At 47.2% G+C, this 260,642-nt stretch overlaps 9 protein-coding genes across 18 annotated transcripts; 5 read left to right on the forward strand and 4 right to left on the reverse strand.

The window, feature by feature from the left end:
- The first annotated feature begins 10,537 nt into the window (after positions 1–10,537).
- Positions 10,538–26,319, forward strand: eif2b3 (eukaryotic translation initiation factor 2B, subunit 3 gamma). 2 transcript variants are annotated; one of them, XM_048989534.1, is made up of 12 exons: positions 10,538–10,691; positions 11,109–11,296; positions 12,093–12,244; positions 12,742–12,901; positions 13,107–13,218; positions 16,467–16,556; positions 17,709–17,842; positions 18,724–18,914; positions 19,483–19,545; positions 19,862–20,010; positions 21,234–21,337; positions 26,053–26,319. In XM_048989534.1, exons 2-12 carry the CDS (start codon positions 11,149–11,151, stop codon positions 26,103–26,105), a joined length of 1,356 nt encoding a protein of 451 aa, XP_048845491.1. In that variant the 5' UTR covers positions 10,538–10,691; positions 11,109–11,148; the 3' UTR covers positions 26,106–26,319. The 2 variants fall into 2 exon arrangements, with proteins under 2 accessions (XP_048845491.1, XP_048845492.1); XM_048989535.1 differs by having other exon boundaries at positions 10,596–10,691; positions 11,066–11,296.
- Positions 26,320–34,043: 7,724 nt separating this feature from the next.
- Positions 34,044–65,266, forward strand: ptch2 (patched 2). Its single transcript, XM_048989967.1, is given in 22 exon segments — positions 34,044–34,638; positions 37,492–37,684; positions 45,001–45,190; positions 45,975–46,044; positions 46,258–46,349; positions 49,757–49,952; positions 51,312–51,390; positions 51,393–51,432; positions 53,311–53,458; positions 54,064–54,195; positions 54,298–54,453; positions 54,538–54,630; positions 56,229–56,354; positions 57,336–57,454; positions 57,603–58,336; positions 59,310–59,452; positions 59,671–59,851; positions 59,985–60,265; positions 60,908–61,045; positions 62,106–62,248; positions 64,005–64,347; positions 64,460–65,266. Coding segments are annotated over 22 exon segments (4,254 nt in total). The 5' UTR covers positions 34,044–34,491; the 3' UTR covers positions 64,970–65,266.
- Positions 65,267–77,324: 12,058 nt separating this feature from the next.
- kif2c (kinesin family member 2C) lies at positions 77,325–89,095 on the reverse strand. Of its 4 annotated transcripts, none has more exons than XM_048989916.1 (22): positions 88,889–89,095; positions 88,663–88,757; positions 88,444–88,536; positions 85,288–85,333; positions 85,155–85,187; positions 84,754–84,873; positions 84,508–84,639; positions 84,317–84,417; positions 84,144–84,239; positions 84,006–84,060; positions 83,754–83,916; positions 83,566–83,656; positions 83,404–83,467; positions 82,235–82,326; positions 81,982–82,124; positions 80,962–81,166; positions 78,930–79,040; positions 78,781–78,848; positions 78,339–78,414; positions 77,911–77,994; positions 77,730–77,823; positions 77,325–77,584 (listed from the first exon to the last, which is right to left on the reverse strand). In XM_048989916.1, exons 1-22 carry the CDS (start codon positions 88,950–88,952, stop codon positions 77,508–77,510), a joined length of 2,103 nt encoding a protein of 700 aa, XP_048845873.1. In that variant the 5' UTR covers positions 88,953–89,095; the 3' UTR covers positions 77,325–77,507. The 4 variants fall into 4 exon arrangements, with proteins under 4 accessions (XP_048845873.1, XP_048845872.1, XP_048845875.1 ...); XM_048989915.1 differs by having other exon boundaries at positions 85,288–85,336; positions 88,889–89,094; XM_048989918.1 differs by lacking the exon at positions 85,155–85,187.
- Positions 89,096–100,274: 11,179 nt separating this feature from the next.
- kiss1ra (KISS1 receptor a) lies at positions 100,275–106,571 on the reverse strand. 2 transcript variants are annotated; one of them, XM_048988397.1, is made up of 5 exons: positions 106,216–106,571; positions 105,487–105,611; positions 102,739–102,874; positions 101,934–102,172; positions 100,275–101,647 (listed from the first exon to the last, which is right to left on the reverse strand). In XM_048988397.1, the coding sequence occupies exons 1-5, from the start codon at positions 106,451–106,453 to the stop codon at positions 101,252–101,254; spliced, it is 1,134 nt and encodes a 377-aa protein (XP_048844354.1). In that variant the 5' UTR covers positions 106,454–106,571; the 3' UTR covers positions 100,275–101,251. The 2 variants fall into 2 exon arrangements, with proteins under 2 accessions (XP_048844354.1, XP_048844355.1); XM_048988398.1 differs by having other exon boundaries at positions 101,349–101,565.
- Positions 106,572–120,750: 14,179 nt separating this feature from the next.
- On the forward strand, positions 120,751–126,173 carry atp6v0b (ATPase H+ transporting V0 subunit b). The gene is made up of 8 exons (XM_048988404.1): positions 120,751–120,919; positions 122,276–122,324; positions 122,515–122,598; positions 122,856–122,933; positions 123,074–123,143; positions 123,323–123,374; positions 123,913–124,103; positions 124,341–126,173. Exons 1-8 carry the CDS (start codon positions 120,853–120,855, stop codon positions 124,365–124,367), a joined length of 618 nt encoding a protein of 205 aa, XP_048844361.1. The 5' UTR covers positions 120,751–120,852; the 3' UTR covers positions 124,368–126,173.
- A 980-nt stretch (positions 126,174–127,153) lies between these two features.
- b4galt2 (UDP-Gal:betaGlcNAc beta 1,4- galactosyltransferase, polypeptide 2) lies at positions 127,154–174,406 on the forward strand. Of its 3 annotated transcripts, XR_007384292.1 has the most exons (8): positions 127,154–127,529; positions 138,074–138,450; positions 151,979–152,214; positions 160,291–160,478; positions 162,487–162,609; positions 166,868–166,972; positions 169,383–170,451; positions 170,514–174,406. XR_007384292.1 is itself a non-coding variant. In XM_048988402.1 (7 exons), exons 2-7 carry the CDS (start codon positions 138,135–138,137, stop codon positions 169,531–169,533), a joined length of 1,119 nt encoding a protein of 372 aa, XP_048844359.1. In that variant the 5' UTR covers positions 127,154–127,529; positions 138,074–138,134; the 3' UTR covers positions 169,534–174,406. The 3 variants fall into 3 exon arrangements, 2 of the variants coding, with proteins under 2 accessions (XP_048844359.1, XP_048844360.1); XM_048988402.1 differs by having other exon boundaries at positions 169,383–174,406; XM_048988403.1 differs by lacking the exon at positions 127,154–127,529 and adding an exon at positions 135,995–137,506 and having other exon boundaries at positions 169,383–174,406.
- A 1,957-nt stretch (positions 174,407–176,363) lies between these two features.
- ccdc24 (coiled-coil domain containing 24) lies at positions 176,364–186,640 on the forward strand. 3 transcript variants are annotated; one of them, XM_048988399.1, is made up of 8 exons: positions 176,364–176,988; positions 182,225–182,391; positions 183,666–183,791; positions 183,897–183,971; positions 184,395–184,449; positions 184,926–184,983; positions 185,821–185,881; positions 186,052–186,640. In XM_048988399.1, exons 1-8 carry the CDS (start codon positions 176,797–176,799, stop codon positions 186,443–186,445), a joined length of 1,128 nt encoding a protein of 375 aa, XP_048844356.1. In that variant the 5' UTR covers positions 176,364–176,796; the 3' UTR covers positions 186,446–186,640. The 3 variants fall into 3 exon arrangements, with proteins under 3 accessions (XP_048844356.1, XP_048844358.1, XP_048844357.1); XM_048988401.1 differs by lacking the exon at positions 176,364–176,988 and adding an exon at positions 177,932–178,859 and having other exon boundaries at positions 182,203–182,391; XM_048988400.1 differs by lacking the exon at positions 176,364–176,988 and adding an exon at positions 179,881–181,201.
- Positions 186,641–186,928: 288 nt separating this feature from the next.
- On the reverse strand, positions 186,929–200,830 carry slc6a9 (solute carrier family 6 member 9). The gene is made up of 13 exons (XM_048988395.1): positions 200,615–200,830; positions 195,324–195,480; positions 194,645–194,776; positions 194,231–194,519; positions 193,576–193,708; positions 193,271–193,405; positions 193,030–193,133; positions 192,460–192,697; positions 192,221–192,355; positions 191,015–191,114; positions 190,808–190,908; positions 190,465–190,635; positions 186,929–190,346 (listed from the first exon to the last, which is right to left on the reverse strand). The coding sequence occupies exons 1-13, from the start codon at positions 200,654–200,656 to the stop codon at positions 190,140–190,142; spliced, it is 1,944 nt and encodes a 647-aa protein (XP_048844352.1). The 5' UTR covers positions 200,657–200,830; the 3' UTR covers positions 186,929–190,139.
- A 16,143-nt stretch (positions 200,831–216,973) lies between these two features.
- Positions 216,974–219,266, reverse strand: klf17 (Kruppel-like factor 17). Its single transcript, XM_048988396.1, has 3 exons — positions 219,058–219,266; positions 217,853–218,774; positions 216,974–217,746 (listed from the first exon to the last, which is right to left on the reverse strand). Exons 1-3 carry the CDS (start codon positions 219,142–219,144, stop codon positions 217,571–217,573), a joined length of 1,185 nt encoding a protein of 394 aa, XP_048844353.1. The 5' UTR covers positions 219,145–219,266; the 3' UTR covers positions 216,974–217,570.
- Positions 219,267–260,642: the final 41,376 nt, after the last annotated feature.

A 260,642-nucleotide genomic window follows, 5' to 3' on the forward strand; every position in this document is an offset into this window, starting at 1 on the left:
ACAGACACATGGCCTGTGAGAAGGGGGGGGGCTCACAGAGATATGGACTGTGAGAATGGGGGGGGGAGCACAGACACATGGCTTGTGAGAATGGGGGGGGGCTCACAGACACATGGACTGTGAGAATGGGGGGGGGGGAGCACAGACACATGGCCTGTGAGAAGGGGGGGGGCTCACAGAGATATGGACTGTGAGAATGGGGGGGGGAGCACAGACACATGGCTTGTGAGAATGGGGGGGGGCTCACAGACACATGGACTGTGAGAATGGGGGGGGGCTCACAGACACATGGCCTGTGAGAATGGGGGGGGCTCACAGACACATGGCCTGTGAGAATGGGGGGGGGCTCACAGAGATATGGACTGTGAGAATGGGGGGGGGAGCACAGACACATGGCCTGTGAGAATGGTGGGGGGCTCACAGAGATATGGACTGTGAGAATGTGGGGGGGGCCTCATAGAGATATGGACTGTGAGAATGGTGGGGGGCTCACAGAGATATGGACTGTGAGAATGGGGGGGTCACAGACACATGGCTTGTGAGAATGGGGGGGGCTCACAGACACATGGCCTGTGAGAATGGGGGGGGGGGGCTCACAGACACATGGCCTGTGAGAATGGGGGGGGGGGCTCACAGACACATGGCCTGTGAGAATGGGGGGGGGGGGCTCACAGAGATATGGACTGTGAGAATGGGGGGGTCACAGACACATGGCCTGTGAGAATGGGGGGGGGGGGTCACAGACACATGGCCTGTGAGAATGGGGGGGGGCTCACAGAGACAGTAATTTAAGGTGGATGCTTGTGATGCTGCTTCATTCATTTAATTTTGAGATGGAAGCATATTGTTTGATCTGTTAAACGGCAGTTTAGCTACTTGCTGGGGTCGGTACCTTTTGACTCGTCTGTCTCTCAGGCTGTTCATTTTGCCAAGCCGAGCTGGCTGTCATCTGGAACCTCGGCGCTGGAACGATGTCCGGTTCAGAGTTCAGCCATGACTGGAAGCAGGAGGCAGCCCCTCTTTGCCTTAGCCTAATGAGAGCAGAATGTGTGATGGGACGGGGGCTGTTCACAGCGCGCTCCCACCCATGTTTGTTCTGCCAGCAGGCTGACTCCCTCCTGCAGTACACAGACCTCACACAGAGCCTGGCCAAACCCGCAGGGCTTCCGAGGGCGGGAAACTGAGGGAGTGGACGAGCGAGCGGGTGAGGGAGTGACAGAGTGGGCGAGCGAGTGGGTGAGGGAGCGGCAGAGTGGGCGAGTGAGCAGGTGAGGGAGTGACAGAGTGGGCGAGCGAGTGAGTGAGGGAGCGGCAGAGTGGGCGAGTGAGCGGGTGATGGAGAGGCAGAGTGGGCGAGCGAGCGGGTGAGGGAGAGGCAGAGTGGGCGAGCGAGCGGATGAGGGAGAGGCAGAGTGGGCGAGCGAGCGGGTGAGGGAGAGGCAGAGTGGGCGAGCGAGCGGGTGAGGGAGAGCCAGAGTGGGCGAGCGGGTGAGGGAGTGACAGAGTGGGCGAGCGAGTGAGTGAGGGAGCGGCAGAGTGGGCGAGTGAGCGGGTGATGGAGAGGCAGAGTGGGCGAGCGAGCGGGTGAGGGAGAGGCAGAGTGGGCGAGCGAGCGGATGAGGGAGAGGCAGAGTGGGCGAGCGAGCGGATGAGGGAGAGCCAGAGTGGGCGAGCGGGTGAGGGAGAGGCAGAGTGGGCGAGGGAGCGGGTGAGGGAGAGGCAGAGTGGGCGAGCGAGCGGGTGAGGGAGAGGCAGAGTGGGCAAGCGATCGGGTGAGGGAGAGGCAGAGTGGGCGAGCGAGCGGATGAGGGAGAGGCAGAGTGGGCGAGCGAGCGGATGAGGGAATGCCGAGCGAGGCTGGCAGGCACTCCACGAAAAGGATGTAGAGCATGTGTGGAGCTGCATTCCCTGGCAAAATAGCCTAGTGGCTGATGGAGAGAAGGGGGGCAATATAAGATAAGCAGTGCAAGAGAATATTATTTCACCCAACAGTTGCATTATCTTACGTAATAAAAACCAGTATAAGCATGCATACATACTGCATATAAATACAGTCAGTCCTGATACAATGTGTGATATCACACCATGACTGATAGATTCAAAGTGGAATCTCATTTGTATTTGAACGATTTTCAGTCAAAGAGAAAAGCACTACACAAACTACAGCGCGATATAGTCTTAGCGAGAAACACCACTGTACTTGCACACAAACAGCTATCCAAGTGAAAAATAGTGATGTCTGATTTGTGTTCTTTTGATCCAGTTATTTTCTGTGTCAAACCTGTTTTCAAATCTAAAACAATCGTACTTTCTGCACATGCATGCATTGCACAGTCTTAGATTCTAAAAATCTAAAAATATTTCACAAATTATCATATAAAACACAGCAACATTTTTTAATTCACTTACATTTGCTTGTCTTACACTGTCTGTAGCCATTCTGCCTTCATTGCCCCCCCGCCAACCGTAATCCATTGTATTTGTGCCATATGCATGTCCCACGACATGGTGGCTGTGGCTCACTACTCCTGACTAATGACGGCCAAAACAGGCTTCATGAACCATTTACCGTATTATCTCACCCCACTAGATGGTGCTCTCAGTTCAGAAAAAGGCTCAAAGCATGCCTCAACATTAGCCAAGAGCACCATCTAGTGGCGTCAGAAAATACAGCATCATTTTGGCCATCGCTACTCCCAACTCTCGGCAACTGACAAGTTAGCGAGTTTGGCGCGTTTGGTTATAGTGGCTAATGACAGGAACGGATTACGGACCGGGCCAGCGGGGCCGCTGCCCAGGGGCCCTTGGGGTGCAGGGGGCCCGTGGGGGCCCTAGCCCAAAACAATTTGCAACGCTTATCAACAATGTATTTTCGTTTGTCTATTTTAGAGGGCCTATATTCTTTGATCCTCTGCCTACAAGGGCCCCTGACCCTATAGGGAGGGCGTTTGGCTGCCAAGGGCCCTTGAATTGTGGTGGTTGTGGTGGTGGTGCTGGTGGTGCTGGTGGTGGTGGGGGGGGGGGGGGGCCTCGCGAACGTTTTGCCCAGGGGCCACACAACCCATAATCCGTCTCTGGCTAATGGGGAAGTCTTGTGAGACTCATAAGACCCATAGGAAATGTTTATGATATGATTTATTAATGTATTATTATTTACAATGCAGATAATTACATTATTGGTCACTGGTACACTGTTTTTATTATTATATTAATTTTGTTTGGCCTAAGTTACTAAGTGTTGGAGTCGCATTCTCCTAACCCTATTTTGGAGATGTGTATTTTAGAAGCCGATTTTTAGGGGGAATTCAGGAATGCATTAGTCACGCTGTAGCAGGACAATATACACACACACACACACACACTCACACACACAATGCTCATTCAGAAAATGACCCTTCCTGAATCTAATACTGTCATCCTTCAAAACATATTCTTACTGTGAGGACCCAAACACCTTTACGTTTTGGTGAGGGAGGTACGTTGTTCACCCTCCAGCCAAGTAGCTCCTCTGGACCACTACACTCGCACTTAGTACAAAATTAAAGGCAAAAGCTGACAGCTGATCAGATTCCCTGACCCAGCAAGGAGCACGGGGAAGCACACACATACACTACAGCGCATCCCACACCCCCCAGAGCACCTGACTGCATGTCTTTGGTGTGTAGGGGGAGAGCAGAACAGCCAGAGGAAACATATACAGGACAGGGAGTGCATGATAACTGCACACACACTGCCACAGGCAGGAAAGACAGCACACCCCAGAGGCGAGACTCTACAGTGCCAGCAACTGTGCCACTGTGATTTCTGCATTCACACTGCCACAGGCAGGAAAGACAGCACAGCCCAGAGGCGAGACTCTACAGTGCCAGCAACTGTGCCACTGTGATTTCTGCATTCACACTGCCACAGGCAGGAAAGACAGCACAGCCCAGAGGCGAGACTCTACAGTGCCAGCAACTGTGCCACTGTGATTTCTGCATTCACACTGCCACAGGCAGGAAAGACAGCACAGCCCAGAGGCGAGACTCTACAGTGCCAGCAACTGTGCCACTGTAATTTCTGCATTCACACTGCCACAGGCAGGAAAGACAGCACAGCCCAGAGGCGAGACTCTACAGTGCCAGCAACTGTGCCACTGTGATTTCTGCATTCACACTGCCACAGGCAGGAAAGACAGCACAGCCCAGAGGCGAGACTCTACAGTGCCAGCAACTGTGCCACTGTGATTTCTGCATTCACACTGCCACAGGCAGGAAAGACAGCACAGCCCAGAGGCGAGACTCTACAGTGCCAGCAACTGTGCCACTGTGATTTCTGCATTCACACTGCCACGGGAAGTGGCTGGATTTTTTTTCCATGTTGTGGCAGAATTCCTCCCAGACAGGAGCACCTCTGCTGGGGACTGAGGTTGTCTCTTCAGAGGAGAGGTGGTCAGGAGACCTCCTGGGTTCTGGGAGAGACACCCACCGAGATCTGAGGATGAAATCGTGGAAGGAGCCTATGTCTGCATGCCTGTGGCTGGTCTTCCATTTTGTTAAGACTGTGCCAAGAAGCCAGGTGGGACCACCTACAGCTATGTGTCCGGCTTCGTGGGCGAGACCAGCCAGCCAGCTGCCCAGACAGGTAGAGGAGAAGAGAACCCTGATTGACGAACGTCCCACAGGATGTTCCACGGAGTTTGAGAGAGGTGAGACTTCTGGTCACTGGATTGTGAGCAAAGCTGCACCTACTGATGACTGCAGCATTCTTAGAGCTTAAGCAGCATGTAGAGAACAAATCAGGCAGAAATCCAAACACAAGCAGGGAACCTATGCTGCAAATGGAGTGACTTGCTAAAACAACTTGGCTATTGTCTAACCACACTGGAGCTGCCATCGTCCTCCTTCCCCGAATCCCAGCTGAGAAGATTAGTGTTTCTGAATTCAGAATGGAGCCTGGGGGTCTTCCCCCTCAGCACTCTTTACTGTCTCCGGTTAGTCTGAGCCCTGCTTGGTCAGAGCCTGGCCAGCGCTGCACATGCAGAGTTCCAGTGCCCACCTGCCATGGCAGCCAGATCCTTCTGATGAAGCCAGGTCAGCTGTTGGTCCTCCCACAGGCTGTTGGAAAGCCCTTTTGGTGTGGGATCTGGTGCAAAGCCTGCCCTTCAGGGGAGGATGGATGGATGGATGTATGGATGCATGCATGCATGCATGGAAGGATGAACGGAGTCTTGCACAGTAAGTACAGACCCATCCCAGCTTGGTTTCATTAGCCACATCCTGAAAGCGATCACCTGGTCTCCATACACAGACAGAAACACACAATGAGATGATTTTCTGCAGACAGTCATGCTCCTCCATCTCACACGATCTCCCAAAGATGAACTCTTGTGAGCTACAAAGACCCTATTGTTTAGATTTTCACACGAACATGATGAAACATGTTCAACCAGTAAATTGACAAGTTGGCTTGTGTTCGGATTTAAATGATAGTTTACCTGCAGCCTCAACTCAGAGTAATATACTCATACTTCATTGTTTGTGAGGTCCTGCTTCAAGAAGTAATAAGAAAAAAAAGTGAAAAAATAGCAATCGCATTATAATTTTGTATGACACACATGACTAAATAGCATTAGGTCAAGCTTCTTCATGGGGCAATTTACATATATGTTCAGAGAAACAGAAATTAGGGCACAAAGGTTTTTCCAAAGCAGTCAATGGAGTAATGTAAGGTAAAGGTTTGTAAGTAAAGGTCTGACCTACTGGGCAGCATGATATACGTCATGGGTTAAATCTTTTTTTTTTACTTGTTACACACAGGTCCTGATGCAAAAGAGATTCCTTCCAGTTTATTTTCTAATGCTCTGGTGTTAAAAAACACAACTTGTGGGTGGAGTCATTATACTGACAGAGGAAAATGAGAACATGTAAATGGATCCAAACAAACACACACAAATATGTATGTAATTACCGCCTTACCGGTCAGTGTGTAATGTGTGACGAGAGCGAATAAGCAGCAGGATATAGCTTATTGATGTCAGCAATTTGACAAATGTGTGTATGAGCCCCCAGGAACCACGTTTATGTCAATATAAACTGCTATGTAATTTGGCTAGTCAACAGTTTTATAGGGATAGATTTTTCCATTCATGGAAGGATAAAATGCTCCTGGCCTCCTGAATGCTTTTCATGAAACTCACTGACGGAGTGCAACATAACAAAGGGCGATAAAGACATGTACACCACATGCAGCACGGATCCTCGTCCATACTAATATGTAAATGTTATAGCAGGTCAAAGATGCATGTTTGTCTCTGAGAGGAAACTGGGTCATATTTGTAACCTTATATCAGAGACACTGCTCTGCCCAGTCATTGAGTGACATGTGTCACGGTCTGGTTTTGTTGTTTGCTGACATGCATGGCAGCACAATAACTGCATTTAACTACTCAGTGGACTGGCTGGCAGATGACTGTAAACAGAGGTGTTTTTCTTTCCGTGGCAGACAGCAGCGTCCGGGCAGCTGGGCCCCACCGCTCTGTCTCTGGAAGTGCAGCAAACACAAACCACACGAGTAATGGGGGGGGGGGGGAGGGTAAGCCCACTCGCTGGGTGGTCTGGCCGCTGAATGTTTATGATCTAAGCCAACCTAATCCAACTGGCTTGTTTAAGGGAATTGAGAATGATTTACAAGAGCTGTGGCAGCCAGCAATAGGAAATCGGAGGAAATGGAGGCAGGTCTTGGAGTGTGGAGCAAGCCGACAGAAAAGACTGAGAACCTCCACTACGTTCAGTATAATACCTTCTGTCCTCGGTGCCGCTAATGCCTCACTCATGGGGCTTTGTGTTTTTGAATCCAGAGCTCAGTGGCTCTGTAACGGAATATAACATGATACACCTGAATTTAAACAGATCTGATTGCTATTTAGCTGACAGACCCACAGAGGACCCACAGACATCCACATTCTACTGTTTTATCGCTTTAATATTATGCTGAAGCACTTCCTGGACTTAAGTAATTTCAGAAGGAGAAGAGAAAAGGAAAGTACAATGATATCATGCTCTCACAAGGAATCATCATGACAGAATGGTGTGAACGCGGTCGACCATCATGACAGAATGGTGTGAACGCGGTTGGCTATCATAATAGTCTGCTATGAACATGGTTATCCATACTGTCATGCCGGATGTAAACGTGGTCAGCCAACCTGTAGAGGGGACATTTGGATACATTGTTTGATGAGCATTATATGTTTGATGCGATTTCTATGTTTGATGCGATTTCTATGCATGCTCTCTCCCCCTTTTGCTGAATGGAATCCCTCATTAGCTATATTAGCCAGCATCGTGTGTGCTGCTCTGCATAATTGGACTGTCTCCAGGTGCAGAACCCCAGCAGCCCTCAGAGGTATCCATGATTACTGTTGCTGTTTGCGACTCATTAGCTGAGTACAGGCCCTTGCCACATTCCACTGAGCCTCTGCCAGCTGACCCTCCAGCACAACCCAAAACACCAGTGCTGGATGTCCCAGTACCCTGCCAGCTGGGCAACTCCAAATACTAAAGCTTTAAATGTTCATAAAGTGAATTAGTCTACGTACAACAAAATAACAAACCGCAATAATATCAAAGATAGCATATCCCTTGCTTCACCAGTGCTATGATTTCCGATATATTCCATGCATTTCCTACATGTGCTGAATATTTCATTGGATCAGAATATTAAATTACAATGTTTATACTCCTATAAAAATGCAAATGAAGTTGTCTGTTCATTTATAACACACTGAACCCAGATCCACCAGGATACGTGTGTTTGATAGCTTCTAGTGAAAGAGTGGCCTTCTAAACATCGCTTGTTTTCATTTCCTTGCTGTCTAGGTGGTCAGAGTTTTGATGGAAGCTGTCTGGGTAAATACGTTTTTCCTGTAAGTATGTGGACAGCCGTTGTCAAAAATGTTTCAAAAGTGAGCCTGCAAAAGCATCAGTTGCCCACGTCTTTACAGTTTCCTTTGTATTTTCTCCTCCATTTCTGTACGGCAGACTGTTCCAGGCTGCCCTGTTTTTCCAAAGCTTCCTCTCCAGCCGGCTACCAGCGAAGCTCATCTCCTTTCCAGAGAAAACAAAGCCGAGCCACATTCCCAGAGTTCAATTTGCTGTTACACGGTACGCCTGCGAATTGGGATTTGAGCTGTGGGTGGCTGGTTATGTGCACGGATCAGGGCCTGGAAATTACTGATGTGAATCCTGAGGACCTCCTTTCACAGCTATAGAAACAAATGGCAGAGTCTGAAAGGGGTTTCTTCATAGAACCAGCACCTTTCTAATTGGTGTCTGGTCAAAACATATTGATTTAATCTTTTAAAGTCATAAAATGATTGGACATGATATGTATAATGTGGAATGCCACAAGAATGCTTTTATTAATTGTATTCACTGGATGGGGAACACATACAGATTTTTTTCATCATCAGCCCCCCCCCCCCCCCCCCGCAAATTTTATTGGTGGCAGTCCGATAGCCAGTTGGTGGAACGTATCATGGGGAAGTTGGCGAAATTTATTGTGGGCAAATCACTCCCCTTTTGGATGGCAAAATTGTTGTGAGGGAATTTAATTGTGTCACTTAGCCGTAGACCTAGTGGTGGTACATGAAAGAGGAGAGAGATCTGGTGAACCAAACAAAGTCCTCCAGGGTGCTGTGTAAATGACCTGACCCTGCACTCGGACCCCAAGCTTTGCTCTCAACTGTGTGTGTGTGTCTGTGTGTGTGTGTGTGTGTGTGTATTAGGGCTGTCAGTCGATTCATGTTCCTAAGCACTATTAATCACATTAAAAACTTATTTTGCCATTAAAGGATTTATCCTTTTTTCCCTGTTTTCTGAATTAATCAGCCATTATGAACCAACAACATTAAACAAATATTCTCACACAGGCCTTTTCCAAATCAAGCTTCTGGTCAGAAATATACAGACATGGTTACAATAATCCAAGGTTTCCAACCTTGGTAAACTGGCTAGCGTGAGATTTTCAATTTGAGACAAGTCTGCACACACACCAGTAACACAAATGGGAGTATATGGGTTATTCTTACAGACTCATTACTGTAACATGAATTTTCTCTGATTCCTAAATTAGCATACCGACAACTCTGAATCTAATCTGATCTAATGATGGTCATTCAAATTTATATACTGTATCCTTCGTTCTATGAACAAACTTATCATGGTACTTCAAATCAGTGGCGGTGTCTATGTTCAGTGTACTGAGACTGTCATAGTCACTCTGTTAGAATGAAGTGATCAATGGGAGATGCTTGGTGTCTTAGAACTACCAGGTCAGTCATTGGCTAGTTGTCATCATGACCGTTTTGTTGATACAGTGTACTGATAGGCTGATTTCCTGAAGACAGTTGTTGAAGTTAAGATACTGGCCCAATCCCAATGTCTCCCCTAAGCCCTTTAAGCCCTAAACCCTCACAGACTTCGGGAAGTGGGCTTGCGATTAAATGGTTGCTTATTGAAATCCCCGACCAGCAAGGCACCACTGAGGTACCCTGAGCAAGGCAGCGCCCCCAAGCACTGCTCCCCAGTGCTGAGTTAGCTGCCCCCTGCTATGTCACACTGTTACATATGGGTTAAATGCAGAGGACACATTCTGTTGTTGTCCACTGTGTGCTGTGGTGTGTCAACAATGACAAATATTCACTTCAGTTAACTGATGTCACCTGGTAAGTGATTGAGTGTGAGAGGCTGCAAGGGCTAGAAATGGTATAAATAGGAATGGGACAGCATGTTACCTTTACAATGCCACAACATGTTCCTTACTATTGTGGATTTGGGACTTTTTGTCCGATTGGCAGATTTCTTCACGGCCAAGGCACTTAAGGGATGAACTGCATATTTTGAACATATTCCAGGTTCTTGCCTTAGAGTGGATGAGAAGTAACTGTCAAATAATCAGTTTACTAGTTTTTGTCATCATCATTAAGTAATAACTAAACGCAATGATTGTTTTTTTTTTTTTACCATTTATGCTTCTGGGCTTCCCCTGGAAACCTTGTATGCATAAAGGGCTCAAAATGACTGTGAGAAAGTCCTCATTTACTTGAGTATTTGACAGTGGGACAGCCCTAAACCCTTAAGGACTTAGAAGGAATGTACCTCAAAGCCAGTGAGTGTGGACACCGGGATTGAGCTAATAACTCTCTACTGTCTCAGAATGCAAGCTACCATGTAGCACACAAGGCACGTGTCGAAAGAGATTAATTCTTTATGTTATTGTATCAATATGTTCGTTCAGAGAACAAGACATTTGTCACAACAAGAACAAGAATAAAAACATATTAATTGGCTTTCACATTTCCAGTTGATCCATCCCATAACTGTAGAAATTACAGAGGTCCTGTGGGAGGAGTGAGGATTACTTTCTGTTTCGTTAAATAAATATGTGTGCTTGTTTAGCATGAAATCACTTGTGAAAGTAATTATAATATATAATAATATAACCCATACAATTATTCATTAGTGTTTGTGTGAATACGTTCATGGCCGTTCAATAGAGGATCGCTCCAGACCCGATTCTCGATCCGGAGCCCGGAACCAAAAAAACACCGTGCTCTACTTCCCACCGGAGCGAATTAAACAGCGCACTTACGTCATCCTTCGCTCTTCTGTCAACTTCGGTTAATGCCGTTCACATCCTGCTGACTGCTTGTAAGTATTGTTGATATATATCAGTACATTTTAATATATTTTTATTATCATTATACTTTAACACTTAAGTGATTTAAAATTGTCCGCTAAACTCGTTCGTGTCTCAGTTTAGCTCAACCTGTTATCGGCCTGTACTGCTTTCTACAGACCGCGTTTATGTGAAGGATCATGGCATTAAAAAACAAACGTCTGCCTCCTTAATGCGCACTCACCGGTGTAGACATGTATTAACACATGCTAGCCGGCCTCCTTAGTTTATTATCTTGCTGTAAACACTGTAAGATCATTTTTACAAAATGATGTTCCGGTGTGTTTGACTAGCCTAGTGTTATAGTTTTAACATGAGCGTTTTAGCTGTACGTAATCGTCCCCAGCACATCTATAAGGGCGCCGTTGAGTGCGGGGCTTTTTCCCCAGCCGCTTCGCTGGTGCGCGTCCCAGACTTCCCACGTCACAGATGGAGCTGCAGGCGGTGTTAATGGCGGCTGGAGGGGGCTCTCGGATGATGGAGCTCACGTACAGCACCCCCAAACCTCTGCTGCCCGTTGGAAACAAGCCCCTCATCTGGTACCCCCTCAGTCTGCTGGAGAAGGTCGGCTTTGAAGGTGAGTCCCTTGGCAGGCAGCAGGGACAATGATGCTTGTAGACTTTCACCACCAATGGAATTGATTACTGTGAATAACACTGATATCACTGTAATGTATTCAGTGTCACTATAATTGCCCTAGGGCTGATAGCTTCTTCGATATGGTACAAATACTGTTCCGTTTTGATTTTTCCCATATCCCTAGATGATAATGCCTTCATATCACTGCTCAAAAATTTAAGAGCAGTTTCACGATCTGAAGTCCAACACCTTCCACGGCTTCCCTCAGTTACCATATATAACCATTAGTGACTATATGTGAAACACTTTGTGTAGCACAGAGTGATTTGCAGCTCCTTAATCCCATAAAGAACTGGAGGCTTTTTAAAGAATGATCCAGTAGTGTATGGCAGCATCCCAAGAAGGCCTGAAACGCTTCTCAAGACAAAGGGTAGCCCTTCTCCCTACTAGGCCCTCGATTATTCATATGTTATTAGGTATATTCTGTCCACCTTGTAAATATTTTTGTATAAATTTGCAATAATGGGACTGCTTGTTTAGTGTTATTACATTCTGGCTCATTCTGCAGAATATAAAAGCTGAAATGATTATATCAGTTTTGCCATTTAATCTCAAATATACTTTTTAGTGAAAGCCATACTTAAAATCTTCCTCCTTTGTTGATCATGCCTGACCTCTCTCTCTCTTCCATGCTACTGGGGTGTCATTGTGTTGAGCACTTCAGGCCAGCTTGAATTCCATTAGCTTCCAGTCTTTACACACAGCCCCCTTCCGCTGCTGCTTTTCTCCCAAAGAGGTCATTGTCATCACCACCAAGGAGGTCCAGAAGGAGCTGCAGAAGCTGCTGTCTGCAGACATCAGGCTAAAGCTGGACATTGTGCCTGTCCAGGAGGATGCCGATATGGGGACAGCAGATGCCCTGAGGTACATCCAGCAGAAGATCAAGGTGAGACTTGGAGGTGCAGCACACTGGCTCTGCTCACAGGGTGCCTGTGAAGCGGCTGTTCTGAAAGATGACTGGCTGGGAAGCACGTTTGAAGCTGTGTAACTCGGCGTCTTCACTTTTATTGGTTATTTTATTATTATGGTGATTAATCAGTCTCCCATGACGTGACGATAATCATAACATTTATTCTGTAGACCAGCTCTGTTATGAAGCCCTGACATATGCAAGTTTATGTACTATAAAAATTGGTTAAATATAGTCAGGCTGATAAGTTGCAGAGTGCAGTGATTTTACCAAACTCCAGACAAATGTTCAGTGACAGTAGTTATGGGTAACCACTGATTTTGAGAATTCTTAATTTTCTAAAGGACAGAGCAAACATTCCATTTGCCCATCCATCCATCCATCTTCCAAGTGCTCATTTAGTAAATGGCTACAGGCAAGCCAGTAGGATGTATGCGATGTCTGAACCCCTTGCTGTCCGTCCATTTTGGCAGACGGATGTCCTTGTGGTGAGCTGTGACCTAATCAGCGACACCGCCCTGCACCAGGTTGTGGACCTTTTTCGGGCTCATGACGCCACTCTCGCCATGCTAATGAGCAAAGCCCACGAGTTCACAGAGACCGTTCCTGGTCAGAAGGGGAAGAAAAAAACTGGTACGCATCCTCTGGCGGCACATTTCTGGAGCTCTGGGAACCTGTCTTTGACATTGCCTGTAATTTCCTTTCTTTATGTGGTGCTGATGGCTGTGTGAACCCAGGCTTCTTATATATATATATATAATATGAGTCTGTGCTGCTGGGTTTCTGATGCTGGCTTTGGCATGCTGCTGATACACATCTTCACTGCGCTTGGCCTCAGGAGAGCAGCGGGATTTTGTGGGTGTGGACACCTCGGGGAAGAGGCTTCTCTTTATGGCCAATGAAGCTGACCTGGATGAAGATCTTGTCATTAGAAAATCTATTGTCCGCCGGTGAGTATGTAGTCCAAAAGGCCCCTCCCCTATCGTCATGACTTATGTCTTATGTTGTACCTTAAATTAATGCTAACCTAAGCATGAGAATTACCAAGAATCTGTTGGAGATTGTTGAGCACTAAATAAAGTTCCTGGGGTAAATCTGAGTCCCTTCTGCTTTAGTGGGGAAGCAATAAAAATGGCCAGTAGGATGTTGGGTTACATCTCTAGGTGTGTGGAGTTTAAGTCATGGGAGATGATGCTATGATTATATAATTCCTTGGTAAGACCCCACCTACAATATTGTGTGCAGGTTTGTCACCATACCTTAAGGACATTGCTGCCTTGGAAAGGGTGCAATGTAGTGCTACGGGAATGATTCCTGGTCTTAGAGGAATGTCTTATGAGGAGAGGTTAGCGTGTAGTATGGAATAGTCTTCCTGCTAGTGTAGCGCAAGCTAAAACCCTGATCAGAGCTAGATAAGATTTTCTCTCTGACCTATTACTTAAATTCTCCCCAAATCAGCTTGATGGGCCGAATGACCTCCTCTCATTTGTAAATTTCTTATGTTCTTATGCAGTGCATAGACAAGGTAGATAGTGAATAGAGAATCTTCACTTACATTTTAATTGTCTGGTTTCTCCACCTTGCAGTGTGCAGCTGTCCTGCAGCTATGCGCTGCTGTGCTCTGGTTACTCCTCCCTCCTGTGTGCAGCTGTCCTGCAGCTGCTATGCTACCGATGCTATGGTTACTCCTCCTCACTGTGTGCAGCTGTCCTACAGCTTCCATGTGGCTGACACTCTGTTTACTCTGTGCTGTGTGCCGCTGTTCTGCAGCTCCAGTGCAGCTCCAGTGCAGCTGACGCGCTGGTTACTCTGTGCTGTGTGCAGCTGTTCTGCAGCTCCTATGCTGCTGACACTCTGTTTACTCTGTGCTGTGTGCAGCTGTTCTGCAGCTCCAGTGCAGCTAACACGCTGGTTACTCTGTGCTGTGTGCAGCTGTTCTGCAGCTCCTGTGCTGCTGACACTCTGGTTACTCCCCCTTCCTCTGTGCAGCTCCCTTACATGCAGATGCTGTTGATGGTCTTCATGTTGGGCCAGAGATGGCAGCAAACTCCGTTATAGGCATATGCTGCATTTCCAGCTGTTATACTTTTGTATGAGCTGGCTGCGAGGCAGAGCAGCAGCTTTAGGAAAACGTTCCTGTAGTTTCTGCTTTGTTGGATTATGTTCTGATGTCATGCCAAAGACACCCTGTCAAGCACGAACCTTCCTGGGTATTCCTGTAGCAATGAGCTCATGGGTGGTAAAGGCTGGATAGAGATGCCCCCCCTCACTTTCTCTTCATTGGTTGCCCCCCCTTGCAATAGGGGTGCTTTGGCTCACAGCATCTGTTGTAGTGGCTCTGAGTTTAAGGTGTAGCCCGGAAGGGTGTGAACCAGTCCTGGGACATTATTGTGTCAGACACTGGCTGTAAACTGACTGGGGGGTCCCCCAGTGCCACAGTCTCAAGTATCCCACAGCAGTGAGTCGGCTACAGTTGCCATGGCAATTTCCCCAGGGAGGGGTGGCCTTAAAGCTTGGTGGCTGACAGGGACAGCACCATGCCAGGTCATGGATTTTTATGATTCTCCAGATGTTCTCACAAAGCACTTTGAAAGGATCCTTTGAATTATTTAAAAGCTCAGTGAGTTTGAAGCTATTTGTAAGCACTTTCGGGCCATTCAGTAGTGAAGAGTGCTCTGTAGTGATGAATTTAAATTCACATTTTATTACTGTAATGTGGTTTGATCTGTAATGTGTATTTATGTGCAAGTGCTTTTCTATGATTTCTGTATGACAGGGCTGTTGCTCTGAGTAGTGGAGTTTTCTGCCCTAGGTCTAGATTAAATCCTAATGGTGACCGTGCATTTGCTGTTGCTGCACCCCCATCTATGGAATGTCTTAACAATTAGGTATTAGGTCTGCATCTTTGATTTCACTTTTTGAGTCTAGATTGACTTATTTATTGGCTTTTAATAGTCCTTAACCATGATTCGTGCTGTTTTGGTGAAGCTTTATTGGGCAGTCAGGATGCTTATTGGTATTTTATGTGATGTATATTTTATGATAGAGCTGGGTGGTATCACCAAACATTTATATCACGGTATTTTTCAAAGTTATATCGGTTTCATGGTATACGACGATATATTTTTTAAAGTATGACTGGGCGTTTACCACATTTCACAGGACACATTTTTGTTTTACGTTTTTGCATTGTTCTTACATTAACTATATTATTTTATCATTAGCCATTGCGCCTATCCGCTACCTTAATGATACCATACGGCTAACGTGTTTGTCGGCTAACTGCTTATAGACAAACGGCTAATGCTAAGGTGTGCGCCAGCCAAGTTAACATTTTTGATAAGTGTTTAATAGTTCAGTATTGCTGGAACGTGAGCTTTACTGACCTCCTGAAATTTCTCAGGATGTCGGTCTTTAAGATGCTTCGCCATGTTTTACGTGCTACTTGACTTCGTCTCCACAACTTCGTAGCACTGTCTGCATTAGAGGCTTGTCGACACCCTTAGCTTTTTCTTGGTCGTCTGCAAAATACTTCCAAATGGCACTTTTGCATTTTTCTTCTTTTTTTACTAAAGCAGCTTGCGAAGTGCCTTCAACTGCAGCATATGCCATTTTCGGGCAACTCCGTATGTGTGTGTTAACCAGCGCGAATTCAGAGGCTATTGAGAGGAGGGGAGGGGCTGCGTGAGTGTGTGCGTGCATGTTGCGCTGCAGTGGTGCTGCGTGAAGTGTGGCGAATGAGGCGAAAACCGCACTGCTGGTATCAATAATGGTGAAAATGAGCATCTAATCAGATACTGATTTTTAATATCGATTAGTATCTGAGAATTTTTTTTTTGACAACCCCAGTGTCTCATTATTTTCAACTCCAGCATCAGCTATATCGTCCGTTTCTGACCTTTCGTGACACTTTTAACGGTGCAGCAGTGAAAGAGGTCCCCCCTCCCATTTTCCAGCTGCGCCACTTTCCGAACGCTGTGTAGGCTATTTAAACCGGTATTGCAGTATAAGGAAAATTTATTATGGTATGGTATTTTATGGGATTATTTGTTACTTATCTGCTAACTGGAGTCTTATTAATGATGTTAAACCATTCCATTATTTTAATTGTGCTATAGCAATAAACCTGACTCTGTCCTGACTCGGCTCTGACTCCGCCCAGATTCTGCCTTGACTCTGCCTTTATTCTTTCACACAGGCACCCACGAATGCACATCAGAACTGGTCTTGTGGATGCCCACCTTTACTGCCTGAAGAGATCAGTGATGGACTTCTTAGCAGAAAACAAGTAAGAGTGATCTGGGCAATTTCACTGTCTGGTATAAACACTTCTGCAAACTGTGCTCTTATGCAGGAAGTTTGCTAGTGAAGATGTTACTGAACAAAAATAAAAAATCCCGTAGGCCTTCGGCCGGGACGCTATGCTGGTGAGCTATGCTGGTGATATTTAGCTGTTTAAAAATGCAGGACCCCCCCCCCCCCCCCAGGTGGGATTAGCACGGGAGGCTGGGTGTATTCAGTCCCTTCTCTTTAAAACACAGCAGACCTGTTTGTTCCTGACACTTCCTAGCACTTTGACATGTTAATTCCTGGTCCCACTGATATAAATATCATTTCAGCTAATCTGCCCCTAGACGTGGGTAACCCCCAAAATACATGGGTATCCCCCAGAAGAAATAGGTAACCATGGGTGACCACCAAAAGACATGCGTAACCCCCAAGACACATGGGTAACCATGGGTAACCCCAAAAAGGTATGGGTAACCCCCAAAACACATGGGTAACCATGGGTAACCCCAAAAAGAGACGTTTCTTCCTCCTGCTCCATTCTTTCTTCAAAGTGGGTTGACTTTTTTTTTTAACCTTTTCCTCCCCTTCACATCCGTCTGTTCCCTCTCTCCCTCTCCGTCCCTCTCAAAGCAGTTTTCATTGGAGCGCCCAAGAAGAAAAATGAACAGAGTAACTGTTGTTTCTTTCTCTGTATTGAGATGGAAATTCTAATCTCCCTTAAAAAGAAGGGGGAGAGAGAGAGACAGAGAGAGAGAGAGAGAGAGAGAGAGAGAGAGAGAGAGAGACAGGCGGGTTGCATTAGAAAGAGTGAAAGGGAAATTGCCTGCGGGTGTACATGAAAGTTTGAAAACATGATTTGCCCTGATCCTTTCTAAAGTGTTAGGGAGACGAGGGCCGCTGTGTCCCCTGGGCTGAGTGGGGGGCCCCCTCTCTCCCCATTTAATCCACATGGCCTGAATGGTGCCACTCTGTAAAATGCTACATGGATATTAGCCGCTATCTCATTCATGGGCTGTTCATTAATCACTGATGTGCTGATTGTCAGTAACAGCTTTGCACAGTAAAATCTCATTTTTATCAGTGTTTCTCGTTTTTCTAACAGTAATGTCCTGTTTATTGTGGCCTTTTTAAACGCACTTTGTTCTTCCAGGTCCATCTCCTCTATTCGGGGTGAGCTAGTACCGTGTTTGGTACGTAAACAGTTCTCCAGGTCCACCGGTTTGCAGAAGACCAGGGAACAGTCAGATCGGAACCTGAGCAAAAAGGACCGAAGTGCAAACTCGGGTCAGTCTTTTAGTACCACGGTAACCACAGATTAAAAAAAAGTGCAGAATTGCATGTAGCCTGACTGTTTTCAGGATTATTTACTAATTTCCTCTGGAGAGTAATTTTAGAATTTATGAATTGCCAAAATGTAATTAATGGCTATTTATTATTTATTCTAAGCAGATGCAGTTATATATTTACCTGAAATCGGAAACAGGTTGTTAAAATGAGTCTTCCATTTTTAATCTATTAACCCATCAGTCATCTGTTTTGTAGGTAACTGGTATCGATTGATGGTCTGCTCCAAGGGTGTTTGCCTATTAAAAATGAAGCACAAGTTCATAAACACACTCTCGCACAATGATTATCACAATCATAGACCCTGTGGGTGTGACTCAAAACTAATTTCTTAACAAGTTTGCTTGCAGTGCTGAGAGATTATTACATCCGTGGTGTACAAATGGAGAAAACCCAGCACCATGTGAGATGGAGTTTTAAGCAACAATCACAAGGGTGACCATACCCAAGAGCTCATGGCAAACCACTCACCTGTGCTTGTGTCATGCAGTGGCTAATATCCCATGTGAGCAAAGGAGTTTTTAAGGGAAATGCTGAACAGGAGCAACCTTTGTGGCCATGTAGCAAGCAGCAGACCACTAGGGCTCCAATGCTCTCTGAATGATCTACAAGCCACTGCAAGATATTTCTTCTCTAGAATAACCTGCGAGTCACTTCTTCACAGAATGGCTAATGCCAAAAAGGTGTTTTGAATGAATCACTTTAAGTACCTAACCCTTTTAGTCAAGGAACAACGTAATACAACAAACTGCTGGAAATCAGCTGCTGCAAGGCTGACTGGGATCCTGCCTCTTTGTCTCCTCGGACTCTCTTGCTGTTAGAGAATCACTTTTCCTCCGGGGACAGTGACCTCCACCAGCTGGCCCTGGCAAGATCCTGCTGGAATGACCACCGTGGGGACATGAGCGCCGCGTACCACGGGGCCCACCTGCGCTGCTATGTGCATATCATGGAACAGGGCGTGTGTTACCGTGTCAACACCCTGGCGGCCTACATCGAAGCCAACCGCTCGGTGAGAAAGCACGATGAGAAGGGCGGGGTTAGGGTGTGGCCACGGTGAGGGGCCGTGTGAGCGTCAGGAGGGCGGGGTTAGGGTGTGGCCATGGTGAGGGGCCGTGTGAGCGTCAGGAGGAGGGCGGGGTTAGGGTGTGGCCACGGTGAGGGGCCGTGTGAGCGTCAGGAGGAGGGCGGGGTTAGGGTGTGGCCACGGTGAGGGGCCGTGTGAGCGTCAGGAGGGCGGCGGGGTTAGGGTGTGGCCACGGTGAGGGACTGAGCGTCAGGAGGAGGGCGGGGTTAGGGTGTGCCCACGGTGAGGGGCCGTGTGAGCGTCAGGAGGGCGGGGTTAGGGTGTGCCCACGGTGAGGGGCCGCGTGAGCATCAGGAGGAGGGCGGGGTTAGGTTGGGGTGCTTGAGCTGTTACATAGATGAGACAGATGTGAAATAAATGGTTTATAATTGTTTGTAAAATTTAAAGAGGGAAATTTCTGCCTAATCAAATGAACGATTCTTTATTCACTTTGGTTATTTTCTGTTCTGCTTCTAGTTTTTTTCTGTTTCTTTATCTTCTCTTATGTTCCCAGGCATCTAAGCTGTTGGAGGAACCTGCCGTGCATCCATCCGCCGTGGTCTCGGAGCAGGGCCAGGTCAGGAGCACCAGCTTCTGCATGTCTTAGTGACTCAGATGGTGGGGTCACGTGACACAGACTCCTAGTGTTGAGACTTGGTGTTGATTTATCTATGATTATATTGATCTGAGGTTATTTGTGATTTGTATTACCATGTGAAATACCTTTTCCACTGGTAAAAGATGTCTCATTTAGGTTTCGTTGTGTGAGTACTCTTTTAATATTATGTGTAAGTATGCTGAGTATGTTGTGCAAGTGTACTATGTGAATACTGTGAGTATGCTATGTGAGTACTGTGAGTATGCTGTGTGAGTACTTGTTTCTTGTTTGTCAGGTTGGAGCCGACAGTATTGTTGGGGCTTTCTGTCAGATTGGGGACAAAACATCGATCAAACGGTCAACTATCGGGGCATCCTCAACCATAAAAGAGAAGGTCAAAGTCACCAACTCCATCATCATGAGCGGTGTTACCATTGAGGATGGGTGAGTCTGGGCCCCCTGCTGTCCCTCGTGCTTTTGGGGAGACCTCAGTTTACAAATATAAGGTTCGGAAGCCAGATGACAGCACGATGAACCTCTTAACCACCTCAAAATAAAACACCCGATTATGTTGTTTTATTCTTTTAGGTTTTGTTACTTTGTGGGGCTGTATGTTTTTAAAATAAAGGAACTAATTTGGTTGTACTATTCCTTAACTTATAAAAAAAGTCTTAAAAGCCAGCATAAAAAAGAATCATGATAAAATTGTGGATTGTAATCCTTCCTTAAAAAATCATGAGATGTTTTTGCAATATCGTCCATCCCTACGTACTTGTACAGTATCCACTGTATGTTCTGTCGTAATTCCGGAGAACGCCTCTTTCTGTTTCACTGCATAAGGCACGTGATTGTTGGTTCTCTTCTCATGATAGCTGAACGAACTGAATGGGAACAGATATAATGAGGGAAGAATCTCCACAAGTTAATTAATCACAGGTGGCATCGTTCTCTCGGTTGGACAAAATAGTAAAGTCTGTGGGTGGGAAACACTGCATTCATCGCACTGCTTTACACTGCAGTCACCATCTCACACTGTATATGCCTTATCACCTTGCGCATGCATCACACACACATTCAGACAGTCTGATGTGCACAGGTATTTGTGATGTCACACACTTTCAGTCTGATATGCATGTGTATTTGCAATGGCATCATTAACACACCGCACCTCCCTCTCACACACACATTCTGACAGTCTGACTTGCATGCGTGTATGTGATGATGGTGTCACACAGTGAAAATGGCGTCACACATTAATCATACCATCACACACTGATCATGTTGACATATTCATTCATGCGTGTTCGTGACAACAGCATTACACACAGCGCTCTGTCACACTGCACATGTATCACACAGATTCGATCAATTTGATGTACATGCATGCTTGTAATGACAGTGTTACACACTGATCACACACCATCACACACTGATCACACCGATTATGCCGACATACACAATGACAGTGTCACACACTGCACATACTGTCATGCAGTGTTCATATTATCACACATTGTACTCTGTCACACGAAAGTTCAGACATGCTAACATACAAGCGTGTTTGTTATGTGTCTCACACCGCACATGACATCACGCACTGCCATCACACACTGCACTCTGACACACATTCAGTCTGACATGCATGCATGTCTCCATATTTGTAACAGGTGTAATATTCAAGGCAGCGTGATCTGCAGCCAAGCTGTGATTGGCCGAGGTGCAGACATCAAGTATTGCCTGGTGGGGAGTGGCCAGCGAATTGAAGCAGAGGGTGAGTTCTTGGGAGACGCCCATAGAGCCCCGTCTGGAATGTTGCATCATTTAATGAGCGTGTCTGGCTGTGTGTGGTCTGGGGGGTCACAGTGACATGACAGGGTGCTGCCCCCCACGCTGGCAGTGCATGATAGCGCAGCATCTGTGGTAGCTTTGTGAGGCCCAGACGGTCTGTGCCCTTCCATTTTCACTCCAGTGTTCTAGCTAGCTTTGTGGCACCTGAGAAACACCCATTTAACCAGAAATGAAGTTTACAGATCATGCTTGTCTTTGGAAATATTATGGGATTGTTTTTTTGTAGTTTGGTTTGGGTTCATTGAACCTGTCCAGCAAAACCGCACAAATTGGAATTTAAAAAAAATAAAAAATTCTGATAGATATTGCAATGTTTATATAGCAAAAAGGGTGTTTTACCCAAACTAAACAGCAGCCAAATAGGTAAGAAGCATGATAAGTTCTATCTAGTCTCAGACCTGGTGGTGTCGCTACAAAAATGACTTCGTATTTCTATGGAATCCAAAATGTCTTTTGGTGAACATTTCTTGTTCACTTTTCTCCCCCTATTCAGAAAGGCTCCACACTGTCTCGGCGTCCAACAGCATCCCTGATTTTATACTAGATCACCTTGATAAGAAACTGTCATTGAAAGTCATTGAAATTGCAAAGCTTGTTTTATATGATGGGGTAAAATGTTTTATCAAAACTCATTGATTATCTCTGTTTGATGAATCTTACCATGGGGGACCCCCCCCCCCCCCCCCCTCCCTCCCTCCCCCCCTCCCCCCCTCCCTCCCTCCCTCCCCCCCTCCCTCCATTCTTGGTAAATTTTGCCAAATTTTATTGCTAAGATTTCAAAACGCCGGAATAACATTGTCATAAATACTGTCAGAATACTGTACACCATGCAATAATGTCCCCACAGTATGATGGTCCGGTCAGGTACTGCCCAAACCTATTCTCAACCCAGCTGACTGTCACGGTCCTTTTTATGTGACTGTTACATGTCTATAACGTACAACATCACACATCAAGCAGGCTTGAGGTCCAGGTGATGTTCTGAAAATGATCAAATGATGCTACTAAAATCTCTGATGGAAATAACTGTTCAGTAATGACGTTTCACCACACCTCTGGCTATATATAATACAGCTTACAGCTGGTTGGGGTTAGGGTACCTGACAGTGACTGGCCTGTAGTACAGTCAGGGTTAGGGTACCCAGTGGTCACCGGTCTGCAGTGCAGTCAGGTTTAAGGTACCAGGCAGTGACTGGCCTGCAGTACAGTCAGGGTTAGGGGACCCAGTGGTGACCGGCCTGCGGTACAGTGAGGGTTAAGGTACCAGGCAGTGACCGGCGTGCAGTCCAGTCAGGTTTAGGGTACCCAGTGGTGACAGGCCTGCAGTACAGTCAAGGTTAGGGCACCCGGCAGTGACCTCCCTGCGGTACAGTCAGGGTTAGGGCACCTGGCGTAGGGCCCTATGAAATCAAATTTTTTTCCAAATTAGGTTTTTTTGTGTTGTTTTTTTGTTATTATTTAATCTGATCTGTTTCATATTTAACATTTTTATAAGCTAGTCAAGCGAAGTCTTTAAGTAGACAAATGCCTCATAGTTTTTAGAGTCTGCCGTGTTGCGCTCTGTCTATTCCCTCTGTTCATTTTTGTCTCCTTAAAGGCTTTTCAGTTTTCTTTCCGGTCTGTGTGTGTAGGTGACTTTCTTTCTCGTTGTCCTTTTAAGGATCGTGCAATAAGGAGCCTGCTAAAGATCAAACTTTGTGATTGTCCAACCCCTGATCTCTGCCACTCCAGCGCCGAAATACTTTATGTATTTACCCACAACATGTTTATAATTTATTATTAAATCTGGCCAGCAGATTGATATTTCATTTTCTGCAGAGTAAAAAGAACATTGTAACATTTTCCCGCTAATAAGCCCTGCCTGTTTCACCACCAGCACTAGCGATATTAGAAAAAGCACGACTATCGGTAGTTTCCTGATGCAGAAATATGGAGATTCAAGCAAAAACATATTTATTAATGCATTACGTGTAACCAAGAAAATGTAACAAATAATTTAATCTGCTCAATTTTTGCTCTCCTATTCTATCCCTTTTCCCCACAATTCTGTGTAACTTGGCACCGGTGCTTGTAGTCAATCAGCGAAATATCCACAAATTCCATGCGATTCCGCCTTTATAAGTAAATACCGCTTTCATGCAGCAGTCAGAGCTAAGTCTCATCTTTTTGTTTATTTTGAATATGTTGTTCTGGTCTTTGGCGCCTTAAGGTTATATGAACGCCCTTGGATCAGTGTGTGCAGCTGCACTGCATGCAGGGTCACTGCGTCCCTCGTCCGGATTGTGGCAGCAGTCTGGTCTTTGGCACCTTAAGGTTATATGAACACCCTTGGATCAGTGTGTTCGGCTGCACTGCATGCAGGGTCACACTGGTAACCACATGGGTTCCTTGTCTTTATCATGGTAGCAGGGCTCTGATCTCTTGGCTGGCGCTTGTGAGTTTTTGGCCTCATGTTACCAAGTTTATTTCATTAGATTTCATGAATAGATTTCATATTAAAGTCTTGAAACACTTGGTGGTGATGTACCATCACACTTGATCGAATCTGTGTGATGGTACACAGGGCTCGCAAAATCGCTAGCCCGACGTCCCGGGGCTACTGTGTCTTCCAGTCGGGCTACCAAAATCTATCTCAGCCCTGCCCGTCGGGCTATCATATGAATTCTTTCGCAAACGTAGCTGGGTAATTATGTCATTTTCGGGCATCGATGAGCCACTGTCAATATGTGAAATATTGAAATCGCGTTTGAATTCGCGTTTGTTTTTTACTTTCACTTTGCGATCGTGAAACTGTGTATAGAGAGCGGCAGTACAGATTGGTCAGTGACGGATTAATTGCGCACCAATTCCACTGACATCGTTTTATCATACATTAGCTTACTATTAAAACGTGACAAGTGAAATCTCCCGCAGCAAGCTTAAACATGTGATAGAGGTTGATTGCGCAGAGAAAAATAATAAAAATAAATGGATTTACGCAGGTATTTTCGTTCTGCCGAACCAAATAAGACAGGTCAGGGTGAAGAAGGGACAGCCAAAGAAAAGCCTACGACAGAGCAGAAAAGTTATGGCAAATCAGACTATGAGGCAGAAAGAAAGCGCAGCTTTTTGGTTTCATTGACAAAAGAATTTCTGTGGCTGGAATATGACAAGCTAAATAACATAATGTTCTGCCGGGTGTGTCGTGAATTTCCCTCGATTTCTGACTCGGCAAGCGCCTTTGTTACTGGGACCAGTAATTTTAGGAAAGACCCCATCAGAACCCATGAGAAATCTCTGCATCACAAGAAATGCATTGGTGCTCAGTCTGCAGCATCTTTCCCAGAACAAACACAAATTGCAAAAAACATACTAAAAATAAACCAAGCACAACAAGAAGTCCTGAAAAAGCTGTTTAGAACAGCGTACTATGTTGCAAAGAGTGAACTACCATTGGAAAAATTTAGCAGCCTTTGCAAACTTCAAAAAGCAAATGGCCAAGATCTTGGTTCCACTTACATCAATGACCATGCTTGCAGAGAGTTTATTGGAGCAATAGCACAAACTTCAAGAAACCAGATCGAAAAGGAAATTCAAGAATGCAGGTTCTTATCCATTCGTGCAGATGGCAGTACAGAGACTGGTATAATAGAACAGGAGTTGGTTCATGTCAGGTATGTGAGAGATAATGGTGACATATCCACATACCTGATCAAATGTCAGCCAGTCAAGAGTGCAAATGCTGCAGGTATTTTAGAGGCTATTGATGGAGCAGTGAACACCATGGGTATAAGAGAAGACATATGGAAAAATAAAGTAGCGTGTGCAAATTTTGATGGTGCTGCAGTGATGATGGGTGAGAAAACAGGAGTAACTGGGAGACTGAAACAGAGGATACCCCACATCATAACAATCTACTTTGTGGTACACTGAATGACTGCGTGCAACTCTCCATTAATGGGGAAACAGTTCAATCTTTTTGCCCTGAGAAGTCAATTAGTTTCTGGATGTTTTCTGGAAAAGGTTCAAGACACCTGGATCATAAAACCCCGACAAGAACAAAGAGCAGTGAAATGGAGGCCGATGCACAGGAAGAGAAAGCTGATGAAGGAGATGCTATGCCCTCAATGTCGAGTGGCATTTTCTCACCCGTGACTTCAGTGGAAATTTCAGATTCAGAATCTGACAGACTGATTCATGTTCTACACAGTTCTTACAAGTTCATAGAAATTTCTGTTTAATTAGAACCAAATATTTGAGTAATTGTAATTTGTGTTTTAATAATTTTTTGATTGATGTTTTGTTTCCTTTACAATATTATACATTAAAAATAATCTATTATTTATTTGGGCTACTTAAATTTATTTTGGGCTACCAAAAACTAAAGAGTGCCTGCCCGAAGGACTACCAAGGATTTTGAAATTTTGCGAGCCCTGGTACATTTGAAGTGTGTTTGCATGTATTTTAAATGCCTCATTTTAATCTTTGAGGAGACCATCACATAGATTTCTATAACAGTCAGTTGTGACTCTCAGTCATGATATTCATGAGAATGGAGGAGGTTTCTCTGATGTTAGTCTCTGACAATGGCTCATCAATGCAGATGTTTGCACACACAAAGCCCCAACTCAATGTCCTAACTCATCATTCTCCCCTCAGCTGAAAGAACCAATGAGGTCATTGTTGGAACTGACCAGCTTATGGAGATCTAGAGACACACAGAGGAGTAACACTGAAGGTGATCCAGAGGCACGGCCAGACAGCAGGCGAGTCCTGTGGGAGCCCTGTGGACATGGAGAGCCAGCTGACCTACCTGTAAGGGAGCCAAGCTGGACGCACCAGTTCCACGCCGCCGCCGTCCCCGGAGACCCTTCTTCTTTGCCTTTTTTATATTGTGTCTGAATAAAGATTTATTTATGTCAACAACTTTCTGGTTCTGCTTGTTTTTTGCTTATGCAGCCGGACTGGCTGATAGATGTTCGTCCATGTGCCCAGTTCCTTAGCCTCCCTGCCATCTTATACCCCTCCATCTGCAGGCCCTTTGCAGTGAGAATTGGGCCATAAAGGGGTTAATTTTATTTGTTCTCCGGACCACCCAGTGAGATCTCAAACAGTAACCCCCCCCCAGACACACACACACACTTCCACTGAAATCTCCAAAGAAGGAGTTGCTCAAGATTTCTCCCCTGCCCCCCACCCCTTAAGATTTATGACATTCTTTCTCCCACTCTCTTAAATGACAGGTGTGAGGTCCTGCTCTTACTGATGTGTCCATCTTCAGAAGCTCTCCTGCGTACACACTGTGAATATAGGTTTATTCTTCTATTTACAGTGTCTGTTTCCCACACGTTTGTGTTAAAATAGATTAACACGACTGACGTTTCTTATTTCTCCTTTTTATTACTCGACATCTTGAAATAATTTGCCCACCATTCATTTTTTCTGTCCTCTTTTATTCCAGAATATGTAATGAGGTTTGTCTTTGATTTGCTTAACATTGGGAGTTGCTGGTGCTGTCCCAGCAGTGTAAGGACAGTTTAAACGGGAATCTTCCTTATTCTCATAACATCAACGTGAGACTGTCTGCAAGGCAGACATGCAGCACATGTTTGTCTAACGAGGCTTCTGGTGTAATACTGCTTTTTGTCCCTTGACGCCGTTCTCTGGAATCTGATGAATGAAAACCTGAGTTCAGTGGTTGAAAATCACACCGATCACTGGAAACATCTCCATAAACTGCTGCTGGCAGCTATAGTTCAGTTTAACGAGTCCCTCGTGCATGGTCTTTTTTGAAATAGTGAAAATGTATTGAAGATCTTCAGATCACCAGTGATCTGGTTTCCCATTTGAACTCTGCAGTTCCTGATAATAATAATAATAAATTGTATTTGTATTGCACTTTATATTCTAGCAATCTCAAAGTGCTACAAAGTAGAAGAGTAGTGTAATAAAAATACTATAAAATATAATATGAATAATATAAAATACAAAGACTAGACTATAAAGAGTAAAAAGTAAAAATACTCAACTAAATGTCTTTCTAAAAAGATAGGTTTTTAGATTTTTTTAAAAAACATCAGTCGACTGTGGGGCTCTCAGGTAGTCAGGGAGGGCATTCCACAGCCTTGGTGCCACAGATGAAAAGGCCCTATCACCCATGCTACGGAGCTTGGTTCTGGGGACTTGGAGGATGTTAGTGTGTACAGAGCGGAGGGTGCGTGAGGAGGTATGGGGGGGAGGAGTTCTTGTAAGTAAAGGGGGGCATGTCCATAGATGCACTGATGGGTGAGAAGGGAGACCTTGTACTCTATCCTGAGCGGGACAGGGAGCCAATGAAGGGTTTTCAGGATGGGGGTGATGTGATCATGCTTTCGCACTCTCATCAGGATCCTGGCAGCGCTGTTCTGGATGTACTGAAGTCTCTGAATACTCTTGCCAGGAATCCCAATGAGGAGTGCATTACAGTAATCCAACCTGCAGGAGACAAAAGCATGGACGAGCTTCTCTGCATCTGCCAGGGAAAGTGTTGGGCGGAGTTTAGCGATGTTCTTGAGGTGGTAAAATGATGACTTACAGAGGTGTTTGATGTGGGTGTCAAAGGGATGATGTGGGATGTTGGCTGAGCTTCAAGCTCTGAGCAGCAGTTGGGTTTGTTAAGTAGCCTTACTGTTCAATTATGATATTCTTCCATGGTGCAGTTGCACCTGGATGCTTAGTTTATGTGTTTAGTCTGTTATATCTATTTATACAGTGGGATCTTAAGAAAACCACTTCAGTGCATCTCTTAGGGGTATAACATTTTGCTCCTCCTGGAAAATGACCCATTGATTGAACCCACATCTTTAAGCTCAACTTTAAGCACTGCTGCCTGTTGAGTCTCTGTCTTGGTCACTTTGCCAGCCGCCTAGTATTCAACATGTTGTCCTCCGCCAAATGTGACAGATGTGCATGGTTTCCAGAGAGTGAGGTCACTGGTCACGTGACAGATCGAATGTCAGCCCCCACCACTATCAGACTGCAGTGTGGGGCAGTCTTCGGGATCTCATGGTGGCATGCAGTGTGGGGCAGTCTTCGGGATCTCATGGTGGCATGCAGTGTGGGGCAGTCTTTGTGGATCTCATTGTGGCATGCAGTGTGGGGCAGTCTTTGTGGGTCTCATTGTGGCATGCAGTGTGGGGCTGTCTTCGGGATTCCATGGTGGCATGCAGTGTGGGGCTGTCTTCGGGATCTCATGGTGGCATGCGGTGTGGGGCAGTCTTTGTGGATCTCATTGTGGCATGCAGTGTGGGGCTGTCTTCGGGATCTCATGGTGGCATGCAGTGTGAGGCAGTCTTTGTGGGTCTCATTGTGGCATGCAGTGTGGGGCTGTCTTCGGGATTCCATGGTGGCATGCAGTGTGGGGCTGTCTTCGGGATCTCATGGTGGCATGCGGTGTGGGGCAGTCTTTGTGGATCTCATTGTGGCATGCAGTGTGGGGCTGTCTTCGGGATCTCATGGTGGCATGCAGTGTGGGGCAGTCTTTGTGGATCACGTGGCATGCAGTGTGGGGCTGTCTTCGGGATCTCATGGTGGCATGCAGTGTTGGCCAGTCTTTGTGGATCTCATTGTGGCATGCAGTGTGGGGCTGTCTTCGGGATCTCATGGTGGCATGCAGTGTGGGGCTATCTTCGGGATCTCATGGTGGCATGCAGTGTGGGCCAGTCTTTGTGGATCTCATTGTGGCATGCAGTGTGGGCCAGTCTTTGTGGATCTCATTGTGGCATGCAGTGTGGGGCTATCTTCGGGATCTCATGGTGGCATGCAGTGTGGGGCAGTCTTTGTGGATCTCGTGGCATGCAGTATGGGGCTGTCTTCGGGATCTCATGGTGGCATGCAGTGTGGGGCTGTCTGTGGATCTCATGGTGGCATGCAATGTGGGGCTGTCTTCGGGATCTCATGGTGGCATGGATCTATTTATCTCACCATTTCTTCCTTCTGTAAGATTGCGTGGATTTATGCACAAAATCAAATGAGCAATCCTTCTCATTTTTGTAGGCGGTTCTTGGGTATCTTGTATATTATTATTTGTATATTTTTGTTTTTTTAATTTACTTTCATCGTCCGACACTCTGGCAAATTTGTAGTTAATGGTGAAACTGGGAATTGCCCACAGATGCTGAAAGCAGCTTAAGAGCAGAAGGTGTGTCTGCTTGCGATATCTGCAGGCCTTAAGGGAGCAGGCCAGCTGATCAAGGGGCGAGGGGGAAGGAGCTCTCCACACCGGGAGAGGGGCACTGCGGCCCCTTTGCTCCTGGGGGGTGGGGGCCTGGCTGGGCCACCCACATAGTGAAGAAGCTGCCACCAGCTGCTGACCCCTGCACATTAACAGAACACTTCCTCAATTTGTCTTCTGTGTTCTTGCAGCGCAAACTGATTTCCTCTCATTCTCTTTGCCTTTAAGGTGCTCTGCCCCCAACCCTCCCCAATACACACACACTCAGTGAGGACCCCCCCGATTCAAACAGACGTGCCTCACAGCCTTTACCCCACAGTTTTTAATGTATCCTTTCAGAAAGGGAGTTTTCTTAGTGAAGTCCCCCCAAGGCTGTGTGGAGCGGAGGGCCAGACTCCGGGGTAATCGCTTCCAGAAGACAAGAAGCACACACACTCACAGCTACGGCTTTCTTCTGCTTTGAATGGAATATGTTGACAACTTTGAGATGTTCACCACTGAAGCGGCAGAACCAGGACATGAATGCATGCAGTCTGCATTTGCAGCTTTACTGAATTACGAAATGCATGCAGAATGCATCTGAGAATTTCCTGCCTGAGATTCTGTGTAATGTGCCTTAACATTTCCGCACTGTACATTTAAGAACTAGAAACTATTCTTAGAATAACTGACTTGATAGAAGCGTCGTTGTTTTGTCATGCTTTGTTTCTTTCTTTGCTGCTGTCTTTCCCTTAAGTACTTCAGCAGTGCAGCGAATCCTAATGTACCTACAAAATCCATCACGATCTAACACAGGGTCTCCACGGGCTGGAACCCTGCACAGGCCCGGCAGGGGGCCAGTCACCACTCCATCACAGCACCCGAATACTCACAAGTGCCATGGGGATCTCTGCTCCGTTTTCCCCCTCTTCTTTCAGCATTATACACCTACTCAGGTAGGCTTATGCTGGGGGCTCCAGGTATCACAAAGTTGCGCCGAAAACAAGATTTTTGGTGAACCAAAGAAAATGGCCCTTCAGCTTTACTGAAATCACTTGACCATCATGCAGGCAATGAGGGATTTTGCTGCATGTAAGGAATCCCTTGTCCTTTGTTGATGCCCATCCTCTGTTGACATGCTCAGCCTGTAAAGGAAATGTTTCCCTTTTTCTTCACACTTTATTTTTTCTATACTGTTATTTGGCAGATACATAAGTTGTAATCCTTCCAGAACTAATGCAGCAGAGTAGATGCATGCATAAATATGTATGTGCAGTTGTATACTGCCTTGAAGACAGGTCTGATTTTTGTCCTGCCACCTGCTATCCAGCTCTTACAATACCTTTGTTAAAGGGGAACAAACAGGGACGCCTTCATTCATTACTCTGACAAAAGGCAGCAGAAATGCATTATCATAATGAATCTTATCTCTGCCTGTGGGTGGCAGGCTCCTTTCTTTGCGTGCTGTCCAAACCTCACAATGCTTACATGTACACATACTATTGTGTTACAAAGCACATTGGAGACTAAGAATATTTTAAGCTTTGTAAACACCGCTGTTCTCCAATGGGATACCCTTCTTGTGTCTTTTAATATCTAAGCACAGACCTGAAGCTTTTGGTTTCCTACTACTTTTGCTACTTTTGCTCCTCTGTTTTACTGTGTGTTACTGTACACAGTTTCAAGGTTTTGCACAGACAATATCGATCGGATTGTTATGAGGATTGTGGGAATGGGCCTTGTTTTTCCTGCTGGACTTTAATATGGGTTGTGTTTATTTCATTAAGAGCAGTACTTTGCTTGTCAAAGTGGATTCGTGCTCCTTGGTTTGTCCTCATTTGACGTCCCATATTCATGATGCTGGAACATTTTGTGACCTAACAACTTTACTGTTCAGGTATGTGGTCTGGAGAACGTGAATCAGTATGTAGTTTGCCACATCGACAACGATAAGGTGACATTTTCACGATGCATATTTCACAGAACCCACTGAGCTTGTTTGAAAGGCCTGAGCTCTCACCCTCAGTCATCCCTCCGACGCCTCAGTAAATAACCTGTGGGGCTGTGTAGCCCGCTGTGTGGAGCCCCCCCCCCCCCCCCTCTGGTGGGGGCCCTCTGCATGGCGCATGGTCATCACCCTGTTGCATTTACCCAAAGGCCAAGACCTCCCTCAGTTTGTTAGGGTTAAGGGGCCCCTTCACCACATGGGCCGGTTCCTCACATTCCACATTAGCTCCAATTTCCAGCTGCCTTTTTACTCCTAGAATTAAGTAAATTGCGATTTCTGTAGGAGGGTGCCCTGTAGGGATTAGTGAGACTCAGGTGTAGGAACAATTATGCTTCCTGGCTCTTTTTAAGTGACAGCCGTGACATAAATCCTTGCCAGACATCATTTCCATCATGAAATACTGATAAGTACTACATGCCAGTTATTTGCAGAATTAAGTACATTAGAAATGGCTGGATTGTGAAGATAGTGTCTATATACATTACGGATACATGTCAGCGAGGCAGACAGTGTCTGTATGCATTATGGATACATGTCAGTGAGCCAGACAGTGCCTGTATACATTATGGATACATGTCAGTGAGCCAGACAGTGCCTGTATACATTATGGATACATGTCAGCGAGGCAGACAGTGTCTGTATACATTATGGATACATGTCAGTGAGCCAGACAGTGCCTGTATACATTATGGATACATGTCAGCGAGGCAGACAGTGTCTGTATGCATTACGGATACATGTCAGCAAGGCAGACAGTGTCTGTATGCATTATGGATACATGTCAGTGAGCCAGACAGTGCCTGTTTACATTATGGATACATGTCAGCGAGGCAGACAGTGTCTGTATGCATTACGGATACATGTCAGCAAGACAGACAGTGTCTGTATGCATTATGGATACATGTCAGTGAGCCAGACAGTGCCTGTATACATTATAGATACATGTCAGTGAGGAAGACAGTGCCTATACATCACGGATACATGTCAGCGAGGCAGACAGCGTCTGTATGCATTATGGATACATGTCAGCGAGGCAGACAGCGTCTGTATACATTACGGATACATGTCAGTGAGGAAGACAGTGCCTATACATCAGGGATACATGTCAGCGAGGCAGACAGCGTCTGTATGCATTACAGATACATGTCAGTGAGGAAGACAGTGCCTATACATCAGGGATACATGTCAGCGAGGCAGACAGCGTCTGTATACATTACGGATACATGTCAGCGAGGAAGACAGTGCCTATACATCAGGGATACATGTCAGCGAGGCAGACAGCGTCTGTATGCATTACAGATACATGTCAGTGAGGAAGACAGTGCCTATACATCACGGATACATGTCAGCGAGGCAGACAGCGTCTGTATGCATTACGGATACATGTCAGTGAGGAAGACAGTGCCTATACATCACGGATACATGTCAGCGAGGCAGACAGCGTCTGTATGCATTACGGATACATGTCAGTGAGGAAGACAGCACCCCCACAGTCCAGCAGTAACCCATGTTTTAGAAGAGACCTCAGTTCACTTAAGATTTGTAATGTCAGAGTAATTGTAATGAAATCCCATTTGCTTTCCTCTTGAACCAAACACCAAAATTCGCTCTAGGAATATTAGCTGAAGGAGCTTATGAGAAGCAGTGCTCAGTAAAGCATACAATTTAACAGTCCGAAGCTGGAAGCGCAGATGGCATCTTCTTTGGGAAATATGATATCCGTGGTACTTATTCATATAAAAATCATTACAGCCACTGTCTCCCTCCTGTTCGAGTTCATTTCCAGTTGTTTGTGCTCTGCTGGCTCTCACCGTGAGCTGCCCCGCTGTAGCTCTAGCAGCCTATTGTCCGCTTGACAGGCTAAATTGTGATGGAGTAGTTTATCAGAGAACGTGGCTGCTGAGCTGCTTCTCCTGCTCCTGTCACAGTAGGCGCTGCACCACACAATCCCAATGCAGGCTCAGGTCTGCCTGTCTCAAAGGCCAGGTTAGTCTCCCTGACAACTACACCTCGCTAATTGTAAGTGCAAATAATCCCATCAAAGGGGAACAGTGTATGGAAACCTGCCTAATCCTCTGCTAATGACAACAGTGAAAACCCCATCCGCAAAATATTTTGAGAATTTCCACACGTTTAATGGCAGACTCTCCTGTGCGTTAAAGGACGGGATGCTGCCTCTCACGGGGAGCGTTAATAAAAACGGTACTTTTAACGCCGTCATGAACTTTTCTCCGCTCCCCACGACCACATTCTCGGCTTCGCTTTAAAGCGCGTCGCGGCGGTTTCCGCCGAGCCAGGCAGCTGGGAGGTGCGGCTGCTCGCGGAGGTTGCGCACACTGGAGCACGCGGAAAGGGCTGCCCTCCACGGCGCCCCCACCCCCGATGCTCCGAGCGCCTGCCTGGGTGGTCCCTCTCCCTCTCTCCCCCTCCCCTCTCCCTTTCTCTCTCTCCCACCCTTCTCTCTCTCTCCCTCTCCCACCCTCTCTCTCCTGGGTGGTCTCCCCCTCTCCTTCTCCCTCTCCCCCTCTCTCCCCCCTCCACTCCTGTTGCTTAGCAGCTAATAATAGGCCATGTTTGCACAGTAATTTGCCTCTTCCTCGGCCAATGGGAGCCGCGGCGCTTTTCCATCAAACCAGCGGCTCGGGGGCTCCCCTCTCAGACGCTAGTACAGCCGGATCAGCGCCGGACTCAGAGCTGCTTCGGCCCTTTAAACTCTCCGCGTTAGAAAATCATAGTGGCGAATGAAGACACGAGGATCTGCGAGGATTTGGGCACAGGATGCGGGGATGGAGCTTCGGCACTTCGGCTCCGGGAGACACTAGCATCTCTGCTCCTCCGTGGATTATCGCTGTTTTTGCCCAGTTCGCAGCCCCTGCTCTTCTTCTTCTCCGTTTGGACCATGGCCGCGGATCTCGGTGTCCCAGGAGCTGGCGTTTTTGGAGATTTACCCCCAAGTTACAGGCGCTCCCCGCCTGCCGCAGACTCGGATTTTCTCCGGAGACCCAGTTACTGCCACGCCGCTTTCGCTTTAAAGCAGATCTCTAAGGTGAATACCTTTAGTATTTAATATTACTGTATCATCACATAACCCATGGAAATATTTTATTAACATTCATTTCGTAAATAATAGAATGGTACATAGTTTCAGCTACTGAGAAATATTTTATTAACCTTCATTTCTGAAATTGCATATCATCACATGGGACTAGTCAGTGGGAAGTGTTTTATTTTCAGATAAATGCAACTGAATGTCTGAATGATTAATTTAACTGCCTGTTACGGAAATGATTGATTTAATAACCTGTTACGGAGATGGTCTGTCTTGTGTGGCACAGAATCACTGTCAGCAGCAGCAGCATACTGCGTGTTAAAGGCAATTTTATATGTTCCTTTCCACGTTTAGAAAGTTTTTCTTTGCCGGTAGTTGAGCGTAAGCTGGAGCATCTTTTCCTGCACGCTTTTCCATTCATTTATACTGACTTGTGACTGGGTTTATAAGCCACATTTCTGCTCCCCCCTAATTGAGTTTTTATGTGACAAACGCGGAGACGCGGATGCTGCGTGAAAGCAGAGTCGCGTTGTTTTACCAGGAATGTTCATTTACAGCTTCATGCAGGACCAACGCCAACTGATAGCTGCAGTTTGCATACTTTCTAGGTTTTTGCCATAAAAATTAAATATGACATAACCTGCAAGCTGCTGAATAGCTTTAGCTTTATGATTTGTTTAGTGTTTACAAATTATGGTAAAAGCCTGGAAAAGAAGTGATCGAACACTTAAGAAGCACTTATTTACAGTTTGGAGAGTTCTTTGTTGTGAGGGGAGGGTTATACATCAAACATACATCCACAGATTTCAACAAAAGAAGCTCTCTGAAAAACATTTGACCCAAATTACATCCAGTCAGAGGCTGTAGTCATTCTGAAGAGTCCTTCTGCCATGACCATCTGTACCGTTTCATTTAATGACCTTTGCGAAATGTGCAGGTTTTCATCACGATGACGTTGGTCATACTTTATAGTGTGTTCCAGTCACCTGATTAGAGTTTACTTGTTTTATTTTTTTTCTAAATGGGTATATTTCTTGGTTCATGCGAACATGAGAAATGACCAAAAAGTGAATATATTGACAATAGTCTCAATGCTTATGGGCACAGAATAGCATATATTTGTAAAAACCTTAATCAGCGTTTAGAGATGCCATGACCTTGCTGAAGACCATTTTCCGAAGGTCCCGTCTCAGGAACTTTAATGTCTGTTGTCATGACAAAATAGCATGAGAGTATAAGACCTACAAAGTATAAAATTTTATTCCTAATGCCTAAATCAACCAATATGTTCAACTGTAATATTATGTTACTTTACTGAAACATGTTTGAAATAAATGTTTGTGCGTTTACTGTTCAAGGTAATTTTACAGATGTTGAGCTTGCTTATTAAATGGAAGACCTTCATAAATAGGGGCCTGACTTATCACTGTGCATTCTTTTCCCAAAGACATTCAATTTGGAGAGTAATGCCTAAGCCAGTCAGAGTGTAGTATCCATCTTAATTTTGGGATAATGCCATTTGAATGAAAACACCATCCACTGCTTTTTAGAAGCTGGTGAACATTCAGAAGCTGCTCCAGCTGCTGATGCCTCTGCTGGCCTGCGCTGTGGAACTGCTCCATTAAGAATGTGCCTCACACAGTTTCTGTCAGACAGGTATCCGACAGGGGCTATCCGACAGGGGCTATCCGACAGGAGCTAGTGGATAAGAGCTATCAGACAGGGGCTACGAGACATGGGCTACGAGACAGGGGCTATCCGACAGGGGCTATCGGACAGGAGCTAGTGGATAAGAGCTATCAGACAGGGGCTACGAGACAGGGGCTATCGGACTGGAGCTGTTGGACAAGAGCTATTGGACAGGAGCTAGTGGATAAGAGCTATCAGACAGGGACTATCCGACAGGGGTTATCAAACAGGCACTATCCAACATGTGCCATCTCACAGGAGCTATCTCATAGTGGCTGTTGGACAAGAGCTATCAGGCAGGAGCTATCAGACAGGAGCTATCAGGCAGGAGCTATCAGACAGGAGCTATCACACAGGAGCTATCACACAGGAGCTATCGGGCAGGAGCTATCAAACAGGAGCTCTCAGACAGGAGCTATCAGATAGGAGCTCTCTGACAGGAGCTCTCTGACAGGAGCTCTCTGACAGGAGCTATCGGGCAGGAGCTATCGGGCAGGAGCTATCAGACAGGAGCTATCAGACAGGAGCTATTGGGCAGGAGCTATCAGACAGGAGCTATTGGACAGGAGCTATCAGACAGGAGCTATCGGGCAGGAGCTATCGGGCAGGAGCTATCAGACAGGAGCTATCAGACAGGAGCTCTCTGACAGGAGCTATCAGACAGGAGCTATCAGACAGGAGCTATCAGACAGGAGCTTTCAGACAGGAGCTATCGGGCAGGAGCTATCAGACAGGAGCTATCAGACAGGAGCTATCAGACAGGAGATCTCTGACAGGAGCTCTCTGACAGGAGCTCTCTGACAGGAGCTATCGGGCAGGAGCTATCAGACAGGAGCTATCGGGCAGGAGCTATCAGACAGGAGCTATCAGACAGGAGCTCTCTGACAGGAGCTATCAGACAGGAGCTATCAGACAGGAGCTCTCTGACAGGAGCTATCAGACAGGAGCTCTCTGACAGGAGCTATCAGACAGGAGCTCTCTGACAGCTTCTCCAAATGGCCATGTCTTTCGGGGGAAAGTATCGCTTATGGAAGCTGGATTTTTAAATGAAATGAAAAGCTTCCATCATGCCCTAACCTCCTCCGCAATGAGTGTAGAGTAGCGCATGACCGTGTGACATTAGAGTGTGACGTGTCTGTGTGTCTGCTCCTATCACCACAGGGGAAGGCGCAAGGCCAAAGGGCACCGCTCTGGATCCGGGCCCGATTCCAGGCGCTGCTTTTTTCTCTGGGCTGTCACATCCAGCGGCACTGTGGGAAGGTGCTCTTCATTGGACTGCTGGTTCTCGGCGCTCTGTCCGTGGGCTTGCGGGTCGCGGCCATTGAGACGGACATCGAGCGGCTCTGGGTGGAGGGTGAGTCTGACTGTCTGTCTGTTTCTGTTTTTTTTTGGGGGGGGGGACCTGCTGCTGTCAGTCTGAAAGGCTATAATCCTGTCAGTCACAATAGTGCTGAGTTCTACCTGTGCCGTTCTGTGCACTGTCTGTATGGCCACCAGTGCAGCCTGTGCCGTCCTCAGCACTGCCTCTATGGCCATCACTGCTGCCTGTCTGGCCATCACTGCTGCCTGTACTGCCCCGCATCTTTGCCGCGTTCCTGCCCTGCACACACATGCCCTTGCTTGTTCCCTTTGCTGCTCTGTGTTGTTTGTCATGCTTTTTGTTTGACGTCCCTGCTACATGCCTCTCTTATCTGTGCACGTCCTGGAGCTGGCTTTTATTTGGTTTTCACACTGCCGAATTCCTCGTAAGCCCCCCAGGCTCTCGCTGTACTCCTGATCCTAGGAGCAGATGGGCTGTGTGAATCGTTAGCCATCTTGAGGCTTTGACCCTCCCCTGCGCTCTCTGTGTGGTCCCTGGCTGTTCTCGCATTCCATTCAGCTATAAAGGCCCCTCTTCCTTGCCGGCAGAAGGCTGTGAAGCTGCTGTAATGTACCCACCTGTTTCACACACTGCCAGAGTCAGAGCCTCCATAACATAAACAGGGGCCTTTTGTGTTGCCACCCTGAGCTTATCTTCTGATCACGCCCAGTTATCTCCTTTATTTACTGTGTTTCGTTGATGTGTTTGGCATGGCACTGCTGCCAGAGTCGTCATATGCCAGTGGACTGCACACGTTACACGATTCACAAGGGTCTCGTGCTCAGAACACCTCTTGCCGTTCAGGTTCCGTTCTTTCTGGCAGGAGTGGCCTGTGCTGTGCGTTTGCGGTTCTATGCTGTGCATGTGTTGCGCTGTGCTATGCTGCACTGTGCTCTTCCTTTAGGGGTGCAAAGAGGAATCTGAGTGATGTGGTCTCTCGCAGTTGGCCCTTCTCCTCATCGCGAGGGGGTGTGGGGTTACAGTTAGAGGTCGGGTTTGGGTCCTCAGGTTTATTGGAGCTGTGAGACTGAAGTGTCCCTATCAGCCTTCTCAGTTTTATTGCTTCCTCTGAGCATCTGAGACAGTGTGAAAGCACAGCAGTAGCTGCTTCTTTGCCATGCTGTGGCAACCATGCTGCAGACTCTCCACACCTCTGTCCACCTGAGGGGGGGGGTTAAAAGTACCCCCCCCCCAGCTTATGATGCTTTTTCGACTGGCATTCAGGAACCTAGCTGTACTGAGAAGAGACACTAGTTACAGCACGGTTCCAGCTCAGTTTTCTACTGCAGAAGGGATGGCTTGGAAAAGGCACTGCCGGGTTTGGAGAGCAACGGTGACTTAAAACCAAAGAGATGGTTATTTACTGGTCGAACAGCGGGCTCAGCTGCGGATGCTGTTGCGTGACATGCTGCTGAATGACTTAGTAGAGCACCAGCAGGCACCAAGACGAAATGAACTGGGATATCTCAGCCAGCTTCAGACTGCAGTGAAAGTGATGAGTTATCATCGCTGATATACCACGACACACAGTGTGCAACAAAATGTGCATTTAACCCATATGTGACATAACATGAGCCAGCTAATTCAGCGCCTGGGCAGCAGTGCTGGGGAGTGGTGGTACTTTGCTGGTCAAGGATTCAAACCAGCAATCTTTTGCTTAAGTGCACTTCCCTAACCATTAGGTCACCATTGCCCACAAGATCACATTGATCCCTAAGATATTCTGTACATCTCTCAGAAGAATTGGCAGAGAACTTCCAATTCAATATTACAATGACATTTGTTTACCCATTCCCACTCGGCTCCATCGCACACTGCGCAGCCCGGGCCTTCGGCTCCATCGCACATGCAGTGCAGCCCGGGCCCTTGGCTCCATCGCAAACATGCGGCGTGGCCCCGGCCCTCGGCTCCATCGCACACTGCGCAGCCCGGGCCCTCGGCTCCATCGCACACTACGCAGCCCCGGCCCTCGGCTCCATCGCAAACATGCGGCGCGGCCCCAGCCCTCGGCTCCATTGCACATGCAGTGCAGCCCCGGTCCTTGGCTCCATCGTGAACACGCAGCGTGGTGCTCGGCTCCATCGCAAACGCGCGGCCCCGGCCCTCGGCTCCATCGCACATGCAGTGCAGCCCCGGTCCTTGGCTCCATCGTGAACATGCAGCGTGGTGCTCGGCTCCATCGCGAACGCGCGGCCCCGGCCCTCAGCTCCATCGCACACTGCGTGGCCCCGGCCCTCGGCTCCATCGCGACCACGCAGTGCAGCCCCGGCCACAGCCCAAACTGATACATCCAAGGCAGCCTGAACAAGCCCTGCCTTTGCAGTGAGACCCAGTAGATTCTCTTGCATGTGGAGCAGTTATCCAAACAAAAACGTGAGGTTAATGCAATAATTCATTAAAAAATACACAGTTGGCTCGGCTGGGCCAGGCTGCAGGAGAAAGGGAGCTCTGTGAGCGATTGCGGGGGGCAGACTGGGCTCTGGGCCCCCGCTACATAAATAAACTCTCTGCTGTGACTTCAGACCCCACAGCAGCCCGGAGCTTGTCTTAGTGCGTCCCACCACCAGCGTGAAAGTAGTATAGGAGCTGTGTGCATTCTCCCATTCTGAGTGCACTTATTCGAGCTTTGAAGTCATTCATATTTTCCTGTGTATTAACCCCTGCGATGCCTGAAGTGCAAACGGAGGCGCATCCTCCTCATTCGTCAGAAAGTGGCCAGATGTTTGAGGAAAACCTGACACCAGTGCCTGTCTCCTGCTTGCTGAGACCCGGGGTGCGTATCCCACCTTCCAGAAGGCTCTTGATTCTGCTCTTTTTGACAGTTTTTTATTTGCTGGAAGGATGGACAGTCCTTCTGTGGTATACATCGAATAAAGTAACACCAGTCACCTTTTGCTAAGATTTTTCCCCCTTTTTTATCTCTGCACCATTTGCCCCTCCGTAATAAAGAAGGAAGAAAAACATTTTCTTGGTACTCTGGGGGAGAAAACAGTCCTTGGGCTCAATAAATTCATTTCTGGTCTGAATGAAACCAGCAATGTGGAAAAATTTTGCCTTTCAGGACAGGATGAATGTATGTTTCAACCACACATTAAGCTGCATTAGCAGGCAGTCGAGTGCCTAATGTGACCATTTTTCACAGCGGCCAACAGTGGGGATGATTAGCATAATTAGCACAGGCCCTCCATACATATGGAAATGGGGTGCGCTTAAATGCCAACACCAGTGCAAATTTATGTCAGTGCTGACAGAGCTTCCAGGTCTGAATAGATCCTCACTGAATCTTATTTTCATTTTGTTTTGTACCTTGCAAACATCTCAGGACTTCATCTGTAATTTAATGAAACCTTCTCAGGTTTAGGTGTAGGGAATCCCTCCCAGTGCATGCACACGCACATGCACACGCACATGCACACGCACACACACATGCACACGCACATGCACACACACATGCACACACAGTAACTGACCCTTTTCTTTCTCTTTATCCTCTGTCTGCCCTGGTTCGCCCCGCCGAATCCTCCTGCTCGCACACATTCCACACCCGCATACCTCAGTACTTTCTTTCCTCTATCTTTTATGAAGTTTCATTCATGAGGATTGACTGGGGTTTTTGTTGTGAATGTTTTTCTATTTTTTCCTGTTTGTTGGGAAACATGGTAGAGACATTCAGGGCAGAATAACAAAGGGTCGCATTCAGCCTCTCGAGTCGCGCTCCTCTCTCCGGCCGAGGTGCCGCTCCCATCTGCTGCTGGACTTTCTTAGACAGGGAGGAGCTGCTGTTACTTGGGGGAGCAAATCAGAGGAGAGCTAAACTTTTATTTCTAAACGACGGGCCAAATGTTTTCCTCTTGTTTTCTTAATGTGTTGTGAACAAGGCCCCAGACCCTTAATGAATGACAAAGAACACAGGGTCTTGATGGGGGGCATTCTGCGTGACTCGCGTGGCCCAGCCGGCCTACTCTACACCCCAGAGCGCTCTTTGGCTCGGAGGGGGGCATTTTGTGTGATTTGTGTGGTCCGGCAGGCCTACTCTGCACCCCAGAGCACTCTTAGGCTCGGAGGGGGGCATTCTGTGTGATTTGTGTGGTCCGGGAGGCCTACTCTGCACCTCAGAGCGCTCTTTGGCTCAGAGGGGGGCATTCTGTGTGACTGGCGTGGCCCGGCAGGCCTACTCTGCACCCCAGAGTGCTCTTTGGCTCAGAGGGGGGCATTCTGTGTGATTTGTGTGGTCCGGCAGGCCTACTCTGCACCCCAGAGCGCTCTTTGGCTCAGAGGGGGGCATTCTGTGTGATTTGTGTGGTCCGGCAGGCCTACTCTGCACCCCAGAGCACTCTTAGGCTCGGAGGGGGGCATTATGTGTGATTTGTGTGGTCCGGGAGGCCTACTCTGCACCCCAGAGCGCTCTTTGGCTCAGAGGGGGGCATTCTGTGTTACTGGCGTGGCCCGGCAGGCCTACTCTGCACCCCAGAGTGCTCTTTGGCTCAGAGGGGGGCATTCTGTGTGATTTGTGTGGTCCGGCAGGGCTACTCTGCACCCCAGAGCACTCATAGGCTCGGAGGGGGGCATTCTGTGTGACTTGCGTGGCCCGGCAGGCCTACTCTGCACCCCAGAGCACTCATAGGCTCGGAGGGGGGCATTCTGTGTGACTTGCGTGGCCCGGCAGGCCTACTCTGCACCCCAGAGCGCTCTTTGGCTCAGAGGGGGGCATTCTGTGTGATTTGTGTGGCCCAGCCGGCCTACTCTGCACCCCAGAGCGATCTTTGGCTCGGAGGGGGGCATTCTGTGTGATTTGTGTGGCCCAGCCGGCCTACTCTGCACCCCAGAGCGATCTTTGGCTCGGAGGGGGGCATTCTGTGTGATTTGTGTGGTCCAGCAGGCCTACTCTGCACCTCAGAGCACTCTTTGGCTTGGAGGGGGGCATTCTGTGTGACTCGCGTGGCCCGGCCTTTTTTCTGCATTCAGACAGAACTAAAAAATATTGTTGATAATTTTTATGGGGAAATACAGCTCCAGGTTTTAAGACGGCATGTTCATTTATCTTCAAGATCAAGATATGATAAGCATGGTTTCTTGGGAATCTGCATTTCAGGGGTCTGTCTCTTTAAATGCAGAGAGGGCGTGGTCAGCAAGGTTGCTGGCATCCTAGCACCCATCTGGTGAGTGGCTGAGCAGAGCCTGAGTGGTGGGGCCCAGCTAGGGCCCAGCTGGGTGGTCCAGGTGGGCGGAACGAGACACAAATAGCTGTAATTTACTTGAGGAGCCCTGTAATTATAGGCCCAGTTCCTGCAGATGCCCAACAGCATTAAATATGAATGTAATGCTTAAAAATGAGAACAACTGAATGATATATATGTTTATCCTTCAGAAATCATAAATATAAACGCATAACATGTCCGCTGTGTGTGGCTTTGCTGGATTTCCAACAACGGGGATCACATGGCCTGAATTCCTCTGTCTTTTTTACTGTTTTATTGAGATACACACACCGACTGCCCTCTATGCTTATGTGACACTGGACTCTCACATTCAGCACTATGATGTGTGTCCATGCGAACCCCCCCCCCCCCCCCCCCCCCCGCTATGCTCGCACTGCCGCCCCTGCTTCTCTCTGGCTTTTGAAGCTGTCCGCGGCCTCCCTGCCTGCCGCTCATGGTCCCCCAGAAGCAGGAACACCCTCCGCGCAGATGGCATGTGCTGGGAGTCCGTGGCATTTGGCAAAACCCAGTCATCTGTACACTATCCATGTGCATATTGGGTTGCTGTGAGCTTCCAGAAATGTCTCCGCTGACGGGGAGCCGTGGGTGAAGCTTGGCACCTACCCTGAGTCTTTGGTTGGGGAAGGTTTTCCAGACATTGAGTGTAGCGGTAGAAAGGTGATGCTTACATTAGACTGACTAGCTTTTGTGTGAAATGTCTGTGCGTATGTGTGTCTGAGACTGTGTGTGTGAGAGCCTGTGTGTGTGTGTGTCTGAAACTGTGTGTCTGTGTGTGTATCTGAAACTCTGTGTGTGTGAGAGAGAGAGAGACTGTATGTGTGTGACTGTGAGTGTGTCTGTATGTGTGTGTATGTCTGTGTGTGTGGATTAGGTTTATATTACATTGTGGAGACCATTTTTTCAGGTCTCCACAAAGATCTGTGAATGCAGTCAAAAAAGTAAAAATTCCAAGTCTCGTATTTTGTTTGGTTACTTATGGTTAAGGTCAGGGCTGGGTAGGGGTTAAGGTTTTCATGTTGTGATTAGAGTTTTCCCCATAGAAAACAATGGAGAGTCCCTACAAAGATATAACTTCAAACTTGTGTGTGTGTGTGTGTGTGTGTGTGTGTGTGTGTGTGAAGCAGTATGAGGCCTGCTGTCCCCAGTTTTGGCAGGCCTGCTTGTGGCTGCCTCGCTTGCAGGGCAGACTCGCCACAGCCAGCTGTGCTTGGGTGTAGATCCTGTAATGATCCAGCTGTGAATTGTGCCGACTTGCTCACTAGCTGGCTTGCTCTGCTGTGGGTCTGCGTTTTGCTGGACTGTAGCCAGGGCTGTGGTCTGTACAACAGAGCTACAGAGGAAGCTGAAGAAGCAGGGCAAGCCAGGCGTGGCCGTGAAATGCACGTTACCTTTAGATGGTGTGTGAGAACCTTAAAAACTGTATACTGATATTATAGAAAAAGCCATTCTTTGCTTTTCGGGGTCCAGTCCAAAGCAAAAACTTGGATCATACACAGCCTGAATGTGGTGGCCCAGGACAGGTGTGGTCATAGGGAGACATGGTCTATCTAGAAGGTGTGGTCCTGGGGGGGCATAGCCTGTCATGTTGTGATTAGAGCTTTCCCCATAGAAAAGAATGGAGTCTCACCACAAAGATATCACTTCAACCTCACTCTTTGTAGAGTAAGCTGTCCGTGAAGGGCTGCCACCTGCAGTGGCACCCAGGGAGCTGGGGGGTTAAGGGCCGCGCTCAGGGACCCGCAGACATGCTGAGGCTGGGTTTGAACCAGTGACCTGCTGGTGACAGATGATGCTCTTGTGGTCTCACTACTTTCAGAATGAAGGTTCCTTCTCAATTTGCTGCTTCTCTTAAAAAGAAAATATAATAACAGGTGTTGCAAAAAAATGAGAGTCTGGAATAAGCTTTACATGTGGGCGGGGCTCTGGCTAGGGTTGGAGCCCCCATTAGCCATGTTGTTCTGAGGGAAGGCAGATGATTGGCCGAAGTGTTGGGGCAGTTCTCTAGGTGTAACTGAGTGCAGTGCTTGGTGCTTTCATCATCCACCATGAACAGCAATAACAGCTGGAGTCTCTGTGTCCTCCTCCATCAAGCTGGCAGCAGAGTCAGCCGTGAGCTACGCTACACCAAGGAGAAGCAAGGCGAGGAGGCAGTCTTCACCTCACAAATACTCATCCAGACCTCGCAAGACGCGGGCACCGACATCCTTACCCAGGATGCTTTGCTGCAGCACCTGCAGGCTGCTCTAGCTGCCAGTAAAGTTCAGGTGTCGCTCTATGGAAAGTAAGTAGCCTATCCATCCATCCATCCATCCATACATCCATCCATCCATACATCCATCCATACATCCATCCATCCATCTTCCGTAGCAGCTCATCCCATGAGCATATTATAGTAGCCCCTTCACATTCACTCTTTTGGTTATTCATAATGTGGCCATGAACAATTAAACAGGAATATTTTTTGATTTTCTGAAAGATCACAGGAACTCCCAGACGATGCAAAAGCCAAAATCAAATACTGAAAATTATTTGGGACGCATAAAATTGTGGTATATAAATATTAGTGATGCATAAAATTTGTTAGTGTAAACGCAAACTGTATCTTTAATATTAAAGTCTTGGCTTGGGTATGCCGTTCATCTTTGTCTCGGCCACCAGCCTCACTTGTTTGTTAGTTGTCTTTGTGACCATGGGATCTCATATTTTCTTTTGATTGCCGGTAATTTTATATTTTTAAAAATGAGTTCAAAATGTGGTGCCTCCCAGTGCATCCAGTATAATTTTGTACAAGCAGGTGGATAATACAGATGGTTTGTGTACTATATAAAAAGGTCTAGATAAGAAGTGAGAAAGTAACTTGAATGCATAGTTCTCTTTGTTTAGAAATTGGACCAGCAGACCTTTATGAGTTAAGGTTGAGGGGGGGGCGAGGATTTTTCGCAAATTGTCACATTCGCTGGCATCTGCCACCCCTACCCCTCGTGAGTGTGGTAATTACTGTAAGTTATTTTAATTGCATTTTAATTTCACTCGGTGAGTTCCCACATATATGCTTCTACTTTCAGGTCATGGGATCTGAATAAAATTTGCTACAAGTCAGGGGTCCCCATCATCGAGAACGTGATGATCGAGAGGGTGAGGCTCCGTGCTGCTCGCTCTGCCGCTCCTCCACCACATGCGCTGCTACACCAGTTAAACACCAGTGTTTCTTTGTGAAAGGCAGCACACCAGTGGCCTCTGGGGAGGATGGGGGGAGGCAGCGGGGTACCAGCAGGGATTGTAGTCTTTCTGTAAACTGCAACTTCTCTCCAGGTAGCTTCATTCGTAGATCTTCTCATTTCTTTCCAGATGATTGACAAGCTGTTCCCATGCATGATTGTGACTCCACTGGACTGCTTCTGGGAGGGGGGCAAACTGCAAGGAGGCTCTGCCTACTTACCGTAAGTCAGACTTCACGGGGCTCCGCCCACCTCCTTACTGTAGGCTTCTCAACTGGGCTACAAAGTGCTGTGATGTATCACATGAGACCATTTCATACAATCAAGCAGAAAACCAGGTCTTTGTGAGAGACTGAATGTTGTTCTGATGTCATTTCATCCTTCTCACATTCAGACGTAAAGGCATCCTCTGTCTTCTTTACCCTGCTGTTCTCAGGGTAATGTTCTCCTGCATGAACTTCCATTCTTGGCTGACAGAAAAACCTCCCAATAACCTCATGCATTCAGCCCCTGTATCCTCATGGATTCAAGCCGCATATCCTCACAGATTTGGCCCCTGTATCCTCACAGATTTGGCCCCTGCATCCTCACAGATTTGGCCCCGGAATCCTCATGGATTCAACCACCTTATCATCACAAATTTAGCCCCTGTATCCTCATAGATTTAACCCCTGCATCCTCATGGATGGAACCCCCATATCCTGACAAATTTGGCACCTGTATCCTCATAGATTTGACCACTGCATCCTCACAGATTTGGCCCCAGAATCCTCATGGATGGAACCCCCATATCCTCACAAATTTGGCCCCTGTATCCTCATAGATTTGACCCCTGCATCCTCACTGATTTGGCTCCGAAATCCTCATGGATGGAACCCCCATATCCTCACAGATTTGGCCCCTGTATCCTCACAGATTTGGCTCCTGTATCCTCAAAGATTTGGCCCCTGCATCCTCACAGATTCGGCCCGGAATCCTCATGGTTGGAACCCCCTTATCACAAATTTGGCCCCTGTATCCTCACAGATTTGGCCCCTGCATCCTCACAGATTCGGCCCGGAATCCTCATGGTTGGAACCCCCTTATCACAAATTTGGCCCCTGTATCCTCACAGATTTGGCCCCTGCATCCTCACAGATTCGGCCCGGAATCCTCATGGTTGGAACCCCCTTATCACAAATTTGGCCCCCTCTCTTCACAGATTCAGTTCCCGTATCCCTGTGGATTCGACCCCTATATTCTCATGGAATGAACCTCCCCCCCATCCTCATGGATTTGGCTGCTGTAGCCTCACCAGCAGTAATCAATAACACAAGTTCTTCCGTGCTTTTTCTCAGTGGTCTTTGACTCGCCAGTAGTACGAGGCCTCCCTTCATTACGGCTGACCCTAGACCTGTCACGAGGCCAGAAAGGGAGCTTCACAGCCTTAATACAACCAACCCATCCAGCCCCCCCCCCCCCCCCACCATGGCCTCTAGCCTGAGTCACAGGACCGCCCTGGGTGCCTGTGAGAGGGAGAGAGAGTCAGGCTATAGCTGCTGGTGGGTGTGTACGGGGGGGTTTGATGGAGACAATGGCAAGCATTCTTTCAATTTACAAGTGAGTGTCCGTCAGTGCAAGGCCTGGGGGAGGCGGCTGGGGGAGGCGGCTGGGGGAGGCGGCTTTGTCAGCAGTGAGGAACACCAGCGTATTCTCATGCTAATCAGCCTGCAAATGAAATGGCCATTATGGAGCTGTGTGGAGGGCAGGGGAGTGAGTGCAGTTTGCCTGTATTAAGGATCACCAAACATGCCCACGGCTCAGACTGCTGTTTGTTTTTCTAAGGCTAAATATTGGCCGCAATACATACTATTACATAAATGTTCTTCTGTGCTTCCCACATGGAGACAAGCGGGCCTTTCAGGCCGAAGCCTCTTTGGCTAAACGCTGCTATAACTGATTTGAACAGCCTTCTGAAACATGCTTGCATCGCTTCTGTTTATCCATCGTGGTCAGACAAGTTGGAGCTTCACATGGGTTGATGCCCCCCCCCCCCCCCCAAGCAGGGGGTGTGTGGGAGGCCTTCCACTCCCCCATCAAAGGATTCTTCCAGAGTTCACCCAAATTTCAGAGAGGCTTCTTCTTTAAAACGTCTGTGTTTGTTGTTTATTTACCGAGGCCCTTTTGTCGCTCTGCAGAGAGCTGGGGGTGGCAGTCCAGCAGAATGTCCCTGTAACTTCCGCTTCAGTTCAGCCGAGTTTGTGTTTTTACATGCAAAAAAGAGGGAGAGAGAGAGAGAGAGAGGGAGAAAATTCAGAGAACAAAGAACAGCAATCTATGGAAAAACAAAAGGGCGGAGGGCAGCTCACTGAAGCAGAGAGAGCAGATAAAGGAGGCACTTTCTGCAGCAGGAGCAAAGGCACTTGGCTTGTGGGAACGGCAGCCGGGCACTTTATCCCAGCGATCGCTGGGTCCCTCTGCTCCCTCCAGGCAGCCGGGCACTTTATCCCAGCGATCGATGGGTCCCTCTGCTCCCTCCAGGCAGCCGGGCACTTTATCCCAGCGATCGCTGGGTCCCTCTGCTCCCTCCAGGCAGCCGGGCACTTTATCCCAGCGAGCGCTGGGTCCCTCTGCTCCCTCCAGGCAGCCGGGCACTTTATCCCAGCGATCGCTGGGTCCCTCTGCTCCCTCCAGGCAGCCGGGCACTTTATCCCAGCGATCGCTGGGTCCTCTGCTCCCTCCAGGCAGCCGGGCACTTTATCCCAGCGATCGCTGGGTCCCTCTGCTCCCTCCAGGCAGCCGGGCACTTTATCCCAGCGATCGCTGGGTCCCTCTGCTCCCTCCAGGCAGCCGGGCACTTTATCCCAGCGGTCGCTGGGTCCCTCTGCTCCCTCCAAGCAGCCGGGCACTTTATCCCAGCGATCGCTGGGTCCCTCTGCTCCCTCCAGGCAGCCGGGCACTTTATCCCAGCGATTGCTGGGTCCCTCTGCTCCCTCCAAGCAGCTGGGAATTTAGTCCAGCCACCTGTGCAGGCAGGTTAAAGCTTTATCCTTATAACAAGGTGAGATCTTCACATTTGCATAACACACACATATTTGATCGTATTCACATCTGGAGGTGAGATGGACTGCATATGTACTGTTGGGACATGATACTTCATCCCATTAATATCTCCATACTCCTGCCATGGGCCTTGGGCCCTGAGGGCAAAATGAGCTTGAACATGCTGCTTTTTTGGGGGAGGGCTCCTGCTATAAGGCGGGTTTGCTGATGGAGTCAGCGACTGTTCGGGTCACTGTTATATACGCAAGTGAGCATGAGCTTCTGAGTGGGGGGCCTTTGTAGCCAACAAGCCTCTCCCCCAGAATGCCTGCAGCCCTATCAAGATGTCTGTGAGGCAGCAGTAATTGTTATGACTGAACACAGCGAGTGCGCAGGCGAAGAAGAGCGGCCAGCTGACAGCAGCCGCCTGCATGGCAGCCGCGTGTAACAGGATAATAAACGCCACTTTACATTGCATTCGCACTTGCAGCCTCCAGCTCGGAGATTAAGAGCAGCTCCTGTGCTTATAGGCCATAAGACGCGGTTCAAGGTGTAAGTTACTGCTGTCATTGGCACTGAGAGCAGCTCCGTCTGCTGTACCTCTGCAGGGGGATGCCTGACATCCAGTGGATGAACCTTGACCCACTGAAGCTGATGGAAGAGCTGAGCCAGTTCACCTCGCTGGAGGGTTTCAGGGAGATGCTGGAGAAGGCCCAGGTAGGCCATGCCTACATGAACCGGCCTTGCCTGGACCCAGAGGACCCCGACTGTCCTCAGAGTGCCCCTAACAAGGAGCTGCGTCAGGTAGCTGAACACTCCCTCACTACCATTTCTTCAGCATCCTGAATGACGTGTTCAGTGTGTGCATGTCTCACTCTTCCACATGGCTGTGGCCTCCTGTTCAGTGTGTGCATGTCACTCTTTCACATGGCTGTGGCCTCCTGTTCAGTGTGTGCATGTCTCACTCTTCCACATGGCTGTGGCCTCCTGTTCAGTGTGTGCATGTCACTCTTTCACATGGCTGTGACTTCCTGTTCAGTGTGTGCATGTCTCACTCTTCCACATGGCTGTGACTTCCTGTTCAGTGTGTGCATGTCTCACTCTTCCACATGGCTGTGGCCTCCTGTTCAGTGTGTGCATGTCTCACTCTTCCACATGGCTGTGGCCTCCTGTTCAGTGTGTGCATGTCACTCTTTCACATGGCTGTGACTTCCTGTTAGTGTGTGCATGTCTCACTCTTCCACATGGCTGTGACTTCCTGTTCAGTGTGTGCATGTCTCACTCTTCCACATGGCTGTGGCCTCCTGTTCAGTGTGTGCATGTCTCACTCTTCCACATGGCTGTGGCCTCCTGTTCAGTGTGTGCATGTCTCACTCTTCCACATGGCTGTAACCTCCTGTTCAGTGTGTGCATGTCTCACTCTTCCACATGGCTGTGGCCTCCTGTTCAGTGTGTGCATGTCTCACTCTTCCACATGGCTGTGGCCTCCTGTTCAGTGTGTGCATGTCTCACTCTTCCACATGGCTGTGACTTCCTGTTCAGTGTGTGCATGTCTCACTCTTCCACATGGCTGTGACTTCCTGTTCAGTGTGTGCATGTCTCACTCTTCCACATGGCTGTGGCCTCCTATTCAGTGTGTGCATGTCTCACTCTTCCACATGGCTGTGGCCTCCTGTTCAGTGTGTGCATGTCTCACTCTTCCACATGGCTGTGGCCTCCTGTTCAGTGTGTGCATGTCTCACTCTTCCACATGGCTGTGGCCTCCTGTTCAGTGTGTGCATGTCTCACTCTTCCACATGGCTGTGGCCTCCTGTTCAGTGTGTGCATGTCTCACTCTTCCACATGGCTGTGGCCTCCTGTTCAGTGTGTGTGCATGTCTCACTCTTCCACATGGCTGTGGCCTCCTGTTCAGTGTGTGCATGTCTCACTCTTCCACATGGCTGTGGCCTCCTGTTCAGTGTGTGCATGTCTCACTCTTCCACATGGCTGTGGCCTCCTGTTCAGTGTGTGCATGTCACTCTTTCACATGGCTGTGACTTCCTGTTCAGTGTGTGTATGTCTCACTCTTCCACATGGCTGTGGCCTCCTGTTCAGTGTGTGCATGTCTCACTCTTCCACATGGCTGTGGCCTCCTGTTCAGTGTGTGTGCTCTCTTTTCCTTAGAGTCCTGACATAGCCCAGGTGCTACAGGGTGGCTGCCATGGTTTCTCCAAGAAGTTCATGCACTGGCAGGAAGAGCTCATCCTGGTGGGAGGGCCAAGGATTCCCACAATGCACTTCTGAGGTAAAAGAAATGTCGAAGAGCCTTGGTTGTTTGGTGCCTTTTAGTAACTCCGCCCATCTCAGAGTATAATCAGTTTCTACCTGTGACTCCAATATAAGACGCGCTTATTAAGCATCTCAAAGTATCAGAACTGTAAATGGAGACATGATGTAAAATATGTCTCATCTGAATTGTCTAAAACTATTAGCAGTTACATTCTGCAGTGGAATCACAGCCCCAAGCTTTCTTAAACAATATGGATTCTTGATTTCATGTATAACTGTGGAATAGAGTGAGGGTGAAGCCAGATGCTGGTCCTCGCAAATCTCAGGGGAAGTGATACAACCCTTCATAATGGTGAATGAAAAGCCAAGAACATTACTTGCGATATGATTTATTATAAACGCATTCAAGTTTTTCTCCAAACACTGAAAGGTACCAAGAATCAGTGCCAAGCTCTGAGTGAGTAATTTGATACATTCTGTAACCAGAACACCTGCTTCAGCTCACAGACACGTGTGTTACATGCAGCTCACATGTGTCTTCCTGATATAGCGTGCTCAATAATTCATTCATGCAGATATTCTCTTTGTTTTTATAGATTATGAAAAGCATTTAATTCAATAGAGGCTGGGGGGAGAAGCTGTGTGCTGAGTTTGGGGGGGAGAAGCTGTGTGCTGAGGTTGGGGGGGGGAGGCTGTGTGCTGAGGTTGGGGGGGGGAGGCTGTGTGCTGAGGTTGGGGGGGAGAAGCTGTGTGCTGAGTTTGGGGGGGAGAAGCTGTGTGCTGAGGTTGGGGGGGGAGGCTGTGTGCTGAGGTTGGGGGGGGGGAGGCTGTGTGCTGAGGTGGGGGGGGGAGGCTGTGTGCTGAGGTTGGGGGGGGGAGGCTGTGTGCTGAGGTTGGGGGGGGAGGCTGTGTGCTGAGGTTGGGGGGGGGAGGCTGTGTGCTGAGGTTGGGGGGGGGGAGGCTGTGTGCTGAGGTTGGGGGGGGGAAGCTGTGTGCTGAGGTTGGGGGGGGGAGGCTGTGTGCTGAGGTTGGGGGGGGAGGCTGTGTGCTGAGGTTGGGGGGGGGGAGGCTGTGTGCTGAGGTTGGGGGGGAGGCTGTGTGCTGAGGTTGGGGGGGGGAAGCTGTGTGCTGAGGTTGGGGGGGGGGAGGCTGTGTGCTGAGGTTGGGGGGGGGAGGCTGTGTGCTGAGGTTGGGGGGGGGAGGCTGTGTGCTGAGGTTGGGGGGGGGAGGCTGTGTGCTGAGGTTGGGGGGGGGAGGCTGTGTGCTGAGGTTGGGGGGGGAGGCTGTGTGCTGAGGTTGGGGGGGGAGGCTGTGTGCTGAGGTTGGGGGGGGAGGCTGTGTGCTGAGGTTGGGGGGGGGAAGCTGTGTGCTGAGGTTGGGGGGGGGAGGCTGTGTGCTGAGGTTGGGGGGGGGAGGCTGTGTGCTGAGGTTGGGGGGGGAGGCTGTGTGCTGAGGTTGGGGGGGGGAGGCTGTGTGCTGAGGTTGGGGGGGGAGGCTGTGTGCTGAGGTTGGGGGGGGAGGCTGTGTGCTGAGGTTGGGGGGGGAGGCTGTGTGCTGAGGTTGGGGGGGGGAGGCTGTGTGCTGAGGTTGGGGGGGGGGAGGCTGTGTGCTGAGGTTGGGGGGGGGAGGCTGTGTGCTGAGGTTGGGGGGGGAGGCTGTGTGCTGAGGTTGGGGGGGGGGAGGCTGTGTGCTGAGGTTGGGGGGGGGGAGGCTGTGTGCTGAGGTTGGGGGGGGGAGGCTGTGTGCTGAGGTTGGGGGGGGGGAGGCTGTGTGCTGAGGTTGGGGGGGGGAGGCTGTGTGCTGAGGTTGGGGGGGGGGAGGCTGTGTGCTGAGGTTGGGGGGGGGAGGCTGTGTGCTGAGGCTGTACCAATGTTTTTGCTGCTATCTTCTGCAGTGCTGAAGCCCTTCAGACCATGTACCTGCTGATGAGTCCCAGGCAGCTCTACGAGCACTTTAAAGATGACTATGAGATCCATGACATCAACTGGAATGAGGAGAAAGCCACTGCCATTTTGGAGTCCTGGCAGAGGAAGTTTGTGGAGGTAAGTGTACCATGGCCGATGGTGACGCCATGGCCCTCAGGGGGCATCGAGGCAGCTCGGCGACGCAGGGGGGGGGACAATGGCCCGCGGATCGGACTTCTGTCTGAATTCCATCAATCCTCAGCTGCCTTGTAAACAGAGTGTGCTGGGAAGGCCACAGGCAAAGCCTAGTTATAAGAACAAGCTGTTTCTGCGATAGCTGACACCCGACCTGCTGACTGGAGGAGAGAAGCTTAGGCCTCCAGCAAAGGCCCTCTCCAAAGGGGTGGGGGCGGGGCTGTGCAATAACAAAATGTGGGGGGGTTCATTCTCCAAGGGTGTTGGCCATTCAGGGTGCTGACAGAGCGGCTTGGGACACCATGTGACCTCATTTGATCCTCCTACCCTTTGACCTTTACCATCTGTGGTCATTTTTTTTCAGTCGTCAGGCTTCATGCAGCCACCTTTCAGTGTCCATGTGCCAAAAATATACACCTAAGTCAGGAAGAATGTGGCAAGTGGTGCAGAACTTTTCAGCAAAGTTGTCTAAGGTCACACTGCCTAAGGGCTGCATGTATGAGCTGGGAAGTCCTCAGCTTGACGGGATCATTTTGGCTCTTCCTCAGGTAGTCCACCAGAGCATTTCTCCAAATTCCTCACAGAGCATCCATGCCTTCTCCACCACTACCCTCAACGACATCATGAAGTCTTTCTCGGATGTCAGCGTGATAAGAGTGGCGGGCGGGTATCTGCTCATGGTGAGGAACACTGTGGATTAACCAGCTCAGGGTGGTCTCCTGTATATCTCCACACTTGGCCTGGACCAGGCTCTCCTCATGCTCTCTCTGCCCTGTCTGCAGCTGGCATATGCCTGTGTGACCATGCTACGTTGGGACTGTGCCAAGTCCCAGGGCGCGGTAGGTCTGGCAGGCGTCCTGCTGGTGGCGCTCTCTGTGGCTGCTGGCCTGGGCTTGTGCTCTCTGCTGGGCCTCTCCTTCAATGCCGCCACCACTCAGGTAGAGCAGGAACAGCCAGAATCCGGCACGTTTCCCGAGGCTCCTGTGATGCACCCTAATGCTCCTACTGACTTTCCTCTCCAGGTGCTTCCTTTCCTGGCCTTGGGGATCGGGGTAGATGACATGTTCCTGCTGGCTCATTCCTTCACAGAAACCGGCTCCAACATCCCTTTCAAGGTAAGTTATCGTGCTACATGGCTCTGTGCACTAAACCCACCTGGCTGTATAAAATCTGCTTACTTACATTTTTAATTCCAGTGATGGGCACAGCTAACCGAAAATTAGCTTTGATAACTAATCTGCTAATTTCACAGTTTAATTTGATAAACTGCTGAAAATTTAATTTCTAACTTCTATTATATGAATTTAGCTTTGTTTTGGTTTTCGGCTCTAAAGCCCTTAAAAACATACCAAGGGAGATAAATCTTAACGTGTTACATTAATGATATTGACACCTATACTGGATAAATTGGCAGACGACACCAACATGGGTGGTGACGCAAATACTGATCTAGCAGCACAGAGGCTACAAAGGGATCTGGAATTAATTAGTGACTGGGCTGATACCTGGCAGATGAAATTTAACGTAGATAAATGTAAGGTAATCCATGTAGGGAGCAGAAATATAAAGTACAGATATCTTATGGGTTCCACTGAAATAAAGGTAGCTGATTATGAGAAAGACCTCGGTGTGTATGTTGATGCTTCCATGTCCCACTCTCGCCAGTATGGAGAAGCAATTAAAAAGTCCAGTAGGATGTTAGGTTACATCTCTAGGTGTGTGGAGCTTAAGTCAAGGGAGGTGATGCTAAGATTATATAATGCCTTGGTAAGACCCCACCTAAAATATTGTGTGCAGGTTTGGTCACCATACCTTAAGAAGGACATTGCTGCCTTAGAAAGGGTTCAACATAGGGCTACGAGAATGATTCCTGGTCTTAGAGGAGAGTCTTATGAGGAGAGGTTAGCTGAGCTGAATCTGTTTTTGATGGAATCTGTTTAGCCTCGAATATACCTGTTCCTGGTATTTGTCTGAGAGCAGGTGTGGCTCATCAGAAGCCAGGTATGATAGAAAACCTACTGGACGGTAGCTCTCCAGGACTGGAGTTGGAGACCCCTGGCCTAGAGTGATTACCGGGGGATATTTAGGATTTACCCAATTGGTTGGATTTTGTCTCTGGAATAAATCTGCGTTGAAATTTTCTTTCTATGATATTCTTCTTCTGAGTTATATGCATTTGTGTTGAAGAAGCCCCTGTTTCCCACTGGCTCATGCTGACATTTTTCCCTCAGTGAAGCCACTTGGGAACGACAAATATGGCGCCGTTCACCCAGAACTAGGAAGGAGGATCTCAGCTCTTTATTGGTTTATAGCTTTGCCAATCAGAACCTGAAAAATACAACCAGTGGCCCGTATCATGAAGCAGGATTTCTTGCTGAGGTGGATAACTTGTCAGATTTAAGGTAGCCTGAAAATTAAGTCCATATATAGTAAGTTACCTTAAATCTGGCAAGTTACCAGCTAAGCAAGAAATCCAGCTTGGTACCGTCGGCCCCTGTTATTTAGCTCAACACTCTTTATTTCTCACTATACTTTGTTATTATCACATTACTGAGAACTATGCTGCTATAACTAGTCCTGAACCTGAAATCTGAGGCATTGGTGTAAATTCCCAGTTGCCCTTGCTGGAAGCCTGCTACCCTCATGGCTTCTGCCGAAAGACTGTCCTCCCAGTATTCTGAGCATGGCTTCATTTGTGTTTCTCCATCCCCAGGAAAGAACGGGGGACTGCCTAAGGAGGACCGGGACCAGCGTGGCTCTCACCTCCATCAACAACATGATTGCCTTTTTCATGGCCGCCCTGGTTCCCATCCCGGCTCTCCGGGCGTTCTCCCTGCAGGTATGCCAGGAATCGTCTCTGCAGCCTTCAGCTGGTGCTAGTGAGCGAAGAAAATAATCCTGTGATATCTAAATGCTAAGCGCTAAATGAATATCATTAATCCTGTGATAACTAAATACTAAGCGCTAAATGAAGAGCATTAATCCTGTGATATCTAAATGCTAAGCGCTAAATGAAGAGCATTAATCCTGTGATATCTAAATGCTAAGCGCTAAACGAAGAGCATTAATCCTGTGATATCTAAATGCTCAGCGCTAAATGAAGAGCATTAATCCTGTGATATCTAAATGCTAAGCGCTAAACGAAGAGCATTAATCCTGTGATATCTAAATGCTCAGCGCTAAATGAAGAGCATTAATCCTGTGATATCTCAATGCTAATCACTAAATGAAGAGCATTAATCCTGTGATATCTAAATGCTAATCGCTAAATGAAGAGCATTAATCCTGTGATATCTCAATGCTAATCGCTAAATGAAGAGCATTAATCCTGTGATATCTCAATGCTAAGCGCTAAAGGAAGAGCATTAATCCTGTGATATCTAAATGCTAATCGCTAAATTAAGAGCATTAATCCTGTGATATCTCAATGCTGAGCGCCAAATGAAGAGCATTAATCCTGTGATATCTAAATGCTGAGCGCCAAATGAAGAGCATTAATCCTGTGATATCTAAATGCTAATCGCTAAATGAAGAGCATTAATCCTGTGATATCTCAATGCTAAGCGCTAAATGAAGAGCATTAATCCTGTGATATCTAAATGCTAAGCGCTAAATGAAGAGCATTAATCCTGTGATATCTAAATGCTAAGCGCTAAATGAAGGGCATTAATCCTGTGATATCTAAATGCTAAGCGCTAAATGAAGAGCATTAATCCTGTGATATCTCAATGCTAAGCGCTAAATGAAGAGCATGAACACCCCTGTAAGCCCAGGTCAGGCTGGCCCCGCATAACTCCAGTTCTGTGTATGAATCCTGCAGGCAGCCATTGTGGTGGTTTTCAACTTCGCTATGGTGCTGCTCATCTTCCCTGCCATCCTGAGCTTAGATCTTCATCGGAGGCAAGACAAGAGGCTCGACGTGCTCTTCTGTTTCTACAGGTACTGGCAACATGAGGGAAGCACAGGATCACACAGCTCGGCTTTGGCTCAAGGGTCATAGAGCCCCACGTGTGTGTTTTTTGCATGCTCGGATACGTACCTATGCTCCTATAACCCATTTCCATCTTCCCCATTCTTCCCTTGACAGCCCCTGCTCCTCACGGGTGATCCAGATCCAGCCGCATGAGTTCTCAGATGCCAGTGAAGGCCAGCATTTCCCGCCCTCCTCACCGTCATACAATGGCCCCACCATCTCTACCAGCACCCAGATCACCACTACTGTTCAGGCCTTCACCCAGTGCGATGCAGCTGGTCAGCACATCGTCACAATCTTGCCACCCACCTCCCAGATCTCCACCAGCCCTCCCTCTGTTCTGCTGCCTTCACCTCCTCACGATGCCCATGACTCACAGCTCTTCACAGCTTCCAGTTCTACACGGGATCTCTTAGCCCAGATGGACGACGCACAGGAAGCTCGCAAGTGCGTACCGCTGCCATTCTTCCGCTGGAACTTGTCAGACTTTGCCCGTGAGAAGTATGCCCCACTGCTGCTGAAGACTGAGACCAAGGCTGTGGTGGTGGTTCTTTTTGTGGCCTTGCTGGGCTTGAGCCTCTACGGAACCACCATGGTCCACGACGGCCTGTACCTCACCGACATTGTTCCTCGTGACACCAAGGAGTATGACTTCATCTCTGCGCAGTTCCACTACTTCTCCTTCTACAACATCTACCTGGTTACCATGGGTGGCTTCGACTACGCTCACTCCCAGCAGCGCCTGCTGCAGCTGCACAATGCGTTCAGCTCCGTCAAACACGTGGTCAGGAGCGACCGGCAGAAGCTGCCTCGTATGTGGCTGCACTATTTCCAGGATTGGCTGAGAGGTGAGCATCTTTGGGAGATCATGCAGCTGGTATTCACACTCAGCAAGGAGGTGCAGGAATGTTTAATATGTCTAAATTCAGGTGACTTTGTCAGACGATCGCTCGGGGCGGGACAGCGACACAGTGATTAGCACTTGGTTAGTTCTAGGACTTGGGTTTGTATCTGTCCAGGCTCCAGGTGTTTGCAGTCTAAAAACATTGGAGTTACTAAATTACCCGTAGGTGTGCATGTGTGTGAATGGTGTCTGTTTAAGTGGTGTGTGAGAGAATGTGTGTGTGTGTGCCCTGCACTGGGTTTGCGCCCCATCCTGGGTTGTTGCCTGCCTTGCGACTCCCCCCCCCATAACCCTGAATGGGAAAAGCGGGCAAGATGGATGTATGGATGGATGGATGATGAATGGAAGGGGATCACTGGTTATAAGCTCAGCATGGCTGTAAGGCTGGGGGAGCACAGGGCCCTGATGATCTGGCACCCTGTCACCTTCTCATCGTTGGTGAGAAGACTGTCAAATTGCATGAGAGGAAGGGCAGCAATGAAGGCCCGAGGAAAGGCTGGGGTGATTCTGCAAGTGAAGGGGCAACTGGCATAACTTCAAAGTGCCCCCAGCCACCCAAAGTTATTTCATGTTGTAAGTCCTGGGATCCCTATAATTATGGAATGGCAATGGAGACAGATTTTGAGTTGTTGCTAGACTTTGTAATTTAGAGAAGAAAGCGTTTCTGGTTTGTTTTTGCAGCCCACACACAGCTGAATGCAGCACATTCCCGAGCTGGAATGCATGTGTGTATGTGTTGCTGGGGGGGGCTATGTGCAGTTTGATGTCAGAGCTCTGTTTGAAGTTAGAGCTTTCTGGGCACACTGCAGACTGCTGGCTATCAATTCACATCTAATGAATGGCTATGTGACATCTCTCCGCACCGAGGTCCACATGCCTGAATGTGGCAGACTGACGGTACCCTGTCCTCTTCCCAGGACTGCAGGTCGCCTTTGATGCTGACTGGGCTGCTGGCCGCATCACCTCGGACAGTTACCGCAATGGCACAGAGGATGGCGTTCTGGCTTATAAGCTTCTCATCCAGACTGGAGCCAAGAAGGAGCCTTTCAACTACAGCCAGGTGTGCAGTTACCCCCAGACCCTGTTTCACTCCCTCCCTCTCCGTCTCACCCACTCCCTACCTGCCCATCTCACCCACGCCCGCTCCCTACCTGCCCGTGTGACCCACGCCCGTTCCCTCCCTACCCGTCTCACCCACGCCCGTCCCCTCCCCTCTGACCCACGCCCGCTCCCTCCCCGCCCGTCTGACCCACGCCTACTCCCTCCCTTCCTGGCCAGCTGACCAGCCGACGCCTGCTAGATGAGGAGGGCTTGGTGCACCCAGACGTTTTCTACATCTACCTGACTGTGTGGGTGAGCAATGACCCCCTGGGTTATGCTGCCTCCCAGGCCAACTTCTACCCCCATCCCCGGGAATGGATCCACGACAAGTACGACACGACAGGCGAGAATCTGAGGAGTAAGTCAGCCACTTGTGATTTCACATGTGCTGTAATTTCTGTATATGTATGATGTTTAAGCATAGCACATGGGTGGCCCAGTTTAAGTACCTGGATTCTCAGCACCCTGACCTTTGACCTTTCTCCTTGCAGTCCCAGCTGCAGAACCCCTGGAATTTGCGCAGTTTCCCTTTTACCTGAACGGCCTGCGGCAGACGTCAGACTTCATCGAGGCCATTGAGAGCGTGCGCTCCATCTGCGATGAGTTCACACTCCAGGGTATCCCCAGCTACCCCAGTGGGCACCCCTTCCTTTTTTGGGAGCAGTACATTGGCCTACGGCACTGGTTTCTGTTGGCCATCAGTGTGCTGCTGGCCTGCACCTTCCTGGTCTGCGCCATTCTGCTGCTGAACCCCTGGACCGCAGGCATCATCGTGAGTGTACTCTGCATGTACTTATCTACACACACACACACACACACACACACTCAGTAAGCTAGCTGTGGAGGGCCTCTCTCAGGGGGGCTATGTTGGGACGCCCCCCTTCTCTCTTTGTCATTTTAATCCAAGCTGCTACAGTTTCAAAAAGCAACTGCAAAACAGAGGCTGGGCCCAGTCCTGGACCTGCCTTTGCCACCTTTGTCAAACAGAGGCTGGGCCTGGACCTGCCTTTGCCACCTTTGTTAAACAGAGGCTGGGCCCAGGCCTGGACCTGCTTCTGCCACCAGCCTCAGCCCAGCGGAACTGTCCATCAGGGCAGAGCGGGGAGGGCTGGGGGGGTATGCCCGGCTGTTGGGGGAGGGGGGGCAGAACCAGCCCGAATTTGGTTCCAGTGTTCATCCAGATACAGGAGCTCGAGTAGACATGAAACGGACAGGAGGCCACTGGGGCCCTGATGCGGCCCTTCCTCTCTTGGCCATTAGGTGCCAGTAATGAAGCATCTTTTCCACAAATATGACACTGTGTATTTGCTCACACACAGCTGCTAACCCTGCACCTGACATCTACACAGCTTTTAGACAATAGAACGGGCTCATTCCTGCGTACTGGCCCTCCTGAGCTCTCTGTCTCCCTCAGGTCTTCATCCTGGCCATGATGACAGTTGAGCTCTTCGGCATTATGGGTCTAATTGGCATCAAACTGAGTGCCATCCCCGTGGTCATCCTCATCGCCTCTGTGGGCATCGGCGTCGAGTTCACTGTCCATGTGTCACTGGTAAGACCCCTATCCCCGTCTCTATCCCCATCCCTGTTCCCGTCTCTATCCCCATCCCTGTTCCCGTCTCTATCCCCATCCCTGTTCCCGTCTCTATCCCCATCCCTGTTCCCGTCTCTATCCCTGTTCCCGTCTCTATCCCCATCCCTGTTCCCGTCTCTATCCCCATCCCTGTTCCCGTCTCTATCCCCATCCCTGTTCCCGCCTCTATCCCCATCCCTGTTCCCGTCTCTATCCCTGTTCCCGTCTCTATCCCCATCCCTGTTCCCGTCTCTATCCCCATCCCTGTTCCCGCCTCTATCCCCATCCCTGTTCCCGTCTCTATCCCCATCCCTGTTCCCGTCTCTATCCCCATCCCTGTTCCCGCCTCTATCCCCATCCCTGTTCCCGTCTCTATCCCTGTTCCCGTCTCTATCCCCATCCCTGTTCCCGCCTCTATCCCCATCCCTGTTCCCGTCTCTATCCCCATCCCTGTTCCCGTCTCTATCCCCATCCCTGTTCCCGTCTCTATCCCCATCCCTGTTCCCGTCTCTATCCCCATCCCTGTTCCCGTCTCTATCCCTGTTCCCGTCTCTATCCCCATCCCTGTTCCCGTCTCTATCCCCATCCCTGTTCCCGCCTCTATCCCCATCCCTGTTCCCGTCTCTATCCCCGTTCCCGTCTCTATCCCCGTTCCCGTCTCTATCCCCATCCCTGTTCCCGTCTCTATCCCCGTTCCCGTCTCTATCCCCGTTCCCGTCTCTATCCCCATCCCTGTTCCCGTCTCTATCCCCATCCCTGTTCCCGTCTCTATCCCCATCCCTGTTCCCGTCTCTATCCCCATCCCTGTTCCCGTCTCTATCCCCGTTCCCGTCTCTATCCCCGTTCCCGTCTCTATCCCCATCCCTGTTCCCGCCTCTATCCCCATCCCTGTTCCCGTCTCTATCCCCGTTCCCGTCTCTATCCCCGTTCCCGTCTCTATCCCTGTCCCCGTCCCTGCACGTCTTTCATCTGGCAACCATGTTGGAATTTAGATAATTTATTCTCGCTGTCACTGACATGCCACCCCCACCCCCCCCAGGGCTTCCTGACCGCCATTGGCAGTCGTGGCCTACGCTCCGCTGTCGCCCTTGAGCACATGTTCGCCCCCGTCATGGATGGTGCCATCTCCACGCTGCTGGGGGTGCTCATGCTGGCTGGCTCTGAGTTTGACTTCATCATAAGGTGAGCAACTGCGGGGCCTGACCTTCCTGAGCCCGTCTGCATGTCTGCAGCAGCTGGGGGGCCTGACCTTCCTGAGCCCAATTACATGTCTGCAGCAGCTGCAGGGCCTGACCTTCCTGAGCCCATCTGCATGTCTGCAGCAGCTGCGGGGCCTGACCTTCCTGAGCCCATCTGCATGTCTGCAGCAGCTGCAGGGCCTGACCTTCCTGAGCCCGTCTGCATGTCTGCAGCAGCTGCAGGGCCTGACCTTCCTGAGCCCATCTGCATGTCTGCAGCAGCTGCAGGGCCTGACCTTCCTGAGCCCATTTACATGTCCGCAGCAGCTGCGGGGCCGGACCTTCCTGAGCCCATTTACATGTCCGCAGCAGCTGCGGGGCCGGACCTTCCTGAGCCCATCTGCATGTCTGCAGCAGCTGCGGGGCCGGACCTTCCTAAGCCCATCTGCATGTCTGCAGCAGCTGGGGGGCCTGACTTTCCTGAGCCCATCTGCATGTCTGCAGCAGCCGCGGGCCTTTCTGAGCACGTCTCATGTGTACAGTTCCTCATACCAGTCTGGTGTACCAGTGAATGGCAGAGCACCCCCTTGCAGTCACACAGGCAGACACTATCAGAGAGAGAATGAACACTGAAACAATACATTCATTTTACGGCCAAAGACTTAGGGAAAGAGGAGCAGGATAAAGGCAGGGAGGGGGCTGAGCCACGGCGGGGGAGGGGCCCTGCAGGCGGCCCTCCATGGCGCCCTCATGCTGGGAGGTCCTGTTTAGATGGAAGCTGCTGTAAACATCTCCTCGCTGTGGCACGTTGGATAAACAGCTGAACAAGCTCAGTGGTCCATCTCTGCAAGGAGAGTCTGATTCCAAATGGAAAAGATTACAGTTTGTATAAACAACAGAATTGCTGACACCCGGCCCTTTGGAGGCCTCATCCTGTCGGACCCAACACAGAGGCAGCATTTTTACTCTCCCTAAATAAATCTCTCTCCACTTTCCGAATGTTGGCTTAGTAAAATAAACAAGAGACTATTTTCCTTTTTCACGTACGCTGAATAGAAGGCCTCTCTATCTAAATAAAAGCAAATACAAGTTGAAAAACCAGCAGTTTTTTTATCTTTTTCCATTTCTTTATAGCTTAATTTTATCTAAATCTTAGTACAAAAGTGAGCAAGCTGGCCTGATTCTGCACTGTGATGGTTTTGGTACATAAGTGAGCAGAATGGAATCCTCTGTAATGCTCTGCTGTAGGAGATGCTCTCTGCTATTGGAGATGCTCTCTGCTGTAGGAGATGCTCTCTGCTGTAGGAGATGCTCTCTGCTGTAGGAGATGCTCTCTGCTGTAGGAGATGCTCTCTGCTGTAGAGGCTGCACAGTCCCTGGAGACTTTGAGCTTTGCTTTACGAGCCGGGCAGACATGTAGGAAGTGCAGGACTGAGTGCAGCACAGGCGGCCGCCAGAGATCCTCAGAGCAAAGATTCTCTTATTTTTAACTAAGAAATGCTGCAGATTTAACTTATCCCAGTATGACTTGGACTGCTTCTGTACAAGGCAGCCTCAAGCGGAATGGCGGGTCCTGCACTGCAGTGAGCAAAGGCCCAGGCAGTGATCCCAGGTTCCCTGAAGAGCCACAACTGAGGGATTTCTCCAGAGAGGGAGAGTGAGAAGGAGGGAGAGCAGGATGACCTGCACTGCGGGTGTGTGCCGTTAGTATGTCATGAACACCCTGCTCACAGCACCTTTCTTTCCGCTTTTCTCTGCAGGTACTTCTTTGCTGTGCTGGCCATCCTGACCCTGTTGGGTGTTCTCAATGGCCTTGTTCTTCTGCCCGTCCTGCTGTCACTCATGGGACCACCTGCCGAGGTCACCCCATTTCCAGAGTCCTCGTCCCCTACGAGCCGCCCACCTCATGGCCCGCCCCGCGGGGCCTTCTGCGAGTCCTCGGATTCCGAGTACTACTCTGAGTACTACTCGGAGAGCAGCTGCACCTGCGATGAGGAACATAAGCAGTGTGCTCACGGTACCTACATCACGCCAACGGCTCCGGCGCCCCCCTCCCACATCCTGCTGGAGGCCAGCAGGAACCCCAGCTTTCCCAAACTCACGGTACATCTCTCTCTACCTTTCGCTGGCTACTAATAACAGCGCATGGAGGAAAAGGGCCATGGAAGCTGTATTGTCTGTCTGTGACCAATCTCTACCCATTCTTTCTTCATAGGTAGTGAAACCATTTAGCCAAAGGTCAAATTCTACCACCCAGAAGAGTCTAAATGGGCCGGCTCCACCCACCATCATGTCAGTCAGCTCCCAGATCGCCAGACAGGAGAGCAAACAGCAGCACCAGCAGGATACATCCCCCAGGGGGCAGCATTTACTCAACAACAGGGTGCCACTTTCGGGGAGGACTCAGTGCTGTGGGCCACAAGCAGAGCAGTTACCTAACAGGACTATGACGCCTGTCTGCCTTGCTGGATGGCCTCAGGCTCCCAGGAACACTGTAACCATGGTGACAGCCACCGCATCTGTGACGGTGTCTGTGCACCCAAATGTGCTGGGACCCTACAGCAGCTACGTGCCCGAGGCCTTTGAAGACAGTGAGCTGCACTTAGGTGAGGGCATCTCACAGACTTCCAAGATGGCTGCTGAAGCCTCCCAGATGGAAACCTTGGAGCTGCAGGACCTGGAGTGTGAAGTGAGGCACGAGCACAGGATTGCGAAGAAGCACTAGGGGGTCTGGGCCCTTTCTCTGCATCTCTGCAGCCGGAGGACCTGCATGTGACCTGCGTGAGCTACACTGCCCCTGCCTGCAGGCAGTGCCTCACAGCAGGGATGCCTTTGTGACGGCTGCCTGCCAGCTGGACTCCTCTGCTTTGGGCTGGTCAGTGTGAACCGCTCTTTGGGGATCCCAGTGCACCTGCCTGGGACACTGCCATGTTCTGTACAGACTATAAAGCAGGCCATGTGAAAACAGGAGCATTTATTATGGGGAAAAAGTATTAAAGGTTCTCATTCTAAGAATATATAAGTGTACAAATTATATATATATACATATATATATATATATATATATATATATATATATATATATATACATATATATATATATATACATATACATATATACATATACATATATATATATATATATATACACATATATATATATATATATATATTTCAATACTAAATAACAGGGAAGAGCTATTTAAAGGTGTAAAAGCTGCATACCTTGTGTATTCTGTTATATAAAAGTCAGATAATGTGTGAAGTTGAGGCCGTTTCCTCCCTTTTGTAGATGAAAAATGTGTTATTTGTAAAAAAAAGAAAAACTGGCATAATGGTAATAGTTTATTGGAAAAAAAGGTCAGTGTTACTGTTTTCGCTGCTACTGTTTATAAAACGAGAACTGAAAAGTTTTGCCTTGAAAAAATGAGGTACTCCGTACCACCGCAGGAGCAGAGATGTAACCTTCCCACCAGTGCTCATACCACAGAGCAGAAAGGCATCTCTATGTGTGTGAAGATGCTCTTATTCACAGACGCTTCCGTGAGCCCCCTCCTGGGGGCTTTGTGCCAAGCTCTCCAGCCTTGTCGTCTGTGGAGAGCTCGCTGATGCCTTTTGTCACTACTGAACACGCTCTGTGCTCACAGCCAGCTGGCCCTTCCGCTGTGCACTCTGTGTTCAGGGTCGGCCTGCATTTTGTCACTACTGAACACACTCTGTGCTCACAGCCAGCCCTCCCTTCCGCTGTGCACTCTGTGTTCAGGGTCGGCCTGCATTTTGTCACTACTGAACACGCTTTGTGCTCACAGCCAGCCCTCCCTTCTGCTGTGCACTCTGTGTTCAGGGTCGGCCTGCATTTTGTCACTGCCGAACACGCTCTGTGCTCACAGCCAGCCCTCCCTTCCGCTGTGCACTCTGTGTTCAGGGTCGGCCTGCATTTTGTCACTACTGAACACGCTCTGTGCTCACAGCCAGCCCTCCCTTCCGCTGTGCACTCTGTGTTCAGGGTCGGTCTGCATTTTGTCACTGCTGAACACGCTCCGTGCTCACTGCAGCCCTCCCTTCCGCTGTGCACTCTGTGTTCAGGGTCGGCCTGCATTACTTGAAGAAACCGTAAGGTGACATTTTCCACTTTCATTTATTTAAGTTACACATTGAGTGAGGTCACAGTTGGTCACCTGTGACTTGAGGGGTTTCACCCAACTTTATTTTCAAAGGGAATTTTGGAGCTTCTGCTGTTCTAGCTGCTCGTTCTGGGGAAGCAGAAGTAACTTCTGCAGATCTGCAAAGCTATAAGAAGGTAGATGATTGTTAAGAAGACCAGAGCCCATTCAGCCAGTGCTTCCAGCCTGGGCTGACCTTTCACGGCACACCTAGTACAAGCCAGTATTCTCATTCTCTCATTCTCTCATGCCTTAAGGAAAATGCTTCAGCATTGGTCACGACACTGCCAGTGAAGTGCAGGGAAGCCTACATGATTGAAACTGCAGCTCATTCTGTCCATAGCGGGCAAGTGACATGTTACAGGACAGGAATGGTGTGTTTGGGTGGGGGGGGAACTGCATTATGTTGTAGTTTTATTTCAAATGTTTGTCATGCCATATAAGTTATTTATATCAAATTTTTATTTTTGTAGTTTGTACAGTTGTAGCCACCAGACTGAAGTTTTATTTTTAAAGAGTATAAATAAATAAATATATATATATACATATATATAAATATAATATCTAATTATATGTTATTTGTTGTTATTTTTCACGAGGGGTGGGCTGGGATGGTCGTCAGGTTCCCCTCGTTTCAGAGTAAAACCACACAACTGGAGGGGTGTGGTCCAATCACACCCCCCTCGCCGCTCCATCCTTGGCTAAAACACTGTGACAGCTCTGTTCCAGAAAAATCCTTCTGTGACTCACTGTTCTTCATTCATAGGAATTGAACTAACAAAATAAAGTGAATGAAAAACACACAAATATGATTTTATCTCTGTTTTTTATACATGAACCTCAATGCTGCCCCATTCAATGTAATTCTAAATTGATTTTTTAAAAGCTAATTAAACGTTTTAAGCTATAAGAAGCACTGTACAAGTTAGGACAAGAGCAGCGGAGGTGATCTGGAGGATGGGGGCGGAGCCTGGTCTGCGCCCCCCCTCCCCAGAAGGCCTCCTTCTGCCAGCAGAGGGGTCTTAGCGCAAGACTTTTTGGCAGCTGCTCTGTTCAGACACACATGAAGCCTCTACACTTCTTGTGTTGTTATGTTTCATGATCGCTGCGTATGATGAAAGTGAGGCCTCCAGCAATAACCACCCCCCCCCCAACCCCCAGGTGGCGCTTACCACAGCCCGTGATTATCTGATACGGCCTTTGATGTCACAGCTGCCCCCCCAGCAGGATGGAGATGTTACCTGAGCTCTGGGCTTTCACAGCATTCCTCACATCATAGGTGCAGATGGGCTGTGACTCCGATTATCATCACGCCCACACAAAAGGTGATACTGTTATATACTACAAAAGTTAAAATCAATTACAATTCACCAAACCCTTACTATTACTCTGCCTCATATTCATACAAAACAAAAACAGCAATGCTTTTATATGTCATCATAATCACAGCAGATTTTAAGTGCTCAGCATGTTATAGCATATCTGGTGCTCAGATGCACAGTAATTATCACTTTCGATATACAACACTGCACAGAAGCTGGAGATGACAGAGAAAATGTGTATTTAAAGCTATTTATCTGCATATCAAGTGTATATTTGTCAAAATGAACACTAGAAGATATGCAAATATAAGCAAATTAAAACTAAAAGGAATTTCTTCTGAAGGGTGGACTCTGATGCGAATTTATTGGCTTAGCAAGGTTTGCTGAAGCCTCCTTCTGAGTTTTGCATGCTACGGATGGTGACTCACTTTTAAATGGGATATATCGCCAACTTATGCCACAGGCCTAAACTACTGCAAGCAGATTAAAGTGCCGGCTTCTGTTTTAAAAGAAGCGTAAGTTTTGCCCTTTTGCCGAAAATGTATATATGTACCAAACTTTCACTGAAAAACAAGCCCTTTGACTAAATAGCTGAGATGGGTGTCGCCGGTGATTTTCATGTGATACAGATCCTATGCAAATGAAATGATTTCATCCAGACAGCAATTTTCAATGCTGGTCCCTTTACGGAAGTTTGCAGATTAGCTGGGTCTTTCCTACCTCCTACCTATGAAAGAGCAACTCTTAGTGTGAACCATTAGCTTGCAATGTTAACATCACCCCCTTTCAGTGCAGTATTACAGTATTGTGTAATACTGCCTGTGGCAATCAGGGTTTGTCAACCTGGCATTAATCAGTTAACTCTGGGTCTGTGACACATTCCATCGTTCTCCAAAAAGTCACGAATATCCTGGCAGATACCGAGCTGAACACCGCTTCAGTTCCCAACCAGTTCCATGTATTCATTAATATTTTACCACCTGCTAAATTAATTGATTAACCAGATTATTTAAAAAAGTTAGAGGTTTTGATTATCCATACAAGGGGTCTTACCAAAAGACATGGCTGTGATGGACCCTCTCCCTTCCTCTCGCTCTTTAAGACACCTGCCTTCAGCACTTGTGACAGAGGGTTTGCGTTGAAGTGACTTTTCTGCCAGAACAAGCCGCCTCAAACAAACTGAGCAGCAAAACATGCCGCAACATGGCTGGTTTTAGTTGGGGAAACTGCAAAACAAACCATTATCTGCTTAAATTAAAGGCAGTTTAATTTAGAACACAAGGCTCATCAACATGGATGCTTTTTTCAAAAAAAAAAAAATTCTGACAAAAAACATTATAGAGTATAAATGAATGGCACTAAGCATTAAATTGATGAGTAGTCAATACAGTATATAAGTTACACACAACAGCTCGTTGCCATTTTAGATGTGTTTTCGCAGCATTCACCAATGCTGTCAATCAGTCTACTGACTAGTTCTGCAACAGGATCCTGCCATAGCCCACGTGGCTGGTGAGTGGCTCAGTGGGCTAAGTCTCTGTGCTCATAAGCGAGCGGTCGCTGGTTCAAGCCCCGGCCCTAGTGAGAATTAGCTACATTAAACAAACATGCTTTATTTGCAGAAGTACAGGTTGTTGTTTACTAATTTACTACTCCAGTATCCTGCTACAATCTACGTGGCTGGTGAGTGGCTCAGTGGGCTAAGTCTCTGTGCTTGTGAGCTGGAGGTCGCTGGTTCGAGCCCCAGCCCCGGTGGAGTGTCTGTGGGCCATTGTGATTCCAAGCTCCATGCAACGTGATCTGACTTCCGAGAGATGGAGCACATGATGATGACGACAGCGGCGGCGGTGATGGAGCACATGATGATGACGGCGGTGGTGATGGAGCACAAGATGCAGCAAGGGAAGAGACATGCAGCTGTACTGATGTTACTTCCATTCATTACAAAATGGATCTTTTTTGTTACACACTTCACCTTCGTCATTCGCTCCTTCTTATGCTCCCACCATCTTCATCACCAGATGCACCAGATTCATCTTATGCACAATCTACTGGAAGTCAGACCACATGGCATTGAGCTTGGGGTTAAGGTCCTTACTCAAGTGCCCACAGACCTGTAATCACTGCACCAGGGCTGGGACTCAAACCAGCAACCTCCTGCTCACAAGCACACAGACTCCTCACAACTCACTGAGCAACTCACCAACCACATAGATACCAACTACAGCAGGATCCTGGAGCAGAACTGGTCACCAATCAGTCTGGGAAAAATGAGCTACATTTAACAAACAAACATTTTTGCACAAGTACAGGTTTTTTTTACTCATTTTATCCAGATTTTATCAGTTCTGCTCCAGGTTCCTATCATAGCTGATGTGGCTGATGAGTGGCTTAGTGGGCTAAGCCCCAGCCCCGGTGCAATGGTTACATGTCTGTGGGTCCTTCAGCAAGGCTCAAGCTCCATGCCATGTGGTCTGACTTCCAAGGTATGGAAATTATTGTGTTATGTTTACAGAAACATCAGGCTAAAACACTTGACTTAAATACTGTTTTCCTAACTTTGTAAGAATGTAACAAACACACACACATATGTATATGCTGTATTTATTAACAATCAGCCAGCTAATGGTTACTTTTAATCATTAATCCAGATACATTTAGGTGAGAATCTGGGCTTATTGTACGTTGATAGCGCCTGTGTGTGTTCGTGGGCGCTGGAGTTATTGGGACCAGTTTTATTACCGTTAACTAAAACTGAAACGACACTAAATAAAAGAATTATTTTTGAACTGAAATAAAAAAGAAAACTATATTTACAAAAAACATAACGTGTCAGATTTTAATCAATGAATACTAGCGCCATCCCACCGATGTCTTTTTACTTACTTTACGCACAACGCCTCCTCAGCTGCTGGCTGCTGAACTGTCCCTTCACCATCAGTTCAGTGCTTATCGCATCAATGACTTAGCAAAACAGCAGCAAGCGGAGCTCTGCTAACTGAATTTAATAAAGTTATTCCGAATTTGCTACCTTTTGGGCATCGCAATACGCATATCATGAAATATTTTAGGCATATTACTAATCTGCTTATCACACTGTGGGTGGAAATAACGATCGTATTGCACCAAGAAGCAGGCGTCCTTTATCTAAAGCCCTGTAACACCATACAGTTTGTGGTTGTCAAAATAAAATTAACCTATATTAAATGGTCAATTAGATTTTGCGGAGGAAAATGAATCATTTAGACAATCAACCATTTCGTAAAATAGTCGACAGATTAATCCATAGAAAAATAGTTGTTGGTGGCAGCGCTAGTTTGAATATCGGCTAAAACACGGCAGCTGTGAACAAGCAAAGAAGGTAAGAAGGTGAAGTTTTTGTCAATGATTATGACATTTGGTGCAAATGATGATTCTGTTCAAAGGTTGAAGAATTTGCACTAATGCAATAGACTATTTGGGTTATGAAGACCAGAGCCTGGCCTATGAGGCAGCCCTGCAAACACTGGTACAGCAGCACGGTGCCTTTGCCCAGCCCCCGTGCCCCAGCCCCCGTGCCCCAGCCCCCGTGCCCCAGCCCCCGTGCCCAGCCCCTGTGCCCCAGTGTAAACACAGTTCTGGGGTGTAGTCAGAAGATGCTGTCTGTGGTTCATGCATCCTCTGAACAAATTAGAGAGAGGAAGGAAAACAGCAACTTCCTGTGGATGTCAATGGCATCTGCGCAGAGCAGAAGTAATTAGGTGGAGGAAGTGATGTTTGCAGGGTGCATTCATCTCTCATATTGGCAGAGCTCTAAGTGCAGTACTGAGGACCGCAGCAGCACTCTGGGTACACAAGCTGGCCTCACCAATATTTATAACATTTGTAAAAGAATGAAAAGAGCAAGGAAGCAATATGCAATGCACTAATGTGAGGGAGGAGCATGAACTGCCATGGGGGACAGACAAAGCCAAGGATGGACAGCATGTGTGGGTGAGATAACAGCAGACATCAAGGACGACAGGCTGCTCAGTGTAGGTGCAGAAGTGAGGACAAATGAGCTCTTTAAACTCTTTAAAAAGAGGAGGGGAGAAAAAGGCCGACCCACAAGCCCCAGGGGGCATCTCAGCAGGGCGGCCAGTGCATCACGAGCTATTCTGCTGCAAATCTGCTGCTAGAGCTGATCAGCAAATGTGTGGCTGAACACCAAAATACTGACTACTGCTGCACCCTGTGCAATACACAGCCGTGCCCCCAAAGTACTCAACATACTAACAACTCTGGGCTCGGTATCTTCTAAAAGTAACTAAGCTAAGAGTGGCAGGATTTCTATACTCTAAGAAGCATTTTTAAGCAATTACTTCTTTTCTGTTGTTCCATGAAAATAATCAGTCCCGCCAAAGACAATTCAGCTCAAAACTGACTCCTCGGTTCATAAAGTGAGGAAATTTGAATATTATAAAACCTGCCAACTTACCTCACTGACACCAGAGCAAATAAAAATAATCGTGTGATCACTGTGGCTTCTCTACACAGGAGATTCATGGCTATAATCAATAAAGTATTTATCTGGATTAATCTGACTGAAAGAGCAAATTCTTTGTGAATAGTAGTGAGATGCAGCTGCTACAGTCAGTCGATCCAATTGGTGCGCTATGCTCCAAAAGCACAAGAAGGGGAAGTCAGTATTTATAAAATACACTCAAACTAACAAATATGCTCACATTTTAATAGAACATAGAAACAATATAGATTTTCAGACTGGCCCGGTGCAGTGTAAACATGTTTTAGATAAACAGGAACCAGGCTTAATGCCCTTTTAATTGATTCATTCTGTCCTGCCATGTTTACAGAAGGCTCTAAATATGAGCTTGTAATGCAAACCCTGTGTTTAGAAGCGGTTTGTTTAGTTGAAAGAATAACAGTTTGAAAGCAGCCAGTATTCAAGGGTCTTGGTGATTCTCTGGGGCTCCTATTGGGGACACACAACACAGCCAGTTCTAGATTCAACAGGGCAGACCCAAAAGGTGATGCGTGCAGAATTTGTCTGATATGGAAATGCACTGAAGACTTGTAGCAGACTATGACTGGGCCGTGTAGAGTGGCAGACAGCATTAAGCAAATGCCTTCCCAGTTTTCATAAATAAACTCACGGTCCCATAACAGCCTGCTTTGTGTTAAAAGACCATCAGCCATCAATACAGAATAAAAGTAATTGACCTGGCAAAGAGCTCTGTTGTTCAGAATGCATTTCATGCATCTATCCACTGGAGGGAGCAATAGCGGCAAACCGCGAGAGCGCAGGGAATAGAAAGTGGAAGGGGCAAGTATATTGAAACTCATGACACATTGCCTCTCACACACACTCAAGAGCAGCGAGAGAAAACTGAAATACTATCATTTACGCGCAGACATCCCAGAGCAGCAACCTATCTTAAAAAAACAGACAATCTCTGAAAGCCGTACTTATAGCCAAACAATTAACGGTTATGTCACTATATAGATTTGCCACGGAGGCACAGGCGTCAGCTCATTGATCCTTACCGGCATGTTGCAGAGTCTTTCTGTCCTCTCTGTTCTCCAGCTCCTCCACTTCGCTTCAGGGCTGCCAGCTCCGACCAGCCGGCTAGCGTGAGCTTTACATGGATGTCAGAGCTTCATTAACTTAGAAAATATTCTGTTGGTTTTGCAAACTATTTTTTGATGTAGCTCATTTTAGGTTTATAGAGGAATAATATAGATTCCTTGTATGAGCAGAAATCACGAGGGTTGGCAACCCTGTAGTTGTTCGCTATAACAGGATCGGGGAACCTGGAAAAGGTGGGAATAAGGAAACGTATAGAGCGAAGATGGTGGGGAAATTCTGTAAGCAAACTAAAAAACAGAGGTGGTGGAAAAAAGACAATAAACGCGTTCAAAAGTTTGCAAAAATGTGGCAAGGAAAAGCACACATCTTTCAAATGTTTGATACTCAAAGTAGTGATTTGGGTGTGAAATTATACTGCCCCCTTGAGGTGTCGATGTGCAACAGAAATCAATTGAAATGTTGCATGTGTGCAATTATAATAATATTAATATTATAATATTATAATAATTATAATAATAATAATAAATCAACTGTATCACTCCTATGAAATTTAGGAATGTAACTAAGCAGGAAAATTAGAAAACTAATCTAGAAATTGTCAAGAGAGAGGGGGCGAGAGTATATTGATAAGTGTTCGATGACTGAAGTTGAGCTCGTGTTTTGTCGTTATGATTATTATTATTATTATAAAGTTATGCGAACCCGGAGGCTCGGTCACATTGCTGGTAGCAACTTTAATCGGTAGCGGCATCTTTATTAACATTAGCTTAGCTTACGAGTTAGCTAAAAAAAATGTGGCTCGGTGACGAAGATCAGCTAAAGCTCGACCGTTGAGAGGCTGGTTGATCCACCGACAGTGAACATGAAGACCGACCTGCCTGCGCCCTTTACTGGTTTGGGAGCCAGAGTTCCTTCTGCTGGGCGAAGCAACTTGGAGTGGCTGTGAAGCCATTCATCAATATGATGAAATAGTGAGGATTCTCCCTACTCACTGAGCGGGGAAGCCTTTCTGCTATGGGACGGTCTGCCCGGTACGGGTTAAATAGAAACTTAAGGAGGCTTTCGGTAAAAAAAACTGTTTACGGAGCGCTGCAGAGCTTCTCCTGCTGCTCGATCGCATGTCCCCGGTGTGAGCCTGGATGTACATGCTGTCGATATGTGAGTTTCTCATTGTCCACAGTTAATGAAAAGAACGATATAAAGTAATGCATCTTAATTACATACTGCTACACCCCCCCTTAGTTTCACACTAGTCTCATAAATGACCTAGACAGAAGAGAAAAGCAAAAATCCATCAAAAAGTGGAAGTTTTTCCATCCCAAGAGAATGCAGTAAAATAGCAGCCGGATCAGCTGATGTGCTCGCTGTCCGACTCCGGAGACAAAGGCTCAGACTGAACGGGGCTTCAAACAGGGAGCCACACTAGCGACAGAAACCTTCACAGCATGCCTGACAGTCAACAAGCGTCGGCATTCTCGGCAGAATACACACTAAGCAACCAAAAATGTTCATGAGTCACAAAATTAGAGTTCATGTCGAGTCTGAAATCTCTGACTTAGAGTCTGAGCAAAGTCTAAAGTCTCCATTGTGGTTCCAGTTTGTCATCATTATTTATCGAAATTTCTATTTGTTTTTTTTACTGTTAGTAACTGATGCGACTGACAATTTGAATCCCCACTTGAACAATTCAGAAACTGCAAATCTCATACTACCTTAGGCTTATACACATTTTCAAAGTGATCGCTATTTTAAATGCCTTTGAAGCAATACAATTTTTAGAAGATAAGCACGTTTTAAAGGTAGATTTTAAAGGTATCACTCTCAAAAATAACATTATGACGAAGACGTCCCTTGAGCAGAATAAGTAAATTATAGTGTGAACAGATACAAACATAACCCAGAGGATCTAAACTTTACAATATATGTACACACACACGCGCGCACCTGAAATCTCTCAGACCCCGTTAGCCGTTAGTAAATGCATGTTAAAGAAAAAACGCAATTTTCATTTTTACATTTCCTTCTAAATCAAAAACTCCCATTAATGAATAAAATAGATTTCTCTCTCATCTTGGGCGTGTGCAGCTAAATTAATTATGTGAAGACCGCGAAATCCATGATAAAAGGTTAAATGTGTTCAGTAGTGCTGCTCTGTTAATTACGGGAGAGTGGTTAGTGATATTACTGTTCATAAGAACATAAGATATTTACAAACGAGAGAAGGCCGTTCTGCCGTCAAGCTCCTTTGGGGAGAACTTAACCAATAGCTCAGTTGTTAAAATCTTATCTAGCTCTGATTTAAAGGAACCCAGGGTTTTAGCTTGTGCTACACTAACAGGAAGACTATTCCATACTCTAACTACACGCTGTGTAAAGAAGTGCTTCCTCAAATTCGTTTCTCTCCTCCTAAGACATTCCTCTAAGACCAGGAATCATAGTCCTACGTTGCACCTTTTCTAAGGCAGCAATGTCCTTCTTAAGGTATGGTGACCAAACCTGCACACAATATTCTAGGTGGGGTCTTACCAAGGCATGATATAATCTTAGCATCACTTCCCTTGAGTTAAACTCCACACACCTTGAGATGTAACCCAACATTCCATTGGCCTTTTTTATTGCTTCACTCGCATTATGTTATACTTTATTAATAAGCATTAAGTTTGAATGCGTGATGCGAATCCGAATGATAACACCATAAGCCATACTCGGGGCATAATGAAAGGGCGCAGGCACCAAGGCGGAAGAAGACACAGCTTCACTTGGAAGAGCGTGTCAGAAACGCTTTTGGGATATAGCTGCCAAATTACCAGATTGCCATAAATCTATGCCGATCTGTTACTGTACACAACGTAGGCTGTGTATAACCCACGACATGGAAATAGGCGTCGTTTAACCTAAGCGGGGCCATCCAGTGTAAAATAACATTCGCAATATCCTGTGCTTTGTCAGAGCGGGTCTGGAATCGGACCTACCGGCAAAACAGAAAATACATGTTGGTTGATACCATCTCGCCTAACGCTTCTCCAGCCCGTTTATATGCTCTGCGCACAGCTGCACACCGTGATGTTTAATGCCTTTGTGGTTTGGACCAAGTTGTACACTCAATGCTTTGCATGTGTAGAAATTGCAAAATTCCGTAAAAGACTCGTATTGCTCACAAGTTGCTATGAAGGAGTTAGTCTAATCAAAGGTCAATTTAAGAGTCGGAGTCCGAGTCACATACTAGAGTCCCCCTCTGGTTTGCACTCATCCTACTCAGACAAACTGGTCAGGAACCACCCCTGACTCACGGTACTTACCAAGGGCTTAACATTTTCAGCAGACCTTATCTGCAAGACAAGCAATCTTGTAGATGTCACTTTCCTGCTACCAGATCAAACTGGAACAGCTATAAAACAAGCATAAGATCAAGTTTAATAACCTGGCTGTCGAGAGACAAAACACCAGCATTTCATAAACGCAAATCTGCTGCCGCATGTATTAGTAGATAAAATGTCACCAAATATACCAGAGAAACATCAAGTCCATTAGAAGGTCTGGAAACTGCTTAAATAAATGAGAAGTGCAAGCTTAAACATGAATTAAGTGACCGTTTTTGTGTAGTTCATGTAATTACACATACAGTAACAATGTTTCTTCTCTACCCGCCTGGCTGCAGTCAGGCATTAGAAGCAGCGGGAAGCAGGACATTCCCCAGTGTCGGGGGGTGGGTGTGAGGCGCTCACCACCCACCGTGCTGGGCCAAGCGCCTCTCGTAGGAAACAGCCAGAGCACTGGGCCGCACACACCGGAGGGGCCACCCACCAGCTGTTTATTTTTCATCCTTTGGGAAAAGCAGTTCTGTTCAGGCTGTTCATTAGGGTTTGATTGGTCATGGGCCTGCTTCTCGTTGCCTGCTACGTATACACAGCAGTCAGGGAGTGGGGGAAGGCGTCCCACAGGGCAGGGGCATGAGCACATAGACGCGTGTACCACAGTGGGGTGTGGGAGAAGACACAAACACACACAGCTCTGAGACAGACAGCAGAAGCAAGTAAAAAGCCTTTATTTTACATGTTAAATTTTAAAGTTCAAATTCTCTTAAATGTTTAAGGACAGAAAGCTGATCCCATGTACATGTGGGGAAAAACATCATAATGGAGTCAGAGGAGGACACAAGCAGCCAGTGACCCTTTCAGGGAAATGTGGAGGCAGCAGGCTAGCTCCCACGGCCTAGAGGGCACCTGTGTCCTGGCCCAGTCGGGCCAGCCTCTCTCGCTCGAAAGCAGACTGCAGCAGCACCACCAATTCTGTTCAAACGAGGGAGAAATCACTCCGGTTATGGGCAGGCGAACAGGCAACCCAGCATTCCCAGAAGAACTAGCAGAATGAACCAAGGCTGAGAAACAAGATCAGCCTTAACCCCACCTCAGTTTAACCCCAAAACCACATTACCTTGCAACCTTTTTCCATGGTCCACAATCTCTGCCATACCAGCCACTTCGTCATAAGACAGCTCCTCCAATATCTTCATGATTTTAGAACTTCGCTGGGGGGCGTGAATGCAGAAGCTGATCGGACCAGAACCTTGCTATATCGCACACAAAGATGTGGCCAGTTGCACCCTTGACCTTACCTGTAGTTCCTCATACACCTTTTCCTTCACCTGAGAGGCCAAGGATATCGCTTCAAAGATGCCAGCCATATTACTGGAGGAGTCCTGAAGCAGACACAAAATGATCATGATAAAGAGCCACTGCTACAACTTCCAGCTACTCTTAAGGCAACAGCACCCCCTATTGGCAACAGGGCTATGACTGCCTAAAGGACACTCATAGGACACTCAAGGCACACTGCACAGAAGGCCTCCGCACTGGCCCAGTTCACTGGGAGGTCCCAGCTAAGAGATGCCGACTGGCTGTCAGTGCCCACTGCGGAGGGCTAGGAGTTCAGGGGCGGTGGGAGCATCGGGGGAGGGGGGGGGGGGGGGGGGGGGCAGACAGGCTCCATCAAAGCTGCACTGCAGTGGCATGGAGACGCCTCCCACATGCACAGTGGCCCCACCTCAGACAGGATGGAGTCCTCCATGGCCGCCATCGTCTCTCTCTCAGAATCCAAGGTGCCATTGAGCTCCTTCACCCTGTCAGGGTCACAGACAGCATTCAGAGGCGCTGTACAGCTGCTAGTCTTAGCATACATGTCATACAACAGAAAACAATGCATCTGAGGACCTGTTAACACAGACCATGAAACACGCCACGGGCCGAGCTGAAGTGCGAAGGTTACATAGATTGTTAGAAAATCAAGTGAGACACCCTACTGGTACTAATAGCACATGTCTAATGCAGCACAGTTAGGATGGCAAAGACTCGAATAGAATTGAATAGAAACCAAACCGTTTCCCCATGCTGCATGGGATGGCCACCAGGGGGCACCAAACCCCAGGAAGATGGATGCTTACTGTAATGAAGACATTTTGACTCAGCATGCCATACATTAAAGGTACCTGTCTGCATAACGCAGTGTGTTTAGCGTGTAGTCACAGGACACCATCCCGGGGGAAATCATGGCAATCTGAAAGACGCACCACAGTCTGTCAGGACAGCAAGCAGAAAGAACGGCACCGCGCCCCAGGGTGGGATCTTCGGAACTCACCATGCAGGTCTTCGAGTTCTCGCCGATGAAGGAGTCGCGGAGCACCTGTGTGAGCGTGCTCATCCTGAAAGGGATGTGCTTGCTGTTCCGGCCCAGGGAGCGGATGCACTCCTGACAAAAAGGGCAAGGAGGTTGAGGTCACTCCTCAGCCGGTTGGTGACATCACAGACAAGGGGGGTATTTTCCATACGTCGCTTAAATCATCCGAGATCAGATGCCTCAATGCCAGTGAGACTCATCCGGGATAAGTTGGATTTTCAAAGGCAGCTGTGTAGTAGATTAGTCTAGCTGGATCCATTCATCTGAGAAAAATGATTCCTTAGAGGAATGTCATACGAGGAACGGTTACTTGAGCTAAATCTGTTCAGTCTCAAGCAAAGGAGACTGAGGGGGGACATGATCCAGGTATACAAGATTCTAACAGGTTTGGATGCTGTTCAACCAAATAGTTACTTCAGCATTAGTTTAAATACACGAACTCGTGGCCATAGGTGGAAATTAGCGGGAGAACATTTCAAGCTGGATTTAAGGAAACACTTCTTTACACAGCGCGTAGTCAGAGTATGGAATAGCCTTCCTGATAATGTAGTGCAAGCTGAATCCTTGGGTTCCTTTAAATCAGAGCTAGATAAGATTTTAACGACTGAGCTATTAGTTTAGTTCTCCCCGAGCGAGCTTGATGGGCCGAATGGCCTCCTCTCGTTTGTATAGTTCTTATGTTCTTAATTGTGCGAGCGCCGGCGCTGCCTGAAAAGTCCATATAGATCGAATCTAGAAAACATGATCAGTAAGTCTTTGATAGGCTGTAACAAAATGACGAAAGGAAGGGCGCATCTTTCCACACAAGCGGAGCAGGACCTCGTATTAGAAGGATATGAAGAATTTCCAGAACTGATATGCAGAAGGGGTCACATGGCAAAAGCAGCCCAAACCAGAAAAGACGGCTGGCAAAAAGTGGCCGACAAATTAAACACGGAAGTAGTGTTCATTGTACTTACTGAATGCAGCGTTTTATTTCCTATGTGTCAGATTAATTATAATTTAATATGGTAAAATCCAGTTATAACGGACTTCAAGGGACCAGGCAAAACAGTCCGTTATATCCAGAGTGGCTGTCTGCCCAGAACACAACTACAGGACACCATTTACTCATGCCACACCCCAGCAGACACTTTTGGTACAGATTATTATATTGTACATGTAGTAATGCAACTTTACCTGACCAGATACGTGACTACGCATCTACGCTGGATATCACCGGCACGCCACGTGCCTTGTAGGTGGAGCCTGCATGTCCATTATAGCTGAACAAAACTACAGCTAAACATGTTTGTCCGTTATAAGCGAAATTCCGTTATATGCGAGTCCACTATAATGGGATTTTACTGTATGTCATAACGTATATATACACACACTTCGCCTAATTTGACTTTGAATATAAAGTGCTAATAAATATTTGAGGTACAGTATTCTCCCTCGGCTAAAGCGGTGTCTTTCGAAAAGAATTTCCTCCTGGAGCAATTAAGGATCTTGCCGATTGCGCTAAACCCTCTCTGTATGAAATTCTCTTCTTATAATTTGCGCACCGATACCAATTAGTCGTTCATTCATGAATGGCGAATCCATGGCTGATTGGATTTCCACGCACAGACACTGATTACGTGTGCGAGTTAATCCTGGCTTAGACAGAACAAACCTGCTCCAAGCAGGTTTGAGGATTTGGATGTGCTGCTATGACAGCACATCCAGCAAGAGTTGAGAGAAACCAACAGATCTAGGTTCATGCAAAATCGTCAGTAGGTACATCGAGTAATCCAGGTACGAAAAACACCTCCAGGGACCAATATCAGCCTAACGTCAAGCCGAAACAACGTGGAGTGAACATGGAAGATTCAGACCTTGGGGAAATAGCCAATGTCACCTCATCTGGCAACGATTTCGCCCCGGAAATTACAGGTTAGAATCAAGAAGCCACTGCTCATGGGCATACAAGGGGGCAAATTAATGCATTTGCTGTCAGACGGGAGCAAACCTTCAAGGCCAGGAGGCTGCAGTTGATCTCAGCGGTCTCCCCCAGGGTCTGCCGGTCGCTGCTGCTTATATCAGTACCTCGCTCGTTACCTGCGAGATCCACCAGGGAGAACTTCCCATGCAGCCTGTTCCTACAGCGCAGGATGATCTGCAGCACCGCATGGGAGCGCGAGGAGTTGGAGTTGGCAAAGGTCTGCCCAGATGTCCTGCAGCAGAGATAGTGCACTCAGAAGTGGACACTGACTACAGACGTGGGAGTGCCACACCGACCGTGTTAGGAAGCGTGGCATGGATACTACCAGTGTTAATTTTGTAACTAAAATTGTAACAATAATGTAAATTAAAAGATGGTCAACAACAAAAATGATGGCAAAATGTTTGCTGGTTATGCTCTGAGGAGTGAAGAAGAGACCAAATTGCTGGCTCTGTTTCGGCAAAGAACCTAGATCCTAGTAGCTCTCAAAGCATTGGTGGTTGTTCTTAGCAATCTAACCAGTCATTTAAATATACATAATTCTGCAAGTGCATGTACCAGTTTGCCGACAGTACAGACGCTCCTCTACTTATGAATGAGACGCATTGCGAACAGCTGTTCGTAATTTGAAATGTACGCATGTCGTTATTCAATATCATTTTAAGGGTATACGCAAGTACAAAGAACCAAGATGCGGGGAGTTGGCACGCTACGCTGCTGTGCGGCGGGAGTAGCGGCCAGAAGTCGTACTACCAGGAATTGGAGCACAGAAAAAAACAAAATAATAAAATAAAAATCGATGTTGTAGACAGGAAACCGAATGAACATACGGTCCTCCTTGTATGTCTGAAAGTTCGAAGTTGAAAGTTCGTAAGGAAAGCATCTGTACATGGAAATTGGTGACAAAACCCCCAGATCTGAGGCAGCCCTAGTCTGCGTCGAGTTTGAGTGGCACACGCCCTCGCATATGGCCTCCACAGCGTGGTCTGCACATCGGACTCCTGTAAGCAGAACCTGTCGAGGGCAGTAGCTCCACACCCTGCATACCTGCATGCACTGCCCACGTCAATCATCTTGATGACATCATTGGCACATGAAATGGGCATTTCCTGCAGGCCGACCACCTGCACTTGCTGTTGACCATCTTCAAGGACCCTCAGCTTCGCCTTTTTGTTGAGCAAATCAAAAACCTGCAATTTAGCCAAACCAAAGATAGTTAGCCCCGGGTGCAGAACAGCAGCGATTTGAGGCTTTACATGCTCCCTCTACAGCATGCAGAAACATCTCTGGTGTTGCTTACCTTGCCGTTGTAGATCTCAAAGAATGAGACATAGGGGTCGAGAGCCATGCTGGAGTATTTCTTCTGGCTGAGAAGAGCAAACACGTCCTGTGCTGGAGAGCAAAAAAAGCTTTGAGATGAAGAAAGTGGGCCAAAATGTCTTTACTGCCACACAGCCAAGACATCTTGCTGGGGCACCTTGTTAAAGTTAGAGACAGGGATGCACAATATAGGGAGCAAAAAAAAAATGGTATCTGCAATTTATATTCCAATATTTATTAAAGAGATTAAACTATAGCGAAATAGAACTCATCTACCAATTAGCGATGCACCGATCCGATATTCTGCATTCTAACTATGCAATTAATAAATTGTGTTGCACAAACCGATAAAACCGCATAGAGAGCAGACTGAGAAACAAAAGATCAGTGATCATGAAATGGAAACATTTGCCTAAACACAAAAGGGGCTAACAGAAGTCCTTCAATGGCTTCTTGCTATGGCTGCCAGGTGGAACAACAGATCTATTAGCTACCTTTGCAATTTTAGCACGAGGAATTGTGCAATGGGCAAGGAAAGCAGAGAAGGAAAATCCTGTCAGCCAGTGTAATATTGTACCCGTAAAGCACACATTTAACTTAAGCACCTAATATAGTTACAAATGCTATATATAGAACAAAATAAAGTAAGGCCATCCCTTACAGCTAATAACCATAATATGCTAATATGACAGACAGACATTACGGCTTTTGCAGCTCTGTTAACACGCAAAAGAATTTTATTTCTTCTCTCTGTCTGGGGGGTCCAGTTGTCTTATTTGGATAACAGCCGCCCCCCTTTCGAGGGACTTGCCAGGTTTATTTGTCACATCCCTGCTTTTCTGCTGATGTGTCTCTTAGGTTGCAGTCATGGAATAATAGAGGTGAACCGTTTATATTCACCTGGTTCTTTAAACGGCTAAGAATTCTCCAAGGAACAGGCTCATTGTGTGGATATCTTGTATTTACTTGCCTGTAAACACTTATGTGAAGGAATACATGACGTTTGGTTCTCTGTTTCTACGTAGTTCTGTTTATACAGAAAAGGGGGAAAATCCATCCAAATATATATCAACTGTATCCATATCTGTTGCTATTAAAAAAAATAAATAAATAAATATATATATTTGTTTTACAAAAACGGACCCATACCTGCCAGCGCATAGATCCCTTTCGAGCTCTTCTGCTTTTTCCCGGCGAAATCCCCCCCCATCGTCTGCCATTGAGACACATGATAGAGGGAGGGGGTCATTTGCTGAAGCTGCAGGCACAAACATCCCTGATTAGGATAAGCAAACAGCTTCTGAGACTCACGTGCGTCTTCCCACTTCCCGTCTGTCCGTAAGCAAAGCATGTAGCCATCCCCCCTTCGAAAATGGTGCGAACGAGGGGTTTGGCAGTAAACCTGAGGGGAGGGGGAGCAAAAATATCAATACCACACTCTGGTTCAAGGAGATAGGGCAGCCCAAAGTACCCCCTAATGGGACGAAGAAATCACAAACCTGTACACAATATCGTTTGTCGCAGTTTCATCGAAGGAGTAGTCAAAGCGGAAGGCCTGGTTCTCCAGGTATTTTGTGAGGTCCACTTTCTGCTTGGGCTCATGGACCAGCAGCACCCCCCTTCCAGGCACGGACACCACATCAATCTCCTTCCGAGTCACCTCTGAATTCAGCATGGAGATGAGCTTTCAGCAGCAGTGTCATATGGGTACTGGGGGGAAGGGGGGGGGTGGCAATACTGGTGGCTCGTACCTTGCCCGCTGAGTGGACGCTTGCGAACACAGACGCAGATCCTATGAGGCTCAACCTGAAAGGAGACATTTGCAAGAGGCAGCTTGACACGGCACATGCCTCCTCCATATGGTCATGCTGATTGGGTGAGATACTTACAGGTACAGACTCTGAGATGGGCACCACCTCCATGCTCTCTCTGTACTCCTCTATCATCTTATAGAACTGCCAGTTTGGACGATGCATATCGCCGTCCTGTAGAGACATGGTGAGAGACTGGATGCCACTGAGGCAGTGGTCTGCATGTCCGCGCCCCCGCCGCCGACACTCACCTTGCCCCGTTTGGCCTGTGTTTCTATGCCCCTCGCCTGGGTCGCCTCCCGTTTGTTCCGTGTTCTTTCAGCTTCAGCTGATACCACTGACCTGCGTCTGGCTGCGATTGTGAAAGACGACAAGATGCACAAGCAGGTCAAGCGGTGCTGGCATGTGCCAAGCTCTACGTGCCACTGAGGAGCCTGCCCACCTGCAGTCAGCGCAGGGCCACCCCGCGCCTCCTCCCACGACCCCTGCCTCTCTGCATCCTCCTCGGTCACCTGAGAAAGGGCCGGAGCCTGCTTTGCCAGACCCTTCTTCCTCAGCTCTCGGCTTGCTGCACCTGAGCATACCACAGTGGGTACAGTTCAGCAGAAGACAGTTGCTCAGAGCTAAACCCATCAGAACACTAAGCTGATAAGTTATTTTTTCAGAACCACAACAATCCAAGACAGACCTGAGCCATTTGAGGAGGAGGGTTTAGGCACCTCTGGAGATAAGGCACCATGATCCGTGTTACTGGGCTGAGAAACAGCCACAGGCAGCAGGCAGGTTCGCCGTGCAGATTTCCTGCGAACTGCGGAACAGTATAGGGTGAGCAGATACACCTGCGGATCCCATTACCTCCAAATCCAAATAATCTAACACAGCCATTTCAAATAGACAGTGCAACAGTGATTCAGAAAACCAGGCAGGCACATCCTGTGCTGCTAAGAATCCAATCAGTGCATTTTAACCAAGATGGCTGAAGATACCCAAAAGCACCAAAAAGTGATGGTAACCAAAATATGGATCTGGCACTAATCTGCAATGTTCACCAACTAAGGGGTCAGCAAACTGACTGAACATGCATCATACCGGAAGCTGACAATTCTGCTGCACCATTGGAAGCTTTTGGGGGAACAAACATTCCAGGCGTTACTGATCATTGTCACATGCGTTTCCTTCACACGAGTCATTCCAAAGTCCCCAGCAGGATCCCTGAACTTACAGTCTGAGGGAGCAGGGATTCGGGTCTCACGGCGCACACCTTCAGCCTTCTGGGGGGAAAACCGACAGAGATCATCATGCCACTAGCGCCACTCAGAAGCCCAGCAAACTGCTAAGGAGGGTCTGCAGCACGTGGCAGGAACGCTGATCAAGCCAGCTTACAGATCCCAGTACGGTACAGGCAGATAGGTCTCATTTCAGCATCATTCCCTGACGTCAACCTGGCTATAGTCAGAGATCTGTACGATTTAGGTTCCTTCCAGCAAAGGGGGCACTACATTTTTGCTATGAATGCCTTACACATTATTATCCTATTATAAAAAGGTCTCCACATCATATCAGTTAATAAAGGAGATGGAATTATTCTGTGCACTACTTTCACTGTGCAATGACGCGAACTAAGCAGTAATCTGCCATCGCGCTGAACTTTGCTAAAAACAGTGCTGTGCTTTAAAATTTGTCAGAAAGGAAAACTTGTACACCATCATATCACTCTGCTGGCACCATCAACAAGTAGCCAAAATAAAGGTGGATCGTCAAGTGAAATCTATACTACATATTGGAGGAAGGATACAGAAACACTGACAGACAGACAGTCTGGACAAAACATCCACTCATGCCCCTAGAAATTACAGCTTTCATCCGGCTCCTTACTTGTGCTGCACTGATAAACCCATCACCAGTGCAGTAAACCGTACAAATAAGTCTGGACCTCGAAAATGGCTCCTAGCTTCAGGCGAAGGTTGGCAAACATCTCACACAGTCTCTTCGAAGAGACTGCAATCAAAGTCACGCTTGACAGAAGCTACAAGAGGGCACCATGTCTTATCAAGGTTAAGCATCGGCTGTAAGAAGGTCGAAAAGGTTTTTTGACATACATTTCTATTCACATAAGAAGCAGTAAATATAAACGAATGCAGTCCGAAACAAAGCATGGGTAGGCTACTCTGGTACATTGGATGTAAAAGTATTACTGGCTTGCTATTAAAAGTGCACCGACCCATACCTCTTACACGATTCGTCTATCGGCCATATGTGACCGATCCACATCCAACACTTATTAAATTTTCAGCAGTCTGTAAAAAGATAGCTCCTATTTCTTGTTAAATCAATTTGTATAATGAATCGCATAACAGCTTTTCCCCATTTTAGATGTTTTTGCAGAATTCAAACTAAACACTAATGCTGCCACTCAGCTTTTTTTTGCCACTCAGCGGTGTGAGCACAGTGATATCATGGGCATACCCTTCACAGTATTAGGAGCATAACATCAAAACTAACTGCTAACATTCATTGTATCATAATTTAAAAATTAATCAAAGTGATCAGGATTTTGAAATCCCTTGTTCTGCTATCCAGGCTTTGGTAATCCTTTTTACTTTTATGCCGGTTTTTCAAAGCAACACTGGACTGGATCACTGTTATCCAAATACAAAGTTTTCAGGATTACCAAATCCAATTTACTAGCGCTTTAAACGGAACCCAGCACAGCCTACTGGCTATGTAAAAAAAACAAAAAAACAGGTAGACATAAAATATAAATGGCCACGAATACCCAAGATGTGTTTTAATTTAAACAAACAGAAAACACCATAATACACAAGAGTAACCTCCAATGTTCTTTCCAAATGAGGATCATGCGGTCAGGGATGCAATTGTAAGACATTACTTCTGACTAATGAATTGAATAACAGTAATTATTGTTATCTGCATTAAAATACAAATGGTCAGTAGAGCTTTTTACTTGGAGCTGAGATGTTGTTTGAGTACAGATCCCTCACAGGGACTTCCCCCCTTCACTTTAATAAGCTTCATGCCTTATTTCCTACTTTATTTTCACTGCCACTGTCCTAGTTCAACAATTTTACAAAATATAGACGCTGCACTACTGACGACGTATGTTCTGAACGGCCGTTCATAACGTGAAATGTTCGCAAGTCGTTATTCAATATCATTTTAAGGGTATACATAAATACAAAGAACTAAGCTGCTGGGAGTTTGCACGCTACACTGCTGCGCGGGGGGAGTAGCGGCCAGAAGTCGTACTACCCGGAATTGGAGAAATTTTTTTTTTAAATAAAATGTTGCATGCAGGAAACGGGAGCCCGATGAACAATTTGGACTTGCAGTCCTCTTCGTTCGTATGTCCGAAGGTTCGTAAGTAGAGGAGTGTCTGTAAATGTATATATCAGAAATATTGCTTTTGTGATCAATTTTCAAGTTTAATTTTGTTCCAGAAATGCACACTGAATCTACCCATGTGTTGGAATCAGGATTATTCTGATTTTTTGGATCAAATGTATTCCAATTCACACACAAACTTTTGATCAACACAAAGTGAATGTTTGATCCAAATTGGACTAGGTGATCTGATCTGATTTCTTCGCTTTGAACAACCAATTTTCAAGATTCAATCCAATCCATTATCCAAAATCCCACTGGATTACTTTTGAACAACAGGGGCCTGGAGAGCTACTATCTAGTAGGTTTTCCCATCCTACCTGGCTTCTGATGGGCTACACCTGTTCCTGGCATTTACCCAAGGGACAGCAGGACTGGAGCTGTAGAGCCCTGCTGTAGGCATTGCATGACACATTACTAGAAACAATAGATTTAAAGAATCACTTATTGTCACACTCCATTTGACAGAAGTATCATTTTCAAAAAAATATTAATTTATGTGTAGCCATGCTGGGACCTAACACTTAGGGGATCCACAAACTCAGACACCAAAAATTACTGTCCTGTCTTTTTGCGTAACAGATGCAAAATTGCATTTTCAAAACCAACTTTAGCCCCCCTTTTCTCCAAAACTGCAGGTCTCTGCACGGTGAAGTTTCCTTCCCAAAATCTTTATTTGCTTATGACCTTCTATATGAAGAAAAAAGGTAGTGCCAAGTTGCTGGAACAATGCCCATTTTCTAAGGCAGGGGTGGCCAATCTTATCAAGGGGTTTTTGGGGTAATCTGTACGTGAGCTGGTAAAACCCAGGTGTGAGGACCCTTCAACCAATCAATCCTCTAATTAGTAATCTAATTAGGGAGTTGCAACGAAAACCCGCATACACACCGGCCCTTTGCGGATAAGATTGGCCACCCCTGTTCTAAGGCACTTTTTGACTTCAGACGTCCTAATCCGCTCCCCACGTAATACTTACATGTCGTCTGGACGGAGCAGGATCCTCCTGGCTGCAAGACTTCAGGTATTCAAACAGCTCTTTGTTGAGACTCCACAGCTCCCCGAATTCCACCTGGATCAGACATTATCAGGATACTGAGCGGACTGGGCTGTGCTTCAACAGCAAAAAAAGCGCTGAAATGGAAAGAAGGGAATAGAAGTTGATGTTGGCGGAGGAGCGGGTCCGGACCGGACTTACATCTTTGCCTTTGGTAGCGGAGTTCTCAATCCACTCCACGGACACGGCACTCTTCATCTGGTGGACGGCCTTTACGCTGGCGGCATGGACTCGTCCTGAGGGGGGACACGGATTTAGCGACCTGGGTAACCACGTAGGCAGTGTAGCCGATGTGCTAACAGGCTAAGGCCAATGCAGTATGAGGAGGGAAGACAAACTACAGACCAGGAGTAACCAGGTAACTTACCATCACTGCGGCAAATGTTAACGGAGAGGCCGATAGTTATAAGTTCCGCAATGGAAGCATCCATGATTATCAGCTGTGTTATACAAATAAAACCTTTAAACTGCCAAAGCTCAGTGTCCCAGACAAAACAAGAGCCGCTAATGACAGTTTGCGTATTTTAAGCTAACCGCCAAACTTTCAAACGATAGCGGAAGTACGTCAGAGGATACCCGGAAATTGAAGTTGTAGTGAAAGGAACGTTGGGAGATGTAGTCGGACCGGACGTCGTCACATATTGCTGGGGAAAAATGGCTACACTTGTCATGAACTGCCAACGAATGGGAAAAGTTAAATGGTTACAAAATTTCTTGATTAAAATAATCCGTGTGAGCTACATTTAAAACATGAATAGGACGCTAGCACACATTTTAGTTGGAATATCTTTTTTTCTGTTACTTGGAATGTCGTTTAAAGATGTAAGTAATATGAAGTATCCTGATTTTGATCAGTAGTTGTCGGGTCATTGTTAATCTTACCGATAAAATGCCATGGTTTTATTTTGGAATGGTCCTTTATTTGCGTGCGCGCACACACAGACAGACAGACACACACACAGGTTTTCAATTATATCTTTGTGGGGACTCTCCATTTCTATGGGGGAAAACTCCAATCACAACATGACGACCTTAACCCCTACCCAGCCCTGACCTTAACCATAAACAACCAAATTCGAGACTTTTGGCATTTTTACTTTTTTGATTGCATTCACAGATCTTTGTGGGGACCTGAAAAATGGGCCCCACAACATAAAAAAAAAAATCAGGTTTTTATTACATTGTGGGGGACATTTGGTCCCCACAATGTAATATAAACCTAATACTCACAAAAATATATAGCCTATACCTCATAGATATGAGAGTGAATTTTCTCTCAACTTTATGTGTGTATGCATGTCTGTGTGTATTGTTGTATCTTACCGATATTTGAATGTATATATACACAGTCTTGGGGTCTGAGTGCAGGCTCAGCTTATTTATCTAGCACCTTTACATACTGTAAAGACTCAAAATTCCACCTTGTGTTATTATTCAAAGCTTGGAACATTCATCAGTTGATAGTACTACATACTTTCAATGCTTGAGATTCCTCTCTCCAGGCTCAACAAAGCCAGCTGCCTCTAGATGCACATTAACGATGGCCTGTCTTCTGCGGGTCTGATTGCATCCAGTCAAGCTGATTTCTCTAATGAGACAGAACAAGCAGGAATCTGTAAAACAACCACTCAGGTCTGACCTCCATTCAGTGATGAACAATGACCAATGAGTATCCCCCCCCCCAGAGTGCTTTGCTCCAAGGACTCTGTCACTGCTACGTCAGACCGTAGATGACAAAGTGACAGTGGGAGACCTGGGCAGGAAGTTTACAGTATTGTAGTGTTGGGGATATTAATTAAGAGATGCAGTGAAAACAAGAAAATGCCTCAGGGAAAAGTATCTTTTAAGAACTGCCGTCAGTGAAGAGCTGGTAAGAAATACGGGAGTAAGGGGGCTTGTGTTTGGGCCTTTATGGTAAGACAGAGAAGTGCATCCCATATGCATCTGTATGCAAGTAATCATGTGGTCATGAACACATGGCTCTGGACAGGGACGTCGTAAAGTGCTTTGAGAATGTAAAAGCATTGGACGTTTGGCCACCTTCCAAACACTGGAAGCTACGCAGTAGGGGGCTCAGATTATCTGCATAATGCCCCCTTGCTGCCCTGTCTCAGGCCATGGCCTCCGTGATGCAGACCTGGGAGCAGATATGCACGCAAATGATTGGTGTGATTATGCTGTTCACAGCCACGTAAACCCTAGGGTCTTTGTTATCATTCCTAAAAACAGGTTTGAACTGATTTACTAAAGCTGGGCTTTTATGTGGAGTACTTTTGAAGATGTATTTTTGCCACTCCCAAATGAGCCTGCTGTGAGGGTCGTCGAGGGTGCATGATGACATTTGGCAGCAGGGACGGACAATTATACACTTCACCTGAAAAGGAGTGTGTAGTGCTTCGTGAGAAGGACCGGCAGCACGGGGATTAAACAGCATCCAGAGACACACATTGTATCAGCAATTACAGTGTCACAGTGCTGCTGTGAATTGGTAAGATGCTGTCTATTGTCATGGGCATTTCGGCTCTAGTTTTGGAGTGATGGGGTTTTGTTTCCTTTGCAAAAGGGAAGCAGAGTGATACAGAATAGATAATCACAAGCAGCTTCAATGAAAGGTGGTCCAAGCTCTAATTTATACAATGCAAGAGGCTATTTCTAGATGCTCCCACCTCCATTCACATTCCAGTCATTGCATTTCTTGGCTAGGTTCCATTCCTTTACCTTGTTTTTTTCACTAAAATAACAGTAATTTTAACCATTTCTAAACACATTCCTTATATAGAAGCACCACTTGTTAAACAATTATTACCCCAACCACCTGGCAAGTCTTGTAAGGTCAATACTTCTGCACTATAAATGAAGCAGTAGCAGATGCTGGCTTGTTCTTAGCCCTGCTGCAGATGCATGAGGCACAAGGGACCACAGAGTTAGCTGCTGCATCCTACAGTCTGCAAGCATGCAAACTAACCTTGACCCTATTTTCAACTTGACCGTCTGCAGACACATTCATGGGTGTCCTTATCCTGACAAACTGTCATCTCTTCATCATTCGCAAAGCACAAGAAGGTTGGTTCTACTAACAGTTCTGCACATCTTCATAGACACCAAGATCTGAAGGCTGGTTATACTGAATGTTCTGCACATCTTCATAGACAGCGAGGTCTGAAGGCATGTTGTACTGAATGTTGGCCTGCAGAGCCACTACCCTCCCCCCACCCCCCCAAAAAAAAAAGGCTTACACTAGAGGGAGGAGGTAGAATCTGTGCACTTGCTGGGATTTGGAGCCTTTGTGAATTATTAGCGCAATATCTGTTGAGTTGCAAGAGAGGTAATGTCCATGTTATCCTGAGTGACAGGTACGCTCCAAAAATACATTTTCAAAAGGAAATTTGTACTCACCAGGCAATTGTCAAACAAGACCAACAGAAGAATTAAGCTTAAATGAATTACCCTTTAATTACCTTTAGTGTTCTGTATGTGGGGGCAGCATGGTGCTGTAGTGGTCAGCAATGCCACCTCACACTTCTGGAACCACGGTTGGTGGCTCCGGGTGTGGAGTTTGCATATTCTCTCTCTGTCGTGGGGTTTCTGGGTCTCTCATCCCCCACAGTCAATGATGGGGTTAATTGGTGATGCCAAAGTGTCTCTGTGTCTCCATCCATCTTACTGCACAGGCTTGTTGTGATGCACTCAGCTGCTGCCTGATCCACGTCGTGCCATAATCCATCTGTGAAAGAAAAGTCCTTCCAGTTCCACCATTAAACGTATGCACAGTTACACTTATATTACACATACTTTCTACTCGGTTTGCTTGTTTATATTCTATTTATGTTTTTATTTATCTCTTGTATATGTTCTGTTTCATATATCTCTTTGTATGGACACCTGCACCTAGAGGAATTCCTTGTACACTTGGGCATGTTATCTGTTCATGAAATCGATCCAGGTGGCTGTGTCTGTCTGCTCATGGACTGGTGCGATATTTGCTATCACAAGCCCCAGTCTAGGGGATTAGGGAGTAACAGAATGGAAGTGTACTGTGGGGACAGAACAAACACGGTGCACAAAACAGGTAATATAAACAGAGTGTGTATTTACAAGTCTGCTCACCACAATGTATGTTCGAACTTTAAGAGTGACCCTGGCCAGCACAACAAACAAACCAATCTGTCACACTCAGTCCCAAACGGCAAAAGAAAAATGAAAAAAAATGAAACAAAAGACAATCACTCTCACTATCTCCCTATCCAAATATACAAAGAAATCAAACAAAGGAAATGGCACCATGCACCATGAGCACTCAAAATGTCAACAGCAAGGGCCAGGCTTTCTCGTAGTCAGGAACACAGGCAAAATGCTCGGTACACAGGAAAAACAAATACAGATACAAGCTTCGGTGTCGCTGGTCCTCTTCTGCGTATAACCTGGAAGTGACGAGGTCCGTCGAGAGGGACCCAGGGGCGGATCTCCACGTTGGCCGGAGCTAACGAAACAGCAGAACGTAACAGACGCAAATTGCGTAATATGTAATAAATGCAAACCCTTGTGGCATGAACCCAAAACCAAATACCCCCTCCCAGAAATGTGAACTTCAACTGAGTTCACAATGCCACAGTATACCTCAAGCTCAGGAGGGGGCATCGGCCCCTATGTTACTCAAGCCTTTCCTATGGAATATCTGGAGGTTGAAAATAATCAATGACAAATGCATTAAACACTGGTTGGTGTTGCGCATTTGACTGAGGGGGTTATGGCCAGTGGACACAGCAACAGGGAAGGTGCTAACACCCACGTAAACCTCAAAATGTTGCAATGATAGCAACAGCGCAAGGCCTTCCTTTTCAAAGGTACTATAAGCTAGTTGGTGTTTTAAAAACTGGGAAAAATTTGAGCATCCGTGCACTTTGGTATTCACAGGAGGTCGGCATGCGGAGGCCAGTCCCTTAGTTATATCATTGTGTGTCTGTTTGACATTACATGGTAGTTACTTAGATATACCATTGTGTATCTGTTTGACATTACATGGTAGTTACTTAGATATACCATTGTGTATGTTTGACGTTACATGGTAGTTAATTATACCATCTTGCTGTTATGTCACAGAAAATGTTGGTGAGAGTATAAATGAGAAATAAACAGAATAAAATGAATTAGACATGCAATAGGGGCGGCATGGTGGTGCAGTGGTTAGTACTGTTGCTTCACATGTCTGGGACCCGCGTTTGAGACTCTGCTAGGCTTCCATGCCTGTGGAATTGTTCTCCGTTTACCGTTGTGGGGTTTCCTCTGGGTAGCCTGGTTTCCCCCACAGCCCAAAACATGCTGAGGCTAATTGGAGTTGCAGCCCTTAGGTGTGCATATGTGAGTTAATGGTGTGTGTGACTGTGCCCTGTGATGGGTTGGCAACCCATGCTGGGTTGTTCCCTGCCTTGTGCCTATAGGCTCTGGACCCCCACAACCCTGAACAAGATAAGCAGTTTCAGAAAATGGACAGAAAGACACATGATATAGAAATGATAGACATTAAGACATGGATGTTAAGATATATACAAATGAATACAGAAAGAAAAGACACAAAGGACAAGTCGTAGAATACACAGAAAGATCATTTGTATCAAATAAATGGTGTATGTTTTCTGTGACTTTATTTATACACAGATGCACACACAACCATGGAAGAGACCACTCTATATTTTTAAACAAATCTGCATGTTTAAATCCTGATTTAATCGTGGCTTGCTGGCATGTTGAGCTGCAGGTTGCTTCCAGGCTCAAAATTTCTAAGATAGCAGTACACAAGAATAAGGAGAAGTAGGAGACACTGGGAATGACCAAAAACCAGCCAGGTAGTGGGCAGAAGTGACTTTTTAATGCAAGAGATGACTGCTAACTAATGCAACAATTTCTCATGAATCAGAGGATGACATCGTGAGCTTCAAAAAGTGCAGATGTGAAGTGCACTGCTATCAGGTTCCTAGAAGCAGAACTGAAGTCCCATAAAGCAGGAAGAAGCCCTTCATTAAAGAGAAAGATAGAAGAACCAGGCTGCAGTTTGCAAAAAAAATGTGTATTATTCACAGAAGTACACCCATAAATTGAAACTCATAATATTTATGTAGGATTGACACAAACGGGATATAGGTCATTGTTACAAACTCATTACCGTAACATGTAAGATTTTTCTTAAATTTCAGACAGACTGAAATCACACAAGGTCACAGTTTAAACTGTTGATTTTATCTCTGGGATAATTATTTGGTTTTATGTTGTTCGCATTTATTTCTGTAATAAACTAAAGTGTTTCATCATATCAAGGGCAAGTTACTGAGATGAGAAAAAAATACAAAAGTAAAAAATGAGCACAATATTCATTATCATAAAAATATGTATTGTGAGTTGCATACAATAAAGTTGAAAGATTTTTTTTGTACTGATGCAGGCAGGCTTATTGTTAGGGCTGGGGCTCAGACGGCCCCCTCCCAGGCATAAGCGCGGCAGCATCCTGCCTGTGTTCTGACAATAGAATTACTTCTTAGTGCTAGCAGTCCTTTCTGCTCCCTAACCGTAAGCATGTTTTTCTTCTCCAGAGCTGTTATTGTGTGTGTGTGTGTGTGTGTGTGTGTGTGTGTGTGTGTGTGTGTGTGTGTGTGTGTGTGTGTGTGTGTGGGGGGGGGGGGGGTTCTCCAAGGTCTGGTGCATCACCTGGGATCCAGGAACGAGTGCCGTGGTCTGCATCTTCACACTGTGGTAGCCAGGCTCAGCAGACTATTATGATACCTTCCAAGGGTTCACTGCTGTCGCAATCCACTATTCTCAGAAAACCAAAACACAGGGCAGAACCCATTTATTTTTTTTTCAAACAGCAGATGGTGTTTTCAGTGATGAATCAGGCTTCATCATAGTACCCTTCACGTGTTTTTGTCCAAAAGCTTTATCACTGCACTGAGATGAATTCCTCGTTCCATAAGATGCTGGCCCACTGTCTCCCCCTTCAGGAAACCTCAGGAAAAACACTTAAATTACTGAGCAGTGTTTGTATTATTAGACAGGGGTAGTCATTTACACTGGAGCATATATACGAGGTTCCGATCTGAGCGAAGTTCACAAAGAATGCTTGTGTAGACACAAATGCTTGTTTGCACAGATGAGGAAAGGCTGGTGCCATTAGGGGGCTCTGTTACATGCCGGATTAGGTATGCGTAATTATACAGCTCGCCAAACACATTTTCAATTGTAGAATGTGTTTTTTGGATCAGTTGCTGCTATTTCTAGGCAGTTTTTGTTATGAACGTCCTGGAGATACTCAAACATATGAAGGAGGTTCAGATTTACCAAGGCATTCATGTTACTGGCAAGGCTTTTTTTTTTCTCTGGTACTTGTGACTAGTGACATGGTATATTGCAACAGCAATAAAGGGTTTGAATCAAATCAAATCAAATTCCTCACTACCTTCTGCAGGCATGTCTGTGTCCAGCTCTCGTAACTGGGGAATAGGAACATAAGAAATTTATGAATGAGAGTCGGCCATTTGGCCCTTTAAACTCCTTTGAGGAGAACTCAACTAATAGCTCACAGTTAAAATCTTATCTAGCTCCGATTTAAAGGAACCCAGGGATTTAGCTTGTGCTACACTAACAGGAAGACTATTCCAGAAGTGCTTTCTCAAATTCAGTTAAAAGTGTTCTCCCGCTAATTTCCACTTATGGCCACGAGTTCAACTAATATTTAAATAGCCATTTGGCTGAACAGCATCCAGACCTGTTAGAATCTTATACACCTGGATCATGTCCCCCCTTAGTTTTCTTTGCTCGAGGCTAAACAGATTCAGCTCAGCTAACCTCTCCTCATAAGACATTCCTATAAGACCAGGAATCATTCTCGTAGCCCTACGTTGCACCTTTTCCAAGGCAGCAATGTCCTTCTTAAGGTATGGTGACCAAACCTGCACACAATATTCTAGGTGGAGTCTTACCAAGGAATTGTATAATCTTAGCATCACCTCCCTTGACTTTGTAACCTTTTGATATTTCACTACATTTTATACCCTCCAAAGAATGTTTAGCTACTATTAGGAGCAGATTTTGCTTCTTGTTGAAATATGTTTTGTGTCACGTAGGAGGTGTAGTTCACTGCTATGGCTTTCTGCATCCCTGAGACCCAGGGTGGCACCAGGGTAATTAGCACAGGAGGGGGAACATCCAAAGAGGTACCTGCCAACCTCCACCCTGCACGTCTGCCTGGGTGGTTAGCACAGGAGGGGGAACACATAAAGAGGTACAAGACAACCTCCACCCTGCACGTCTGCCTGGGTGGTTAGCACAGGAGGGGGAACACATAAAGAGGTACAGGCCAACCTCCACCCTGCACTTCTGCCTGGGTGGTTAGCACAGGAGGGGGAACACCCAAAGAGGTACAGGCCAACCTCCACCCTGCACTTCTGCCTGGGTGGTTAGCACAGGAGGGGGAACACATAAAGAGGTACAGGCCAACCTCCACCCTGCACGTCTGCCTGGGTGGTTAGCACAGGAGGGGGAACACATAAAGAGGTACAAGACAACCTCCACCCTGCACGTCTGCCTGGGTGGTTAGCACAGGAGGGGGAACACATAAAGAGGTACAGGCCAACCTCCACTCTGCTATTCCGCCTGGCTGGATAGCACAACTGGACCAACCAGTTGAGCATAAAGACATGGTAACAGTGACATTGAGTATTCAGCTGGTTGGTAGAAACTAAATCTTGGTCTGGATTTAAAATGTCCAATATTGATGGCAGCAGAGCACAGCAAGACGGTGACTCCCCAATAATGATGTTTACCCTAGAGGTCAGCAAGCTCAAAGGTCCTGAGGGCACCGCAGAGCCAGTATCCATGAAAGTCCAATAAAAGCGGCTGTTCATCCATGTGCTTTCATGGACTACTGTCCAATTTTGAGGAAGACTACTTCCTACAGTGCCCATGGATTTGTCCAGTCTCACTCGGAATGGTGTGAGTGACAGATTTAAAATTAGCCAAATGGCCAATGAAAATAGAGCTCTCTGCCACGATACTGAGGAATCTTCAATCATGAAAGGAAGGGCAAAAGATGTACAGCAAGTGCATAGAAATGCATTAGAGATAGGCCATTAAGCATGAAGTCATATTCTTAGCTGTTGTCCTTTGGGGCAGAATCATTTCAGAAAGGAGGTGATATGTGCAGTAGTTGTCATGACCCGATCGTCTGCTCCTTCCGTGTGCCACACCCCCTCGTTAAACCCCGTGTGGATTCCCCGTGTTTTCCAGCTGTTTCTTGTTGCTGTCATTAGTCTTATGTATTTAAGTCTGCGTTAGGTATGTTTTCCCCAGTCCAGTCATTGAAGTCAGTGAAATCTTATGTCTGTTTTGCCTCCGTAATAAATCCCTTGTTTCCTGCTTCTTCGCCTCCTTGCTCCTGCTTCCCCGGTGCATGCGGGACAGCAGTCAGTCACACGTACGGAGCGCAGTGCAGCATTTCCATTTTATCATGAAAAAACATGTAAAAGGTAAATCAGCTGGACATTATTTCAGTGTGTTGGAGAGATAAAGAAACAGACCATATTTGTGCTGAACTGTTTGTCCTTCCAATCCGTCTTAGGTTTATTCAAAGCCAAAATAAATATTAAAATTACAAGAATTAACCTATCAACAAAGAGCAGTAAAATCACAATAATATTGAATGCCTTCAGATAATCCATGAATAACCCTGTCTGACTGCATGCCGATGCCTTGATGTACACAATAACAATTGCTTTTTAAACGAATAATACATTTAGACAAATAATAAGCAAATTATAACTTAAATTATCTCAGGTGAGCATTTTCAAGCAGTTGAGAATATTATTTAGCAGTCTTTTTCCCCCATAACATACATTTCTTTAACAACTGGTAGGTATTTCAAAAATGCTTCAGTTGTGAATTTAACACCAACTATGACCAGGACTACGAGAGGGGAGACCAGGACTAATCAGAGAGGATTAAGTCAGACAGGGTTAATTTAAATATCCAAACTGAACGTGCATCATGATATATACATTTTTTTTGTTAAATCTTTTTGTACAAGTGATGCCATCTGTTTTTCATGATTTGAAGAGCTAAGCCTACTTAGAAATGCTACCACAAATACAAATTATTACAACTTTTTGTAACAGATGGTCAGGTTTTAACATGTAACCCAACCAAATACCTGCTATGTGTTTTAATACAAATTTGCATGCATAAATAGTGTGGGCAGGTTAGTTGTAGACTCTTCAATGGGACAGCCCAGTATGTGAGTGAGGTCAACCTTCTAGCCTACTTTTCTGACCTGCTACATAAAGATATCGGTGTATATAAATATCGGCCTTTATGGTGATACATGACCAGAGCTCACTGTAAGTTTATGAACTACTGTTTTAGATGATTTCAGATGTTTATTACACATCTGCAGGTTTTAAGCTGCTTTTAGAGTGGTCTATCTGCATATCGTTTATCCCCGCCTGGTGCCCCACTTGATGCTGCGTGTGTGTGTGTGTGCTTTGTGTCTCTCAGTGGTCTATCTGCATATCGTTTATCCCCACTTGGTACCCCACTTGGTGCCCCGCTTGGTGCTGTGTGTGTGTGTGTGCTTTGTGTCTCTCAGTGGTCTATCTGTATATGGTTTATCCCCACTTGGTACCCTGCTTGGTGCTGCGTGTGTGTGTGCTTTGTGTATCTCAGTGGTCTATCTGTATATCGCTTATCCCTACTTGGTACCCTGCTTGGTGCTGCGTGTGTGTGTGTGTGTGTGCTTTGTGTCTCTCAGTGGTCTATCTGTATATCGCTTATCCCTACTTGGTGCCCCGCTTGGTGCTGCGTGTGTGTGTGTGTGTGTGTGCTTTGTGTCTCTCAGTGATCTATCTGTATATCGCTTATCCCCACTTGGTGCCCCACTTGATGCTGCGTGTGTGTGTGTGTGCTTTGTGTCTCTCAGTGGTCTATCTGCATATCGTTTATCCCCACTTGGTACCCCACTTGGTGCCCCGCTTGGTGCTGCATGTGTGTGTGTGCTTTGTGTCTCTCAGTGGTCTATCTGTATATGGTTTATCCCCACTTGGTACCCTGCTTGGTGCTGCGTGTGTGTGTGCTTTGTGTATCTCAGTGGTCTATCTGTATATCGCTTATCCCCACTTGGTACCCTGCTTGGTGCTGCGTGTGTGTGTGTGGGTGCTTTGTGTCTCTCAGTGGTCTATCTGTATATCGCTTATCCCCACTTGGTACCCTGCTTGGTGCTGCGTGTGTGTGTGTGTGTGTGCTTTGTGTCTCTCAGTGGTCTATCTGTATATCGCTTATCCCTACTTGGTGCCCCGCTTGGTGCTGCGTGTGTGTGTGTGTGTGTGCTTTGTGTCTCTCAGTGGTCTATCTGTATATCGCTTATCCCCACTTGGTGCCCCGCTTGGTGCTGCGTGTGTGTGTGCTTTGTGTCTCTCAGTGGTCTATCTGTATATCGCTTATCCCCACTTGGTGCCCCGCTTGGTGCTGCGTGTGTGTGTGCTTTGTGTCTCTCAGTGGTCTATCTGTATATTGCTTATCCCCACTTGGTGCCCCACTTGGTGCTGCGTGTGTGTGTGTGTGTGCTTTGTGTCTCTCAGTGGTCTATCTGTATATCGCTTATCCCCACTTGGTGCCCCACTTGGTGCTGCGTGTGTGTGTGCTTTGTGTCTCTCAGTGGTCTATCTGTATATCGCTTATCCCCACTTGGTGCCCTGCTTAGTGCTGCGTGTGTGTGTGTGTGTGCTTTGTGTCTCTCAGTGGTCTATCTGTATATCGCTTATCCCCACTTGGTACCCCACTTGGTGCCCCGCTTGGTGCTGCGTGTGTGTGTGTGTGTGTGTGTGCTTTGCGTCTCTCAGTGGTCTATCTGTATATCGCTTATCCCCACTTGGTGCCCTACTTGGTGCCTCGCTTGGTGCTGCGTGTGTGTGTCTGTGTGTGTGTGCTTTGCGTCTCTCAGTGGTCTATCTGTATATCGCTTATCCCCACTTGGTGCCCTGCTTGGTGCTGCGTGTGTGTGTGTGTGTGTGTGTGCTTTGTGTCTCTCAGTGGTCTATCTGTATATCGCTTATCCCCACTTGGTGCCCTACTTGGTGCCCCGCTTGGTGCTGCGTGTGTGTGTGTGTGTGCTTTGTGTCTCTCAGTAGTCTATCTGTATATCACTTATCCCCACTTGGTACCCCACTTGGTGCCCCGCTTGGTGCTGCGTGTGTGTGTGTGTGTGTGTGTGTGTGTGTGTGCTTTGCGTCTCTCAGTGGTCTATCTGTATATCGCTTATCCCCACTTGGTGCCCTACTTGGTGCCTCGCTTGGTGCTGCGTGTGTGTGTGTGTGTGTGTGTGCTTTGCGTCTCTCAGTGGTCTATCTGTATATCGCTTATCCCCACTTGGTGCCCTGCTTGGTGCTGCGTGTGTGTGTGTGTGTGTGTGTGTGTGTGCTTTGTGTCTCTCAGTGGTCTATCTGTATATCGCTTATCCCCACTTGGTGCCCTACTTGGTGCCCCGCTTGGTGCTGCGTGTGTGTGTGTGTGTGTGCTTTGTGTCTCTCAGTGGTCTATCTGTATATCACTTATCCCCACTTGGTACCCCACTTGGTGCCCCGCTTGGTGCTGTGTGTGTGTGTGTGTGCTTTGTGTCTCTCTGTGGTCTAACTGTATATCGTTTATCCCAGCTTGGTGCCCCGTGTATGTGTGCTTTGTGTCTCGCCGCTTCTTATGCCCCCTGCTGCCCAGTGCTCATTTCTGCTCTGTTGCTCATTTCTGTCGTGATAAATTTGATCTCAGCATTGGCAGTCCCTGAACTCACGCTGCTGTCTCTCACTTTGCGTCTGAAGAGGAACGGAAAGGCCTTTTTGAAGGATTTGCGGAAGCCAGCACCCATGAACCCGTATACAATGGGATTGATGGATGAGTTGGCATAAGACATGCAGTTGGCCCAAGTTTTTATTTTGTAGGTGGCATAGTTGGGTTTATAGTTTGGGTAGAAAGACTGGAAGAGGATGAAGAGCTGAATTGGGCCCCAGCAGACTGTGAAAAGTAAGACAATGACTACAACCATCCTGGAGACCTTACTCCTGATAGCAACTGTCCTCTCTGATACCAAGTGGACCTGTAATACAACATTTTTCATTTGAGTTTGGTAAACTCAGCTCTTATGTATGGTAATTAATTAACACATACCCTTTCCTTTTTCTCCTCTTTAGTAAAATATATCCTCACTTTGTGCTCATCCATAATATTGACCCATACTCCATGTGCAATAATTATATATATTACCCCAAGTTCGTTAATATTATATATATCCTTGCCCCATGCTCATAATACATACCACCACCCCATGCTTATTAATAATATTTAGCTGTCATGCTCCTTTGTTAACTGCATTCTGTTCTTACCAGAGAGTTGTTATCAACAGGCTCCACAGCAGGCTGACCAACGCGCTTGAGCATTAAAGCATAGCAGAATGAGATGGTGAATACAGGCAGCAGGTAGACAGCTATGAACTGGTACAGCGTGAAGGCCTTCTCCAGGCTCTTGGAGGGGAACTTCTCTGTGCAGTAGTGCCTGGGGCCGTACCAGTAGCCCTCCTCAACCTTCTGATACATGAATATGGGAGTGGAAACAATGAAGGACCCTACAAAACAGTGAAACACAAGACCCTGACACATTTCACGGAAGTTCCAGTCAGAATGATTTCATTTACTGTGTTTAAAATCCATCCATCCATTCTTTTTCCAAGCCACTTATCCTACTGGGGTCCAGAGCCTATCCTGGAAGCAATGGGCACGAGGCAGGGAACAACCCAGGATGGGGGGCCAGCCCATCGCAGGGCTCACTCACACACCATTCACTCACGCACTCCTATGGGCACTCCTATTTAGCAAGTCCAATTAGCCTCAGCATGTTTTTGGACTGTGGGGGGAAACCGGAGTACCCAGAGGAAACCCCACGACGACATGGGGAGAACATGCAAATTCCACACACATGCGACCCAGGCGGAGACTCGAACCCGGGTCCCAGAGGTGTGAGGCAACAGTGCTAACCACTGCACTACCATGCTGCCCCATGCGTTTAAAATCACGCCTTTGAAAATAATTTCATAGCAATATCTTTTTTTATAAACACTGTTCAATAAAATTGTTTTTTCATTTGTGGAAACAAAAGAATCACCTTGAGGTGTGGGCGGCGCATGTCACTTACCAATCCAGATGCATACGCTCACGCCCATGGCCACACGAGGTGTGCGATGGCGCAGTGATTTGAGTGGGCACACGGTGGCATAACATCTGTCCCCACTCATAGCTGTGAGGGTGATGCAGGTGGCCTGAACAGTGACCTGTACCAGGAGAAGCCACTGCTTAATCACTGCTGTGTTTAAACAGGCACATGCACAACGCAAAGAACGGCATCATTGCATTTACATGGGAGCTCAATGATTCTTTATGATATTCAGCTGTGCTCAATATTAACTGCATAAGTCATGATGAACAAGTGTTTATTTATTCCCATATTTCACAAAATGTTTTCATTTTTTTCCATCTAATAAAGAAATACATGCAAACATCTGAAAAAAGTCAAACAAACATGAGCAGGCAACGAATCAGCTAAACTAAGTGTGTAAATGCTAGATTTAGTTTAGAAATTTATGGCTAAAGTGTTATTTAATGCAAATCTTAAATCTATGATTAAAAATACTTATTAAATTAAATATTTTATGTAGCTGTAAACATAAGTGGAAAATGTAAATATATAGAGATAAATATTTAGGTAAATGTTTAGTCTACATGTGTAACTATTCATATAAAAATAGCTTTAAATTACTTTAAATCATAAATATTGACAATAAGTGAAATAGAAGTCAAAATCAAAAGTTTCGTTTAAATGCCAAGCTCTACATGCCTTGTCCATTTTGGCCAGCAGATGTCACTGGTCATGCTGCTTCCCCCCTCTGTTTTGTAGTTCTAGTCCATGGTGTGTTTCCCTGCTCCCTGGGCTGCTGCATAGCTCAGTGGATTGAACGTGTGGCTCAGGCTGAAAGCCTGTAATTATGGGTTTGCAGCAGGCCAGAGACCTGCAGCCTCACCTGCTTTCCCTAGTATTTATCGGTTAACTTTGCTGGGTTTGCCCTGCTTGTGTCCTGTTTGATTTTGGTTTTGCTTGTTTTTCTTCTTAGTCTTTCAGCCCTCTGTGTTATGTTTCCTAGTTCCTGCTGCTGTGTGGTTAAGTGTTTGGTGCTTGTTATAGTTCCCTATTTCTGTGCTAATTTATTGTAGTTTATTTCACCTGTTGCCCTGCTTCTTTGTTGAATGGAACAACATGTAACCATCCATATTATATTCTTCTCAATCATTGTCACTCATCCATTTTTCTGTTATTCCGATAATGTCATAAGAGTCTGATGAAATTAAAGCCTCTAAATCATGAATTTAGTTTCTAATACTCCTAGCATTTAAGTACAGACCGCAAAGGGTAGGCCTTTTGCAGTGCCCAGTTTTAATAGTAATTGGGGATTTCCGTCTCCCCCCACCTATATTCATAACTAACCTCCCTGCCCCCCCAGTCCCTAGTTTAAACATTCCTCAACTACTCTACACATACACCTCCCCAATACACTGGTTCCCTCTGGTTCAGATACAACCCATCTGGCTTGTACAGGTTCCACCTGTTCCAGAAGGTCCTCCAATGCCCCATAAACCTAAACCCCTCTTTCCTACACCACCCTTTTAGCCACGCGTTTAATCTCCTTATCTCAGCTAACTTAGCCTAGCTTGCATGTGGCAAGGGAAGTATTCCAGAGAATACCACAGTGGATGTTCTGCTTCTAAGCTTATCCACAACTGTTATAAATTTCTCCTGTTGAACAGCACTCCTGTGCCCACGATTCGGAAGGTCCCCTACCTGGGCACCAGGCAGGCAAGACACAGTACGGGACCCTCTTTCACGGGTGCACACATAACTGTCTACACTTCTAAGAATTGAATCCCCTATTACCACAACCTCCCTCTTTCTGGGAGGAGAGGGCTCCTCACTGGTGCCCAAGGACCCTCCTGCCTCCCCAGTCTCTTCTGGCTCTAAAGATGGAAGCACCTGAAAGCGGTTAAACACCGTCACTGTGTAGCCCTTTTCTACGTCTATGACCTACGTTCACCCAGCTCTCTCGACCTACCTGTTCTTCATTCTCCCCCCTCCCCGCTTGTGACGTACACACCGTCTCCCTTAACAGCGTATGATCTCTCTCCTTTAACTCCTTGTTTTGATGGATGAGAGCCAGTTGCTCCTCTAGGTCACGAACCTTGACCATGAGTGAGTCCACTAACTTAAATCGCTCGCAGACGTCCCACTGGACGATTAATTAACAATTACTTACCCAAGAATAACTTCCTACTGAACCACGTTTAACTTAAATTAATTTAAGTAACCCTCTCTAAAGAGGCTACGGCTGGAGCGGGAAAAAAACTGGAAAATGACCCCCCAGCCCCGACTGGCGACCGAGCAAAGCTGAGGAGCAGCTGCCCTTTTTGGAGTAACGTGACCAATATTAGATATCATACCCACCCCGTGCGCGGTGTTTGATGTGAGGCACGGGGACAGAAATGCGGCTCGTGCGACACCCGCAGCTATCGATAACACTCCTGCTGTTTATTAACAAAGACCGACCAAAAAAGAGGTCTATATATATATATATATATATATATATATATATATATATATATATATATATATATATATATATATATACCCACGTAACTGTACTGGCACACAAACACTCAAAAATATTTCCAAATAATTCCAAACAGGCGCACAACACAAGTGCACCCCGTGCCTACACCACTCCCTCACAGTGCAGCAATCCCAGCAGCCTCTGCAAAATAGTACACTGCTATCACCCTTATATGCAGAAAGCAAAATAACAGATTTCAAGTATAATAATGTTGCTTTTAAAATTACCTGCTGAAGGAAAGCAACAAATTTGCACATGAAGCTTCCAAAGATCCAACTGGGCAGCGGGTAGAGGGCAGCGGTGAAGGGCACACAACACACAAGGAAGAGGATGTCTGTGAGGGCCAGGTTAGCTGGAGGAACATAAAGGGTTCACGGTCAGGCAGAGCACGGGCGGAGAAACGCATGTGCGACCTGCAAACACCAGGGGGCAGCAGGTAGAGGGTGGTGGTGAAGGGCTATCAGCTATTCTGTGTGCACCAGCCTGTGAGCCACAGTCCTGTATTAAACCACACTGAGCACTAAAGTCATAGAAATTTTAGATTTTACAATTTAATGCCACAAGAGGGCGCATTGCTATGAATGTTATACCATTTTGATTTTAGATATTAATTCTAAAAGCATATAAGATGTAAATATGTAAATACTGCTTATTTGATTGTGTTACTGGCATGATTTGGCATTGCAATCACAGTAAATTTCTAATTTAACATGCAAGATAAGACATCTTCGTAACTTTTGTGCTGTCATAAGAAATTTAAGTCAAATCAAAGAAACAAATGAGGTTATAATAATACGATAGAATTCACCTCACTACCCAAATAAAATCAACAGTAGCTGTCTGGATAATTAATTAAAGGATTTGTATCAATCTCATAATATCGTTAGATTTAAGCCAAACACATCATACCTGAGGACGCAGGACAGGGCTGTGACCCAGACTAATAGCAGACTCACCGATGTAGAAGTTGGTGGCCGTCCTCATCTGTCGGTGTTTAGAGACCACGTAGATGACCAGTGAATTTCCCAGCAAACCCAGAAGCATGATGAGGGTGAAAAACAAAGGCACTAACCAGGCGTCAGTGAGGAAGGGGTGCGCACCCTCCTCAGGGTGCGCCAGCGAGATGTTCCCCTGTGAGGTGTTGAGGAGCAACTCAGTGGAGTTCCACATGCCGGTGGGAGGTAAGGACGCCATTGGAGTGTGATATTCCCAACTATAATGGTGGCCAGTGGCAGAGTGTGCGTGTGTGTGTGGAGCCCTTCTGTCGCAGTACAAGCAGTGCCCAGAGTCCAAACTGTAACGATTCACCCAACAAGCTTGCTGTCCTCTCCTCAGAGCCCCATTGCCTTCACAGCCGCACAGCACGCACGTGGGCTCGGCGCACACAGAATAGCTGATGTCAGGTCTCCTAGCAACATCCAGCCCAGTTCTGCGTTTCACCCTTTATGCTGGGAAAGGAGCGTATGCAATTATGTGAGTTATTAATGTCTATATGGCATGGAGCAATGCTTTACTTGATAGTAAATGTCTGAATCCAATTGCTGTGTGTTTTCTTTGTGCAGGTAACATGTGACTTTAGCTTTTAATCCTTTAATTACTTCATTTTAAACCACATAATTGCATTACATTTCAGTCATTATATTTGCAATGCCCTGACAAAGATGAGATGAAAAACTGAAATTTAGCAGACTTTGCTAATGAAGTCACGTGTCAATAGAGCTACAGCAGCATCAGGCAAATGTTCACTGGAGAAAAGATAGAGAAGCAGGATGAGTTTTACTGCTGCCTTTGTGCAGCACATTTATTCTGGACACTTGAAACTTGTAATCTTTTAGAGCGACATTTTCTGAAGGAGATGTGTTTCATGGTGACACATTTTCACTGAGAGGTATGGAGGTCATTATCTAATGGATGCTGAAAAGCTGCTACAAGCTCAGGCTGCGACATGACGCACATGTCATCTGTACTTAAACAGATCAAAGGGAGAAAGTCTAGGGTAAAACAATTTTTCATCCATCAAGAATAAGGAAAAAATAGTCTTTTCTGCTGCTTCATGCTGGACGTTCCCAACAGAAAGGGCTCCTTTGAACTGTGTGTCTGACAAATCACTTTGTATGTTCGAGCAGCAAGTGAGTCACTGGCAGGAATGACACTGTCACATGGGTTTTGATTTTTAATATGGAGTCGGGATGGGCGATACTGGAGGGGTGTAAGGGGGTCATCGCAAAATATGCCGACCAGGACAGACCTTATATAATATACTCTGATCAGCCATAACGCCATTATAACCGCCGACAGGTGACATGAATAACTCTGATTATCTCATTACAATTGTACATGTGAAGGATGCAATTACATATCAGGCAGGTGAACAGTCAGTTCTTGAAGCAGGAAAAATGGGCAGTTGTAAGGATCTGAGCGACTATGACAAGGTTCCCAATATGTGACCAGTACCTACCAAACGTGGTCCAGGGAAGGCCGACAACGGGATGGGCACCCAAGGCTCACTGATGCACAGGGAGAGCAAAGGCCAGTCGGCCTGGTCTGATCCCACAGGAGAGCTGCTGTAACACAGATTGCTGAAAAAGTGAATGCTGGCTGTGATAGAAATGTGTCAGAACAGGCAGTGCGTTGCAGCTTGCTGCATATGGGGCTGCATAGCAATAGACCAGTCAAAGTGCCTATGCTGAGTGTCTGAACTGGACCATGGAGCACTGGAAGAAGGTAGGCTGGTCTGACGAGTCATGTTTTCTATTACATCATGTGGACAGCTGGGTACGAGTGCATCGTTTACCTCTGGAAGAATTGGCACCAGGAAGAAGCGCTACAGGAAGAAGGCAAGCTGGGGGAGGCAGTGTGATGCTCTGAGTGATGTTCTGCTGGGAAACCCCCGTCCAAGCATTCATGTGGGTGTCACTTTGACATGTACCCCATACCTAAATATTGTTGCAGACCAAGTACACCCCTTCATGGCAATGGTATTTCCCAATAACAGCGGCCATGTTCAGTAGGATAATGTGCCACACTGCAGAAATCGCTCAGGAAAGGTTTGAGGACATGAAAAAGAGCTCAATGTGCGGACTTGGCCTCCAAATCCCCCAGATCTCAATCCGATCGGGCACCTGTGGGATGTGCTGGACAAACAAGTCCGATCCATGGAAGTCCTACCTCGCAGCTTACAGGAATTACAGGATCTGCTGCTGACTTCTTGGTGCCAGATACCACAAGAGACTCAGAGGTCTTGTGGAGTCCATGGCTCAAAGGGTCAGAGCTGTTTTGGCAGCAAGAGAGGAACCGGCACAATATTAGGCAGGTGGTTTTAATGTTACGGCTGATGGAAAACCGCCATTAATTTGCATGAAGTCACGCAGGGAGCTAAAACTATTGTGCAAATAACTGACAGAAGTGACTAAGATACAGTCACTTCAGGATAAAGTATCAGGTGAGACCATTAATATTGTATTAAAGGTGATCAGTGTCTTTGTCCTTCGCAAGTGTCAAATTGTGGTGTAATCACTAAAATTCACTGAACTCTACAGATGGATCTGAAAAGGTTAGAAGACTGAGAAAATATAATCAAGAGCTATGTAACTCTGTATCTACATAGCTCTGTTCTAGATGAACAGATGTCCCTAGTATTCTAATCATAATCAGAATCTTTATTATCATTGCACAAGTACAATGGAATTGGTTGCAGTCTTTTTCAGTGGAATTTTAGGAGACAAAAATAGAAAAATAACAAAACTGAATTTCTAATACAATATATAATAAATAAATAAAGATAAATATATAGTGGTACCTCAGAACTCAAACTTAATCCGTTCAGAACTCGGGTTCGAATCCTAAGAAGTCCGAGTTCTGATCAAATTATTTTCCACATAAATAATGGAAAACCAATTAATTGGTTCAATTAAACCCTGTGTTTCCCGATCGCTTCAGTCCTGTCCCTGCTTCCCCGGTTCCGGCTCGGCAGATCGTGACAACCCCCAGCCATGCCCCAACACGGCGCCAACACTAGGCTATGCCAAGCAGTCCATTGTTTATTTTTATTATTATAATGTATTCGTTAATTTGTTGGTAAATTGCTAACTTTTGGGTTGTAACATTTGCGTAACTTTTTGGTGAGCAATGGCTACTAAAATGATATAAAGTAAAGTATTACCTGATATTTCCAATAAAAAAGCCTCATCGCCAACAAACGATGCCATCACAGCGCATGCGGGGCTGAGACTGCAGCGTCACCCTTTGTTTCCGCCGGGAGACGTGCCGCGTGACTCATTTCCTCGGGAGTTCTAGGTCATTATTTTTAACTGGTTGGTTCGACCAATTCCAGTTCTAATGGGTTGGAGAACTGAGGTAGCACTGTATATCTGTACAGTGCATTCTCACACCTGTGATGCTTAATACATGTATCTGCAGTTCATATCGCACCTGGAGATGAGGTATTGTATATGTAAAGGCAGACATACAGTGGGGGCTCAGTGTTGCACAGAGTACCAGAGTTGCACAGCAAGAGATTGGATGATCATTCATTTCAGTTTGTTGTTTATAGCAGCGACGGCCCTGGGATATGTACTGTTCAGTCTGGTTGTATGAGTTGTTATTGCTCTGTACCGCCTGCCCGAGGGCAGATTTCAAACAGGTGGTGTGCCAGGTGTGATGTGTCCTCCAGGATGCTGCTGGCTCTTCTGTAGCTGCAGGACCTGTAGAGCTCCTCTAAGGACAGGAAAGCACAGCCGGTGATTTTCTGGGCTGAATTAATGACCCTCTGCAGTGCAGTTTTTTTTGTCCTGCAGTGCAACTGGCAAACCACGCAGGAATGCAGTAAGTCAGCACACGTTCTAAGGATCGCCTGTAGGACACTAGAAACGTCTCGGCTATGTTGTTCTTTTTCAGTATCCTCGGGGTACACAGTTCCACCCAAGATCATGTAATATTGACTGCTGCTGAGGAATGTTGTGCTAGTGGTATCTATGCCATGTTGGAGATTCTTTTTCCCAGGAACCATGAAGTTCTGAAGAACTGAAGTTTCTTTTTTCTGACATAAACCCAGGTATGAAGAAAACCACTAAGAACAAGCCGACCTCAACACCTACTGTTTGGTGCTTGTAAAAGTCATCTACTTTCATAATAAAATCTGTGCAGGATCTAGAACTAATTTATGAAGATCGTTTTGTGGCTTCTGGGACAATTGTTCTTAATAACGACTGTCAGGCTTCATCTTTTCAGGTCAGGTGGTCTGCATGATAAAAATAAAAATATTCTGCTCAGCAGCCTAGGAGACAATTCAGAGTCTTAATTAGTCTGCATTTCCTCAAAGTATTTCCTCAAAAGATAAGAGATGGAAAAGTCTGATTTGCTCCCCAGAACACGTGGGGTAGAAAAATCACAGCAGGCTGAGCAGCTGCCATTTAGTGAAGGACAGAATGAAATTGAGAAGCTGAGGGTCAGAGTAGCACTCTGCCAGGGAATGAGGCGGGGGCCAGGGTCACTCTGAAAACACCTGCTTTAATGCATTCATAACATGCACAGCATGACAGACTCTGGTACTGAATGACCCCCCTCAGGATCACACAGTATGAGAGGCTGTATGTGGGTGTGTGTCCCGCGGTGGATCGGCGTCCCGTCCATGGCATTCCTTGTACGTGGGTGTGTGTGTCCCGCGGTGGATCGGCGTCCCGTCCATGGCGTTCCTTGTACGTGAGTGTGTGTGTCCCGCGGTGGATCGGCGTCCCGTCCATGGTGTTCCTTGTCTTGTGCCAAAGCAACTGGAAAAGGACCAGACTCACCACCAGACTGTGTGGGATTAGTAGTGCAAGTGATGAATAGATTTTAAATGATTAAAATATCTAAATTCCTATGAAAACCTGCAGCGATAAGTAATACACACTTCTACATGCATTCCCTGATGCAACAGTGAGACAGACTTATGGAAAAATGCACGGAGAGGTTAGTGTCTGAGCAGGCAGGACTGTGATGTAGGTTTCTTCTAAGCTCTGCAGAGTGACGGGTTTGATCAGTAATCAAACCGCCTGTGTGTATAGGCAGAACCCCCACGGACCCACTGGCATCGCGTCCGCAGTTCCGTCTGCAGGGCCCTGGCAGAGCAGCCTGCTGCGGTTGGTGGCCATTTGGATTCCGGAGGCATGAAGGTCTCAGCGTTTCTCCAGAAATGAAGGCATCATGTGTGAAGGCAGGACCACCGCTAACCTGATGGGAGCTCTGCTGCCTCACCGCAGTTTGCATGCTGCTTTCTAAACGATACACCAGGAAGTATAATGAAATGCTTCTCTGTTTCTCTTTCAGGTACAGCTTCCCCCCCCCCCCACCTTTAGTTTACTCCCTGCACTTCTTGGGGTATTTATCAGCTCTTAACTGATAATTTAATAAACCCACAACCATGACCAGTTGCCCTCCATAATGTTTGGGACAAAGATACATTTTTGTTTGATTTACACCTCAGTTTAGAATTTTAACTCAAACAATTCAGACATGATTAAAATGCACATTCCACACTTTAATATAAAGTTATCTACATACATGTCAGTTTCAGTTTTATACATAGTCCCCCCCCCCTCATTTCAGGGCACCATAACGTCTGGGACCAAGCAATGGTATGTATATTAATGCAGTCAAGTTTAGTACTTTGTTACATATCCCCTGCATGCAACTACTGCTTGAAGTCTGCGATTCGTAGACATCACCCGGTGCTGAGTATCTTCTCTGGTGATGTTCTGCCAATCATCTACTGCAGCCACCTTCAGCTCCTGCCTGTCTCTGTAAGTTTCCTCTTCAGCATATGGAAGGCATGCTGAATTAGATTTAAATCAGGTGACGTTTAGCTTCGAGAAACTCCCGTTTTGCCTAAGCAGTATGTTTGGGATCATTATCTTCTTGCTGGATGAAGTGCCGTCCAATGCGTTTGGAACCATTTACTAGAACCTGAGCAGATAAGATGTTTCTACACACCTCAGGATGCATTTTGCGGCTGCTGTGCCGGTACCTGTGGCAGCAAAACGTGCCCCAGCCATAACACCTCCACCCCCATGTTTAGCAGATCAGCTGCTATGCGTTGGATCTTGGTACTTTTTGGCAAACTGTAGTCTGGCCATTGTGCTTTTGAGGTTAAATAGTGGTCTGCATCTTGCAGTGTAGCCTCTGTATTTCTGTTTTTTGCAGGTATTAACCTCTGATTACGACAAACCTGCCTCCTGTTTCTGATCTGTTGGACAGGCTTTGGGGGATTTTCCTCTAGCAGTGGAGGTCTTCCTTGGCCTGCCAGTCCCTTTGCGATTACTGAGCTCACCAGTGGTTTCTTTCTTCTTGATATTCCAGGCAGGTGATCTTGTAATCCTAAGGTTTGACTGATGTCTAGAATGATTTTATTCTTGTTTTTCAGCCTCATTATAGCTTCTTAGATTTTCATCAGCACAGCTTTTTCTCCTCATGTTGGTAACTACAGACTCCAAGTCTGCGTATCTAATGCCTGTACTAATGTAATAATGAAAGACCTGAATGATCACAAACTCCAGTGGAGCAAAATGTCCCAAACATTATGGTGCCCTGAAATATACAAATAACTTTAAATTAAAGTCTAGAATGTGCATTTTAATCATGTCAGAATTGTTTGATTTTATATTTTACACTGTGAAGCGAAGGGCTGTGTAATTGTCAGGGTCAGAAGATCCTGAAATTACGTCTAAAAAGGTCAAACGCTTCCTGCCTGACACTTTGCCCAAACCCCGAAATCTGAGACAGAAGAATTAATGGCATCTAAACGAAGCAGGAAAAGGCTGAAGAAAGACAATTTGCCAGTTAAGAGGCTGTCCGATATACAGGGAGTGATCAGCTGCAGATTTGCCGGTTATGTGGCTGTGTGATGTACAGCATGTGATCAGCTGCAGATTTGCTGGTTATGTGGCTGTGTGATATACAGGGAGTGACTAGCTGCAGGTGGAACACCAGTAAACTCAGTACTGAGAGGCAAGCATTGTATTCTAATCAGTGGTGTAATTAGTCCCACTGAGTGCACAGGTGCTGATGCAGAACAAAAGGCTGGAAGGCAGCAGGTAGCCGTGAAATGACTGCAGACCCTGAGCCAGACTGATAAGGCATCATAAGTGTCTCATTAAAAAGGGGAAAAGCTGAAGGTCTCAGCCAGTAACCCGGCCGAGATGGGTGTGGCACTCAGGCTTAGAGAATGCATGGAGATCATCAGTGTTAACGATCACCTGGAGGGAATGTGTCCTGCAGTTTTACACAATGTGATGGGATCCAGGGAGAGCTGTAGTGAAAGTGAAGCATAGTGAAGTGAAGCAATTATGGACTTGCAGCTTCAGATACAAGATGATGAGGGTGATAGGAGCAGGGACAGCCTATGGATACCAACTGACCACTGAATGCGTGACCCACTGCACAGAAGACTTGGACTGGAGTCCATTCAAAAATCACAATACATACACACACACTCCACAATGCATACACACATCAGGATACACACTCACTCCACAATGCATACACACATCAGGATACACACTCACTCCACAATGCATACACACATCAGGATACACACTCACTCCACAATGCTATGGATATGACAGCGCTCTCCAGGTGGGGGTGCCCTCTCCCAGGTATTTTTCACTTGTCCAGGATGTCCTGGGTGGCTATTATAGAGACAAACTTGCTGATTGGTTGACAAGCATCAGCTCCAACTTGGAAGTTATGCAGAAGTGCAGAAAAAACAGTGGAGAAAAAATTTCGGATTCATTTACATTAAAGTACATTAATGACGACCTTTTTTTTACTTACCTACCTGAAAGTGCTCTGGCTTTCTTTATATTCTTATACTGTACTGGTTCACCAATATGGAAATTTTGACTGATACGCATATATTTTTCAGGGTGGGGAGCTGGGGGGGGATATTCCATTAAAGACCCACTGCCCCCAGTACTTTGAGACCACTTATATTTTATGGGGTCATCCCTTATTGTTCAATAAAACACTGTGTTGTATTCTGAAGCAATGGGGCAAGATTTGTCGGACTGCATGACTAATCCCCCATTTCCGCCCAATAACCAACAGATCGTCTTGTTCACCCACCATTGTTTTGGTGTGAATTTATGTGTGAATTGATCTCTGTTATGCGGTGGGAAGGCGACACACAAACATGGCCACGGTTTCCAGTTGGCCCAGCCAGGGGTGTTGGGCTCCATGAAAATATATCATATTGCCAGAACAATCCAATCATGTTCCATTTTTTTAGGGTCCTTGTCACTCAGGGATCCTCGGAATTGTCCCCCCCCACCCCCATGGTCGCCCCTGGAGACCCTGGAACCAAGAACCAGGTTCAGCTTCAATACGAAAATGCCTCGTGTTTATCCATGCGAGTGGTTCTGGGACAGTGAGAAGCTTAGGACAGAGATACAATCACAAAGCTGAATGACCGACATGGAATATCTGGATAAATATCCAGCCCAGTGTATCTGGAGAAGCTTTATCTACAGACGACGTGATGTCTGCTGCTGGCCGATGATGAGAAGTGATCAGACTCTTTCAGGAATTGATACTAGTTACCAGAGGTTAATATGTTTAATTGTGTAGTTTTAGAGATCTGATCACAGCCTCCCTTCTCAATTTAACTCAGTAACATCTTGAAGATTTGACAGTAAATAAAAGGTACCCTGACATCAGGGTCTTCAATAATTAAGGATGAAAATCTATACAATACTCTCTGCTGATTTAAAAATCCATTTCCACTGAAAGACTGAAAAGCATTCAGTAAAGACGATGTCCCAAACGCGGGAGGAATGATGTGAATCACTGCTGCCCTGAAGTGACAGGCAGATGGGAATGAGCATCCTGCTGTTACAGCTGACTAGCTGACAAGTGTCAGACTGCACAGGTTAGGAGCAGCACTGACAGAAAATATGTAGTTCATTACCCTTCACTACAAGAGTTTTTCTAAAGAGACAATTCAATAATCATAAGGATTGCAATTACGAGTGGAACTTATACTCCTTTGAAAAAAAGGAAAATATATATATATTGTACATCGTTTATGTTAAACATGTATCTGCCTGTCCATAGAATAAGTCCTTCTCGGACCATTTTCTAATCACCATTTTGATTCAGCTACTCTCTTTGACTATGGCAAAGAAGGATTTTATGACACATCACCTGATTTGTATACATTCCCTGTGATGTATTAATGCAGTACATCATGTCTAGCACAGATGTCAACAAAGTCTCACATTACTTTTATATAGTGGTTAGTCAGGTTTTGGATGAAATGGAAATCCACGGGCTTAGAAGTGCTCAGGTTGGCAGGGTCTGGAAGCCTGCAGCAATACAAGCGAGCCCTTTATAGCGCACGTTCAGCCGTTTATTGTAACCTTACTGATTGCAATAGAAATAACCCTCGCTACAATTCCTTATTGTTCAAGACACTGAAAAACTGATACCTGCCTTTGTGATACACTGTTTCTCACTTGGGGGCGGTGGACTGGATTATGGAAACCTTTGCTGCGATACAGTGTTTCTCAAATGGGGGCGGTGGACTGGATTATGGAAACCTTTACTGCGATACAGTGTTTCTCACTGGGGTGCAGTGGGCTAGATTTATTAAAACCTTTGCTGTGATAGTATTTCTCATTGGGGGTCAAGTCATTTTCCACAAAAAAATGCAATAGCAGCATATCAGTAAGTTCATAATTCCAAAGACTTTATATTGAATGAATGGACAATAGGGGTGTGTAATTACATGCATTGGCACTGCTGTTGGAGCTGCTGAAAGTGAGGTGAGTCATTTAAGGAAGATGAGTAATCTGGCAGCTGAAGAAACAGGTGACAAAGGTCACCATCGTCTGTCTGCTGCCACTTACACAGATAGGGAGGCATGGATGGGCTATTTTCCTCAAGCGTCATCAAAAACATCGAAGCTGCCGCTACATATGTCAGTGTTTTCATTAGTCAGATTATTTTAATCAGTCTAATCACATTCATGCCCAGCAATGCTATCACGGTTATTTCAGATATTCACCAACATATGTCACAATCCGGCATCACACCATGCAGCAAAGTGTCTTGATGTGTCCTTTATCATGTTAATGAGCAATTTCATTGATACAGAGAGACACACTGAAGGTCCTGACCAAAAAAGCAGGAAACAGACACACGCTGGAGGCCCTGTCCTTAGAAAACAGTGCTTCACTCCATCCATCCATCCATTTTCCAAACCGCTTATCCTACTGGGTCGCGGGGGGTCCGGAGCCGATCCCGGAAGCTATGGGCACGAGGCAGGGAACCAGTGCTTCCCTCATGCTGGTCAAATGTTTCACTACTCCAACAAGAACACGTTTCACCTGACATGCTGGTCTCTCTACTGGGCTTGTTTAACCAGTAGCTCCTTAGTTCTTTGGTGCCCATGATGTGTGCCGTGAATCCATGCACCTCACTTTATTTTAATTCATTCACTTTTTCTACATTGCTTATTTTTCTCCCTGCAGAAAACCATTAGAAAGTAGTAGAACAGACGAAATTTATTTATCATCTCAAATTCAGTCAGGCAATAAATGAACATGCATCCGCATTGGTGATTTGCAATACTTGTGAAATGAATTAGGTGATGTGATAGAATTCACGTCTTGCAAGCAAAGCTGTTTTCCTGCCCAGCTTAATTCATTTTTCACTCTACTGAGATGCATTAACAAACATATACATCATGTATGATGATGACTGTTAAGGGAATCTCTGAGTTCCATTGTTCATAGTTTAGCACACAAACACAAACATCAGAGCCTGAGGGATGCCGTGGGCCATGAGCCAATCAACTGCACCACAAACACAGTGCATCCTGCATTTTAGAAGAACATCTTCCATTGAGATGGAACTTTGGACTTTATAAAGAGTACTGAAGGGACGGCCACACATCTCCCCTGATGCCCCGAGGGCAGCTACAGGCAAAAAGCACCATTTGATAAACAAATGGGGGGACACAATATGGTTACAAATGTTTGCTCTTCATGAGAAGGGATACTATCGATAATAATCAAGTTATATTACACCTAAAGTTCATCAGAATGCAATAGCAAGATGAACTCCAAAGAATGACAACACCGTCGCATGAGCTTTGCGATTTTGTGTGCAATTAATTTTAGGTGCTCAGTGTCAATCAGACTTAGTACTTGAGGATGTGAACTGGATCATATGCAAGGCACAGAGCTGAGATTCAAAGAAGATGTCTGCCTTTCGCCTTCTGCTTTCATCATGTTGCTGCTTAGTTTCTCAGCAGGCAGCTCCACTATTTCTGGAGAATAAGAGCAGTGGCACTCAGGCACAGATTCTTTGGAGCTCTTCTTCATCCGTGGGGTGGAACAGCAAGGTGCCTATGGAAGTATGAGCTTCCCCAAAACTGCTTTCCAACTGAGCAATCATGCTGGCTCCATTAGGCATGAAATTCAGGGAATGGTCTAATTCAAGCAATATTCTTTGATATGTAAAATGTGAAATGTTCTCAAACAAGAAGAGTTTCATCTTAGTATAGTTTCTTAAGAAATGTTCTCAGTGCATAAATAAAGTGACTGACTGAAAACTTATTAAATGACGTGTTTATCAATTTTCAGTGGGAATTTCACCACCAGGGGGACGCACCTGAATACGTCAGTGGTTGCAGTTTGGAAATGTAGCCTCCTTTGTCTGTTACAGTTCATGAATCTGCACAAACTGAAACGCAAATATGATCAACAGCCGTCCTTCATGTCACACTATGATAACTCTGCAATTAGTGTGTCCCTCATTGGAATTCTCACATTTGAATATCTAGTTTTCCCAGCTGAATGCTCTACTCAATCTGCGAAAAGCCTGGAGTCGAAAAGGAAACAGTCACATTATACATACTGATAGTTTCCTGCTTAATTCTTGTTTCATGACAAGTTGCCTACTAGGACTCGGAAATGAGGCAGGGAAACCTCTACGGAGGCAGCCCTGAAAATAGCCTCCTGGAAATCGTTGGCTTATTATGGCAGAGCAGTAACCCTGGGCAGTTTTAATGGAGAAACTCACCTGGCACCAGAGGCCATTTTTGTGTAAAAACCTGACTTGCTGCCTGTGTTCTTTACACCATTTCCTACTCTGCTCCGCTAAATGCACCGAGGCCAGTGCATAGCTTAGCATAATTCACATAATCATTAGCATAAGATTTACTGTGTATGACTGAGACCCAGGGAACGACTGATGTTAACCATCCCTTTCGTTTGTATCTCCATCTATAACCAAACAGGTGCAAAGCAGGGCTCAAATCAGATCCAGTTACCTTTTACTCAGCCTTAAATAAAATGTATCGGAATGTTTGTTGAAAGGACACGTGTGTTGCATTAGATAAAGAAGGTGTTCACCTTGGAGCAAGAGCTGTCTTCCCTTAATAAGATCAGCAGATGTTTGCAAGTACATTTCAGTTACCAAGAACTCTAAATGACACTTTAATTTCAGGGTAAAAAACATGCACACAACAAAAACAGCAATAATAACAAAAACAGCAACAACGATAATAATTTTTTTTGGTCTGTCTCTTTTCTATTGCTTTTTATTTCCTGGCTGTTGCAACAAGTAAATTTCCCCAGGGTGGGATCAATAAAGTCTGTCTGTCTGCCTGCCTGCCTGTCTGTCTGTCTGTCTGTCTGTCTATCAACAAATACAACTGCAACAATAACAATAACAGAAACAACGATAAAAACAATAACTACAATAACAATAACAGAAACAATAACATCAAGAATAACGAAAACAATAATAATATATGACAACAATAATAACAACAGCAATGATAATAACAATAACAGCAAAAACAATAATAATACATATTACTCTAAATATTTATTTTTATTATTATCTCAACTGTGCATTTTCAGCCTTTTCAAACAGATGCATGGGCTACACTTATATTGCTATGTTGTGGAATGAAAGGACAGTGTGTAGCAGGGGCATCAAACTCCAGTCCTGGGGGGCCGGAGTCCTGCACATTTTTAGGTTTCCCCTCATTTAACACACCTGATTCACCTCCTTGTGCTAATTATCACACAGCTCTTGAGCTGAATCATTTGTGGTGGAACAGGGAAAGAACTAAGCTACACTGGACTCTGCCCCCCCACCCCCCCAGGACTGCAGTTTCATACCCCCGTGGCCTGTACTATGAAGCGGGGTTACTGGCTTATCGGGGTAACTTGTCGGATTTAAAGTACCACAGTTTAAATGGACTTCATATTCGTTCACTTACAACTTGCTCAGACCACCTTAAATCCGACAAGTTACCCCGATAAGCCAGTAACCCCACTTCGTAGTACAGGCCACTGGTGAATAGTGTCCCCTAGTGGTAGCTATAAGCCTATGCAATCTCAGACTGACAAATAGGGATACCCTGACTAGTGCCATTACTGTCCATTTGCAGAGCAGCACAACCATAGCTACCCATAGCTCTAGACCAGCAGTTATGTCACCGCAGTTCTGCAGCAGCAGTTTCAAAGTGGAATTTTTCTACATCATACTACAAGACTTTCAGAAAGAACTTCGCCCATTTTCTGAAACTGGGTATCCTGTTCAGGGTTGTGGGGGGTCCAGAGCCTATAGGCACAAGGCAGGGAGAATCTCAGGACGGGGCACCAACCCATCACAGGGCACACTCACACACACCATTCACTCACACATGCACACCTACGGGCTGCAACTCCAATTAGCCTCAGCATGTTTTTGGACTGTGGAGGGAAACCAGGGTATGCAGAGGAAGCCTCTTGATGAGAACATGCAAACTCCACAAAACCCTGGCAGAGACTCGAACCCAGGTCCATGAGGCAACAGTGCTAACCACCACCCCACCCCAAAGTTATATTATATTATAATGTAATTACATTTATATTACTCTTATTGTTACTGAATATATATTTAATACAATATGAAAACATATGCGTGACTACCGGCTGCAGGGTCTGGCTAGGCTTGGGCGATAATACAGTAACACCATAATATCTGGACGGTATGATGATTATTATGAAATATTTCGAATACAACTGTAGTGCTGCCTGAGTGGTTCGCGTTACGGGGGTCGTCAGTCAACTCAGGTGGGCAGGTTCACGGCGGTAAAACATTTTGCTGCCTAATTTCACCGCCCCTGAATATCGGCGCAACAGATTTCCTGCTGATCGCAGGTGTCATCAGGGAGTTGCTGTCTGTACTAAGGAAGAAGTGGGATTTCGGACATTAAAATCAAGTGTTGATCCGGTCAATTTAATGCCAAGTCGAGTAGATTTAACACAATTGTCCTCCCGTACACAATGGGGGGATATGCGGCTTTCCTAACCTTACTTCTGCTGAAAAATCCGCCGAAGAAGTAGTGCGACGATGCGTAGTCACATGATCCGCGGCTGACGGCAGCGCGTCGACGTAGAATCACATGACCAACGGGGGACGGCGCGTTAGAATCACATGATCAGCGGGTGACTGCTCGTTAACGGAGGGATCCTTCCGGCTTCGTCTTTCGGCTACATTTTATTTGAGTATCCGGCTGCTGACTGCTGGCGTACGGGTAGCCGACCGGGCGAAGCATCATGAACGGACAGGCCCTCTTATACGGTGGGGTGACAGTGGCTTTCTGGAGCACCTTGCTCGTCGTGGGTAAGCGGACTGTCGGACTTCATCTGTAAATGGGCCTGTGCGGCCATTCGCCCTCGCTTGGGAATCGACGGCATTCAGGACGGTGGTCATCCGTCAGCGAACCGGCAGAACTAGCTAAAGGTGCAGTGAGACGCATACTAGTTGCATCTAGTGGAGTCGTTGTTCGGTGTCCCAGTCGTGGTGTATGTCCCGGTACGGACCCGAATCCCGGTTGCAGTGTCTGTCCAGGTCCCAGTCCCGGCCCGAAACTCGGTCGCAGTGCTAATACCGGCTCTGGTGTCCTGCAGCAGTGTTGGTTCGGTTTTGCTCTTTGGTCGACCACTAGATATGCTGTCATATTTTTACGCTGTGATATGTGACCATCGGGGTGACCGAATCCCTCAGCATTTGGTACTCATCTCAGACTAATATAGTTTTATCCAGAGGCGAGTTGGACTTGCTAAGGCAGTGAACGCCCCCTTAAGAGCGTGTAGATACGTTATTTTGCCCTTTAAATGAATTCCAAATGTAAATTATAGCATTTGTCCCGTGAGGCATAGGGAAGGGAATTTTGTCAGTGGCACGGCATGTAGTGTTGAGAGACGCACTATATGCTTTAAAGAAAACGGATATAAAGTCTTGTGCTGGTCCTTTCATGGGTCACTTAATCATGGGTGAATTTCGCTTGGCTCATACACCATGTATCTGTTGTAGATTAGATATTGTTACATGTGTGCCAGAGCAGACCTGTGGGCATAGTAGCACTGATGCTGGCACTCAGTGGAGTCGTTCAGAATCTGAAACGAAGTAGGGGAACAAGTACTTCTGCATTACTATGAGTCAAGTGTGATTCCTTAATGGTGGTGTCCACTGTGAACTGTTTTGTCCCTGGGTGTGATTCCTTAATGTTGGTGCCCACTGTGAACTGTTTTGTCCCTGGGTGTGATTCCTTAATGGTGGTGTCCACTGTGAACTGTTTTGTCCCTGGGTGTGATTCCTTAATGTTGGTGCCCACTGTGAACTGTTTTGTCCCTGGGTGTGATTCCTTAATGGTGGTGTCCACTGTGAACTGTTTTGTCCCTGGGTGTGATTCCTTAATGTTGGTGCCCACTGTGAACTGTTTTGTCCCTGGGTGTGATTCCTTAATGGTGGTGCCCACTGTGAACTGTTTTGTTCCTGGGTGTGATTCCTTAATGGTCGTGCCCACTGTAGGCTGTTCCTGACCCTGTGTGGGATTCCTGAATGGTGCAGAGTTAAGGTTATGGTTAGGGATACAGCCATGGCTACCCTGTGACCCATCATATACACATATTTTCTGTGTTGTAAATCAACTTTTTTGGCTCTATGTCATGGTAACTGCCTTCATTTTTTTCCTAGGTATTTGCTATACAATATTTGACCTTGGATTTCGGTTTGATGTTGCCTGGTGAGTTGCTTGCAGACCCCGAGATGGTGGTTTTTTTTTTTTTTTTTTTTTGCTGAGTGCTCGTAATTTGTGATTCTTTCCATAAATACACTTTGCATGTGGTAATGTGGTAAAATGCGGTGTGTGCATGCTCTTTGTGCATCGCTGCTGTATTGAGCTGACCTGACCTCTGCTGTGTACCTGCCCTCAGGTTCCTGACGGAAACCTCCCCGTTCATGTGGGCTAACCTGGGCATTGGCCTGGCCATCTCGCTGTCTGTGGTGGGGGCAGCCTGGTGAGAGGGCTGTGGCCCGGCCCAATGTGGCCTCTCTCTTCTATGTCATTTAATTTTTAACCCCAGTAGAGTCAAAAACAGAAATGCATTTTAAAACTCATGACCATTAAAAATAAAAAGGAGAACTTACCATAGTATGTCCGCTTCGGCCGCGTGATTATGAGTGATCTCTGCTAACCATGCAAGGCCTTGCTTGATTTGAAGTCAAGTGAGTACTGAGTTTTGTAGAACCAAATTTCACACTCTTCCTCCTTAAGGGGAATCTACATCACTGGGTCCAGCATTATCGGCGGAGGTGTCAAGGCGCCGAGGATCAAGACGAAGAATCTGGTCAGGTACGTACTGCTGTGGGGAGTCGCACTTCTCCTTCTGCATGCTGTCAGTGCTGAAGCGCACACTGGGCTGTGTGCTGTCATACTCGTAGGCACTGTGCTGCTGCTCTTGCTGACTGGCTGCATTATCTTCTTCTCACCAGCATCATTTTCTGTGAAGCTGTGGCCATCTATGGGATCATCATGGCCATCGTCATTAGCAACATGGCAGAGGTGGGTACCTTCTGAATTCAGACCCCAGTTCCATCCACTATTGACACTCAGGCCCCTATCTTGACGATGCAAGCAGCGCCACCTGGTGGTGTGAGATGTTTAAAGGGCTCTAAAGAAACCCTGCGCCTTGCTTTCCTTCATGACTGTCTAACTGCGTCATGCACCGTCTTTCCCTCCAGAACTTCAGTGGGACCACCCCAGATACCATAGGATTTAAGAACTACCAAGCTGGTAAGTGTCACTGCGCTGTGTCGGCTCTGGGGCTGGATTCAGTGTGTCCTTCAAAGCCTTCCTCTGAACAGCAGGTTCAGGTTAATGCATCTTATTCCAAGGATCTGCCGGATGATGAAATCTTCTGTCATGAAAGGAGACTTAATTCTGTTCTGTATGAGAGACGGCTGTATACAGCACCAGCAAAGTGCACTGCCCGGCCGGGACTGCAGATGAGTCACTCCTTACATAACAGGCTGCAAAGACCTGCTTTTAAATAACTGTTAATCTCCTGTCTGACACAAGGGGGCATTGAAACACTGCAGTGATGCCTGAAGCTCTGCATGCACACACTATTATTTCAGAGCAGCTTCTCTGCTCCAGAGAGTTTTGCAGTGACCCACGCATATCAATGAATGTTACATTTATATAGCGCTTTACAGCATTAGCGATACGAGGCAGGAAGGTTTCTGACTGAGTGCTCAGCAGTGCCAGCATGCTGAGCAGTGAACTCGGCAGCCCCCCCCCCTTCAGTGTGCAGCCTCCCGCTTTCTTCCAGGGTACTCCATGTTTGGGGCTGGCCTCACTGTGGGCTTCTCCAACCTCTTCTGTGGCATCTGTGTGGGCATCGTGGGCAGCGGTGCAGCCCTGGCCGACGCCCAGAACGCCAGCCTCTTCGTGAAGATTCTCATCGTGGAGATCTTCGGAAGTGCCATCGGGCTGTTCGGCGTCATCGTGGCCATTCTGCAGGTAACCACCTCAGAGCACATCGCTGCTCAGGTCAACAAACGCCTTGGCTTCATCTGCTTTCAAAGACTCAAATATGGAGCTTGAGGGTTTAAAGGTATTTCACTGGTCATTCTTAATTCCTAAGCAATAGCAGTGCTGTTCAAGTAGGTTCCGTAGACCCGTGTATGTATATCTCCGTTTAGTGTTGGTCTGGGAATGGCTGTGGTATTGATGTTGGCGTCTTGTTTTCTCTCTCAGACATCGAAAGTCAAAATGGGTGACTAGACGACCAAGAAGAGGGGAAGCAGCAGGACCTTCCTGAGAAGCAGTTTTGGTTTATTGTATTGTGTACATATGAAGTATTTATTTAATGGCTCTTTCTGGCGTATCCAAGACTTTCACCCATTGTTCTCCATTGTGTTTGTGACCCTCCAGGCCCCAGTAATCAGGATGTCTTAAAGAAGTGTGACATGCAAGCTTGCAGTTTTTTCAGGCACACACCAAGTGGATGTGACACTCGATTCTAGTTCATAAACATACTCAACAGCGATTCAGTTTTAGGGTGCATGGGACCTTGCAGGTGTGAAATGGTATCAGGCTGCTCTGAGCACTGGCGGGAGCTGAACGCCAGTCTGCTGGTGTTAAGGCTCCCCTGAGGTTTGAGAAGATAACTTATACTTGGCAAGATGTGAACTTAGCAGATACATCAGTAAGTGAAAGATTAAACATGAGAGTTTTATGGTGAAGAGTGGTGTCCTGCGTTTGACCCCTGCCTTCCCTCATCTGTCTGTTAATGCACGCAGCGCAATGGTGAACACAAGGGCCGTCCTTGTGCTGTCGTTGAACCTAGTGTGTAGTGTGGTGGTTAGCGGATTAGCCGGCGCTGTGTGTGTAGCATCAGGTAGTGTTGGTGGTGTGATGCCAGGCCTTTGCTCTGTTTGTACCGCAGCCTGCAGAGGGCTCGCTGCCTCACTGCTCCCTTCCATGAATTTTTTTCATTGATGCTGCCCCTCAGCTCTATTCCACATGGCTTTTTTTTTCCTGCTGAGATCCAGCCTGCAGAGGGCCTGCTGCCTGACTGCAGTTTGATCTTCTGTCTCTGTACCCGCTGACTTGGAGGGCACGCAGCTGCTTGGTGGTGACGCTGGAGCCACAGCTCCTTGCTTGTGATGGAAGGCGTGTAAGTGGTTCCTGAGCACGGCCTTCTGCTTTGGCTGCCATCGTCTCTGACCTCTTGAGACCCAGGCTCACTCGAGAAGGGCAGCTGTTCTCCTGCCTAGTGTTTGGTGTGTTTTTCCATGGAATACTTCATACGTGTGCATGTGTATGCATTTTTTTGTTCATATTGCTGAAGTGCGGGTCTTGTTTTATTTTTGAAACCAACATAGCCGGTTCTGCTCCATTTACCAGTTAAGGAGTGTGTGGCATATATAAACAGCCAGTGCCTCACCCAGTGTCATGTTTGATCATCAAACTAGTAGCTGAAAGTGTCCTGATTTTAATTTGCAGTCCCTCTATGCTGGAATTACTGGCACCATAGCCCTTTCTTTCTGGTTAGGTACAGAGTTCCATGGGAGCAGCTGTTTTGAACTCTGTTATATGTTGACCTTGAGATTTGTTGACTCTACTGTCATTTGCTCATGTTATAAGGTGTAAGTCATGTAAAATTACATGCCTACTTGGGTTTCTTTTCTATTCTGAACTGTAGCCTGGGCAACTGCCACATATTGAATTGGCATGAGTGAGTGTCTTCAGGTTAAAGACGTGTGACCCCCGCCCCCCCCCCCCCCCCCCCCCCACCACGCTCTGCTGTATAGTTAGATTCAGGTGAAATTGTTCCTCAATATTTGTAATGACATTTTAATAAACATGTTTGACCAATCATGGTATTCCCTTGCATGTCGTCATACTTTTTCTTTGATGAAAACTCGTTAATGTAATTGTTCCCCTTAACATAGACCTTAGTCTCAATTTTTGTCATGGTGTTTGAAATGTTGATGATGTGAATCTGTTTTGTTTTCCTGGAGATGTGTTGAACTTGATTATTTGTCATTGAAATTCTGTGGAGGAATAAAACATTCAAACACTGAAGTCTGTGTTTGGTCCTTTTAAATGAATCCACTTCAGAAGCTTCTCTTCTTGAGAAATACTTGTTTGAGTATTTCTGTAGGGGCGAGGCAGGGCTGGACCCTCATCGTCTGTCCTTATTATTGAAATATCTTTAACTGGTAGAGTTGCTATCCTGTAAATACAGCTGAAGATTTCTTGGTCATTTGGTACATTGATGTGTATACACACACAGGGAAGCCTGAATGCAGGCTGGATGATTGGGACTCTTACCTGTGGTTCTGTTCATGTAGCGTCTGGTTGTTCATTACAAGATACTTTATCACATACATGGTTATACATGTACAACATGTAGTGAAATGTACACTGAACGACCCTTAAACTGTGCAAATCAAAAATAGAATTAAGAATGTCAACAGTTAAAAAAAAATAATTTATTTAGCCCCTAACACAAACCCCATCTAAAGTCGTATGAACTTGTGCTGAACAGGCCTCCAGTACAGATGAGGAACTTCTTAGTCTGGAGCCGATTCAGTTAGTTACACGAGCCATGTATGATGGCATGTTACTGCAGCCTTGTGCTGCTATTGGACTCTGGATGCTCTCCACACTTCAGGCCTTGAGGAACGAGGAAGCAGTGCTCCCCACAGAGCCACCACACCACCCAAGGAACTGTCAATATCTATCCAAAAAGTTGAATGAAGAAAGTACCTATAATGGAAATATAGAAACACTATAAGTATATAGTACATACGTAATTCCCTACATGCAAAATATTAGAAACACTGATCAATATCAAATATGGGCTCAGAATACAAAGGTGGAATTTAATGCACTTAATGGCCATGATTATGAAGCCATATTATATGTGAAATGTTTAATAAAATGACAAGCCGCAGAGACATGGGTTTTCGCAAAGCGCACCCTTGCGGGAGATCGCGGTATTTACCGTTTGAGCCATCCGGCGCTCCGTAGCGCCGAGATCGCCCCCCCCCGCCTTTATTCTTCAGACCTCTACAGCAGCGTATTTGATTGTCTGTGGTCGTCCATAAGCACCCTGTGACCGCTCTTTGGCCGCTTCGTGACCGCCCTGTGACCGCCCGGCGGACCCACAGCGAACCCAGCCGGGCTCGCGTCGGCGGAGACACGCCGCGAAGCCGCCCAGCCGGGATGGGGGGGTCGCCCGCTTTGTGCCTGAATTGCACCGTTTCCAGCCGTTTGAAATGAGTGCTCCGTCCGCCGGCGGCCCGAAGTGAAGCCCGGCCGTGTTATGCGCCTCCGGGCTGCCGGCCTCCCGTAGCTCCACCGAAGACACCGAGCGCCGCCGGAGGATGCTGCCCTAGGAGGGGCTGCGGCTGCGGGGCTGCGCACCTGTGCAAGGCAAGAGCCCAGTGTGCCTCCTGCGTGTTAACCTTCCTCTTTGTAGTAGCGTTGTCTTCGTCTAAATCCGTGTATTTATTTTCCGTGTTTAATTTGACTCAGCACTGTATCTCCTTTTATTTACCGAATTTATTTTAATCTGTCTCCACATCGAATTTTGTGTATTGTGTTTGTCTCCACATCTCATTTTATTTGCTGTATTTATTTGAACCCGTCTCCACATCACCGCCTATTTACAGTGATTATTTTAACTGAACTCCACATCACCTTTTATTTACCGTGTTCATTTTTCTCGGTCTCGACGTCGCCTTTCATTTACTGTTTATGTTCCCGCCTTCACATTGCATTTTATTTACTGAATGTTTTTTACCTCTCTCCACATCACCTTTTATTTAGTGTGATTATTTTAGCCTGTATCCACATCACATTTTATTTACTTTATTTTAACGTATCTCCACATCACCTTTTATTTACTTGTCTTTATTTTTACCTGCTTCCACATTATATTTTAGTGATTATATTAACCCAATCCCACATAATCTTTTATTTACTGTGATTTTAACCTGTCTATACCGCCACCTTCTATATACTGTATGTTTACCTGCCTCCATATCACTTTATTTTCTGTTTATTTGAACCCATCTCCAAATCGCTTTTTATTTGCTGTGATTATTTTAACCCGTTTCAACAACACCTTTTATTTTCTGTGTTTATTTTTACCTGTGTCAACATTATCTTTATTTACCTGTCTTTATTTTAACCTGTCTCCACATCATTTTGTATTTAGTTGTCTTTGTTTACCTGCCTTCACATCACGTTTTGTTTACTGTTTTTAGTTTTTGACTCATCTCCGCCTCACGTTTTGTTCACTGCGTTCATATTACCCCCATCTGTACACTGCCATGTATTTACTGTCTATTTTTTGTTACCTTTCTGTACACTGTCTGCATTTTTCATTACAGTATATTGTCATGATTACAGATTTATATGTATTTCACAGGTGAGGAGCTGTTGTGATTTTTGTTACGGTTGTGATTGCAGTGTATCCTGAGATGACTTTGGCTTTTACCCAAAGTCACTGTGGTCACTGGACTTTTTTCTGTCCGCGAGACTGTAAAATCATGACAGCCAGGCAATATCACAAGTGAAAACATGAATTACCTTTGTTGTTTTCATGAATTGTTGTACTGGTGAGTCCTACCCACACAGATCCACGTGTTCGCCATCCATTTTACTCTAGCGATGACCTGAAAATACCAGATTATATTTAATAGGACTCTTGGTCCTTCCCATTCTCTCTCCTCATCTTCAAAATGTAACTTCTAGCTCATTTTCCCCTTATTGTGCTCACGGAATGCCTTGTTGGCAGGCGCTAAAGGTAACAGTGCCAGTTTAGTTGAAATGTGTCGTTACGCTGTCAGGTGGATTGGATTGGTGTAGCTGTTGGATTAGCGGACACATCCATACCTAAGGAGGATGCTGCTGCCTTTAGCCCATTATAACCATTTGCCTTTTCTCCTTTTTAGTCAGGTGACTTACCAGTGAAATTGTGTGTGTATTTATTTATTTAATACCAAATTATTGCATGAAATGACGTTTTCAAAAGAGATACAGCATTAAAACAGATAATAAAAATGTACTTTTCTTCCTGATGCTCTAGCCACTGCATAGTCTGTATGTTACAGAGAGCAATGCGGGCAGCGTGTAATCTAATGGCAGAAGACCCACGTAGCATGTCCCTGCCGTGGGTGAAGCTGTGCTGCACAGGCAGGCCTCACGACAGCCACAGAGACCATCTATCAGTCATAAAGCCTGTTCTTGTTTACAGGTGATGCGGTTCACTGGCAGGAATGACTATTTCCAGACTAGTGGTGTTAACACTATTATTTGTATGTAGCTTGGTTTAGCATTCCAGGGTCCTGCTGTGGGGCCATCATTGTAATTAGCAGAAATATTTAAATAACAGGATTTTAGCTTTATAGATGAATGCCCTCTTTTTTCTTAATGGCTGCAGTTATTTTCTGTACTTTTGCATCCTTTAAATGCTGTGTTGGCCATGGGCACAGCACAATGTATATGTGAACTCTGTTACTCAGTGGGACACAAAGTTTGGCCTCTTTGTCCTGTGGCTGCCCCTTATTCTTCAGTGTGACAGTGTTAGGCCTGTATCTGCATCCTGTTACTTAGCATTGGTCCTCCTTGCCCTGTAGCTGCCCCCTGTTACTCAGTGGGATGTGGCTTTCGGCCTCCTCATCGTGTAGCTGCATTCCATTACTCAGTGGGACACAGTGTTGGGACTCCTCACCCTGTAGCTGCCTCCTGTTACTCAGTAGGACACAGTGTTGGGCCTCCTTGCCATGTAGCTGCACCCTGTCACTCAATAGGACACAGTGTTGGGCCTGCTCGCCCTGTAGCTGCACCCTGTCACTCAATAGGACACAGTGTTGGGCCTCCTCGCCCTGCAGCTGCCCCCAGTTACTCAGTGGGACGCGGCATTTGGCCGTCTCACCCTGTAGCTGCACCCCGTTACTGAGTGAGATGTGGTGTTTGACCCGCTCACCTTGTAGCTGCCTCCTGTTACTCAGTAGGACACAGCGTTGGGCCTGCTCGCCCTGTAGCTGCATCCTGTTACTCAGTTTGGCCTCCTTGCCCTATAGCTGCTCGTATTACTCAGTCCAACGTGGTGTTCAGCCTCATCACCCTGTAGCTGCCCCCCATCAGTCAGTGGGACGTGGCGTTCAGCCTCCTCACCCTGTTTCAGCATCCCATTACACAGTGGGACACAGCGTTCACCTTCCTCGCTGTGTAGCTGCCCCCCATTACTCAGTCGGACGTAGCGTTTGGCCTCGTCGCCCTGTAGTTGCACCCCATCACTGAGTGGGATGCATCATTCAGCCTCCTCGTCCTGTAGCTGCATCTGCTTGAGCTTCTCAATGGGATCCTTTTGTCGCTGCGTATCTCTGAAGTGAATTATCCTTTTTATAATCAGAGTTTTGTTTGGGCTTTATCGCTCTTCAGCTGTAGCAGCTGGAGAAGGCATCCTTTCTGCAACGATCCTCTTGCCTCTTTTCTCAGTAGTTTATTATTCAGAAACATTCTTGCAGGGAAATCCAGGGCTGGAATTTGTTGTCATGGGAACAGTTTTGAACCTGTGCAACAAAGGTGGCTCTGTGTGGAAAGCTTTGTTTTTTACACCTCGTTTCCCAGTGCAGAGTGACTGTGGGCCCCTTTCATCCTTTTCCCTCATTCAGGACTTTGAGAAAAGGAGACAGTGTTATGGCTGAAGCCTTAAATGGTACTTCTGCAGCTGACATGGCTTCTTCACTCTTCCTCACCTACAAAATACACACTTGCTATACATATTTGGTCAGTCTTTCAGGCCTGGCTTGGTTACTTTCCGCCTCCTGGACTGGCTCATTTGGCAGGATGTAGTTCAGAACCTGCAGACCCTCTGACTTGCATCAGTCTAATTTCTCAGACTTTGTTTTCCCTTCTTTAGCTTCCCCCGCCACCGCAGGCCTCACTCTTGGTGATGCCTGCCTCCTTCCTGACTTTTCCACTCTCTGATTTCTTGGCCCTAGCCGATTCTCCAAATTCTTGTTGACGTCTTCTTTGGAAAATGCTGATTGCAGATAAGCAGTAGCACTTACTGTAAATGTGATTGGACCTAGTGGTGGAGTCTCTTCTTACTTTGTGTCCTATCACAGCAGACTTCAGTATTAGTTGCTTTTTTGCTTCAACCTTGTTTGTAGTTATGTAAATAATGTGTCTAATTTAAGAAGATGACTAGCCATGTTTTAGAAATACTGTGTTTTTGCACAGGGAGGCAGTATGGGGAAATTTCTGAGATTTGATGTACTGAAGCCGATTATGTTCGGTGCATCTGATTTAAGGCTGATTTATACTTTTGCATCGAATCAGCCCCATAAGTTTGTTGGTCCTACGCCGTACCTTGATGCACATCTCCCCAAAAATGTCACTACGTATTGCAGTCACGCAGACCGCAACAGCTGCGATTAGTGTGCGCTTGGTAGTGTTTTTTTTTTTTATCAGCAAAGAAAGCGTACATCCCAGGTGTACTTATATCACTGACTGAAACTGAAACGCTATTTAAATATAGCATTAAATAACCCACCCGGGCTACAGCAACAGGTCTATAAAGCACTCAGGATGACAGCCTCGGTTACACTTACCTCCATTACTTATTCATACTTACAAGACGTAAAACGTAGTATAGATACAAACTTTAGAAGGGGAAATGCATAAAAAGTGGCTTTGTAGTGTCTCAACATGATTTTAAACCAGTACATAAGTATAAATGCTCGCAACAGTGTAGGTCAGGGCGTAGGCTGCTTGCCTAGGTGACGGCGTAGGCCACTAGTGTAGGTTACGGCGTGGGCCACTTGCGTAGGTGACGGCGTGGGCCACTTGCGTAGGTTACGGCGTACGGCACTTGCGTAGGTGATGGCGTACGGCACTTGCGTAGGTCAGGTTGTAAGCTGGAAGCAGAAGTATACATCAGCCTATAAGGGGAATATCTATATTATATGTAAATCTTTATTTTACTTTGTCAAAATGACAAAGGGAAGGAAGATATACAGCACAGATGGAATTAAGGAAACCAGAATAATGTGTGGGAATGAAGACCAACACGCGTTGAGCAGACAGTTCTGATTTCTGAGATGTTTCTAGGGAAACATCTCAATGGTGTGACCTGCTGTGGAGCCTGAAAATGACACCAAAGCACTAAGTAAAATGCACATTTCCGGAATGTTCAAGGTTCACACACGGCTGAACAGACTCCACATTAGAACATCAGTTGAACCACCTCGTATCTCCTTTAACGCCCAGCTGTTGTCCTCTGTGGTTCCCAGGATTCGTCATGGACTTTGGTGTCGTCCCTCAGTGTCTCCCGTCATTGCAGATAGATAGAGGAAAGGTCAGACCTCCAATCTGCCTGATCTGCTCTCTGTAACATTAGACTTAGAATTAGAATTGTTACTCAGTTGGTTGAGATAGATAGTGCAAACGTGCCTGTAGGTCTTCACCATCTCCATGTTTTCTCATGACTCTCCCATGTATCCCAGACAGTGTCACACACAGCCTCCATGGAGAGGGCTTCACCTTCCATAGCACTTTAGAGCTGTTCTGAGTTTTTCGATGTTAATGCAGATGCAATGATGTTTCTGTCAGCAGCCTGTCAAGTTTTGCACTCATCAGCAGCACTCGTAATAAGGCCCTTGGAGTGTACAAGCTGAGGCCGGGATTGAATCAATAATTCCTATGTGCTGCCAGAGCAAGGGACTGTGGGAGTTTGTCTGTTTGAGTTTCAGCAGTCGCCAATTAGGCGTTATTAAATATAAACGATGCCTCATTGATAATTATGCAGCAGACCCAGCAAACCAGTCTGTGAGTGAGAGCTGAAGGCTGGCTGTAGCCGACGTTTGGTTTGGAGATAAGTGAAAAGGTCACACGCCACGGTCAGCAAAGATCTCCTGCCAAGTAACTGAGTGTTAAGTTTGAAAACATTTATATTAAAGGAATAAAGTAAATTCTGAAGTATCACTGTAGGAAATAAACAGCATTGCAAAAGGCTCTCTGTAAATAGTTCAATAAAAGGAACGGCCTGACTAAAACTAGGCCACTGTGTTTCTTTTCTGAAAACCCCATTTAATGGTTTCTGTGTGTTCAAATGACACATTAACAGCATAAAGTGCAGATCCTCTATGGTCCTCACGCAGGGGTCACGGCCATGAGCTGGCTGCGGGGGGTGGGACTTGAATTCTTTTGCAGACTTTCTGGTGTCTGCTTTACAACAGACAAAGAAGATATTTGGTATATATGTAACCCTGTGATGGACTGGCATCCCATCCAGGATGGTTGCTGCTCTGTGCCCTGTGATGGACTGGCATCCCATCCAGGGTGGCCCCCGTTCTGTACCCTGTGATGGACTGGCATCCCATCCAGGGTGGCCTCCGTTCTGTACCCTGTGATGGACTGGCATCCCGTCCAGGGTGGCCCCCGTTCTGTACCCTGTGATGGACTGGCATCCCATCCAGGGTGGCCCCCGTTCTGTACCCTGTGATGGACTGGCATCCCGTCCAGGATGGTCCCTGCTCTGTGGCCTGTGATGGACTGGCATCCCGTCCAGGGTGGCCCCTGCTCTGTACCCTGTGATGGACTGGCATCCCGTCCAGGGTGGCCCCCGTTCTGTACCCTGTGATGGACTGGCATCCCATCCAGGGTGACCCCTGCTCTGTGGCCTGTGATGGATTGGCATCCCATCCAGGATGGTCCCCGCTCTGTGCCCTGTGATGGATTGGCATCCCATCCAGGGTGGCCCCCGCTCTGTGCCCTTTGATGGACTGGCATCCAGTTCAGGATGGTCCCTGCTCTGTGCCCTGTGATGGACTGGCATTCCGTCCAGGATGGTCCCTGCTCTGTGGCCTGTGATGGACTGGCATCCCATCCAGGGTGACCCCTGCTCCATGCCCTGTGATGGACTGGCATCCCATCCAGGGTGACCCCTGCTCCGTGGCCTGTGATGGACTGGCATCCCATCCAGGGTGACCTCTGCTCTGTGGCCTGTGATGGACTGGCATCCCATCCAGGGTGACCCCTGCTCCGTGGCCTGTGATGGACTGGCATCCCATCCAGGGTGACCCCTGCTCCATGCCCTGTGATGGACTGGCATCCCATCCAGGGTGACCCCTGCTCCGTGGCCTGTGATGGACTGGCATCCCATCCAGGGTGACCCCTGCTCCGTGCCCTGTGATGGACTGGCATCCCGTCCAGGATGGTCCCTGCTCTGTGCCCTGTGATGGACTGGCATCCCATCCAGGGTGTGCCCTGCCTTGTGCCCTATACTGGATAAGCAGTTAGAAATTGGATTCTAATCAATTTAAATAGTTATGAAAATGTCTGTTGTGTGATCCCTGTGCTCCCGTTGCCGTGTTTGATCCATTGTTTTATCCAGGGGACTTTGTTCTCTTGTGAATGTCATCATTTCTTGGATCATTTCTTCTTCTTCCGGAAGTGACTTGGAAGGAAATCAATCCTTTGGCAGTAAGTACAGTTTTTTGCAAGGATACGAGCTGTCAGGAGGCTCTTCTGTCACTTTAGCTTTGAAAAGGTGCTCGCAGAAGTAGCTAGGAAGCCTGCCTTGGTGTAATCATCAACATGATTAGACGGAGAAGCTCCATCCTTTCCCTGTATCTCCGACGTCCTCCAAAGGGCGTGTAACGAACTGTCAGGGGACTGACTCATATCAAAGTACAACATATGTTACTATTTGTTCTTGATGGTGCCTCTAGAGTTTGTGTGGGGGACAGAGAAGCTTCACAAACCCTGCTGTTTGTTACTTAAGCTGGGCAGTTTGGCTCTGGACCCCAGAAAATGTCTGCTGTCAATAACAGACATACAGCACTGGTCATATTACAGAAAAAGATAATGTAAAAATGATTAAAGGACTATTTAGATCTTTAATTATGATTCACTATACTTCAGACGAAAATAATTTAATTCTGAGTTTTAGTAGTAGACATTACACATACAGCACTGCTCTGCTGACCCAGTTAAGTCTTGAAAAGTGCTTTCATTTGACCTATGTTGGGAGTGTTTTGCTGTGCTTGTGCAGGTTTTCATCAAAAAAAGTGTGGTGTCCGTCCTTAGTTTCAGAGCTCTAGATGAAATGTGCTTTCTGGTGTGAGAGGGCAGCCTTAATATTGGGCAGCATTGGTGCCCCTGGATTTTTGGCCTACTTTGTGGGCCTCTGTCTTCACCTCACTTCTTTCCTTGTAACCTTCTGAGTCCTGATAAGTGGCCTGCTCATAAGGAGCTCATAAGACTGACCTGGGTCTCCCAGCAGGCGGAGAGCCTGACCTGGGCCTCCCTGCAGGCGGAGAGCCTGACCTGGGCCTACCTGCAGAAGGAGAGCCTGACCTGGGTCTCCGAGCAGGCGGAGAACCTGACCTGGGCCTCCCTGCAGAGGGAGAGCCTGACCTGGGCCTCCCTGCAGAGGGAGAGCCTGACCTGGGTCTCCCAGCAGGCGGAGAGCCTGACCTGGGCCTCCCTGCAGGCGGAGAACCTGACCTGGGCCTCCCTGCAGAGGGAGAGCCTGATCTGGGTCTCCCAGCAGGCGGAGAACCTGACCTGGGCCTCCCAGCAGACAGAGAACCTGACCTGGACCTCCCAGCAGGCGGAGAACCTGACCTGGGCCTCCCTGCAGAGGGAGAGCCTGACCTGGGCCTGCCAACGGGCGGAGAGCCTGACCTGGGCCTCCCAGCAGGCGGAGAACCTGACCTGGACCTCCCAGCAGGCGGAGAACCTGACCTGGGCCTCCCAGCGGGTGGAGATCCTGATTTGGGCCTCCCTGCAGAGGGAAAGCCTGACCTGGGCCTCCCAGCGGGCAGAGAGCCTGACCTGGGCCTCCCTGTAGAGGGAGAGTCTGACCTGGGCCTCCCAGCAGATGGAGAGCTTGCCCTGGGTCCCCCAGTGGACGGAGAGCCTGTCCTGGTCCTTCCAGCGGATGGAGTGCCTCACCTGGACTTCCCTGTGGTTAAGACCCCTGCAGACAGACAGCCTGGGCAGTTTCAGTGTGCAGCTTTTGTCATCAGCTCCTGGAAGCCGGCACTAATCGCTAGCAGAAGGACAAGCAGGCTCATTGATGTACGTTGGCCCTAAATCTGCCTAAAGTGGCTGCAGAAAGCAAAATGTCCAGGTGATCCTTCACTATGAGGCGTTCCCTGTCACTGGCGAACGGCAGGCCATTTAGGGACACACCTGCACAACCTTCTCATGTTTTAACTGGAACCTTTATTTTTAAATTTTGTTTTATGGGGGTGATGTGTGGAAAGTGTTCCTGAGCACTCTCATCGCCCTTTGATATATCATCCAATATATATCCTGATCCCTCCTCCCACTCTGATCTACTCCAGCTCTCCTGGCCCCTGGTCATCCAGTCCAGGACTCTGGTCCTCCAGTCCTGGTTGCTATGCAGCCATACCATAGTTTTATCCTGTCACATATTCATGACATGGTGTTGTAGACCTAGCACCATCTTTAACCATAGATTTAAACCCAGGCAGGCTTCACAGTAGATGTGTTGGTTGTAGTGAATATGAGAAGAATATGTTTGGTCCACGGAGAATATTGTGATCCCTAGCTGTCATCAGTCTGACGGGAAGTTTGTACACACAAGCCCCTTAAGGATAAAGAGCTCCTTCTACATGGAGATACTTCGCAAAAACAGCACTTTTAAGCAACATTTCAGGTTCCATTTCATTGTAGACTCCAAAAAGTTCATACCTGCTTTCTGTCGTGAAATGCTGCTGCCGCTTATAGTTATCTGTGGTGTAAAACCCGCCCATAATCACTCCTCTGCTTCAGCTCCCGTTTGCCTGCTGTTGCTCCTATTCGCTCATCAGGACTGACTGCTTGTGCTTTTGCCTGACTCTGAAATACCACCATTCCCAGTAATTCCTTTTTTTCCAGCTACATGAGTATTGCCATGGTGACGGGATTTCTCTTTTTATGCTTGTGCAAGGATGTGTATATGGGAATCCTCCAGTGTAGGATCTGTGTGTGTGTGTGTCTGTGTGTGTGTATCTGAGTGTGTCTGTTTGTGTGTGTGTCTGTGTGTGTGTATCTGAGTGTGTCTGTTTGTGTGTGTGTCTGTGTGTGTGTATCTGAGTGTGTCTGTTTGTGTGTGTGTCTGTGTGTGTGTATCTGAGTGTGTCTGTCTGTGTGTTTCTGTTTGTGCATCTATGTGCGCGTATCTGTGTGTGTGTGTGTGTATGTGTGTGTGTGTGTATATGTGTGTGTGTATCTGTGTGTGTGTATATGTGTGTGTGTATCTGTGTATGTGTATCTTTGTGTGTATGTGTGTGTGTATATGTGTGTGTGTGTGTGTGTGTGTGTGCTCCTCCATTGAACATTCGGGACCAGGACTGAGCAGCGACTTTGTGCCACGATATCTGGTAAGCTGTGTGAATCTGCACCAAGCTGCTAATCACGGATGCTAGCACTGTGATAACACTCCTTCCCTCCGGGGGGCTAAGGGCTCGGCTCCTTGCTGCCCTTTGTGTCTCTGGGGCCTGGTGGATAGCTGGGCAGATAGATGTGTCTCTGTTTGTCCTGCAGTTCAGATTGGCTGTTCTTTTTTCTCCTTCGCATGGACAATACTATGGGAATTCTGCAGTATGGCGCATTGCATGGTTAGGGAATCCCTTTTCAGGGAATCCCTTTGCAGAGAATCCCTTTGCAGGGAATACCTTTGCAGGGAATACCTTTGCAGAAACCTTACTGATACTGCGTTGCCTTCTGCTCCTTTTGGAAATTTCTCGTACTTTTAAAGCTAAGGAAATGAGCTCTCTTGTCCCTCCCTACCAAGTGCCCTGTATCCTTGATCCAGCTAGCTGCAGCTTCTTAGTGAACCTGACACTAGCTTTTCCTCACGCCTATGTAGGACTAAGACACGTGCCACCACACACTTCAACTCTGACGTAGCGACTGGACCGTTCAAGTTGTATCTTCCTGTTTTGCAGGTGATCGCGCCACACGAGAGTGATCGATGCCCAGATCCGTGAGGCGGGGACGGCATCGACCATGACCCGGCTGATGTTGGGTCGAACCCTAGAGCGCATTTGCAAGGCCGTCCTGCTGTTATGCCTCGTACATTTCCTCATCATGATGATCCTCTACTTTGACGTCTACAGCCAGCGCTTTGATATCTTCAGTCGCTTCAACAATGGCCGTAACTCGTCCCGCGCTCAGCATTTGTATAACCTCTCTCGGCCCAATGCCACTTTTGCGGGCTACCTATCCACTGCTGATCACCTGCTCGCCAGCGTCCGGCCCGAGGCTAATGCCACACCTACCGCCAAGCCTATGCCACCGTGCCCAGAGATGCCGCCTGGCCTGGGTGAGTTTCTCCAACTCTTTGGATCATTATGGATACTATTCTGTATATCATGTGTGAGCTAACAGAGAGTAGATTATGTAATGGATCCAGATTACAACACCAATCACAGTGTAGACATACATACTGTGGACACCAATCACGGCGTAGATGCACATATTGTGGACACCAATCACAGTGTAGACATACATACTGTGGACACCAATCACGGCGTAGATGCACATACTGTGGACACCAATCACAGTGTAGACATACATACTGTGGACACCAATCACGGCGTAGATGCACATACCATGGACACCAATCACAGTGTAGACACACATACTGTGGACACCAATCCCACATAGACACACATACTGTGGACACCAATCACGGCGTAGATGCACATACCATGGACACCAATCACAGCATAGACACACATACTGTGGACACCAATCACGGCGTAGATGCACATACCATGGACACCAATCACAGTGTAGACACACATACTGTGGACACCAATCCCACATAGACACACATACTGTGGACACCAATCACGGGGTAGATGCACATACCATGGACACCAATCACAGTGTAGACACACATACTGTGGACACCAATCCCACATAGACACACATACTGTGGACACCAATCACGGCGTAGACACACATACTGTGGACACCAATCACAGTGTAGACACACATACTGTGGACACCAATCACGGGGTAGATGCACATACCATGGACACAAATCACAGTGTAGACACACATACTGTGGACACTAATCACAGCATAGAGACACATACCATGGACACCAATCACAGCATAGAGACACATACCATGGACACCAATCACAGCATAGAGACACATACCATGGACACCAATCACAGGGTGGAGCCACATACTGCGGACGCCAGCCACAGCCGGGATACCAATCTCAATGCGGATGAGCAGGGCGGGATACTCAAGTGCTGATGGAGTTGCCGTATTCTGTGGTATCCAGCACAGTTGTCTTTCAGAGCTGCTAAAGTGGCTTATTGGTGCACCTGTGACTGTTCAGTTAGCCTGAGTGATATTAGTCTAAATCTGCTTGATGAGGGAGCTCAATGCCGGGACCAAAGATGGCTGATGATTGCGATGTCACTGAAAAGTGTTTTCTGTCATGATGAGGCCGAGCGGATAATGAAAACCCTGTAATGTCATCTGATATGCCTGTGAGCAGGACCCTCTGGCTTTCATATCCTCCTAATTAGCTTTAAGTAGACCTCGTGGGAGCCAGGCTCATCTCTCCTGACCCCACCTTCTCTGCTGAAGCTGCACTGAGCCTGCAGTTGTCTGGATGTGTGGAGAACTCACATCAGCACTTTTTGGTAGTTTGAACCTGGGAAGGGGTGTTTATGAAGCCCCAGCTTGAAAAGACCCATAGGTCCACTGCGGGCTGCTGTGAGCCGGGCCAGCACCGCCCTGTAAGACTGTAAACCTAATGCAGGACATTAGCATTCTGCTGTGATCTGGAGAATATCTTAGCTCGTGTTCCTGGATAAGTGACAGGTGGTCGAGAGGTTATCAGCAATCGGGCAAATGGCTGCTTAAGTGTTGTTTACGGGCCTTGATTTAAATGGGGGTTGGGAGCAGTTTCTGCTTTGGCTGCCGATCAGCTTGGGAAATTAGGATGGGCAACCTTGGAGATTTAGCTGCTAATACTGACAGAAAATGGAATGTCAGATACAGTACAGTCTGCTTCATGATGAATACGCTTCATGGCCCTATAACTAACGCACCTGGCTTCTGTCCTCAAGCAGTCGATGCTTCACGCTACTTGGCGCATACACATTTTGTGTGAGTAGGAGAGAGTGAGAGCACTGGCTACTGGGCGTGTCGTTGTTAGCATCTGGTGGGAGCTAGTTAGCTACTTTGCAAAAAGAGTTATGGACCTAAGCAGCTTTTTTTTAAAAAAAAAGGGGCTCGGAGGTGCAGGCGAGGGTCGAGGACGTGCAGGAGGAGTTATCTCCTGCTGTGGTAGCAGGTTCATCTGCAGGCTCAGGCTGCTGAAGAACAAGACCATTTATGAAAGCTAGTATTTCCAAGGCAGACCTTTACGTGTAAAACATCAGAGACTGATTCCAAAACACACCTGGCCAGCTCCTAAGGCACATCAGTGCGCGACACTTTGACAACCACTGGTCTAGCTAGCAGGGATGCACCCGGAAAGAAACACATTATTCAGAAACACACAAATAATGTTGTAAACATATTTTTTCCACCCAAAGTTTCGTGCTATTATCCAAAAAAAGTCAACTCAATGACTGACATCTTTGTTTCTTCAGATCGATTCATATCGCTGTGGGTGACTACAAGGTATAAATGTCCATTCTGTTTATTTCACTAACTAGTCACTTCTTTTACTACAAATTATTTCAAAGAGATCACAGTATTCTGTAGTCAATCTAGCAAGCCAGGGACTGGGCTTAGAGCTGACCCACCCTGGCAGTCACTGTCATCCGGAGAATATCCTAACCTGCCTGGAGGGGAGTAGATGTCAGCCCCTAAACCTGAACACCTCTTGTCAGTTTTTAGCTGTATGTGTTAATTCCTGCCATTAAAAAAAAAACAGGCAAAATATTTGAGTAGAAAGAAACGTTTGGTACAATGTCATATTTTAGTCAATATTCGTCCGTTTAAGATGTAACATCCTGTATGTATCAGCTCATGGAGAAAATGATTTAAAGACTATTATTATTAATAAAGCTTCATAATGAGCGCTGGAAACATGCTGCTTCTTCAATGTCAAGGCTGTTTCTGAGGGTTTCACTCTCGTTGCTGAAAATAATAAGTGATGAAGTTGACTGAGAACTCGGATTGCCCTCATTTTGTTTATTTTGATTTCATGTTGTGAAAACCAGCCAGTACTACCAGCAATGTCACACCTGTTCAGTGGAACGAGCAGCGAGGCAGTCAGAGAAAAAACCCAGCGATTGCTTCCTCTCTATGTTCGCTTTGTGTAACCGTATAACTAAAGCGATTGGCTTCTGCTCCTCCTTCCTCAGTATGAACTGTGTGGAGTCTGTAGCCTCTAAGAGAATCACTTCCTCTCTGTGTTCGGAACTGGGTCCGGTTCCCCAGTCGCTGGGCCCAAACCCAGGGGTCCCATGCTTAGCTTTTTTATCTTGCTGTCTTCCTCAGGTTCCCACCTTGACCAATGAGAGCATCACGCTAATCGTGTTCTGCATTATTGATCTCCTTTTGTCTTTCTCCAGTCGTTTTCACTGATGAATGTGCTCAGTCCTTCCATTAAGCTGCCCCTAAGCAAGTGAAGCAAAGTGCAAACCATAGTTTATCACGTAATGGGAAGGTTCAATTCACTTGACTTTACTAAATGACTGAGTCACAGTCATTGTGTTTCACAGGCAAGCATTTCTTTTGACAGAGACCAACAAGCCAATGAAGGTCCGACACTGGGCTCTCATTGTTTGTCCTCTTTCTGAGATTAAAGGCTTAGATTCTGCTAGCTTTTCCCCGCTCTCTACTTACTTTTCTGTCTTAGCTAAAAGTCCTTACAGTTTTCCTGCTCTGCTACAAAGTCCAGGCTCTTCATTTCTCCTTTTGTTATGTAATGAAATCATTAACTAGAAGAATTAAGTATTTTTGAAACCTGTGAGCTATTTGTCAGCTGATAATTGAGTTTTTTTTTTATTTGGGAAAAAGTAAAATGTCTAGTGCAATTAACTTTCATTGCATCTCTTGACTTAATTGGGAAGCCCATTTCATTAGAATCTCATACTGTACGCGGTCTGTGTGTACAGTAAATGCACGACACTCCAGTCTATCATGGGAATCATCGGCCAGGATCAACTGTGTACCCTTTGTTAAACCTCATCATCTGACCCAGTAATCGTCCTCCTTGTACAGGGGAAATTCACTGAGTTGGGAGCATCGTTTCACAGATGAAAAGAAGAGGATCTAAAATGTCTGGCCTCCATTTTTCCTCACGCAGTCAGACAGACATCAAGCATGTTTACTTTGCTCAGGTGGACAATGGTGTGACATCAGCTTCTGCTTGGCTTCTGCTAGCTGAAAACTCAACGTGAAGACATTGTGTAGCAGGCAACCCATGCTTCCATACTCACCCAAAGTTACCCATGTTTTATTCAGGCTCTTCTTTGTGGCAGAGAAGTGCGTGGATTTATCCACATTTTTTCTTCTGGTCATGAGCTGGGCAGTTTTGGGGTGTAATTGTTAGTGCAGCTGGGAAGGTGCAGAGATCATATCCAGGCCCCAAAAAGCCACACCAATGTGAAAAGTCTCAGTCCTCAGTTTGCTGCTTTAATTGCTTATTTCTGGTGAAATGAAAGACCTGCCTCCTTTGATGGAAGGATGTAGGCTGGCTGTCCGTCAGCCCTGACATCTTCCCTGTCCCAGAGCTGCTGCTCCTTTAGCCTGCTGTACTGCGATGGCACGGTTCAGCACCAAGCAGACGCAACACCGCTTCAAAGTCCTGTCCGGTTGACATGCGGCTCCTGGACTGGCTCCATGTTGGCCCGCGTGGGATCTTCTAGCCACAGGACTGCATTCCTGTTGGCTGTCAGATGCTGCTGCTGTTGTTTTTAGTTTTCCCTCCAAGTTTCTTCCAGTCCTTCACATTGGCAGTAACCAGTGAGGTGAAGAAATCAGTTCCATCATCTCTGGTAAACAGATGGGCCTCGCTCTGATTTTTATTTGAATATTTCCAGAAAATCCTGCCTGGAGCCAGTAAATTTTTGTATTATCATTCACTCAGCAGATGCTCATTTCAGAATGCTCACATTCTGCTGGACTCCTGCCCACATTGTACAGAAAGATGTCTGCCCACTCTAGATTAAACCTCTACCATAATAACACACTGGTGTCTGCAGTGGATGTGCAACAACCCTGAGAGCATATAACTGCACCCTCACAACACAACTGTCGAGACCTGAGTCTGTGTCATTGTTCATTGTGTTATATCCGTCTGTAATGTGTGTCGATTCTCTGGCTCTTTGTTTGTTGTGCTGTATCCATCTGTAACTGGATCACTGTTCATTGTGTTGGATCCGTCTGAAACGCATGTCAACTGTTGACTGGGAAGCCGGAGGAAACCCCACGACGACATGGGGAGAACATGCAAACTCCACATACATGTGACCCAGGCGGAGACTCGAACCCGGAGGTGTGAGGCAACAGTGCTAACCACTGCACCACCGTGCCTCCCCAGATTCTGGGTCTTTATTGATATTTTTCCAGAGGGTCATTTGAATCACACTTAGTCTGGCCCATCACCTAAGACCAATCTTTATTTTTAGGAACTTGAAAATGTTTTTTTTTCTGACATAATTGGCATGAATTTCAGCTTTGTTTGTGGTTTTGAAAGCTTCTCTGAACACCGCCACGCTGACCCATCAAATACAGTAGGGAAAACCACAACCAGGTTTCCTGCATCAATACGCCAAAGACACTTCTGATGAAGGTCCATTGCCTCCACCTCAGATGATGCTCACAGCGTATACTCCACCTCAGATGATGCTCACAACGTGTACTCCATCTCAGATGATGCTCACAGCGTGTACTCCACCTCAGATGATGCTCACAGCGTGTACTCCACCTCAGATGATGCTCACAGCGTGTACTCCACCTCAGATGGTCACAGCGTGTACTCCACCTCAGATGATGCTCACAGCGTGTACTCCACCTCAGATGATGCTCACAGCGTGTACTCCACCTCGAAAGATGCTCACAGCGCATAATGCACCTCAGATGATGCTCACAGAGTACAATGCACCTCAGATGATGCTCACAGCGTGTACTCCACCTCAGATGATGCTCACAGCGTGTACTCCACCTCAGATGATGCTCACAGCATGTACTCCACCTCGAAAGATTCTCACAGCGCATAATGCACCTCAGATGATGCTCACAGAGTACAATGCACCTCAGATGATGCTCACAGAGTACAATGCACCTCAGATGATGCTCACAGCGTGTACTCCACCTCAGATGATGCTCACAGCGTGTACTCCACCTCAAATGATGCTCACAGCGTGTACTCCACCTCGAAAGATGCTCACAGCGCATAATGCACCTCAGATGATGCTCACAGAGTAAAATGCACCTCAGATTATGCTCACAGCGTATACTCCACCTCAGATGATGCTCACAGCGTATACTCCACCTCAGATGATGCTCATAGCGTATACTTCACCTCAGATGATGCTAGTTTTTTATATATTTTTTTCCAGTAAAATTTGGTTTAGATAAAAGGATTGATTTTAATGTTTAACATAAGTTCCATTTCTCAGTTCAGTCTAAATCCCGAAGAGCAGCATGCAACTTTCAAGATGTGTCCAGACTTTCAGAAACCTTTAACATCTCCCTGAGCCAGGCATTTGTCCTCACATGCTTCAAGGCCAACACCATCATACCCGTGCCAAAGAAATCTTGTGTCTCCTGCCTCACTGACTACCGCCCTGTAGCTCTAGCACCTGTTACCATGTAGTGCTACGATTAGCTAGCCATCAGGCACACCCTACAATGGATAGTGCATGCAGCCAAGAAGATCATTGGAACCTCTCTGCCCTCTGTTAATGACATCTTTAAAAACAGTCGACCTGTAAGGCCTCCAGCATTGTGGAGGGTGGCTCCCTCCCTTTCTGCAGTCTCTCTGTCTACCTTCAGCCTAGCAGAAGGTACTGGACCATCCAAGCCAGTTCTGCCAGACTCTATAACAGCTTCTTCCCTATGGCCATCCAGACTGAACAATTTGTCATGTGTATCTGTGCATTTTATGTATATATGTAGCATTGCGGTCGTTATTTTATGTCACCATATGCAGTGTACTGGATACGGGTGTGATGATAACTTCATTTGACAACAGCGATCCACTGTCAGATGAATAAATGACTCAGTCCAGCTTTGTGGTTTTACCCTCAGCCTTACCTATATATGGTTATTTCACCTTTCACTTTAGTTTTAGTTTGTTCTTTCAGACAACTGGCCTGCTGGACAGGAGGTCTCACCCTGCTACTGACTAATGTACAGCCCTAATGATGACCACGAGTCAGGACAAAAACCATTTCATGTTCACCTGTGGTTCACCACTCTCTCTGCACCTGAAAGTGCTGGAATACTGTTTCTTAGAGAGCTCTCCTTCTGTGAGAATATGAGCTGTGCAATGGACAGGATGGAGAGGATGGAGAGGGATCTGTAGTTGGAGAGGGAACCGGAACTCTCTCCTTCTTTGAGAACATGAGCTAGAGAGGGAACTGGAGCTGAAGTGGGACCTGGAGCTGGATAGAAAACTGGAGCTGGACAGAGAACTGGAGCTGGACAGAGAACAGGAGCTGGACAGAGAACAGGAGCTGAAGTGGGACCTGGAGCTGGACAGAGAACTGAAGCTGGACAAAGAACAGGAGCTGGACAGAGAACTGGAGCTGAAGTGGGACCTGGAGCTGGACAGAGAACTGGAGCTGGACAAAGAACAGGAGCTGGACAGAGAACAGGAGCTGAAGTGGGACCTGGAGCTGGACAGAGAACTGGAGCTGGACAAAGAACAGGAGCTGGACAGAGAACAGGAGCTGAAGTGGGACCTGGAGCTGGACAGAGAACTGGAGCTGGACAGAGAACTGGAGCTGAAGTGGGACCTGGAGCTGGACAGAGAACTGGAGCTGAAGTGGGACCTGGAGCTGGACAGAGAACAGGAGCTGGACAGAGAACAGGAGCTGAAGTGGGACCTGGAGCTGGACAGAGAACTGAAGCTGGACAAAGAACAGGAGCTGGACAGAGAACTGGAGCTGAAGTGGGACCTGGAGCTGGACAGAGAACTGGAGCTGGACAAAGAACAGGAGCTGGACAGAGAACAGGAGCTGAAGTGGGACCTGGAGCTGGACAGAGAACTGGAGCTGGACAAAGAACTGGAGCTGGACAGAGAACTGGAGCTGAAGTGGGACCTGGAACTGGACAGAGAACTGGAGCTGGACAGAGAACTGGAGCTGGACAGAGAACAGGAGCTGAAGTGGGACCTGGAGCTGGACAGAGAACTGGAGCTGGACAGAGAACTGGAGCTGAAGTGGGACCTGGAGCTGGACAGAGAACTGGAGCTGGACAAAGAACAGGAGCTGGACAGAGAACTGGAGCTGAAGTGGGACCTGGAGCTGGACAGAGAACTGGAGCTGGACAGAGAACTGGAACTGGACAAAGAACTGGAGCTGGACAGAGAACTGGAGCTGAAGTGGGACCTGGAGCTGGACAGAGAACTGGAGCTGGACAGAGAACTGGAGCTAAAGTGGGACCTGGAGCTGGACAGAAAACTGGAGCTCTCTCTCTTGCACCACTTTCAGACACCCAGGATTAATCTTTTTTTTTTTGTCTATGACTTCCTGCTGTGCTTTGCTTTCCCACCTGACAGGTGACGACATTCCACTGAGACATTTTACATCTTTGGCACCACCTACACTTGCCACTGTTGCTGTGTCCCTTAGTGCTTCATTCATCCAGTCCAGTCAATTGCATTTTTCTCCCCAGAGATACAGTAACGCAGCTTAAACTGGTTTCATACCGATGGAATGGCTTCAGGAGTTGTACAAAGCACAACAGCGTGAGACCAGCCCCCATTACAGTACTAGTGAGTGTGCAGGTCTGCCTGGCACAAGCAGGGACACTGCCCAGAATGGCCTCCTGTTTGGAATAGACCGGAATGTTCTGTGCTCCGGAGTACACTCAAATGCCAGGGTCCATTTATAGGCATGTTTTTAGCACAGTAACGCTCAAAATGTGGGGCCTGTATGAGAAAATAGAATGGGAACCCATTCTGCGAAGGTACTGTGATTTTCAAACCCTTTCCAGTGTTAGTAGCTGCTGATGGAAAGGTATATTATAGTACACAGAATGAAGTACCAGCATACTGGGAGGATTGAGGGTCTGGCCCAAGGGCCCAACAGAGATACTGGTTAGTCTACCAAGTATGGGTCTTCAACCAGCAACCAACCACCCAAAGCACATAGGTCTAACTCACAGAACCCTAATTGTGGTTACTCTGAAGTTTTTGTGCTGCAAAGGAAAACAGGATCTCTCTGTGTCCTCTGTTTCCACTGCACGATTACAGTGAATTCTGGGAATGCTCCCCTGTGAGATCGCCAGTATCCACTGCTGAGCGGCCTTCTGTAATTAAATTTAAGGTGTATAGTGAAAGACATCCACGAGTAGCTGAAGACCTCATATATCTTCCTGATTTTGGTGCACAGTAATGAAGGCTGTAAAGGCTATGCATTAAAACATTGTTTTTCTCTGAGCCGCAAATCGAGGTCCTGCATGGCGTCACATGGTGGGAGGGGGGTGACGCGCAGGAAAGGCAGAGCCGCAAATCGAGGTCCTGCATGGCGTCACATGGTGGGAGGAGGTGACGCGCAGGAAAGGCAGAGCCGCAAATCGAGGTCCTGCATGGCGTCACATGGTGGGAGGGGGTGACGCGCAGGAAAGGCAGAGCCGCAAATCGAGGTCCTGCATGGCGTCACATGGTGGGAGGGGGTGACGCGCAGGAAAGGCAGAGCCGCAAATCGAGGTCCTGCATGGCGTCACATGGTGGGAGGGGGTGCCGCGCAGGAAAGGCAGAGCCGCAAATCGAGGTCCTGCATGGCGTCACATGGTGGGAGGGGGTGATGCGCAGGAAAGGCAGAGCCGCAAATCGAGGTCCTGCATGGCGTCACATGGTGGGAGGGGGTGATGCGCAGGAAAGGCAGAGCCGCAAATCGAGGTCCGGCATGGCGTCACATGGTGGGAAAGCTCACTCTTCTATAATATTTTTCGCCCTCCAGGTGGGAAGGTTGGACGTTTTCTGGAATGGCCTCTGTAGGGATGATCAGCCATATCCGATCCCACTGATCCCACTTAATTCACTTCCCAGATTTGATTGGCAGCCTTTTTAGAGTCCTGTGTACAGACTACCTAATAAACAACTGAGTTACTCTGAGTAAAGCACATTGTGTTCATTCCCCCCCCCCCCAGGGAGCACATCTACTACATCCATTAAATCCACCAGCATTTAGATGTTCAAGTAGTTTATTCGGAAATAATAAATCATCCTCTCTATTTTAAAGAGCATTCTTTATTAATATGTCCATGGCTAATAGTCATACTAAGTATGTAATCTTGTCAGGCTGAAAAGCCTGTCAAGGATTGCGGTAAAATGCCTGCGATGCTTTGCAAGGTTTTACATCCTGTTTTTGAGTGTTTGTATAACTCCGTGGTGAAATATTGATCTTTTGCCTTTTACTTTTTTATGACGCAGTCAACATCAGAATTATGTGGGCAATCACTTCGCTGAGCCTATCACTCTCTTCAGGAAGCTGCAAAGTTTGTGCTCAAGGGATTCTTATGGACGTGGGAGGTCAAACTGCAGCCCTCCCTGCTTCCCTTCGGGTTTTTCCAGTACCCAGTTTGGAAGCCCATGTGGAAGCCCATGTAGTGGCCTAGGCAGCCTTCATCAGCAGCACCCCCTATCTGTGTGAAATTGGGGTTAGGGTTAGGGTTAGGGTTAGGGTTAGGCTTGTTAAGTTGGTCCCCCCTGACATAATGGCGCCTAAGGTGGCTGGCTGTGTTGCCTCATGGACTGATGGGCACTGGGCTAATAGAATAGATTTAAGTCTTATGACTGCACAGCCCAGCTGCTGGATCCCGCTTTGCCCAGGTCTGCTATGGTCTTATCAATAAGACAGCGACTCACTTCAAGAGGGACATGAAACCTGGACACACATTGCAGCACAGTGTCAGGTGTTCAGTAACCTTTGGAAATCACTCAGTGTAGGTATTTGGTGGTGCACGGCTAAGAATTATTTATACTTAAATATGAACATAGATATGCATGGTGTGTGTGCAGGAGACATAATCAGGTCAGTGAGAGAGCACAGTGGGCAGACAGATGTAGAAGTAGGAATGGCAGGGGGAGAGTTTGCACCACCATGTGCCGGGGGCTGGGGTGGCGTCGTAGCATCACACTGGGTGACGCAGACGAAGAGTCGAGCTCTTTATACGTCTGCCTCCAGCTTTGGCTCTCCACTGAAACATGCTCGTTCACTGCATTGACTCCCTCGTTTGCTGTGGTTTAAACTGAAAACCTTGTTGTTTCTGTGTTTCTTTGCCTGTCATGTTCATCATGACCAGCCGGTGGCAACTTTGTAAGATTCCTACTGAGTATTTCACCTTCATCTATCCATGTCTGTATCTGGCACACAGCACCAGTGGATTATGGGGCAGTGATAACTGAATATTTATGGACTGATGGATGTACTGGTTCACGATGTGCTGTCCGTGTTCTTCCTCCTCTGCCTACACACAGTCCAGCCCAGAAAGAGCCAAAGCCAGGTCCGTATCACCAACCTTTCATTTGAAGACGTCATGCAGCATCTTGATGATTCCTGCATGTCGCCAATCACAAAGATTCATGGGTTCTAACCATCTCAGAAAAGACATATTAGAGAATCGAGTTCAATGTCCTGTAGAGAAATCAGATTTGGCCTAAACCCATATAGGACTTTTAAAGGATCCAGTAGATTTCAAAAGAGGAGAAGCTGCTGGATTTCATGCATGATTCAGACTGCAGCTGTGGACTTCAGGTTGGCATTCTGTCTGTGATGCTCGTTGAGACCGTCCATGTGATCGGTGGCAGCGGCAGGAATATAGAATGATTGTTCTAGATTACATTCACGGTCACTTAGTGTCATTAATGAACTGTGTGCAGTTCGCCATCTTCAGCATTGCGCATACGGTATGTAGAGGTGATAAGACTGTGCAGGTTTAAAGCCTGAAAACGATCGGGTCAGTAATGTCAGCAGAAGCGGGCTCTGGCATCGCTGCAAATGATGTCTGGCTTCTGCCTTCGCATACTGTAGCTGGTCATGTGACCAGGTCTGCAGGAGACAGAATTCTGTTACTATATAGTCACCCGCGGCAGGAGCCCCCCCCCACCCTCACATGGAGCACTGCAGCTGCAGCCGCTGTCACAGTCGGTGCCTGTGACATCCAGTCCGGTGACCCCTGCCAGCGCCATGGCTGCCCACCGGAATTGCCACGCGCAGGTGACAGTGCTGAGTTGGCAGTAGTGGTCAACAGGGCTATTGTGCTGCTTCGCATGGGGGGGGGGGGGGAATTAAACCTGCCTCAATCGTCTTGACTGCACAGTATACCACACTGAAAGAGACAGTAACACCATGCCGGAACACATCAGTGGAGAACGCAGCATCGTAGCGTAACTGCTTAACGGAGACAATGTTGGTCACAGCTTTGAATCACTTGCCCTTACATCCGGGGTGAGTTTTCAGTCACTCCGCTTCCTCTCAGTGTCACCATTGCTCATGGTGCTGAACCCAGTGTGACACAGGAGGCTGTGGAGGACTTGTATGGTGAGCAGGGGCTGAACTGAGAAGTGCTGTATAAGTGTTAGGTTAAAGGGACAGTGGCCTACAGGGGCTGTATGACCCTAACAGCCTAAACACTGCTCAAGGTTCAGATGCCTGGTCAGTTCTCAGCCTGGTAACCGCTTCTGCATCTGCTATAGATCACAGCACTTGACTCCTCCTCCAGAGATATGGCAGGAAGCCACTTCATAGTAGCCCCTGTCTTCCTAAAGGTCCTCTGTACAGGCAACATCTGCACATGAGTATGTGATAGGCACTGCTGGCTGAGCAAATTTTCAAATTTCAAATTTATTTTTATAGTGCATTTTCATAATGCTACACTGTCTCAAAGTGCTTTACATTTTCCCTGCCCAAAGCCCCCAGTGAGCAAGCCAGAGGTGACAGTGGGAAGGAAAACTCCCTAGAAGGAAGAAACCTTGGGAGGAACCAGACTCAAAGGGGGTCAGACACAGGCCAAAGGCAGGTCTAGGTGATACACAGAGTTCATATGGCTGACAGAGGTTGTATGTTGTATAGACACTTGGGTGTGTACTGGGGTCTTAGCAGAACCCTTGGTGGGTGGGGCCAAGGTTCACTGTGAGTATCCAATGAGCAGAAGGTACTCCAAGCTGTGCTCTTAGGGTGACTGATGATTGAGGGCGAGTGGAGCTACAGGCTGGGCTCACCGTAAAGGCTGTTTGTACTGTGCTTAGTTCTCCTGTTTCATTTCACTATGGTTAAATGGGGTCCAGACCACTCTGATGCAGCACCTTCTGATAAACCTTTCAGGAATGTAAGCTGGTGGTGAATATTGGCAGCTCAGAGACCCTGGGGAAAAGCCTGCTTTTTAAAATGTTAATTGCTGACTTTTGAGTTCTGATGAGTGTGTGTCCTCATGGTCTATGTGATTGGAGATTCTCACTTTGCAAACATCTGATCCAGTCTGAAGCTGATTTATTGTTTACGCCGCCTGTCCTTTATTCTCAGTGGGGTAACGCTGTGTTTGCAGCGCCTGTCCTTTATCCTCATTGGGGTAATGCTGTGTTTACCCTGCCTGTTCTTTATCCTCAGTGGGGTAACGCTGTGTTTGCGTGGCCTGTATTTTCTCCACAGTGGAGTAATACCATGTTTATCCAACCTTCCCTTTCTCCTCAGTGGGTCGTCTGCTCATCGAGTTCAGCTCGCTGATGACAATGGAACGGGTCCAGAAGGAGAACCCTAATGTAACCCAGGGGGGCAGGTACACCCCCCCGGACTGTCGGCCCAAGCAGAAAGTGGCCATCATCATCCCTTTCCGAAATCGGGATCACCACCTGAGGTACTGGCTGCACTATCTGCACCCCATCCTGCGCCGGCAGAAGATTGACTACGGCATTTACATCATCAACCAGGTGAGTGAAGGCCCTGTTACATTATAATCTGCTGTCATTCAGAACCTGACTTTTCTGACACTGAGAGCAGCCCTTTTGGTTTTGACTGAAAACTGGTATCATAACCTACAGTGATGGTGGCTAGTTGTGCACCAACAAAGCTGCCTGTCCACAGACTGAATGTAATGCTTTTTTCACCCATTCTAACTTTGTGGGAAGCTTCAGTGCTACATTTTAAGCTGCTGAATACCCTGACTTGTCAGCCCATATGGCCATCGTGTTGCCCCTCGGGTCAAAGGCTTCATACCTCGATCCCCAGGTTTCGTATCTCTGCAGGCTTCATATATCCATCTGGGGCTATAGGCCTACATCATCAGGCTGTCTATCTCCATCAGGTACAATAGATCTACATCACCAAGCTTCGTATCTCCATCAAGCAGAATAGATCTACATCACCAGACTTCGTATCTCCATCAGGCACTATAGATCTACATCACCAAGCTTTGTATCTCCATCAAGCAGAATGGATCTATATAACCAGACTTCGTATCTCCATCAGGGACAATAGATCTACATCACCAGGCTTCGCATGTCCAACACAGGCTACAGATCTGCATCACCAGGCTTCATATCTCTGTTAGGGGCCATTGTTATCCATTTCAAGTTCACGCTGCAGTCTTTTCTCCTTCTCCTGGAGCCCTTGCTGTGTAATGAATGATCAGATGGATATTTCCCAAGCTCAAACTCATTACTTTTTTCCTCTATTTTAATTTAAAAAGTTACTTTAATTAGCTTACTTTATCTCTAAGCTGTGCTCATTGCATTTCATTGTGTCACTAATGTCTAATTTGAGCTTGGCTCAGAGTGTGGAAGGCAAACAGATCTGTCTGTCTGGTTCCACATGTGGGGGACATCCCACATGATTCTGATCTACAGAAATTTCCTGTTTATATATATATTTAAGTCCCAATTTTTCTAGGCTCCCAGTCACTATTAAACTGACCTCCAGTTTATGCAGTGACACCTGATCCAGGGCCCTTCTGACTTTAGAACTTTATTGATTGTTCAGTTCTCACAGGCCTTCAAAAGATATTTGATATTCAGATCCCTTGTGGGTGAAGTCCATGGAATCAATAGGTTCTCAGAGTAAGGAGATGATGAGCAAGATGGGGAATCATTTACTGATGCACTGGAAAGATTAAATACCTGCACCATGTAAAGAGTAAAATTCATCATAGCTTTATCAGAAAGAATCTGCTCACATAAAAACAGCTTCATACGTGTTAACAGAAATCTTGTAAAATAAAAATTCTTCCTTTTCAGAACTTGAGGAACTACTTTTTACGTTACATTTCCAAATGAATTTTGTGCCCCCAACTGACTGAGAGGAGCGCAGACCTTAACATTCACCAAGAGGTTTGTTGTCCTGGTGACAAGCTTCTGGAACACACTGTTCCCCCATATGATCTCTAGTGGCCAGCATCCAGCAACTCCACTGCCATGGGACTGAGGTTTGGCCTGCGCCAGGATGCTCATTTAATAGGACTGCGTTAGAGATGAGAGAGCTTCCGATATTCTGCTTCTCCTGAACCATTTCCTATACATGCTCATTGTTGCTCTCTTCTAGATGATATTATTGGTAAGGTTCTCCTAGATTATATCATCGGTAATGTTCTCCTAGATGGTGTCATTGGTAAGGTCCTCCCAGATGATGTCATTGGTAGGGTTCCGTCTCTATACCTTTCTGTAGGCGGTAAGGCATCTGTAAGATGGTCAGCTACCTTCTTCACTTCCTCTCTGTCCCACTCTGACTATGTGGCACTGTGATTTAACCACCAAGTAGATTATCACGTGTACCTAAAAAAAACACACAATTGGAAATTAGAGGAATGGAATCTTTTGCTTCAGGTGATTTGTTATTCAGGGTATATTGATCTACTTGTTACTATCACTAGTCTGGTAATCCACTAGTGAGGAAAAGTTACCCAGGGTTTTATTCTGAATTTCTCTCAAAAATATCCTTATTACATAGGAGTTTGATTGATGGACTAAAATATCTCAGAACATGGGTTACCTGTAGTTCTTGTATGACTTATTTGATCTTTTGCCCTCCTTGTCCACAAATCGCCACTCCTGTTGCCCTCTCTCCCCAGAAACCGTCGCTGCTTTGCCCTCGCTGTCCACAAACCACTGCTGTTCTGCCTTCTCTGTCCACAAACCACTGCTGCTTTGGTCTCTGTCCACAAACCACTGCTGCTTTGGTCTCTGTGACCACTAACCACTGCCGCTTTGGTCTCTGTCCACAAACCACTTCTGCTTTGATCTCTGTCCACAAAACATAGCTGCTTTGGTCTCTGTGACCACAAACCACTGCTGCTTTGGTCTCTGTGACCACAAACCACTGCTGCTTTGCTCTCTGTGACCACAAACCACTGCTGCTTTGCTGTCTATCCACAAACCACTGCTGCTTTGGTCTCTGTCCACAAGCCACTGCTGCTTTGGTCTCTGTCCACAAACCACTGCTGCTTTGGTCTCTGTCCACAAACCACTGCTGCTTTGGTCTCTGTGACCACAAACCACTGATGCTTTGCCCTCTGTCCGCAAGCCACCGCTGCTTTGGTCTCTGTCCACAAACCACTGCTGCTTTGGTCTCTGTCCACAAACCACTGCTGCTTTGGTCTCTGTCCACAAGCCACTGCTGCTTTGGTCTCTGTCCACAAACCACAGCTGCTTTGGTCTCTGTCCACAAGCCACTGCTGCTTTGGTCTCTGTCCACAAACCACCGCTGCTTTGGTCTCTGTCCACAAGCCACTGCTGCTTTGGTCTCTGTCCACATACCACTGCTGCTTTGGTCTCTGTCCACAAACCACTGCTGCTTTGGTCTCTGTGACCACAAACCACTGATGCTTTGCCCTCTGTCCGCAAGCCACCGCTGCTTTGGTCTCTGTCCACAAACCACTGCTGCTTTGGTCTCTGTGACCACAAACCACTGCTGCTTTGGTCTCTGTCCACAAAACACCGCTGCTTTGGTCTCTGTGACCACAAAACACCGCTGCTTTGGTCTCTGTGACCACAAACCACCGCTGCTTTGGTCTCTGTGACCACAAACCACCGCTGCTTTGGTCTCTGTGACCACAAACCACCAATCTTTGGCCTGGACACACAAACTTCTTGCTCTGTCAATTTAGCTGGTTGTATGATTGATTGGTTTTTGAAATATGGGAGGATCACATGATCTATCTATAAAAAGGAGCATAAAAAACTCAGTAAAAGCTGAAGAGCCTCACAAACTGCATATCCTTCTGTGTAACTCTCCGGGATTCAGAAATGCAAACTTATTACTACCAGTGACATGAGAACCATCCGGTAAAGTGGGATCTAATTATTTAATTGGTACTTCTCTGTGAGTGGGGCCTCTCTCGCCTGTCAGGCTTGTCATTATTTTGGAGTTTCATTTAGACTCAACTGCCTCAACAGAAACAAATACAACATAATTGAACAGCTGTGAAGCTGTGAAAAATAAGTATTGATCCAGCACATTCGCAGCTTCCCCTATCTGAGAATAACGCAAGGGCTTGGACCTTCCTGAACTGAAACGTTTAAAACACACAAAAAACTTGCACAACTATGCCCAAACAGCCACAAGATGCTAATCAAATGCAAACCGAATTCCAACATTCTTCTTGCACGGATAAACATGCACTCACAGACATGCATTTTTGAGACTTCTCTGAGAAGAAATGATATAAATCTTTTGTAGATTAATTCAGCAACCGCAGCCTTTGGTTAGCTTTTCCCACAGTCGCTGACTGTGACAGAGAACAGGCCTGTAGATGGACTCATGTTCCTCCTGAAATTCCCTTCAGTTCTGCAGCTGCCTTTGGCCTGTTTTTTTAAGCATGCCACACTTCGATTTGCACTCATTCTACGCTTCCCGTGTACAATGGCTCGCAGTATATTGTACATTACTGATCAATCTGAAGGTCAAACAAATGAGGTGTCCCTAAGCTCGCATGGATTTTGAGAATCATCAGCGATTGCTATTCATTTGCATGTTGATGGACTTTTCATACAAAGTAATGAAATAAAATGAGTTAAGACATTTCGAAGAGCATTCTTTGATTTTTTTCTTTGTAATCATCTAGAAATGTGGTCATCTCTTTTTTTTATTCCACAAAAGAATTTGTGATTTGGAGAAAGATGGCTGACTGTTTTATGTAAAATATTATGCCTGCTCCTTCAGTTATAGCTAAACCCCATGTGTTTTAAATTCATGGTTAAAGCCCAGGATCAGTGCTTTTCGGCCAGGAGGCTGCAGCCACTAGAGGGCCTCAGTGGGAACCAATGGGTGCTGCAGAATTTATTTGAAAACTGTACAGAAAATGAAGACAATATTGTTTATGTTGACATACATCTATTGAGTGTTAAAATGAGGGCTTTGTTAAAGATTTTTAATGGAAACCAATATTATTCCTTTATGGTTGTAAACAGGGTGAGAATCCACAACTAAAATTAAACCAATTCAGTCTGCAACATCTCACAGGGAAGCTGATGGACAAAGGTGTGGAATTATTGTGACTTGGTTCATCTCATTTCAAAACATTATTAAAAATACCGTAACTTGCAATATGTGATTTATTTTATTGAAGGCTAATACTTTAAGATGAGGATCTTTTCAGTGATTAAGCACACTGTACATAGTTGTCAGTCTTCTATCTTAGAGCCATTTAGAGACATTCACATTCTGTTTTGAGAGCACTGTCATGAGCTTAGGGAAAAAAGAGTATTGGTGGACATAGTGTACTGAAACATTCAGTCATGTTTAAAAGAAATTACATTGTTTGGCAGTGTAATCGAATTATTAATAATAATTCATATTATTATTAATTATTATTATATAGTGTGGGGCGGCATGGTGGCGCAGTGGTTAGCACTGTTGCCTCACACCTCTGGTACCTGGGTTCGAATCTCCGCCTGGGTCACATGTGTGTGGAGTTTGCATGTTCTCCCCATGTCGTCGTGGGGTTTCCTCCGGGTACTCCGGTTTCCCCCCACAGTCCAAAAACATGCTGAGGCTAATTGGAGTTGCAAAATTGCCCATAGGTGTGTATGTGTGAGTGAATGGTGTGTGAGTGTGCCCTGCGATGGGCTGGCCCCCCATCCTGGGTTGTTCCCAGCCTCGTGCCCATTGCTTCCGGGATAGGCTCCGGACCCCCCGCGACCCAATAGGATAAGCGGTTTGGAAAATGGATGGATGGATGGATTATATAGTGTTCATATTAATAAATATCGGCAATATCTGTCATCACTGCAGAACGCATGCAAGAGAAATAGTGTTTTGATCTGTCTGGCAGGACCCAAACATGTATTCATGGACACAGGGAGTCTTTGGATTAAAAACAGTTGAGACCCACTGGTCTAAATGGTGTTCAGGCTTCGGCTGCAAGTCAAACAGCATAGTCGTCTCTGCTGAGCCGACGTGTCATGCAGGAGTGGAGAAGCAGTCTCAGTGCTCTCTCATGCTCCACCTAGTAGGTCAGTGTTATCACTGGCTGCCAGTTGGGCCACTTCCCGAAACATGCTACAGTTATCGCATCCACATGGAGCTCCACGCCTGCTCATGCTGTGAAAGCGGTGGCTGAAACCTGCAGCTGGCCAGGCATCGCCGGGCTGGACACAGACAGACGGATTCCGCCAGCCCGGGCATTGCTGTGAGCTTCTGGCTTTGTGTGAAACGGCAGCATATGCTTGCCGTGGTGCTTTGCCATGTCGTCCAGCGAGTCAGTTTGGCAGTCTGTGTGACAAACACTGCGTGTATGAGTCGCTCCTACACTGTGACCTGATCTTCATCTAAGTCATACTAAAAATGATCTATTTAGCAAACAACGCACAGTATTCATATTTTTGAATACGCAGATAATTTCGCAGACTTTTTCTCATGGTTGTTAGCTGCTCTGTACCAGGATGTATTATGGAATAAAGAGGAAGTAGACAGGAAAGCAGCAGGAAGTGCACTCTGGCCATGCGTGTGTGTGTGTGCGAGCATGTATACACAGCCCCATTTCCAAAGAAGCTGGGAAGCTGCATAAAATGTACATAAAAACGGAATGAAAATGATGAATGAAACAGTTCAGAGTCTCCTTTGTCATAGTTTTCATTTTGTGATGCGCCAAGAGCTTTCTGTGGGTGACAGGTCTGGACTGCGGGCTGCGCAGTCTGTCGCCCGGACATTTCTACTGCAGATCCATGCTGTTGTAACATGCGCAGAATGCGGTTTGGCTTTGTCTTGCTGAAATATACAAAGCCTTCACTGAAAAAACATTATCTGGATGGCAGAGTATGTTGCTCCAAAGCCTGTATATATCGTTCAGCATTACTGGTGCCATCCCAGATGTACAGGCTACCCAAGCCGTGGGCACTAATGCACCCCCATTCCATCACGGATGCTGGCTTTGGAACTTCAGCTGATAACAAGCTGGATGGTCCCTCTCCTCTTTAGCCTGGAGGACGTGGCGTCCATGTTTTCCAAAGAGAATTTGAAATCTAATCTGATCTGTATGTCAAAATTCTTGTATTTTGTTTAGTTAATAATAAGTTTTATTTATTTATTTCACCTTTCTCACCCATGGTTATGGTTGGGTTGGGGGTGTCACGAATGGGATTAAGGTTTTAGATAGGTATACCAACGTGTGTGTATGGGGGGGATTGAATTTGAACACAACAACGAAACGTGTTCTTTGCATTTAACCCATATGTGACAGTGTGACATAGCAGGGGCAGCTAATTCAGCACTGGGGAGCAGTGCTTGGGGGCTCTGCCTTGCTCAGGGTACCTCAGAGGTGCCTTGCTGGTCGGGGATTCGAACCTGCAATCTTTCAATTACAAGTGCGCGTCTCTAACCATCAAGTCACAACTGCCCACATGAGGGTGAGTGTGTACAAGTGTTTGGGTGTGAGTGAGGGTGAGTGTTTGCGAGTGTTAGTGAGTGTGATATGCATATGTGGTGAATCTACACACGCACGCACTCACGCACACACACGCACTCACACACATGCACGCACTCACGCACACGCACGCACTCACTCACGTATACACATACACACACACGCATTCACGCACACACATGCACTCACGCACACACACGCACTCACTCACGCACACACATATACACGCACTCACTCACGCACACACATATACACGCACACACTCATACACACGCACGCACTCATACACACGCACGCACTCACACACACGCACTCACTCACGCACACACATATACATGCACACACTCATACACACTCATACGCACACATACACACGCACTCACTCACGCAAACACACGCACACTCACACACGCAAATAGAGCAGGACAGGAGATTCCCCAACATTCCTTTACACTTTCAGGTGTTTCCATGCGTGAGTTTGTCTGTGTCTGTGTGCGTACATGTGATTATCCTCAAAGGGGTGATTGGTAGAAATGACCCAGATGTTATGGAAATCTGCGATGGGCTGGCCCCCCCATCCTGGGTTGTTCCCTGCCTCGTGCCCATTGCTTCCGGGATAGGCTCCAGACCCCCCATGACCCAGTAGGATAAGCGGTTTGGAAAATGGATGGATGGGTGTTACGGAAATACAAAGATTTATCTGCATGTGTGAAAAGGGCAGGGCACGACCTTAAAGCTGCTGATGTAGGCCAGCTGGGTGAGGTCACCAGTGCCTCCAGCTGCTCCATGTGTACCATGGGAGTTCCAGGTGGTCGACGTAACTATGGGAGGTCTGTGTCATGTTCTAGCTGGTCACTGTAAATAAAGGCAGTGTGGTCTGTCCCAGCGGGGTAAGGTCACCAGTGCCTCCAGCTGCTCCATGTGTACCATGGGAGTTCCAGGTGGTCGACGTAACTATGGGAGGTCTGTGTCGTGTTCTAGCTGGTCACTGTGAATAAAGGCAGTGTGGTCTGTCCCAGCGGGGTAAGGTCACTAACAACTGTTCCAGCTGCTCCATCTGTCATAGCAGTTCCAGGTGGTCAGTGTAACCATGGGCAGCCTGTCTTGTTCTAGCTGGTCACTGTGAATAACGCCAGTTTGTGGTCTGTCCCAGCTGGGTGAGGACACATTCAATCGGGCTAAGCTGCTGAACATCGGCTATGTGGAGGCGCTGAAGGAGGCGGAGTACGACTGCTTCATCTTCAGCGACGTGGACCTCATTCCCATGGATGACCGTAACTTGTACCACTGCTACGACCAGCCGCGACACTTTGCCATCGCCATGGACAAGTTCGGCTTCCGGTGCGTAAAACTGCCACTGTGCTAGAGGCCTGGCCACTGGCTGAGAGTTTGGCTCCTGCTTAGACAGCTTTGTGGCTTGAAAATGTTTATGTTAGTCTGATTTTATATTCTGTTAGAATGTAGTTCATCTGCTTATGTTGCCGAATGATTACAGATGGATGTAGGTTCAGACTCTGCCTTCTACAGGTTCCTACCTCTATGTCTGTTAGCTCCGTTCAGGCTCCACTGAAAGTGGCCTTCTGATGCTGACACATCCTTGCTTGTGTGGAAGATTGGCACAGCTAGATGTTGGAGATAGGAACCTGCCCTCCCCACTATTCCTGTGTGAACCCCGCGTTCCCAGGTGTTTGTGTCTGTTTGCAGTGTACCAGATAGGAACCTGCCCTCCCCACTATTCCTGTGTGAACCCCGCGTTCCCAGATGTTTGTGTCTGTTTGCAGTGTACCAGATAGGAACCTGCCCTCCCCACTATTCCTGTGTGAACCCCGCGTTCCCAGATGTTTGTGTCTGTTTGCAGTGTACCAGATAGGAACCCATCCAGCCCGCCACTTGTGGGAACCCTGCATCCCCAGACAGCCATGTCTGTTAGATTTCTTCAATGAAACCTCAGGTTCTCGTAGAGTTGAATGATGAGGCAGGTTCCTTAAGCTTAAGCAGTTTATTAAGACAGAATGAATATGTTACAGAAAGATGTTTCACACGGCCGGCTCAGTGTCTGTCTGTGTCTGTCTCTGCCCTCTCTGAGGGAAGCAGGACCTTTATCCATGGTCTCCATACAAACTTCTTGAGCCAAGGGGTCAGGCGGCCTTGGGGAGAGTAAGTTGTATGAGAGGCAAAGAACATGATGAGCGAGTAGCAAGGGCAGAAAGAAATATAAAAATAAGAAATATGAAAGCTACAAATGAGTGAACTAAATGAGCATAACCAGTAACAGGAGTGGCTCATCAGAAGCCAGGTAGGATAGAAAACCTACTGGACAGTAGCTCTCCAGGACCGGAGTTGGAGAACCCTGGTTTTAGGGAGGAGCAGAGAGGAACCCTCCCATTCTACTGCCCCTGTGGGAAGCCCACATCCCTGGACGCTCCAGTCATTTTATGGTGTAGCAGATAGGAACATGCCTTGCCTGCTGCTCCTGTAGGAACCTTGCGTCCACAGATGGCTGTGTCTGAGGTGTGGCAGACAGGAACCCACCTAACCCACTGCCCCTGTGGGGACCCCATGCCCCCAGATGGCTGTGTCTGAGGTGTGGCAGACAGGAACCCACCTAACCCACTGCCCCTGTGGGGACCCCATGCCCCCAGATGGCTGTGCCAGTTTGTGGTTGTTGCGTTTAACAGAGCCAGGGCTTATAGTCAGTTCCTGGTTCTAACCCATGATGGCTCCTTCTGCTGACTTGGCCCTGAGGGGAAGGAAGCAAAAGAGGACGTGAGCGAGGGAGCCGAGGATGAGAGTGAAGGCAGAGAGGGAGTCAGCAGCAACGCACAGGGCCATAGAGAAAAGCAGGGGGGTGTATTTGCTATTATTCGTACTGTATTCACACACACACACACACACACACACACACACACACACACACACCATATATATGTACCATGTACCAAACCAGGTGCTAAGTGGAGAAGCTTTAACCTGTTCTATGTTGGTGGCCCTTCAATAACAGCACTGGGCCATATCATGAACTGTGTATAGTACAGGTTCTAGGCAAAGGATGTCCTCCAAGCTGAGCTGCTCCAGGATCTTGCTGGTCTGGCTACCCTGTAACTTTGGCTCAAGGCCTAAAAGCAAAGTCATTCTCCAAGTGTGAGAACCCTGAACGATTCTGCATTGTGAACTGATATGTAATGTTGAAGAGAGAGCTGTGCTTTAAATATGCTCCATTTTTTTGTTTGTCATCTTATAAATACAAACATTTGCTCTTTATGTCGTCGTGCAGCATGGACCTACAGGAGAGTTTGCTATGGTAGATTCCTTTGGCAGTCCATTCATGTGTGGTTTTGTCCCATTCCAGGCTGCCCTATGCTGGGTACTTTGGTGGGGTCTCTGGACTGAGTAAGAAACAGTTCCTGAAGATCAATGGTTTTCCAAATGAATACTGGGGCTGGGGAGGCGAAGACGATGACATCTACAACAGGTATGACCACGGCTCAGAGAGGCCTGTAAGCTCCGTGCTTCTGTCACCAAGCTGCCGTGCTTTAGAAACCTATAAGTAATATGTCACATGTTTGGTCCTGGGTGATTGCACTGCTTTAGGTTTGGTCAGGTGACCTGGCATCTCTAAATGCACATAGGATATGAGTTTATGTGTGAATGTGTGCTCTGTGACTGACTGTCATCCCTTTCAGGGTGTTTCCTGTCTCACTTCTTGCATTTCTTTGAATTCACTCTAAGCTCAATGCAGCCCTTTATTGTATAATAGGTTATGGGCCATGAGTAGTGTAAGAGTGGCTCCCCAGGATATGGGTGGAGAATTTCCAAATTTAGAGTGGAACAGGATGGAGATCCATTGAATTGTGCTGCTTCTATCTGGCTATACATTAGGGTGCAGTAAGCCAAAGAAGCACGGCTCCCTGGCTGCTGTGGCTATCACTGTCCACACCTGCTCTCTGCACTGTACCACAAACTGAGTGGCAAACAGTCCAAGCAGCACACACCCTGAAGACTGGATGCCGAAGCATCAAGCAAACAGAAAGAGCTGCAGAGTCTTTCTACAACTTGTGATGATAACAGCAGGGTGTTATTGCTGTGTCACGTCATCGATGTCAGTTTGCAGAAACTCTGCAGGGCCCCCCTGTGTGACTCTCGGCACTTTTTTCCCGAAGATTTATGTTGTGTGTGTGGAAATGTTTTAGTTCTGAAGCTGGTGGCTTCTGTGAAGTCTATTTATAGCTTACAGATAATGCTTCAGATATTGAATCCATGGTATTTTGACGAATTAAAGGAAAATCCTGTGTGTGTTTCTCAGCCAAATGTTATTCCCAGAGCAGTGGGCAGGCCATCATCTTTACAGCCTTTGGAACCATACCAGCTCCTCACATAAGCCTAAGTGCCCGTGTTTCTCAGGGGGACGTTACCCTTGGAAAATCTAACCCGAAGAGAATATTTTTTCCCAGGGCAGGAAGTGAGAGTATGTGACTACAGATCTGTCAAGTAAATGGGGTTTTACTACGCATGGGGGTAACTGTGGGTCTGTCTGAGAGCAAGGAAACACCAGCATTCGCACTGTTGCTGGGATACTATGTGTGAGATTCACCCGAGAAGCAGCATCCAGCCGCAGTGCATGGTGACTTTTTTTGTCCTGGACAGTTTTTATGGAGTAGAGCCAAATGGGCATGTTGGCCACAATGGTCAGGCACAGCCCCGCCCCCACAGCGGAATCACACATGGCTGGGCTTCCTCGCTCCCCCAGCCTTTGCCAGTTTGCATGCAGCAGGGAGGACAGTAGTTGTTGTGCGGAGTGCTTTTCTCTGGTGTCTGGAACCCCAACCCAGCGGGCTTGCCTTGCAGATATCCCCTAAAGGAACTACGGATGTATCTGGGGGGCTGCAGTGCAGAGAAGAGGCAGAGATGGCGAGCTGATCCATTTAAAGGGCACATGCGTGTTCTGATTGAGGGTGCTGGAGGCTGACAGGCTGCTCTGTGTCAGTGGCTGACCTTGAAATTATATTGATACATAATACAAAATAAGACAGCATGGGACAGCAATATGAACTCTTGTGGGGTCCAAGGTGGACTTGCTGCCCAGTCCTCCAGGACATGTTAACTATCCATGTTAAGTAAGATACCGACAGGTAGGTAAGTATATACATTGTCATCCAATGTGATCTGCGGAGAGTCGTTGAGAGAACTTGACAGCATTCTGAGATAGGGAGCATAAACTCTACCCCAGGTCCTGAAGCACTGGGTTGCCCTAAGGATAGCAGAGGAAAGAAGATTCATATGGTGACAAATGAGCTACACAAACAGGATGACAACAGAATGCCTCATGTACAGCAGCATCATCTAACTGTATGCGCTGGCTAGCTAATACGTCGTCATTCACGCCTGCAGGCATGTGGGAACTGTACGACAGAAGGGCCTAGTGCCCACAGCACTTTCCGGAGTTTAATGAATGGAGAGAGTGGTCACACTTGTATGCATTAAATAGGTCAGATAAATACTACATTGCCTACGCAAGCCTTACAGATGAGCAGCAAGATTAGAAAAAAACTGTTAAAATTGACTGGGAGACAACAGAGAAATAACAACTGGTATAATATGATAATATTTTCTAGTCCAAGTAACATTTCATGTCAATCTTGTGTTCTGCATTAGGGATGTGGTCATTTGAACCTCCTGATATCTATATATTGTAATAATCTAAGGTACTGTTAACAAGGACACGGATTACATTTCACTGTCAGAATGTTTAGAAATCATTTCGCTTTTGCTACAGTATGTTTCTAAATAGTAAGAGGTATGTGTTTGACAGGGAATTAAAACTTTAGGATAATACTTAGCTTGTGAGCTGAGTCAGCAGATTCAACCCAAGTGGGGTGGCACGCGGTTACAGATCTGTGCCTCTTTCTGGAAGGCTGCGGTTCACCATGTTACAGATCTATGCCTCTTTCTGGAAGGCTGCGGTTCACCATGTTACAGATCTATGCCTCTTTCTGGAATGCTGCGGTTCACCGTGTTACAGATCTATGCCTCTTTCTGGAAGGCTGCGGTTCACCATGTTACAGACCTGTGCCTCTTTCTGGAATGCTGCGGTTCACCATGTTACAGATCTATGCCTCTTTCTGGAATGCTGCGGTTCACCATGTCACAGATCTGTGCCTCTTTCTGGAATGCTGCGGTTCACCATGTTACAGATCTGTGCCTCTTTCTGGAAGGCTGCGGTTCACCATGTTACAGACCTGTGCCACTTTCTGGAAGGCTGCGGTTCACCATGTTACAGACCTGTGCCTCTTTCTGGAAGACTGCGGTTCACCATGTTACAGACCTGTGCCTCTTTCTGGAAGGCTGCAGTTCACCATGTTACAGACCTGTGCCTCTTTCTGGAATGCTGCGGTTCACCATGTTACAGATCTATGCCTCTTTCTGGAATGCTGCGGTTCACCATGTTACAGATCTGTGCCTCTTTCTGGAATGCTGCGGTTCACCATGTTACAGACCTGTGCCTCTTTCTGGAAGGCTGCAGTTCACCATGTTACAGATCTGTGCCTCTTTCTGGAAGGCTGCGGTTCACCATGTTACAGACCTGTGCCACTTTCTGGAAGGCTGCGGTTCACCATGTTACAGACCTGTGCCTCTTTCTGGAAGACTGCGGTTCACCATGTTACAGACCTGTGCCTCTTTCTGGAAGGCTGCAGTTCACCATGTTACAGACCTGTGCCTCTTTCTGGAATGCTGCGGTTCACCATGTTACAGATCTATGCCTCTTTCTGGAATGCTGCGGTTCACCATGTTACAGATCTGTGCCTCTTTCTGGAATGCTGCGGTTCACCATGTTACAGACCTGTGCCTCTTTCTGGAAGGCTGCAGTTCACCATGTTACAGACCTGTGCCTCTTTCTAGAATGCTGCGGTTCACCATGTTACAGATCTATGCCTCTTTTTGAAATGCTGCGGTTCACCGTGTTACAGACCGGTGCCTCTTTCTGTAAGGCTGTGACTTCTGGCTGTGGCTGAATAACCAAATCAGTGTTGGGCTCTGGAGAAAGACCCTTATAGCAGACACCTCCAGGAGCCAACATTTCCTTTGCTGTACATTACTTTAGAGAAATGCGTCTGCTAAATAACTGTTAATGTAAGCACTAATAATAACAATAATGTTTTTACCTTTAACTACAATTAGTTTTTTCAGACAGCTTTTTATTTCAGTGTAATAGTGGGCAAAGATGTTTATTGTTCATATATCATTTTGTTTGAAAAATAAGTAGATTGCTTCTTCAGTGCTTGACTTCAGTTTATTCCTCTCTATCTTGCCATTTCTCTCTTTCACTCTTTCTCAAACAGATACAGTGGAAAAACTCTTTGCAGTTCTGCTGCAGTAGGACAGACATGTCGCTTGTGAGTTCTATTGCCCTGATCATGCAGCGAGTTGCGTCTGATGTTTTCGGCCCTTAGCGAAATGGCGAAATGTGCAGAAAGTGGCTCTAATGAAAATATCAAAGTTAGATGAAAAGTGTCCTTGTGATTCACTTGCCTGTTATTTCTGCACTGTTGGTTGTATTTTCAGCAGAGTCTGGGGTAAACAGCTCATTATCTTCTCCTGAAGCTGAGCAGCCATTTCCCCCGTGAGCTCAGCACTCCCTTTAGACCAGCAGCCTCTGTGCACAGGCCCAAGGCCCATGTGACCTCAGACTACATTGCCAGGTGATGAGACATGTGAGCTCTGTCCTCATGCAGGATCACTCTGAATGGCATGAAGGTTTCCCGGCCAGACGTGCGGATCGGACGCTACAGGATGATCAAGCACGAGAGAGACAAGCACAATGAGCCCAACCCACAGAGGTGAGCCCTCAGCCTGGCAAGCGATTCCACAACCATTTACTATCAGCACCACTGTACTTAATTGTGCTAACAGTGACACCACCTGGAACAGAAGTGAACAGCAGCTTAAACTGTACTTACATCATTATTAGGAGTAGGTGAACAGTGCCTTTGCTGTTATGTTTCGTGCTCATCAATGTCTTTCATATCAGCCTGAGACAATTTGGAGCTGATTGAATGGCTATTGAAATCTTTGATTTAATGTTACTATGAAGTTTTTATTGTCAACAACCAATGAGTCCTCTTTGGAAGGAAACGCAACGTCTAATTTAAATTAATATACAATTAAGTTATAAATGGAGAACTGAAACCCAAGGGTTATGGATCTGGGAGCAAGGCCCTCAACCCCAACAGCCCCAGAGGTGCCACATGCTGACTGACATTCACTGAACTTTGACCCCTGGTTTTGCACTTGTTTGTTTTCTGACTAAATGCAATGTAATGTAAGGTTAGTAAACGGACTCCGTTTATGAAAAGGAGGAAAGCTATCGGCAGGTGTCTCCAGAAGGCTCCTATTTATACATATTGGCTCATCTTGCCAAGGTGACAGATGCACCGTTAACTTTGCTTCTGTACATAGTTCACAGCCATCTTAGAGATGAGGAGAGACACATATCCAGGGTTCGTATTTTTAAAGGACAGTGTATTTGGGGCTTTTCTTATCACTGTTCTGATTTGTGAGCTTCTGGAAGAGAAGGACATTGGCTCCTTGATACTTCTTCATTCTGGAACTGTAGCCAGAGGTCAGTTTATGCAGCTCTTACCTCACAATTAGAAACAGTTGAATGGATGTGATGGAGAGTGTGGATCGTTTAGGTAGTTGTGTGTTCAAAAACATGTCAGGGGTTAGGGTTAGACTGTAACCCTAGGGTTAGTTGCTGACTGTATCGCTGCCACTATTTCCACATTTCAGGAAATATAATTAATAATTAATATACTACAGTAAGTTGAGCAATGATATAAACGCATATGGAACACCGTAAAATGTTTAGCAAATGTTCTTTAAATGTTCAAAATGTGTCACATAACAGTGAGAGACACATTTTGATGTGTTCACATCCTGCCTCATAAATGATGCACACAACTGCCATGGCAACCACTTGATATTGACCTTCCTGTTCCCTTACCAGCAGGCATTGGTAACAGGAGGCTTCCCACAATATCCTGTGAGCCGGCCACACGATACTGGCAGGTTGTCTTTGCTGTGCTTGTGACTCACCACTCAATAATTCAAATGACTGATGTTGTGGTTCTGTTGGCAACAAGTGATTCAGAAGTCCTGCAGACTACTCGATACTGCCGCCCTGCAGGGTGTGGGATAGTACTGCTCTGCGGTTCCTCAGAATGTGTTAGTATCTCACTCACATGGGCCTCTGCATCAAAACTCAATCCGGGCAAAAATAAAACATTTGACCCGAGCCTTGATGATGAACCATGGAGATGGATGCATGTTCCATCATTTGTACTTTAGTTGCATGCTGCAGACTTTGTCTCAGACCCAGCTGATCCCAGGGGGCCCCTGTGATGTGGCTCACCGATACGCTGCACTCTCAGTCCACCGGCTTACCTGCTACTGTTCCCCCATGTTCGACAGGCATTGTGGGATGACGTAGAACAGGAAGGCCTCAGGCCCTGACATTTCGAAGATCAGTCTGCACTGTGGCTTTCTGAATACCTGTCACTGAAAATGCGGTACTCCATGCCAAAATTGTCAGTCCGTTTGTAAATCATCATGTTCGAGCAGCGTCATTGCCTGTGTTACTGGCTGGCTGATTTATCAGTGAACGCCGGCAATATACTTTACATCATACGTGCTTCCGTTTGACTGTGGAGTCTCTCTTTAGTGTGAAGGGTCTCACACTAGTGATGCTCTGGAGATGCAACTGCACTGAATGTAGATGAAGTGCGGTCAAGACGCTGGACCGAGTGTCTGCAGTGCGCCGTGCAGCACCTGCCTCAGCTCACTGAATGACTGAAGGGCGATTTATTGGCCTGTGTGCACAGTGCTGCCAGGAAGCCACTGGGACAGACCAATGTGAACTGAGGGCATCAAACTAGCAGGGAAGCCCAGCAGGGCTACTGGACCACAGGATGTCCCTGCCTGAGCAGCACTGGGGCAGGAGCACCTATGCCATGTGCCAAGACCCACACTGATATCACTTCGTAAAAATGGCCGATGTGTAGGATGCAACGTCAGTCTCATTAATAAATATCAGTAAGGTGAAGGGTACCACCTGTGGCTGAACCTGAACATAGACAGGATCAAATGAAGCCCTAAAGACTCAATAAAACACTAAGGAAATGTTACGAGCCACATGTCAGAGTGATTTGGAAGAAAATAACCCGATCATATGCTTTTCTGTCCCCTCAGGTTCAACAAAATCCAGAACACCAAGACCACCATGAAGAAGGATGGTATCAGCTCTCTGACATACCGGGTCGTCCAAGTCAAAAAGCATCCACTCTACACCAACATCTCTGTGGAGATTGGCAAGCCCCCTCCCCGGCCCTTTAAGGGGTAAACGCCCCCTCTGCATATAGTCCCTGCTTCCCCCCCACTTTGACTTGGTCTTCAGACCTATTCCATGTTCCGTTCCCACGGTACTGGACTTGTGTGGATCTACTCGACCCCTCCAGAGAAACTAAAAGCCTGTCAGACAGTCCAGTTCTGAATGGAACCAGCACCCAGTCAGGAAGTGATGGTGTCATCCAATGATGGGTGTTCAGGACAATTTCACTGCTCCCTGATGGCCTGTAGGTTTCTAGGTTGTTAGGTTGCACTTGGTTATTTGTTCACAGGCAGAAGGATAATCATGAAATCATGAAAAATCAAGGAGCAAAGCTTGTTGCTTGACTCCCTTCACATGTTGACTTTGGAAGTGAGCACAGGATCTCAGCCTGGGTCTCTCAGTAAGGGTGAAGTGTGCCACAGCTGGCATAGTCATTCGGCTGAACATCACACTTAAAGGGACAGTCACTTCATTCACCCTCAGCCTCACATACAAGCTGACAATAGGAAGTCATTCTGAAAACCGAATGTGTACCTTCCGAAAGGTAACATTCCCCAAACCGTGTCTGTCTTGGACTTGAACCAAAACCTCACAGGGTGATGGATTTTGTCAGCCTGGTAAAAGAAGGCAGAGAGGCCTGTGATGGACTGAGAATTCTCCTCACACTGGTACTGTATGCTGCCAAAGCTGAGGACTATCGACAGTTGCTGCTGTTGCCTCAGTCTCATGGGCAATGGGCTGAACTCACAACAGATGGGCAGCCCTTTCTGCGTAGGTCCCTCGGTCTCATGGGCAATGGGCTGTGCTCACAACGGAGGGGCAACCCTCTCCACATAAGTCCCTGAGTCTCATGGGTGATGGGCTGAACTCACAACGGAGGGGCAGCCCTTTCTGTGCAGGTCCCTTGGTCTCATGGCCCTTTCTGTGCAGGTCCCTTGGTCTCATAGGTGATGGGTTGTGCTCACAACGGAGTGACATCCCTTTCTGTGTAGGACCCTTGGTCTCATGGGTAATTGGCTATACTCATAACAGAAGGGCAGCCCCTTCCATGCAGATCCCTTGGTCTCGTAGCCCTTTCCATGTAGCAGTAACTCCCAGAAGTTCACATGGATTTTGCCGCTTGCTTTATATAAACTCTGTGTTATTTTTTTTAAGTACCACACACTCTTTTGACAAACTTGAAGGGCTTCTATAACTTTTGGTGGAAATAGCGAGTGCTGGTACCTGTCAAATGCCTTGGTTCATTTTGAGGGGGCTCACTTTATTGCTTTGTATCACACTTTATAGTAGGGGCCGGCAATCTTATCTGCAAAGGGCCGCTGTGTATGCAGCTTTTTGCTGCAACTCCCTAATTAGATCACTAATTAAAGGACTGATTGCCTCAAGAGTCTTTGCACCTGGGTTTGAACGGCTGACCTAAAGGTTTTCTCAAAAATCTGCATGCACACCGGCCTTTTGTGGATAAGATTGCCCACCCCTGTTCTATAGCAGCATTCACTAACCTTCTGGGTTAAACCACTGTCACACCCAAATGCAAAAGAAGCTAAATGTTCTGTTTTTTTTAAGGATTACTGGCTGAATTGTGGAAATGATGTAAAGAAATAGTGGGTGCAGTAAAATGGTAGTTGTACTTGCCCGTTTCCTCCAAAAGCTTATGTAAGCTTTTACACAACGAAATCAGCTTTTTCTTCATTGTTTCTCCTCTTCCTTGTTTTTGTACTGCCTAAGCACCAAACTGATGCCTTCAGAATTTTTATGAGGGAGAAACAAGATTAGGATTGTTGCATTCTGGGATTTTTTAATCAACCTTCCTGTCTTGTGAAGTGACGTGGAAACCTTTCTCTTTTGTACAATCTATCAATGGCTTTCTTGGCTGGACTCTAAACCGTCTGAGGAATGAAAACACCCCCTCTCCCCTTCCCCAGGCCCTCCTTTGTTTGCTCTAAAAAGCCCTTAAAAAGCTATTCTGTTTGTCCCTCCCCTCTCTTTCACCCCTATTTCATTTAGATTTGATGTCCGTCTTGCCTTCTTAGTGCCCTCTGTTGCCCTTCATCCCACTTACAGCTGGATTTCAAGAATCTCTCAGCTTCATGACCTCCAAAGGAGCCTGAAGACAGTGTTGCCCAGGTTCAGGCTGGAGAGCCAGTCAGCCCTCCTTCCCCTAGGGTGTGCTATAGCACATCACGCTGCTTCCCAGACAAAGGTTCTTTGTGGGGCCTGCTTAGATACTTCAGGCAAACTTGGTGATTGTAATTTGACTCATTACAACCATAATAACCAATATCACAGCATCAATTATTAAAAGTAACATTCACAGTAAACACAACACCACCTTTCTTTGGATTTCCATTATAGACTTGTTGAGATGACATGAGGGAAGCCTTCTCTCTTCTGGGAAAGCATGTTCTTCTGTCCAGTACCTTTGTACTGGGTTTCAGTTTTCCTAAAATGCAGATTTTGATCCCTTTTAAAAAGACACATCTGATTTTCCAGTTTATTCATATGCTTTTGATCAGCATCTTTGTTATTACAGTCTCTTAGTGCAATTCATGTCTAAAACAAACAGGGGTTCTTTTCTCCCCAAATGAAGGTCGACATGGCACTAGGCACGACCATAGCACGACACGACATGGTACTGTCTGTGCAGATTTTCTCCATTTACCCCATTTACATTATCAACCAACTTTACCACTACAGACTACACTGATGTACTCATCCCCACTAGTTCAACACAGACTTATTCATATCTAACCCACACTCATGTACTCATCCCCACTAGTTCAACACGGCTCATTCATATCTAACCAACACTGGTGTACTCATCCCCACTAGTTTAACATGGGCTCATTCATATCTAACCCACACTCATGTACTCATCCCCACAATTTCAACACAGACTCATTCATATCTAACCCACGCTCATGTACTCATCCCCACTAGTTCAAAACAGACTCATTCATATCTAACCCACACTCATGTACTCATCCCCACTAGTTCAACACAGGCTCATTCATATCTAACCCACACTCATGTACTCATCCCCACTAGTTCAACATGGGCTCATTCATATCTAACCCACACTCATGTACTCATCCCCACTAGTTCAACACGGGCTCATTCATATCTAACCCACACTCATGTACTCATCCCCACTAGTTCAACATGGGCTCATTCATATCTAACCCACACCTGTGTACACATCCCCACTAGTTCGACGTGGCCCATTCATATCTAACCCACACCTGTGTACACATCCCCACTAGTTCAACATGGGCTCATTCATATCTAACCCACACTTGTGTACTCATTCCCACTAGTTCAACACATGCTCCCCCATATTTAACCAACACATATGTACTCATCCCTATGAGTTGAACACATGCAAATTATTATTCATATTTAACCCACAGTGGTGTACTCAACCCAGTGAGTTCAGCATGTGCTTATTGATATTTACACTGATGTAAGCACATGCTCCTCTATATTTAACCAACACTGACGTAAGGAACAAATTCACATTCATCCTTACCATACGCTAATATACTCAGTGAGTAAGAAACACATTCATATTCAGCATTAATGTAGTAATCCCTCTCTTTATAATGTGCTAATTATCTTATAAATGGGGGCTTTCAGATTAAATTGCTTCAAGATTTTGCTTCTTTTTTTATAAGATCAACAATTTAGAGAAGAGTGAAATCTTAAATTTTCCTGACTGAAATTCTGATATAGGACGTTTCCAGTCAGCAGTTCTCCTTCCCCAGTACTCACTCATACCTTGCAGTATGTAAAAAAATCATCTGCTTACTGGGAATACAATAAAATATGCTGAAATATGCTCACTGTTCTGATTATGAAAATAATAGACATCATGATATGCAATACATATCCATACAGTTTCATACATGGTAAAGTTGCAGGTTTTCTGTTCCAGGCTCAGTAGATGGCTCTTTATAATTGCTTTATAATTGGTTGTTAGCTTGTTATTAGTTTATAGGTGTGACATGAGTTTGTAAGCATTTCTGCAGCACATCCATAAAGAGTACCAGTAGGACAGTCCTCTCTGACTGGCTGCGCTGACTGATGGTGCTCAGGGAGATGAGGATGGGATCTTGGCATGAGTCTTAAGTGGATGTGGATATGATGTGCCAACGTGTCTTCAGGTACGTAAACACCTGACGTGCTGTAGACACCCCATTGGGACTTAAGGGGCATCGTTCCCAACATTCAGCCCACAACACATTGTAACTCTGCTGTCAGTCTGCAAGGAACACCTCACCGTTGATGAGGAGACTTTTCAGCAGATCCTCAGTACGACAGCAAAGGTTGCTGCCTGAGGTCCCTCAGCTCCCTGACTGTGAAAACTCCCCCGATCCTGTTGGCAGATCTCCCCCGATCCTGCTGGCAGATCTCCCCTGATCGCATTGAGTGGATTAAGGTGACGTTGGTTTGGGCTCAGTTGAAAGCATGATTGCATTTCATTGGAGCTGGTCACAGCTTGCTAGGGTCCAGGACGCCACAGTCCTGCAGGCTCTAAACTCGAAGATATTCTACATTATCTAGACACACATTTATCCTCACAGGGAGAGCAAATGCCATGGAATGGAATGGCCAGATGGGCAAGTGTATCACATGCGTCTTCTTGTTCAGACATGACGCATGTCCCTCCCATATGACAAAGCTGTATTTCCCAGAATTATATGTCCTCAACACACATAACCTGCTGACCACACCCCTTCCATGCTGGAGTGGATTTTTAAAATTTTTTCTCTATCTAGATTTTGTACATTGAATGTCCGAAAATGTAATTAATATCTTATATAGAATGCATAATGTCATATCAGTCCTACTTTTTGTATACAATCAATAAATCTGATGGGGAATATTCTGGGTTTTATGTCATTGTTGGCATGTCAGAAGATGCTTCTGCTTCTTGTCTAAATTAACGTTTGGACTGTAAGCCCAGCTTTTGCTCCTGGGAAGGCTTACAGGAACCACTGGGGCCAATGAGAGAGTGTGATACTGTAGTGGATAAAACTTCATTTAAAAACAAAGGTCTATTTAGCTGGGGGCGGGGGGGGGGGGGGGTGGTTAATGAATCCAAATTAAATATTGGGGAGTGCACATCCCCCCTCCCCCAGGTTCCAATGCCCTCTCATCATACTGTCACCACTCAGACAGCTTGCTTTCTCTGCCTAGACACTGAGTCAACATCAGAGGAGACTGAGAGCACCTGAGCACCTGCCCCTTTTGCCAAAACCACTGGCAGTGTCGCCCTGTTGAGGTTCTAAGTGCTGCTTTTCCATATCCAGTGAACACAGGATCCTCCCCAGATTGGCAAAGTTTAACAACGGGAACCCATGTATCAGAATACTGAAGAATCAGATCAGCAGAAGTGCAGCATAGTGTAAAAACGGCAAGTAACCTGATCAAGAGGCGTTTGGTGGAGTAGCCATTCAGCCATACTTTGGACCTGCTTGTGTCAAACGTGACGTGCCGCAGCTCTCCTCTCGAGTCACCGACCCGCCTGCAGCCAGCAAGCACTGATACGATTAAGCCATCCCTCACCCAGCATCCAGCATCCAGCATCCTGGCTGGGGAGACAGTGGCTCTAGGAAGGCCTTGCCATCACCTGAGGCACCTGTGCTCGCAGAGTAGCCACCATCCTTCTATGGTTAATTCACAGGTGATGTGAGGAACACTCACCATTCCTGCACACCAGCTAGAGGTACTGCGGGGGTGGGGGAGGCAGAGCGGTCACCCTGCCCAGGATGCCATCCTTGCTGCATCTGGCAGTCACATCATACCAGGCTCACTCATTCAGCCATTTTTACTGTGGTCAAATTAAACCACCATGATTGTTGCTACCCACTCAGTAAGTGCTGCAAGTGAAGATGTGTCATGATAATGCTGCAAACATTTCCATGTGGCATCCAGCTCATTGGATAGGAACGTAGTTCCTAGTTTTAATTACTAATTGTTAATGTAGATCTAAATGTAGGCAACTGCTTCTAGCCCACGGACCTTTCGTATGTCAGAAATGTGTGATGATCGCTATAGCGGCTCCTGCTTCATGTACATTTGTTTAGCAGATGCTTTTGTGCCAGTGCTGGGTCACCCAAACTTCCTGCAGCAGACTGTGGTGTGGACCTTCCTCAAGTGCACAGCAATAATATGATTAGGATTTGAAACTATGACCTGTACACAGATGCCTAAGCCGCCGTGCCACACATATATCCTGAGAAGTGTAATACGTCAAGCCGTTCACCATATTGTAATTATAACAACAAAACAAGTTATTGACATGATTCTTATTGTCCTTGCCCAGAATACTTGGGAACTCCAAAATAAAATGCTGCAGTTGTCATCTTCTGTTAGCAGATATTAGAAGGAGCCACTTGGGGGCGCAAAATAGCTTTTCTGTAAACACGGAAACCTGAGCAGTAATGCTGTCTGTGTATATAATCTGTTATTTTTATGTTCAGCAAAATATAGGGCTACAAGTGGTTTAATCACATTAGTGCCAAACATCAAAATATTAATCAAGCCCACTTTGACTTGACAATAAAATACGTTTGTCAAAACATTAACAGTCTCAAATAACTTGGACTAGACTTTTCTTTCCAATGCACTTACGCAACATTATTACGCAATAGTGTGTGACAGTGTGATGCCCCCCGATAGTAAATCTGCCCCAATAGTTTGTGACAGTGTGACGCCCCCCCGTAGCGAATCCCCCCTAATAATGTTTGACAGTGTCACACCTCCCGATAGTGAATCCGCCCTAATAATGTGTGACTGTGTGACCCCCCTTCTCCAGCCCGCTGTCTTGTCTCATAACCGTGAGAGACGTATAGAATATCCTGCGGTTTAATATTTAACCCAAATATTTTTCGTAACTATTAAATATCTTTGCAAATATCAATGCTAAAGAGAAACAAATTAGTTATGATACAACGGGCCAGGACAACGCTGAAGCAGACGCAAGGTTCTTCAACACGCAGCTTTACGACTCTCCAGATCTCGCAATATTTCTTCCCTGGAAACGGGATGTTTACATTGGAGACCGGGGCTTGCGTGGGTGCCGTCAGTGTACGCTTTTGGCGTCAAACTTTTAAACATAATTATTTCCGAGTAATACGACTGCGGTTTAACACGAAAATGTGCCTAATTGCATTCTTCTGCAGCTCGTTTTACTTACGCAGCAATTGCCTTTACCCAGTACGTATATGAAACTGCTTCAGTGAAGTCGCATGTCACGGAGCTGCTCACTGCATGGATCTCAGGCTGCAGGAGCGCATGGACTGTCGGCACCGTGACTTTCAGGCGGCATCGCTGCTCAGTTATGGATCTGCGAGGTGTGTGTGCAGCCTGCTGCAGGAGCATGTTCCCGAGACCGAACTTCCCGAAATGCGCCGTGTACTGGGGAACACGCTGCTGGATCTCTGTTCAGAGATGCACTCCGAGGTAAGACAGCCTCACATCATAGTTATGTGTTCTTTAACTAATTCTGTCAATGTGGTTCCGCCTCTTGTTTGAAAATACATATAGTCCAAAGGAAAATGACAAGGATCGCAGTGTTGTGTGTTACGGATTTACACTAGTGAGTGAAATTCCTGGTATTAGATAGTTGTACTGCTAAAAGCTGCATTCAGCACACAGAACCTGAGCTTTCCTGGACGTTCGCGCTGTCTTTCCTGCCTCCTAGATGAATGACTTACTTACTGGAATCGTACTACGGCAACTTGTGGGAGCATTAGTCGGGATTTCAAGAACAGAATTTGAACATGAGAGTACTGTGTACTTTGGATGTCTGCTGAGACTAACCGTGGTTCTCGCTCAGGGGCGTAGCTATAAGTGGGCTTAGGTCCAGCTGTTATTAGTAGCCTCTTCCCACCTCAGGAACCTTTTCAGGAACCAGGTTCATTTGCTGCGCTGCCACCGCAGGAACTCGATCCGATTGTAGATTGTTGTTCCTGGAAGGTGGTTCCTGCTCCGGGCTCACAGACCCCTTCAGGTTCACGCGTGTACAGAGCAATTCGCCACTCTCAAGCCTTGCCAATCTTAGGACCTTACATACTCAAAAAAGAGTAATGTACGTATTTCATGTATCCAGAACTAATAACGCAATAGAGAATGCCATACATATTTCCAAAACTTTATATCATTTACAATGTTATAACTAAATTAATACCCAGATTAGTTCAGATTTTAAATATGATCAATAAATATCTAGGCAATAATTTGTAAGTAATCCTAGTAATCCTAATAGTAATTTGTACGTAATCCTAGATAACTACTGCAAGCAATAAAAATATTTTTATGCATAAACAGTAAAACTTTAAGCAGAAAAAATTAAAAGGAATATATTAAACGTTGGGGGGTGGGGCATGGTGGTGCAGTAGTTAGCACTGTTGCCTCACACTTCTGGGACCCGGGTTCGAGTCTCCGCCTGGGTTACATGTGAGTTTGCATGTTCTCTCCATGTCGTCGTGGGGTGTTCTTCGGGTACTCCGATTCCCTCCCCCACTGTCCAAAGACATCCTGAGGCTAATTGGAGTTACTAAAAAATGCCCGTAGGAGTGACTAGTGTGCGAGTGTGCCCTGCGATGGGCTGGTCCTCCCCCCATCCTCGTGCCCATAGCTTCTGGGATAGGCTCCGGACTCCCCGCGACCCAGAAGGATAAGCGGTTTGGAAAATGGATGGATGGATATTAAGCGTTTAGATTTAGAATAGATTGACAATTATGAAACATAAATTATGCACAAATATATGCGTAGGACGTTTTTAAAGCTCGTTAAAGGACAACCTAGAACAGGGGTGGGCAATCTTATCCGCAAAGGGCCGGTGTGTATGAAGGTTTTCGCTGCAACTCCTTAATTAGGCCACTAATTAGAGGACTGATTAGCTGAAGAGTCCTCACACCTGGGTTTGAACAGCTGACCTAAAGGTTGCCCCAAAAACCCGCATACACACCGGCCCTTTGCGGATAAGATTGCTTACCCCTGACCATGAACTAGAAAACTCGTGAAACAGTTCTTCGTTCTCTGCGCATGCGTCAACTCAACCGGAAGTGGCCCGAGAGCGGCTCCGTTGAGAGGCTGCAGTTTATGTGTAAAGTTGAATTTTATGCGCTTCTTGGTTATTTTGCCTAAAGCTCACAGCCCCTGAAGTGTAGTGGGGAAGCGACATACAAAAGCGGCCAGCAGCTACAAATGTTTCCGGTGGAGACGGTCCAGGAACTAGGTTCCTGAACCTCGGTCGGAAAGCTAATGTTAGCTAAAATACGTATATTTTTTAAATTGCGGATTAATATGACTCCAGGAAGACATCAAAGGTACGCCTAAAATTGTTCTTTTTATTGCATATCTTCATTTATCTGTTTGTCAGACTATTATGTAACCTGTTGAGTTTTTCTGCGTGGTAATATTGATGACATGTTAGCAAAGTTAGTTGCGAACGTCTGGAAGTTGTCTAATGTTTATGGTTTGTAACGCATGTGCTGTTCTTGTGTTGTAATGTGATGTTGTTTTATTTTGTGTATGAGGGGCTGCTCTTGGTTGATCGTTGTTATATGCTTGGAAAAACCGTGAGACTGCTCGAGATTATCAGCGTGCAGAGATTATCAAAGCCGCGGTATCCGAGACAGAAATAGGCTACCACTGAAGTTCAGTTTGCTAAATAATTTAAGTAATACTTCGCTGTGTTGGAGTTTGACTTCGGAACTCTACAGTGTTTGTGGACTATGGCTGCACACTATAGATTTACTATAGAACATGTCTTTGGTTTGTTGCTTTTCACTCAAAGCAGTTGCTGTGTGTGAAGCTGTTGTGTATTGTCCCTGCATCCGCTGTTGGGTGCTTGTTCAGATTCTGTATGTAGTGTTGTAGTATCTGAACAGGGTGAATTGATTTGATGTTTTTGGCTTTTGAGAGATGTCAGTATGATGACACAGCAGGCCAACCTGTAGCAGAACACGATAAGGTCTTTAATGAACTGTAAATGCTGTTGAGCTGTATTGGATCGTGTGGCCCAATCACTTTTATTCTAGCCCACCTGCAGTTTTATTTCTGGGCTGTGTCACTATTTCCGCTGTTGTCTGATGCGGGACTGTTTGCAATTTGAAGGTGTCAGGTTAATTCAGTGGTTCTCAAACTCGGTCTTCGGGCCCCCTGCCCTGCTTGTTTTCCAGCTATCCCTGCCCCACACACTGCTGATTGACTGAACACACCTGATCCAGGTAATCAGCAGTGTGTGGGGCAGGGATAGCTGGAAAACAAGCAGGGCAGTGGGGCCCGAGGACCGAGTTTGAGAACCACTGGGTTAATTGCCGTTAAGACCAGGTTATAATCTAATAAGTAACAACAAAGTCACATAAGGTTCTTAGCATAGACACCGAGAAAATGTCTCTCGATTTATCTCTAGAAATTGTTTTTTTTTTATGATGTTTTGGAGCTTCAAAACTTACAGATTGTAAATACCATTTGCATCACATTTTCTTTCTAGTGACGTGTGCATATGAAGTTTATTAGGAAGTCGCCTTTATCAGAAATATTTACAGTATTTATGAGCCTGTTTATCTAAAAATCCTTCACTGATAATGTCCTGTTAAGGGAAGTGGGTGTAGTTCCTCTTTGCTGCCATCTGGTGGCTGATGATCCCTTTCTTGTGTCTGGTGTAAAGGATGAAATGAGAGTCCCACGATAAAATTCCTATCCCGTGCCAATCCCAGGGGAGGGCAGGGGGATGATTTTAAGTTTGTAAACCTGTGGTGTTTTATAAATATTTTGTACATCTTAGATGCAGCATACACTGTTTTATTACCGTAACTCTCAGCTCTAAGAAAATTTCTTAAAATATTTGGCTTGCCTGAAAGCGAGATATTAGGATCGTTATTAACTTTTCGTTGCAACACAATCTCGTCTGGCTCTGGGTTGTTTATTTTTTATGACTTGGCCCCCAAACCAAAGCCATGCATTGCTCTGGTCAGGTGATACTGGATACCAGCAACCAACCAGGCACTAGCACACAGAGTTTTGAAGAATTCAAAATAAAGAGAACTCCATAAAAAAAAACCTAGCCTGTTAATGATTCCTGCTCCTGCCCACTACTCCTGCCTTTCGTCTTGTCTCAGTCCTTGTTGGGTCTGTAGTTCCCTCCGCAGATCCTTGATGGGATTCAGGTCTGGACTCTGGCTGGTAGGGGTTGTAATTGGCAGTGAAACCCCCAAATCAATATTACATCATTATGTGTTTGCTGATTTGATATGGATCACAATTTTTAAAACAAATTTTACTGAAGAGCATTTGAGGTCTACATTCAAATTAAGGACAAGGGCTATAACGGTACATGTATCCATCGTGTGATTTCAGTTGTAGCATTTTCAATTTGGAATGCGCAGTGAAACAAACATTTCTTGATTCAGGTGAGTTGGTTATGGCTAGTGCTAGTGAGCTGAAAGACCCTCCCACATGACTTAAATCAGTAGTTTGGAAACATGCCCAACCAGGAGGAGCTACCGGGGCAGACCCAGGACACGCTGGATAGATAATGTTGCTTGGCTGGCCTGGGAATGCCTTGGTATCCCCCCAGTGGAGCTGGGGAATACTAAGGAGGTGGCTGGTGAGAGGGAAGTCTGGGCATCTGCTTGGACTGCTGGCCCCTTTGACCCAAGCTCAGGTAAGCGGCAGATGGGTGGATGGATGTATAGTAACTGATTAAAGAACTACTGCATCAGCTAGTATCAATTTGTAGTTAATTTCTACCATATTCTAGAGCACTCTAATCATCAGGACCATTTGTAATGGTGTAGAAGCTTCTGAAAAACCTGCGACAATTTCAAGGGGTGTGCATAATTTTGGACATGGAATTTTTGAATGAATCCTTCTGCACACGTATCATGCTATCAAAGTGAGTTAACTTATTTGTTCAAATATTAATATTTAGAATAGCAATTAGGTACTTAATAGAAAAGTTGTAGATAAATAAAGCCCCAGAGCCAATATAACATATAAATGGGCAGCATGTCTTCACTGATATAAAATGCCACCTCATCTGGGATGCCTTGTCGTATGGTGTGACACTGGGGAACTAGGCAGCTAAAGTTGGCTTTAACGCTAGTTCTAGGAATATGGCTTGCATCAGAATTTTGGTGGGAAATGCATTGTTCCCATTCGCTGGATGCCTTAGTTTCAGATGCCTTTGGAACAGGACTGTAGTGCTGCTACCTTTTGTTCTAACGGCACAGTGGTCTGTTCCACCTCTGACCTCACAAAACCAAACCACGTCCATATAACTGAAGTACTATGCCCTTGTTTTGTCTTCAGCTGTGTGAAATGCGTGTTCATTGGTGACGGCCATTTCTCTTCACTGGTGTTTGTCTGACACGGGTCTCTGGGAAACAATGTCAACCTCCAGTTGTGGTAACTAAGAAAATTATAGGTGTAGACTTACAGGTGCAGAAGAACTTGTGAGAGGTAGTATTACATTAGACCTGATTTTTTTATTTTTTTTTAATTTAAGCATTTTTCACATTAAATTTAAAACATCTCAAATTAATTCAATTCATCATGCAGCCCTACTGCCGAGAAGTGATGATTAGCTTGTATTTTCTTAAAAATGGAAAATATAATGGTCAGAAAACTTCACTGTAAATGGAAATACGACATCCTGTCTTCTAGTCGGTTCCTTGCACTGGTGCAGGTGGAGCTGTGGCAGCACATCTGGAGAGGGGCTTGCCGCAGGCAGACCGGTGGATGCGGCACCCCCCATGCCCCTCTCGCAGACCCTCCCCGGATCAAAGCACTTCTGAGGGAGGAGGTTCGCCTGCTGCTGCTCACAGTGCGACAAAAAGCCGACGGGGAGGGCAGGTGAGGGCTGCTGTTAGGTCAACGACTGCAGTGATGCAGTGTTCCAGTGGAGCCAGTCTGAGTGCAGCCCAGCCGAGGAGGGCATCATGTTCACGTGCTTTGGCTGGGAAACAGTGGCGTGTAACTTCTGTGAAAGTCTGGTCAAAGTGTCTGCTCTCTCTCGTTTGAGCTACATTTCAACACTGTAACAGTTTGATGGTCTTACCCCCATTGGGTCACGACAGCTCATCCTTCAAGTTGCGCTTGGCTGAAAATTTTTTCAATCTTCAAATACGTGTATGAATCTGATCGGATGTGCAAAAAAGCTGATGTACAGCTGCTGGTCATGTAATTGGAATTCAAGAGGTGAAACTTGTATAATGTATACAATCATTCCACACAACCTGGGCTCTCATAAGACCTGATCGACTCCATGGCGGACTGATCGACTCCATGCCGCGCCGCATTGCTGCAGTAATTCAGGCAAAAGGAGCCCCAACTAAGTACTGAGTGCTGTACATGCTCATACTTTTCAGTTGGCCAAGATTTCTAAACATCCTTTCTTTGTATTGGTCTTAAGTAATATTCTAATTTTCTGAGATACTGAATTGGGGTTTTCATTAGTTGTCAGTTATAATTATCAAAATTAAAAGAAATAAACACTTGAAATATATCAGTCTGTGTAGAATAAATATACATTATACAGGTTTCACCTCTTGAATGGAATTAGTGAAATAAATCCACTTTTTGAAGATATTCCAATTATATGACCAGCACCTGTGTGTAATTTCTGTGCCGCCTGCAGCAGCAGCATGTGGCTCTGCTGCACTGACAGCTGTGTATTTTGTAACCAGTATTTTGTACAATAATCCACATGATCAGCATTCATGTGATAGTCGGCACCGTTCTGGTGTATCATTGCAACAAGTTGCCTGCCTGCATTCATGCATGCATTGCCAACCAAACGTTTCTCCACACCACAGGTTTTTGTCACTTATCCATTTATTTCATACACTACAAATGTTTTATCCTTGTTAAGCATGGGGAAGTTGATTGCAATTAAATGAAAATATAAGTCAAAACAACATTCCTGTATACATGGAAAGAGCGAATTTATCTGTTGGTACAGAATATTGTATGTATTTTTAGTAAATGTCAAGTGAGTAACATTCAAATGTAAATCTCAGTGTATGCTAAACTTTCCATTGGTATGTGAATAAGTTTCTTGTGGGACACCAGAGACGCATGACCATTTATGCTCAGGGAAGCTTGAGGGAATTAGCCCTGCCTTTCAGGGATGGAGCTGCAGCAGTCTCGCGTTACAGCTGTGATGTGGTGCGCTACGCAATGGCCTGTGATGAACATCTGCAGCATGAAGCTCCCAGCCGCCCTCAGTCTGCTCAGCATCAGCAGGATGTGAGGTCAGTTACCCTGACTGCCCTCGCGTCAGGCACCTGCGTGCGACGGGTCTGACTGCCCTCCCATGGGGTAGCTTTGCCAGATGCGTGTGTTTGAATTTTTAACAGGTGTCATACTAACCTGGAGGCCATGAGGGAGAAGCTGAGGATCAGTAACATTGATGAGATTGTGGACCATGTTAAGTGAGTACTCTGCCTTGGTCATAAACAAAGGCTGTGATTATCCTTAAGATGCGGGATGGTGAATTCCTCCGACGGGCCCTGATTATCGTTAAGATGCGGCATGGTGAATCCCTCTGACGGGCCCTGATTATCGTTAAGATGCGGCATGGTGAATCCCTCCGACGGGCCCTGATTATCGTTAAGATGCGGCATGGTGAATCCCTCCGACGGGCCCTGATTATCGTTAAGATGCGGCATGGTGAATCCCTCCGACGGGCCCTGATTATCGTTAAGATGCGGCATGGTGAATCCCTCCGACGGGCCGTGAATATGATTGAATTGTGTTTGGGTTTAATGAACCTGCTGTTTATCTATAAGGAAGCACAATTAAGGCCCACTGGTGTGGCTGATACAGATGAACCTCTGTGGTCTTCTCACGTACAGATCTGCCCTGAAAGAGGAATGTGACCTCCTCCGGAAGGACATTCAGTTTTTGCAGGTCCGTTTCCTTGCGTTTTCCTCAAAATGCATCACTTTATTAAGGTCATTATTTAAGGTGTCTTAGGTATCATTCACCTTTCACCTGTAATTCAGTCCGGAAATCCTTAACTGCTTTGTGTTTTTCGATTGAGTGACACAGAGAATCAGTGAAGGTCTCACCTGTAGCAGGATCACCACACCGGTCTCACACTTGTTGGGTCTCACACTATACCCACAATACCAATCTGATATTTTTCCCCTTTAACAACTGCTAGGCATTAAATATTTGTATCATTACACTTGGGGAGATGCCGGCGCCTCTGAGGCCTGCAGTGATGCTCACTGTTTATGCTCTGGCCTCCATGTCGGCCTCAGGCTCCGGCCTCACTGCTTCCCCTGCTGAACACAGTGTTAACATCGTGCCGACACGTGGACTAAGAATCGGTGGTTATGAGTGAATTGGCTCGGCCCACATGCCTGACTGCTCTCTTTCAGGCCTGTGTGGAGCAGGAGCACCAGAACAATGAACCAGACCCGGAGCCCACCTTACCAGGTCAGCCATGACTCCCATCAGTGAGGTGCTGCCCGAGTCTGGGGGGGTTAAAACACACGAGGGTCCAAATTTACCGGATGAAGCCAAGAAGGCTTAAAAAAAAAAATTCCAGCACTTTTACAAATATTTTGATTTGAAACTTGAAAAGTTTGACTTATTACTTGTAAATCGTGTTTCACTGCCATCTGCTGGCTGAATGTAAAATACCAACAGTTTATGGGCATGTAGGCAATAGGAGGAGCCATTGGTTTCATTCATGGACCAGGGAGGAAGAGGAGGAAGAAGGCCTCTGCTTTAAGGAATGGCCCAGTCTTTTGGGTTGGAATCCCCAAGAAGAAGCTGTAGGTCCCATGGTGGGGCCTCCAGCTGTGTCTGTGCATTAGCATGTTGGCCATTCATGTGAAGTTTTGTGTGCCGTCTGAGTGGGTCACATGCCTGTATTTAGGCAGAAAGTACAGGTGTGCTTTTGTAATGTACGGCTTTTCCAGTTAACGGGAAGCCTCTGCTGCCCCATTGAGGTCCTTATGGGAAAGCCCATCATCTTTGCCGGCAAGTCCCTCTGCTCAGCGTAAACACCCATCTTTTCTTCATATGTTTGCTTATGGTATGTAGTATAGTATCTACCAAAATAGATAGCTGAGTAATTACGGAGCAGCTACTATACCTTACTAACACATTGTTTCCAGCTAAGACTGAGGGACTCAAACCAATCCTGCAAATCTCAAGTGATTTGCTGACAGTTATGTATGAAAACACCATAGTGGCCGGAGCTGGAGTGGTTCACAGGAAAACCGGGACATTCAGTGACAGGATATATCACTGTCTTTCTGTCTGCAGAGCTGCGCAGGGTGAGGAGCTGCATTGAAGAGGACCTGAAGGGTGCCAGCACCTCAACGCGGTGAGTGTCTCTGTCTCTTCGATATGTAACGGGGGGGAGCGTGCTGTGCCGTGCCGTGCTAGTGCTGGAGAGATCAGCGCTTAATGGCTGTTTTAGAACATTTGCAGCCATTGACATGAACTTGAGCACCAGCATCACTGCCATCGGCTGCCTCCTGTTTCTATTTTCAGGTCCGCTGGCTGGATGTGCCACCCCCGGCCTTTTCTGCTGACCCCCCAGCTCAGTGACATTAGAGGAGGAAGGTCTGCTACACCCCCGCCAAACCACGACGACTTCCCCCCCTCCAGGAGCAGCCCAGCCCTGGAGCAACCGCAGCTCAGAGCAACGTCCCCCTGGGCTCTGTGTCAGGACCTTCAGCGCAGGGCCCCCAGCCGTGCCGTGCTGCAGAGCCCCCTCTCCACACCCCCGCTGGCCCTCGACAGCAACGCCGCACCTGCTCAGCACCATTCGCTAGGTGTGTTCCTGCCTACGCCACCTGTGATACAAAGACCCGCCAGCAGGAGGCGATCTTCAGTGAGACGTTTGCGTCTGCCGCAGGCAGACGACCTGGTTAGTATCACCTGATCTACATCATATACTGGTGTGTCAGGCTGCTGTCTGCACTGATCATTTAATCAAGCATGTCATGACTGTTTAACCAGATGCTATGTTGAGTGTGTCTGGCAATCTCAATGACACACAGGACATCTTGATGGTACATGGACATGTGACAGTGAAGCATCTCTCAGCTGCTGGGTCCGCTGGTGAGGAATTGGGGGGGGGGGGGGGGGTAGGGTTAGGTTTGGAGGTTGGGGTTAAGGTTAGGAGAGAAATCAGCCGTTGGTGAAGGTCCTTACCCTGCTAAATTCACCATCCGTTAAATTCACCATCCGCTTCTTGGGCCCAAAGGTGCAATCACTCTGCCAGGCCTGAGTCTGGACTCAGGACTCAAAGATCCACACACCAGCCCCGGTACCTGGGATTAAACTGGATGCTTAGAAACTGGATGCTTAGAAACTGGATGCTTAGAAGCCAGTTTGCAGGATAGATGATGCAAATAAACAGAAATTATCAATTTTTAAAATAGAACTTTATTTACCATTTGAAGTTGAACAGTTTAACACATACAGGTGAAAAGACTAAAGACATCTGCAACGACATTTGGCCCTAAAACTCTGGTTAGATGCTATTAATGATTCTTTTGTGCTTTTCCCGCTGTCCCCGGATGTAAATGTGCACTGGGATGTGGCATCACGCCTTCGAAAGGCAGAAACGTCAGGACTTCATTATCTTTGTTGCTGTTGAACACAAATGACTTTAAAGTGCTGCAGCAGTATGAACATTTGCAAGTTCAGTATGTCTATCAGTGCTTTCAAGAAAGTCACTGGGAAACGTCACAGTTTTAGCCATGGTTACCGGTTACTTATTAAATCTACACATATTTCATTAAATAGTTATGAAAATAGTGTAAAACGTAGTAGTATCAAAAAAAAAAACACCATGTCTGTGTGAGTTTTTATATGCGGAGTTAGCTGAACCTCCACAACACTTAACTAAAAAGGGGTTCCAGATCAGTGCCAGTGATAGGGGCAGCACAGCGGGACTGCTGAGAGCGCCCCCTAGCCTCCGGGAAGCAGACGCGCGCCAGCTTTGGTTTGGATTGACATGCTGAAGGTGCCCCACCTCCTCTGTCACCCTGCTGGCTGTTGGTCTTCATGAGCTGTGAACCCATCCCCATCTGGTGCGGCACCAAAGACCGACACCTTACAGTACAACTTTTACCCTTTTAGTTCAAGTCTTGTTCCAATGTTTTATCGTTTGGCAAAACATTTCATGTCAGCATTTTTTTTTTACTTGGAAGAAGTAGTGTCAAAGAGTCTGGATTAGAATAGTTAATTGTCACAAATGCGTTTTTATGCGTAAATAAAATATATATACATATATTTTGCAGGTAGATTGTGGTTGTTAGAAAAAACAGATGAGCAGTTACATACAGATTACAATGGCACGTACGACACCAACACAGATACCATCCTCAAGTAACTAGATTCAGCCTGGGGCACAAAATCCACGGTAAATTAAACAAAACCCCGAGGATTACCTTCAGTACAGGTCCCCCGCTAGCACCTCCCTCCCGAACAGCACAAAAACACAACAAATACACAGCAGGCAGATTAATGGTAAACTACAGGACATTCTGCTTGATGAAAGTGGCGTGAGTGAGGGTACCTCGTCACCATGCCGGCCCGTGAACCACCAAGAGCCGCGAGCAGAAGCGGCCCGACGACCAGCAGGACCGGGAACAAGCCGCAGATGACGGCCGTCACTGACTGCTGGGCTCCACTACTCAGTAAAAGTCCCCGAGACTAACTAGTCCCCTGAGTTCTAGATGGCACCTTGAGATATTTACTTATTTCTTGTACCATAAGGTCCATTCGAAATGGAATGAAACAAAAACTTGCTGCTACTGTTATGAACTGAACAGGCAGCTAAAAGCTTCCATCCATCCTTCCATCTATACATCCACCTTCCTCTTGCAGAGAGGCCCCTGGCGTGGCCTGTTTCCTGTCTCTAGCAGCAAACTAAATTAGCGAAACTGCAACTGAATATTGCTGTTGCCTTTTCTACTTTGTTGACCAAAACTTTACATGATGCAGTAAAGGACAGGCCTTCCTTGTCATTTCCAGGTACAGTAAAGGCCAGGCCTTCCTTGTCATTTCCAGTTAGTTGACCGCTACCTGTAACCACACACAATAAGCATAAACTGCCATAATACTTCAGTGGGACAGGCTGGCCTGCCTTTATTACTAGCTTTTGAAGACGGCTGTTCTCGGTGACAATTCACCATCCTGAATCCAGTGTTCCTCTATGCCTCCTCTCTCGTGCAGCCAGAAGGAAACACATGCACCATCAGTCACAAATGGGAAATGGTGAACATTTCTTATTACTCAAGATTCTATGTTTCACAAACAACAAACTTCTGTGTTACGTAATAATAAAAGGGAACAATAACACTACAGTTACAAGAACAGACGACTAAAGAGAAACGCCGAACTCCACCAATGGCGTCCTGCCTTTTGGATGATGTCATTTCATCCCTCGCCGTGCAGACGGCCACGCGGCTTCCCGCTTCCCATTCCAAGTCCGGTCACACAACCTATTGCTATAATCTGCCTAAAGACAACCTCTGCAAAAACACAAGTCAAAAATACGTTTTGTAATTTTACACTTATACTTAAGAAAATTTAGTTGCTGTATTTTTGGCAACATGGCAGTTAATACTGGTTGTTAGTAACAGAGGTCCTGGCTGACTTTGACTTCACCTTCAGAAGAAGAAACCTCCTCCTTCCATTCGCATCTAACAAAGAAGGAAGCCGGGATGGACTGGCCCTACAGAAGCGGCACCTGAGGTCCTGAGCTACACTGACTCATTTTACTTTGAGCCACTGGCTGCTCCTACTTGACTCTCAGGATCTCTCGCTGCAGCTAGGGGAAGCTGCTTGTGCTAGAGAGACAGCTCTCTCCTGAGATCAGACTTGGGAAGAACCAGTCAGGGCAGCTGTTACAAAGCTGGGACCCTGAGAATGGGCAGGGGAAGGACCAATCAGGGCAGCCGTTACAAAAGCTATGACCCTGAGAATGGGTGTGGGAAGAACCAATCCAACCAGTTGTTATGAAAGTTGCAGTCCAAACTCATTCATATTGTTTTCCAGACCGACTAACCTTCTGGTGAGACTTAATCAAAACATAAAACACTGTTTATAGAGTATAACACTGAGGGTAAAACTGCATTAACTTCACGACCAGAGAGCTGTGCCAAAATGAAAGCGAATCAAGACCTAGACTCGTTAAAACAGCACCTGGTGCCAAACAGCGGCTGGTTCAGGGAGACAAGTGAGAGAGAGCCGGCAGAGGCCCAGGGATCACAAGCAAACACACACGAGTGTCGCTACCTGGAAAATAACAGCAGTGAGAAGAATATTTGGTCTCCAGCCTTAAACTGCCAGCATCAGTGGCCCTGACCACCGGAAGCTAGCTCTCCTCTGTCACACCTCGGAAAGAAGACCTTGCATGTCGCTGGCCTACGTCTTGTGCGATGTACAAACAGTGTGCATGGCACCTTTCTACATTTTCATGTATATGAAAAAAAATAAAACTGCATTGTTAAATTCTGTGTACAATGAAGACCCAAGGTGGAGACCGGTCTGCAGGTGAGATATAACAAGCCCTTACAATATGTAAGAGCCCCCAGCGTGCCTGGTCTCCAAGGATCTGGGCCCTATGCACAGGGCAGGCTGCTGCTGCTGCATCTGGGGCCGGTGGCCCCCTGGATGGAGAGCCTGATCTCCTCTTGCTTCTCCTTCCCCTCCTCCTTCAGAGTGCAGGCCTCCACAGCTCCACATGGCCCCCCAGCGTAGCGCCCAATCCGGTGCTCCTGCAAGGCTGGGCCCCAGCTCCTATCAGGCTTCACAGCATACTTGATCCGCTGGCGGGGGGGGGCACATTATAAATATGAGGATCATGGGCACTGCAAAGCCAGCTTTCACTGGCCACAGTGATGAGGAGCATGTGGGACCGATCATAAGTAGTGTGACTGCACTCACCTCCAGCATGGTGGCCCCTTCCGAAGTGGCCACCTTGTAGATGCCGTAGAGTGGTATGCAAATCACAGAGGACACGGCCATGCAGAAGCCGATGACAAGAGACCAGTCCGGGAATACATACTCGTTGTATGTGATCGGTTTGTATTGGATGACCGTGAAGATCAAGATGAACTGGGAGCAGACAGACAGGCGCCATGCCAAGTCAACACGGCAAATAGGAGAATCTGCCACATCTGTACACACTCGTTTTTAACTAGCACAAAATCTCAATAACGCTTTGTAAAGCAAAGATTTCAGCATCTGAAGGACATTTCTAAGCCACCTTCATCTGCCTGCTGCTCACCGTTATGATGACTGGAGAGATGAATCTCCAGCAGATCCTGAAGAAGATCGGAGGGGGGAAACCCAGCATCATCTCAACATCCTTGAAGTAGCTTCTGTGGCCTAAAATGAGATGAATTGTAGAGATCAGACTAAGACACAGAGTCCCAGCAAAGTTCCTGTTCCAAAAGCTTCTTATTCCAGCCTGCAGCTCCACATGCACACTCACCGTAAACATACATGATACAGATACACATGATGCAGGAGATGATGACCAGTGAGAAGCTGGCAGCGTAATTATCCATGAGGAGCAGCCAGTAGATGCCAGCCTGTACGAGGGATAGGCAGAGTAAGCGTTTGCAGGCAGGGAGGGAGGGAGCCGGCCTTGTGTGTGTCTGTCTGTGTGTGTACGTGCACGAGATGTGTATGTGTGTGTGTCTGTCTGTGTGTGTACGTGCACGAGATGTGTATGTGTGTGTGTCTGTCTGTGTGTGTGTACGTGCACGAGATGTGTATGTGTGTGTGTGTGTGTGTGTATGTGAGAGTGTGTGTGTACGTGCACGAGATGTGTATGTGTGTGTGTGTACGTGCACGAGATGTGTATGTGTGTGTGTGTGTCTGTCTGTGTGTGTGTATGTGAGAGTGTGTGTGTGTGTGTCTGTCTGTGTGTGTACGTGCACGAGATGTGTATGTGTGTGTGTCTGTCTGTGTGTGTGTACGTGCACGAGATGTGTATGTGTGTGTGTGTACGTGCACGAGATGTGTGTGTGTGTGTGTGTCTGTCTGTGTGTGTGTATGTGAGAGTGTGTGTGTGTGTGTCTGTCTGTGTGTGTACGTGCACGAGATGTGTATGTGTGTGTGTCTGTCTGTGTGTGTACGTGCACGAGATGTGTATGTGTGTGTGTCTGTCTGTGTGTGTGTACGTGCACGAGATGTGTATGTGTGTGTGTGTGTGTATGTGAGAGTGTGTGTGTACGTGCACGAGATGTGTATGTGTGTGTGTGTACGTGCACGAGATGTGTATGTGTGTGTGTGTGTCTGTCTGTGTGTGTGTATGTGAGAGTGTGTGTGTGTCTGTCTGTGTGTGTGTGTATGTGAGAGTGTGTGTGTGTGTGTGTGTGTGTCTGTCTGTGTGTGTGTGTATGTGAGAGTGTGTGTGTGTGTGTCTGTCTGTGTGTGTGTATGTGAGAGTGTGTGTGTGTGTGTGTCTGTCTGTGTGTGTGTATGTGAGTGTGTGTGTGCGTATTTCTGTGTGTGTGTATGTGAGTGTGTGTGTGCGTATTTCTGTGTGTGTGTATGTGAGAATGTGTGTGTGTGCGTATTTCTGTGTGTGTGTATGTGAGAATGTGTGTGTGTGCGTGTGTGAGAGTGTGCGTGTGTGAGAGTGTGTGTGTGCGTGTGTGAGAGTGTGTATGTGAGAGTGTGTGTGCCTCACCCGTGTTGTCAGAGGAACCCCCAGCAGAAATCCCATAATCGCCACTCCTAGAGTGACCACCGTCTTGTTCTTGATGATCCAGTCTGATCCAATTTCATCCACAATGGCTGTAACCAGGGTTTCCAGCAAACAAAACTGACAACACAGAAAGCGCAAAGATTGAGGAGCGATTCAGAGAAGCGACCTCAGCCTTAGCTGTAAGTGAGGACGACCAGTGAGGACGACCAGTGAGGACGCACCTGTGTGCCCAGACCCAAGAGAATGAGCATGAAGAAGAAGAGCAGGGACCACAGTGGGGAGACGGGCAGCAGGGTCAGGGCTTCTGGGTAAGCCACGAAGGCGAGGCCGGGCCCGTGGTCGGCCACCTCGGACACATCCACGCCCAGGTGGTGGGCCATGAAGCCCAGTATGGAGAAGATGACGAAGCCAGCATAGACGCTCGTGCCACAGTTGGTGACACTGATGATGATGCTGTCCCTGGTGTCACACACGTATCTGATTTACACGTCTCAGAGTAGAGCCCACATAGACACTATTTGATTGGCTAAAATAAGTAATAATGCAACTCAATCAGGATCAACATTCATGAAAAGGTCCCTCTACAATGCCACTAACCATATTGCCTAAGAACAGAATTGTGCCACTAAGAAGCCTGTTATCTGCTCTACATACTTTTTACCACTGAGAGGTGCTGCAGGGACAAAGTCAGGCTGCTTCTGAACCCTAGTAGTTAATGGCAACTTAAATACATGTATGAGCCTAATAAAGTAGAGATAGGCAGCGGGACACGCTGACACCCAGACTGCTACCTGTAACAGTTATTGTGGAATTTGTTGTAGGATGCCATAGTGATCAGGCCACCCCAAGCACACCCCAGGGAGTAGAAGATCTGAGAGGCAGCATCTCCCCACACCTGTGGCAGGTAGAGCAAACACTGTGTTAACGACAGTAGGTTAACCACAGAGCAGACCGGCTTACCCAGCTAGTCATTGATGGTTGCTCTGGTTCAGTTTTTACTGTAGACATGAACATGGATTTCATAAAACCTACCTTGGCATCCAGGATCTTCTGCCACTGCGGGGTCAAATAGTATTTGATGCCGTTGATGGCTCCCTCAAGGGTGATGCCCCTGATGAACAGGATGGTCAGCACCACATAGGGGAAGGTAGCTGTGAAATAGACCACCTATTCCGGGAAAGAGTCAAGTTATACCTTCCAGCAGTCTAACAAGCTTCTATAGGAACTGCAAGGATGCCAAACATTAGATGAACAACCGACAGACAGAGTCTGGTCAGAAACCCAGGGCCTGAACGCAGTCTGTGATGACATAGCAGAGTGCGGAACTTTCTACACACCTTTCCTGAGGATTTGACACCTCTGATAAGACAGAGAAACACCACAATCCAGGAGATGGCCAGGCAGCCCAGGATCGGAAGCCGCACTTCCCCAAAATTCCCGATGTCGTCCGATACGTTCAGCACATAATATCTGCAGCAGATTGATTCAAACACAATGTTTTTGCACCCAAAACAGTGGGGAGATCACAGATGCAGAGGGAAATGAGGAGAGCGTCAACAAAGCCAATGAGGAGGACAGAGGGACGTATTGTCTCACACAGCCCTCGAACATCAGCGCCTTAAGACTTAGAAAAACAGTCACACACTTTAGAAAAGCAGAACAGCAAGGCTGACACAGTAGCATTATTTTGACTTGTTGCTGTAACAAAAAAGCTTTTGGTGCCACATTGACAACATAAATCTATGACATTGTCCTTAGACGGGCACAGTGTGCTTCCCCGCTGGGTACCACCTACAGCCAGCTAACATCAAATGTAACCTTCTTCACAGTACAATGATTAGACTGAGTAAAACGACAAATAAGCACTTCTGCTTTGACACAGACATATGATAGTTATACATTAAAGCCACATTTAACATGTCAGTATGGCTTTTAATATTCCACACAAGGTCTTTATGTTCTTAAAGCCACGCTATGCCCGTGTGTCCTCACCTCCAGTATTCCTCACTGGGGCTAGTCCTCTTGGTCCGATTAACCAGCTCGGTGATGCTGGAGACCACGCCAGAGGCTGTGGCCGTTATGTTAGCCAAGGATGCATTGGCACTGGGCCGCCCAGTACCTGCCACCCCACTACAGTCGGGTGTGTTCCAGGCGTTGTTGCAGTAGGTCCAAGGAAGCAGATTAGTCATGGACATGAAGAAGTAGTAGAATGCTAAGCAGATCACCACATTGTAGTAGATTCCGATATAGGTGGAGACCACCATCATGCCGTAACCTACTCCTGTAAGGGAGTGACATTGGGTGAGAAGCAGGCTGACACAGTGCAGCCAAGTGCGACACAGTGCTGACGTACCCCAAGAACCACAAAGTGGTGAGGAACAAGGCGACGCTGAAGGACGGACTCACCTTTGAACATTGGGCTGACTTTCCAGACGCCTAAGCAGCCCAGGCTAGCAAACTGACCAAAGGAGAGTTCCAGAAAGAACAGAGGAATTCCACAAAACACCAACATGATGAAGTATGGGAACATGAAGGCGCCTGGAACAGAGGGAACCACCCAGTCTCCTGTTAGAATCCCATTTACCCTGCTGATTTTCAGACTTTCACCTGAAACAGCACATTTTGAGGAATGCAGAGAGCCAGATGTTTTACAAACTGATTATTTCAGAGGTACTGAACTCCACAGCAGGAGCCAACACTGTGGTGTTTATTGTGGGATCAGGGAGTGTCTGGGAGCACAGCAGATTGGCTCATTGTCCATCCTGCATCGCAGTCTTGACCGAAATACAGGTGAGAACCCCTCTGCCAGCCATGGTCTAGCCACTTAGAGCAGCCTGGCTTGGGCCCCAGCAAAGCCAAGTGCATTATTTCAGGTCTTCTGCCAACCTGAATCATAACATGAACTCATGAACCACCATTACGCTCAGACTGCAAGCCCAGGCCATGGAGAAGGTTTGGTGTCTGGGAGAGTCCATGCCTGAAGGTGCATGGAAAGGGGCCTATCGTACTATCTTGGCACCTGCAGGATAATTTGTAAGTCTGACAGACAGCAGCTAAGCACAGAAAATGCCACCTGAAATCCTACCTCCTCCATTCCGGTAGCAGAGGTAGGGAAACCTCCAGACGTTTCCAAGACCTACAGCATAACCCACGCTTGTCAGAACAAACTCGATCTGGTTCCCCCAGTTTCCTCTTCTAAGATTTTCATCCTTTTTGACGGGTTCTCCAGGAACAGTTCCATTCTGAAACACAGCCCAAGGACAACGATGAGGAGAGAATCTTAAGTGGCAAGAAAATATGTGGACTAAATGAAAGCTCAGTCTCTGCTTCTGGGAGCTTCGTAGTTCACTGTACATCAAACATCCCGGCATTCCTTCAGAACTGATGCTTAGTCAGTACTCAAGAACAATTTTCATGCATCGCGTGGTATGAAATCTCACTCGGATTGGTACAACTGCATGAGTGACACTATACATGAGAGAATCAGATTTCATGTTACTAAACATTTACAATCACAGCCTCTTAAACCTTTTTCATAATTGTCAAACTTTTCTGCAATCATATGTAGTACTGCAGTCAAAACCTAAAATCTGGTTTCAGTATCCTACAGCAGGATACTAGAAGGAATAAACACACACACACACAGAAGCAGTAACCATCCCCAAACATGAGAGCACAAATCTAATTAGTGAAAGTCACCCTTTTTAGGTTCACCTCATATCAACTGAAATGACATTTCCCATCATAAGACTTATTACATAAACACACAACAGTTGGCCTCTGCCAGATTTTCTCCATCTGCTCATATCCGATGGCCTTAATTTTGACCTTTACCGTAACCTGGGGATGTGACAGACCCTAGAATGCAGTGATGTAAGGCCAGCGCAACAGACCAACACATTCAAACCGACCTCCGAAACATTTCAGCCATCTTCCATAATCACTTGTGTAGTATGTGGTCACAATGAGAATGAAATTTCTGAATCAGAGAGGACCATAGGAGACTGCAGCACTGGGAAAGGCAGCAAAATCGGAGAGGATTATGGGAGACTGCAGCACTGGGAAAGGTAGCGAAATCGGAGAGGATTATGGGAGACTGCAGCTCTGGGAAAGGCAGCAAAATCAGAGAGGGTTATGGGAGACTGCAGCTCTGGGAAAGGCAGCAAAATTGGAGAGGATTATGGGAGACTGCAGCTCTGGGAAAGGCAGCAAAATCAGAGAGGATTATGGGAGACTGCAGAACTGGGAAAGGCAGCAAAATCAGAGAGGATTGTGGGAGACTGCAGCTCTGGGAAAGGCAGCACATGAACAGTGGCGGGGGGGGAATGTTTCGGCATCCATATTCAGCCCCATGTGATTCTCAGCACTTGGATAGAGGCTTCTCTAAATTACAACATGCTCATGAAGAAACATCCTGTATTCAGTCAGAAGCTTCAGACCTTAGACTCTGTGTGATGTGCAGTTTCCACTTGGCATGACAGACTGACATCCTCTGAGCCCCTGCCCATACATAGGTCTGCATGAGCTCCGACACACACACAACCCCAGCTACAGCTCTCGGCTCTTCCTGGAAACCCCATCCCGTTGGCGTGTAGCCTGACTCGCTAGCATCCGCCCATATTAATTCAGCAACTGCACTGAAATACAGCCTCAATCACCACCAGAGTACATGCAGAGGGGCAGGCCATCCCAGAACTGAACCCCCAGACCGCACTTAGAGCACAACATCACCAAATGGTTGGAACCTGTAACCATACCAAAGGTGATGGGCCAGCAGTTTAGGCACTTAGTTTTCCTTGCTTTCATACTGAGTGAAAGGCTATTGAAGCATTAAATACTGAGAAATTACCCTCACAAAGTCCCTTTTTCAGGCATTACTGTCCTTGGGGGAGCACAATCGCCCCCAGCCTAACGGGCCCAGGTGTGTGGCCTTCAGTGTCCGCTTCATGGGACAGGCTTGAGCAGGCAGGCCGCACTCCCAGCTCAGGGGCTCCCATCTGCCCCGACCGCTGGCCCATCTGCCCCTTTATGTAAGCTGAACACATGCTCCCCGCGTCTCCTCAGGGGAAACTGGGGGGTCAGGGGGTGCAGGGAGAAATGAACCTGCGTTGCCTAGATAAGACAAACTTGATGGAAGTGGAAGTGAAACTTTCAGCATCCCAGAAGAGGGCAGGGACTCACCCCAAGCATGGATCCCACAGAGGGAGTCAGGGAGCCAGGGAGCCATGAGCCAGGAGCCAGGGAGCCATGAGCCAGGAGCCAGGGAGCCATGAGCCAGGAGCCTAAGCCGGTGGGGGGCAGCCAGGACATCAGGTCCTAACCCTAATCCCCAAACACACGCATGTGGAGACATACGGTCCCCACAATTTGAAATACACATGACCACAGATACACACTTCAGAGCTGTTTACTTGTTTTTGAGCTGCGAGAGATCGGCGTTCTCTGAGTACACCTGTACTGCACTGGGTGAGCAGGCCGGCTCCTCGCACACAGGGGGAGCAGGCCGGCTCCTCACAGCTCTTCCCATAATGCTCCTGTAATGCTTGTATAATTAAAAATACACAGTTCATAATGTTTACTGTATTGGGTGATGTGCCTTGATGTGTTGACCCCTGTTATAAAATGGTCTTTTCACTCTCATTAAACTATGATCCTTAACCACCAAAGCTCACCAAGGGGGTTTCATGCAACACAAACATGCACTTATACTGCTTAGAGTGGTGGACTTTATAAAACCTCCCCCCCTCCCAAGGTCTCCAGGCAATAAAACAAGCATCCACACACATGCGGATTTAATAGCCACATGAGGGTGCTTGTGTGTGCAGTCAGCATGTCCTTCCCATAGCTCACGTAGCTGGGCGTCAGGAGAACGTCTCAAAAGGTGAGGTGTCTAGAACAGCCTGAGAACATTCCGGCCACACACAGGTCCCCTATGCCCCCCACCCACAACATCGCTTCCATTTCACACCCCCCCCCACACACACACACACACACACACACACTTCCTACTCGACTCTGCCCAAAACAAACCACAGGAGTGCAAGCAGAGGCTGCTTGAGGTGGACTGCCAGGCCTCAGGACAGTGACCGCAGGCCTGTGGGAACCTCGTCAGGCACATGCAGCCAAAAGGGGGGGGGGGGCTGGTCAGGCACATGCAGCCAAAGGGGGGGGGGGGGCTGGTCAGGCACAGATCTAACAGCCCGCATCTCCTTCAGCTTCCTCCCGCCCTTTGCCAGGATTTCTGGGGCCGCCCCGTAAATGACAATGGGAAAAGCCTGAGAGCCACCGCCTCAAAGGGGGGACAGCAGCGTGGCCCCCCAGCAGATTAGGGGGGGTCTGCATTCCTGCCACATTCATGATGCTGCTCACATTATGTGGTCTATTGTAGCACTAAAGAAAACAAATGTTTTTCATGGCAGACCTGGATGGCCGTCTGTGTGAGAGCTGCAGACCGTCGGGGGGGGGGTGCTGTGTTCTCGTACGCCGTCCGACACGCAGGCCCACAGTGCGCACTCGCTGGCCCAGATCATCCGATTAGGCGGTAACACTGGGTGTGCAGCCGCGCAGCAGAATCCTCCGAGGGCCCATCCTGCACAAGCTGGGCCCTCACGGGCCGGCGCCAAGCTCACATGCCATTACGCTTCATCATTCAGGGGACAGGCATTTGGAGTCCAATTTGGACAGAAAGGTTCATTCAGTGAAATGGAAATTCTGCACTGGGAGTGTTTTCATACCAACCGCAAAACCAACACTGAAGATTACCTACAATTCAATATACATTATATTGATAATGAGTAATCATAAGACTTTTCCGCAGTAAAATATTTCTGAAAACCCTAAATTAAACATGCTTTTAGCCCATGAGAATGCTAGACACCCATTTGGAAGCACAGCCGATATAGCACCTTCTAGCAGGGTTCAGCGCAGTACTGCACTCAGTGATTCATTATTACTAATTAATACTCTCTGATCTGCCGGTTAGCGTGCGTGGTGACTGCTGGAGAATGGAGCCGCGTGTGGCGGAATGCCCCCCCACCCACTGGGGAGCAGCATGGAGCCGGGGAGGCAGGAAGCCCCCGTCAGGGGAGTTCGGCACCAATCTACACTGCATGTCTTATCCGCTTCACCATGACAGCGCCCACAATCTCCGGCCTTCTCATTGCTATTAGGGACAGGAGAAACCGTAGCCCATCCCGAGAGCCCTGGCACGTACCGGCAGAAACTGCATCCAGATAAACCATCTCAGATGCTTAGTCACTACAGACTGACAGACCTTTATCTCTATATCACTGCCATCTCGCCTTCATATCACCGTCAAATCACAGCCGGGAAAAGTATTGTTAAATCATTTCAATCTGAACACACGCTAAAGCACCATAATCCCAAAATCCAGATTCTTTAAAGATGAATCTTAACACCCGTGAAATGTTCAATACTGATGAACCGCCAGGCACTCTCCCCCATGAAGGAGGTTCCGCAGTGTGTTCCTGGACGCCCCGCACTTCTTTAAAAACGAGTCTCGCAGGAGATTAGCTAGCCAAGGTCCAGGGCTCCCCACTGGCTCCGCCGCCGCTTACTGCTTCATTTTAAGGTTTACCTACCGCTACAAATCCCATGTTCCTCCGTCGCAGCCTTGGATGCAGTTGGACCCGTGCGCCTTCACGCTTGTGATTCGGCTAGCAGCCCTTACAGCCAATAAGAGAAAGAGGCACGCAAAGCGTGACTCGCCACGTGAATCCTGGGCCCACAAAGTGCCATAATGGATATCTATATATTTTATTTTAAACAAATCTTCCCTGCTATTGTCTAACTGACAAGTGTCAAGGCCAAGAAAAGGAATATATAGAAGCCAGTGTCCCTTTCTTCCGGAAAACTCTCCCTCTCCCTGTGTCTCCTTCAGTCTCCCAGCCTCCGCCAGACTGCCCACCTCCTTGGAAACCATCACACACCCCCCGCCTCGACCATAACCAAAACTTCCCACTGCAATTAGTTAGAAAAACTTTTCAGTTCTGCCACACGTGGGCTGGTTTTTAAGGAGCTGTGCCCCCCCGCTTGCTTGCTACAGGGGCTATTGAGTCGTCACGGACCCTCTGAACGATCGCCCAAAAATACGGCCCCACGCACAATAGGTCGTCTTGATTAATTCAATTCTTTGGAGACCTCGCACCGTCGTCCAGGCAGCTCCACACAAACACGGCTTTGATGGTCTCTCTCATCCCAAAAAATCTAACCCCTTGCCATCCACCCGCCCACCCAAAAAAAACCAAAACAACTTCTTCCTTGCTTGTTTTTGATACCACCCAACTTGTGGCAGAGAGAAAGCAACCAAAAGGTTGGAGTGCTTCCACGGAGGAATGCGATGGACTGCAGACTGACCTGTTCAACGGAGTGGGCCTCCTCGCTGCCGGGCCCCGACATGGTGAGTGTGACGATGCCCTCGTTCCCTCGCCTGTTTCCTTGTTCCCTCTCTCCTCTGCTCTCCCTCCTTTCACACCTTCTCTTTCGCTCACACAGGAGGGCAGGCAGCAAGCAGCAGTGAGCTCCGCCCTCCTTTCACTCAGCCTTGATTAATGCCTGAATTATTTGCACCTCATTTCACCTGAGGGGGCTCCCTCTGCCACGTCCGCCTCCCTCCATCACTCTGCGCTGCCGGCATCCCTTCCTCCCGTCACCCGACTGACGCCCCCATTCTAAGGCAGATGGGCAGAGGTCCACAGCTTCACGCTGCACCTAGCAGTGAATGGAGAGGCTGTCGCACCATCACCCAACTGCATACCAAGTGGGGGGGTGCCGCTGTGCTGTGGCCGTGGGGACCGGCGCCAGGCGCGCCAGCGGCTGTCTGCCTGTTGGAGATCCACGGTCTTCTGACTGCTTCTTCCTCCTCCTGTTCCAAGCAACTGTACCAGGACCACCAAGGCTCTCCCTCCTGCGGCCTGACCTCCCACCCCGCATCAGGGGCCTGAGCCACGGAGGAAGAAGCCAACTGTGGACTCCGGGGAGTCCTCTCCCTGCGTATACACACGTCTCAGTTATGTATCGTGCTGTGTTTTGCCTTATACTGCATTGTGACAGTTCCACTGGAATGATTCCGGTTAAAACATGGGAATCAACATTGCCCATAAAATTTTGCTGGTAACAAGGTTAACAGTCTGAACCTATCAGCAGTCTCCTGTTCACAGATGCCAGTGCATCATGGACTTTGAAATGAGATCCAGTGCATGTCTGAGCTGCATCGTAAATGACGGATTTAAACACTGGTCATGTACAGCTCTCCAGTGAGTCTTTTTCCACACCTAATCCTGCTTCCTATTTCTGCAGATAACAATGGTGCTGGAGGTAACCTTAACCCATGCCAATTTCACCATATCTAACTCCAGTCCCCACAATTTTTACCATACCGAACCCTAACCCACACAGATTATACCATGTCTAACCCTAATCTACACAGATTACACCATGCCTAACCCTAACCCACCCAGAGTACACCATGCCTAACCCTAACCCACCCAGAGTACACCATGCCTAACCTTAACCCACCCAGAGTACACCATGCCTAACCTTAACCCACCCAGATTACACCATGCCTAACCCTAACTCACATAGATTTCACCCTAACCAGGTGGTTTGCACTGTGTGAGCTTCCTGTGTGGTGGGAGGGACGTTGCAGTGGTTGCAATGGATACCAGTGCAGGCAGGAAACATGATCCCGGCCAGTGACCAGCCTGTGTGGGGGATGTGGGTGAGAGGTCACCCCATGGCCTCATGAGAACCTGCAGAAATGCCCAGGCACCACCCCCACCACCCAAACCTGACACTGGATACTGTGGATGTTACAGAGTAAGCACACACAGATACACACACACAGACACACACACACATACACACACACACACACAGGTTACATTGCTAGTGCTGACCAAACATGCCACTTTCACAGATTACTGGCTACCTGAACATGCATCCATTTCACTGTCCATTTCAGTGTCCACTTTTAGGAAGCACACCCTGGCCAAGCGCACCCTGTGGAGAGGAGCGCAATGGAGACCACTTACAGTCCCTCACAGTTCCAGAGCCAAGCCAAGAGCCGAGCCCAGAGTTATTCCAGAGCCAAGCTCAGAGTCGAGTCTGGAACTGAGCCCAGAGTGATTCTAGGGTAGAGCCACAATCTGAGCCCAGAGCCAAGCCAACAGTTTTGGGGCCTGGGGTGATTCCAGAGCTGAGTCCAGAGTGATTCCAGAGGCGAGCCCAGAGCCAGTTCCAGAGTCAAGCCCAGAGTGACATCCATGAGTGATTCCCAAGCCGAGCCACTTCAGTGGCACCAAGGTTAGGACTTTGCATTGGCAGTTTCTTCTGTATGTGCCAGTCTATTATGGATTTCATCTGGGGTTCCGGACGACTGTCATGGTGCATGACCCAACTTCACTGTCTCTCGCTCCAGTAACTGTCTCTCACAGTTACCAATGTAGCACAGCTGCAACCGCTGCATCTGACTATAAAAGGTGTAAGGAGGAGCTACGAGGAGCCCTCTTTCCTGAGGGAGGTCCAGCCTTGTGTGTGGAGAACAGCCTTTGCTGAGAGCTTCAGGGTCAGACATGAGCTGGGCAGGACACAGGCCAGTGGAGTCACAGGCTCAAGAGGAAACCAGCTGAAGGAAATAGAGTCAGAGATAAGAGAGGACACTTGCTGAAGGAGTCAGTGACATGGGTCAACATTTGCTGAAGGAGTCAGAGACATGGGAGGACACTGACTAAAGGAGTCAGAGACATGGGCATGAACAGGCTGAAGGAGTCAGAGACATGGGCATGAACAGGCTGAAGGAGTCAGTGACATGGGCATGAACAGGCTGAAGGAGTCAGAGACGTGGGAGGACACTGACTAAAGGAGTCAGAGACATGGGCATGACCAGGCTGAAGGAGTCAGAGACATGGGCATGACCAGGCTGAAGGAGTCAGAGACACGGGCATGACCAGGCTGAAGAAGGCAGAATCAAACTCTGGAGTTAATGTGATGCTTCCTCTCCACAGCACGGCTGTGTGCCGCCCAGCTGTTGCATGTTTATAAATAGTATGCAGAGAGGATTCCCCTGGGGCAGAAATGGGGTCGCCGAAGCCTGAGCCCGCAGAGCAGGATCTACGCCCCACACAGCCTCTGCCCTGTCATACGGGTCCCTGGGTTCTTCTCACAAGAGGTAAAGCACATGATGAGTACAAGCTAAACAGTTAAAACTGGAAAAGCACTTTCATTTGTGCTTTTTGGTAGAAGGAATGGTTATGGTTAGGGTTAATTTGACCACTTCATAATAAGATCATGATTATCTACTTGCCACTGAATCTAGACTAGGTAGGTCAACAAATCTAGAAACTGCCATGTTCTGGACAAACTGCTCTTATAGAGCATCCAGCCCCCAGTGCTGCACTGAGGCTTGGCCATCTGGTGCACACAGGAGCTTGGGGGCATCTATTCAGTGGAGCTTTTATATTTGAATCAATCTTATTAATTTAAGATATGATACACATTGAGAAGGGCTGTGAAAGGAGGAAGTTCAGTGTCAAAGAAGGTGTAAATCCAGACTTGAAAAGGTAGTGGAGCTTTTTCAGCTGAACAGCCGGCGTTTGGCAGAGCACGGCTGATAAACGACGTGAGGTCGCCTGCAGGGACCCTGAGAACCGGGCACGCCCCCCAGCCCAGAGTGGTCCAGCCCATTCAGTCAGAGTCACTGCAACTGAACCACGACAAATTACCCAAATATGCACTGAATAGAACATTTAGGGCTTAGAGATTTTACTTTAACTGTTATTACTTCTAACGATCGACTTGAAAACCTTCAAAAGATTTAATTAGTGATCGGCTAATGCGATGCTAATTGGAGGTACATAATTTTAAGAACTGCTTCAGAAAGAGGCTCTTTTGTGCTGGGCCGCGCTTCCTTAGGGGGTGTAGGTGGGGGTAACGGCCTTAGAGCAGGGTGAGGGGGCAGAAAACTGAAAACGGACATTTTCAGCCTGAATGGTTCCCGAAAATGCGCCTGGAGGCTGTGTCTGAATGGCCCCTGTGGGGGGGGGGCCCTTTGCCGTCCTGTGGGGGGGGCCCCTTTGCCATCCTGTGGGGGGGGGGGCCCTTTGCCGGGCCGCCTTTCAGGGGGCACAGCAGTGGACGTGTCTGGCATTTGCCCCCTATTGTAGCATCTCCGCAGTGACTCTGCGTCCCCGGGCCCCTTGGGGAGCCGCAATTTCAGCGTAAACAGAGATCTGCCCCTGGACCCCAGAAAAAGACTCAGCTGCAGTGGGGGGAGCAACGAGTCAAGCCACAACCCCCACCACAGAACCTACACCCTAATACTGCCCCAGCCTGTCTTGAGGACACCACACTAAACAACCTCATTTATTATTCAAAACAACTTTCAACTAAATACAGACAAAGTGGGTAAACATCCACTCCCCCCCAAAGGAACCCCCAACACTCAGAACATAAGCAGCCCCCACACATACCCTGAGGAAACCAGAGCATCTGTGTCTCCTGCTGAGCACTGGCTGTCTGCATTGCGGGTCTCCTGGGCACAAGGGGCGGGGGGGGGGGGGGCTCTTAAATTACTGGGTACAACAGGAGGTGAAGCTTCATACACCCCAAACCAGGAGAAGGTGGATTTGTGTTCCCCTCAGAAAAATCACAGTAGTCAAACCCCCAAGGTGGTGGGGAGCGTCTCTGGAAAAAAGACAGCCAATCAGAGGAAACCTGGCCACAAGGAACCACTGCAAAGATACAGCCAATCAGAGGAAACCTGGCCACAAAGAGTCGCCATAAAGAGACAGCCAATCAGAGGAAACCTGGCCACAAAGAGCCGCCATAAAGAGACAGCCAATCAGAGGAAACCTGGCCACAAGGAACCACCGCAAAGATACAGCCAATCAGAGGAAACCTGGCCACAAAGAGCCGCCATAAAGAGACAGCCAATCAGAGGAAACCTGGCCACAAGGAACCACCGCAAAGATACAGCCAATCATAGGAAACCTGGCTACAAAGAGCCGCCATAAAGAGACAGCCAATCAGAGGAAACCTGGGTACAAGGAACCACCGCAAAGATACAGCCAATCAGAGGCAACCTGGCCACAAAGAGCCACCATAAAAAGACAGCCAATCAGAGGCAACCTGGCCACAAAGAGCCGCCATAAAAAGACAGCCAATCAGAGGAAACCTGGCCACAAAGAGCCGCCATAAAGAGACAGCCAATCAGAGGAAACCTGGCCACAGTGAGCTGCCATAAAGAGACAAAGGGAGGCGGGAGTTGCCAGTTTCTGAATGATCCTGTAGGGCCACAGAAGAAGAGCATTGTGATCTGGCATTGACCTTTGCCCTTGCCCTTCATATGCAATTCTACATTACTGTGAGAGCCAAGTGGACATAATTACATCGAAAGTAAACTCCCACCTTCCCAGAGCTTCACACACCTCTTGGGGGGTCAAGCTCAAAACAGACCTGGCAGTGGCAGCGGGGATCCGCGTGCTACTATAGCATTAGCATTTAAACACAAACTGCAAGGACATCGCTAATACACCTGGTTCGGTGTCACCATACACAGCTCACTATGAAGAAAAGGCACCAGATAAGCCAGGGATTCCACATGGACCACAGAACCGGTGAAGGACACAGGCTCATTCCCACCGCAGGAACTTTTTTCAGGAGCCATGACCTTTGTCAAGAACCAGGAGTTTTAAGAATTTTTCTGCTGCTCTTGAAGAACTGTCTTCTGTTGCTTTCCCACCACAGGAGCTAGGCCTAAAATAACCTGTTTATCCTTTATCATTTTGGGGTGGTGGTGTAGTTTAGTATGAAATTATAAGTTTAACCTTATGAGCTTTTTGCTTATTTAGCTGTAAGGTCCGAATTCCTGTTGGGTGGTGGGAGAGTAAAACACGAATGTGGCCAGGAGCTAAAACAAGTTCCTTGTCGAGACCAGGAACTCAGAATCCCCCATACCTGTCAGTGCTGTGTACAGCTAAACAGCAGCTTACCCGCACGCCCAATAACTCCCATGCCTGTCATTGCCATGTACGGCTAAATGGCAACTTACCAGCGTGCCTGCTGACCCCCCCACGCCCGTTGGTGCCATGTACAGCTTAAAAGTGGCTTACCAACATGCCCATAGCTTGCTTCTCCTCCATCATTCAGGGACAGACTCTGCCGGCGGGGGAGGGGGGCAGGTCGCTATCTTCTGCTGTCCGCCTCCTGGGTGCACTGTTTTCCACGTAGTCACCCCCCCTCCAGGTTTCCTCACTGAGAGCCCGCTGCTTCTGCTTGTGGTGGTTCTTGGTTAAACCAGGGAGTTTCTTGTGCTGTGAAGACATGTGACAGTAATTCTGCATGTATTTTTTTTATTGGTCATACTGAGATTTCATCTGCTAATCGTGTCAGGAATGCTGTCAGTCCTGGGGGGCTTGGGCCCAGTGTTCTCAGACACGACGGCTCACATATTGGGCTGGACACAGCCAGTCACTCAGAGCTACTGCTAAAGAAACAGGAGAGCATTCTGAGCACGAAGCATGTTCGCGAAAAATACTGCCATACCTACCTTTGAAAACTATGCTGTCAGATCTTTCCAAAGTTTAAACCAGATTCGATAACCTATAACAAGTAGTCAGTGAAGCACGGTAATGCTGATACCCTTTAATACTAAGAGGCAATAATATATGTTAGTATACATATATATACACAGCTAAATACAATCACGCAGGGTATAAAGCCTGCAGTATTTCACCCAGCGCCTGAAGACTACAGGAAAATTAGGCAGCTACAGGTTTTTCTACTAAATATTTATTATACTAAATATAATGTAGGTAAAAAGCTCCTCTATAGCAGAAAGACGATCTAGTAAAGTGATGCAGCTTGGGGAACCTTTGATAAGGTGACAGCTCAACTTCTGCCCTCCTCAAAAGGCACACAAATAAGTATTATTAAAATGTGTATGAAAATCATCCATCCACCCACCCATCAGCAGGTATCACTGCCAGCCTGGAGTCTATCCCAGCCCATCACTGGGTATCCGGCAGGGGCCGCGGTTTGAATTGGGGGTTATGGATTAGGATCAGAGGTTTCAGCTACGTCTACCTTACAGTGTCTCTGTTTGTAGATCAATCTTTTGTGATATTATTACTTTAAAACTAGGTTTTTAAATAAAAAATGTCACGTACAGGAAGATCAGCAATTTAGTGTTTTCCCCAGTTCAAATTTTCTTTGTATAGTGCATTTTCACAACATTATATTATCTCATAGTGCTTTACAGTATTCCTGCCTAAAGCCCCCAGAGAGCAAAGCCAGAGATTCTGTGTGTGTATGTATGCGTGTATGTGTGTGTGTGTGTGTGTGTGTGTGGGGGGGGGCTCCTTCTGTATCTTGAAACAGTGAAGATAATGTCCCTATCACCCTGGACAGCATGCAGGCTGGTGGGCAGATTGCAACAGATACATTGTACCACAAAAGAAAAGAGAGAGAGGAACAGCGCCCCTTCTGCCAACGTGTCCGAATAGTACAGAGGGTCTGGGTATTTGCCACATCATTCAGAGGCTCCACCTAGCACTGCTTCTCATGTAAAAAAAGGATCTTACACATACAAGAAAAACCAGTAAAGTTACAACATCCTATGGGACATATAAGCAGAGAGGGCTAGGAGGAGACGTCAGGAGCCCCCACAGGACAGAAGTAACTGAGGCTGCTGAATTATGATGAGGTCAGACCCCCCCCATAGTCCTGCCCACCCTCTGCTTCAAAACGATTACTGTGCTCCTGCAAGTCTGAGATCCCCTGATATTGGTGTCAGCAACCAGCCAACGCCCCCCCTTTCTGACCCCACCCCTCCTGACCCTCACCCCAAAGCTTCCCATCGTGCCCCGATGACCGGCCCGGCCCAGCACCAAGACCACGGGTGAGGACAAACCCGCGACAGAGACCCTGATCCTGCCTGTAGGGATTTACGATGACCCACAAGGCAGTGCACTTTGGAACTACCTGGCCACCTGGTCTCCAGGTTGATGTCGATGACGTGGTCGCACGGCGTCATCACAATAACTGGCATGCACCATACACAGCCTTTCTGCTTCAGGGGGCACTGTACCCGCACTGTAAGCAGCTGTGAGGTCACCACACTGGCAGCCAATCAGATGGACTGGCAGAGCCTGAATCAGTGGTGCTGAGCGACACAAAGTCACTGTGTACAGTCAGATGACACAGCGGCCTGGCGGCGCCTGGCCAGATCAGAGGCGCGATCACGGATGACTGGGAACGCGGCTGCCAGTGACAGGTGCAGGCGGCGGGCCGGGCCAAGGCCACCAGCACAGCTGCAGCACACTCAGGGATAGCCTCCTATCAGACAGACCTTTGTTTCCAGATTGTTCTTGGGCAACAAGTACGAGCAAAGCATGATATGGATTATACGTCTTCAGAAGGTGCCCTGCGTGCCGCACTAGTGCATGTTGTCCCCACATGGAGCAGTACACACTGCTCCACACACGCTGCTCCACACACGCTGCTCCACACACGCTGCTCCACACACGCTGCTCCACACACGCTGCACACTTCACATTTAATTTTACAAAAAACAGGACGTTAAATGTCTCAAGGTCCTGGAATACAAACAGCAAAGGGCTTCGAGACCCAGGAGACAATGAACATGAAGCGTATTTCATTTTGAGCTTCTCTTCCTGAGCCATGCTCTCTCTCTCCCTCTCTCTCCCTCTCTCTCACTCTCTCTCACTCTCTCTCACTCTCCCTCCCTCTCTCGCGCTGAATAATGGGTCTGTATTAGATGAAATCAAACAAGATCACATCTTACAATGGTTTGTCTGGGCAAACATGGGGCAGCTTCGGTACGGTACGTTTGGTATTTTCACTTTTCCATTGACTTCCAGTCGAGTACCAGTAACAGAAGTTCCAGTACCTAAAGGACCAAACTAGCTGTGGTACTTTTTTGGTACTTTGGGGTGGGACTTGAAACGCTTTCTTCCGAACAGACACAAGGTCAGGATGGCATGACAAAGATTTTTTTGTGTGCTATACTTTGACAGCACAGTACTGGAAATCTCGCAAATATTGCAGTGTGATTTTGTTTTAATAAATATTGTGGTATTTTTAAAGCAAGAAGGTTTCTCACACTCCCATCTAGGAGTGATTTAAACAGAAAGGATGAAAATGATTATAATTCTCGGAGAACGCATGCAGCGCTCATGAAAAGGCCGCGGAGGTAAACTTTAAACTCATTTTTTAACATATTCTAGAATATCATGAAAATTAATAATCATTAAAATTGAATATTTTTTTTCCTATGACAAATTAAAAACATTTTAGCGAAACTTAGCAGTACAGAATTGAAGGTAAAAAATAGCCTGTTTTCTAGCTGTCTGAAGATATAAAAATTGCATGCTGGTATTAATATCACGCATTATTCCGCCCTCTAATATGCTGCTGCCATTTTTCAGATACACTTCTAAATACTCCCACCTCGCACTGTGATGTCATTCAGCACTGGTACCAGTTTGGACGCCAATGGAAAACTAACACCTTGAAGTACCGGTCATTCGGTACTTTCTGGAAGTACCAAAAGTATGGTACCTGGTGGTGTGGAAAAGACCCCATGGAAATAAAATCCAGATGGATCCATGTTAGGGTGAGACTGATACACACACATTTATATCTGCATCTATGGAGACTCTCCATTTATTTCTATGGGGAAAGTTTTTTGATTGCAGTCATGGATTTTCTTTAAATTGCGTTTTGCTTCATGGGAACCAGGAACCTGGTCCACATAAGATCAAAAAAACATTTTCATCACATTGTGGGGATTTTTTGGTCTCCACAAGGTAAGGTATATCTGGGCCCCACACACACAAACGCACACACACACACACACACACACACACACAAACGCACACACACATACACACAGCCAAGTCGTTCAGCATGTCAGTCAACAAACCACAATCTGTATACAGTTGACATCATGCAAATTCCTGACCTCTTAGTATAAGAATAACCAGCATAAAAACTGACAGAATTTTAAAAGTAAGTAGTTAGAAAAACAAGCCTCATTAAGCTCAGGAAGCTCCTACAGCCGGTTTGCAGGATCTTCAGCTGAAGGCTTCGCACCACCATGCTACTTCACACAGGGATGCGTGTTCCAACTTGTGAAAGTACCTCATATCTCCCGAGCTCCAGTGTTAAATATTTCCTAGTCTAACCTGTACTGGTTTGTATACTGGTTTGTATACTCTGGCCCTGATCCGCGAATGCTGGCTTGGACAGTGGAAATGGCGTTTAGCTGGCCATCACTTCCCTGGTGTGCAGGAAACAGCGGATAATGCTGAGCTCTAAGGCACCGGCTGCCACTTGAAGCTGACTGCTTCTCCATGTTCAGCCCCCTTTGCGCATTTAGATTTACGTGCATCCAGGCTGTCAAGACTCCCATAAACTACTAAATATTAAATTTCAGAGCATAAATCCCCACCATCTCATTTTTACTCTAAGCCTAATTTTAGTCTCAGGAAATTTCCAGCACACAGACACCCCTACCCAGGATCTGGCCTGCCTTGTGTGTCTCGTGGTAAGAGCAGAAACATCTCTTAGACTGCTGCACGTGATGTGCTGGAATCTGAAGGTCATCTTCAGCGTGAACCGAAGGGACAGAGCAAAGGTACGCTAAGCAGCTACAGGCACCTAAGAGCAGGAAGGGCATGTGCAGCCTGCATCCCTTTGCTAAGGGAGCCCCTCAGCTTCCGCCGGCAAGCGTGCTTCACTTCCGGACAGCGTCAGAAAAGCATAAGAGTGCAGCCGGCAGGACGCGGCGCCGCTCAGGGGGCCCCCCGCCACACACATGCCTTTCTCTCTCGGATGCCCATCCATTCTCCTCATCTCTCTTGGACCCGCGCTGAGCTCCACCTCACTCACCCCACACCGCCAAGCTGGGCAGCACTCTGCCGAAAGCACTGCAGCCTGAATCTGAAAGACTCCCGCAGGCAGAGACCCCACACAGCGCCACACCGCGACCAGCAAAGCGCCACACGGAGCCCCATACAGCTGCGTCACACTGACGCCTTCAGCCTGTAAACGTCTACGATCATTACCTGTCACTTCTCATCGCTGTCGAGCAGCAGCTCTCGGACCTGCCTGGGCTTGCAGTCCATACATTACTGGACATGACACCTTGAATGGCTGCACGATAAAACAGAGGCGAACCCCCTTAAGGCTTGACTGCTCTGTCCTTCATGCTCACATTATTCAGCCTTGGATGCTACACCAGAAGTACGGCGGCTACAGAGCTGACATTGCGTGGGGCCATCGGCTTCGTCCAGCGCTTCAGCACATGAATTACATACAAACATACATCTATCTTCCAGGAGACAACTTATTAATCTATATTACCAATGAGAAAAGGCCTGTAAGCGGAACTGTATAGCAGTTAATGGGTCTGCATACCACAAACTTTATTAAACAATAATTACAGTTCCAGTAAGCAAGACACACATTTTACAGTTCCTAATGAGTCAGTAATCAATAATCAGTCCCGTAATTAGTAATATAATTAGGGAATTGCAGGAAAAACCTGCACCCACAACGGCCCTTTCTGGGTTTTAAACCACCCCTGGTTTAAAATGTATTTAAGCAAGTGGTTGGAGAAATCAACTCCAGGTCCGGATCCAGCTCCGGGTCTTGAAGCGACTTTCGTCCTAATCCGGCCCCGGCTCTGAGATCTGGCGCAAAGCCAAGCTCACTGTATACAATACAAAATTCACACAAAGGATGACAAATGGCTCGAGCGAAACTGACAGCAGTGATTAAAGGAAAAGTCCTGGGTAGACGGAGGCGCCGGAGAGCATTACGGAGAGATGCCGCCGTCCGGCGCTACGTGAAACCGAACGGACGGATTTCTGCCACGTGTTTCGTATAGGAAATTGTGTGTGGTCGCATTGCCGTTTGTACGCTATGTGTGTGTGTGTATGTGTCATACATCTCGCTAAGTGATACAAAAGACTGAGATGGGTGTTGTGCTGTAATTATGTGTCAGGTCATCCTGGTTGCCATCCAGTCATATACCCCCCCGGAACAGGCATGGCGATGCGCTCAGTTCAGCACATTGTGTTTTCCGTAAAATACCCCCACAAACAGGCATGGCGATCTGCACCGCGCGAACCCCGCTCCCGATCGGTTCTCCTGTCATTTGATTACAGCACCACCCAGCCCTTCATCATCTCTTTCTGACGCATGCCGAGATCTGCCGGTTACTAACCCTAAACGAGATCATGAAGCACACCAGCCCAAATGTGCATAAACCTGTTGGATGCAGATTAAACAGACACTATAACGCAAACGTTCAACTGCATGTGGCCGGACATCGTGAAGGATGAGTCCCCTACCGTGTCCAGAGCCGCCCGTGTCTCCAGGCTGGGTTTGCCTTTGAGAAGTTGCATCATTCGGAGGTTCCCCTTTATTTAAAGCCAGCACCTCCTCATTCCTCATATAGCTACGCCCCTCTTTTCGCGTGCCTCATTCCACGACTTCGCAAGCTTGCCGTGTTCTTTAGAAGGTGATACGGCTGCGGAAAACTGCAAACGTGCTGCTGTCGATACTGAACCATTTGAGCGGCACCTTGTAAATGTTTTACTAAATAAAACGACTGAAGAGTCAAGGAAGAAAATCGGACGAAATGCCAAAAAGTGCAAATAGGAAAATCTGTTTGGATATGAATGTATCCTTGGTTTAATCTGTTGCTTTAATATATTTCATGTAGCCTAATTCGACTTAGAGTCGGCTACCATTAAATTCTATACATATCCTTAAAACACACACCATCGCACTGTCACCTCAGCCCACGTCACCTGGAGATTTCCATCACTATTACTGTTTTTATCTTTTGTAAAGAATCTAAAGGACATTAGAAAGAGCAACAGTGAATTAATAAGTCACCATGTGTTCCTGAGGGTGTTAGCTCTTTAGGGTGCTTGCCAGTTCGTCAGTATTATGCTTCAGTCCCCAAGAATCTGTATCGACACCCCGAAATATATGAATGGGTAATCTACCAAACTACCCATTCATCCGTCTTCCAGCCGATTCTCTTGGTGTGAACTGAGTTATCTTATACACACAGCTTTCTGCTTCATCTAAACTGTAACGCAACACTGGATCATTTTCAATGCTTTTGCTTTCACTTTTGTGTTTATTTTTATAGACGAGTAATGTTTCATTTTTTTAATAAAGTGGATTGCGCTCAACGATCTGGTAACGGTTTCTCAAGGCTGCTCTTCATAAGGCTGCGTAACACATACGTGAGTCCTTTATAACAGCCGACATAAATTGCCAAAAACATTTATAAACGTTCGTTCCAACTTGTGTAGTTTCCATACATGCTGACTTTGACAGCCTTTTTATCAAGCTGACATATCACCTAGGGTGGTTGTCTTTCTGTTGACATAATGTTATGCTATGACACTTTGTTCATTAAAGTAACATAAACGGTAATAACACTGACTCTACACTTCAGTGCGTCAAAGTCACATAAAGTGATACTTTGTCGTGTAAGGCCAAAATAGAAGGTGAACACTTTTTAAAGAAGGGTTACACGTGGCCACAGCAAAGAGCAGCAGAGCTTCACGCCTCCAGAGGCTGGTGCTTTGTATCGTCCCTTTGTGTGTCTGTGGTTCTGCAAATGCAGGGCTTACATGTTCTTCCTGTGTTTGTGGTGGTTTGTATCTTGTATCTGGTTCTATGTGCGCAGCGCTTACATGTTCTTCCTGTGTCTGTGTTGGGTTTGTATCTTTTCTTTGGTTCTGCGTGTGTAGCGCTTACATGTTCTTCCTGTGCCTGTGTTGGGTTTGTATCTTGTATCTGGTTCTGCGTGTGCAGCGCTTACATGTTCTTCCTGTGTCTGTGGTGGGTTTGTATCTTGTATCTGGTTCTGCGTGTTTAATTTTGGATGTGTGTATTGCTCTGTTCCAAGCAATAACCCAAAACTTTTCCCAGACTGTCACCCATGTGACACATGTAAATGCATTAAAAGGGCACCCTGCAATACCTCCTTACATGGAAACTGTGTGTAATGTACAACATTGACTCATGGTGGATACTTCGATACTAAGAGCACTGATTTTGTTTTGCCATTATTTTCTATTCTCATAAATGAGTTTAATTTTTAATTGCTACATGCATGAAGCAGGTGGGCCTCTGAGGGTAAATCATTGGGACATACAAATACTTAAATTTGAAGGCTTTACATGTTTCTTTGACAGAATAGGTCCCGTAACATTATTTTCATTGTATAGTTCTTCCTGTTCTATTCTTTTGCTTGTTTGTTTTTAGATATTTGATTATGTTTCACGGTTCTAGAGGTAAAGAAGAACTGGCATATTGTTGCTGGCAAATTTAATTGGGCCTGTGTCAGTCGCATATCAGTATCTAAACTTAAAACAATATTTGTCCCTTTGAGTCCATGTGCTCAATAAGAACACTGCAGATGCGGCCATTGTCGCGAAAAGGTAGTGAAGCACCGCCCCCGTGTGGTGAGTAACATAAAATGCACCGCAAACTCCAAATAACTTAGAGAATGACAGCGTGTGAAGTGCTTTAGACACGCGTACACCAGCTCTTGGTAGCTGTATTTAGCCCTTAACCTATTTTTCCTTTGATGCTAGTAACTGGTGTCTTTTGGCTTGAAATAGTTGTTTAAACATGTTTAAACAGCTGTTGTTTAAACATGTATTACTGTCACTTTGTCCTCACAAATTGTGTCTAACATTATTCTTTTTTTCCAAGTAGTTTTCCCTTTTTAATGTAACATTAAAATACCCATTCATAGATTTAGTAACATAGTAACAATATTCTCTGGCTGCTGTGTAAGCAGGTTTTCAGTGCAACTCCCTAATTAGATTACCAATTAGAGGACTGATTGTCTGAAGAGCTCTCACACCTGGGTTTGAACAGCTGACCTAAAGGTTGCCCAAAATAGCTGCATACGCAATGGCCCTTGGTAGATAAGATTGGCCACACCTGATATACACCGATCAGCCGTAACATTAAAACCACCTGCCTACTATTGTGCCGGTTCCTCTCTTGCTGCCAAAACAGCTCTGACCCTTTGAGCCATGGACTCCACAAGACCTCTGAAGGTCTCTTGTGGTATCTGGCACCAAGAAGTCAGCAGCAGATCCTGTAATTCCTGTAAGCTGCGAGGTAGGACTTCCATGGATCGGACTTATTTGTCCAGCACATCCCACAGGTGCCCGATCGGATTGAGATCTGGGGGATTTGGAGGCCAAGTCCGCACATTGAGCTCTTTTTCATGTCCTCAAACCTTTCCTGAGCGATTTCTGCATTGTGGCACATTATCCTACTGAACAAGGCCGCTGTTATTGGGAAATACCATTGCCATGAAGGGGTGTACTTGGTCTGCAACAATATTTAGGTATGGGGTACATGTCAAAGTGACACCCACATGAATGCTTGGACGGGGGTTTCCCAGCAGAACATCACTCAGAGCATCACACTACCTCCCCCAGCTTGCCTTCTTCCTGTAGCGCTTCTTCCTGGTGCCAATTCTTCCAGAGGTAAACGACGCACTCGTACCCAGCTGTCCACATGATGTAATAGAAAACATGACTCGTCAGACCAGCCTACCTTCTGCCAGTGCTCCATGGTCCAGTTCAGACACTCAGCATAGGCACTCTGACTGGTCTATTGCTATGCAGCCCCATATGCAGCAAGCTGCAACGCACTGCCTGTTCTGACACATTTATATCATAGCCAGCATTCACTTTTTCAGCAATCTGTGTTACAGCAGCTCTCCTGTGAGATCAGACCAGGCCGACTGGCCTTTGCTCTCCCTGTGCATCAGTGAGCCTTGGGTGCCCATCCCGTTGTCGGCCTTCCCTGGACCACGTTTGGTAGGTACTGGTCACATATTGGGAACCTTGTCATAGTTGCTCAGATCCTTACAACTGCTAATTTTTAGCTAATATATAATTACAGCCATGCTAGTTACCACTGTAAACAGAAACCATGCTATTCACTTCATTTGTCAGTGGTTTCAATGTTATGGCTGATCAGTGTACTCTATATTTTTCCCAAACCTGATCATGACCCCAAATGCAAAAATTAGGCAGATTAGGTCTTAACACACGAACTATTGCTCAGTCAACAAGTCAAAGCTGGGAACTTCCGTTAAGTACATGAAAAACTATTTGTCTCGTGAAATGGACGTTAAACAGACGCAATTGAAATTGGAAAGGCGAGCCGAAACATGAATGAAATGTCCAGCAGGGGGCGTTTTGCGTCAACATGCCATAAGAAGATGAAATAGTAAAGATTTGCGTCTGAAATGTTGATCGCTTAATGAAAGTTAATACGAATAATTAATCACACTAACCGACAGTTATGACTTTACAGTAGATCTGTTATCCAGCATACCGAGTTTCAAAACTCAAAGACTTGCCGAACCTAATTTCTTGAATAACTCCCACGTAATAACTGCCAGGTATAATGCTATTATTGTCAATATTCAAATTGTATTTTGCGAGGTGTTGGCTTTCATTGTTTTGTAGGGCACAACGAAAGCCGTTAGAGAGCAGTGCGGTGACGCCGCATTAACGCCTAGTGCTTTTACATGCAGATGCGAGCGTGATGTGCAACACGGCAAAGCAGCAAGTGGCATTTAGTCACTGATTAGGACTCTTGCGGGACCAGCCAATTGATAAATGCGATAAATTTAAAATCACTTAGTTTTATTTTCTCATAAAACACTTTGACAAGTTTATGCAGCTGTCATTCAGAGCAATACCACTTTACAGAAAAGTTACATAGGAATGGTACTGCTGTTAAATCCAAGAACAATTACAGATCATCTAACATACAGGCTTTATAAATGCATATACAACTTTATTAAATGGCAGTCTGCCAGTACCTCGCATAATAGCCCTTAAATACCTTTATGGAAAAAAAGTTGGACACTGAAGCGTGCTGTTAGCAGGAACAGCAGGTGTAGACCTAATACATTTACTGAATTTATTTGGCAATACAGCTGTTTTTCCCCCAATAGTAAATACTATTACTTTTCCCCTATTCTGGGGTAAAAATACCCAGAAAGGTAGAATTAATAATCATAGAAAATAGCCTGCGTTTAAAAATCTATTTACAAAAATATCTGAAGGGTCCTGCCCATCTTCATGTTCACTGTCTGTTGTCATTTAATAACTTACGATGGAAGACATTTCATTAGAGTGGAGTGTCATTAAATACTGCCTTAATTTACGCACACATAGTCCGTATATTTACATGGGGTTTTTGGAGGAGAAAAGGCGCTGATCACATGTGCCGCTTCATGTGCAGAGCCAGGTGATCGGAGCGGGAGAACGCCCGCTCGCACAGGTGGCACTGGAAGGGCCGGTGGCCCGTGTGCTTCCTGTAGTGGCGGGTCAACTCGTCCGACCTGGCGAATTTCCAGCCGCAGCCTTCCCAGTTACAGTGGTACGGCTTCTCACCTGCACAAACAAAGCAAAATATCGTCACGTAACTTCCATACTCTGCCGCTTCAGTCAGGCCACCGCTGTGTTCTATTACCACCGACATTTCAGATGATCGGCTTACCTGTGTGCGTCCGCATGTGAGCTTTCAGATGCGAGCTTTTGGTGTAAGTCTTTCCGCACCCAGGAAACTCGCAGCTGTGCGTAGCCGAGCGCTTCCTCGCCCAGGACCGACGGCCCCGTTTGGGTTTGCAATCGTCAGGCGAGAAGAAGTCCAGAAGTGGCGACGACGGCGGTGTGAGCGTCATGCCGGGGTGGTGAAGCCGCATGGGCTCCGCAAACATGCTGTACTGGTACTGGGCTGGGTATTGGGGATCGGCCATGAAGTGAGGCCGGTGCTGCTGGTGCACTTCTGCCAGGTGGCAGTCTTTGCGTATCATCCCGTCCCGGGACAGACCGAGCGGCGCGCCGTGGCTCACGTAGCCCTGGAGCTGCTGCAGGTGGGCGGAGCGCAGGGGCTTCTGCTCGTACACGGGGCTCATGAACTCAGCTGCCATCATGCATGACTGCTCGGTGTTTTCCGTTTTGATTTTCTGTACCATATGGTGAATGTTGTCGAGTGGTATGTGGACAGGGTTTGCCAAGCTGAGTGCGCGAAGTTCTGTGTACTCGCGTCTGTCCATGACCGCGCAGAGACTGTAGTCCTGCTGAGCGTCTCCCTGGTAGCCCATTTCCGGCGTGAGCAGCTCCGCCACCAGGCTGCCGCCCCCGAAGGCACTGGACGCGTGGTGGGAGCCGTCGCTGTCATATACCGTGCTGCAACTCTCCGGGGACTCCGGGAGCGGATAGGCGGACGACTGGGAGCAACTCCGATTGCTTTCAAGTGCAACGGTGTTGGACAAGATGAACTCCAAATCTAGGAATTTGGCAAGATCGTCTTCATCCCTGTTTCGCGTAGGGGACTTGGCGATGCTAAATTCAACCTCGATGAGGGATTTCAGATCATCGCCTGTTGCGTTCGTTTCATTCTTGTCCACTTTCCAGTCCTGTGCAAGGGAAGTATGGAGGATTGAAGTTACTCAAAATTCAGCATCAATCGTGAGTATACAAAAAAAAAAAATTCTCCAACTAGAGGAAATTACAGATCAACAGAAACAGATAAATGTTACTAAACACAAACATATTCATGCATGTAATTCTTTAACCTTATTGGTTTAGCAGTTGATAAAACGTTTTCAGCCCCCTGCGATTTAATGTTAACAGGTGGTTTAAAACGAAACACTATGCAATAAAGCTAAATAAAAAATACCACAAAAGAAAACGACTTACGTTGACAATTTCACACTGCCTTTTCTCCAAAATCAGGTTACTTGCAAAAGTGGTTATGGACGGCAGCATCGCATCTGCGAGAGCCATTCCTATGTGTAAATAATTTACTGACTAACCAGTATTTTTATGCAAGCAGATCAGAGCCGAAAAATACAGGCGAGTCCCAACAGACGAGAGCGCTTGGGGCGGTCACCTTTCGCACCTCACTGCAGCCAGCTTGTTATATGGGCCAGTCGGCGCTGATTGGCTTGAGTGCAGCCAATCACGCTGCGGTATCAACCTGCCCAGCGCTCCTGTCATTTCCAGTGGTGAAGAATTTACTCTTATTTAGGTCCTCGAAGTATCATCAAAAATTGTGTTCGACGTAGCGGGCAATGCGGTTTTAACACTTAAACGGAGACCCCCCACTTTCTGTTTCAATGGTGCATAAATTAAAAACCTTTATTTGTTACAGTTTACCATTGCTTTACCAGTTACCAGGTTTACCAGTTAATCACCCAAACTTCAGTTTGTACAGATGACATTGTCAGAAACGCACCGTTTAAGAACCTGCGGTACCTGCCTGTTTTAAGGCTGCCTGCTGCAGGAGGCTCATCCGTATTTCCATTTAAACTTTTTTAAACTGCAAATTACTGTTTACTTAAGGGGGTTGAATGTTCCTGTTGTATACAGAGAAACTAGAACATACTAAAGAATTGCACGGTTATATATAGGCTAGTATGTTATGTAAACGTCGACCCTATAGTAAAAAACGAGGTATCGTTTACATGTGCATTTACATAGATAACTGTACCATAAACAGATCACTACATGTGATAAAAGTACCCTATCACAGTTTACATTCGTGACTGCTGAATGTAGTAGTTTCGATCGAATTGTAACAGAAAATGACCTTTTCTTATTGTAATGTGCAAAAAAAGTATGCATAAATGGCCGCATCCAGTTACTAGTGACATTAATTTAATTTGTGTGTAATCTCGGTTGTTTAACATTTAAACAAACACTCGTGAAACTATGCTAATTCACAAAGCTATCGAAACAAGGGTAATCTCGGTAGCAAACAGTTCGGAGACACGGACAGTAATGGGATTCATGCAAACCGCGCCATTCACTTGAATTATTATGTAAATCATTAGGGTACGTAGCAAAAATGAAAGAAACGGTACTTCCCACGGCCTGTGATAAATTGCGTGCAATTTAGTATTTCAAACAGCTTGATAACCAATAATCATACTCCTGTAACAAATCTAAAATAGCTATTTCGGAATGTTACCAGAATTACAACGAGGCAACCGACAACTACGAACAATTAAAAGCTGATAATATTTGAACAATGACTTTAAATGTCAATTTGTTGTGTAAGTCTTGTAGAAATAAAATCAACATTTTAATTCGGAATTCAGAATTATATATTATTATCTTAAATAGAGCAACTAAGAACTGTTTAATTTTATGTATTAAAACAAATATTTACCAAGCCTTAAAATCCAAGGATTACATGACTTTTAATGACACTTTTCATTTAATTACTTTCAGTCAACGTAGTAGCATCGAGATATGCTCCTGCCCCCCTGCCCAGGACAGGTTATTAGAAGATGGATGGATGGATTGATGGACGGACGGCAAGAGCAAGTTTAATATTAATATTATTACTTTTATTCTAACATCGTGATACTGGCGAAAATAAACGTCAACATCTTCTTTTGACACTTAATATTAATTGGTACTTTCTAACATTTAGCATTAAGTAGCATTTTTAAACTATTCAGCGCTTTATTTACGTTTCATGATATCGTTACCAGCAATTATTACAAATATTTTACGAATAGCCGTAATTCAATTATTTAAATGACATTAATAACAACGTTAAATTTGAAGTGTCTCTGCTTGAAAGTTATTTAAAAGGATAATCGTGTTGTTGGTATTTAACTGCGCGTTCACATTTAAAAGCACGCTGTTTAGTCATGGAAAGAAACTCCTCTTATTTGTGGTCAAAGAATTGTACTCGGGTGAATATGCTTTATGTTGCAGTTTAATACAATTCTTACAGTGATTTCACCGATCTTTCTTTTGTTGATAACTGGTTAGGTTAGTCTGCCTAACGGGGACTGTATCGGAACCATTTTTATTCTGTGCCTTTATACCTCGGTTATTTTTAAACCGCCTACGCAAATCCAAATCCGTTCAGTCTTGAGCCAAATGGAAATGGAGAGGTTTCCGGAACGAAATGTGGACGGCTTCCCTAACATCACTGCTCTCAACTTTCGCTTTCCACTGTTTTCCCCATATATGTATGTTAGATATTATTTATTTATTTATTTATTATTACTAAGCCTGTACGGGCAAGTATAACCAATATATCAATATTATCAAAGAGTCATTGATATTAAATGAATACTTCATCTTAAATCTCTCAGAGGCCTAATAGACCATCTAGCATGTGACGGAAAAACCATCCCATTATTTTTCATATTCAGCATATTTCAATGAAATCTCAATTCTAATATCAAGAAGAAATGTTTGGAAATTGAATTACATATAAACACTTGGATTAGACTCTAATTACGGCAAAAACGATTCACAGAATGATTTTGTTCAGCTCATTCTATACAGTTGCACCCACATGAAACCCACATTGCACCGTGTGTTCAAACACCAGATGTAATCAGTTTCAGAGAAAGCAAACACAGTAGATATGAAATCCCTCATAGCAAAATGAGTATGAACCGGATCCGGGCCAAATTGCCGCAGTGAACCGGATTTGGCCTGGTGTCTTTTCGTCTTCTGGATTCACATTGAATATCACCAAATCTGGCCTGTTTCAAAGAGTCAAAAGTTAAATTCAGATCCAGTTGAAATGGGGTCTGTGCCTGGAAGGTTGCTGGTTCAAGCCCCGCCTCAGCAGAGGACACTGTGCATTATCTGACCCTGCACTGTAACACAGTGAATAGGAGCATCACAATGTACTTATACCTGCATGAATACAGTATGTTTGTTTGTTAAATCAACTCATTTTATTTCCAGACTGGCTGCTGACCAATTCTGCTCCAAGGTCCTGCCATAACATATGTTAGTGGTGAGTGTCTCAGCGGGCTAAGTCTGTGTGCTTGTGAGCAGGAGGTTGCTGGTTTAAGTCCCAGCCCTGGTGCAGTGATTACAGGTCTGTGGGCACTTGAGTAAGGACCTTAACCCCAAGCTCAATGCCATGTGGTCTGACTTCCAGTAGATTGTGCATAAGATGAATCTGGTGCATCTGGTAATGAGGATGAAGATGGTGGGAGCATAAGAAGGAGCGAGTGACGAAGGTGAAGTGTGTAACAAAAAAGATCCATTTTGTAATGAATGGAAGTAACATCAGTACAGCTGCATGTCTCTTCCCTTACTGCATCTTGTGCTTCATCACCAGCGCCGTTATCGTCATGATCTTTGTCATCTATCTCTTGGAAGTCAGATCACATGGCATGGAGCTTGGAGTTACAGGTCTTGCTCAGCAGCCCACATTCATGTAACCATTCCACCGGGGTTGGGGCTGGGGCTTGAACCAGCGACCTCCAGCTCACAAGCACAGAGACTTAGCCCACTGAGCCACTCACTAGCCACATAGGCTATAGCAGGATACTGGAGTAGTAAATTAGTAAACAACAACCTGTACTTGTGCAAATAAAGCATGTTTGTTTAATGTCACTAATTCTCACCGGGGCTGGGGCTTGAACCAGCGACTTTCTGCTCATGAGCAAAAAGACTTAGCCTGCTGAGCCACTAACCAGCCACATAGACTATGACAGGATCCTGCTGCAGAACTGGTCAGCAGTCAGTCTGGAAAAATTTTATTTGCTTAATGTAGCTAATTCTCACTGGGACTGGGGCTTGAAACAATGACCTCCTGCTCACGAGAATAGACACTTAGATCACTGAGCCACTTACCACCGACATAGGCTAAGGCAAGCCCTTGGAGCAGAATTGGTCAGCAGTCAGTCTGAAAACAAACTGTGTTGATTTAACAAACTAACATGCTGTATTCATGCAAGTATAAGTACATTGTGATGCTCCTATTCACCTCTCCTGTCTTACTCTTCATAGTGTGGAGGGGTGGGGGGGGTCACAGTGTAGGGTCGGCTAATGCACAGTGTCCTCTGCTGAGGCTGGGCTTGAACCAACAACCTTCCAACCAGAGGCACAGAGACTTAACCTAGTGAGCCACTCACTGACCCTTTCTAAATGTGATCTGATTCGAACTTTTGACTGTTGTGCAGATATGGGCCAGATCCATTTTACAGAACAGTGGCGATTTCTAAACAATGTTTGCCCCAGATCCAGTTCAAACTCGTCTTGCTATGCGGGGCGATCGCTACTCAGATTCTTATAACTGGTTCTTATAACTTCTTATAACTCTGGACAAATTCTGGTGCAGACGCTCCTGCCCGAATGTTACTGGCACCCAGACTGAAGGAGATGCGGGCGGTTCTGGTCCAGAATGATGACGATGATGAATCAGTTGCAATGTGGGAAGGCAAAGGTCTACACAGTATTTTACGATAAAAAAACCAGGGCTGTGGAGTTATGAACACTTTCAGTGAGTATTTTATGTAACTTTTAAAAGAGAAACATGCTTTTCTGTGGCGAACTGACAACAGGGGCGGCCTAGGGACCACTGCAGCCCCTTGGGCCGTGAGAGGTTAGGGTTAGGGACCACTGCAGCCCCTTGGGCCGTGAGAGGTTAGGGTTAGGGGCCACTGCAGCCCCTTGGGCCGTGAGAGGTTAGGGTTAGGGTTAGGGGCCACTGCAGCCCCTTGGGCCGTGAGAGGTTAGGTTTAGGGGCCACTGCAGCCCCTTGGGCCGTGAGAGGTTAGGGTTAGGGGCCACTGCAGCCCCTTGGGCCGTGAGAATTGGTGAGCTGTGCCAGCAGTAAGCAGCAGCTACCTTCACCATCTCTGTGCCACTGACTGCTGACTCATTTCATGAGGCACGTAACAGCGCCCCCTGTCGACCAAAAGGAAAATGCTGCTTTTCTCCACCCAGACTCTAGTTATCTTCTTCCTCCTCCTCCTCCTCCTCTTACAATTATTATTATAATTACATTTATGATAATGATTATTGTGATTTCCTCTCTGTCTGGTGGCCCTGCCACAAGGAAAGGCCTGAGCCTGTCTCACCACCCACACGCTATGCATAATGCCCACTGGCAGGGGGCGCTATAGGGCCTTAGACACCCTGGCGGGTTCAGGGGGCCCAGCATTTTATAGGGGCCTCTGAACATTAATTTATATGCTTGTGGAACCTCTGCTTGGCAAATTCTACCAAAGGGGGTCCATATTACATAAGGCAGGGGGTCACAGAAAAGGGGAGAGGCAGAGGGTCACAGAAAAGGGGAGAGGCAGAGGGTCACAGAAAAGGGGAGAGGCAGAGGGTCACAGAAAAGGGGAGAGGCAGAGGGTCACAGAAAAGGGGAGAGGCAGAGGGTCACAGAAAAGGGGGGAGGCAGAGGGTCACAGAAAAGGGGAGAGGCAGAGGGTCACAGAAAAGGGGAGAGGCAGAGGGTCACAGAAAAGGGGAGAGGCAGAGGGTCACAGAAAAGGGGAGAGGCAGAGGGTCACAGAAAAGGGGAGAGGCAGAGGGTCACAGAAAAGGGGAGAGGCAGGCGCCCATGGGAAGGGGAGAGGCAGAGGGTCACAGAAAAGGGGAGAGGCAGAGGGTCACAGAAAAGGGGAGAGGCAGAGGGTCACAGAAAAGGGGAGAGGCAGAGGGTCACAGAAAAGGGGAGAGGCAGAGGGTCACAGAAAAGGGGAGAGGCAGAGGGTCACAGAAAAGGGGAGAGGCAGAGGGTCACAGAAAAGGGGAGAGGCAGAGGGTCACAGAAAAGGGGAGAGGCAGAGGGTCACAGAAAAGGGGAGAGGCAGAGGGTCACAGAAAAGGGGAGAGGCAGAGGGTCACAGAAAAGGGGAGAGGCAGAGGGTCACAGAAAAGGGGAGAGGCAGAGGGTCACAGAAAAGGGGAGAGGCAGGCGCCCATGGGAAGGGGGGAGACAGACGCCCATGGTAAGTAGAAAGGCAGAGGGTCACAGAAAAGGGGGGAGACAGAGGGTCTGCCCCAGATTGTGAGGTAAGCCATCAGTCAGCCGTTTAAAAGCAAACACCACAAAACCAGGAACAGGACAAGCCTATATTTCATTGCCAAACGCAGGCACTGTAAAACTCTGCAGCGATAGGTTACAGGCTGGCTTTCAGTGAGCTGTCACACTGCGGATTATGAGTGCCTTATTGATTGGGGTAGGGGAGGCCCAGTAATCCCACACAAAGGTGTGCTAACATGGCGAATACCTGTGTTTGAAGGCCTCCCCTGCTGCCCCCCCCAACCATGATTTCACTTCACTGTTTTTCCAGTCTTCTTTTTCACTGCCACTGAACCGTGATCTAGGCCTGGGGACAGATGGGAGACGAGAGCAGCAGTGATGGGGGACAACGGGGGGACAACAACAGGGCCCCGGCAGGGCACTGGAATGCAGAATCGGGGGGGGATTTCTAACAGTGATGTCAAGCAAAAGCTCTCATAATCTGCTCTTGTATGTTCTGTCTGTTACACACATGCACTCATACCCCATATTTATATCATTGTGGGGACTCTCCATTGACACAGTGTCCTGGATGCACATGTGAATGACACACATTGTAATGTACAAGCAGGTCAAACAGGCGCACCTGAGTGTGGCAGAAGGTGTCCAAAGCCCCTTTCATGTTTGACGGGCTGAATGGCCGCCTTCATTCCCTTCCCCAAATGCTCTCGTCCTGTTTCGCTCTCTGCTTTTCCTCTGACATCCTGCAAATCAATTACAGCCTAATCTGCTGGCTCCAGAATAGTAATAATTAGTAATCAGAAATTAACCCTTGGAGGCTGCCAAGGACACACAATTTTCTAATTTATCAATGGGTAGCCAGGGGAAGACATGCCCAGATCCAGGAAATGTCAGGCTACTGACCAGCCCTTACTCGGTCACCCTGTGGGCTCACTAGGCATTATGAAAAGGCCAGGTCACATGGTCTCATCTGTGCCGTTTATGTTGATGCTGGGGGGGGGTCGGGGACACTCAGGGTTGCTGTGTCCTCCACTGATATGGCACGTTAATGGCATAGCCAGTGATGATGGTGTGACTCAAGCACATGCAAACACAGAGGGACAGTAACAGCAAACCTTAGGTGAAGCCACACATTAGCGTCACGGAGTGAGCATAGGTGCGTTTAACAACCAAGCCTCATGATCTGAATGCCAGCCAGCTACATGCTAACAATCAGAAACACAGAGGTGTAAAACAGCTGGAAAGCCCTGTGCCCCAAACAGGGGCCAGCTACACGCTAATGTCACAGACCCAGGCGTGTGCACAGGTACATCTGAAAGACAAGCCCTGTGCCCAAACGGAGGCCAGCTACATGCTAATGTCACAGACCCAGGCGTGTACACAGGCACATCTAAAAGACAAGCCCTGTGCCCAAACGGAGGCCAGCTACACGTTAATGTCACAGACCCAGGCGTGTGCACAGGCACATCTGAAAGACAAGCCCTGTGCCCAAACGGAGGCCAGCTACATGCTAATGTCACAGACCCAGGCGTGTGCACAGGCACATCTAAAAGACAAGCCCTGTGCCCAAACGGAGGCCAGCTACACGCTAATGTCACAGACCCAGGCGTGTGCACAGGCACACCTGAAAGACAAGCCCTGTGCCCCAAACAGAGGCCAGCTACACGCTAATGTCACAGACCCAGGCGTGTGCACAGGCACATCTAAAAGACAAGCCCTGTGCCCAAACGGAGGCCAGCTACACGCTAATGTCACAGACACAGGCGTGTGCACAGGCACATCTGAAAGACAAGCCCTGTGCCCCAAACAGAGGCCGGCTACACGCTAATGTCACAGACCCAGGCGTGTGCACAGGCACATCTAAAAGACAAGCCCTGTGCCCAAACGGAGGCCAGCTACACGCTAATGTCACAGACACAGGCGTGTGCACAGGCACATCTGAAAGACAAGCCCTGTGCCCCAAACAGAGGCCGGCTACACGCTAATGTCACAGACCCAGGCGTGTGCACAGGCACATCTGAAAGACAAGCCCTGTGCCCCAAACAGAGGCCAGCTACACGCACTCTGGGCTGCGTGTGACGTGTGGCCCCTGACCCCGAGCCCCTGGCTGCTTGTCACTCACCTCCTCTCTCACTTCTTTGTCCCCACATAAGAAGTTGCAGCCTTCGGGGGGGGGGGACACAAAACCATCTCTCAGTGTTTCATTCTCTTTGGGGGGGTGGTGCTTTTTCAGACTCCATTCCTCACAAAAGAGATGCCAGAGAGCCCTATTCCAACCTGCCGTCCCTTTTTCATCTTTTCACTTCTCGGGACGGAGGAAGTAACTGACCTGCAGACCCCGTTGTTCATGGCCAAGGCCTGCACACACACACAGACACACACACCTGTACTCATATCTTTGTGGGGCCTCCCCATTTATTTCTATGGGCAAAACCTTAATCGCAACAATGACAACCTTAAGCCCTGCCCAGCCCTAACCTTAGCCATAAGTAACCAAATATAACGCAAGACTTTTGACTTCTCTAGTCTTTTGATTGCAGTCATAGATTTCTATAAAATTGAAGTTATCTTTGTGGGGACCGAAAAAATTGTCCTGACAATGTCAAAATAACAGGTCTTTATCACATTGTGGGGACATTTGGTCCACACACACACACAGAGACACACGCACAGACAGACACATACGCACACACATACGCACACACATACACACACAGACACATACACACACAGACACACACAGACACACACACACAGACAGACAGACACATACTGAGCCACCTTCAGTTGTGACTTCTAACCCTATTCACTATGGATTTACTGCTTTTACATTCCCTGGAAGGGGCAAAGCTCACACACACCTTTTCACAAATGTCCCTGGGGGGCTTGCTTATTTTAAATTCGGTTCAGTTTGGTTAAGGTTCACTAGTGAAAACCTTGTAACCATGACGAAATAAATAAATCTACCAGATTTTCAGGCCTATAGTTAAGTTCATATGCTTCTCTCCGGGCCTGTCTGAAATTCCTGTGAGATGGGATGTCCAGGTCCCTCCCCCCCCCCCCGCCCCCAGGTCCATAAGTGTCCTGATACAGTCAGGGGGGGCGGCTGAGGGACCTCTTTGGCTTTAGTTAGGCTCCTTACACTGTGAAATGTTCATTGACTTTTCAGTTTGCTAAATTGTCCATTTGAAAAAATGCACCTGAAGGTGAACAAACACGGTTTTTTGTCCGGCTGAATCCCAGACTCACTTTAGTGGGGAGGAATGTGCAGAAGAGGGTCATTGTCTCCAGCGTGGGTCAGAGAGGCCCCCACTCAAAACAGCGCCATCGCTCACTCCATTTAACTGCGGGGGGAAGTAAACATGGATGTGCCATCTGACAGAAGAGTCGGGGGGGTCAGGCCCGGCTCAGCGGTGATGGGACCAACATTTAACGTTTGAACAACACGCTATTGTCTGCAGTGTAATGTCTATATGTACATCTACAGAACACGTGGAGTCTGTTATGTATGCATCTGATAGCTGAAGACTCTGCCTCCAGCTACGGCCTAATTCCCGCGTGAGGCTCTGAAGTCAGGGGTCCCAGCAGCAGCTCTGCTCCTCGCTTTGGCTTCACTGGTCACCCAGAGCCCAGCGACGCGCTCCTGCCCTCACAACGCAGTGTGGTGATGGCCGCAGTGTGGTGATGGCCGCAGTGTGGTGATGGCCGCAGTGTGCTGATGGCCGCAGTGTGGTGATGGCCGCAGTGTGCTGATGGTCGCAGTGTGGTGACACACTGATTCCGCCTCTCCTTCAGCTGTCCTGCTAACGGGAGCCATAGCCTCCCACCTCTGTCTTCCTTTAATTCAGTGGTTCTCAAACTCGGTCCTCGGGCCCCCCTGCCCTGCTTGTTTTCCTGCTATCCCTGCCCCACACACAAGTCCCAGCTGTCTTTCAGCTTCTGATTGATTGAACACACCTGATCCAGGTAATCAGCAGTGTGTGGGGCAGGGATAGCTGGAAAACAAGCAGGGCAGTGGGTCCCGAGGACCGAGTTTGAGAACCACTGCTTTAGATGCTGTCACCTTAATCTTCACGTTACCTCTCATCTTGCAGCCCCCATTGAGACCCCCACATGCCACATGTCACCTGAGGCTAAGGGATGGCAGGAAGCACGACCAGGTGAAACCTTAAGGCATCCCCACCATTCTGACCTGACGATCCACATTTGACCCTCAGTTCTGGTTCCGGACCACCTTTCTGGCTGCATGTGTTTCTTTGCTTCCAAATGTGCCGAGCAGAGCAGAGCAGAGCAGGTCACTCAGACAGACATTCGCAGCTTTTTCACATCAGCAAGGTTTCTGGTAAAAGAAAAATCTCAAAGGGCAATGGCCACATGCCAGTGTTTCTCAGTTCGGTCCTTGGGCACCTGCAGACAGTGCATGTTTTTGGTTCCTCCCAGCTCAGTCTCTCTGGCCTTAATGCCATGTGCATTTCCAGAGGGAATTCCTTGACATTCTGCTGGTTTTGTAGCCTGGCAGAATCCCCATGGCACAGAATTGTGCTTTGGGCAGATCCACAAAGGGCAGAGATGCTACTGGCAGCAAGGATGGGCACAGACTGGACGAGGGAGAATGGCTAGCGAGGGTGAGAGGCACGCGAGCCTGACAACAGACACAAAGCAAACAGCTTCAACAAGTCCTGAAGCCTCATACGAGCGTAGATCCCTTAGGCGGAGAGCAAATGTAAAGGCTTTACTTTACATAACGGCGTCTCTGGGAAATGCTGATTCTAATGAAATTAGCCAGAGGAGCAGGAGATAAAGGCCAATTAGGCTGCAGAACAGTATAAAAAGGCCCATTTTCTTTCTTCAACAGAGGGATCATGTAAGCAGTTTATGGTTGTAATTTGACCTGGGATCAGTGGTGAGTTCAGACTGAGGCTGGGAAGACAATAAGATTTGCGCTGTGGTGAAGAGTTACAGGATTTATGGTAGGGGGGTAGCTATAGTGGAGGTGGGGGTATGGGAAATTTAAGATGGAGGAACTGATGAGTTATGGAGCTCTAAGGGTGGAGGTATGAGGAATTTAAGATGGAGGAACTGAGGAGTCATAGAGCTCTAAAGGAAATATGAGGAATTTAAGATGGAGGAACTGAGGAGTTATGGAGCTCTAAAGGAAATATGAGGAATTTAAGATGGAGGAACTGAGGAGCCATAGAGCTGTAAAGGTGGAAACATGAGGAATTTAAGATGGAGGAACTGAGGAGTTATGGAGCTCTAAAGGTGGCGGTATGAGGAATTGAAGATGGAGGAACTGCAGCATTATGTTGAAGTGGAGACATAGGGAAATGAATTCCATGTGTCCATATACTCACTGTCATAAGTAGAGGGGTTGTACCCAGGACACCAAGGCCTACCAGCTTAACAGTGGTGGTGATCTTCTGCCATCCCATCATCTGAGCTTTGCCTCACTTTATAGTGACTTTCTGGTTTCCTCAGAAGCTCCAGGGCCAAAGTCCCGCTTGCAAGTGCGATTCTGCTGAATCCCACAGACGCCTTATCATGTATGAACGCAGTGCATCTCACAGCAAGGGTAACGGCTCCACAGTCAGCTCTGTTTGTCCTGCTGAATGCAATGGTCTGCAAACATGCGCTCTCCGTTTTTACGCAGAAAGATTAAGGAGTAACACCCACAGATTGAATGCTGTTAATTACTGACTTCCTGGACAGGAAAGACAATATTTTGCTCATTAAAGACTGTATTGGGCCATTAGGGTACAATCCCAAAGACACACATATTGATGTAATCCTACGCTTCGCTGAGACTCCGAGACTCCGCCCACTAGATACAGGCAGGCACTTTGATGGCCATGCAGGGGACCTGTCCGCCGCAGCGCATGCTCATGATTCTGAGAAGAGCATCTGTTTATCGGTGGAGGACTCTGAGAGGTTTATCAGTTGCCGCCCGCCAGCGGGGCCGTTGGTGCCGACCCGCTATCTCCCCCAGCCTGTTCCCTGCCCCACTGGCTGCGATTAGCACTGATACCCATGGCACCAGCAGCAGGCCCGAAGGCAGATGTTCCCGTGAGGATAGGCTGCCCCCAGCAGGGCCGACTAACGTAGCTACACTGCAGGAGGGAGAGGAGGGCTGCCGTCACACACCTCATCACGGCGAGCGGATTCCTGGCTGACTTTATGTGCCCGGCCCTAACTGACTGACTAACTGCCTTCAAACTGTCCAAAGCAGCTGCTCAGCTTGTGGTTGGTCAGCAGGGAGTCGGCATCAGATAACAGATGTGACAGAAGACCAGCCAGTACAAGGTCTTCAGTGAGTCAGTATTACATTTTTATTTGTATTGTGAGATAACAGAAGACCTATTTCTGAAGGTGTAACTCAGCGAAGGCGGCTATTCCAGCACGGAGCCACCCTAGATAACTTGCTTTTCCAGGTACGGTACTTTCGGTACTTTCGGTACTTTCCCTTTTCCATTGACCTTCCGGTCGAGTACCAGTAACAAAAGTTCCAGTACCTAAAGGACCAAACCAGCTGGGGTACTTTTTTGGTACTTTTGGAAACTTTTGGTATTTTGAGGTGGGACATGAAATGCTTTCTTCACCATTTGTTTATGCAAATCGCCTGCCTCTGAGTCACAATGTAAACGGCACCTTGAAAAAATGAGCAAACTCAGAAAATAATGATAAACAAAGTAAAAAGAAAAAAGGTGACAGTGATGGATGTGTGGATAAAGAGAGTCGAGCTCAGGGTGCGATCTGGTGGGACGAACAGACACAAGGTCAGGATGGCATGACAAATCTTAAAGTATAATGAACTAGGACACGATATGATTTTGCTGCAAGAAATATTCGGATATTTATAAAGCAAAATAAGACTTCAACATAAATTTCTTACAAACCCGCCTAGGAGTGATTTGAACGGCAAGGATGAAAATGATTATGATTGTCCTGGAGAACGCATGCAGTACCTATGTAAAAGTAGTGGATATAAATCGTAAATGGATTTCTAAAATATACTATTGATGTGAATATTGCATGTGAATAACATGCAATGCTGGCATTAAAATCACACATTGTCCAGCCCTATGATACACTACAGCTATTTTTCAAATTCAGTACAAAATACCCCGTCTTAAGTTGTGATGTGATTAAATGTGCCAGTTTCTATGCCTTTAACGGCACGCAGAGGCTGGTGCAGTGGAACAGTGCCCTTTGACATGAAAAAGCAGTCACTAAAACCTGAGAGCAAGGTAAAGGGGGGATGCAGCGCTGTGGGACAGGCGCACAGGGCATCGTTTGAGGCTATATGTCCTGTTCAAGGCTATGCCGCTATTCCGGGCTCTGCCAGCCTCCCCATTTGCTTCAGTTCATCTGCACTTGGGTGTTTTTTCCCATATCAAATATCGGCCATCATCAGCAGGCTCTTCACAGATGGTCACATGACCTGGTCCTGGCGTTTCATGTGGTGGGGAAACGGCGCTGCGGCCAGAAGTCCGCTTTGATCCCGGCATCAGGGAGGCTGGGGGGCGTCCGGCCTGGACTCCCCCTCCCCGGTATCAGCCACTGCTGAGGTGGAAATGACAGCAGAGAGAAAACAGCCTGGAGAACAAAGAACGCGGCAGCGATGCTGTGCCACTTCCCACGGCAGACCACACAGTGCGGGCTCTCCATCGATACCCAGCGGAAGGCTCCCTGTCAGCTTCCACAAGTGCTGCTGAAACAGCCCAGATAACATCAGCGCTGACCACACGACGACAAGGGCCAATTACACAATTATGCCTGATGGGGGAGATAAGAGGCCCAAAGTCAACATTCACGGCCTCTAGGAAAACATGTTGTTTTTGACAATCGTATTTTGCCAAATATGGGGCTGATGGCTTCTTCCGTTAGTGCTGGCAGAGAGATTAAAGGCCATTTTTCCATCCTCTTTCCAGAGAGCTGACGTGAAGGTCCCCACGTGTCACTCACAAAAAGTATTGCTTTCAAAAATATCAGCAACATCATAGACGAACAAAAACAGGTGGACGCCCGGAAGCTTGGCATCTCCAAGCAGCACACAAGGCCTGACTCCATGTCCTTTAAATGTTCACCAGACCGAATTCGTCACATTACCCTCGCCAGCGTTTCCACACCAGATACACCTCTAATTCTGCAAACACACGTTGGTCCACGAGGCCTCCAGGAATGACCCAGAGCGGAGAACGCTGAACCTCTACACAAAAGAACAAGTGATCCCCTCCTCGAAAAACGTGGAGCCCTTTGTCTGCTCGCAGGCAGCAGTGTCGCACCATGACCCCGAATCCCATACCACTCCCTTCTCTGCCCTTGATATTTTCGGGGTGGCATGACTCAGGAATTGTAGCATCTTCATTTTTTGGAATTCAATGGAATTACAGCTATTCCGGAAATTCCTGCTGTCTGTGCCAGTGTCTCTGAAGCAGCCTCTCTTGGGGAAGCTATTCTCCAAACAAACTGGTCTGGTTGGGGCTGTGGGGTGATTTCCCAAACTGAGTGGTGCCACAGGAACAGTGCTGTGACCATGGGGCCCCCAAGGACCCCAGGGGTCCGTGGGCAGCTCGCTGCCCCTGAGTCACTGTCCACTCATGCTAATTACGGGATGTTATTCCACTGACAAACCTTTCTCAACAAATCTATTACAGTCCCCCTGAAAATCAACATTCCTTTTATTTTGGGAACATTGATTATTTCTCCTACATTGGTGATATTGGCTGCTTTTACTAGCTCTCTGTGGTGTAACATGAGGCAGAGAGCAGTGGATTGGGCTGCTCTTACAGGCCATTGTCACTTATGTCCTCCTGGGTTTCCTTAATTGAGTCCTAATGTGCGGGGGGGGGGGGGGGGGGGGGGGGCTTTGATCTGGCAAGTGGTGCCAAGCATGTCCGTCATCTAAATACTCCCAGTCTTTGGGGCTTGGAGGTCAGCCGGGACCCGGTCGCTGAGCTAAATTCACCATCTCCACCCCCTGCCCCACGCCCCCTCCGAAAGGAAAAGGCTGCTGGGGCACATATCGGATGTAAAAAGACTACAGAAAACATACTATGAGAAGTTAAATACTACAAATTTCCCTTGTAGATGTCATGCGATCACGGCGGCCCCTCCCACTGCGGCATGTGTCTGTGCTTTGTTTTCTGAGTACAGTTAAGGTTGGAGATGTGGAGAGATGCCTCACCTGGGCAGGCTCCTTGAACCCTGGTTAGCGGCAGAAAGGCCTGCTGTGGAGAAGGCCTACTCCCGCTCTCAGAAGCGAGCGCCTCCCAGCGGTCTGACGCTCCGATCTGCCGGCTAAGAGTGCAGGCGCTCTGACGGCACGCAGGGGGCCCTCCGGCCCCCCTCGGCGGGGCAGCAGACGCTCCAATCTGCTGGCATCTCTCTGAGTTATGTAATTAGTCTCAGTAATTAATTAGGTGAGCTGGTGGTGAAACGTACCACCTATATGGAGTCACCAAGGTGTTTCTGAGCAGTGGTTGGGGGACCAAAGGCATCTTCATCCCATCTAAGACAATATCAGTGACTTTTCAAATAACTTTGTTGGTTTTTATTGTGTCATGTCTGGGGGTTATATCTGTGTTATATCTGTTGTAAGGTTAAATAGATTTTATTTCTGAGCTAATATATACTTACTACCCAGATAAATAGCTTAAGACTTCTGTCCCCCTCGGGGCGTATGACCATTCGGCCGCCAGAACACGGCACTCCGCTACGCCTTCCTGACCTCGGCCGCCAGAACACGGCACTCCGCTACGCCTTCCTGATCTCGGCCGCCAGAACACGGCACTCCGCTACGCCTTCCTGACCTCGGCCGCCAGAACACGGCACTCCGCTACACCTTCCTGATCTCGGCCGCCAGAACACGGCACTCCGCTACGCCTTCCTGATCTCGGCCGCCAGAACACGGCACTCCGCTACGCCTTCCTGATCTCGGCCGCCAGAACACGGCACTCCGCTACGCCTTCCTGATCTCGGCACCGTTTGCGGAATCCCGGCAGAGCACTCCACCACAGCGATGGTCGTCACCAGTTTGGCTGGACGAGGGGATGGTGAAGGAGATGCGTGCCAGTTTGAGCAGAGCAGTACACTGGGGGGGGGGGGGGGGCTTTTCGCACCTGTGCGAAGCACAAAGCCTCCTTTGTTTCTGTGCCTTGAAAATCTGTCTCAATCCATAAGGAAACATGTATGTACAACAGGCAGCCTGTTCTCAGCACATGATGTCAAATGGGGACTGATAAGCAGAGTTCTGAGGTGCGCCTCTTTGATGTGGAACGTGAAGTTAAATGCTGAAAAATAAATGCTGAGAGCACCCAAATAACGAGGGAGCCCCACCCAGCCCACCTGACCCCCTGTGAAAAATTTAGAACAAAAAGCCAGGCCAGTAAATTACAGGCCGGGGGCCCAGTGTGGCCCGGAGCTGCGCAGAGCGAGTGCCTTCGCCACAGCGGTAGTCGGGCCCCCCGGAGTGCAGGCCGGGGCCCTAGGCAGCAGGGAGGAGGCCCCTCTCCACAGGAGACCTGTTACCACAGTGACCCCCCGCAGCCCCTACCTGCCCAGACAGCCCTGCACACTCACAGGGGAAGCTGCAGAGAGAGCTTGGGGGGGGAGTTGTACAACTCAGAGAAGAGGCTTTTTAAAATGAGTTTTTCTGAGTTTACCTTCTGAAGACTGCAGTACTCTTGGTGCGTTAAAACCCTTTAATCCCACATTAGCCAGCAGGTGATGAGCTGTTAAAAGACAAACTTTTTAGTGTGTATACAGTTACATTTTAGTTTTACTGGTTACTGAAATAGTGCTGTTAAACACAGAAAAGCAAGGTCTTTAATGAGGGTAAATATTTAGTTAACGATGCCACACGGTGCAGCTTGAAGATAAACAGTCTTCCAGTTCCAGTCTTTAAACTCAGCACTAACTGTTGAAATAGTTTGTTTAGTTTATCTTTGCAATTACTGCATACTCATTTAAAAACTAAACTATGCCCCGAGGGAATTTTAGAAACTTCTCTACAACAAAATTATTTAATAAACTGATGCACAAAAAAGGAAAATCAAGTGTTTTGTACGACTTATCTGATACAGCAATACTGATAACTTTTCACAGGAAACTTTGAAATTGAGACTGTAGATTCCAGAGGAATTCCTGGCAGAGTGACAGAAGTTAGAGATATTGTGGCATTTCAGGTTTTATTGAGTAATGAATGTTTTACAAAAGCAAACAGAGAAACTGCTGCCAAAAACAACAGGAGAGTGAAGAGCGAAAGGCCAGCTACAGCTTCCTGACAGCCAGCGAGAGCGACGGCGTCCCCCAAGCTGCGACCCCCAAGCTGCGACCCCCAAGCTGCGACCCTCACGCGTGTAAAACGAAGTGCAGACACCAGCCCAATGAGGGCTGTGGAGGACGGGATGAAGCCAGACCGACAGCCCACTCAGGAGAAGATGGAGAAGATGCCTCAGCAGACGCGTGCCACAGGAGGACAAACCTGCAGCCTGCCAACTATCCCATGATGTCTCCAACCTAATCTCTCATCTCCTGTCTGATTCTTCATCTTTGGCTGCATTGTTTCTCCTCCTTAGTCTGATCTTCCATCTGTTTCTCCTCCTCTTCAGCCTGGTCTCCATGCTTTTCTTGGTTTCGGCTCTTCAGGCTGATCTTTTTCTCTCAGTTAACACCAAAACCACCAAATACAATCTGAACATGTGAATTCTGTGTTCCCCGTGGACAGTGCGTGGGCAGCATATTGCTCTGGGCGTAACCTGATCATCTCACACCTGGAGCTGTGCATGCAGGCCCGGATGGTCATGCTGATCTGATTTTAATTAGCGTGTGATCTGAGGGTACCTCAGCATGGACTTACAGTGCTGATCATTAAGGGTGTTTACACCATCCAAATAGTCTGTTTCAGTGACACACCACAGGAGAGCCTGTTCTTCAGGCCTCTCTGCTCTCCTGCATTTACAGCAGAACTGCTGTGGTGCCACATGACCGAGCAGATTTTCAGGAAGCCACACCCTGGACCACAGGACTGACATTGTGGATGATCCTGTCTGACAGACCAGATCAACAATGAAATTGGGCTGAGAATTGGGAGGAATGACTCTAGAAATGCAGTGCGTAGCATCACAAGATACTGGAGCCTGCAAGGGGGTCTACCCTGACCAGACAGGGCCTCCAGTGCTCGGACCTTCCCGGTCTGTCACTCGCCAGACACGGCCTCCAGTGCTGGGACCTTCCCGGTCTGTCACTCGCCAGACACGGGCTCCAGTGCAGGGACCTTCCCGGTCTGTCACTCGCCAGACACGGGCTCCAGTCGCAGGACCTTCCCGGTCTGTCACTCGCCAGACACGGGCTCCAGTGCAGGGACCTTCCCGGTCTGTCACTCGCCAGACACGGGCTCCAGTCGCAGGACCTTCCCGGTCTGTCACTCGCCAGACACGGGCTCCAGTGCTGGGACCTTCCCGGTCTGTCACTCGCCAGACACAGGCTCCAGTGCTGGGACCTTCCCGGCCTGTCACTCGCCAGACACGGGCTCCAGTGCTGGGACCTTCCCGGTCTGTCATTCGCCAGACAGGGCCTCCAGTGCTGGGACCTTCCCGGTCTGTCACTCGCCAGACACGGGCTCCAGTGCTGGGACCTTCCCGGTCTGTCACTCGCCAGACACGGGCTCCAGTGCTGGGACCTTCCCGGTCTGTCACTCGCCAGACACGGCCTCCAGTGCTGGGACCTTCCCGGTCTGTCATTCGCCAGACAGGGCCTCCAGTGCTGGGACCTTCCCGGTCTGTCACTCGCCAGACACGGGCTCCAGTGCTGGGACCTTCCCGGTCTGTCACTCGCCAGACAGGGCCTCCAGTGCTGGGACCTTCCCGGTCTCTCATTCTTCACGCCTGTAGGGTCTCTGCCACCTTATGCATATAAATATGCAACAAATATTTTCCACATTTCATACAGTAAAATAACACCAGATGCCTGAAAGGAGACGGTCCGGCTCTCAAAGACTTCTGCAGCCTATCATTCAGCACAGTGTTGTCCCCAAACAGGACACATGACATACACATGTCCCACTTGCACACGGATGCTGCTTGAATGAAAACTTACAGCCTGCCCTGGGATTCAGGAATGACAAGCAGTGGAACAGCAGGATGAAGGTGTAGCTGCTGAGCGGCGAAGGCCCCGCCCACAGCTGGCATACTCGCACAGGCCCCGCCCTCGCTGGCACACTCGCACAGGCCCCGCCCTCGCTGGCACGCTCGCACAGGCCAGGACCTCCACATGTAACTACAGGTCCCAGCTCCTTAGCCATTGGCTCTCTCTGGCTTAGTCTCACTCACACTGTTCCTTCTGGTCTTTGTGGAGCCTTTCCACCAGGGTGTGGACCTGTGTGACTTTGATTTCAGTGCTTAGTCATTGGGTGAAGCCAAAAAAAAATCAGGTTAGGCTTGATTTTATGCCTAGAATGTGAGTGAACTTGCAGATCTAAAAACCTCCCCCAGCGTTTGGAGCACGGGACCTGACATGTGTGCCCTCTGCTGCCAGGATGGCTAAGTAGGGGGAAGGTGGACAGACCTGAAATATGGCCACTTGATTGGTGCCGTGCGTTAGGAGAAGGTGGCACCGCGAGGCAGACCTGCCGGAGGTGATGGAGCACACGCTGGAGTGCCGTACCCATTTAGGCTGCCATTACTACCTGCCAGCTTCCTTTCTTCTTGCCCTCTATTGCCTGCAGATCTGATTGGATTGGTGCTGTAAACCCTTGTATTGTGGGGGCCCTGCCTGGTAATTGGAGGAGGGGAGGTTCCCTTTCAGGCCCTGTGGGGGGCTACAATCACAGGCCTGCCCTAGCCTTTGGGCTGCCCTGCTGGGGGGCCAAGGGCCCAGCGGGGGACCAGACCTGCCCAGCAGCTCACTCTGCACCCCCAACCCCTCTTCCCTATGATTGGCATGTGTATAACAATATGTAACAGCATATATATATATATATATATATATATATATATATATATATATATATATATATATATAAAAACATAACAGCAGGCATATAACCATACATAACAGCAGATGTATAAAACAATACGTAACAAGCAACCACCCAACCCATTGCAGGACACACCCAGCATTCACACACATTCACGCTTACAGACATTTTGGCAAGTCCAACTGCATGTGTTTGGATGGGGGGCATGGGGGGGGGGGGTTTGTCCAGTGACCTTACTAACTAAGGCACTACCACACTAATGCGTCAATCCAAGTTATCTATAACAACAATATATAACAAATCATACAATACGTAATACATAACAATATAAAACAAATTGTATAACTAAGCAGACAGACTAATGGTCCGCTGAAGGTGCTGCCTGTTAAAGGTCTGTTAAAAACAAATAAAACAGGTCCATTAACTACAGACTAAAAAAAATCACTAAAATGGTTTCTTGTGAAATTCCTTGAAGCTAAAGACCTCCATCAGTTGAGCATCCCATTCAGGTACCATTCAGTTCAGGTTTGGAATATTTATGTCACATGATCATGAGTTAATTCATCCAGCACTGGACTGACTCACAGAGACATGGACTCACCACTAGTAGGTACTGACAAACAGCAATTACAAAAGGATGGATGGATGGATGGATGTACAGAGAATCTGGGCCGATGTTTTAAGCCCCCAGTAAGTTTGAGTGAGAGACTATTCCATTTCATTCCAGTACTTACTCAGACCTGCTATGTGACACATTAGCTATTCGGCTCAGTGAGCCTATTTGTCCTCTGCTTCCCAAACATGGGACGTAACCCAGTGCAGTCAGGATAAACTGCTGAATGCCAGTATGTCAGAGCGTACTTCTTGCAGTGCGAGAGCCTCGGGACAGCAGTGCTGTGTTTGTCTTATCATTCACCTGGAGTCTGTGTTGTTCTATGGATCAGATCAGATCAGATCAGATGCTTTATTGTCATTTTTGTTTCCACAGCAACGAAATTTAAAAGTGCATCCTCTAGAGCCTAGAGCAAACTTGTTTCCCCTCAGGTGAATAGCAGATCACGGAAACACAGCTCAGAGCGTAACTGAACTTCACACTTTACAGAAACACAGTTCACTGTGTAGCTGAGCCTCACAGACCACAGAAACACAGCTCATTGTGTAGCAGAACCTCACTATGAACACAGACACAATGCAAGTGAGCCAATGGCACAGGGAGAGTCAGAAATCCCTCCTAAATTCCCCAGAGAACAAGGAAAGCCTCTACAGGGGCGAACACCCTCCCCGTCCAGGACCTGGATCCCCCACGTGTCTGTACTGCGCATGTCTGTGCCCGCAAGGGCGGCCACCCACTCCCTCCAGGACCCGGGTCCCTTGCGTGTCTGTGCTGCACATGTCTGTGCCCACGAGGGCAGCCACCCGCTCCCTCCAGGACCCGGGTCTCCAGCGTGCCAACAGGGCACCACACCCTCCGAACTGCTGCTGTTCCTCTGTTTTCACAGCTGCTCTTCATGCCAGCACTTGACAGGAGGAGCCGAGCCCTGGGGCCCCATGAGTGCCAGTGAGGGCAGGTCACTCACGTCAGTGTGTGACCTGGTCAGAAGCTCCGAGACAGGCCACCTGACTCAGCTCGGGGTCGGCACTCATCGCTCCCAAAACCCCCTCCGCCCCGGCACTAACCCTGCTACCTAAGGGCAAAGCGGTGTAGTGCTCGTAAAAAGGAGAATAAAGAGCTAACACCTGCTATTGTCATCTTGCTAATGGCAAAACTTTATAACCTGCAATGAAGCCAGAACCAGTCAACGGATTCCTTGGTGCTTAGGTTGAGCTCGTGTCCTATAAAATGTACTACAAATCAGCTATTGTTCACCTATGAAATAAACATTCGTTTGACAGCAGAAAAACACTCAATTCAAATAAAACAGACATCAGAGGCAGCTTCTTGTAGGGACTAATCTCACTTGCAACAAGTGACTATGCTCTGCATACAGCTGGATACAGCGACAGGGCCGCTGTCCCAGAACCTAACACACCGGGGGTTACGGCGACGGGTCCGCTGTCCCAGAACCTCACACACCCGGGGGTTACGGCGACAGGGCCGCTGTCCCAGAACCTAACACACCCGGGGGTTACAGCGACAGGGCCGCTGTCCCAGAACCTCACACACCGGGGGTTACGGCGACGGGTCCGCTGTCCCAGAACCTCACACACCCGGGGGTTACGGCGACAGGGCCGCTGTCCCAGAACCTAACACACCCGGGGGTTACAGCGACAGGGCCGCTGTCCCAGAACCTCACACACCCGGGGGTTACAGCGACAGGGCCGCTGTCCCAGAACCTCACACACCCGGGGGTTACGGCGACAGGGCCGCTATCCCAGAGCCTCACACACCCGGGGGTTACAGTGACAGGGCCGCTGTCCTAGAACCTCATGCGCCCACGGGGTACAGCGACAGGGCCGCTGTCCCAGAAAAACACACACCTGGGGGTTACGGCGACAGGGCCGCTGTCCCAGAACCTCACACACCCGGGGGTTAAGGCGATGGGGTCCCTGTCCCAGAACCTCACCCACCCGGCCATCTAATCAGATAGAACGTAGCTGTGGTTGCAAATATTAAAATAGCTCACTGCTTCATTGAGAATCAGCAGACACCATGATTTATCATGTACATGAATTTTTTATAGTCAGACAACATGTTTGGCTGTATTATGCATGACTGTCTCTTAGAATAACAGAGCTTATCAAAAGGATACACTGAGACTAAAGGCTTGGTGCATGCACAGCATATCACTGTCCACAATCTCTATGGCCTGGTCACCCTAACAAAGTCACTGAGAGGATTCTTTAATCTTCCAGGAGGAGGGCACTGTTTGCGTCCCTCAGGGCTGATCTGGGGCCACGGAGTCTTGCAGAAGGCATACAAAAAGAGCCATGCCAGAGGTATCACAGCAGAGGCCGCGAGATTCAGATACCGATCTCACCGCTCCTGGATACATTTTTGCCCTAGGCCAGGCAGCAAGGACAGAGGCCACGCAGGGCAATCTTGGCCCCCAGAAAAACCTGCCCATCCAGTCCGGGGGCAGTGACGGGAAGGCCTCAATCCTCCCCAGGCATGGGGGGTAGATTCTGTGCCTTACGTGTGTGTTGCGATGCCTCTGGATTATGTCAGACAAACATTCGCCTCCACAGGTGCGTCACAGACAGCAGCACACCACTTGTGCGAAGCCGCATTAGTAGTCGCAGCCCCGGCCGGCTGCAGCTGCCCACCCCCCTCTCTACTCCTGCTTCTTCAGAGTTCTTTCCCGGCCACACCCCCAGTGAAGAAGCCTGATTCTAACCTGTGGCTCATGTTAGGTAATTATGGTGATGAGTGAGCCGTGCACTCGGTGTCCTGAAAGCCATGTGCCCCTGGCCTCAGCCATCCTCTACTGCCCCCACAGGGCTGGGGCGCGAGGTCCTTCATTAGGCTCTGCATGGGTTCTGACCAGGTGGTGGATCATCTTCAGCCCAGACCTACAGGGGGCGCCATAGAGAGGACTTGGCTCCATGGATCATCTTCAGCAAACACCTACCTCAGACCACAAGCAGCCTTTATTTGCACAGACATTTGCAGAATGGGCCTTTAATTGCCAGTGTGAGTAGGAGCTTAAGAGATGTGCTGCTTGTTTTGTAAATGTTGTTTCATGTCCAACATGGCTGAGTGAAACAATGGCATCATTCTGTGGATCCTGAAGGAGTAATCCATCGCTTAACTCCTCCTGCTGTTTTTTTTCCCTTAATCGCTTGTTCTTAACCCACCCCAGAAAATTCTTGTGCAAAGTCTGAGGCTGCAGAGCTTATAAACTCTACGCAGGACTGTGGCTCTTCTTACAGCATGGTGCAGCGCGGCAACTGGGAGGGACACTTCCTGAATCGCATCCTCCATTTGTCTCTAGCAGGAAGTACGAAGCAGCAGACAATTTTTGCGGGAGCCATGCCAAAGAACCCGGCAGCCTTAAGATCTGCACATGCAGGCCGGACACGTGCGGAGATTACGCAGCAGAAGATGAGAGGCTTGTAGGACGGGTCAAACGAGGGAGCAGATAGAGGAGGAGCACAGTGCAGAGGGCCAAACACAGCCGTGTGGAAGCAGGTCCACTTCCTCTTTCTCCTGCCCAGATCAAACACAGCTCACTTGAGTTTTACTGACCCCTGTGGTCAAACAGTGCAGTGGCGTGACCAGCTACCAGACCAGGCAGTATTGCTGTGACTCTTTCTGTATTATTATTATTAGCAGTACTAGTAGTAGCAAGTAATATTCAAAGTGCTTTGGTTATTAAAGACATCTTAAATTACTTTACGGGTCAACAAAAAGTTCTTTATGTGATGAATGTAACTGAGCCTGAGGTCGATCAGAGGTCCTGTGCCTCAGCTTGATGCTGACGTTTTCTGTGAAATACCCAGTGCTGCCTTCAGGAGACGACACCTCTAGCCGCTGACTGAGGAAACAAACGGGACCAGCTTTCATCGCTCTAATCCAGTGTTTCTAACCCAGTCCTCAGGGACCCCCAGACGGTCCATGTTTTCGCTCTCTCTCCCAATTCCCAGACAGTCCGGGGGTGCCTGAGAAACGCTGCTCTAATCTTCCTGGAGGAAGGCAATGTTTGTGTCCCTCGGGGCTGATCTGGGGCCAGCGAGTCTTACAGTTTCTTTATGTCAATTACAGTTTTTAAGTGAATCCATCAAGACAGTCAACACCAAAGATGGTGTCACACTGTGAGAGGCGCCTGGGTACCTGCATCCCCTGCTGGACAGTCAGGAACAGCCCACACCAGCGGTGTCCTGCAGCCTGCTTGTTCTACAGAGAGACCTGGCCGAACTTCTTTAGAATGAACAACTACAACAGCACCACCCAGCAGGATCTGGGGACCGGCTTTACCAGAACGACAGGCCTGCGATGCGTGGTTACAGCCAGCACTGCAGAGAAGGACACCCTGCTGGACTCCACCTTTGCTGGGAGTCTGTGCTGTGCAGACAATTGTGGTTTTAATTCCTTTTCAAATAAAATGCAGAAATCTCAAACCTAGCAGTACCAACACCAAATAGTCATGTGATGAATTTGCGTGTAATGGATGGACGATGCCATAATGATCATACATGGGCCTTTACATGGGGGCAGACGGGGCAGACGAGGCAGACGGGGCAGCAAGGAGCCGGCCGTGGCGGGAGGGGGCGCCCATCCGTCTGCTCTTCCTGTGAGGTCTGCCTGCGTCCGCCGGCCCCTGTTACCCCCACTAATGACCTGAGGTTAACTGATGGAGACGCTGATGAGGAGCAGGAGCAGGAAGCCAGGCAGCACAGAGGCTGCGGCCCATTAGGCTCTAATGGCCACAAGCCTCCGCGGCTTTGGCAGTCTACGGAGGCGCTACTGAGCTGCACACCGGTGGCTACTGAATAAATAATAATAATAGGTCACGTTTATATAGCGCCTTTCACAATCCCAAGGTCGCTTTACAGGAGGGACAAAAAAAACAGTAATCAGGAAGAGACAGTTAAGAAAGTAAAGAATCATATTCATTAAAGAAAAAGTGTACATAACAATGCAATCCTTACATGCTAAAACAATAAACACTATCTAAATAACAGCTACCAACAACGACAACCAATCTCCACGGACAACCATTTAGCACATGAGACACTGAAAACATGCATTCCTTAGCGCATGTGACACTCAGCACGTGCAATACTCAGCGCATCCCTGCTTGGGAGTGATTCCGGAAGTAGAATCGGAGTGAGAGGATGCATTTGGGCTGCAATTACCATATGACACGGAGTGTCTGTATGGAGAGAGCAGGCTGACAGATTGCTGCTATGCGGGGCGTGTGACTTACACAGCAGACAGGGGGCTGAACTTCAGCACCAGGAAATAACACTAATTACATGCAGGAGTGAGGGGAGGGAAAGCACACCCCTTATGGGGAGTGCAGGAACTGCAGAACCTTAGAGTATCCACAGTTCAATGGTTCCCATTCAAAATATCTGTTAGCTCTCCCACCATATGAATCTAACGGCAGGAGGGCAGCCCTTAACACCGTCAGAGACACAAGCAATGAGCCCAGTCCGCAGATCAGGGGACAGGCCAGCGGGGGGAGCACACAGTCTCAGAACAGTCTCAGACCCTCGCTTTACCACCATGTGTGGTGCTGCCGAAGGAGCAGGACCTGGAACCTGGAAGAGCAGCCTCAGTCCCGTGCTACACATTCGACTCACTGCCTCGACCTCATGGCTAATGAACCAGGGCTTGAAGACAAATGCCTATTTACACCCTCAACCTGCTCTGTAACTCTGCCATTCTAAAGAATTAATATGTCTTCATGACAGCAGGATGGCTCAGGAATGGGGGCTTTGCGGAGCCAGAGAAAACCCCCACTAATGCTGCTTGTTTGGGTCAGAGTAGCCCATGCTGAGCTGTGGACAGGCTCCTTCATAGCTCAGCGAGGGCCAGGGCAGCCAGCTGAGGCACAGCCTGCTGGACCGCACCCTTCCCCTCCTGCAGGGTTCAGGCCCTTATCAAAGGCCCAGTGACTCACGCAGGCCCCACCCCATAAAGCCGACCCGGAGCCAAGAAGCTCGCTCTGGTAGGGAGTCAGGCGCATCTCCAGCACGCCCTCCTGGTACGGTGTCCCTGCACTCCCAGGCTCTGGCTCCCTGCTTCTCCTCCTGCCCCTTCATATACCCTGCCAGATGAGGCCGTGACGGGACCCAGCTCCGGCCCGCTCGGCCCCCACATGCCGCATGTGTGCCGCATGTGTGCCGCATGTGTGCCGCATGTGCTCCCGCAGCTCCCAGCTGTGCAAACCCGATAAGAAAGGTCCCCTCTGAATCTCTCCCACTGCAGCTCCACAAACTGAACTTTGGCTGTAAACAGAAGATCAACAAGTTCAACACTCATTCATACATTTATACATCAGTCAGACTTTTGATTGTAAAGGTATTTTTGTTCATATGTTTTTCATGACAAGATGTCAAAAAGCTCTTATGGAGGTTTCCTTCAGGTGATTGAGTGCATTTATGCGCTTTATTCAATATTGAAACTAACAGGAGATATAACTTCTTTTGCAATTAGATTTGAACGACATATGAGGAAGCTAAAAAAACAACAGCAGTGACTGGTCAACCGAAATGGTCTGAAAAGCGCAGAAATATACATAAAACCAGGCATTGGGGGTTGGGCATTGGGGGTCGGGCATTGGGGGTCGGGCACTGGGGGTTGGGTATTGGGGGTCGGGCACTGGGGGTCGGGCACTGGGGGTCGGGCATTGGGGGTCGGGCACTGGGGGTCGGGCATTGGAGGTCGGGCATTGGGGGTCGGGCACTGGGGGTCGGGCATTGGGGGTCGGGCACTGGGGGTCGGGCATTGGGGGTTGGGCATTGGGGAAGCACAATGAGATGGAAAGACGGCCGGGTGAAAGCAGCAGGGTGAGCATTCAAATCTGAGCCAGAACTTCACACTACTGTACTGGTATGAAAAAGTCCAGAAAGAATGGGAGCCTACCCATGAAAGGTTACAGGCCAGTCCGGAGAGTACACTGCACGGCGTAGCAAAGGCTACAGAAAACATATGGCAGATACGGTGTGTGGCGTAGCCAACAAGGCTCATCAAATTGCTGGCTGAAGGGGCTAAAAACCTCTCTGCCAAACACACTGCTAGCCGAGAAGGCTAAGCACACAGTTAGCCATTTCTCAGGGTAGATGGCCCAACGCGTTGCTCAGGGTACCCGCAGATGGCCCAACGCGTTGCTCAGGGTACCCGCAGATGGCCCAACGCGTTGCTCAGGGTACCCGCAGATGACCCAACGCGTTGCTCAGGGTACCCGCAGATGGCCCAACGCGTTGCTCAGGGTACCCGCAGATGGCCCAACGCGTTGCTCAGGGTACCCGCAGATGGCCCAACGCGTTGCTCAGGGTACCCGCAGATGGCCCAACGCGTTGCTCAGGGTACCCGCAGATGGCCCAACGCGTTGCTCAGGGTACCCGCAGATGACCCAACGCTTTGCTCAGGGTACCCGCAGATGGCCCAACGCGTTGCTCAGGGTACCCGCAGATGGCCCAACGCGTTGCTCAGGGTACCCGCAGATGGCCCAACGCGTTGCTCAGGGTACCCGCAGATGACCCAACGCTTTGCTCAGGGTACCCGCAGATGGCCCAACGCGTTGCTCAGGGTACCCGCAGATGGCCCAATGCGTTGCTCACGGTACCCGCAGATGGCCCAACGCGTTGCTCAGGGTACCCGCAGAGATCATGGGACATGCAGCAGAACATTGCAGAGGTTCTCCCTTTTGTGCAGATTAGAGGGGTTCCTCATGCATGAGATCAAAATAAAAGATTTTTCATGTGAAAAAGGAGTGTTATGAAGTTATTTCCACATAAATGAAGAACAACCCAGAAGAACAAGATAGAAACACAAGAGAGAAGAACGTTACAGAAGGGTAACTGGTACCAGCAGAAATAGAATATAAAACAGAAATAATCAATTTCAACTAGAGTCTCATCACAATCATTTTAAAAAGTGAAAGTGAGAGTGTGCAGAAGAGGAGAGGGAGAGAGGTAACCCGGGAGACCTGGCAGGACGTGGTGTCTCCGCAGCGCCAGCTTGGCATGGAACGCGGCACGTCCCAAGCCCCTGGGGACACTGCAGCAGGCAGCTTCCACGCTCCTGGAGGAAATGCTGCCCTTTCACTCCCACTCGGCTTCAAAGCGCCATGAGGGGATACTAATTGCCACTGGTTATTTTCCAGTTAGATCCTGTTATAGGACTGGCACCAGCGTATCATATATCTCAACATTCATCCAAGCGTTTCTTTCCCTTGGCCCTTCTCTAGTAGAGCTTCAGGAACCCTCTGAGCCTTTAGCTCAGCACCCTCAGCTCAGCACCCTCAGCTCAGCACCCTCTGCTCAGCACCCTTAGCTCAGCACCCTCAGCTCAGCACCCTCAGCTCAGTACCCTCAGCTCAGCACCCTCTGCTCAGCACCCTCAGCTCAGCACCCTCAGCTCAGTATCCTCAGCTCAGCACCCTCTGCTCAGCACCCTTAGCTCAGCACCCTCAGCTCAGCACCCTCAGCTCAGCACCCTCCGCTCAGTACCCTCAGCTCAGCACCCTCAGCTCAGCACCCTCAGCTCAGCACCCTCCGCTCAGTACCCTCAGCTCAGCACCCTCAGCTCAGCACCCTCAGCTCAGTACCCTCAGCTCAGTATCCTCAGCTCGGCACCCTCAGCTCGGCACCCTCTGCTCGGCACCCTCAGCTCGGCACCCTCAGCTCGGCACCCTCTGCTCGGCGCCCTCTGCTGTGGCGCCCTCAGCTCGGCGCCCTCCGCTGTGGCGCCCTCAGTTCAGGCCCTCCGCTGTGGCGCCCTCAGCTCGGCGCCCTCCGCTGTGGCGCCCTCAGCTCGGCGCCCTCCGCTGTGGCGCCCTCAGCTCGGCGCCCTCCGCTGTGGCGCCCTCAGCTCGGCGCCCTCCGCTGTGGCGCCCTCAGCTCGGCGCCCTCCGCTGTGGCGCCCTCAGCTCGGCGCCCTCCGCTGTGGCGCCCTCAGAACAGAGCAGCAAGGCACGCTTTGGTGGTCAATAGCAGAGAAGCATAAAGGTTTCACTAATGGCTCGACACATCAAAGTAAGATGGCCTCAGTGCTCTGATAGGACAGTCACGGTCTGATAGGCATCGGACTGAATGTCACCAAGTCCTTATAATCTAACTCACCCCGCCATGGTTCCAGGATGCTTGTAACTATTCTCCCAGTGCCCAGAGTAATCCAACCGCACATAAACATTTGCGATAAGGACCCTTATCATGATGCCAGATGTGACATCATTTCCAGGGGATGGCTGGGTGGGGGGGGGGCTACCATTCAGATACAAGGAGCATAGCAACATTGTCAAAAGAAGGTCACACAAGCTGTATCAGTCATCACATACCATCACAGTCATGCAGTAAAATACTGTGACCGTCACATACTGTCACAGTCACACACTCTCATAGTCATGCAGTAAAAATACTGTCAGTCACAAACTGTCAGTCACACACTGTCATAGTCACACAGTCATATACTGTCACAGTCACACAGTAAAATACTGTCACAATTACACACTGTCATAGTCACACAGCCAACCACTGTCACAGTCATATACTCAGAGTCACACAATGTCATGGTCACATGGTCATAGTCACGCACTGTCTGTCACACAGTGACACAGTCACACACTGAATTAGGGCTGATTTATACTCGACACTCGGACACGTACGCATCACAGCTGCCACAAGTTCATTACACGTTCATTGCGAGGAGATGCAGTACCAAAAATTTGGGTGGCAGTTCGGTCACCTTTTGTCATGGCACTATGTGTTTAAATACAGTAGTTATTTTTAACATAACATCTGATTTTTTGAAAATCAATAGCCGGAACAATTGTATATTTTCAGAGGCAAGAGAGAAAATATTGCGAGCACAATTGTGTTCCTCTGTGTACAGAGTTTGCAAACTTTAATGGAAATTTAAGTTTCTAAGAAAGCAGTATCATGTGTACGAAGTACTTAAAATTTTGACTTTCAGAAGCAACGTTAATTTTCAATACAGTGCCGGTATATAGAAATCTAAGTTATAAAATTTGGCGAGAGCTGCAATGTCTTACACAGGGTCACACGTAAGAAACAAACTTTTTTAAGAAACTTAAAAAATGGCTAAAAAATTAAGCCTGTCAGGTGGTTATGAGTCATGCTCATTTGTCATGCAAATCCAAGCATTGCTTCAACTGGTCATGCTGATCCCTTGAACTTACTTTAAAGGCCTTGCGGAATCAAACACATTTTACAGGTTGACATTGCTTTGTCAATGGTATTTATTTGCCTACTCATTGTAGGCAATTATCCTACAAAAGCATTTGAAATGCATCTGCTTCAAGGACAAGCATCTACACGCTCACACTTGCTCTGGCCCTAATAATGGCAATGTGAGGAAGGTTCCCATGGCAGATGGGTAAATGGGCATTTGCTCCTAAACACACATGTAACTGAACACAAAATCTCATAGCATGCAGTCCCATAAGGAGCAGCGGTGGGGGTGGTGGGGGGGGGGTGGACTCTGACTCTTATTTCCAAGACACTTACTGTTTCTTTTGCAAATGCCCCAATCTGATATGATGTTTTACATCAGCAGTTTCATGTTCATTTGTACTGTTGCATGTTTCACTAAAGAATACACTGAGCCCTGAGAAATGCAAACGCGACACATGCATGTGATTCCCCCCCCCCCCCCAAAAAATGAACGGGGTCTCCCAGAGTCTCACCAAGTTTCACAGTCTCATCTGGTCTCATATGATCTCAAAGAGTCTCACAGAGTCTAACAGACTTTTGCAGAGTCTCACAGGATCTTAAAGGGTCTCACAGTGTCTCAGAGAGTCTTGCAGAGTCTCAAAAGGTTTCAGAGTCTTATAAGATCTCACAGGGTCTCAGAGTCACACAGGATCTCGAAGGGTCTCACAGAGTCTCACAGGGTGCCACAACATCTCACAGGTTCTCGAAGGGTGGTGAAGGGTCTCCCATAATCTCTCAGAGTCTCAAAGAGACTAACTTAGTTTCACGGAGTCTCAAAGAGTCTCATAGGTACATCTCAAAAGGATATGAAGGTATTATTGTGTGTAAACAATGGGAGAACTGTGTGTATGTTCTGTGGCTGCTCATTAACCACCTCGCAGATGGCAGAGAGGATTAGGATGCCGTCGCTATCAGTTAGCAAACACGGTGTCTAAACATACCCCCAACGTGGAGATAGCAGTGGACAGCCATCACCTCGTCTTCCGTTTTCAGCCAACTGACGGGATGCTGTCTGGAAGCCCTCCCTCCCCCATACACACTCACTGATGTATGGGTGTACCCTGCCTGTGCCACCCAGGACTGGCCCTGGATCCCTGGGATTCAAACTGATTCAGCACTTAGCTGTAATTAAAAGGCCATCGTCCTATGCACAAATTTTACTCCGGTGGCATTTAAACGAGCTGCTCCCCCATATGGGCGTGGCTAACAGTGCCCCCTATATGGGCATTGCTGCTCCCCCATATGGGCGTGGCTAACAGTGCCCCTATATGGGCATTGCTGCTCCCCCATATGGGCATGGAATATGCAACCTGCAGACTCCTGTGTCCTGCAGCGAGCAGGTGTCGCCCCCACACATGGAAGCAGCCCTCACTCATGCCCCCCACTGAAGAAACATTGTAGCCACACATTCCTGCGGCCTAGCAGACAAGAGGACTGATTGGCATGAAAGGCATGGCATCTCCCCCAACCCTGCCATCAGGACCAAATGAACTCATGACGGGAATCCTCTTCTGCAGAATGTAGAACATGCTTAGGAGCACTGGTAAAAGAGAACCACCATCCCAGCCATCACTGCCAAGACCCCTCGTACCCACGCACTCACACATGAGGCTAAAAGCCCCCAAACACAGTAATGTACATTCACACACGTTATCCGCATGCCTGTACATTCACACACGCTATCCGCATGCCTGTACATTCACACACTCTATCCGCGTGCCTGTACATTCACACACTCTATCCGCGTGCCTGTACATTCACACACTCTATCCGCGTGCCTGTACATTCACACACTCTATCCGCTTGCCTGTACATTCACACACGCTATCCGCATGCCTGCACATTCACACACTCTATCCGCATGCCTGTACATTCACACACGCTATCCGCATGCCTGCACATTCGCACACGCTATCCGCATGCCTGCACATTCGCACACGCTATCCGCATGCCTGCACATTCACACACGCTATCCGCATGCCTGCACATTCACACACGCTATCCGCATGCCTGCACATTCGCACACTCTATCCGCATGCCTGTACATTCACACACTCTATCCGCATGCCTGTACATTCACACACTCTATCCGCATGCCTGCACATTCGCACATGCTGTCTGCATGCCTGTACATTCACACACTCTATCCGCATGCCTGTACATTCACACACTCTATCCGCATGCCTGCACATTCACACATGCTGTCTGCATGCCTGTACATTCACACACTCTATCCGCATGCCTGTACATTCACACATTCTATCCGCATGCCTGCACATTAACACACTCTATCCGCATGCCTGTACATTCACAAATGCTGTCTGCATGCCTGTAAATTTGCACAACCCCAATTCCAACTATGACAACCTTAAGCATAAGTAATCTTAACAATAAGTAACCTTAACCAAAGTACAAAACATTTTTCATTTTTTATTGCAGTCACAGATTTTTTTAACATAGCAGTTTTCATTTTTTACCAAAAAGTAAAAAGTTACAGATTTTATGAAATTGTGGAATTGTGAACTGCAAACCTACACTATATTAACACACAATAACACACATGCATATTCATAAACGCTATCTGCATGCCCGTGCATTCACAAATGCACATTCATACACACCACCTGCATGGCCGTGCATTCACACACACATTCATACCTGCTATCCGCGTGACTGTGCATTTACTCATGCGCATTCACACACACACTATCTGTGTGCCCACACTTTCACACATGCTATCTGCATGTCCACACACTCACACATGCACATTCATAGACGCTGTGTGGAAATGCACTGACTATGTGACATACATGTGCTGCTGTGATTCCCACTGGCATTTCCTGCGTTCACAGGCAGACGGCAGGTCTGCGTGCTACAATGTCAAATAAGCACATGCACACAGTTAATCCAGCTCACTGATAAAACTGAAACTTTGATGTATAACCTTTAAATCAGGCCATATATCAAGGCTGAAACTGAGAATTAACTCAAAACTGATACCTCCATCTGTTAATAGTGTCTCAAAATAGCTTGTGTTACTAAATTACAGTAAAAACGTGGATGAATGTTTAATGACACCAGCATTGTGGCAGCACACAAAGGGCTTTGTTCTCTACAATGCAAACTTTCTTTTGAGAGCAGGCAGGTCAGAAGGATAGAGGCCATATCAGATATACCGACAGCACTGTGCTCGTCAAGCAAAGGTCACCTGACACAGCTAAGCCCGCAAACATCAGAGGGAAGCTTGCGGCACCCTTGCATTCAGCAGGTGACACCAGGAGCCTTTCGGAAGTATACTTTCCACAGATCCAAAGGCTCAAAGGCTTCTTAAAAACATCACCCTGAGGACAAATCATATGACACTCTCAAACAGGAAGTATGAAAATTTGCCATTGTCCCACACTGCACCGAAACCACTGACATTGGGGGGGTGGGGACTTTGGGGTACATTCAGAATGTGATGACTGTTTACATGCAGGACAGTCACGCACGTACAGCCAGCAGCTTTGGGATACATTCAGGGCACGATGACTGTTTACATGCAGGACAGTCACGCACGTACAGCCAGCGGATTTGGGATACATTCAGGGCACGATGACTGTTTACATGCAGGACAGTCACACACGTACAGCTGGCAGCTTTGGGATACATTCAGGGCACGATGACTGTTTACATGCAGGACAGTCACGCACGTACAGCCAGCGGCTTTGGGATACATTCAGGGCACGATGACTGTTTACATGCAGGACAGTCACGCACGTACAGCCAGCAGCTTTGGGATACATTCAGGGCACGATGACTGTTTACATGCAGGACAGTCACACACATACAGTCAGTGGCTTTGGGATACATTCAGGGCACGATGACTGTTTACATGCAGGACAGTCACGCACGTACAGTCAGCAGCTTTGGGATACATTCAGGGCACGATGACTGTTTACATGCAGGACAGTCACGCACGTACAACTGGCAGCTTTGGGATACATTCAGGGCATGATGACAGTTTACATGCATACTGGCTTTGGGGTACATTCAGATTAGTAAAAGGAAATAGCAGATATTGAGGTTGTCAGAGTAACATTCAGTAAACATTTGGTAGCATAACATCAACACATTCAGAAGCAAAAGGTCTTAAAATAGCTGTATCTTATCTACATAAGCCCACTTCTCTGAATACAAAACACACATTAACAGCAACCACACACTTTAACATGGAGAGCTAGCATCAGCTAATGGACCTGCTGGTAATCACTCTTCACCATGCTGTTCAGCCAGAAATTAGAGATGCTTTCTGCTGGCGTGAAGGGCTCCAGCAGCAGGGTACATGATATACTGAGGAAAAGTCCAGGGTAGATGTTCCTCCTGACACTTTCCAAATGTCCTGTGAGGTGATGATTTCATGCCTTGGATAGACATAACTGGAAGCAGCATGGCACAGTCCTGTCACACAGCTGTGCCATACAGCCCTGTCACACAGCTGTGCCATACATCCCTGTCACACAGCTGTGCCATACATCCCTGTCACACAGCCCTGTCACACAGCTGTGCCATACAGCCCTGTCACACAGCTGTGCCATACATCCCTGTCACACAGCTGTGCCATACATCCCTGTCACACAGCCCTGTCACACAGCTGTGCCATACAGCCCTGTCACACAGCCCTGTCACACAGCTGTGCCATACATCCCTGTCACACAGCCCTGTCACACAGCTGTGCCATACATCCCTGTCACACAGAGGTGCCATACATCCCTGTCACACAGCTGTGCCATACAGCCCTGTCACACAGCCGTGTCATACAGCCCTGTCACACAGTCCTGTCACACAGCTGTGCCATACATCCCTGTCACACAGTCCTGTCACACAGCCGTGCCATACATCCCTGTCACACAGCCGTGCCATACAGCCCTGTCACACAGCTGTGCCATACATCCCTGTCACACAGCCCTGTCACACAGCCGTGCCATACAGCCCTGTCACACAGCTGTGCCATACAGCCGTTCCATACAGCCGTGTCACACAGCCGTGCCATACAGCCCTGTCACACAGCCCTGTCACACAACTGTGTCACACAGCCGTTCCATACAGCTGTGTCACACAGCTGCGTTACACCCAATAGGCAGCACCATACACTCATCTCAGTTCTGGGTGGCCACAGATTGACGCTGTGAGGACTTAGTGTTACCATGAGCAAAGTGAACCTAAGAAGGCGTGTCCATTCACAGGAACCTTCACATGCAGCCACAGTGAGTCTGGGCTACACATGCAGAGAGCTTAGTGTCACATTATTTATTATTATCATGCTATATGCTAAGGTACCTTTGGCAAGCTCAGCTACATCCTGTTGGCGTCGTACAGGTTCAATATTTACACAGCAAACAAAAAAGTCATTAGGGCTCTTTGCAGGAACATCCATCCACATTTAAATTTAGTTCATGCATATAGATTTATAATTATAAAATCACCACAAATGCAGTTTTCTGAATGCTGGTACTGAATGCTAGAGTGTGGTATGCAGCTTCTGATTAAGATCCCTTTCCATGTGATCACCATATATGCCTAACAGACTGCCTAATGCTGAATGTTTCACAGCTACAGTAACCACGCTGGAAAAGGTGCATAAACAAACAGGAATAGGAACCTGATGGAGATCCATAGCAAACCTCATGGAGACCCTGATGGAGCCTTATAGTAAGCTTCATGGAGAACCTGATGAAGAACCTGATGGAGAACCATAGTAAACCTCATGGAGACCCTGATGGAGCCTTATAGTGAGCTTCATGGAGAACCTGATGAAGAACCTGATGGAGATCCATAGTAAACCTCATGGAGACCCTGATGGAGCCTCATAGTGAGCTTCATGGAGAACCTGATGAAGAACCTGATGGAGATTGATAGTAAACCTCATGGAGGCCCCGACGGAGAGCCATAGTGAGCCTCATGGAGAACCTGATGAAGAACCTGATGGAGATCCATAGCAAACCTCATGGAGACCCTGATGGAGCCTTATAGTAAGCTTCATGGAGAACCTGATGAAGAACCTGATGGAGAACCATAGTAAACCTCATGGAGACCCTGATGGAGCCTTATAGTGAGCTTCATGGAGAACCTGATGAAGAACCTGATGGAGATCCATAGTAAACCTCATGGAGACCCTGATGGAGCCTCATAGTGAGCTTCATGGAGAACCTGATGAAGAACCTGATGGAGATTGATAGTAAACCTCATGGAGGTCCCGACGGAGAGCCATAGTGAGCCTCATGGAGAACCTGATGAAGAACCTGATGGAGATCCATAGTAAACCTCATAGAGACCCTGATGGAGCCTTATAGTGAGCTTCATGGAGAACCTGATGAAGACCCATGTTCTTGGTCCCTGACATTGAACCTTTGTACACTTCTTATGCTGAAGAAGCATTTTACTAAAAAGTCGCACATTTAATTACGCCATTTTACCTCGTTTAACTTCACTGTATCATTTTACTGTGGTTTAAAAAAATATGTGTCCCGTCTGATTTGCCATAGGTGAGTAGTGGAAAAATCAGACATGGGAGGCAGGGTATAAAACCTGTCTTACTGGCTTTGTGCTGGTGAGATTCCCCACAATAACTGCAGGCGCCGGCAAACATTGGCGTAGAAGAGAGTTTCATATTGGTAAAGGGGGGAGACACAGACTAATAATTTAAACACCAAGGTCTATTAATGGATGAGTGGGGGTTCAATAACATTATTCAGCATACAAATAAATAATGCTCTAACATATCAAAATAGGAACCACGTTGCCGTAATCGTTTGTGAGTTTTGAGTCGTTCGTGTGCCTCTGCCGCCCTCTATTGGACATGCTGCATATATAAACGCCCATCCATTCATCTTCTAACCACTTGTCCTAGTCAGGGTTGCGGGACAGCAAGGACGCAAATTAGCCTGAATGCACATCTTTAGACTGCAGCAGAAAACCTGAATATCAAGAGTAAATCCGTGCACCATAGAAGGAACCTGCCGAGTCTGCGCACGTACACACACACACACACAGGTGGGATCCGAAGGCCAAGCCCACTATGCTGCAATATATAAACGTCAACAGTACAAAAATGGCACGTGGTTTAATAAAACAGTTCGCGTTGGGCTGCTAATGCCCACACAGCTTAAAGGGAACAGCTTCATCCTCGACCAATGACTCGGGGACCCACTTTACAAATTGCGCCCACAACAGAGACACGTGATTGCAGCTGTATAATTGGCATTTCCAGGCTACAGTAACAATATTCTGTAGTAAAATACCGGTGCTAAACGCAAATTATATTAAAACATTCCCTTGCAGACAATTTTATCTGCATAAACAAACATGCAGTCTATAAAACGTCGTTCATTTTCGAACATCAGTGAGGAGCATGACAGCCTGAGATCACGCGGCCACGCCTCCAACACGCCACAGCGACGCACCTTTCAAAACGCCCCCTCGCTCTCTGTCACGTTTCCTCTGCTCTGGGCGGCTCGGGGGGTCTCACGTGTCTCTGGTTGCTTGCTGGACCGTTAATTAGCTCCCTGATTTTACATTTGTTTGGACGTTACTTCATCCCCATCAGAAAACAGCCTGGCTTAGCGCTGGCTTAGTCAGCTGGACCAGCTCATTAACCCGTCTTGGAATCTCATTTACATTCAATCAATGTCGGCCGTCAGCGGCTTGTGGAAATCATCCATGAAAGGACACCTAAGGTTGTTCTTTAAATAAATATCAATACTTACACACCCTCCCTTCTGTTATCTTCTAACTCATCTAAATGGCCTGAAAATTGATTTTAAGTTCCCTAAAAAAAGGTCAATATACATTTAAGAATTAAAGGGAAGTACTGAATATAATGAGCATATAGTAAATCCCAGAATCAGCGCCTACTTAGCAACTGCACACAGCTGCTTGGTTTAACGTTTTTAATGCCTGTAATTTACTGACATTTGGAGCTTAGGACAGTTTGTTTGCATGCTTGCTTTGCTTGGTTGTTGTTCTAATGACCCACTGATGTCCTTTCTGAAACTCCACTTAAACACAGGACTGTCAGCTGGCTGGCATGAGATTTTCTATATGAGATATACGTGTATGTAACGGCTTCATTACCTTGAAAATAGTCTGTAGGGTTTGCAAACTACTCCAACACTTTTGATGTACCTCATTCTAGGTTTATAAATATAAATTTGCCGTAGGATTTCTCGCGTGAGTGTGAGAGTCGGAAAGCATGAGTATCACACCAGATGCATGAAAGTTGGCAACACTGTAAACACATAAAGATGAAGATCAAACTTTCTCATAGCTGACAGCCCACAGTACAAACCAAAAGCATATTGACACAAAACACAGAAGATCAGTCAAGATCAGCTGATGATGGCTCCAACCACTGTTAGCCCTTCACAGCAGAGCTTCGCTCACGGGATCTCAGGCTGGCAGCATGCTCAGACGCCAGTTTATCTTAATTTAATAAGGTAATAAGGGTGAGTGGCTTGGGATTATAAAGCCGCCAGGGCTCACCCTGTCAGCCCGGCCAGGTGCTAATCATCCCGATGGAGAGGCAAACCCCTCCGCTAACAGAGGAGCCGCCCCACTCCTCTCACACAGTACAGGTGTATTGAAATAAGCTCCTTTTATGTACAGGAAGCTCCAGTTAGCATCAAAGCATCCAACTGTGTCTCCACTGGGTGGCACTGTGTCCTTTATAAATGAAAGGAAATCAGTTACGTCCGGCGCACTGTTCGGGCAGTTGCAGTGAGCACGTCTGCTTTGTGCGTATTTTGACGTAAATCCTCTCCAGGTTTTGTCTTCATATTTACTCTGGCTGATGTCTAGGTTGAACAGGGCAGACAACAATAGCCATTGTTTCTGGATACTTACAGATTAATCATCGTGAGTCATAAAATCATCTGTGCGTAGCTGAGAACGGTGTCGCTAACTGTGGGACGCTGTTTCCAAATGCATCCCCCCAGAATGAAATTAGTATTGTGAAGATACAAGCTGCAGTCCTTCAAAAAGGATATTTGAATAGTTACATGATAAACATTGACTCCAGTTGTAGCATTTGTTATGCTCAGTTCCTTTAAGTATATTTATGCAGATTATTTTGAGAGTATAAATAAAAGTGCTTGCATGTAAACAACAACAACAAAATATTTTTGTACAGCACATTATCACAACATTACATCGTCTCTAAGTGATTTACAGCATCCCCACCCAAAGCTCCCAGTGAGCAAGCCATAGGCGACAGTGGCAAGGAAAAACTCCAAAGAAGGAAGAAACCTTGGGAGGGACCAGACTCGAAGGGGGAGTCCATCCTCCAGGTGCCGGCAGAGGAAGCCCTAACCCTAACCAGACCCAAAGGGGGAGCCCGTCCTCCAGGGGGCAGCAGAGGAAGCCTTAACCCTAACCAGACCCAAAGGGGGAGCCCATCCTCCAGGGGCCGGCAGGGAGAGTCAAATAGGAGAGATGGTTAAGTGCCAAGTCACACTGTCCAAATCATAAGATTTGAGAAATAACCGGGGAGCAGGGAGGTGATGACAAGCCGGTGCTGACTCTCCTTCCAATCGCCAGGGAACCAGACGTAAGGCAGCGGGTCAGACAGGAAGATGACATAGGCTGAACGATGAGCTGGATGCAGGGACGTCACTGGCAGTGGCTACGTCACATCTAGCAGGGTGTGCTGGACGTCTTGATAGATTGAGTTCTCCAGGCAGCACCCCCCAGGAGGAGTAGGGGAAATAAAATGTGCAATTAGTCAAAATAGGGGAGACTATAGGCAATGCTAACAGTTAGGTGAGTGCAATATGAAGTGCAATGTGCAAGCTCCGGCAGATATGGCCATGGCAGCATCAGTAGGAGGGAGAGACAAGTGGGAATGCAGGCGTGGGGAGTCTCTGAAATGTCAGCACTCCAGTTCCACAAGGGATTGTGAAGCTAGAGTGACAGCACTGACAGTCCAGTTTATCCAAAACCAATGGCACCGATCCCCACCCAGCTCTACACCTCACACTACAGGTCTGACTGGGAGTGAAGAGTTAGCTAGAGCTAGAACTAGTGTCCCTATACGCTAAACCAAACAGGTGTGTTTTCAGTCTAGACTTCAATATTGAGAGTGAACCTGAAACATTAGTGAGCATGTAAACACCCTGATCACTGACATAGAGCACTCCATTGTGCTATAAACTTACTATCTTAGGATCATGATGAAAATACAAATGCATTTTAAAGTGAATGTTCATTTATTATGTGATGAACGTCACAGGAAGTAGTAAACATCACATCATAATGGTACCACATCCTGCAAGGCTCACGGTAAAGGGAATATTCCTCAGTCACTGTGAGAAGTCAGAGAGCACTGTGTACCCTGAAGAACTGAACCATGCATGCTCAAGTAGTGTCTACCTTTAAGAAAAGAACTGGGCATGCTCAGAGAGTACAGTGTGGACCTTTAAGAGAGGAACCGGACATGCTCAGAGAGTACAGTGTGGACCTTTAAGAGAGGAACCGGACATGCTCAGAGAGTACAGTGTGGACCTTTAAGAGAGGAACCGGACATGCTGAGAGAGTACAGTGTGGACCTTTAAGAGAGGAACCGGACATGCTCAGAGAGTACAGTGTGGACCTTTAAGAGAGGAACCGGACATGCTCAGAGAGTACAGTGTGGACCTTTAAGAGAGGAACCGGACATGCTCAGAG

Source organism: Brienomyrus brachyistius, chromosome 21 (genome assembly GCF_023856365.1).
Source record: "Brienomyrus brachyistius isolate T26 chromosome 21, BBRACH_0.4, whole genome shotgun sequence".
Taxonomy (NCBI): Eukaryota; Metazoa; Chordata; class Actinopteri; order Osteoglossiformes; family Mormyridae; genus Brienomyrus; species Brienomyrus brachyistius.

Coding starts and splice junctions, on each gene's coding strand:
- b4galt2 (XM_048988402.1), top strand. CDS start 138,135: ATGACCCGGCTGATGTTGGGTCGAACCCTAGAGCGCATTTGCAAGGCC. Junction 138,451..151,978: donor AGAGATGCCGCCTGGCCTGG/GTGAGTTTCTCC, acceptor CTTTCTCCTCAG/TGGGTCGTCTGCTCATCGAG. Junction 162,610..166,867: donor GACGATGACATCTACAACAG/GTATGACCACGG, acceptor GTCCTCATGCAG/GATCACTCTGAATGGCATGA.
- klf17 (XM_048988396.1), bottom strand. CDS start 219,144: ATGGCTCTCGCAGATGCGATGCTGCCGTCCATAACCACTTTTGCAAGT. Junction 218,775..219,057: donor GGCAGTGTGAAATTGTCAAC/GTAAGTCGTTTT, acceptor TCCCTTGCACAG/GACTGGAAAGTGGACAAGAA. Junction 217,747..217,852: donor TCACATGCGGACGCACACAG/GTAAGCCGATCA, acceptor TTGTTTGTGCAG/GTGAGAAGCCGTACCACTGT.
- kif2c (XM_048989915.1), bottom strand. CDS start 88,952: ATGGATGCTTCCATTGCGGAACTTATAACTATCGGCCTCTCCGTTAAC. Junction 85,188..85,287: donor AATCCCTGCTCCCTCAGACT/GTAAGTTCAGGG, acceptor TTCCCCCAAAAG/CTTCCAATGGTGCAGCAGAA. Junction 77,824..77,910: donor AGGTGTATGAGGAACTACAG/GTAAGGTCAAGG, acceptor CACGCCCCCCAG/CGAAGTTCTAAAATCATGAA.
- eif2b3 (XM_048989534.1), top strand. CDS start 11,149: ATGGAGCTGCAGGCGGTGTTAATGGCGGCTGGAGGGGGCTCTCGGATG. Junction 11,297..12,092: donor GGAGAAGGTCGGCTTTGAAG/GTGAGTCCCTTG, acceptor TTTCTCCCAAAG/AGGTCATTGTCATCACCACC. Junction 18,915..19,482: donor ACATCGAAGCCAACCGCTCG/GTGAGAAAGCAC, acceptor TTATGTTCCCAG/GCATCTAAGCTGTTGGAGGA.
- kiss1ra (XM_048988397.1), bottom strand. CDS start 106,453: ATGGCGTCCTTACCTCCCACCGGCATGTGGAACTCCACTGAGTTGCTC. Junction 102,173..102,738: donor GAGCGTATGCATCTGGATTG/GTAAGTGACATG, acceptor ACTGTTTTGTAG/GGTCCTTCATTGTTTCCACT. Junction 101,648..101,933: donor CTGTTGATAACAACTCTCTG/GTAAGAACAGAA, acceptor GTTGTATTACAG/GTCCACTTGGTATCAGAGAG.
- ccdc24 (XM_048988399.1), top strand. CDS start 176,797: ATGGATCTCAGGCTGCAGGAGCGCATGGACTGTCGGCACCGTGACTTT. Junction 176,989..182,224: donor GTTCAGAGATGCACTCCGAG/GTAAGACAGCCT, acceptor GCACTGGTGCAG/GTGGAGCTGTGGCAGCACAT. Junction 185,882..186,051: donor GGTGCCAGCACCTCAACGCG/GTGAGTGTCTCT, acceptor TTCTATTTTCAG/GTCCGCTGGCTGGATGTGCC.
- slc6a9 (XM_048988395.1), bottom strand. CDS start 200,656: ATGTCGGGGCCCGGCAGCGAGGAGGCCCACTCCGTTGAACAG. Junction 195,481..200,614: donor AGGCCCACTCCGTTGAACAG/GTCAGTCTGCAG, acceptor GCTGTGTTTCAG/AATGGAACTGTTCCTGGAGA. Junction 193,134..193,270: donor AGAAGATCCTGGATGCCAAG/GTAGGTTTTATG, acceptor TACCTGCCACAG/GTGTGGGGAGATGCTGCCTC.
- atp6v0b (XM_048988404.1), top strand. CDS start 120,853: ATGAACGGACAGGCCCTCTTATACGGTGGGGTGACAGTGGCTTTCTGG. Junction 120,920..122,275: donor GAGCACCTTGCTCGTCGTGG/GTAAGCGGACTG, acceptor TTTTTTTCCTAG/GTATTTGCTATACAATATTT. Junction 123,375..123,912: donor ATTTAAGAACTACCAAGCTG/GTAAGTGTCACT, acceptor GCTTTCTTCCAG/GGTACTCCATGTTTGGGGCT.